This window comes from Ictidomys tridecemlineatus, chromosome 9 (assembly GCF_052094955.1).
Source record: "Ictidomys tridecemlineatus isolate mIctTri1 chromosome 9, mIctTri1.hap1, whole genome shotgun sequence".
NCBI lineage: Eukaryota > Metazoa > Chordata > Mammalia > Rodentia > Sciuridae > Ictidomys > Ictidomys tridecemlineatus.
This window is the reverse complement of record NC_135485.1, coordinates 91857974-92146331: the sequence shown is the minus strand read 5'-3', so window position 1 is coordinate 92146331 and position 288358 is coordinate 91857974. Positions and strand designations below refer to the sequence as shown.

Sequence of the window (288358 nt, the reverse complement as noted above, 5' to 3'; positions counted from 1 at the left end):
ATGAAAGTTAATTCCAGAATGATGGGGAAATTTCTCCTTTTCCCAATCAGAACTCTCTGGAAAAGCTGTAGAACCAATGTTCCTTGGTTTAGCATCTCCCTGACACTGAACAAACCCTAAAGGAGGTGGGGTTTCTTCAATAAGTATCTTTGCTTTTAAATTCACATATATTGCACAGAAAACATGTGTCAGATTTCTGTCACTATGATAAAATACCTGAGATAGACAACTTGTAAAGAGAAAAGTGGTTTTGTTGTTGTTGTTGTTATTGTTCATTTGTTTTTCAGTTTGTCTGTTTCTGTTGTTTTTGGACCTGCAGTGAGGCAGAACACAATGGCAGGAGTACATGATAGAGCACAGCTGTGTACCTCATGGCAGCCAAGAAGCAGAGAGAAACAAGAAGGGCCATGATCCCCAAATCCCCTTTAATGGCAGGCCCTCATTACCTAACTTTCATCTACCAGGCCACTAGGTTCTGAACACCACCCCTCTGAACACCACAGTCTGGCAACCAAATCTTAAACACGTAGGCCTTTAAGGGACACCACAAATCCAAACTATAAAGTACAATAGAGATTACTGAAATTTTTGGTTAAGATTTCAAACATTTCAAAAATAATTCCATTTTCTAAAGATTCTGCTAAATAGAAAATTATGTGAGAAGCAAAAATTTGGGAAACTTATAAAAAATTTAGGAAACTTATAATAAAATAACATCCTAGTAAGTCCAACTGAAAAAAACAAAGTTTGGGTTGAGATAATTGTCCTTTTCCTAAGATTATATATTATTGGGTGAATATAGTTCACTCTGATCTGTTCATTTTTCCCTCTGGAAAGAGATACAAATGAAGTAATAGTAGGAGAACATTAAAAATAAGATTCAAACATGAAAGTGAGGAATTAAAAGTCCTTGCTCTCACAGCAACTGCACAAAGCCACATGTATATGAGACAGGCTTGTCCTTAGACATGAATCCTTTTTCTTGCAACTTATTAATTCCTGAGCAGAGGTAAATACAAAATAAAATCAAAACTAAACAACATACAATATGAGACCAACATGCTATAGTTGTCTAGGTAATAGCAATCTTATACTTCCCATGGAAACTGGCTGATAGCTTTGTATATGTTATTCACCTCACAGAGCCAGCAAAAATGTTCCACTCTTCTCACAAGATGTGCTCGAAGGTGTAAGATCTGGAATGTAATGTGAATAATGGTTTTTGTTTAAAATGCTATTATTAGAGTTGTTTTCTAGATCTCCAGGAAAAAAACCAAAAATTCTGGGAACAAAAGAATGCCTGTTCCAAAAGAAACATAACCTAGACATGAGCCTAGTGCCTAGTAATGTTCAATAAACACCTGCTGAAACATTGAATGAACACATTTGTCAATCAATCAAGAAGTCTGAATTGACAAAACACCAGGTAGTATATTCTACAGGACTTTTGTCAAATTCTTCCCCTACTCTAAAAGCTTAGCAGCTGATTGTACCTGGGGCCTTGTGCATGCAAGGCAAGCACTCTACCAACTAAGCTATATTCCCATCCCATTGATCTTTTAACTTGCCTGTCTCTATATATTCTGTGACTTCTGAGTCCCCATGTACAACTTTCTGTTCATTCTTCAGAAGACACAGCTTTTTGACTTACCAATTTTATTAGCTAGATTTTTGTTGCTATGCCAAATAACTAAGAGAAACAAGTTAAAGGAGGAAATGTTTATTTTTACTCAGTTTCAGAGGTTTCAGTCAATGCTCGGCCAGCTCCACTGCTTTGGCCTGAGGTAACATCACAGAAGGGCATGGCAGAAGAAAGCTACTCACTTCAGGATAGCTGGAAGACGGGAGCGGGGAAAGCAAGAAAGAGAACAGGCTAGGGATAAAAGATGCCTTTCCCGGGCATACCTCCAGTGATCTACTTCCTCCAACTAGGCCTTACCACCTAAAGTTTCTACCATCTCCCACTAATGTCATCAAATAATTAATCCATCAATAGATTAATGAAGTAAGAGCCTTCATGATCCAATCACTTCCCAAAAGTTTCATCTCTGAATATTACTGTGTTGGGGATCAAGCCTTCAACACATGAACCTTTGGGTAACACTCTGGTTCCAAACCATAAGAGACCAAGTTAAGGGATATAAGCAAAAGAGGGAGAGCTTCAAAATGTGCCTTAATTTCACAGGGTTGACAGTAAAGGGTTGATGTTCTCTGCATCAATATATGTGTATGTGTGTGTGTGTGTGTGTGTTTATATAAAAATAAAACTTTTATATCTTCTCAAAGTTTTATTTTTTAAAAATAAGGTCACTTTTTAATAAGAAACAATAGTAAACCTAAAATTTAAAAAATAAAAATGTTGCTATTAGAGGAAAGATATGAGACCTATCAGGGATGTTTCTGAGTTCTCTTGGTGACATTTGTTTTTGTTTTATATATATATATATTTATATATATGTATATATATAAATTAAATAATTATATATAATTATAAATAATTTAACTACAGAAATTAAATATATATTTTTATATAATATATATGTATTATATACATTTATATTATATTAAATACCATCCTCCAGGGTTTTAAAGGCTTTTAATAAAGAAATTAATCTAGATTCATTTTCTTTCTAATTTGTGATATCCAAAAGCATACATTTTAGGCCAGCAAAAAATGTTCCACTCCTCTCACAAGATGTGCTCTAAGGTGTAAGATCTGGAATGTAATGTGAATAATGTTTTTTGTTTAAAATGCTATTATTAGAGTTGTTTTCTAGATCTCCAGGAAAAAAAAAAAATTCTGGGAACAAAAGAATGCCTGTTCCAAATGAAACATAACCTAGATATGAGCCTAGCGCCTAGTAATCTTCAATAAATACCTGCTGAAACATTGAATGAGCACATTTGTATGTGTAATGAAAACTAAGAGGATTTGTGACAGAGATGAGGTGTGAGAAACTAGGCACAAGAGTTTATGTGTGTATGAATCATGTGTTAGTTGTGTGTGTGACAGAGAAAGTCTGAGGGAATCTCTACCAAAAATAGAAAACAGGTCTAACAGATACATGCAAAATACTGGCATTAATTTAAATGTCCCTCGATTTCCCTTTAACAAAATGGATGGGGTAGTAAGAGAAATAATTATAAATTGGATATGTTCCCTATTACCCACTGAGACATATTCTTACCCATTTATAGAAATATACAGAGGCTACATTAAATGATCCCAAGTCTCCACCAAAGACCACATACCGGGGAGCACTCAATACAGAGAAAAAGACATAGCCCTTTAAAGAGATACTAGGATAGAAGGCAAAAGAAAAGAAAGACACAGAAATGTATATTCCTTGCAAAGGTTGGACAGCTGTCCTTAACAGGCAGCCAGCAGCATAACCAGCATATCCAGTGCCAGGCAAGAACAGAGGGTCCCTCCTGGAGAATGTAAATGGGTGTACGTGTATGGCTCTCACACTCACAATACTGCCTCCCTCACCCACAAAAGCACTCTCTTACATCACACATTGTCTCTTTCACACACATAGCTCCCTTCACACATAAGTCTCTCAGTTTCTCACTTTCTCCCTCATGCCCACAATTCTCTATTTCACACACACATACACACACACACACACACACACACACAAAGGCACACACACTCACAAATTTCTCTCATACACTCCTTCATATCACTATAGTCACGCACACTCAAATCCTCTCATAGACATACACACACACACACACACACACACACACACACACACACACACACGCACACAAACACGCACGCACACGCGCGCCTTGGTCCCGCCCCCGCCTTGGCCCCGCCCCGGAGGGCTCCTCCCGGCGGCGGGGCGGGGCGAGCCTGTGACAGGAGGGGCCGGGCTGCCACTGTACTTTGGGCGCCCAGGCCGGCAGGCGCGCTTCGCAGTCTCCTGTCATCCACAAGCGCTGCCGACTAGTGCGACCCTGGGGCGGCGGCCACCGCCTCGTGCGACGCGGCGTGGCCTTCCAGCGGCCGTCCCGGGCGGCGGGAGTTGGCAGCGGGATGTGCTCGGCTGGGGAACTGCTGCGGGGCGGCGGCAGCGGGGATCGCGACGAGGACGGGGACGCTCTGGCGGAGCGGGCGGCGACTGGGACGGAGCGGGAGCCCGGAGCGAGCCCGCGGCGGCGCGGGCTGCAGCCCCCGGAGGAGAGCGAGCAGGTGAGCGCCAAGAGGGCCGGCGCGGCCGGGCCCCGAGCTTCACCCGGCGGCGGAGGGAAGTGGCCCGGCAGGCGGGCGGCGCCTGGGCTCTCCCCGCGCGGGGCGCTGCGGGCCGCCGCGTCCTGGGAAGCCGCCGGAGGAGCGGTTGGACGGCGCGCGGGGCGGGGCTGTAGGCTCGCGCGTGTGCGGCTGCAAGTGCCGGCCACCGGGCGCGGGTCTGGCGGGGCAGCTCGACCCTCCTGCTGCCGTCAGGCGGACAGTTGTCTGTCCGGCTCCCTGCGGAAATGCCCTCCAGAGCTACCACTTGCCTAAAAGCCCTACCTGTGAACACTCTTCAACTTGGAGTCGGTGCGCCTGAGCCTGGCTTAGGGGACAGCGGCTCCCCTCCTGCCCTCCATCTTGCATCTGAACACACACCTACCGTCTCGGCGAGGTGTGGGTGTATTTCTCGCCATAGGCCGTCAGTGTGTGAAGACGTGTAGGTGCGACTATTACAATAGATGTCTTAACAGAGACTCTCCCAGACCAAGTTCTGTATAAGAGCAGATGGAGATCTAAACTTCATTTAAAAAATAAAAAAGCAGCAAAATTGCTTTCACTGGGCACCAGAGAAGCCAGATATAAGGGAATGGAGAACAAGCCTTCTGGATTTGATCTCATTAAGTAGACTGTGATCAGGGACATTTTAATATCAAATACCTTAGATGAGAAGTTTAATTTAAGAAACTGAATTACCTGTCGGAAGAATTTTCATGGGCAAATGCATTAATTACATCTTAAGAAATATTTGAGATAAGCTGGTCTTCATAATCACATTGAGAGGCAGGAATTCAATTGATTATTGACCTTTACTGTAACCTGTACTGTTGGGTCAATTAATACCTGTCGCTTCTCATCCTTTTCCATCTGTCCTTTTTGTTACATTTCACAAACTCCAATACCATCACTAAATACATTAATAGATATGTTACTTAGGAAAGAAATTGTATGTGGCACACAAAATAAGCCTTAGTAGGTTTGAACATCATGTGGATTGTAATTGTTCATGTGTGTGACAATATAGGAGATGGTGACTGAAGCAAATAATTGGTCGCTAGGAGATCTTCCTGATTCCCTTCCTGGTAGTTTTCCCGTTAACTGTAACATGCATGACTCAGTAGATAAAGGTCTTGGTTTCCTCTTACCTTAGTTGCTCAACTGGAAAGGTAAAGGAAACAGCTACAAGAACTTCCTTGGGAGTAGGGGTTCATTTGAGGAAGGTTTCCGAAGTACATTTTCAAATGACTTTTAAGTAATTATATAACTTACTTAAGCTTCTATGGACTTCATCAGTACAATGATGTGGACATCATCACTAACTCTGATTTTACCAATATTATTTATGGTAAAAAGAAAAAGGATGAAACAAACAACTAACAACAACAACAACAAAAAGAATGAAACATTTACACTAGAAAACAAATATTCCTTTGCATTCCTGCTTCCTTCATTGCATGTCATGAAATTGTTATTCTTATCATTTTTATCCCATGGTTTATGTACCCTGAGCCTATATACACAATAATTGAAAATATGCTTACTACATCAGCACCAAAGAAGAACTTTTTACCAATAAGCCAAAAACAAGCACCAAAAAAAAAAAGGTGCAACACAACTCATTGGTGTAAGAAGCAAGCTTTTGAGCTTTTGTGGTAAATTATCACGAAGCTTTGTTTCCTAGCTTTTTTCACATCCTACAAATGAAATTTAAAAATTTTATACACTGCCATGTAATGATGGATGAGATGATTTTACACACATTAAGATATTTGAGAATTAAATGAAGTTCACAACTATAAAACATCCCAAGAAGAAATTTTAGTTTTCCTTATTCATTTTATTTGTTTTGTTGACATTTTAAAGACACAAGGATTCCAAATTATAAACATAATACTTTGAAAAATTGGTTCCCAAGCTAATGATTTAGAACTTACACTGAATTTTTCCATAAAAGCAATGATACAAACAGAAACAGAACCAAAACTAATTAGCTGGAAATGAAGCAGAGGTCATCTTCCTGCTTGTTCTTTCTGCTTAGCATGCTCACGCTCACTTGGTGTTCCAGAGTCTTAGTATCCTTATGGATATTAAGAGGAAATTGAGCCTTCAGAGGCTCCTTATCTTGATCAAAGCCTTGAAGGTGTAATCTTGAAGTCAGAAGCTCCAAAGGCACCTGACTTGTGCTCCTTCAGTCTTTGTTAGCACCTAATTTTCTGTGTTAAATCCCTTTCTGTTTCTGTTTCCTTCACAGAGTTTCCTTTCCTGATAATTTGATGAAGCAGGTTTCTTCCTTGAGCTTATTTCCCAGGCTAAAGACTCCTTTTCGTACATCCTTTGTCCTTCACTGATTTTCTTTCCATTCCTTTTTGAAAGACTCATTCCCCTCCCTCAACTGGGAAGTCTTGCATATGCTTTGACTATATAAAACCTACTTTGGGCTCATTGTTATTATAATACCAGTTCAAAAGTTATTGTATTTAGGAACTTATTTCATGTAATACTGAAATATTGGCATTTATATCTGTGATTTATTAATAACTAATAGATTGTCAGCCATTTATAAATTGTCTTTAGCTGCTACTCTGTTTGAGAAAAAGCTAAGTAAGTTTCTCAGTTCTTCTGACCTGAATCTTAGAGGTAGGATGATTGACAAAGGAGATGTAGTAAAAATCAAGTATCCCAAGAAAGGAGGCTTTGAAGAAGGCCGTAAAGAAGAAACCTGTGTTAGGTTTAAAGTAGAGGTCAGACCTCTAAGAGAGAAGAAGGAACAATTTCAGGAGATGTTGAGGAGACAGGACATATTCTGTAGGTGTGTTGATAATCATGTGCATGAGAGATAATCCGAGTATGTTCATGACAGTCAGTGCCAGAGTGACTTTAGGCAAGAGACTCTGTACCCTTCAGCATAGCTGGAATGTAAACATTACTGAGATTTTTATTATGTCTATAGCATCTGCTTAGATGTGGCACACAGTACAGTTCAAAATCTGAATAACCTAAAATGTCCACACTGACATAGAATATGGGACATCCCATTATTCTTACATTAACTTTAGAATCATTAACTCTAGTTTTAGGGTCTTTATGATTATAAAAGTAATGTGTACTTTGAAAAATAAAAATAGAAGTATCTAAAGGAAAAAAGTATTTAAAATCTTATTCTGGGTAATATTTTGATATCAGATATTTGTTATTGCTACATCTGTGTTTGTATTTGTACATGTTTTAATATAAGCACAATTTTATATCTTCTTTAATGAAGATGAATGCTACATGTTACAAAAATTATGTAAAAACTATTTTTAGGATTGCCTGATAGTATGTTCTCTTAAGCAGTGTACACTTCATATCATTTCTTTTATAAATAATTGTTTTGTGTATAAATAAAATATATGAAAATATTTGCTTTTAAATCCTCACACTTCTACCTCGAAACAGATTCCTAGAAGAAAGAACTAACTCAGTAAATGAAATGCATTGAAGCCCCTTGAAACATCCTAAAGAATAGCATTTAAGAGTGTATATGCTAATGTGCACTTCCAGCACTGATGCTTGAGTGCCATTGGAATCCATATGTGCCAAACAATGTGTTCATCTTTGCCATTTTAGTAAGCAAAAATTCTTATTGTTGTAAGACATTACTAGAGAGGTTTGCTAAAACGTGGCATATGTTTATTATGCATTTGTATTTCTTTTTAATCATGTTCTTTGACCATTTTTTTCTTTTGCCATTATTACAAGGATATTAATATCTTACTTCACATTGATTATAAATATCTACATTGCTTGATATTTACTTTGTAATTTTATTGTGATTTTTTAAATTTAGAAATGTTTCAAAAGAAGAAATGCTTTAAATTTTTGTTAGTCAAAGGTATTTCTTTTTTGGTAATTTCACCCATACACGCGTACACATTATACAGATGTACACCAATATATTTAAGTATTTTTGTTTAGAAATTCTAATACTATAATGAGTTAAATAGCCACCAAATTTTCTTTTATATGTGTACACTTGTGGGGTTTTTTGCTCTCTATATTTAATCTCTTTAGAATTATTTTATGTATTATATAAGGTATGGAGCTAATTTTTTTTCTATCATTGAAAAGTCCACATTTTCCCTTGCTTTACTATTCTTCATAATAATATGTGTGTATATATATTTATATTTATAGTCATATACATTCATATATAGTAATATAGCTATTGACACACATATATACATGTATACATTTCATGTATACCTACAGACTAAAGCCTATATAAGCTTTTTTATTTTTGTTGTTATTATGACAAGGATTTATTTTCCACATTATGTTTTCTTGCTGCAATGTATAGCTATTGGCATTTATGTATTTATTTTTTAACTTGCTACCTTTCTGAATTCTTTTATTAATTCTAACATTAAGAAATACTAATAACTTTTAGACTTGATTGTTTTGCATCTTCTAGTTATATAAACATTTTGTCTATATGTAAGGATGACTTTGCTTCCTTTCAAATGATACTGTCTTCATTTCTACTTCTTGCCTTTTGCTATGCCTGGAATTTTCAAAGACCAATGCTGTTTCATAGATATTTAAGTAAATTAATGAAGAAACCTCTATAACAGCATTGAACAAAGTTTTCAATTAGATGACATTTCAAAAAGGGAGCGGCAACCCGTGTGTCCTTTTTATCTATCATTAGAAATATGACTAACTATACCGATTCTACATCCAGAATATCTAGATTTATACTTACTAACTTTAGATTAAAATTAATAGCCTTGTTCATTTTTTTGGTATGCACAAAGTATTAACTGTTGGACCTAATCTTTAAGCAGAACCATAACTGAAAAGAAATCTAACAAAGGTTGTCTTTAATATATCCAGCCTCTACAGTTAAAAAGGAACCCTGGGAGAAAGGCAGAATATAATACTTACTCCTCAACTTTAATTTTTATGGCTATCATCTCTTTCTTGTTAAATACAGATTTTGGTGCAGCTGGTGTAAGTTCTGAAATTTTGCATCTCTAACAAACTTCCAAGCGATGCCAGTGCTATGACCACAGACCACACTTTAGAGGATAGATAAGCAAACCAATACAGTACGCACCACATTTTCCCTTCAACATACTATCAGTAATAGATGTATCTAAGGAAGTTTTTTTTCATAAGTATATATTTGAACTTTTTGTAAGGTATATGAATACAACAGGCCAAGTGATTTGGTCTAGGTACTACAACTGGTGTATACCAGAGCAGACCAGAACTCAGGTCTCCAAACTGCAAAACCAGATCTTGTGTGCAAAGAGCCAATCACATGGTAGGAAACCAGTCTCTGAAATCTGCTGCTCTCCTTAGATTGCGTAGTTCAAAACTAGATATTTGCTTAGACCTAATTCCTTTCACATCCTTTAAAAGTAATTTTTAAACAATACTATAACAAGTACTATGAACTTAAGATAAATTCTACACTAATTTAATTTTCTCTTGTTTCTGAGGACGTTTAGTCAGAGTGATACAGGAAATAATTTTGCATAATTAGGCATCTTTTGTTCATTTTTATATCATTATCTGGAGTATAATCTCTAATCAGTAGTCCTCAAATGGGGGTGATTTTGCTTCCAGGGGACATTTGGTAATGTCTGGGAAATTTTTTATTGTTGAGACTTTAGGGGGTGCTACTGACATCTAATAGGAGGTTCAGAGATAACTGCTAACCATTCTATAATGCATAGAAAGTCCTTTACAACAAAATATGTCTGACTCAAAGTATCAAAGTTGAGAAACTCTACTCAAAATATATAAGGGTTAGAATTTAGAATGCCTGAGTTGTTAAGTATAATTGCTCTAATTGATACTCAAAAAATAGATAAAAATTGTATTTCCCCCTGAAGTCTACGTTCCAAACAGGTAGTCTCCCAAATGACTCCTTTCCTGTTTCTTCTTCATGTTGTACCTTATTCCAACTTGTTCAGTTTTGATCTCCCTCACATTCCTTTCCTGCCTCTTTCCTACTACTCATCTTCTTTTCTATTCCTATTGAGATTCTTTCTTCCATTGTGCTTTTTTTAATTGGCTCATATTAATTATACAAAATAGGGGTTTTATTGCAGCAGATTGTTCCATACTATAACATAATTTTATCAAAAGTAAAATTGATACTTTTCTTTACCCTCTCAGTCCCTTTTCTTTACCCTAAAGATCTCCCTTCTACTTTCATGGCATCCCTTTTGTCCCCCTGCACCCCAACTTTCACATAAGAGAGAAAATACATGATATGTATCTTTCTTTCTGTGTCAGGCTTATTTCACTTAACATGATATTGTCCAATTCTATCCATTTTTCTGCAATTGACATAATTTCGTTCTTTTTTATGGCTGAGTAAAAATTCATTTTGTATATATACCACATTTTTTTTTATCTATTCATCTGTTGACAGACACTTGACTAGTTTCATTCTTCTAAATATGGATATCCAGTTTCCCAGTACCATTCGTTAAAGAGGCTGTTTTTTCTCCATCCTGTTTTTGATACCTTTTCCAAGAATCAGATGACTGTAAACTTGTGTCTATTCCTTTGATCTATGTGTCTCATTTTAATATCAGAACCCATGCTATTTTTATTACTATGGCTCTGTAGTATATCCCATTGTACTCTTTTCTTTCCTACACATCTCAGCCACTTTCTCTGTTTTTTCATTCATCTTCTCCTCTTCTTCATATCCTCTTCTTCTCTGTTGAAGATAAGCTTTGTGAAAACAATAAAGAAGTTTTTGGAGTATGAAAGTTTTAGGTTTGAATCCTACTACTTATTAGTGTGATCCTTGTTACTTAATCCCTCAGAGACTCAATTCCCTCAATTGTAACAGGTCTAATACTACCCATCTCTTAAAATTTCTCTGAGGATTTAGTTAGATTTTTTATTACAAAATGCCTAGCACACAGCAGGCCCTAAAAAAATGTTAGTTCCCATCAATATTGAAGTTCCTTAAAAGAGTAGGAATGGAACCATCATATGACCCATCTATACCATTCCTTGGTATTTATCCTCAAAAATTAAAATCATTATATTATAGTAATACCTGCATACCCATGTTTATAGCAGAACAATCTACAATAGCCAAATTATGGAACCAGCCTAGGTGTCCATCAATGGCTGAGGAAAATGTGATATAAAACAATGGAGTTTAACTGGGCATGGTGGTACATACCTATAATCTCAGTGGCTCTGGAGGCTGAGGCAGGAGGATCATGAGTTCAAAGCCAGCCTCAGCAACTTAGTGGGGGGCCTAAGCAACATGGTGAAAACCTGTCTCTACATAAAATACAAAAGAAAAAAAAAGGCTAGAGATGTGGCTCAGTGGTTAAGCACCCTGAGTTCAATCCCAGTACAAAAAAAAAAAGAGTTTTACTCAGCCATAAAGAAAAATAAAATTATGTAATTTGCAGGAAAATGGATGGAACTTGAGAATATTGTGTTAAGCAAAATAAGCCAAAATCAGAAAGTCAAGGGTCATGTGTTTTATATGTAGAAACTAGAGAGAAAAAAGGAAAAGATAGGTTGGGAGGTTCTCATGAAAATCTAAGGAAGATCAGTAGAAGGAAGGAAAAGGGACTAGAGGAAGGAGGAAGGAAGGGAAAAGGGAAGTACTGAAGAGTGATTTTGGCCAAATTACATTGTTATATTGTGTGCATATATGAATATGTAACAACAAATCCCACCATCATGTAAACTTTAATGCACCAGTAAAAAGTATGGGAAAAAATCCCTTCCTCACAATTAAATTTCTTCCTTACAGTTTATATACATCCACACACCCACACACACATCCACACACCCACACACACATATGTGTGTGTGTATGTGTGTGTATATATATATATATATATATATATACTTCCAATTCCTTCCTTACCTTCTCTCTTCCCCTCTTCTCTAGGTTTTATTCCCTCAACTAATCACATTATGGAACTGTATTTTTAGTACATGTATTTCTCTAATTTATAGAAGAAATGTTATTTATTGAATAAAGCATTAAATTTCCTAATCTAAAAATCAGATAAATCAAGTGATTTCTAATTCTCTAAGAAAAAAATAAACCTGTCAATCTAAATTAATGCTGTTTTTTTTATGTAGATCTTTTGGTGATTTTTTTCCCCCCTGTGGGTCACTGATCCTTAAACAAGTATATCCACCCACTTCTATGTAAATTTTTCTCAATTTCCCATTCAAGAGAAGTAATAAAGCAAAATCAAAGGGAAAAACTAAAAGTACCATGACATCAGTCTTGCCCTAAGAGGTATAAGTAGAAACTATATTTATTTGTACCTTCTTTAAGCCTTTCTTTTTTCCCTTTTTCCCTTTTTCTCTGGAGTAACAATCTTATCTTGTGATTCTGGCCTCTTATCCTCAAATACCTTAAGAGTTCCTACTAGTTATTTTTCGGATAAGTAAGTATATTCATGTGTGTTTAAAGAAATTGATAAAACATTTGAAAAGTAGCTTTGTCTGAACGAAGAACCTGAATTTCCATTTAACTTGATGTAGAAGATACTTTCTATTTTACTCTCTGATCTAATTTTTTCCCTATGTCCAGAGATTTTTCTTTTTTTTTTTTTCCATTTAACTTCATTGGCAGCTGTGCCTGTTCTTGGAAATCATTAACTTTATTTGTTCCTGGTTTTTTTTTTAATAACAATAGCTTCAGCTTATCAGAGTTATAATCCAAAAGAAAGCATGGTACACATGTTTTGAATTTCATGGAAATGAACGATAAAATTATTATTAATACTTACTATCTAAACATAATGTTAATTATTTCCATTTAAGGCTCTTACTATATTTCCTTGGATAATTTTTTCTAATATCTGTGTTTGAGAATTTTTTAATTCTTATTCAATTATTAAAAAAAGATTTTTGGTTTTTTTAATCCTTATTAAATATCAAAATTTTACTTGGATATATGCATGGAATATAAGTTTGCAAATTCCATCAGCCTAAATGATTTATAATTCCTTATTCTGTGCTTTTCAGAGATAATAACATGTAGCAGAATCTAAATTTTTACTGCTACAAGTTGAGAATTAAAAAGGAATGTCATTTTTTAGCAAACGTGTTTGATTTTGACTGCTTTGAATAGACAAGCCCCCTCCCTCATCTTGTGGGTAGCATCTAGCATACTATCTGCAAATACAAGATAATCAGTCAGTAATGTCATCAGATATCACTTTACAAAAAAGAAGTCAATTTTAGGAAAAGTACAAAATGTATAAATTTTTAACCTGCAGCTTGAATTAATAAAGAGGTTTAAATTAGTCATATTCTTCACTTCATGGCTTAGTATTATCTGTCATTATTTCATGCAAAGAAAGACTCTCTGTTTCTTTGTCACATGACCATTTCCTTCCACTATAATAAGAAACTGTGTTAATATATTTGATAGATGTCACTGAAATTGGGCATGTCCTTGTGAATACCTGGTTGTTCATTTTTGTATGTTTACAATTTATGGAAACTTTTTCAATAATTAAAATGAAAAACGAATAAAAATTTTTGTACTTTTCAGTTTATACTAATTTCATAAACTAAGATCTGTACGATATTCTCATTGATTTTTATGAATCTCCTCAAAAAGTCTTTTTTTCCTTTATTGGATCTATGTAGGTTAGTGTGAAATAATTAAGAGAATGCTGTAACTTAATGACAAATGGCAGGTTGTAAATATGATAAACTAGTTATATTAAATGCTATGATTAGATAAGGCTTTATATAGTTAGTAAATTTATAATTATTTCATAATTTACATTTTATAAAAAATGAAAACTGTAACAAAAAGTAGTGTCCAATAAGTAAGAAAATGTGTCCATCCTTACTAGAAATAAAAGGAATATAAATATAACAATTACAAATGAGTTTTCACCTAAAAAGTTGACAAAATTAAAAAAGATAAATAATATAGGTTTAGAGAAATATGATATATGATAAGAATATGCTAAAAGTTAGAGGTATATGTGGGTTCAGTCTTTCTGGAGGGAAATCTGGTGCCAAACCTTGTGATGAGGAACTATTATTACCTAGACTTTAAAATGTACAAATTGCAGCACAAGGAGGTTAAGTAACATAGTGAAAACATATCCCTAATCTGAAAATCTGAAATCCTCCAAAATCTAAAACTTTTTGAGATCTACATGTTAATGTGAAGAATTCTATAACTGACCCAAAGTGACAGGTTGTAAGTGAAACACAAGTATACTATATAAGGTATATATGAAACATAAGTGATTTTTGTATTTACAGTTGGGCCCCAACCCTATGATGTCCCATTTTGTATGTGTATGTGTGTATGTATGTATATATGTATGTGTATATATATGTGTGTGTGTGTGTGTGTGTGTATATATGTATACAAAAATAATTCCAAAATCTGAAATCTAAAAGGCCAGTGTTTGGCCATTAAATCAATTTAGTGGAGTGCAACAGGATAGGATAGGGTTAGGATAGAACAGGTAGAACACGGAACAGGACAGAAATGGTTAGAATGCAGTACATGTAGCTCTTTTTTTTTTTGTTTGTTTTGTTTTTGATACTGGGCATTGAATCTAGGGGCGCTTAAGCACTGAGCCATATCCCCATCCCTTTTTATTTTTTATTTTGAAACAGGACCTCTCTAAGTCGCTGAGGCCTCCTGAACCACTGGGATTACAGGCATGTGGAACCACATCTGGCTAAAATGCATTTCTTATCCTGGGTCTCAGTCATGATCACTGCACTAACCCCACCAGATTGGTTTTCTCAGGATCTCTGCCTAGAATTCTTCCCTAGAACTTTCCTTAGCATATCTTTGCATTATCAGTTTAACAGTTAGTTCTTCAGATATACCAGCTCTAACTATTCCATGAAAAGAACCTCAAATTCCTCAGCCCTGTTTTATTTTCCTTATAGCTCTTCTCACTATTTGAAATTATCTTGTTTGTTGTTAGCATGTTTATTCTCTGCCCCCCTCTACAGGCACACTTGTAAGCAGTCTCCATGAGAACAGAGATTACATCATATGGCAAGTATTTTAGAATATTATTTTGGCATCTCTAAGATAGTAGACAATATGTCAAAACTTCTATCCAAAACAACTCCGCTGTTAAAAACTCAGTTGATGTTTTTGCCAAAGCAGTGTATCTTCCTAGAAAAAAATCACCATGACAAATTGGTTTTAAAGAGGTAGAAACTTGGACTTCAATATAACAAGAAATATAACTCTCTTGTCAGAATCAACAGAAATGAGACTAGTCGTGTTAGTTGTGCGTGAGCTTAAATGATCCCTGTGAAATATTTGTTAAAAAAGTATATGTGCATGTGTATATATATGGATTATAGTCCTGATTTGCTGTATTTAAAAACCACCATGATACAAAGGTAAAATGCTAATATAAGAATTGGAAATATTAACTAGTATATAATTGGTCTAGATTTGAAATTTATTTTTCTTGAGCATAGGGTAACAAGAAACTCAAATTGTATATGAGACTCAATGTTAGTAGAAAGATACAAAATAAAACACACAGCTAACCAAAATTAAAATTCAGATCAGCCGTCTCATTTATGTCAATGGTAAAACATAATTTTCAAAAAGAGATAAAAATTGTGGTTCTCATTAAATATAAAATGAATACATATTAAAGAGTTTATTTAACTCATCATTAATAAAGGAGCCCAGCAAATATTACAGCCAATTTAAAAGTAAAATCAAAGAACCAAAAACATTTATGATGAAAAGATATGTTGAGCCAGACACAATGGCACACGCCTGTAATTCCAGAAGCTCTGAAAGCTGAGGCAGGAGGATAACAGGTTCAAAGCCAGCCCCAGCAACTTATCAAGGCCCTAAGTAATTTAGCCAGACCCTGTTTCACAATATTAAAATAAAAAAAGGGCTGGGGATATGACTCAGTGTTTAAGCACCCCTGTGTTCAATCCCCAGTACTAAAAATAAAACATGTTGAAATTTGTTTTCAAATGGACATGAAACTGTATTTTTCTACAAGCAGAAGGGAAGCCAACTGAACCTCCCTGTAGCAGAACTTATTTGGGTGCCTATAGATAAGAATAATTTGCATTGCTATCAATTATCTGTAATTTGCAGACTTGCAAAATAGCACAAGACCATATGCTAAATAACACAGTTTGATATAGAGGCATCCAGTAATTTTTTTCTTTTTTGCTTATTCTAAATCAAGTAATGGAAAAAGATAATTTTTTGCTTTATAATGTAAATTAATTTGTGAATAACAAAGATATTTGATCTCTCCCTTTATGCAGTGTTTTGGGCTGCTATAAAATATCAATTCTATTCTGACCTTTTCCTATGTTAATATTGAATGTACACTTCTATGTAATTGTGAAATGCATGGTTTATACATACAAGAAAACCAAAGATTGATTTCATATTTGCATTCTTTCCAATGAGGTTATATAACTCAATAGCCCTGAAAAACAGATTTTGGTTAGAACAACGTTATTGCCCCCCAAATTCCATATGTACCTCTTTTTTTTTTTTGGTATGTGTGTGTGTGTGTGGATTTGTTTATTTGTTTGTTTGTTTTAGTATTAAGAGATTGAACCCGGGGCACTTAGCCATCCCAGCCCTTTTTATTTTTCATTTTGAAACAGGGTCTCACTAATAAATTGCATAGGGCCTCATTTAGTTGCTGAGTCTTACCTTGAACTTGCTATCCTTCTGTCTTAGGCTCCTGAACCGCTGGGATTACAGGCATGAGCCACTACACCGGGCTTTCATTCTCTATATTTTATGACTATTTTATTCATTTTTTCCTACTATAAACAAATTAAAATCCTTCACAGAAAGATCAAAGAAAACAGTAAATTATGGACTTACTGAAGTAGCAAATTTCGTCTTTCAAAAAGTTCGTTTCTTAAGGAGGATTATATAACTATACCTTATAAGGAATCTGTTTAAATACTTTGCTTTCTTTTTAATAGCTGGTTCAACTTCTTTGTATTAAGGGATTTAGAGATTTTTGAGTTATTGGTGTAAAGGAGTGAGAATGAGAAAGATAATGAAAGCTATTTAGAGTGAAGGACAGTTCTGAAAAAGGTATTTTCCAATAAACTGTAAGACTGTCTTACAGTTTCCTGGAATGGGATCAGGATTTCTTGTCAAATACTACTGCTTTCAAATCCTGCCAGGTTGTCTGGCTGATTCTGAGGAAGTCTTCTACAGGCTATTAAAAACCTCTAGAGTCTACAACACCCAACTTACAGCATCCTTTAGAGGAACAAGTGTTTAGAATATATGTGTTGAGTGAGTTTATTTAGCAAATGGCTAATGAGCAAAGAAAGGTGGGGAAAGTTAAACTACAAGGATCAAATTAAAATACAACAATTTTTTTTAAAGACATTAAAAATATTTCACCAGTAATTTTCTCTTGGCCAGGGTATGATTTAAAATTTGAGCATTTTCAGCATATAAACTATGTAAGTATTAATAAAGTCATTAGAATAGAAATGAAATTTGCATCAATAGAAAGTACAAAGTAAACAGATAAGATCAGCTACAAATTAGCCCCTCACTTCTCACACATAGTCTCAAAAGAGAATGAACTAGAAAAAATAGAGCAAAGACAATGAGACAGATGAAAACATCTGGAATGACTAAAAGGTTATTCAGTTGCACTTCTGGTGGTGCCATTCGTTGAAGTAGGGAATCCTGGAGGAAAAGTAAATTCGGGGCAAATAATTTGAATTCAGTAGTGAGCATGTTCTTTTTGAGGTTTCTAAAGACATCCACATGGAAATGTTGAATCTGCAGTTTCATACAAATCTAGAATCCTGAAGAGTTGCCTGAACTTTAGAAAGACAAGAAAATTATGAATCTTTTGTAAAACTATGGTTCCATTTGATTAGAAAGGAATAGTGCGGCAGTGTTTAAATATGGGGATTGTGTACATATCTTTCATATTAAGCAGTGAATATGGATTTTTTCTTTTGTGTACCCCATAGGACTTATTTTGCTCACGGTAGGTAATCAATTATTATTTGTTGTTGAACTAAATTAAGGGATTTATTTTTGCAAACCTGCATGTTCTGTGAATCAAGAATTATGAATTATCAAATTTAGACTTTAGTAATCAAAGACAAGTCGTACTTGGAGAGGACGTGACACACACCAAGAACCAGAGTGTGGTTTCCTGAAAGTAAGCAGCCATCAATCAGTCTGACAAATCAGTCAGATCTGTGCAGGCTTGCCACAATTAGTGCACAGCGTGCTTGCATAAAATGCAGGTGCAAAACTTGCTGAGAGTAGAGGATTATAACTTTGAAATATAACTATTATAGGACTTAGTCATAGTAAGCAGAACACTTAATCATTTTTACTGTATCACCATTCACCTGAAATTAAAACTAATGGATTCTGTTATAAAATTATGTGGCTTTATGTAAGATATACTATTTTTCAAAGAATTTCTTCTGTAAGAAATGTCATAAACCCACATATTTTTTGTATCTACATGACCAGATTCCTGCCAATCATTTAGTTTTTATAAATAATGAAAAACTATTAAACCTTTTTTCTCACTTAGTCCAAATGATTGAAAACTTAATAGACATTTCATTTAATAAGAATTGCACAGCAGTGGTTATTTTAGAACTGCCAACAACAACAACAACAATAAAAATCAGCCAAGTTACTAAATTTAACAGAAAGACCAGTATACAAAACAGAAGCTTTGATTATACAGGACACAATAAACAACTCCCAAACATCTTATATGAATGGCATTTTCATAACATTTGAAAAATTGTCAGATTCATTAGTACTGTTAACTCTGCTCTGAGACAAAATTACACTTACAGATCTTAGTAAGAAATTGATGAGGAAAAAAATTTTTAAGAAGTGATGACAAGTTAATTTTACAGGAAGCAATTTTATAAACATATTGTGTATATTTGTATACTTTGATTAGACATATGAACATGTTTAACTCTTCAAATATAATATAGAAAAGATATTTAACAGCAGTTTAACAACTAGAACAAGAGCATCAGCATTAGATTCAACGCATTTAGGGACCATTCCTCATTTAGTGCTTCAGTCTGATACCTCTGATTTTTATGGCATCTTTGCTTTTTTTGGTTTTGTCCTAAAAGGAAGTCTGGTTTGCCTGATATGCAAGTGCTCCAGTTCCAATCAGAACAAGTATCGGGAACAGAAGACAATATTTTACAACAAGGCATCGAAGCTCAATTTTTACCAGTGATATATAGCAGCCTAAAAAAAAGAAGCAGGGAAATTGGAAGCTATCAAAAGGGAGTGGGAAAGAACATGGGGCTGTAAATTCATAGTTGAAATGATGACTATGGAGTATAAATTGCAAGGAGAAAATAAAAGATAAAAGAGCTAAATAATAATTTACCTAGAGGCTTTCAAAATTCATAACAGCTTCTTTCTTAGTATATATTTTCTTTTTATGGGATACAGTGTGACTCTTTTTAAGTTTTTATTTATTTTTATACATGATAGTAGAATCTATTTTGATTATCAAACATGGAATATATATCTTATCTAATTAGGATCCCAGTTTGTGGATATACATGATGTTAATATTCACTGTGGTATATATTTTTATATATTCCCTTTCTATATAATACTATGTCTTATTGGTGTTTCACAAATATGAAGAGTCTTGCCCTTTTTAAAGAAGGTAACAAGGCCTTTCTCAAAAAAAGCCTTTCTTTTGAGAAGTTGAATGGGATGATGGAGTGGATTAAATGGAACAAAACTTCATTTATTTTTTGGGAGGAGACTTTAAGTCCTTGGAGACTGCCTCCCAATTTACTTCTTTTCTTCTTCTTCCTCCTCCTTTTTATCTCTTCATAACTATATTCAATTTAAAACTATGTTATCTATAAAGGCAGTCTTGCAGTGCATTCTGCTCATGTTAGAAGTTCTTTGTTCTTAGTCATTATTAAGCACATTACTACAAAGGCCAGAAAATTTGGGGGACGTGGTTATTTTCTAGCCAAATAAAATAACATTTTCTCTCTCTACTGTATATAACTAGAAAACTAGGGGTGAGGGATAAGGAGGGAATCCACCTCTGAAATTTTTTGTGTGCTTAGTCTTTTTTAAACTTCTATTTGCTTTGCTTTTGAGGGGCAAGGGTGAGATTAAAGGTTAGAAATTGATTTGGGTTTTTATTTTTAAGAAAGTAAGAAAAATTTTAAATCCTGTTCAAATCTAAGTATCACAATTGAGACCAGGTGCTATACTGTATGGCAAGCCAAGTACAAACCACAGGACCATTTTTAAAAATTATTTTAGCTGAATAAACCAAAACAAGACAAATATAACTGAACTGCTGTCAAAAATGGATATATTAAAACAAACAAAATGTGAATAATCAAAAGATTAGTGTTGTATTTATAAGAAGCATATAGCATAGGGCTTTAAAACATGGGTTTTAGAACAAATTGCCCAAAATGTATGTTTTCCTTCCACCAATTATGAGGTGATCTTGACTAAATTACATAATCTGTCCTCAGATCTACTGTAATTAGTTTCTTTTATGTTTTTAGAAGATCGATGTACTTAAAACATTGCCCAGGACATACTAGATATTTAACAAATATTAATTGCTTTTGATTAATAAATGTAATGTAATATAATTAAATACTTCATTTAAACATTTTTTATTGATTTTAAGGCTTACATGTTTCAAAGCCTATCTGCAAGGGGCCAACTTTTGAGATGAAGAGGAATAGAAAGGAAGAAATGAGTCTTTTCAAGGAGCTAAATGCTGAAGTAAAGATGTTTTTGACAACCACAGGTTCAGTTTGTGGTATATCAGTACTGTAAACAGCTGTCCTATTATAACAATACAAAAGCAGTTAAATACACTGTTTTATCCATATTATTTTTTCAAAACATCATCTCACTAAATATTTGAAAGCGTAGCATTAATGCTTTTGCCAGCTCTCCTAAATTAATTTTTGGCCAAATTGAGCAAAAATGCCAAAGCATTTTGAAACTCTTAAATACTTATCACATTTTGACATAAAATATACTTAATTGTAATGAAGGTTGGCTTTTAAGGAGGTAGTCCTTTACTTAATACATTATTGCCATAAGGAAAATTGAATTTAATTGGTTCTATAAAATAGAAGTTTCTTTAAAGCAAAAGTCATGCTGAATATAAATGATAGCTTAAATATTTTTATTTGTGCTTCTTGTGTATGTCAATATGCATATTTTTTATTTTTATTTTCTGGACTGCCAAAGATTTAATGTGGAGAGTACAAGGAGATCTTTTTTAATACAGAGCACTTTCGATTTACTTCTAATTGTTCTGCATCTTTTAAGAACTTTTATGGAGGTTCATACATATTGATATAAAGTATTTTAATTAAGCTGATTGCTTTCAAAAGACAGATTTGGTTATAATATTTAATGTACTGACCACAAATAAGGGGAAAATGGGGCTTTTCTGAGATTTGAATTTCCTCTTAACTTTCCTTAGGCTTAATGAAAACCATGAATTAATTACAGCCTGAAGTATTTGTTACTCTGCTGAACAAAGAAGCAAGATTGCCTACTTATAAATTATAAGTGTAGAAATTATAAGAAGAAAGAAAAGGGGAACCATTGATTTTTATTCATTTAAACTTTAAGCATAATTAAATATTTAAAGTCTCCATTTAAAGCATTAGAAGAACATCTGATTTAATGGGTCCTCAAAAGTCAAACTTTGATACCCAGAGCTTGAGGGCTACAGGACCTATAAAGAATAACAAGTATTCAAAGTGCTTAAATTTCCAAAACTGATTCCAGAAAACTAGCTATAAGTCATCTAGCATCCTATGATTCAGTCTTAGAAAAAATGTCTTTAGTTCACATTAAAAGTAACTGATGTCCAGAAATAACCAAAGTAGGACTTCCAGAATAGTGAAATAAGGAATTCAGCAGAATCTCAACCCAGCAAAGCAATGATTAAGAGGTGAAAACTTTTAAGTAAAATAGTCTTCTAAAATCTCTGGAATTATTCTAAGGGCATAGAGCAAATGGAGAAGCATGCATTCAAGAAACTAGTAAATCTAAGAACAGGGAGTATTTGGGTATGTAAGTCACAATCCACTTGCCGTCACAGTGCTGTGTTACAGAAGGTCCACCCCAAGAAAATGGGATCTGTTCTCCTCCCAATCCCCCATCCAGGGCTGCAGTTTCCCTGCAGTGGAGAGGTAGGCCACTGGTATTTCTCACCTCTTCCTTCCCTCCCAGCTCCATTTACAGAAGCTCTGTTCCATGTAGGCATGACCAAAAGGACCATCTCTATTTACCCTACCAGCCTCCACTTTAGGCGCAGCATCTGGGAACACTGAATCCCAATGTTCTCTGCTATAACTCACCATACAGCAGAGTTCCTACACCAGAAAACAGGCATAGAAGAGCAACAGCTGCTCTGGTGTACAGCTCTAATGCCTAATACTACAGCAGTGTTGTCATCATGGGGCAAGTGCAGTGCTGCCCTCAACCAGTGCAAATGGTGCAGGAGCTGCCTAGGAGCAAGGACAAGTAAAAGAGGCAAAGAACCTTATAGAGCTTCCTGGTTTCACTTGGAAATGTAATTAGAGAACTCTGTGCCTAATTTTGTTGCAAACAATACAGATCGTTATGAAGAGCAGTTAAAAGGACGCTGATAACTACAGAATATATCAAAACAACAAAGCAGCAAGAAATTTAAAGAGAGAAGCAGGTGGAGTCAGCCAAGAAAACCCTTCCTGAGTTAGAGAAATGCAGACTGGGGAAAGCAGGGTTCATGTGCTAGGCTGCACCCACTCAGGAGCAACCATAGCAGGATGTGGGGTAAACTTGAAAGCTTTCTGCACGCTACGTATAGACCCCTCAACAAAGAACAAAAGCCTCAATGGCACAGGGGCTTAAATTCAACCTCTGACATAGATTGAACAGTAAGCCACTCTGACAAAGGACTAAGTATTAGAAAAACAGAGTTTAAAATAATATCAAGTCATATCTGGCCATCGGAAAAACTGTGTATGTGTCTAAGGCAGCACAGGAGCAGTGAGGAATGAATGTGGGGTAAATGAGTAAAATTCCTCAACTGTGATAACAGTCTCCAAGCCACCCATATATCCACTGATAAAAGAATAAAAATCTAACTAGCTAAAGATTCTACATATATCCTTTAACCAGCAAATAAATGGCCAAAGGTAACTATATCTTCTCACTCCTTAACTGGTTAAATGAGGCAAAAGATGAAAATAAGAGAGATAGGAGACAGATGTAAGGGAGACTATCAGAGGCTGCACACTGCAGGAGAAATAGACTTTACAGAATTATTCCAGCCAAAAGCACTAAATAAAACCTACTATTATTCTCTGTGATTTTTTAAATCAAATGGAAATTTTAGAATTGAAAAGTAACAAGTGAAATTATTTCAGTTGGAAGAAGAAAATAAAATCAGCAAACCTTGAAAATAAGGTCAGTAAAGGTACATATTCTTAACAACAGAGAAATAGAGCCAGGTGCAATGACTCAAGCCTATGATCCTAACAATTCAGGAGGCTGCGGCAGGAAAAATCGTGAACTCAAGTCCAGCCTGGTCAATATAGCAGGACATTTATCTCAAAAAAATAAAAAAAGGAAAGGGACAAACAGCATTAGAGAAACATGAGACATTACTAAGAACATCAACATACAAATAATGGAATAAGGGGACTATCAAAAGGAGAAAGGTGCAGAAAAGATAACAATAGTTGGAAACTTTTCAAATTTGGTGAAAAGTTTCATACATCCAAGTAATTCAACAAAATCCAAGTAAGAAAAACATGAGGATATCCACACCCAGATATCACCTATGTTGGTAGACAGAAAATCTTGAAAGCAGTAAGGGAAAAACAACTCATCACATGTAAGGGAACCCAGTAAGATTAATAGCTGACTTCTCATCAGAAATGAATGAGGGAAGTAAAGAAAGAGATTGAGAAAAAAACAGAATCAGTAAACTACAATAAAGTAGAAAACAGTAAATTTGAAAAATAGTCAATGGGACTAGTTGAATAAACAAGTTAAAAGAAGTTATAGCAGGAAGATTTTCCAGTTGTTCATTTACTCCTTCAGTAAGCTTCAGTTCCCAAATTGCTATGCTATCCACAAATTATTTCCCTTTTACTTGGTGTGCACCTGTAATGTTTACTATAATAAACTCACCTTCCTTATCATGACTTCCCTAGGCTCACATTATTGAGGCTGGCATTGTTGTATAGGGAAAGCCAACCGAAGTGACAAGAAGAAATCAAGCCTATTTTTACTCTGTATTCTTTTGTGTTGTCTGAATTTACAATGGCCATTCATCCAGGTATTCTTTTGTAGTTTTTAAGAACAACATTTATAAAGTTCTATCTAAAAATGTCCAGTTGTGTAACTCCCATTAATTGTTTAATATTAATATATTCTTCAAATTCATTATTGCTATAACCAAATTAATGAGGAAGTCATGAACACTACAGTTAAGCACACAGGCTTTGGAATTAACTAACAGCACTCACTATAATAATTGAAGATTAAATGACATAATGAATGTAAAGTACTTAAAACAATACATAACATTAGATTAATGGTGGCTTATTATTTTTATTATATTTATCATCTTTCATAGTCAGACTCTTAGTTTCAAGTGACAAAAATTCATCTCCTACTAGAGCTTACAAAATAGGAAGTTATTGGCTCATGTTATTAAAAAAACAGAAATAGATGTGCTCGTTGAATCTAAGTATTCATATCAACAAGCTCTGTCTCTATTCATTCCTTGGCTTGACTTTATATTGGTTTCATGCTTGTTAAGCTTTAACAAGCTTTCCTCTCATGGTAATAAAATGTCCTATATCTTACTAGCTAACTAATTATGCTTTTTTAAAAAAATGTCTCTTTTTCAAAGGAACCCAATAGAAAAGTTTTGGGTAGTTTGCAGAAAAGTTGTGGGTAGTTTTCACTGTTCTTCCATGGGTTACATGCCCACTCCTTAGCTAACCATGTGTCCAGGAAAATAATTTTTTTTTATTGTACAGGCCATTAGCTAGTATATGAGAACATCTTCACCCAACACATGGACCAAGAGTGAGTAAGAAAATGATTTCCCCAAAGGAAAATCAAGGTATTATTAGTAGAAGAAGGTAGAATAAATAGTAGGCAAGTTAAAGTAGCTGATTCCCAACATGACATATGTGGTACCATATAGTAATACAACAAAATGTTGTGATTTTGCTCACAGGAAAACAGTTGAAATTGAATCTTAAATTGTCATTCACTCAGGAAAAGCAGTAGCTTGTGCCCTTCTATAAGTGAAGAAACAGAGGTTCTACCATATTAATGTATTCAGATTGTTCTATGGTAAGGATGTTGCATTAAAAAGTAAACAACCTCAATTTCTATATAATTGTCATAACACTTGAAGAAAACTACAACTGAATTTAATTATCATGAGAAAAGTATCTCTAAGGCATTAATTGTTTCAGTCAGGATGGTACAATAGAATAGAAATAAAAATCACAAGACATTAATTCTACAAAAATATAGTAACAATAGTATTCACAATAAGCACTCATGTATCTGGTATATCTTTTCTAATGTTATTATCACAGTAACTCTATGAGGCAGATATTATCATACTCCTTTTATAAATGAGGAATCTGAGGATCAGTGGTTATTTATATTTGCCCTGTGTAACACCGCTGATAACTAAAGGATTTCATTCTGTCCTGTCTGCTTCCAATGCAGGTGGTTTTTTGTTAATGGGCTGTGTAACTTAATCTTTATTTCATGTTTCTCAAGCAAGACTTTGATTTAATTGTCTCTAAGGATTCTTCTCTAAAATCCCATGATTACTTAAGAGTTCACCTTTAATTTGTCATCTTTAATTTTTGGATGCCTGTTAAGAAAGATTTCTAATCAGTTAGAATATCCTTTTATTTTTATGTCTTGTTTTCAATAGTGAACAACAACAAAAAGAGTAATATCACTCTTTTTTTATTAGCTCCACATGACAGTACAATGATCTTGACAATTCATATATTTGAATCAAATGGGGTATAATTTCTCATTTTTCTGATTGTACAGGTTGCAGAATCACATTGGTCATACAGTATAATATCACTCTTTTTGTGAGAATACTTTTCAGTGTGCATGTCATAGTTAGTACTCTGTATAACCATGAAGGAAACTATTCAATTGACAAATGTTCTTCACTGGGGTCTCACAAAAAAAATAAAATTTGGCAGAGACAGAAAGTAATTAATGTTGGAACAGGAGAAGAAAGCTCCATGTGCATTTCAGCTCTAGGGTACTATTTTTTGTTTGAAACGTTATGTGTGCGTGCGTGCGTGCGTGCGTGTGTGTGTGTGTGTGTGTGTGTGTGTGTATTATTGCAGTTGTGCTAAGCATATCTCCTTTCTTGGAGTCTTTTTTTTGACATTCAAATCTAAATTCTTCTAAATACTTACACTATGAAAATGCACTTATCTGCTACAAATAGCTTACCTTATTTAAATTTTTATACAAGAGCAAAATAAAAATTGGAGCAATTTTTTTGTTTGATAAACTTTAAACTGAATAAAAATATAAAGCAAAAATGATACTGGTGTTCAGTTTGCTGTATTAAATGTACTCATTCTGTATGAAATCAAAATGTGAAAAAAGAGAGAATATGTTACCATAGCTTTTCTTTTTTCAGAAATGAAATACATAAAATTTATCTGAAAATTGAACAGCATTAGATAGGTATTACCTATTAATAATATAATTATACTGGAGGAAGTACAGTATGGGAATTCATGGTGTGGTCCTAGAGTACGAATATCTGGATTCATATTACAGATCCTTCAGTTAGTATAAGTCAATGTCCACACCTTTTATTCCTTTGAAACTTCACAGTTTTCTCATCTATAAATAGAAATAGTAATGCCTTGGGATGATCAAACAAGATAATGCATGTAAAGTGCTATACCTGGTATATAGTAGGCACTCAGTGTTTGCATTTCAACTATACCATTAATTATACTACCACTACTACTATTACTCAATTACAAGCATCTGAGAAAGATTAAGGGACCCAAAATTCTATCTGTTTCTATTAGTCTCTGCTCTTAAGGTGCAATGGTGTAGGAATTAAAGCTGAGCATGTATATTTTAGCTCACTGCTCTTATATCTTGTAATTTAGTCTAGAATTTATAAATACTTGAAAAAATTTACAACTGGCTCATGGGAAAGTAAAATGAATATTGATGTTACATTTAAGTTTGGGCTTTATTATTGCTTAAAGTTATTATTATGGAATATTTCTGTTTTCAATTCAGCAAATAATTATTATAATCCTACACTAGGCTGTGTAGAGTGTACTAAGTACGTACGTTAAAATATATAACACATAATTAAAACATGGCTCCTGCCTTTATTGACCTTAATAAATTCAAAACTCGAGACAGTAAATAATAATAATAATAATAATAATAAATAATTTTACAATTAAATACTTCGGTAGGCAGAATAATTGTCTCCCAAAGATGTCCAAAATCAAAAACCTCTGAACCTGTGAATATCATAACTTAACATGGCAAGAGGTCTTTTGCTTGTGTGATTAAGTTGAAGGACCTTGAAATAGGGAAAGTATCTTGAATTATCCACATGGGCCAAACCTAATTACATGGGTCCTTAAAAACAGAGAACCTTTTTCTGCTGAAGTCACAGGGAAATGTAAGTTGCAAAAGAAGAGTCAGATGCAGCATTAAATTTGGCTTTAAATTTGGAGGAAGTTGTCTAGGAGCCAAGGAAGACAGGTAGCCTCTAGCAGTTGGAAAAGGTAGATAAATAGGTTCTTTCCTAGAGCCTACAGTAAGAAGCTAAATTCTGCTGACATGAACAGAACTATAAAGTAATACATTTGGGTAGCTTTAAACCACTAAATTCGTAATACTTTACTGATATTAAAGGAAATCAGAAGTCAGCAAAAATAGATATTGCCCCACCCCATGGAGCTTGTAATACAATTAGAAAACATTAATCAAATAATCACACACATTTGCATTAAATGATAATTTATTGAAAGAGCGTTATATGCTGCTATGAGATGGAGGTAAGGCTTAAACTGAGAATGAAAGAAAACTCCTTAATTAAGCTAAGAAGAAAGGAAAGAGTGTCTTAGGCAGAGAAAACAGCTTGTGCAAATCCCCATAGCAGGCAACAGCATGAACTACCCAAAAAGCTGAAAGAAGGATCGTAAGACTGAACAGAAAGACAGAGAGACTGATGACAGAATGAGGCCATAGAGTCAGATAAAAGCCAGACTAAGCAAGACCTCATAGATCATGTTAAAGATTTTTAGCCTTATCTTAAAAGCAGGCTGGAGGTTCACGATTGGATTTGCAGTTTGACAGGATCCCTCTGGCTGCAGTGCAGTTTACATATTATAAGGGAGCTAATGGATGTGTGTTAGGGCAGGGATAGGAACTATTGAAATAGTCAAGGGGAAAGATGGTAGTAGATTGTTTCAGGGTGATAGCAATAGATTGAATAATCCGAACATTTTAGGGATATTTAAAAGGTTAATTAAAAAAAAAAAGACAGAGATGAGCAGAATGTGGAACTTATAAAGAGGGAGGGAATCCACTGAAACAGCACCTCTTTCTTACTCATCATCCAGACAGTATGTCATTGTAAATAGGAACTTCTAAAAATTACTGTATTATATTCTCTTTCGATATCTGCATGAGACAAACTAGTAAAAGCAAAATGTTGTTACTTATTGGAGTAGTTTTATGTCACTACAGGCATTTCATTCTGTCTAACCATATCCACTACTCCCTCAAGTGATAATTTCCTAACACAATTTTCCTGATTTCTGTATCTTTGTATTCAGTTATTCTACCAAACTATACCAATTTGTCATTTTTATAAACGTTTTAAAAAAACGTAAAAAGACACCAACTGATGGAAAGAAGAGAGGATCAAATTCAGTGATCATAACCATGCAGGTCTTTATCTCAACTTATCTCAACTATCATTTCTACAGTGGAATGCTGGCACTAGATGCTAAGAAACTATAAGAACCAATTGTTAATTTTTCAGGAACTTTGTAAATTACCTATTGGTAACTTGAAATTGGCCACGATGGGAGTCCTAACACATGAATTGGAAAACACTGTAGAATTGGCAAATTTTAAAAACCTCCTCCCTCTCCCATCAAAGCCTATTGTTAAACCAACAGCACACACTGTTTGTACACTGTAAAACTGTGATGCTTGAAGGGATAGTTTGGTATAAAAAATACTAATAAAATAATATTAATAAAAAATAGTAATGAGATTGACTATAGTCTCACAGATTTAAGAATATTGCCCATTTTCTTTCCCATGTTTTCTAGTGTCATCTTTAAATCAAACCACCTGTTCAGAATTATTGCTGGATCTTTTGATGTTTCTACAGAACTTGTGAAGATGCATTACTTTTAGGCATTCTGTTTTACTCTTCCAAATTCTAATTTAACTCTTCTCCATTAGATTGTCCAAATTAAGAAGTGCTACAGTAAAGTGACAAAATTTAAGTAATTATTTAATCTGGTTGATAGTTATATAGGAGTTCATTGTACTATTTTTCTCTAAATTTGTGTGCACTTGAAGATCTTTATAATAATAATAAAAGAAAAAGCAGATATAATAGTCAGAGCTTGCCTAAATTTGTCCTTACTGGGTCTTCTACTTCTAGTCTTAATCCCACCAAATGTTTTTATATTCTTTTTTTATTTGTTCTTTTTAGTTATACATGACAGTTAAGTACATTTTGACAATTTTGTACAAGCATGAAACACATCTTATTTTAATTAGGACTGTCTTGTGGTTGTACATGGTGTGGAAATTCACATGGTATATTCATATGTGTACATAGGAAAGTTAAGTCAGATTTATTCTAGTACCTTCCCTGTTTCTGTCACCATCTTTTCCTTTCATTCTCCTTTGTCTAATCTAATGAAGTTCTGTACTTCCCCTCTCTACCCTCCTATGTTATGGGTTAGCATCCATATATCAGGGGGGGGAAAAAACCTTCAGCCTTTGGTTTTTGAGGACTCACTTATTTCACTTAGCATGATATTCTCCAGTTACATTTATTTACCAGCAAATGCTATAATTTCATTCTTCTTTATGGCTAAGTAATATTCCACTGTGTGTGTGTGTGTGTGTGTGTGTGTGTGTGACACTTCCTTTATCCATTCATCTGTTGAAGGGCACCTAGGTTGGTTCCATAGCTTGACTATTGTAAATTGAGCTGCTGTAAACATTGGTGTGGCTGCATTACTATAGAATGCTGATTTTAAGTAATTTGGGTATAGAACAAGTAGTGGAATAACTGGGTCAAATGGAGGTTCAATTCCAAGTTTTCTCTTGGAGGTTCAATTCCAGAGTGCTTGTACCAATTTGCAGTCCCCACCAGAAATGTGAGTTTACCCTTTTCCCCACATCCTTGCCAACATTTATTCTTGATAATTTCCATTCTGAATGGACTGAGATGAAATCTCAGTGTAGTTTTAACTTGCATTTCTCTAATTGCTAGAGATGGTGAACATTTGTAATAAATTTGTTAGCTGATCATATTTCTTCTGTGGAATGTCTGTTCAGTTCCTTTGCCCATTTATTAATTGGGTTATTTATTTGTTTGTTTGTTTGTTCTTGGTGTTAAGTTTTTTGAGTTCTTTAAATTTCCTGGAGATTAATACTCTGATTAATGCTGTATCTAAGGTACACCACCAAGTGTTTTGAGAAGAGCTGTTTCCTCACCTGGCCTCTAGTGGTTAACTCATCCCCTGCTCTGATTTAAGTGTTGTAACACCTACTTCCTCCCCTGAAAAATGCAGGAGGATTTTTACATTTAATTCATTTTACAAAGAGTTTAAAATAAATCTTCAGAGAATACCTGTCGTATCACATTAGGGTACTTTCTTTGTACTAAAACCACAAAACTACTGAAAAAAAAGGTCTTAAAGAGCTTCAGTAACAAAAAACAAAGTACAATGTGCATATAGATTATAAGAAATCAAGAGTTATAAAAAATAACTTTAATTAAAAAGTGAATAAAAAGAAGCCAGAAATAATATCAATAATGCTAAATACTTGAGTAGAGAGAGATGAGGGATTAGAAGAATTATAAGCTAAAGACTTAAGATTCTACCCTAAAGAAAAGAAAAGCTTAATATCAGTTAGAACAAATTGTCTTGCTGTAGTGTATTATCATGAAGCACATAAAAGTACAGAATGATGAGAAACAAAAATTATCCCAATCATAGCTTAATGGGAAAAGTGAAAAATAATGTATAAATCAAGTTTTTAAAAAAGGGGAGATGGAGGGCTGGGGCTATGGCTCAGCAGTAGCGCACTTACCTGGCATGTGTGAGGCACTGGGTTTGATTCTCGGCACCACATATAAATAAAGGTCTATCAACAACTAAAAAATAAAACTAAAATTTTTTTTAAAAGGAGAGATGAACATATAAATTATAACTTTACAGAAAATTATAAGAATCAGAAAAGAATCATATAAATCCATTTTATGGATTAGAAAACTGAGACACAGGAAATCAGGAAAAGATCACTCAGCTAAATTAAGTTTTGCAGCCTGGTTTTAAACTCCCTGGATAATTTTATAGCACATTGTTTTTCACAAGCCCTTTCTGATGAAAATTTAAATCAATCCCTTGTGGTATCTTACATTTTAAAAAACTTACTACTATGTGGAAAAAGTCCACTTCTTAAGTCATATTGAAAATCACTTTGTCAGACTATTTCTAACAAAAAAATTTCCATTCTCTCTTCCCTTAAAGATGTATTTTTAAACTGTAATACAGAATAGAAAATAAGACATTGTAAAGACCTTTTGTGTGTGTGTGTGTGTGTGTGTTCGAGCCAGGGATTAAACCCAGGGTGCTTAACCACTGAGCCACATCCCCAGCCCCTCTTTTTTTTTTTATTTTTTTATTTTGAGACAAGGCCATGGTAAGTTGCTGAAGCTGGCTTTAAACTTTTACCTCAGCCTTCTAAGCAGCTGGGATTACAGGCATGTGTTCAGCAAGCCCTGCTATTTAAAATGAAAAATATATATTTTTTTAGTTATTTATGGGTAGAAGACTAAAATGATCCAGATAAAGGAATGTAAGTTTGATTCAGCTGTGAAGAACTCCTTACACTTCCTCAAATTTATTAGCACTTTGTGGCAGCTCCTTGTCCAAGTTAAGAAATGCTACAGTAAGGTGGCAGAATTTTAGGAGTTATTAAATCTGGTTGATAGGTATGTAGGAATTCATTGTACTATTTTCTCTAATTTTTTGTGTGCTAGAAGTTTTATAATTAAAAAAAAAAGAAGAAGCAGGCTGCAACAGCCAGAGTTGTCGCAAGAAATCCCTTCTTCCTTTTCCACCTATGCAGTGTTGCTTTGGTTCCTCTGTTGGCAGACCCTAACAGGGAACCAGAAAATTTTGCAGAATTCCGAAGGGAAGATATATTAGTCAGTTTTTCATTACCTAAGGAAATACCTAAGACACCCACTTGTTTCAATAATTAGCTTTACTTTCCTTCGGCCTGCACAGCATATTTATGTGAAACCTTCCTTGTTTTTATGTGAAACCCTGTGTCTACAGGATTTTTAAAATATGAGTAATTCTCCATCTTACAGCTACTGTGAATAATATGAGCAGGGTTCAATAATTATTTGAATCATGCCTCCTAAAAAACTTAGCTTTAATGTTATAATTACATCAGCTACATGACATGGTTTTTCCTTTATGATTGCACTACAGTCTAGTGAGGAGATTGAAAGCATACCATTATTTTAACAAAGATAATAAATAATTTTTAAATAGGTGTTCAAAAAGAAAAGCCAGGAATAAAACACTAAAGTAGTGATTTTCAAAGGATGGTCACCATAACAGCATCATAAACATCACCTGGAAATTTCTTTGAAGGGCAAATTTTTAGACTCCAAGCCTCACCCCGCTGACTTACTGAATTAGAAACCTTGGTAATGTGCCCAGCAATCTGTGCTTTAACAAGAAATCCCAGGGACTCTAATGAATGCTAAAGTTTAAAAACCACTGCACCAAGATGTCATAGTGACAGCACCAGCAGCCAGAAGCAGCCACCACTCCAAGGACTGGGGCAGTGAAGAAAAGAGATAAAATTTCTAAAACTGAGGAGATTGAGGAAAGACCTCCATGCAACTGAAACACAAACTTCTGAAACCTAGTAATTGCTTACTAGGTGACAGTGTCTATGATTTCAGAAAAGGAACAGCATAGACGTGGGAACCAAATATCTGAGGAAGGAGTAACCATGAGTTGGAACTGATACAGATTCTAGAAGTACTGAGAGGCTTCCAAATTGCAATCAGTTACTGCTACTGGAAGGATTTATCACTGCCAGAGTGAAGAACTGTCACTAGAGAGACTAACAGGATTAAGAAATCCATCCAAAGCCAACAAAAGAGCAAATCCTTTTTTCTTTCATCATCTATGCAGTGTTGCTTTAGTTCCTGTATTGGTGGAGACTAACAGGGAACCAGAAATTTTTGCAGAATTCCAAAGAGTGGGTATATTAATCAGTTTTCATTACTATAAGAAAATGCCTAAAACAGAATAAGTTTTTAAAGAAATTTGCTCACAATTCTGGATGCTAATGGCATGGTGCAGGCTCTGATGTGGGCTCCCCCTTGACTACATCACCTCAAGGTGGATTGCTTCACTGGAGCACATTCTGGAAGAAGAAATACCTTAATCCCTTTTGAGGGCATGCCCCTTGTTGACATAATGACCTCCCACTGGGCCCCAACTTAAAACTGAAGACCATGTTCTCAAACATGAAGCTTTGAGGAGACAATGTGCAAACCATAGAAGTAGATTTGAAGCTGAGACAGTGCTTAATAACTGACATGATGGCCTTAAGCATAATAAAGTTGGGAAATACTAGGAATAGCATTTGTATACATATAATTGAGTATACCTGAACATTTTCTGGGGCACTGACTTTGACCTTAGTTGTTTCTCCCAATGAGATTAATTGCTGCAGCCCCGTTGGCTGGGTGGGGGGTGTGTGACAATCAACTTGTGTACATTGATACAGCAGGAGTGGGAGCCGTTTATTGTAGGACAGGAGGGGTATATATACATTCCACACAGCTTATCTTAATTAACATAAACTAGATACAGCAGTCAACCAATAAGGAATCTCCACACTTAATGGCTCGATGGCGTTACTTCACAAACCACTCCCTCTGGCAAAATGCCAGGCGCCATCTTGACTTGTTTATAGATCCTAACAATTAATAAAAGGCATTTAGGACCTTTGTAGTATTTGAAGAGGAAACTATGCAAGGGCTTACCCCAAAGTCTGCCTAGCTAAGACTAAGCCTGAAAGATCACAACAATAACGGCCGAGGATTGCTTAATAGTAACAACAAAATATGCTCCAGTCATCTGAGTCTCAGTTCATTAAAATCTTGATGTCAAAGGAATGAACTAAAAAGAAGCTTAACAGGATCAAGTAATCAGAAGCCCTCCCTTACAAAACAGGGAGTGGCTAAAAAGGTTGCTCTGAAAGCATGGTCACTGACGAGATAAAAACATGGTTCTTCATTTAAGCAATCATCTTTGTGCAGTTCCAGGAAACTAAAAAATAAATGGAAATGAATCATCTGTTTCCTTAGTTTTGTAAGTCAGTGTTGTGGTAGTTGCAGGTTCCGTTTGTGTTTATTCCATAGAAATCAATGAATTAGTATCTTTTATATTCTTGAAAGGTGGGTACAGACTTAGTATTCTATGTGTCAGTTAAAAAGAACATATCATTGTATTAAATTAATGTGATTTATAGAATGGTTATCAGATGTATACCTACTGTTTTGAGAGGTGAAGAACTATAAAATAGTTGTTATTCTTGAAGTACTTTACATAGTTCCCATTTTATGTTCATGTTTTGTTTTTTCTTTCTTTTTTGTTTTTTAAGGATGTTGAAGAATCACAAAACCACACTGGTGATTCTGTTGGAGATGACTACAAAAAGATGGGAACACTTTTTGGTGAATTGAACAAAAGCCTCCTCAACATGGGCTTCACAAGGATGTATTTTGGAGAACGAATTGTGGAACCAGTAATAGTCATTTTCTTTTGGCTCATGCTGTGGTTCCTTGGCCTACAAGCCCTTGGACTAGTTGCTGTCCTTTGCCTTGTCATTATTTATGTACAGCAGTAAAACTTGGCCAAATGAATTGCTAGTGGACATTCATTAGCCATGTATGTAATCAATGAAGTTATACATTTGAAGGCCAAAAAGGTTTGCCCTGTTTCAGGTTGTGTGCTGGCTGTTTTGTAATTAAATCTATAAGTATCTTGTTTAAAGCTAAACTCAACTCTTGATTATAACAAAATTAAATATATATTTTGAATAGAAATTAGCTTATTCAAAACTCTTTTTTTCACTACTGTGATCTGTACCCACATTTAGACACCTCTAGCCCCATGCCAAATTTTAATAACACCACCAAACAATGATCATAGGATATTGAGTTCAAATTAAGCAATATAGTTATTAGAAAGAGTTCCAATAAAATACTTGGAGGAAAATGGAGGAAACAAGCTAAACATAAATTTTAATTGGAAAATTGTTCCACCCCCACTTCTATCAAATAATCCCATATTATTTGGGAATTAGTTATATTTCTATTGTCCCTGCTTGGTCCAAACCAAGGTAAATGTATGTATATACACTACCTGAATATTGTGGTGAAAATGTATAAAGCTAGCATATTTTCTGAAGACTGAAAAGAATATGTTTATTGTTCCTGGGGAAAGTTCTCAGGTTGAATATAAGTTTTTTATAATGCAACAGTTGGACCTGGAATTTCTCCAGTATATCATTTGAAGTTTTAGACAATTTTGGTGCTAATTACTTTTTGTGAGTTTTTTTAAATGTTTCATAAACCAGGCCTATCATTGGCTATACCCTATGGTAATGCATATTTTCTTGTATATAACAAGTTGCATATTTTTCCTAGAGAGACATTTTCAAGTGCATTTTTTTCAATTATTTATAATTTTGTAGTTCTTTTATAACAATTATTTTAAGATTTAAAACAATGTATTTCCTAGCTTGGCATGGATTTTCTCCCCCAGAAAATTGTTCTATATTTTACTATATTGTTCTAAGAAAAAAAAATCAGCTCGTTTTCCTTGATGTCTGTATTAGAAAGTACCATATTACAGTATAAAATTAGATACTTAAATTTGGAAATAACCAGCCAATTCTAATATTCTTCTAAGGCTAAAACCAAGTCAGTAATTGGTTAGCTATATGTTTAGTGTGTCTTAATTCAGCACTGCAGGGTTTGTTATTTAAATAAGCATTTTTTAAAAATACATTTTGGAAGTGGAAATGGCTTTGATGATATTTTGGATTTTGTTAGAGAACCTAAAATCTTTATACTTTCATCTCAAAGATTATTTAAACAAGGGACAGGTAGTTAAAATAATTATCTAGGAATTCCAGTTAAAAAAGGAAAATAGGACTCTGGGGCATTTTTATCTTGGGTAGGTCAAAAACTACTATACGTAAAGTGTTTAATATTCTACTTTATAAAGTTTTTACCCAATCCAGTTTTTTAAATTATTCTGTGAATTCTCAGTGTCTTCCATTCTGAAGCAGAAAATAATGAAAAACATTGAACTTACATTTCTAAAATCAGACAATACTAAACAAAAACACCAGTCAGGGGCACTAAAGCACTAAAGTGTATTGTACATTTGTTTGTATAAATACAGGCCTTTTAAAATTGACTTTTAAAAAACAGAAGACTTTGTATATTTCATTGTGTTTTTATTGGGTCTGCAGTATTTTTATAGTAACCTTTATGAGCTCAGTGTAAGTGCAAGTTGTTTGAAAAGGTGTTTTCATTTGTGTACAATAGAAGTTAGGAGATTTTGTATATCTGCATAAAATATTAATAAGTAATTTTTTCTAATGTTACCAGGGATTTTAATTTCCCTTTGGAATACAAAAAGACATTGTCTACATAATAAATAATATGGTTCCACCAATACCTACTGTTGAAAATATTTTAAAAGGAAGTTTTAATATACTAAATATTATTTAGTATACTTTCAATACTGTGCATCTGCACACTGATGTTAATAGGGTATTATTAAATTATATAAAGAAATAAGAACTATTTTGCTGCTCTTCTTTCTATATATGTTATTGGTTTGATATGGGAAAAAAACTAGTTATTTGATGGAAATAAAATATTTTCTTTTGTGAAATATTATAATGTAGATTGTACTGACATCCTAAATGAAATTGGTAAAATTTCTTTGGTTCGTGGTATAAAAAAAGTAGATTGAAAATTATTCTCAGTCATTTCAATGGCAAATATAAGCCATTTATAGAAACTGTTGTTGCTTATGAATAAAGAAATAGAAGTTACAATGCTAAGGCCATTAGATTATTAATGTACACATCACCATGATGTCAGCCCTCAATTCAAAGAAAAGGTCAAAATCCAGAAATAAACTGACTATACACATGAGTAATCAATTTTCTTTAAAGCAAATCTGAATATTTTGTAGAATTCAGTCCTTTCATATCTTGCTGTCTTATACAAGGTGTTTTCTTTTATCTGTTTACCAGTTACATCTTTCTTAGTCCAAGTGTGTGCTGGAGCCAGCTTGCACTAGCTTATGGGAACAAACTGTGTACATTTTTTTTCTTTTCTGCCTTTAATGATATCAAGCTGGTAGCTTAAATTGGCTGTGGTGGGAGTATTTATACCATAAAAATTGACAAACACTATAAATCAAGGTTTATTTTTGTTTTTGTTTTCTGAGAAGTCAGTTGTTAAAAATACATCAACACACCACTGATTAGTCACCCCTAGAGGCCATGTTTCCATTTTCATCCAAAACTGTATCTTGATCTTTCCCATGTGAGGATTAGGGGCCATAGTTATCTTCTGAAACATGTTTCTATGAATCATGTTTTGATCAGAGAAAAATCTGGGTTGTCACTGAGCTGGAAACCCATGAAAGACTCTCCAGGCAATCAGAAAAAAGATAAGTTACAGAACTATTGAAGCACAACCACAGTGTAAGTAAAGGTCTTCTGTGATATAAATTCAAAATAGAACTAGACATTGAGCAATCAAGGGACATTTGGTGTGTAGATTATATTTTAAATTATTTTATAAATGTTTATTTCAGGTTACTTAAAATTCTGTCATTATTGGTTTATGTCTTTACAAGGTAAAGGAAAAAGAAAAGTCAAGTAATACTTTTATACCTGTTAGTACATCTAGTACTAATAAACAAATTAAGGTTAAGAATTATTAGTGGATATGGGGGCCTTTCATAACTCCTATTTCTATGCCTAACACTTAATTTTTGGTGTTCCTAGGGGTCAGATCAACAGCCTGTTCTCTCATCTCTCCACACATCACCTAGGACAATGTCACCCCTACCATGGTTCCAGTTGCCATTTACATACTAATAATTCCTAAGCTGCATCTCCAATTCAGAAACAGAGTGCTGGACAGAATTTAAAAATTCATCCATTTATTTGCTTGCCAAGTATTTGCCCCTGGTTATCCCATAATATTTCAAATTAAGCCTATCCAAAAAAGAGGAGCTCAGCATCCTTCCAAATCCTTTCTGCCTGTAATTCGTTTCTCAGCAAATGACATATTCCTCTTATCCATGTTCAGATAGGAATTGTTCCTATCATCTTTAACTCCTGTTTCTCCTACACTCCCCACATATAAAAGTTACCAACTCTTCTCTATTTTATTTCTAAAAAAAAATATTTTACCTTTCTACTGCACTCCCAGCATCACTAACCTCATCCATTACCACCAGCATCTTATCTGGAATGCTACTTTAGAATCCTGATTAGAATCCGTATAGTTACAGTAATTTTTCTAAAATAAAACTCTTAATCACATTAGCCTAAAGGTTTTTAATGGCATCTTGTTACCATTATGATAAATGTCTTATTCCTTCATACATTTTACAAGCCCTTCATGAAATGTTTATGTTTTGAAAGAGGCATGCTTTCTTACTTCCCAAATTTTGTACATACTTTCCCTTCTTTCTTCAACCTCGCCTCACCAGAATGACCTATATCTGCATACCCTTAAGTCCTCAACTTGGACATCATGTCCTCCAGGAAAACTCTGACTCCTTTAAATCTAGTTTTAGTTTCTCTCTATGTGTTTGCTTCCTCATCATGTGGAACCCAGTACTTTCCCTATTAGCACTTCTCACGCTATATTGTAATAGCCTATTTGTCAGCTTCCTCCATTAGACAATAGGCTTCACAAGAGCCTGTCATGTCCACAATTGCATTGTCAGTGCCAAACATAACACCTGGCACATGATATGTGCTCAAAATATTTGTCAAATAAATAAACTAACTTTGTTTATCTGTGTTTTAATGTTCTTCCCATGGTCCATTAACAAAGAAGATCTACAGTTGGATGTACTTTACTGTTCTTTGACTCCAAAATATAGTTTTTGTGCATAGAGTGGTCTGCTGTATACATTATAATTTTTAAGGGTTATTCACTTTTGATGGAAGAATATTGCTGTTTGCATATATGTATACAGTATTGCTATATACACTTGCATTTTTTAGGAGAAAATATATTATTATTGGGCTAGATCAATTCACTATTTCTCCAGAAAGAGAGTTTTACAATACATATGGTCACTGATGCTATTGAAATTTCATATTTTTGCAGTATTTTCAAAAGACCTTTATCTACTAAAATTAAAAAATAACTCTAGCTGTAAGCAGGAATTCTTAAGTATTTAAGCTTGGTATTTTAGGTTCTATAAAAATTCACTATTACCCTGGAGCCTAATAGCCCAGACTTTATATGTTACATAACGTGTATAAAAGTACTTTGTTATTCTTAATAATAAATAAGACTCTTTTACAACCCTGCATTCTGAGTATCTCTTTTGACTACCTATAGCATGTCCTAATCTGTTAATTGCTGCCACATTGAGTTTGAAATGACCAAAGCAACAGCACACCTCAGATTGACTAGATATGTGTGCTTTCCTCATCTCCATTGCTGAAGTACAAAGCCAAGGCCTGATGTCTGTAGATGGCTTCTCAGGCAATAGAGAATTAGGAAAATCAAGAAAGATAAAGATCAGCCTCTGCCTCCAAGCTGTATTTCTTTTCTGTTGACTTGACTATTGTATAAGTTAGAATTATTGAGTGAATTCTGGTGAAGCAAATGAAAATCCAGAACATTAGCATTCAAATACCTACAAAGTTCAAGTTATCTCTCCAGCAATTAAAGTCTACCACTTAATTTTTCATCAACTTAATTAATTTGGAATTTCCTTGACAATTGTCCAAACCACCACAAAAAACAATGACTTTCATCCTAAACTGGGCCTTTTTATTATTGGCTTACCCCTGTATTACAGAGTTTAGTTGATTATGTACTTTTAATATGAAATGTTTTTAAATGGAAGAAATTAGAAGTGTATATATACAATTTTACTTAATAACACCATAATTGACATTAGACAAAAATCTTAGAAATTATTTTTCTGGAAGTAGAGGATTATTTATATTTGAAAATATATGCTGTGCACTGAATGCCCTTTTCATAATGTCATAATTGTTTTGTTTGTTGTTTTCCTGGTTTTAAGAACATTAAAATGTAATATGTAATATTAAAAATAGCAATGATTTTATTATTTAATGCACTTTTCTATTTTAAGAGGTGTAGATTATTTTATAATGTTTATAAATATGACATTAATAAAGTTAAGAAGAAACAACTACAAAAGGGAAACATGCTCCCTGATATTGGTTTAAAAGATGAACTAAAATAAATTGGTCTTGCATAAAACATGGTTAATATGATAGTTTTTCATATTAGGTGAAGCATTTGTTTAATTGTGAAGCCAATGGCTTTCAAAGGTATTTTGTTTGTTTACTTTAAGTGAAATCTTACATGAATACCCAATAGACAGATGCTTCTCAACTTACCATGGTTAAATCCTAACAAGTTCAATGTAAATACAAAATACCTTATGTAAGTGAAAAAAAATGCATTTAGTACACTTAAACCTACATAACATCAGAGTTTAACAACAGCACACTATTGTTAACCCTCATAATTGCGTGACTGAGAAGTGTGGCTCGCTGCCAGCACCTAACATCTCACGGAGTATCATGCTCATATCGCTAGCCCAGGAAAAGATTAAAATTCAAAATACTGTTTCTACTGAATGCATCTTGCTTTTACACAACTGTAAAGTTGAAAAATAAGTTGAATCACGTAAGTCAGAGACCACATACATTCACATTAATGATAAAAGTAGAACTTTGAATGTGCAGTATGTCAAGTTCTCTGAGAAGCAGACTCAAGAATGCAGGAATCAACAGCTGAGTACACTGAAAGCAGAGTTGGGCAAAGGGAGTTAAACATCTACTCACAACAGGCCTCAGTGACCCTATTGTGTGCTCTAAAATGCCCATGGTCCTTCAAGGTTGTCACATGCTGAGAGAAGGCAGCTCTCTTCAGCCAAAAGCAATTTTCAAAAAGGGCCAACAGCTGGAGGTTGTCACCGAGCCACACTCCCAGCAGCTATCAAAGAAAAGGCTTCAGTTTGGAAGGGAGGATCTGAGCAGCATAACAGCATCTAATGTAGTCTCCATTCTTATCTCACACTCTGTGGTACCTGAGTCACTTCCAAAAACCCTGTTCTTGAGAGTACAGTATGGAAGTGACTAATTTAAACCATTAACTTGTTCAAGATGGCTAAAAATAAATTGAGGGTTACAGCGTTTCTGTTGTGTTGCCCAGCTTCTGAGAATCAGTTCTTCAAGTATGATAAAGCTCTAGTTGATTCAACAGTGTGTCCAAGGTCCAACAAAGACCTGAGAATATTTGGACTAGATGAACAAATGAAAAGGCCACTACCTAAAGTAGGAAATCCATGAGATTTTATATATTTAAGCTAATAAGTCCTTCAAATGACATTTATAAGATACCAGGACAAACCATCAGGGCATATCTGGGGAGACAGATAGATTCAAGCCTAGATGTAGGTGTTTCCAACACTCTGGTTTGTGCTTTCGGACTCCTTTGCCAAATTCCCAAAGCCATTTTAATTCTCAAGCTTTTGGAGCGTGCTTGAAATGAGATTTTTCAATAAGAGAGAAGAACTCATTTATAAAGAAACCATATCTTGTGCCCCCTACCCCCACCCTAACATGCCATTGCAACTGATTTATGACTTGGAAATTTGGCCCTAATCATGACTTTCCTATTTATTTTTAGCACAAACGATCTCAGCAGCCAGATTTGGTAATTCAGTAGGCACTTAAAAAGAGCTTCCTCAAGTCTTAATCCATAGTTTGGGGGGGGACCCTAAGAGTAATTTTAGCTGCTATTTTTATCCTTGGAATTTTCAAAGTGGGCAAGATTAAGCAAGACAATGGCTCCAAGCCAGTTATGTGCTAAACTACAGCAATGTTTAGGCATGATTTTCTCTTTGCTTATAGAAACATGTTACAGCAATGTCCAAACAAACTTGTAGATAAAAAGATCTTTTTATGTCAGACTTGAATTTTAAGACTTGGCTCTGCCATTTACTAACAGTCCAAATCATACCTACACCTCTTTAAACGTCAAATCCCTCATGTCTGAAATGGGTGATTATTATGACTGAATAAATTATTGCATATGTTATCACAGTGCCTTCCATAGAGCAAACTTTCCATAAATGCTAGTCATTATTATTAAATATAAACAAAGAAAGGTGATGACTTCCACTGTCCATGGAGAAGTCATATGCTGAGTCATAAAAGGTTTAGTTGTTTTGTTGCTATCAAAAGATATAGAGATATGAGGGAATTCTATGATATCTTGTTTCCAATTCTTGCATGATTGAAATCTTTGTGAACTCTCTTTTTAATTTCAACTCTCAGTGCTTTTTTCCATTAAAATGATCATAAAATTAAGGAATAAAGAACCCAAAGAGTTGATGGACAGAAATGGAATGTGTTCTGTGCGTGCACATTCTTCAACAAGATGCTTCATTTTCTTTAAATGCTTACCACAATACCATGCATTTTCTGTTGCCCTTTTCTTAGTAAATTTAGGTACAAAACCACATTCAGCAATGCACACAAAATTCTGCTGTGGGTTTAGACATTTACCAAATGAAATCAATTCTGAAAATAGCATTTTTACTCCATTGCATATGCCAAGATTATTATGATGTGTTTATACAATCACATATAGTGCCTTGCTTTGGTTTCAAAGTAAAATTTTGAATTAATCCATTGGTCTATATTTTCAATACACACTTAAAAATGTTTGAACAAGTTACATAAAATTGTAACCAGTGTAATCTCTACTCAAAATATGTGGCCTACTGCCAGTATTTTCACCTAAAAATATCCAACCCATGACAACACAATGGATACATGGTGTTTATAAGAAGATAGTATAAGCCAAGAAAGGTGATTAATATGTAGCATTAAGAAGAGTATTATTAAGATTTTTGCAAGGTCTTATCTTTTTAGTCTGTGAAAACACTGCCTAATACAGATCATGATCTTAGCCTTTCTCTGTTGTAGCAAACCTTCAATTAGGGTTTCCATTCTGCACTCCCCTTTTATATTTAATTTCCTTTCAAGTAACTCTCCACACCTGAAAAGTAGAAGTTTCTCAAATCAGATGTTTATGTATATGAATTTTTATGAAAAGCTATGGCATATCTTTAGTGCCATCTCTTATTGCATTACAAAACTGGTTCTTCCACATTTCCTTAATTGTGGGATTATGTTTGTAGGTATTTTCATAAAATGCTCAAATAGATCTGATCTTGGCTAAATAGAGCTCTGCTTAGGTATTTCTCCATTCTTTGAGTTAAAAGAGTAATTTTTTGAGAACTCCATGCCTGGCTACCTGATCTTCACAATCACCTCTCTCTGAATAGAAATGAACTGAACTTTTCTTTCCTGGATTATATCATTGACACCCAAGTCCATGATGCAGGCTTTCTTTCACCAGCCTCGCTTGCAAAAGCTCCAGGGTAACAAAGACATTATTTTTGCAATGGCAGGAAGACCTAGAAACAAAAAAGCCTGCACTTTAATACTTGTTTTAGGTTACAGGTACTTTGCTAGCACCATTTCCTGATGCAGGGTGGTGCACCCTCATCTCTGCCAAATAGAGTAAGACAAAGTGCTACTGAAACTGCTCTCTTTACCAGATGATTCATGTCTCTTTGTTAAAGACTGCCAGAAATACTCATAGCAGGAAAATGGGACTAGTGAATTCTCTGAGAACATCCACATTTCCTATTAGATGTCTCCTTTGTCATCTAGTCAAAGAGCAAGATGATCGCAACTCCTGCCCAACTTTCTCTTTCTCCTGATGATTACTGTTCTTCTGTTCCAGGCAGGGCTGTGTTTCTAGAATTGTGATGTCCATACCAACTAATCCTCAGAGGAGGCCTACAGAATGGACTTAAGACACTAATTTTTTTTAGTAGATTTTATAATCATAGCAAACTGAAATAGAATTTGCTGTAAGACACCATCTGTTGCCAATTTTTTTTCTTTAAATGCAGAGCAAGGGACATTAGTATGAACTCATCTTTAGCTTAATATAGACACAGATGAATCAATATAAGAATAATTATAGATGCATATATGTGTACTGGGAGTGGGTATACATTCATGTCTTTCCAAGTTGAGAGGTCCTAGAAGCAACAACATTCCAGTAGCAACCAGCATACCAGGCCCCACATCTTTGTTTCTAAGGCCACTCTCCAACAAAAGGTGCAACGCTCCCTAGAGAAATGACTGGTTCCAGTCATTTGCAGGGAATATACAAGATGAACCTGAAACATCTTGTCATACCAGAGAGTAAAGAAGTGTTAAAATCACACACACACACACACACACACACACACACACTACACACTCACAGATACATGGGGATGGGGATGGAGTGCAGGTATAAGAGCCAATTGAAAGAGCTCCCAAAGTTGGGTGCACGCCTGTAATCCCAGTGGCTCAGGAGTCTGAGGCAGGAGGATGGCGAGTTTAAAGCCAGTCTCAGCAATTTAGCAATGCCCCTAAGCCACTTAGTGAGACTTCAAAACAAAATACAAAAAAAGGAGTGGAAATGTAGTTCAGTGGTGAAGAGCCCGTGGGTACCATAAAAAAGAAAGAAAGAGCTCCCAAGAACCAAAGCTGAAACATCAGAGCAGCAGAACATATAAAGTAGTATTAAACACAAAATATGAAGTAAGTGTTCATGAGTTTATCCTGATAGAAATAAATGATTGCATAAATAAATTAGTAGAGGAGAATAGATAAATTACCTGTACAGAAGAATTCCAAATAATTTACAGAGATACTGCCCCATCAAGAAGGTGGAACAAAACTCCCAGGATGGGTTTTTAATTTTCAAAAAAATACAGTATGAAAGGGAATGGGGGAGGGGGCAATTTGACAGTGAAGAAATATGACAAAAACTATTTCTGCTAGGTTATCAAGCTTAATAGGCTCAGTGTGTAGGTCAGGGTGGTGGCATGTGCCCTTGACAGGGTAGGAGAAGAATGATACTTTACATGTGCCCCTTGAGAAACCATAAGCCCAAGACAATTATGAGAAAAATATGTGACGAACCCAAAAGGAGGCCCATTCTACAAAATACCTGACCAGTGCTTCTCAGAACTGCCAAGGTCAGCAAAAACAAGGAAGTCTGAGACACTGTCACAGACCAGTGAAAATAAAGGAGACATAAAAATGAAATGTAATATGGTGCCTTCAATAGGATCCTGACACAGAAAACTAAGGCATTCTGAATAAAGCATGGGCTTCAATTAATAACAATGTATCAATATTGATTCATCATTTTTAACATATATACTATACTGAAGTATGAAGAAGTTAACAGTAGGAGAAATTTGATGGTGGATATACAGGAATCCTCTGTATATTTGCAACTTTTCTGCAAATCTAAAACTATAATAAAATTAAAATTTTGTTTTTCTAAATAATTGTTTTAACAAATTCTACTTGAACCTGTAGTTACATCAGTAATCATATTATTTATCCCCTTTTCTATAAATGTAATTTTGTTATCAGACAACATGTTTTATGACTTCTTCTTTTTATACATTTTTTATAGCAGCAATATAAAATTCATATTAGTTTACACTCTCCAAAAAAATATTGATCCACAACTTCCCATGTGAGCATTTGGTTAATGTTTAATAATATTTCCAAGGAAGGGGGAAAGAATAAGAATCTAAATGTCCTAATATAAAACCATTAGCTCATGCCCAAGAGAGTCTTTGAGTTCAACATATTTTTTCCAGTGTCTTTGGGTTTGGGAATGGGGTCACAGGCTCATCTAGAGATCCCAGGTAGCCTTCCATGGTGCCTCCAAACACTGTGGAAGTTGGCAGGCTGTAAGGACAACAGTGTCTACTGGCTCAGAAGTCCTCAAGAGCCTCACAATGGCAGTCTTCTGATATACTCAGAACAGAACAGACTAGAACAATGTTTCCTTTCCACACCATCCCCCAAATAGTCTAAGAGTCAGTCTACTAAGAGAGTTCTTAGGCTGAAAACATCTCTTTCCAGGACAGCTTCCCACATGGATATTAAGGGACCTCAGTGGCCTTCAAGGACCCTAGAGAGGAAGCATACAGGGATGTGTCCCGCAGCCTGGCAACCTCCATTCGTATTCATGCCCAACCCTGGGACCTCCTCAGTATATCAGCTTATCACTAAGAAGTCCTCCTCAGGGGAAAAGAGCAGGTGCTGAGTACTCTCTGGAGTTTAAGGCTTCACAAGTTTGATAACTGCTTCTGACAGCAGCACCTGTTTTCTCCTCATTAAGAGATCTCCTGGTTTGTTAGAATTTAAAAACACTTCTGTCTGAATATTTCCAATATGCTCTATCATTTTTTGAAGGTCAGCTATCCTAACTATCCAATTGTGATTGTGAAGGATATGTGCACATGGAACAGGAGACAAAATGGAGGAAAAAGCACCTACAGTCTATTTTTGACCCCTGCCCTCTAGAAATTGCACTGTGCCCTGCTTTCCCAACTTAATCTAATTCTGAAAGAAGGAAAATATTATTGGATGATGTTGAAAACATACCTTAACTTTGGTTAAATATTTATGTATATTTATTACTTACATATTTTTAATTTTTAGATACATCTTTCAGGAGACTTAGTAAGATGTAATCTGACATATATTTTTATTTATCAGTTTTGCTTCATTTATTTTCTAAAATGCAACACATGCACACTGTAATAATAAAAGTTCATTGTTTTTAATGTATGCTAACTTTTGCATTCATGCATTAAATTCTCTACTTTCTACCTGTTACCTACCTGGCATAATAATTTTTAAAGAGAATTGTGTATTAATGAAATATTTAAAAGCTGAAAAATACATAAGAACAATGTGAATTCACTGAGTTTCTATTAGTAAATAAAATGCTTCTTACAGTTTTTCACAAGAGGTTGGCCTTTCAGATGGAAATTTCCAAACTGTTTTCACTTGCTACAATAAAAATTGCATGAGTGGTCAGGTCTGATCACAGATGGGGAAACTTAGTGATGCCCGGATGACAAAAGGATAACAAGACCCAGATGTCGAGCTGTTTTTCTTCAGACTGCACCTGGTCTATGGAGGCCCAAAGGGCTCCCAAGCCTGGGTCATTACTTGTTGTTAGGAAAGTAAACTTGATGTCATGGAAAGTTCAGTTGGAAACCTGAAAACTATCTGAAGGGAGAACTTCTTATCACTACTGATTCCTTTGAGCCTAATTTTTATACAGTTATTTGCTCAGTTGTTTGTATATCAGCAATCACTTATTAAAGTTTCAATTCTGGAATCTCTGAAGACATTTTTCAGAAAGTTCTCTGCCGATGATGCTCTTCCACTACCACCATTAACAAAAAGCCAGGAAAGAAAGGGACAGTCCCAATCTAAGGCCAAGATGAGTGCCCTTTGGGAAACCTGCTGAGCAATCCTATTTTTTCAAACCTCAAATTAGCAAGAATGCCTATTTTAACCTAACTTAAAAAACAGCAGAGCCTAAAATCTTAATTTAAAAAAAAAAGATTTTTATTTATTTTTAATTTTAGTGCTTTCTTTCCCGGTCTGTGATTAGGCTTGACCACTCATGCAGTTTTTATTGTAGCAAATGAAAATAGTTCTACCATGATAAGTCAAAGTGCCTTGCAATCCTGCTCAACTGGGCTTTGCCACATCCTGGGTAGCCTGGGAACTGGACGCAGTGGCTGAAACTAAAGAATTTGGCCTTGCCCTCAAGGAATTCGCTCATCACTGCTTTCTTTCTTTCTTTCTTTATAGAAAAGTTCTTTATTTTGCCTTCAGTTCTAAAGCACTCTTTTCCCAGATAGAGCATTTTTAAAATTTTAATTAATCTATTTATTCTAATTAGGTATATATGACAGCAGAATGCATTTGAGTCATTGTACACAATTGCTGCACAACTTTTCATTTCTCTGGTTGTACACAACAATGTAGTGTCACACCATATGTGCAGTCACACATGTACCTAGAGTAATGATGTCCATCTCATTTCACCATCTTTTCTGCCCTCATGCCCCCTCCCCACCCCCTTTGCCCCAACAAAGTTCCTCCATTTTTCCTATGCCCCACCCATTATGGGTCAGCATCCACTTATCAGAAAGAACATTTGGCCTTTGGATTTTTTGGGATTGGCTTACTTCACTTCCCATCACTACTTTCTTCATTTCCTTTGGCATAAGGTTTATTTCAACAACATAAAAGGGTGTTTTTTTTTTAGCTTAGAAACAGATTTTAAATTTTTTATTGCTTTTGTCAATATTTTCTCAAAACAATAGTCAAAGTAAAATTTCTCACTGATTTTTTATCCTAATACTTGTGTAAGGAAGAACCTCTTGAGAAGCAGTTTGTGACTTGACTTGCTATTCATTTCCTATACTGTTATTTTTGCTTTGTTGTTTTAAATCTTGTTTTTTGGCAAGGTTGTAAAAGTCTGATTTTTCTATTGAATCACTCAATCCACAAATACTAAGTATCTTCTATCTATAAGACAGTGCAGGCATTAAGTGTTATAAGAAATACAAGATATAAGACTTAGTCCTTGCTATTACACAGTTTATAATCTAACTGAAAAAAATCAGATGTAAACATGTGGAAGTTTTAAAAATAACAGCAAGAGATAAAAGGTGCTTATAAGTTCCCTTCTGAATATGGTAAATAAAGTTAAGTAAATAAATAGATGATGAGCATGAAGTGGTATAAAAATATTTATTAAGTATGCATTAATTTTAGTGGGCATTCTACCTGTGATTAGTTTCTATTTCTTTTCCAAGGAAAATAAAATGCATTCCAAGGCTTCTGTGCATCCCTGGAGCCTACAAGATGGTGATGAACACCACTCTATGGTTCCCTCCTTCCTCTCTTCCTGACAGTCCACAGGCTCCTCCTCAGGTAATTTTACTTTCTTGATCTCTCTTTTTTTAATTTATTATTTCACTTATTATTTTTTAACTTTCTTATTTATATAAAAGCAGAATGCATTACAATTCTTATTACATATATAGAGCACAATTTTTCATATCTCTGGTTGTATACATAGCATATTCACACCAATTCATGTCTTCATACACGTACTTTGGATAGTAGTGATCCTCACATTCAACCATCATTAATTACCCCGTGCCCCCTTTCTTCCCCTTTCACCCCTCTGCCCTATTTAGAGTTCATCTATTCCTCCCATGCTCCCTCTCCCTATCCCACTATGAATCAGCCTCCTTATATCAGAGAAAACATTTGGCATTTGTTTTTTTGAGATTGGCTAACTTCACTTAGCATTATCTTCTCTAAATCCATCCATTTACCTGCAATTGCCATGATTTTATTCTTTTATTGCTGATCAATATTCCATTGTGTATATAGGCCACATTTTTTTTATCCATTCATCTATTGAAGGGCATCTAGGTTAGTTCCACAGTTTAGCTATCGTGAATTGTGTTGCTATAAACATTGATGTGGCTATGTCCCTGTAGTATGCTGTTTTTAAGTCCTTTGGGTATAGACTGAGGAAAGAGATAGCTGGGTCAAATGGTGGTTCCATTCCCAATTTTCCAAGAAATCTCCATACTGCTTTCCATATTGGCTGCACCAATTTGCAGTCCCGCCAGCAGTGTATGAGTCTACCTTTTTCCCCACATCCTCAACAACACCTATTGTTGTTTGTCTTCCTAATAGCTGCCATTCTGACGGGAGTGAGATGAAATCTTAGAGTGGTTTTGATTTGCATTTCTTGATCTCTACACTTTTCTGGAGCTACATGAAGGAAATTCAGTGGAAGCCATTAAGGTCACCTCCACCCTATTGCCTACACAGCTGTCTCCACTGCTTCCATCTCAGTAGGGCAATGGCCTGTCTGCCAATATGGCACCTCCCAGAGTGTAAGGCAAGAAGTAGAGCACTTCAAGCATTAGGTTTCCACATTCACTTGGGGGAGATAATGGTCATACAGCCTCCTGCAGGAGACTTAGGAGGATTTAGCAGCAGAAGATGATGCCCAAGAAATGGTTGCATTTACTTCTCATCTAAGTGCCTCCAAGTCCCTCACTGTTTCCTAGAAAGTGACAACCAAGCCACTGTCCAGAACCTGTTACACCCAACTCCAGAGCACAGGCAGAGCAGCACAGGACATCATTATTTAGGCTGTGCAAAGACAGAGGCTTTGGAAACTGGTTACACTTGAGGGGTCCTCTGCCAGGAGTTGCTACTTGACCTCCTTGGAAACACTGAACTTCTCCCCCTACTTTTAAAAATCAAGTTTTAGATGTTCTCTTCTGCACTTCTGCCACCAAGAACCTTTGCTTTGCTCACTTAGAGATTCAGCAAAAACTGAAAAACTTCTGCATCTGGTTTCTGTGTAAGCTCAGAACTACTCATATTCAGAGAGCTGCAGAAATCAGGGTAGAGCATAGACACTAGAACAAAACAGACCTGAGTTTAAATCTCAGTGTCCCTAGCTCCTAAAATCAGGTTTTTCAATTTTCTTAATTATAATGCCTTGTTGAAATGTTCTGAGGATTAAAGATAATGAGTCTGAATTAATATAAATGTTATTTTCTAATTCCTTGACTTTTTTTACTTATGTCCATATTACCTGGATTTGACCAGATGTGATGTTTTCTAACTCAGGAGAACCCAGTCTTGAACCTGACCAACCTGTCTGTCAGGGAAGAAGATGAAGAGCAGCAGATCCTTCCCCTTCACAGTCACCATTAGACAGAAACTTGCTGGAGCACTATGATTGTGCTTCATGCTATGGAGCCAGCAGAGGTGGGTTAGGGGATATGGTGAGCTAGAATTTGTCTTTGGTCCTTGTCTGCCAGTGCCCACTACTTATTTATACGTTCGCCTCACTTTGGAATTAGTCATTGTGTTCCTCCTCTGTAGAGCTTTCTTTCTCATTCTATCAGTCTTTCTGAACTAAAATCTTGGTGTTGAGAGTGACTTTAGAGTCAAGGCCATCTATGTCATTTTTAAATTTTTTTAAATATGTTTTATTTGTTCTAGCTAGTTATACATAAAAGCAAAATGCACATCATACATAGATGGAATGTAACTTCTCATTAATCTGGTTGTACATGGTGTAGAGTTACACAGGTCATGTCACCTATGGAATTTTAAAAGTTATGGTTCAGATTACTAAAATCATTGGCTCAAGTGAACCCAGCTTAGTTGCTCTGGACACACCATTATCACCTAGATCTCAGTGCTCCTAGTCATGTCCTGGATCCGAGGCCTCCCTGGTGCCACCACATTACAGCTGAAGTAAAACCACTGAAGAAAAATGTTAACAATTCAATGATATGCTTTTGGAGCTCATATAAATATTTGAAATTCTTTAAAATATGTGATAAAAATAAGCACACATTAAACATGATTATGCATTTTAATTAAGAGAATATATTGTTAATAAAACAGACTATGAATATAAATATTTTATAATTACACTGCTTATTTAAATGATCTAGTTTTTTTTTTCTTTTAATCCAGAGAGTATCCAGTACTTTACTTAAGAAATATCACTTTATGATACCATGACAGACGATCAGTTATTAGAGAAAATAAGTACAGGTAAGGGAGACTAACAATGAGAAAATTAGCTTTGTAGGTAAAGTCCTCTCTTTTTGAAAGAATGAAATAATCAACTGTTGAGAGAGAAAAAAAATGAAAGTGCTTACTGGTTTCAGCGTCTAATACTTCCTTAGAAAGGTTTCACAGTAAAGTAGCAACAAATTCCAGAAAGCCAAACTTATTTTCAGTGTTTTAGGAATACAAAATATTGAGAGTAAAATATTTAAATCTTATGCCCTAGGAAGTATTAATAGTATTTCACAGTCAGGATAATGAGGCCCATGGTTCTGCCTGACAGAGAATCTATTATTAGCTAAGTCTTAATCAAGAAATTACTCTTTCTACCAAAAGAAATAGAATTTTAAATACTTCTCCAATCCCTACAGAGGTCCAAAATAGAGTGCTCAGAGCCAAGTGTAAGGGAACCATGAAAAGGACAACTTTCTTTTGTGTAACTACTAGAGACATTTCTCAGAGCACATGGTAGAATAAAACTGTCTTAGGAATACCATCTATAAAAACTCAGTACTTACAATGAATTTGGAAGCACAGAGACTGATATTAGGCAAAGAGTAGGATCAACAAAAGTGAAACAGCACAAAAAGAAAAGGAAACCATGTTGGTCAAGAAAATAAAGCATGGCCTTACACCATCCACAATTTGTAGTTTTCACCATACCTAAAAGAGGAGGAATTTAGAACACACAGACTCATGCGCACACACACATGCACGCACATTTCTGTGTCTGTGTGTGTGTCACTCAAAGACTATCGCAGGTATTGAGAATAGAGGTTACTTCTGGGTAGGAAAACTGCAATACAAGGAAGAGAGTATGCATGTCCTTTCGAGCCTTTTAATTTTGTGTGTGAACTAGATAAAAATATTTAAAAGTAAATTATTTTTAAATGCATAGATATAATATCTAAAAAGACTCATACCAACATGTTAGTAGTGATTATATCTGAAAGATTCAAGACTCTTGTTTTTCTCTTTTCTCTTTTCTATTTTCTATTTTTAAATTTTCTATAATAAATGTATATTAATCTTATGATCACAAAAGTACCTATTTTTAAATTTCTCTAACAATATGGTGAACAACCAATGAACCAGAAAAAGTAAAATTAAATTAAATAGTAATACCAATATTCTCATTGTATGTTATTAGTAATAATATATTATCTTACTTAAGTAAACAATACAGAAAACTAAATGCAGTTTTCATTAAACAATTTGTTTTCAACTAACATTTTTTGTTTTCTTTGTAATTACACATCTTAAGAAGTCCACATAGGTATTATTATAGATATTTGAACTTAAGGGGACCCAACATGTGGATATTTGGGTGTCTAGGAAGAACAAAATTAGATAAAACACATGTTCACATACTTCAACTTGACTGACTTCTACATATTACCTACTCAAAGCTGGACCTAGAGAACGTAGCTTAGTAATGCAGTTTACATAGGAATATAGATAACTTTAAAATGTTCGTATTTATAACTACAGCTGTTTGAATTAATAGATGGCAGGAGACAGTTTTAAATGTTTTATTATAGAAAACATGTAGATTGTCAATAAATACCTTAAATGATACTCAACATCATTAGTCATTAAGAGATGAAATAAAAATCAAAAGATATTGTTCACATCCAGTAGAGGGCTATAATCAGTAATAGACAATAACACGTGCTAATGTGTGGCAAAATTAGAATGTTGATACATCACTGATGGGAATGTGAAATCATGCAACTGCTATGAAAAACCTTTGGTAGTTCCTCAAAAAGTTAAACATAGAATTTCCATGTGACCCAGCAGTTGCACTTCTATATATAAACACAAAAGAAATGAAAACACTTCCACACAAAAAGTTGCACAAGAATATTTACAGTGTTATTCATGATAGCCCAAACTTAGAAACAACCCAATGTCCATCAGCCAATGAATGGCTAAAAAAAGGAAGGAATAGCTACATAATGGATATTCTTCATCCTTACAAAGGAATGAAGCATTGACCCATGCTACAACAGGGACAAACATTGTTACATGAAAAAAGCCACCCACAAAAAGTCACATATCCTCTGATTTCATTTACATAAAGTGTACAGATTCAGAATGTTGATTAGTGGTTGTCAGGAATTGAGCCAAGGAAAGAATGAAAAGTCACTACAAATGGGCATTGGGTTTCTTTGGGAGGGATGATAATATTATGAAAGTAGACAATAGTGATAGTTTCACAATCTTTCTGTATTTACTAAAAACTACTGAACTATACACTTTAAAGGAGTGAATTCTCTGGTATGTGAATTATATATCAATGATTTTTTAAAATTTCATTTCGAGGGGCATGTCTAAAGTCAGGGCATCAACATGGTCACATTCATAGACCCATGGACATAAGGATCACCTGGACTGATTCTTTGGGAGACCTAATGTTATTATTATCCATTAAATACCATGTTAAGAGTAATGCCATCCTGACCACATTTAAAATCTCTTTGGGGGATATGCTAATTCTTAAATTTTACTTTGCAATCTATCACCAAAAGAAAGGTAACATGGCACACAAATAAAAATAATTTCACTTTTTCTCACAGACTTTCAGTATAATAGTCTGGTGAAGTCTGCTTATTTTTAGAGATCTTATCACCAAGCTTGAATTACCACACAGTGAAAACTGACAATATGGCACTGAATATCCAATTAGATCCTTTATAATAAATGATTAGCAGCTTGTATGAATATGACCAAAGTCTGACTTCTAATATCCATCAACCCATCTCCTGTATGTTGCACACAGATTATGCAATCTGTATTTTAACTACTATTCACCAAACAGTATTATGACTATTTTTTCTAATCTTTTTTTTATTTGTTCTGATTAGTTATACATGACAATAGACACATCATACAAAAAATGGAATATAACTTCTCCTTCTTTTGGTTGTACATGATGTAGAATTACATGGTCATGCAATCATGTATGTACATAGGGTAATAATGTCCAATTCATTCTATTATCCTTTCTATCCCCAAACCTCCTCCCCTCCCTTCACTTCCCTCTGCCTAATGCAAAGTACCTCTATTTTTCCCTAGTCCACCCCCGACTCATTGTGAATTAGTAACCATGCATCAGAGAAAACATTCGGCCTTTGGTTTTTTGGGATAGGCTTATTTGGCTTAGCATGATATTCTCCAGCTCCATCCATTTACCTGTAAATGTCATAATTTCATTCTTCTTTAAGGCTGAGTAATATTCCATTGTGTTTATATACCACAATTTTTTTATCCATTCATCTGTTGAAGGGCACCTAGGATGGTTCCATAGCTTGGCTGTTGTGCATTGAGCTGCTGTAAACATTGATGTGGCTGTGTCACTTCAGTATGCTGATTTTAGGTCCTTTAGGTATAAACCAAAGAGTGGGATATCTGGGTCAAATGGTGGTTCCATTCTGAGGAATCTCCATACTGCTTTCCATAATGGTTGTGCCAATTTGCAGTAACAATGTATAAGTGTGCCTTTTCCCCCCACATACTTGCCAACATTTATTGTTGCTTATATTTTTGATAATTTCCATTCTGACTGGAGTGAGATGAAATCTTAGGGTGGTTTTGATTTGCATTTTTCTAATTGCTAGAGATGTTGAACATTTTTCATATATTGTTGATTGATTGTATTTCTTCTTCTGTGAAGTGTTTGTTCAGTTTCTTAGCCCATTTTTGATTGGGTTGTTTATTTTTGTGGTATTGGGTTTTTGAGTTCTTTAAATATCCTGGAGATTAATGCTCTATCTGAGGTGCATGTGGTAAAGATTTTTCCAATTCTGTAGGCTCTCTCTTCATATTATTATGACTAATTTTAAACAACTATATGTTGAGTATATAGTTATTGATATTTTAAAAGTATCATTGACATTCCAATAAACATCTAAATTCTGTGAGTTTTTCTTCTGAAATTTTTTTGTTATTTGTTAATATAATATGGTGATAGGGCAAGAAAAACTACTGAATAATATTTCTCCATCCCTCCTTTACCTCTTCCTTCTCTAGACACAGGGAGTACTCACAGTTTTATTTAAAGTATTATTTAAAATGTTTTTCTTTAAGAGGACACAGTGGCACATGCCTATATTCCCAACAACTCAGGAGGCCTGAGGCAGGAGGATTGCTATTTGGAGGCCAGCCTGGGCAACTGAGTGAGACCCCAGCTCAAAATAAAAAATGAAAAGTATTGGAGGTGTAGTTCAGCTGGGTTCAACAACAGTACCAGCCCACCAAAAAAGTTTCCTTTAGCATTTCAATAGGGAATTTTTATGCCAATAAAGTAGACTTTATCTTATAACCCTGAATTAGTTATCTGCTGCTACATAACAAAATATTCCAAGTCACAGTGACTTAAAACAAAAGCATTTATTATCTCACAGTTTCTGTGGAATTGGTATTGAACATCAGCTGGCTGGATGACTTAGGATCAATCGGGAACTCTCCTGAGTTGCTTCAGGCTTGACTGACACTGGAGGACCCCTCCTACCCTGGCTCCAACATGGCTGTCCTTCAGCAGGAGGTCTCAGTTCCCCACTATGCATATAGCTGTTTGAGAATTCCTCTCAACCCATCACCTGACTGTCCACGCCCCCCCACAACCCCTCCAGCCAGTGATCCAGAGAAAGCAAGGAGGAAGCCATGATGCCTTCTAGGATCTGGCCTTGGAGGCCTCACTTCAGCACATCCACCATGTCCTGTTCATTAAGAAGTGAGTTGTTAAACCCAGCGAGGTGGTACACGCCTGAAATCCCACCAGCTCAGGAGGCTGAGGCAGGAGGATCTGAAGTTCAAACACCAGCCTCGGCAAAATGAGGCTTTAAACAACTCAGTGAGACTCTCTAAGTAAAATACAAAATTGGGCTGGGCAACTGGATCAGTGGTTGAGTGCCCCTGAGTTCCACATCTAGTACAAAAAAAAAAAAGTGAATTTTTAAGTGTTGTCCATGCTCAAAGTGGGAGAGGGATTAGAGGAATGAATTTCTTTCCCTTTAGAAAAGAAGAATGACAAATGTGTGGTTGTATTTAAAAATCATCACAAACTCTTTTGAAAACAGTTGTTTGCCATGAGTACAATTAATACTTAAAAATCAATCACAGGTGTGTATTAGTTCCAAATTTCTCTTAAAACAAAAGCTCCATTATCTCACAGTTTAGAAGCTCCATGATGAGATTCAGGTTCTCTTGTCTGTTTTCTCCATTTAATGCGTCTTCTTTCTCTGTAAGAAAAAGCTAAGGATTAACAATAAAAGCAATGTGACAAAAACTGTTAATTCTCATCAGATATTTATGTGCTTTTGTATATTTCATAACCTTCCTAGAGTCAGGTTGGGGCTCTTTAGCAAGTTTTTGGCAAATAAAATGTAAGTGGAGTGTTTCACCTGTGCTGAAACAGGAGCTGGGTTGTCTTTCCATCCTCCTTTTCCCCTCCATTGGCAACCTTGAACAACACATATTCCAGTTGGTGGATCTACAAGAAAAAAGAAAAAAGAGGGTGCCCAGACACTGGTGGACTCTTAAGCTGCTAAAATGTGGGGATTAATTTTTCATTCGACCTAGCATTGCATAAAGTTACTAGTTATTACTGCTACACTGTACTGAAATGTTTAAAAGTAGAACTCTCTTATGTTCTAAACAAATGTTGCTCTCCTTATTAGAAATCAAGACTGTCTCAAACAAATAATAATATAGCAACTGAGATGAGAATATTCAAATCCAGGTAGTGAGCCTCATTCTGGAATCCAGATATCTCTGATCTAAATGTATAGAACAAAAGAAAAACAACCTCAGACACAAAGAAATTTTAAGGAAGAATTAATGGTAAAATTAAGTTCATGATCTTGTATTGAATTCACTAAGTCATAGTGGTGAAAGCAACTCTAAGGCTTAACAATTAATTAAAGGAAGAAAGAAGAAGAAAACCAAGTAAGCATATGCCTAACCCCTGGAAGCTGAAATCTAAGATTAAATTGTATGTGTGACAGGGCCTAGGGCTATGTATATACCAAATATTCCATAACTGAATTCCTAGATCTATTCTTTATTTTTTGAACAACTTGTCGCATATGTCTTTGGTGTTCTGAAAGACTGAATGTAGGAAGTGAAGAGGACACAGTATTCTTCAAAAGAATAAGTTAAAGACTTAGGAATTAAGCAAACTTAGACAAAGAAAAAGCAGGAAAGACTCATAAAGTGGTTGGCAGAAACAGGAGGTAAGATTATTTTATGTAAATAAAAACAAATAGTGATAAGGAATTCCATTCCTTGAAGGGAGGAAAAAAAGCCTAGTGAATTTATTATTTTACCTTTTTACCTGCCTGTGGCAGCTTCTGCTAAAGTCACTTTATAAGGATAATGTTCCTATTTCTGTACCTTCTTGGTGTAGGCAATCCTGAGGACTGAATCCCACCTCTTACCTAGGGAGAAAAAAATGCCAAAGTTATATTTTAGACACTTCTCAATATGATGCTAAATTAGAAATTTTTCAAAGTAACTTTGATTCTAAGAAAAATATAAAATGAATAACTTCCAGGGTATAAACAAAAAAATATCAGACATATATTTTTTCCAACATAGCAATATAACAATTATCAGTTAACTTTTTGAACTTTGTAGTTGTTTCTTGTTTTGATTTATTTTATTGTTTTTGTAAGTTTTTAATTGTACTGTCTTTTTGACCAGATCATAAAAGGCTAGAATTGGGTGGATGGGACAGAGAATTGTATTAATTATATAAAAAATATTCAGCATACACAAAGATTACTGTGGATTTTTTCAAAGACATATATATCTCCAAATAAGTATTAGGACAGTGTATTGAAAGGTCATTCATTCTAATGTCTGTTGCAGAGAAGAAATGGGATTAGAAATAGAAGCTGAAAGAAGAAAAATAGTAAAATACATTTAGATTTATTTCAACCATGTTATGGTTTTAGTTGCTTTTGTAAATAGTATTATATTTCAATTTTTAGTTCCTTGTTCTTAGCTTACAGAAATATGATTAATTTTAGTATATTGGCCTTATACTCTGAAATTTTGCTACATTTACTTAGTAGAATTTTTGTGGATTTACTGAGATTTTTTATATAAATAATTATGTTATTTTTAAATAAAGACAAGAAATGTCCATAGCCAATCTACAGACTTGGTTTTTTTTTAATTTTTCTTGCTTTATGTCACTGTCTAGGATTCCTAGTTTAATAGAAATGATGAGAGCAGACATCTTTGGCTGTTTCTTACTCTTCACAGGAAAGTAATCACTGTTCCATCACTAAGTATGGTGATAACTGTAAATATTTTATAAGCTCCCTTTATCAGGTTGAGAATGTACCCTTTGTATTTAACATTTTTACAATGCTTATATATCAAATTTATTGAATGTTGCTTTCTTTCTTTATTGATAGCATCATGATTTTTCCTTTTTTAGTCTACTGATATGGTAGATTATATGATCAATTATTAACATGAACCAACTTGGCATAATGTATTATCCTTTTTGTATATATTATTGGATTCAATTAGCAAATAAATATTTGCTGAAAATATTTGCATCTATCTTTATATGTTATGTTGGTCTTTGATTGTCTTTCTTGAAATGTCTTTGTCAAATCTTGAAATCAGAGCAATGCTGATTTCTATTTTCCAAAGGAGTTTGAGTAGAATTGTTACATTTCTTTCTTAAATATTAGGTTCAATTCACTGGTGAAGCCACCTGAAACAAGTTTTCTTTGTGAAAAAGTTTTTAAACTAAATTATAGCACTATTCAAATATCTCTTCTTGAGTAAAGAAAATTTGTGGGACAGATTTTAAGTTCTCAGATACATTGGCAATGTTCACAATGTTTCATACTTCAAATGTCTGTGAGATCTGTAGTGATTCTTTTTGACTTTTGTTCTACTGTATTTATCAATTAATTACTTAAATAGGAATGTTGAAATTCTAGCTATATTAGTGGATTTGTCTGTTTCTCCTTTCAGTTCTATCAGTTTTTGCTTCAGTATTTTCAAATTCTGTTGTGAAATGTGGATGCATTTAGAATTGATATGTCTTTTATTCATGGATCTTTTTATTTTATTATGTTTCTTTTCCTTATCTCCACCCCTGTCCACATGCTCCTCACTATTATTGACTGGTGCCCCCTCTGACCAGACATCTGTTTCTCTCTCTCTCTTTTTTTTTAAATATTTACTTTTTAGTTCTAGTTGGACACAATACCTTTATTTTATTTATTTATTCTTATGTGGTGCTGAGGAGCCAACCGAGAGCCTTGTGCGTGCTAGGCGAGCACTCTACCACTGAGCCACAACCCCTGCCCCCAGACATCTGTTTTTCTATTGGATCCCCTGCTTAGGAGCATGAGTAAGACCATGTCTGTCTGATTGGGTCCCTAACTTGTGTCCGTGAGCACTTCTGTCAAGCAGGACGTTGACCTCATCAGAAGACTGTCTCCATGCTCCTTTGTTCTGGTCCTGCCCCCGACCTCCTCACTCACCATATTGCTCCAGCTGCCTAAACCCTTCTCTATATGTACCTCATTTATCCATTCTAAAGTCGACTTTCTCTTGTATTAGTATGGCCAGTAAAAGCTTACTTTGAATAAGCTAATGCATAGTTTTTCTCTTAACAGGTCTATATATTCAAATTTGAAGTGAGCTTCATGTAGGCAGCACATACTTGTATCTTGTTTTCATATCCAGTTTGTCAATGTTTGCCGTCCAAATGGGATATCTGATTCATCAGTATTTAACATAGTTATTTTAGGACTGGATTTAAATCTACCACCTCGCTATTTGTTTTCTGTTCCCTAGCTGTAGACTGTCATTGCTTGTTACTAGGGGGGTAGCTTAGGGTAGGATGAAAAATGTTCTCTTCCATTTTCAGCCTTAGGCAGGCCTTAGTAGGTTTTTTCAGTTGTTTCTGTCCTAGGGGAATCAAAATCTTGGTAGTCTTGGGCAGAAGAGTTTTCTACCCTCTCTCTAGCAGCATTACTCTTCTAGTTACTCAATGCAAGAAGCATGGTAGGGGCAGAGGTGTTTCCATTCCTCTGTAAAGCAGATGGCTTTTACTTCTACCCATCAGGCAATAGCATTGTATATTTGTCTGGGCCTAGGGAAGGAGGACTTCCTCTTCTCCTCCAGCAGCAGGCGATTTTTGCTTTGAATCTTTCCAGAAGCAGTAGATGTTTGACTGGGGGTAGAATGCATTCCTGACTCCTCCAGAGATTTTGTTTTGCATGTGAGAAAAGTCCAGAAAATAGAGAGTACACCAAGTGGTGTACTTTCTGAACTCCTGGCCTAAACTCAATCTTTCTTGTGCACACTTGATGGAACGCAATAGAAAATCATTGACAAACAAATGAGTACTGCCCTTGTGTCTAGCCCTCCCAAGGATGCCAAACTATCACACTAGTCCACACTCAGCATTTAAGAATTTGTTAAAATATTAGCTATTTTCTTCTTTTTGCTCTTAACACTGCAACCCCTTTTGTGCTCTGCCAAATGTGGAACAGATTGTAAATGCCATTTCTCCTTGAAGGGACTTGTTATCCTTTAGAATTTATCTACTTGCTTTGTATTTTCAGTTCTCTAAGACCTAAGAGTCATGATTTTTTTTAGATTATCTGGATTTTTCTTGTTAGAAAGGGAGCAAAAATTTTTGGTGGTGTGGAGTATCTTGGGAGATGAATGGAACAAGATGAGCAAAGTATGGATAATTGATAAATCTGAGTAATAGACAGATGGAGATTCATTATATTCTTTTCTAAATTTGCATATGTGTAGCAATTTTTAGAATAAAAAGGTTTGCAACAGTTGCCTGAAGATCAGAACACTTTAGATATTAGGCTTCATATTCTAGAGATTACTTTAAATTAATGTTTGTTCCCAAATAGAATAGTCTATGACAAACTGGGTTTACAAAGGAAAGGATTTCATCTCTGAAAGCAGAACATATTGGAAACAATAATGAATGACATGTCCTAAGAATGAACTGATAAGCTGTGATTGTTGCACTTCCATCCCATGACCTCTACAATTGAGCAGTCTTCTTGTTTGCCAATGTTGTTACAAGCTTCTCTCAAAAGTTAATTTTCTTATCAAATGAACTTTTACTACAACTATTTTATTATTGTCTTTTCTTATTATCAGCTATTATAGATACATCTGTAGCTTTCAAACCTATTTTTAAAAAGTACTCAAATGATGAAGGAATGTTATGAAATGTTTCCTGTCCTTAATAAAAAGATTCTCCTGCCTTTTAAAATCTCTTTCATTGGCCTTTTCTTTGCATAATCCTCTGTTTCTCAATTTCAGATTCATTCTTAGCATTTTCCATATATAAGGTGTACAACATGTGCCAAGCCCAAGGACAGATACTTTATGTAAATTCCTGCTGTTTTTGGGTATCATCTATGTGTTTGTTCTCTAAAAGTCCATTTTGATTAAAGGTTTGGTCCCCAAGATGGCACTATTGGGAAGTTCTGGGGAAACTTTTGGAGGTGGGACCTAGTGAGAGGTCTTTAGGTCATTGAAGGTCTGCCCCCCAGAAAGTAGTTCTCCCAAGAGGGTTGTAGTAGAAGCTTGAGTTTGGCCCCACCCAGTCCTCTGTGCTCCTAATTTGAGATGTTATCTCTTGCCTGCTTCCATACTCACTTCCACCATTGCTGTCCACCATGATACTATATAGCCAAGAATGTTGCCCATGCCTGCGCCATGCCCATGAACCTACAAAAATATAAGCTAAATAAACATTTTCTCTGTATAAGATATCTGGTTCAATTTATTTCATTCTAGCAACAAAAAGCTGACTAATCCAATTCCCTTTGCACCACACAACTTCTTATCTGTCAAGTTTTCTTATTGGCTCATTTCTGCTCTCCCCTCACTTTCAGTTCTACTGTCTTTAGGCCTCACCTTTATTCACAGGTCTAATTTTATGTCTTCAATAACCTCCTGGACTTTTTCATGTTGTCATGTTGTTTTTCATTGGTCCCTCAAACTCAATATGTCTGAAAAGGAAAGCATACAATTTAATCCAATCCAGTTCCCATCCTATGTCACATCAGAAGATACATGCTAGAAAGTTACCATGAAAAGTAATGTAGCCTGAACACTGAAAAAATAAATTTGTATACCTTACCATATAAAATTGTGTCTTTATGTGACATTTTTTACCTCTGTTACTGACCGTGCTAGGAAAACAAACTATATCACCTTTGAGCAAAAATGGTTAGAAAAATCATCACAAGATATAATACTTATGATGTTGGCCAAATTATATTGTTGTATTGTGCATGTACAAATATGTAACTATATATATATATATATTCATATATGTAAAATAATTACCCTCTGAAAGCTAAAAATAGGATAATACTATACCTAAGAAAAATTAACTAGGGTGGAGAGTAAATAAAAGTCATTTTCTGAGTTAATTATTTAAATGTTATTGATAATATGGGAGTGTGAATTCCTAACTCAATTAAGAAGACCATAACTACTCCTTAATTTTATCAAAGAGTAAATAAGACATTTCAGAAATTTTTTTGTTGTTATCTACAATACTGAAATGCTACATAACTGAATAATAATGATCAACATGGGGTATGAAACAAGAGAACCAATGAGCAGTGTTTGTCAATGTTTATTTTCTTTATCCATAGCAAGCTTTCTAGTTGAATTTTTGGTTTTTTGTTTCTTTGTTTTTCTGTACTTGGCATGGACCCCAGGGCCACATGCACTTCACCCCTGAGCTACATCCCTTACCCAAAGTTTCCTATTTGCTCTTCATATATACTAAGCAACTTTTGATAAACCAAGTGGTTTTTCTTACTGGGAAGAGTTATGCTCAAAAGTCAACTTCTGGATAACTAATAACCCCTGTGCCTCAGAAAATGAGACCTGGGCCTTTAACCAGATGTGACTGAGCTATGACACAGCTCCTCCCTATGGCTGAACAACAGCATCTAATTTCTCACTGTCTACATCTTATGTCAGCTTCCTTTGTATACAATTTCGCTTGCATGACCTAATGATCTATTCCAATTTTTATTATAGGCTGAGAATCTTATTCTCCATTCACAAGGTAAATATGTTTGGTGATGCTTAAAATACTTGGAAATGTTTTTGTTGTTGTTGTTGTTGTTGTTGTTTTTAAATATTTATTTTAGTTGTAGTAGGACACAATACCTTTACTTTATTTATTTATTTTTATGTGGTGCTGAGGATCGAATCCAGGGCCTTGCACATGCTAGGTGAGTGCTCTACCACTGAGCCATAGCCCTAGCCTCTTAAAAAGGTTTTTAATAAAAGTATTTTCATGAAAATTTTAAGAATTCATATCAATGCCTTATCTAAATCCTTGAACTTGGACAAGAAGAAAAAGTCTATTGTTTTGTTGTTTTAATGTAGCTATAACACTTTTTGTTTTCCCTTCTGGCAAAACTGCCTTACCAAAAGGTTACAACAGTTGACAACTCAGCAATGATATACATCCCATAAAGAGCTGATAGTAAATATTCTAGTCTCTGTAGACCATGTGGTCTCTAATGTAACTTTTTGACTTTGCTGTTGCAGTATGAAAGCAGCCAATAAGGAATGAATGGTCATTGTTCTGCTCTAATAAAACTATTTGTGAACACTGAAATTTAAATCTCATTTAATTTTAATGGATCAAGAAACATTCTTCTTTTTCCCTATATCATTTACAAATGCAAAAATTAGTCTTCACTTGTGAGCCAACCAAAAGTGGGCAGCGGTCTAGATGTCCATGGCCATAGTTGACCAGTCTATTTGAAACAATATCTCTGGTTTTGACCTATATCCTGAGCTCTACAGCCACATTTTCAATTTTTCTCTAGTTATCCTATTATGAATATCCCCAAAGCACCTCAAACTAAAGCCATTTAAAACCTAACTCAGAACATATGCCTCATCCAGACCATCTGCCTGCTTGTCTGAAATCCACTATTTCTGTTCATGGCACATCATCTTCCAGTCATCCAGACCTGAAATTTAGAATTCATTGTGGACTGACTCAGTACCCTTGTCAGGTTCTATCCTGCTTCACATATGTCTTCACTTTTAATCCCCACCCCTAGCATCTGAGTTAGGCCTTCATTCTCTAGCCTACCTTGTTGCTGTGGGCCTGTGATTGATTTCCCTATTCCAATAGCTCCAGCACAGCTGTTCTCTAATACTCCTGACATCCTGATACTGCTATCAGAATAGATTCCTAAAATACTGCTCTAATTATATCACTATACTATTTTAAAACTTTGTGTAACTCTATTGCTTACCTAATTGAATACAAACTCTTCCAACTGACAATTAAGACTATCCAAAACATTGCCTCATTTATGTTTCTAGCCTGTCCTTATTTTAAACCTCATCCAACCAACATTAATGAACATTATTAGGCACCATGCTGGATACTCTGATATAATGAGCAAAAACAACAAGACCTGCACTAATCCTACACTTTGAAAAAATGCATTAGTTAAATAATAAAAGTTATAAGAATAAAACTGGCAGGCAAGAATAACATGAAGTAATCCTTTCAAAAAACTGGAAGAACTTTAAATCTAGAATTGGTTCTGATCCTAACAAAACTATAAACTATTATCTAAGTAAGTGGCTGAAATAAAAGCACACTGACATGGAAGCCATCAAAATATTTATCATACACAGAGCTTCCTGCAAATTCTACTGGAAGAAGTACTCCAACAATAAAACATATTTCCAGTGGCTTCAAGATATATAGGAAATAAAGTTACTCTGATGATAGGCTGGTAATATTTTTGCAGATGCGTACATATGTCAAATCTTATAAAGTTGATTGCTTCAAACGTGAACAGCTTATAATATATCAATTATTCTTGCCCATCTCCTTCATGGGGAGGGAGTGGGTAACTGTTGGAGGTGTGGTACGGCTGGAAAGTAATGTTAAGAAATAAAGATGAAAAACTCAGTAAATTAATTGAAGCGGGGGTCTGGATGGATGGAAGAGACCTGATGGTTCTGGTCCTAACAAAAAGAAAAGTCCAGGAATGCCTTATTTATAGCGGTAAGCACCAAAGGGATTCAGTAAGGAGCTTCTTGAGGAAAATAGGGTAACAGCAGGGGGGGGGACAGGTTGTTCAAAGTTTGGCAGGTTACACTGATCTCCAGGTGCCCATCTCCAGGTGACTGCATTTGATCCTAGGCTGTGAGCTCAGGCAGGGTGCCAGCGTGATCTGGGCTTTCTCCAACCCAGGAATTTCACCCAGGAGTTCCCAGAAAAGCAGCTTCCCTGCCTTAATGGCTCAAACAAAATCCATAGTTCATATACAGCTTCCAACAAATTACATGCCAATAAAATGTGCACAAATTTTGATAGGTAATCATTTTTTTTTAATTTTGTAGTTGTAGATGGACACAATACCTTTATTTATTTATCTTTTTATGGTGCTGAGGATCGTACCCAGGGCCTCACACATGCTAGATGAATGCTCTACCACTAAGCCACAACCCCAGTGCCAGCTAACCATTCTTTTCAAGAATAAAATGAACACCTGTATAGTAAATATGTAAGTTTTGGGGTGGGAGTCACATAAATAATTATAAAACAATGTGACTAGGACTATGAAAAAAAAAGGTGGAAGAGCCTAGAATAAAAATATTTGACTTAAGAAAGTTAGGGGAGCCTTTCCTGAAAAAGTGGTGCCTAATCTGGGAACCAATAATTGACTAATAATATTAAAATCCAACACTTACCCAGTAATGTTATGTGGCAACAAACCTATTTTGTATGTTTTACTTGCATTCACCCATTTAATCCTCACAATCTCTCTTGTGTTTTTTTCTTTTATTATCCACATTTTATATGTTGCAAAATTGAAGCCCAGAATAGTTATATTTCTTGCCTAAGTTCTCATAGGCAGTAAGAAGTGGTACCATTAATTAAGAAATGGACCACTGAAAAATAGGTGTGAAGTGTGTCAGTGCACTTGGTTACAAACAACAGAAACTAGTTTTAGCCATCTGTATTAGTTTAGGTTTCCTAAAGCATAACCTGAGATTAATTGGTTAATATATTTACTTAATATTAATTAATTAAATATATTGGGGAGTTGAAACCACAAAGCAGGACTGATAGATGTTGCAGAGTGAAATGGGGAAGATAAAAAAGCTTAGTATGAGTGAGACCCTGGGTCTTCAATGCAATCCCCAGCACCACTATCTCTCCCTCCCCCCCAAAAAAAATCAAGAATAAAGGTGAATTATTGGGTCTTCTTTGTGGGAAATGTTTGCACCAGCACCTCCTGAAAAATTATGGAAGTATCTGCCTGAATGTCAGGAAGAAGAAGTATTTCTCTATCTGCTATCTTACCCCTTTGGTTGAAGGTTATCCCCAGAAGCAATAACCCCACACTTTTAGGTCCTGCTGTATGTGAGCAAACAGATTCCAGTAGCATTAGAAAAGGTCCTTGGATAGAAAATTATGAAACAAGTGACTCCTCCTTAAGGGATGTCCTAAAGAGAATACGTACTAGTACAGAAATGTTCAACTTGGCTGAAGCTGACATCAGAGGTGGATTAAGATGATGTGCTATGGGATACTGGAGCATTACCTGTAATTTCTTAAGGAAAAAGACCACTAGAGAAACAATCCCATTTACAATAGCATCAAAAGTAATAAAACAGGAATGAACTTAACTGAGAAATTAAAAGAATTGTTCACTGAAAACTACAGAATATTGATGAAAAATTAAAGAAAATATAAACAAATTGAAAGTCATTACATGTTCATGAATTGGAAGACAACATTGTTTAAATGTCCATACTACCTAAACCAATATTCAAATTTGATGTAATGCCTTTTGAATTCCCAATGACACTTTTTACAAAAATTTTTTTAAAAAATCTAAAATCCATATGAAACCACAAAATATCCCAAATATCCAAAACAATCTTTAAAAGAACAAATTTGAGGCATCAAAATTGGTTGCAAAATATATTACAAAGATGCAATAATTTAAACAGTATTATACTGTTATGAAGATAGAAATATAACTAGTGGAACAGAGTAGAGAGCCCAGAAATAAATTCTGATCTTCAACATAGAAGCCAAGAAAACACAATGGGGAAAGAATGATTTCTTCAACAAATGGTATTGGGAAAATGTATAGTCACAAGCAAAAGTATAAATTGGATCCTTATATTATATACAATAATCAACTTAAGATGGGATAAAGACTTAAATGTAAAATCAAAAACTATAAAGCTTCTAGAAAACATAGGGAGAAATCTTCATGACATTAACCTTGGCAATAATTTCATGTATACGATTACCAAAATCAAGGACAAAAATGGACAAGTGGAACTACATAAAACCAAAAAGTGGGGCTGTGGGCTGTGGCTCAGTGGCAGAGCACTTGCCTAACGTGTGAGGGACTGCGTTTGATCCTTAGCACTGCATACAAAAAATAAGCAGACAAAATAAAGGCATGCTGTCCATCTACACCACACAAAATATGTTTTAAAAAAACCATAAAGAAGCTTCTACACATCAAAGGAAACAAGAGAGCAAAAACACAACCTATGTAACAAAATTGTTTTCAAACCATATATCTGATAAGGAATTAATTTCCAAAATATACAAGAAACTTATTTAACTTAATATCAAATAAAACAAATCAAAGTCTAATATCCTGATTGAAAAATAGGCAAAGGGTTTGAATAGACATTTCTCCAAAGAGGTCATACAAATGGCCAACAGAAAAATGAAAAGATATTCAACATCATTAATCATCAGGGAAGCATAAATAAAAACTACAATGACATATTACTTTACCCCTATTAGAATGGCTATTATCAAAAATAAAAATAAAGAGACAAAAAGTGTTGTCAAGAATGTGTAGGAATTGGAACATTTGTATGCCATTAGAATGAAAAAGGGCCCATTTACTGGGCAAAACAATCTGACAGTTCCTCAAAAGGTTAAAGATAAAATTTCCCCATAATCCAGTAATCACAGACATGGGTATTTATCTAAAAGAAATGAAATCATGATTTTGAGGAGATATTAGCACTCCATAGTCATGGAGATATAATTCACAATAGCCAAGATGTGGAAATAACCTATATACATCCATGGATGAATGAATAGATTAAAAAACATGTTATATACATACAATGGAATATTATTCAGCTTTAAAATATAAGGAATTTTTGCAATATGCAACATGAGACATGAACTTTGAGAACAAACACTATGTTAAGTAAAATTACCTGATCCAATAGGACAAATACTGAGTGATCTCACTTATATAAGGTATTAAAATAATTGAACTCATAGAAGTATAGAGTGGTGGTTGCCAGGAGCTGGGGGAAGGATAATGGGAATTGCTAATCTAAATTTCAGTTATGCAAGATGAATAAGTTCTAGAGTTCTACTGTACACTTAAAAATTTTGTTAAATGGTAAGAGTACTTATTGCAATAAAAAATAAAATTAATAAAAATAAAGAGAAAGATTTGGGGAATTTACAGAACATCTTATTCTTCTCGGGCTGCTATAACAGAATATCATGGGTGAGGTAGCTCACAAATAATAGAAATCCATTTTCTCACAGTTCTGGGGATTGGAAAGTCCAATATCAAGGTGCTGACAGATACTGTGTCTGACTATGGCTCACTTCCTGGTCTTGGTATCTTCTCACTGTGCCCTCATATGACAGGGAAAGGTAAGAGAGTTTACTGGGGTGCGTCTTTTATGAACCACTAATTCCATTATTGAGAGCTTCACTGTCATGACTCAATTACCTCCCCAAACTCCACCATCCTAAACCATCATGTTGGAAGGAAAGTTTCAAAATATGATTTTAGGGAGGACAAGAACATTTCAGTGAATAACAGAATGTAAGATTATAAGGCCAGACTTGAAAACAGAAAAAAAAAATCAAGGCCATTCCAAAAGTACAAGGAACAATAATTGCTACAATTTATTTCTGTTAGCAAAAGTCTGGCAAGAGAGCTCAGCCTCCACAGGATAACACTGCTACCACAGCTTGATGCTGTTGGCATTGCTGGTACTACTGCTGGTTGATGCCAGTATCACTGCGTATTACTTCTAACCATTCCTCTATCCTTTCCTCATTTATTCCAGATTTGAAGTCCTAATAGGATTGTATCAGTGATGGAGTCTATATTATGTGTCTACATTTTTTTAGAAGACATGATTAGAGGAGGATTGGCTTCTATAATTTCTATGCTTACAAACAATTGGAACCACCGACTGCCACTGAAGAAAAAGATAGTCATAAGGGTAAAGAGCATGTGTTTAATTTTGAAAGTGTTGAGACTGAAACATCTGAACTGAGATGTCAAGAGACAGCTGTATATACAGGTCTGGAGTATAACTTCCTCAATAGACTTTGTGAAACAAGTTCACTAATTACCAACCCCAAGGAAGGCACCATTACAAGGAAGATAGCAAAGACCATCAACTCTGACAGCCACCAGGAATAAGAATCCAAATATTTTAGCCTGCTTCATCTTGAGCTACACTTTATTACTCACCAGAATCCAGTGAGATAGAACATGCATGCATGCACAACAAGTTACATGAAATAGTTTGATTATTTGCAGATAGGCAGCAAGGGAAAACAGAATCCCAAGATTCATAATAATCCAGTTCCAGAAGGATCAGGAAAGTTACTCAGGGTGGATTGAGTTTCATCTGCACATGCTGTACTGCATCTAAGGAATCCTGAAAGCACTTCATTCCAGGTTTTACACTAGGTGAATCCCTGGACTAAAGTATTGTAGACAGTCTGCTCTTGGAAGGATAGAAAGGGCCTGGGCTATTTTAGGCAGTTCATTCCTATCTCAGACATTGCATGTCCAGTGCATGCTAGCTATTCTGAAAACTATGGGCAATAAGAAGGAGGAAAACCCTATGCCACCCAAGACTATCTGAGAACCATTCTCCAGTCTCCTTTGCAAAAGCAACTCCTTCTCCTTCTCCTTCTCCTTCTTCTTCTTCTTTTAGACGGACACAATACCTTTATTTTATTTATTTATATTTTATGTGGTACTGAGGATCGAACCCAGTGCCCCACGTGTGCTTGGCAAGCACTCTACTACTGAGCAACAATCCCAGCTTGTGTATAAATTCCTTGAGCTGAGGGACAACTCATTCACCCATCACCTACATAGTGCTGCCTACATAGTTAACACTAAATGAATGACTAGCCCATATTAAATTATTTTCCCTGAGCTTCCTTACATGTTGCATGATATTCCTTTGACCATCAATGAGTTGCTTCACTCTCTCCATAATTAATTAAATAGTATTCAACTTGTGTTGAAGAATGTAGTCTCCTTATCTATACTACCTCTTCATAAAACTTTAATAATTTCCAATGTAGGGTTTTTTTAAAAGAGAGAGAGAGAGAGAGAGAGAGAGAGAGAGAGAGAGAGAGAGAGAGAGAGAGAGAATTTTTTAATATTTATTTTTTAGTTTTCAGCGGACACAACATCTTTGTTTGTATGAGGTGCTGAGGATCGAACCCAGGCCGCACGCATGCCAGGTGAGCTTGCTACCGCTCGAGCTACATCCCCAACCCCAATGTAGATTTTAATTATCTCTACCTTTGAAACTTCCTAGTTGGTTATTTATACATATAATACTTAATTTGTTTTTTCTTCTCATTTTATCCATTCTTCTTGAGCAACTATTTTTATGGCTTAAAATAGACCTTCTTAATTTGCTTCCAAATTACATAACTTGGTGAAGTCCTAATACATTTGAGAACCTACAGCTAGAAATAAAATGTATTCAAGAAGAAACTTGAGAAGTGTTAAATCATAGCCTTGCTACAAATCCTAACTTGAAGTGAGAATATGAAAAAAGGATAAAATCAATCTCACAACATAATTTTTATAATTTAAATAAAATAAATTAGACCTACTCCTTTATTTGGACATGGAAGTAAAATCTAAGAAAGCAGTTACTTGTTTGGAAATATTATGTGTGTGTGGTAAGGGAAAGAAGAGAAGAATATATATATACATAAACTTACCTACATTCGTACACATGCATAAACACTTTATATATGTATGTGTGTTTGTGTATCTTTGGTAAAATAGATATCTCTGTGTGTGTGTGTGTATGTGTATCTTACCAAAGATACACACATCTGTGTATATGTATATTTTTTCCAAATATATAGATATATATACATAGATATGCATCTTACCAAAGATACATACATCAATGTGTGTATATATATATACACACAGATATATATATATATATAATATATATCTTATCAAATATATATAGATATATATACACAGATATATATCTTACCAAAGATACACATATCTCTTACCAAAAAAGCTACTTGTAAAGAGGATTTCTATCAGTAAATGTCAAGTATTTTATGAACTGCTGAACACAGGGTTATCATAAGTATATTCAGGCAAATAATGATGCAAAATTTTATTTAAAGTAACCATGTTGTTATTGATTATAAGAAAAGTAGTAGCTAGTGGTGCTAGATGAGGCCGTGTTACAATCAGTCTATCACATCAAAGTTGTAATTAAAGTCAGCTTGCATAATCAGTGGGTTGACAAAATGTAGGAAGAAAGATCAACTGGAAATAGAATATCTTATGGCATAACCAAAAAATATTTTTCTAAATTCTGTTTTAATTAGAGGCAGACTAATATTGAAGGGGATGGATGTACTCTGAAACTGTCAAGGCAGTGGTAGCATAAACACACACACACACACACACACACACACATGCAGAGGTAGATCTGTCAGTTAGAGAAGCACTGAACTGAAAGTAAAATAAATTTTATCATAGGGATTTTCACAGCATGACTACTGTGAAAATTAGCATCCAAAGCTTAAAAGCTTTTGTGGTTCAAAAACTCAACAAAATGTCATATATGTCTCATAGGTTTTTCCATTTGCTATAAAAATATTCTGGGTCCCAAGGAGAAACTGCAACCATATAATAGACTGTAAACCTAACCCAGCTTATTCATATTTTTAAATTCATAATTGGATATGAATGATTCATATTAAATCTCAAGCAGCAAAGCAGTTTCAGAAGACTATAAAACCATATAAGCTCAACAATATACCATTAGGAATGTATACATAAGCTGGGCATAGTGGTGCATGCCTATAATCCCAGCAACTCTGGAGTCTGAGGCAGGAGGATGGCAAATTTAAGGCTAGCATGGGCAATGTAATAAGACTGTCTCAAAAACAGTAAAATAAAAGGGGCTAAGGATGTAGCTCAGTGGTAGAGCACCCCTGGGTTCAATCCCCAATAACCACAGAAAGAAAGCAAGTTGAAAGAAAGAAAGGAAGAGAGAAAGAGAAAGGAAGGAAGAGAGGGAGGGAGGGAGGGAAGAAAAAAGGAAGGAAGGGAGGGAGGGAGAGGAAGAAAGAGGGAGAGGGAGAAAGAAAGAATTAAACTCTGATGAAAAATGAGGGAAAACCAATATTCAGAGTTCTAGTTCTGTTGGTGGGACAGAGAAATGTGATCAGAGAGGGGCAAAGAGTTATTCTCAAAGGCATTACTAATGTTCTATTACTTAACCTGGGTTGACTAATAACTTGGAATCATGGTTTCTTATATTGCTGTAACAAACTAACACAAGTTTAGTATCTTAAAACAGCATTAATATATTAGCTTGCAGTTTTGAAGATGAGAAAACTGAAATGGGCCTTTTGGAGCAAAAATCAGTGTTAGCAGAGCCGAGAGCTGTCTGGAAGCTCTAAGGGAGAATCCATTCCTAGCCTCTCCCAATGTCTAGAGGCTGCCATGCTTCTTGGCTTAGGGACCCAGCAGTCCAACCTCTGCTTCATAATCACATATTTTTTCTTACTCTCATCCTATAATCTACAATAATCTCCCCATTTCAAGATCTTATTGAGTCACATGTACAGCATCCCTTCTGCTATGCAAGGTAAGAAAGCCACTGAGTTCCAGGAATTGGGCATGTACAACTTGGGGTCAGGGCATTATTCCTTCCAGTACAATGAGTGTTTGTTTTACTCTATATGTCTAATTTATTCATTATATACATTTATAGTGGACCCTGTGGGCTGCCACATGATCCCACTTCAGGGTTAGGGCACTCAATCTCCTGGCTTCTCAGAATATGGGCAGTTGACAATTCCTACATTAGAGACTCACTCCAGGGCTGGGGATATTGCTCAGTTGGTAGAGTGTTTGCCTCAAATGCACAAGGCCCTGGCTTCGGCTCCCAGTACCACAAAAAAAAAAAAAATACAACCAGGCTAAGAGACTCACTCCAGGAATGGTCTGAAACCAAAGAGAGTCACCTCACCCAAGGTCTTACTCCTTCCCCAGGAGTTGCCTGCATCCAAAGACCCGTAGCTATAGGACCACAAAGGCCTGGCCTGCAAAGCAGCTCAACTCCTTCCTCTGCTCAGTCTCACTGTGGTCTCTCTATAGGTGTTGATCCAGAGAACATGCCCCAATGAACTCCCTGAGTTAAACTTGTCCTCCTAGGGTACATTTTTCTGATATAATAAGATAATATACTCTCCGACAGATTGCAACAATAAAACAGGTGTGTGCCCGGCCCGCAGCTACAGATGGGGGGGGGCGGGGAGGGGGGGGGTGCTGCCGAGAATCGGCCAGCAAGCAGAGAAACGTTGCTGCGGATTCTGTGGAATCATGATCAAGTAGAATTCATCCCTGGGATGCAAGGCTGGTTCAATATATGGAAATCAATAAATGTAATCCACCACATCAATAGACTTAAAGACAAGAACCATATGATCATCTTGATAGATGCAGAAAAAGCATTTGACAAAGTACAGCATCCCTTTATGTTCAAAACACTAGAAAAACTAGGGATAACAGGAACTTACCTCAACATGGTAAAAGCTATATATGCTAAACCTCAGGTTAGCATCATCCTAAATGGAGAAAAACTGAAGGCATTCCCTCTAAAATCTGGAACAAGACAGGGATGCCCTCCATCACCACTTCTATTCAATTTAGTTCTTGAAATACTAGCCAGAGCAATTAGACAGACACAAGAAATTAAAGGCATAAAAATAGGAAAAGAAGAACTTAAATTATGGCTATTTGTGGATGACACGATAATATATTTAACAGACCCAAAAGGGTCTACAAAGAAACTGCTAGAGTTAATAAATGAATTCAGCAAAGTGGCAGGATATAAAATCAACATGCATAAATCAAAGGCATTTTTGTATATCAGCAACAAAACTTCTGAAATGGAAATGAGGAAAACCACTCCATTCACAATATCCTCAAAGAAAATAAGATACTTGGGAATCAACCTAACAAAAGAGGTGAAAGATTTATACAATGAAAACTACAGAACCCTAAAGAGAGAGATAGAAGAAGATCTTAGAAGATGGAAAAATGTACCCTGTTCATGGATAGGCAGAACTAACATCATCAAAATGGCGATATTACCCAACGTTCTCTACAGGTTTAATGCGATGCCAATCAAAATCCCAAAGGCATTTCTTGTAGAAATAGATAAAGCAATCATGAAATTCATATGGAAAAACAAAAGACCCAGAATAGCAAAAGCAATTCTAAGCAGGAAGTGTGAATCTGGAGGTATAGCAATACCAGAGTTCAAACGGTACTACAAAGCAATAGTAACAAAAACAGCATGGTATTGATACCAAAACAGGCAGGTGGACCAATGGTACAGAATAGAGGACACAGAAACCAATCCACAAAAGTACAACTTTCTTATGTTTGATAAAAGGGCTAAAAGCATGCAATGGAGGAAGGATAGCATCTTCAACAAATGGTGCTGGGAAAACTAGAAATCCATATGCAACAAAATGAAAATTAATCCCTTTCTCTCGCCATGCACAAAAGTTAACTCAAAATGGATCAAGGAGTTTGATATTAAATCAGAGACACTGCGTCTGATAGAAGAAAAAGTTGGCTACTATCTACATATTGTGGGGTCGGGCTCCAAATTCCTTAATAGGACGCCCATAGCCCAAGAGTTAATAACAAGAATAAACAAATGGGACTTACTTAAACTAAAAAGTTTTTTCTCAGCAAGAGAAACAATAAGAGAGATAAATAGAGAGCATACATCCTGGGAACAAATTTTTACCCCTCACACTTCAGATAGAGCCCTAATATCCAGAATATACAAAGAATTCAAAAAATTAAACAATAAGATAACAAATAACCCAATCAACAAATGGGCCAAGGACCTGAACAGACACTTCACAGAGGAGGACATACAATCAATCAACAAGTACATGAAAAAATGCTCACCATCTCTAGCAGTCAGAGAAATGCAAATCAAAACCACCCTAAGATACCATCTCACTCCAGTCAGATTGGCAGCCACTATGAAGTCAAACAACAACAAGTGCTGGCGAGGATGTGGGGAAAAGGGTACACTTGTACACTGCTGGTGGGACTGCAAATTGGTGAGGCCAATTTGGAAAGCAGTATGGAGATTCCTAGGAAAGCTGGGAATGGATCCACCATTTAACCCAGCTATCGCCCTTCTCGGACTATTCCTTGAGAATCTTAAAAGAGCATACTATAGGGATACTGCCACATCAATGATCATAGCAGCACAATTCACAATAGCTAGACTGTGGAACCAACCTAGATGCCCTTCAATAGATGAATGGATAAAAAAAATGTGGCATCTATACACAATGAAGTATTACGCAGCACTAAAAAATGACAAAATCATAGAATTTGCAGGGAAATGGATGGCATTAGAACAGATTATGCTAAGTGAAGCTAGCCAATCCTTAAAAAACAAATGCCAAATGTCTTCTTTGATATACAGAGAGCAACTAAGAACATAACAGGGAGGAAGAGCATAAGGAAAAGATTAACACTAAACAGAGACGAGTGGGGGGAGAGAAAGGGAGAGAGAAGGGAAAGCATATGGAAATGGTAGGAGACCCTCAATGTTACACAAAATTACATATAAGAGGTTGTGAGGGAAAAGGGGGGGAAACAAGGAAGAGAATTGAACAACAGCAGATGAGGTAGAGAGGAAAGATGGGAGGGGAGGGGACGGTGGATAGTAGGGGATAGGAAAGGTAGCAGAATACAACAGTCACTAATATGCCATTATGTAAAAACGTGAGTGTGTAACTGATGTGATACTGCAATTTGTATTTGGGGTAAAAATGGGTGTTCATAACCCAATTGAGTCAAATGTATGAAAGATGATATATCATGAGCTTTGTAATGTTTTGAGCAACCAATGAAAATAAATAAATAAATAAATAAATAAATAAAAGATAATATTATTTTATAAAGGTAATATATTTTGTACATTTTAAGACAATTTAGGGCACTTGCTAAGTAGTCAATAAATTCACAACAAAAAAGAAAACAAACAAGAAGATGGAATAAAAACTGGAAGCATGAAGTTCAACCTAAAATATTATACATATCTAAAGGTATTAAAATGAATGCTTGGTTTAAGGAATTAGTGAATCTTAAAATAACTAAATTGATTCTATACTTTGAAACAAATAATCAATAAAAATTAGCAACTAAACTATTCAGGGAAGTCAAGATTAACATAATTAATCTGGACTTTTGTATTTAGTCCTATCTCTACATTTCACCTTCTTCTAGCGTTAGATTCCTTATCTATGAAATAAAGTAATTGGTTGTGTAGTCTTCAGGATTTTTTTAACTCAGTCACAAAAAAATATATACTATTCATACCAGTTAGAAACTCTAAGAAATATAAGCAGAAGTAAACCAATAATTTGACATTAGAGAAAAATTCTGTATCTCTTGTTCTGTTAGCTATCAGGCACTCAACATGGTTCCCATGCTCTGGGGAAAAACAAAATAGCATGGAAAGGCCCAGCATTCCTCCTTACTGATAAAAATCTAAACAGACCCTGACTTTCATATTTTACAAATGTCAGATATAAGTTAATTAATAATCAATTGAATATATTTATTTATCCATTACTTCATTTAGAATATTGATATTGTAATACTTCCTGTTTTGTAGTTCCATGAGTGTATGTGTTCATGTCATATCCTATTTTGTAATACCTTTCCTATCTATTATGTCTTTAGAAAGAGTAAATAGCCGAGCACCTATAATCCCAGCAGCTCAGGAGGCTGATGCAGGTGGATCTCAAGTTCAAAGTCAACCACAGCAACTTAGAGAGGTCCTGAGCAACTAAGTGAGACTCTGTCTCTAAATAAAATACAAAAAAAAAAAAGGGCTGGGGATGTGGCTCAGTGGTTAAATGCTCGCTCCTGAGTTCAATTCCTGGTACCAAAAAAGAAAGGGGTGGGGAAGGGAGGGAAAGAAAGAGAGACAGAAAATAAAATACTTTCTATGCTGCATATGGCTACTATCTATCCCGCAAAAATGAGATCTTCTATGGCAAAGAAAAATAGATGAACTAGCAAACATGGGCAGATGTTCCATTCAATCACTGAGACATTTGGTTTAGAGCCAGGCCTAGCAGCAACGACCTAATGTACCACAGGACCTTGGATTGGAAAGAAGTCCATTGTCATTTATCTCCAAGTGTGTGCAGTGCAGGCTACGTGACAGACATTGTGCTTCATCTGAAAATCCAGCCTTGGCCCCCACATAATTTTGGAGCTCACTCAATGTGGTGAACTAAAAATAACCATTCCAAAGCCAGAATCCTAAGATCAGGAAGAGCACTAGCACTAATTCAGACTTGCTCTTCAACTTCTCATGTCCAATTTGTTGTTAGCCCCCAGAGCTATTAAATAATATGTAAGTTGGGGCCCAAATCAAAACATTGTCATATGTTGGTTTTTATGAACTTGGATGGCACCTCTCTTCACTTCAGCATTCTCATCCATAAATCTAACTTAGCTCCTTGAGAAATAAAAATAAAACGTATCATGTGGAACTACGTAAGGATTCTGAAGGGATATGCAATGTCTTTTTGTTCACGGTGGGGTTAGTATTTGTTCACGGTGGGAGTGATGGTGTTACCACCTTATCCGTAATCATGAAGGTCAAGACTTTAGAAGAAAAAGAGCGCTAGAACAGTGACATGGAGAAGAAGCTTGCTAGCATCTGTTCAGTCAATAACTAGACAAGCAAAAGGTTAATACTGGGATAGATTACCAAATCATTCCACCTTCTAGTCAGCCGTCCTATTTAGCCAGTAAACCTAGCCCTTCTTCCCATATTTTTAATACATCAAACATGTCAGTCTCATAGGAGACAATTAACCAAACAATGTGTCCATTCTCATATATACCAAACAACAACAGGACTGGGGATATAGCTCAGTCGGTAGAGTGCCTGCCTTGCATGCAGAAGGCCCTGGGTTCAATCCCCAGCACCACAATACACATTAAAAAATAGAAAGCATTAATTTGGTATTTTCAAGATTATTTCTGATAATTACAGAAAAATGCTAGCCAAGAGTTTATTCCTTTCTCCTTGTTAATGATTTTCATCAAAGCCTTTAGTTCAATGAATAACAAACTGTAGGAAAGGAGTAGAGAAGGAGCTAACTTGTAATATTATAAATGACACTCAACTACTTGTCGGTGACCTGCATTCACATGCTAGCTCTTGCATAAGTGAATAGTTTCACTTTGAATAAGCCACTTTAAATGGCTGGGCTTCTGCAAGTTACAAATGCATTCATTATTCATTACTTTGATCATTCCACAAATATTTATTGATCATAATCTAAGTGCCAAGCACTGAATTGGTAATTAGGGATTCAGTTGTGAGCAAATATAGATGTATTCCCTACCCTAAAGGAATTAACACAAAATCCTGTTTCACTGGATTATTGTGAGAATACAACAGGTTAAGGTACTTGAAAGTATTTTGTTATAATGAACTAAAGGTAGAATTTTAAAAGCCTCGGTGTCCACTATACTTAATTTTTCAGCTAAGCAATCAATGAAGCTTGCAGAATAACATAGCAAGCCTGTAGGTACCAGTCCTGCAGCTCTAATTACTATTTTCCCTTTTTGTTTAGATCACCTCTCTCTACTTCTTCCTCATCTTATTTTTCTTCCTTCTTCTCTAATCATAATTACTATCCTGAATATTGTGTTTGTCATTTCAGTGTGAGTGTGTGTGTGTGTTAATTTGTTACCTAAATCATTACTTGTATGGAAGTGTTGCATGTTTTGGAATTTTATCTTTCTGCAGCATGATTTTTTTCATCATAATCTTATTGGAGATCTGAAAATGTGAATATAGTTCATTCATTTATTTTTAATGCTGTATAGGAATCATTGGTAAACTTTGTCTATCAAGGATCAGACAGAAAATACTTTGAACTCTTACAGCACAATAGTAGACATAGATAACACAAACAAATGAGAATGACGACATTCTCAATAAAACTTTATTTACGAAAATAGGAAGTTGTGGGAGTTTGACAACCTCTGCTATGAAACAGTGATTCTCAAGCCTGAAATTAGCTAAATCACAACTAAAGATGGATCATAATACAAGTCAGTTTTTTTTTTCAATTTCTTTTTCTCAAGAACTTCCAATGTGCTATGAAGAGCATTTTACAATTGATAGGATGAACTAAACTAATACAAAAATCAATATACAGATTTGAAGATAAACAATGTATTTCATGTTGTCTTCTAAATAAGCTAAACTATTTTATATAGCAATATAAAACTACTTTGTTCTTAAGCTCATGAGGGCAGTAATGAAAAGGGGGGAGAAAGGGAATTATTTGTATTTTTCATGTATTTTTGTGGTGGTGGGGATCAAACCCAGGGCTTTGTACATGCTGGCAAGCACTCTACCACTGAGCTACAGCTCCAGCCCCTTGTACAGTATTTAAAGAAAAAAGTTATTATATGGAGATCTCCCACTTTAAATTGTATTTTTCAAAACAGAATCCATATCAGCCTTTGTTACATAATAAACCATTCCTAAAATAAAAATTTAAAAAAATACTTTCTAATAATCTATATACTAATTTGTTTCTGTAATACAAATTACTAGAAAGTAGTAATAATATATTAATTATACTAATTAAATATTAAATTATATTTAAATGTTACAATGTATATGATTCATCAAGAAATTCTAGTAACTTTCAAGTCACTTACCAAATTTTATATATGTTGTTGAAATCTTAGATTTGACATAGAAGACCCTAGCTAAATGATGCCCCTCTTAGCTATGATTTGATTTAGGGAAGTGTGTAAAACTATTTCCATGAATTCAGTAATCAATCAATAATATTTTGGTGACTTGTGGTCTCAATACATCCAGAATTTCTCCTAATAGTAACTTTACTTGCTAAAATATTGACCAACATTATATGATTTTATTTTTTTACCAATCCTCCTATTACCGAGATTTTCACATAGTAACTATCTCTAGTATCCCTTGCTGGAATATTATATTTAATTTTTAAATAAGCATATTTAAATAACCATATTTAATTAGGTTGAACTTAATCCCACAACACAAAAGAAAGAGACAATAGTATTGCAATGATTATGACTGGCTTTGTGTCTAGGCTTCCTGGGTTCAAATTGCACTCTTCAACTCAAGTTTTAAAAATTCTTTTTAAGCTGGGTGCAGTGGCACACACCTGTAATTCCAGCTACCTGGGAGGCTGAGGCAGAAAGGTCACAAGTTCAAGGCCAGCCTTGGAAACTTAGCAAGACCCTGTCTCAAAATAAAATAAAAGGGGGTGGGGACGCAGCTCAGGGTTGGGTTGCTTGCATTGTGCAAGGGTTTTGATTTCAATACCCAGTACTAGAATAAATACACAAATAAATACTCTTTATTATGTTTTAATACCATCACTTGTAATATAAGAGTGAGAGTGATGATTCTATTACCAAACTAAGTTAATACATGTTTATAATGATGCTTGGAACAGAGAAAGCCCTATATAACTTATTTTTTAATTTTTAATAGTAAGATGAAATTGTATGCCTGTGATGGAGGGAATAAGATGGATCTCAACATAGTCATTCTGTTTTTAAAAACTGAGAAATCAGTAGGAGTAAAAAAAAAAAAAAAAGGCATCCTCTGGCCCTAAACCATCCAATAGTTTTCCCCTCCTCCACATCCTCCTGTCATCTAATGTCTTCTGTTCTAGAAAAACTTATACCCTCTGACCTGGGCCAAAGGTGGACTCCATGACTATCTGATAACTGATTTCTGTGTTTCTCCATAGCCCTCTCAAGTCAAAGTCCTCAGAAGATTACAGCTTCCACAAGATGCCATTCAAAAATGTATCCAAAGGAATATCCGACTACAGTAGGTGGCCACAACATGAAGTTGGGGGCCAGACTGGTACTGGGCATTTGTCCACCAGGGTGTAAGCACTGCTACCAGTTAGAAGGCCATTTTGGTTGGTAGAACTGTGTGTGATTGGAGGCACACTGGGTCCACAGCAACCTGGCTTCCAGGCCTCTGGGTTAGCAGGCACCTACACAACCTCCCAAGGATGCCCTCACACCCGCCCCAAATAGGTGACAGACTCAGACAAGAAATAGGCCAGTCTTTTGGATGTTCCCTGGACGGCAGGTGGCAGCGCCCAGGAGGTAGAATTTGGCAGATGGGCGAGGACCAATCAAGCAAAAGAGACACTCTTCATAGGGTTGGCCCTAGATCCTGGAAGCTCTCTATATGCCAGGTATTAACCTTTTAGCTGCTGGATTTTAGAGAGATGAAAGGGAAGAGTCTAAGGGAATGGCAAAATTGTGACACCATAAGATGATGAGGACACCCAGAGGGCTTAGGGCCCCACATATTTATTAATGTGAAATGTGAAAGTATTTTAAGGTCTCAAAGGTAGTAGATGTCATAGTTTTGCTACTCCCTAAATGGCAGAGCAGATACATTTATCTTGCTCTCAGTATTGAACAATTTTTTGGTTAGGAGATTTTTTTTCAGCACTTTGAATAAATTCTTTCATGGTCTTCTGGGTTTTATTGTTGCTCTTGAAATTTCCATTTAGAGTCCCTTATTTCTAAAAATACATTTGTTCTCTCTGGTTCTTTTTGAGATCTTTAACTGACTTGGATATTTTAAAATTTTTCAAAAAGCTGTATTTTCACATCAAATATCAGCTGCTATGTCTATGAATATTTCCAATCACATTCTTCTTGCTTTTCCTTCTGGAACTACTATTACACCTTCCCATTCTATATACCAGTCTAATAACTGCTCTTTTATATTTCCATCCTTATATACGAAATACTGGCTAAATTCCTTATGAATTTTTGTTTTAGTTCTTAAGTTCTATTTATCTTTTAAATTTCTTTACTTGAGGCAGGAGGGCTGTGAGTTCAAAGACAGTCTCAGCAACTTAATGAGGCATTGAACAATTTAGTGAGACTCTGCCCAGCCATGACCCTGTCTCTAAATAAAATATTAAAAGGGCTAGGGATGAGAGTCAGTGGTTAAGTGCCCCTGGGTTAAATTCTTGGTAATTTTTTTCTTACTTGTATCAAGACAGTAAATGCAAATAATTATTTTTACTGGTTCCCTTAGTTATGACTTTCATATCACCAAGTAACATGCTTTTATTTATGGTTCTTATTTTTCACACATAGATATCATGTCCATTTTCTATTGTCATATAATCAAAAATTTAGTGGCTTAAAACCATGTATTATTTCTCACCATTCTGACAAGTAACAACCACTTCTTCTGCTTCATATTGTATTAGTTAAAATTCTGGACAATGAAAGCCCCTGTGACCTCACTTCCATAGGTGACAGTTTGTCCTGGCTGCCAGCGGGAACTCAGCTGGAGCTCAGCCAGAACCCCTTGGTTCTCCTTCACAGTGTCTTTGAGAGGGAAATTGCATACTCAGAGTCATTTATTAGGTAAAAATTTCAGATTATTATATCTTCTTGAGTAATATGCTTTCTTATCATAATAAAAACACCACTAAAACATTTTCATTTACCTTAAAGCTTGACCATTTTTCTGCAGACTATCAATCCCTCCCCCCTCCAAAAAAAGCAAAAAACAAAAGCCAAAAGTTTTCTCTCATGTGTAGCTCCTAACACAGAGAAAGGAGCAGGGAGGAAGGAAAGAAGTTCAGTGAATTAGACAAAGGGGACTAAAGGGAAGAGAGCAGGGATAGAATTGGAAAGACAGTGGAATGAATCCGACACAACTTTCCTAAGTACATATATGAATACACCACCTTGTGTACATCCACAAAACTGGGATCCTAATTAGAAAAAGATATACTCCATGTTTGTATAAATATGTCAAAATAGACTTTGCTGTCATGTATAACTAAAAAGAATAAATAAAAATTAAAAAGAAAACAAATTGCCATTTTCACTGGTAATGCTCCTTGGATTGATGTTTAATTGATCTGATGTTAGCAAATCATATCAGCTCTGTGATTATGATTCATGTTTGTATGGTTATATAATTTTCAATCATTTGAATCCATCCGTATCTTCATATATATAATGTGAATCACTTATGAACAATGTATTGTTGGGTCTTTCTTTCTTAAATCCAGTCTGAAAAAAGTCCCTATCTTTTAATTATTGTGTTTAGTCCATTTACAGTTAAGGTAATTTTATGGTTGGTTTAAAAACCTCTCATAATTTGTTTTTTATTTCTCCCATAAGTTTTTCTTATTGTTCTTGTTTATTGATTTCTTTGGGATAATTTATTATTTATTTACTTCCTTGCTTTTAATATTCTTTTACATATTGTATTGACTTTATAACTGCAACGTGTGTGTGTGTGTGTGTGTGTGTGTGTGTGTGTGTGTGTTCCTTTACTGTGTGTCTTTTAGTGATTGCTTGAGGGTAGTGTTCCTCAGCAGGGGGCGATATTGAATTCCAGACAACATTTGGCAATATGTGAAGAAATTTTTGGTCACACTAGAAAAGGCATATGCAAATTTAATCTAGTGAAAAGGGCTAGGACACTACTAAAAATCCTGTAATGAACAGAGTAGACCCCTCAACCACTACCCACACACATACACAAAGTGAAGAATTATCTGACTTAAAATGTTAATTTGCTGAAAGTAAGAAATCCTGCTCTCGGGAGTAATACATATTCTTAATTTGTCACAGAATATCTTGAAATTACATTAAAGTATTTCCTTACTAATAGAAAAACCTCACAATTGCATATTTTCATTTAACCTCCTCCTTTCTTTGTGCTATTATCATATGTTTTACTTCTGCAACTCCCAAAATACACTGTTATTTTTGCATTATAAGGCCAATTTTCCTTTGAAAATTTTAGAGAAAAAAATAGTGTTTTTGTATTGATACACATTTCTAGTGCTCTTCATTCTTTCTTGTAAATCTGGGTGTCCATCTGGTATTGTTTCCTGAAGCCTGAAGAGTATCCTGTAGCACTTTTTTTTTTTTTTTTGGTAGTAAAAATCTGTTGCATTGAATTCTTTCAGCTTGTGTTTTTCAGAGAATGTCCTTGTTTTGCCTTGATTTTTGAAAGCCATGTTCCCTAGATTCTAGTTGAAAGGGTTTTTTTTTCTTTTAAAGATTATATTTCCTTAGAAATATTGTTGCATTGTGGTTTCTACTCTTTCTGAGGAGCATTTATTTATTTACATTGTTTGAGATCAAACCTAAGGTTTCATGCATGCTAAGCAAATGTTCACCATGATCTCACAAATAGCATTCTCATCCTTGTTCTCCCATAATGGATCTCTGGGGGTTTGCCCAATGCATATTTTTTTTTGTATTTTTTATAGGTTTTCTCTTTATTTTTTGTTTTCAACAATTTGACATTCTTATGGTATGATACAGATTCTTTGTATTTATCCTATTACAGTTTGTTTAGGATTTGGGGGATCTGTAGTTTGAGGTTTTTTACTAAATGTAAATAATTCTTTTACCATTACTTTCAAATACATTTTTCCTGTCCAGTTCTTTCTTTCCTCCCCTTCTGGGACTCAAGCACATGTATACTGTACCACTTAACAGACTCTCATAGGCTACTTAAATACTAATATTTTCCCCAATCTTTTTATCTCCAGATTGGTTAATTTTTACTGAATTATTTTCAAGTTCACTAATCCTTCTGTTTGCATTTTGCAAGTTGCTATTAAGCCCATCTGATACATTCCTTTATTGCTGATCTTGCATTTTAGAAGAAAATTTTTACTTCTAAATTTGTTTTTTTAATGTTTCTCTAATGAAATGTCATATATCATGGCCTATTATATTCAGATTTTCTTGTTTATTCTTTCACCTATTTATAATAGTTTCATTAAGGGTCCTACAGAGTCAAATACCTGTGTCTACATCTCTAGGTCTACTTTATTTGACTATATTTTATCTTGATTATGGGTCTCATATTTCTATTTATTTTCATGCTCATTTAAATTTTAATTTGTAGACATTGTCTATAAAGCAACAACAAAAGTGGAGTATAATTTTTGTTTTGTTTTGTTTTCTTTTAGTTATCTCCAAAGAGTGCATGCTCTTTGTGAGGGTGAGGGTGACTTTTCAGATTTTTCTTTCATTCATGTTGAATGAAATCATGGAGTCAAGCCATACTTTTTTGTTTTTAATTTGAATTCAATCTAATTAGTCTTTCTCAATAAATTATTTTTCCCCATTGGAGATTGGTTTGTGACATTTTTTTGCAAATTATTTTTTATTATTATTATTAGTTGTTCAAAACATTACAAAGCTCTTGACATATCATATTTCATACATTTGATTCCAGCAGATTATGAACTCCCATTTTTATCCCGTATACATATTGCAGATTCACATCAGTTTCACATCCACTTTTTTTACATACTGCCATACTAGTGTCTGTTGTATTCTGCTGCCCTTCCTATCCTCTACTATCCCCCCTCCCCTCCCCTCCCATCTTCTCTCTCTACCCCATCTACTATAATTCATTTCTCTCTCTTGATTTTTTCCCCTTTCCCCTCACTTCCTCTTATATGTAATTTTGTATAACAATGAGGGTCTCCTTCCTTTACCATGCAATTTTCCTTCTCTCTCTCTTTCCCTCCCGCCTCTCGACCCTGTTTAATGGTGATCCTCTTCTCATGCCCTTCCTCCCTATTCTGTTTTTAGTTGCTCTCCTTATATCAAAGATGACATTTGGCATTTGTTTTTTAGGGATTGGCTAGCTTCACTTAGGATAATTCCATCCATTTCCCTGCAAATTCCATGATTTTGTCACTTTTTAGTGCAGAGTAATACTCCATTGTGTATAAATGCCACATTTTTTTTTATCCAGTCATCTATTGAAGGGCATCTAGGTTGGTTCCATAGTCTAGCTATTGTGAATTGTGCTGCTATAAATGTCTGATTTCTTTTTTATTTCAACTGATACACAGTTGTGTTATAATTTCAGATTATTTTTGACTCATTTTTAGGTTTTGTCAGGGCCAAGCACTTTGAGGATATGCAAGAATATATATTGTATCTATTTTCCAACCTGCTCGCCACCATTCCTTTTTTGGCAATACTTGTGAGTAGTATTTCAGAAAGAGGATTTCTTTTCAAATCTGGAGTTTATTTGGGTTATTCAATGTTCTGTCACACATAACCCCAAATTTAGCAGTTTAATATTTGAAATGAAAATATTCAAATTGAAATAAAACTAAGATTTGAAAATAAAAGTGAACTTTTCACTATGGTCAAGGATTATGTGGATTAGGTTGAAGGTGAGTCAATGACAAAGAGCAGGAATTATCTGGAGGCAGCTCTGATCACATGCCTCCTGGCTGTTGTGACTGTTGACTAAGGATGACCCAGAACACCTGAATAAGCCCTCTCCTCACCATGGCGTGCAATCAGGTTGCAAAATTATGTATCCCAAGAGAACCAGGTAGAAGCGTTATCACCACTTTGACTTAGTCTCCAATTTAGCCTATCATTATTTGTGCCAGTGTCACAAACTTGACCAGATACAAGGGAATGATCTTGGACCCTACCACTCATTGGGAAGAAAGTCAGTGTCACAGTGGAGGAAAGTGAATATAGGATGGGAGACATCATTGAGGCCATTCTGGAAAACTCAGTCGACTATAGGCTTCTTCCAGATTCCAGTGAACTCCATGAGCCCACCTCCATGAACCCACACTGCTAATACCTGGCTGGTGTCTCCTTGTCTTCCTCTTTGGCAGGCCAACTCTCCATCTGCCTATATTAAGACCAGGCACCTAATACTGAGAAGAAAGATGCTAGGACCTTCTATTCACATCTTTGAAAGTTAGTTCATCTGGGTTTACTTTTGTTCACCACTCCTTGCTGACTTCATAGAAAATATGGGGCTGGGGATGTGGCTCAAGCGGTAGCTCGCCCGTCTGGCATACGTGCGACCCGGGGTTCGATCCTCAGCACCACATACCAACAAAGATGTTGTGTCCACCGAGAACTAAAAAATAAATATTAAAAATTCTCTCTCTCTCTCTCTCTCTCTCTCTCTCTCTCTCTCTCTCTCTCTCTCTCTTCTCACTCTCTCTAAAAAAAAAGAAAAGAAAATATGATTTTAATTTTTTGGGGGGATTTTCTTACTATTACCAAGTGTCCGTCATGTCCTTACTATATATCTTAACAGGAAGCAGAAATTTTTCCCTAATTTAATTTCAATGCTCTTATTTTTAATTTCTACTAGTTATATTTTAATTAATATTTCTCTTGTATTTTCTCACTTTCTTTTTAATGACACTATTGTAAACATGTTTATTTATAGTTTCCATCTGACTGTTTTACTACATTTATTCTATAAAATTCATAAGGTACTTTGTCTTGCTGCTATTTCTTAATTTCTTCCAATAAGCATGGTACTTTGTTTGTAATTTATAATTGCAGGTTAATTATCAATGTGGTTTTATATTTGTGGGAATCCTGTACAACCTGAATGAAAGTTATGCCCCCAACACAGAATGAATTTGTTTTGCTTTCCAAGAAACCTCAACCATGACTCTGCCCCTAAGCCACTTTTTTTGTTCATTTCTTGGCCTTGGGTTGCAAGACCCTGGGATTAATATAATTTCTAGATCCATAACTAGAAAGAAAATAGGGCCTTTTTCTAACCCAGATCATATCATTATTAACAAACTTTCTTTTTTTTTTAATTTTCAAATTTTATTTCTTTCTTTATTTTTTTTATTGTTGGTTGTTCAAAACATTACATAGTTCTTGATATATCATATTTCACATTTTGATTCAAGTGGGTTATAAACTCCCATTTTACCCCGTATACAGCTTGCAGAATCACATCAGTTACACTTCCATTGATTTACATATTGCCATACTAGTGTCTGTTGTATTCTGCTGCCTTTCCTATCCTCTACTATCCCCCCTCCCCTCCCCTCCCCTCTTCTCTCTCTACCCCCACTACTGTAATTCATTCCTCCCCCTTGTATTATTTTTCCCTTTCCCCTCACTTCCTCTTGTATGTAATTTTGTATAACCCTGAGGGTCTCCTTCCATTTCCATGCAATTTCCCTTCTCTCTCCCTTTCCCTCCCACCTCTCATCCTTGTTTAATGTTGGTCTTCTTCTCGTGCTCTTCTTCCCTAGTCTGTTCTTAGTTACTCTCCTTATATAAAAGAAGACATTTGGCATTTGTTTTTTAGGGCTTGGCTAGCTTCGCTTAGCATAATCTGCTCTAATGCCATCCATTTCCCTCCAAATTCTATGATTTTGTCATTTTTTAATGCAGAGTAATACTCCATTGTGTATAAATGCCACATTTTTTTTATCCATTCGTCTATTGAAGGGCATCTAGGTTGGTTCCACAGTCTTGCTATTGTGAATTGTGCTGCTATGAACATCGATGTAGCAGTGTCCCTGTAGCATGCTCTTTTTAGGTCTTTAGGGAATAGACCGAGAAGGGGAATAGCTGGGTCAAATGGTGGTTCCATTCCCAGCTTTCCAAGAAATCTCCATACTGCTTTCCAAATTGGCTGCACCAATTTGCAGTCCCACCAACAATGTACAAGTGTACCCTTTTCCCCACATCCTCACCAGCACTTATTGTTGTTTGACTTCATAATGGCTGCCAATCTTACTGGAGTGAGGTGGTATCTTAGGGTGGTTTTGATTTGCATTTATCTGACTGCTAGAGATGGTGAGCATTTTTCCATGTACTTGTTGATTGATTGTATGTCCTCCTCTGTGAAGTGTCTGTTCAAGTCCTTGGCCCATTTGTTGATTGGGTTATTTGTTATCTTGTTGTCTTATTTTTTGAGTTCTTTATATACTCTGGATATTAGGGCCTTCCTTTAACTAGCCAGCACCATGTTAGAGTCTTCTAATAAAGGGTTCTGTTTGCAGAGATACTACAGGCATGTGCTGAGAGCCATAGCCGAGTCCGAATGACGCTTGGCATTTTTGCCAGAACGGAGTGGTTGAGAGGTGACGCCAGCAAGCCATTGAGATGATAATGGTTATGTTAAGCTGTGTGTATTAGACCCCTGCTGTCCATCTTGGCCTGCTACTTTGGAGTTCTCGCGGGGATTCCCAGAGAGTTCCCATTGGTTGGGGAAGTGCCAGAGGAGGGATTTCCGGTTGGTGGTTCCTGGAGGAGCCCCATGGCTTTCAGGAGAGTTCCGGGGGAGCGCGTGTGGAGTGTGCTGGTGGAGTTCAGAAATAAAGTTTGTTCCTGCTTCAGTGGCTCGTGATTTGTGCCCAACCATACTGTAGCAGGCATGGAAGCAGTGACATTGTTTTTCCAATGTTTTAATTCCTGGTCTGATTCGCACAGTGGCCATAGCCCTTCTGCATCAGAGGCAAGTACTCCCTAACCCACTCGGGTGATTCAAAGAGTGCATCTTCTCCATTACCACAGTGGCAGCCAGCGTGTTTCTATGGCATCCATGTATCTTCCCAGAAAATGAGAAGAATCTTCCTCTAAATTTCTAAATTCCTTCCTTGTTTACTTTTCCTTATTTTCAGGAATGGTAGCTACTCCCGACAGTAGCCATATCTATTTGACCTTAGAGTTTTCTTCTCATATCATTCACCATTGACCTACTTAAGTAGGTTTCTGTTCAAATTTAGTGCAGTTTCTGAATGGGCATGAGAGATTTGGAACACGCTCCATCCAGTGGGGACACTCCATATCAATCATGTAACTGTTCCTACTAATCCCTCTCTTTGTGAAATGTCATTGTTGTGTGAGCAAAGAAGGAAACAAATCATTTTGTGTGCACTATATTCAGCAATATTGACCAACTAATGAAACTCAGCACACAGAAACTCAGTCAGAATGGTGATTGAGAGAGGAGTTAGGTAATTTCCCCATTGTACTTTAAGCACAGCATTTTGTGTCTATTTTCTTGAAAAAAAAATCATCCATATGGTCTATGTAGCTATTAAGTTATGCAAATGTAAAGTAAAAGATCTTCATGAAAAACAAAGGGAGTTGAGAGTAGTAATTTTAAGGAGTCAAAACGCTGATAATGTAAAGAGCTATTTGCACTATAGGTAGAGTTGGTCCTCTTGGACCTTTCTTTGAGAAATGTTTGGTAGGTTTTTTTTTTTTTTTAACACAGCTTATTCATTTAAGCTGTGATGTGTCTGAATGTCTTACTTACATTTATGAAAATATCTCTTATTCAAGCCATTCTTAAGTGCTAAGGAGCTGAAACTAATTTAGTTCACTTGAATTCCACTTTATAATGTAAGTAAATATGTACAAAGGAATTAGCCAATGCTGGGTCATTTTAAACCTGGGCTGCATTATTGGTCTTTCACATAGTATTATTTAAGATTAAATAAACAAGACTTTAGGATAATGATACCAGATTGTTGGGTTAAGATGAAGATTATTCCATTAAGTAACTAAGACTAAGCACTGATAATTGGTAAGGAGGCAAGGTGTCCTCTTTACTCCGGGGATATTCTTACTTTCAACCATCTGCAAAAGGGAAGATCATGGGACAAACAAGGCCTGAGATTTGAGGATTTTTTTCCTCTATCTAGGCCACATGTCTTAGAGCCTGAATTCAAGTAGTGGTGTGGAGTGTGCCTGGAGACAGTCCTGAGCAGCGGAAGTTTTTAAAATCTAGCATTTTTTCCCCATAGGATGCCAGGGATGTGGCTACAAAGGAAAGTATAAGTTGCTGATGAAATCCCTTCAGTGTGGATAATAATAATTCACATTTATATTTGTGGTAATATAATTATGGTAAAGTATATATAGTACATTATATGTATTATAGTACTTTTTACAAGCACTTGACAGATGCTTGATCATTTATCCTGAAAACAAAAGTAAGTTTTATTATTTTATTACTTCTATTTTAGAGTAATAATATCTAGCACTTTGTCAATTTTGGTAATCTGAACTATGTAGTGAATTAAAAGGATGAGTTTTTGTCTCTGTTTGGACTAGTGTGGTAATGGAGAGCACAGAATTCTTCCCCTTACAGAGACTACCTATCATATCAGACCAACCTGATAATAATAGTTGATCTCAAACTGAAGACATGGTTAACAGCTAATAGAGGATTCTGAGCAAACAAGAGAATCAAATTTGAAATCACATAATCCAGAAGATGGTTGGAAGTGCATCCGGATTGACTCCTTGAGTGTCTATGAGGGGGAAAAAAAAAACCCTTCCCTTGACATGATAAAATACTACAGAAGGGACTTTTGAAGGGGTTGGAGAAGTCCTGATACCAGGAAGCTGGGGTACATAAAACTCTCTCTAACAAAATGACTTTAAGGGGTCATCAATGCGGATAGTCTCTTACTGCTAAGATAGTCTCAAACTGATAAACTGAATATTCTCCTTGACCAATTATGATATAAACAAACTCTCAAGTTGTAATGAATTAAACACATAAAACTTGAAATACTCTTGACTATGATCTTTACTGGCTTTATACCTCTGCCCAAATTGAAGTGTTGGGGGAGTCTTACTGTCAGAACTGGTGTTCTTTTTTTTTTTTAATCACCCACTTCCAACACCTCTTCTCCTCTTACTGAAGCCCCAAAGAGGGTAAGATGCCTCTTCAGATGTAGATTAGAGACATAGCTGGTGAAACCTTACTTTAAGGAACTCTCACCTGCACAGATGCCTTCCAAGATCCTGTACCTAACTACAGTTTTACACTTAGAGATGTCCCCAGGTTTTATGAACTTCAAGTCCACAAAACCCAGATATACCTCTGTATATGGTCCTTGCTGAAAAGCCAGCGTGGGGGCTGGAATTCAATACATGAAGATATTGTAATGGCTTTCTTCCTTTCAGATTTTCTGGTCTGGAAAGCTAAGCTACCATACTTTCCTCAGAATTGCAGAAGAACTGGGTGTTCTTAATGTTACACTTTTAATCTATTGTATGACCTTGCACAAATTATTTAGTTCCTTTAGGAACTCTTTCTCATCTGTAAAACAAAACAAAGTACATCTACTTCACAAACATCCCTTAGGACTGTGGGGTTTCTTCCTGGCAATTTCGCTTAACCAATAGCAGATCATCACTAAACTGAATGTTTACAAAAGCTACATTACAATGAAGATAAAATTCTTAATATCAGATTGGTGAAAATTTGCATGATGATAAATTTCAAAAGCCTCTTATATTAGCATGATAATTTAATACATTTCTGAAACTAAAATATTAAGTCGTTCTCAATTTATTATCCACCCACACTGAAGTAAGATATCATCAGTTTCTAAATGTCTGCATTTGTTATCAAACTTTAATTGAACTGGTTATTCACTAATCTTTTCTTCTGATGAACCACATTAAAAGTTTACTAAATATTAATTGATCATTATAAAAACCGAGAAAACAAAAATTAGGAAAAAATCTCCCCAAATTCACAATCTTGAAATAACTCCTTTTGATATTATTTTTATCAGAGCATTATAATTATACACAGCATTTGGGTTCATTTTGACAAATCCATATATGAAAGAAATTTTATTTCAATTCCTATGCCCCCTTTCTTCCTCTCTTCCCTCTTCCTATTTTCCCTCCTCTACTAAACTTCCTTTCTTCTACATACATATAAAGGTGAAATTTCCTTTGATACCTTTATATGGATATAACATAATTTTGTTAACTTCATTCCATTATCTCTTTCTCTTCCTTCCTCCCTAACTCTCATTCTTCTTCTACTACACTGATCTTCCTCCTAATGCATTAATCTATTGACAGGCATTTGGGTTGACTCCATAATTTGGCTGTTGTGAATTGTGCTTCTATAAACACTGAGGTAGTTGTATTGCTTTGAATAAATACCAGGGAGTGGGATAGCTGAATCATATTGTGGGTCTATTCCTAGTTTTTTTGAGGAATCTCCACACTGCCTTCCCGAGTGGTTGTACTAATTTGCAGACCCACAAACAATGTAAAAAGGTTTCTTTTTTACCCATGTCCTCACCAGAATTTATTATTATTCGTGTTCTTGATAATTGTCATTCTGACTAGAAATGATATCTTAGTGCAGTTTTGATTTGCATTCTTCTTCATATTTTAATATTTACCAAGCCTTATTTTTCCTTAGGAATATATATAAGAAAGAAGTATGTGCTTTGATTTAAACATGATTTGTAATATATATATTATATATATATATATATTAAAAGTTAGGATAGGAAATTTTATATATTTAAAATATATATATAACTTTTCTCACATATTATTCAGAAAGCTTTTTCTATATTACTAGTTTTTCAAAAAACATTTATGAGACTACATAATAAAAACATAACGGCAAATTTCCCTATCCTTCTATGGTGAAGCTTTTAGTTTGTTTTGACTCTTGTGAAATGTTTCCAAATGATTTTTCAGAATGAGTTTCACTAAACTCTTGCAACTACTTAACATTTGTGAATTTTTTAAACTTGACAATCGAACAATGACTTCTCATTGTTTGGATTTACATTGTTTTGCTTAGTGGAATCCTTTGAAAATGTTTTAGTCATTTATATTGGTATTAAAGATCATATCCTTAGTAAGAAAGCTTATTTACTTTTTTAAAAAGATTAACTTTTATAAGGTTTTACAAGAATGCCTATAGGAAGAATGCTCTATTAAGTCTACAGCTGTGAACTTTTAATTCAATATTGTGCACGTGTATTAATGAGACTTGAACCCAGGATGTTGTACATGCTAGGCAAGGTTTCATTAAGTTGCCAAGGCTAGTCTGGAACTTGCAATCCTCTCCTCAGCCTGCTCTGCCACCACACCCAGGTACTTGAACTTTTAATTTTGCAGTAACTGTGGTGTTACATTCAGTTTTAAGAGATAATGACTTAATCTAGTTATCCTCAGAGTATTTTTAAAAAATATATAACAGTGTCACAACCAGGATATTGTTATATATATACAGGCTTTCATCACTACAAGGATCTACTCCCCACTCCTTGGGCACCAGAAATAGCCAGCACTCTGTCCTCCCATTTCTATCATTTTGTCATTTCTAGAACCGGACTATAAATAGAATTATACACTGTGAGCTTTTCAGATTGGCATTTTCATTCTGCATAATTTCCTGCAGATTCATTGAAGATATGTTCATTGATAATGTATTCCTTTTTATTAATTAGTATTTCAGAGATGTACCAGTTTCCTTAAATACTTATAAATTTTAACGACTATTTCATTAATATATTTACTTGATTCCAGAGACCAAGAAGGGCAAAGAGAACAGTCACTATTTAGGAAGTCATTCAGTCATTTCACCAACACTCATGGAGTGAGAGCAGACCACTAGGCGTACACTATCCTATGTATTTGATTACAAAGCTGAGTAAGTTCCAAATAAAATTAGTTAAGTGGTGCTAATACTGAAATCCAAGGTGGCCTAGATTTCAGGAATAAAGTAATTGAACAAATCAAATAATGTTTTATCATTAATAACAATTTTCTAAAATACAGCAATTTCACTAGGATTAATTAAAACATTAATTCATTGACATATCTCTTTAGTCAATAAAGCATCTCGCTCACTGGACTAAGCATTCACCAAGCCACATCTTGTGTATGATTTTAAGGCAACCTGCTGACAAAAACCTGATTTTTTTAATGTGGCATCTGAAACACAGTGCGATGGCTCACGCCTATAATCTCAACAAATGGAGAAGTTGAAGCAGGAGAATTACCAGTTCAAGGCTAGCTTCGTCAAATTAGCAAGAGTCTGTCCTAAAAAATAAAAATAAATAAAAAATTTAAAAAGGATGGGGTTGTAGCTCCATGTTTGTTTGAACACCTGGGTTCAAACAAACAAAAACAAACACCATGTATTTGAACAGGGATGCCACAGATCAGGAAGCTTTCCCTACACTCCTCTCCAACAATTCTGGGCAGATCATTGGCAAGGTTGGTGACCCTGAAAGACCGTAGCACTCTTGCAGATTTCCTCTGGATCCCAACTTCCCCACCTGGCCAGTAGTGCACCATTAATAAATTCCTTTAGTACACTGACAGCGGGTATGGAAATTGTGATGAGATCCAGAAAAAGAAATCATTGGTGCGTGCTCAGCATAATTTCAATCCATTTCTATTCCCAACGATGGTTGTATATTAACAAAAACCAAGCATATGCTGCAGAGAAATGCCTTTCACATTCATTGCTTTCCGGCCTGGGGCTCTAGGGAGACGCTCCCAGGGCTTTAGTACAAAGTTCGAAGGCTGAACCTTAATGATACGATACTCAGCGCGCTCGGGGCCCCGAGCCCAGAAACTGCAAGAAGAGAAGGAAACTTTCTAGTCCGGTCAAGGTCCGACAAATACAACACCTACACCCAGCAATCGAGCCGGGTCAGAGGCTGAGGCTGAGGCTGGCGGAAGTGAGGCAAGGACCGGACGCCGGAGGAGGCGGGGCTGCCGAAGAAGGGAGCCCAATCGGGGCCCAGGAGCGGCCGGGGGTGTGGCAGCCTCGGCTTCCGAGCTCGGGCCTGGCTCGCGGGAAGGCGGGGCCTGCGCGCACGACTCCCAGGGACTGGCCTACTGCGGCGGCCGGAGGCGGTCACTCGTCTTGGGCTGGGGGCTGAGGCGAGAAGGCCATGCTGCTGGCCAGGCAGTCGAAACCCCGCAGCCCCGCGCTCCTCTCTCGCGCGGCCACGGCTTGGGGGCCTCTGGACTAACCGCTGCCTTTGTTCTGAGCGCCTTGTCCCTCCCGTTGCCCCAGCCCCTCACGCTGCCGCGCTCCGGCCGGCCCGCCCTAGCTCCCTGAACCCACCTTCGGCTCGTGCCGCGCGGATGCGGCTGCCGGGCCTGGGTTTGGGCTTTGAGCGGGAGGAGGTGGAGGAGCAGCGGCGGCACCTGGGCGGCATGCGATGGGGAACTGCTGCTGGACGCAGTGCTTCGGGCTGCTCCGCAAGGAAGCGGGGCGGCTGCAGCGTGTAGGAGGCGGCGGAGGGTAAGCCCGCTAGGGGACTGGCCCAGCCCGAGAGACACCTCTCCAGCTTCTGGCGGGGAACCCTCTCAGTGTTGCCCATCTGTTAGGAGGGTCCGAGAGCCTTGCTATCCTTACAGCTTAACAGGCGTCGAGTGGGATGGTGGTCGTGGAGGCCCTGCTAGGGGGCGGTCTCTGGGCCTCCTCGCGAAAGAGGTTGAGGAGGGGGCGGGGTGTGGCTCTTGCCACCCCCAGCAAGACTCCTTGTCACGCGGGAAGCAGTCACGGGAGGCATCATCTCCAGGAAGCTGGTGCACTCTCACGCTGATGGACCGGCTCTACAGCTACCTGGACACACCCTACATTGAGTTTGGGTTTAATTCCAAAGTCGGTATCGCTGTATTTGATCTCCTCTTTAGTCCTGACAGAGGAGATGAGAATTTGGCTCCAAAGTTAATGCCTCTGATGGATTTTAAGTGGAAGTCATCTGGATGCAGAAATAAAATAAGATTCCAGGCACTGGTGAACTTTTTGACAGAAGGAGTTGCTAAATTGCTGAGTTTCATTGGGGATTCAGATTTTTGGTACTGATGACAAGAGAGACAGTATGTCATTTTTTTCACATTATTTTATTTTGAAATTTGGAGAGGAATGCCATGCAGTGACTGCTACCCACACACACACACATTAGGTAAATCCAAGTGTTTCTGAACCTCACTCTTTGAGTGAAACTGCGGATATGCTAAGGTTCTTCTATCCACACCATAGAGTAAAAATTTTTATATTCCATTTTTGTGTTTTATTTAATAGAGTGTTGAGAAAATTGGGGCAAATCCCTTTGGAGTTGACTTTGTTGTTAATAACTATCTCTCAGGAATCCAAACCCACAATTGGAAAATCTGAACCAAGCCACTTTATGTAAGGAATAAACTATTTTGCACTTTTTGAAACATTGCTGAGTTTTCAGCATCTGCCCCACTTAGCCAATAGTATTAAGTAATAAGATGTTCAGCATAAATATGCAGAAATCAGATGATTATAATTTGAGCCATTGGGTAATGAAGGTCTCATAAAATATAATATGATTCACTTATCAACCAGACATTGTATCATCTCACTGATACAGAGTAGTTTAAGGTTTTATTCTGAATGTCCCTGGAATGGAAGTTATAAGGATTTACAGATTTTTCTGCCTGATTTAGTCTTTTGGTTTCCCTGAATTATTACTATCACTGTTAAGGGGAGCATGATTGCTGTTTTATCTTGTCATCCACAATCTTCTAATTTACCTCTAACTTTTGTGTGTGTGTGTGCACCCATAGAATTATGTTGTTTAAATAGGCTTCCCTAAGGACTACATGCACACAATAGTAGGATATTTGCCTTTTTTATTGTTTGTCTTTGTGTTGAGGAAGTTAAATTCTAACCTTTAGAAAGGAGGGAGGGTCTTAATTCTGAATGGGTAGGCAAAAATTACTGTTTACCTTTGGACTACATTATATAGATTTTGTAGAATTTTTGTTTTATCACAGAGATTTTACAAACTAATTATGTATTAAAAGTGTAGATTCTGGTCCCTGAGCACATGAGCTGGAGGAAATCAGTGAATCAGTGTGTTAAATGTCCATGTTTAAATGTCATTGAAACATGAGGTTTTTTTTTTATCTGGGAGTTGTAGATGCTGTCATCTGAAACCATACAGTCAATATTGATCCTATTTCTTTTAATCCAAAAACACAAGTTTTGACAGTTTCCTTACTTGAATCCTTTGATGATTTACTGTTTAATATTAATCTTAACACTTTTCTAGCAGCTTTTTGTAAACATTTAGACAGGTAGATATAATTATTTACACAATAAGGTTAAACTTTATCTCTCGATTTGGTTGCTATTTTTACCCACCTAGTAAGTTTTGATTTTCCTTAAGGCATAGTTGACAAAAGCTTGATTTGGTTTTATATGTCATGGTAGTGACCACAGGTAGAAAAATAGGGCTTACTGGGTTTTCTTAGGCTGATTCAAACTGGACTTCACAGGAGTGCTTTATGATGCAAAGCCTGGTGTCTTACTCTTGCAGATTTCCCAGGAGTACTCAAAATCAGATCACTCTTATCCAGTCTCAAAACCAGAGTTAACCAAAAATACTACAGAATTCTAGAATTTTATATTCTAGAATATCTGTTGACTAGTCAAAATATTAGTATCAGTGTTGAAGTATATATTAAATCTTACTGCTAATAAAGTTATTTGGTGATAAAATAGGGTTTTAAAAAATATCTTTTAAGAAATAAAATTTAGACATAGTGAGTTATCCTTCACTGAAATTTAGCCTGCCAACACATTCTAGAGAGCTCCACCTGCTGGTTAGTTGTTCTGTTTCTTTGGGCAGTATTAGAAAACTTTCATGGAGACTTTGTGTCCCTTTCTTAGTTTTATTTTTTCTCAGAGACCCCAGTTATGTTTTATTGTATTGTATTTTAATTCCCATCTTTACTTTGCTTTATAATTGCACACAGTGGTTCCAGTTCTTATGTTCTATAGTTTAAGGGTACGATTATGTTTTTTATCCTCCTCAATATTTAACAGTTGTTCGCCCTTTTGGCTCCAAGTAGCAGAGTTACCTTAGGCAATAGTTTCCATGATTTCATGGTTTTCCTTTCTCAGTAAAAATAACATTAATAATATTTTACTCATTACTTGTATGCACCAGGCACTGTTCTAAGTACTTTATATTTCCTCATTCATTCCTCATCACGCTCCTATGAAGAAATAAGTACTATCACATATTGAGTATCCCATAGCCAAAATGCTTGAAACAAGAATTTCAGATTTTAGATTTTGGTAGATTTTAGGATATTTGCATACACATAATGATATAATTTAGGGATGGGATCCAATTGGAAATACAAAACTTATTTATGTTTCATTTATACCTTGTACAGATAGCCTGAAGGTAATTTTTATAGTATTTTTAGTGCATCTGCATTTTGACTGCTGCCTATCATGTGAAGTCAGGTGTGGAATTTCCCACTTATGACATTGTGTCAGAGCTCAGAAAGTTTCTGATTTGGGATCCTTTCATGAAATATTTAGGATTTGGGGATTAATTATTTCAACCTGTACAAGTATTATAGGTTAAAAACTGAAGCTTAGAAAGTTTAACTTGTCTAATAAGATAGAAGAATGGGATTGCAGCCCTCTGAATTCAGATCCCTTTTCCTTTCTAAGGAATATCTCATGACTCTTTATTCTGTATATAATCATTTGGTTGTTATCTCTCCACATACTATCTTGTACTTTGTTACTGGAAGATCATTGAACATATCTCAACAACCTGACTTTATTCTGTGTGACGAGCTATTGAAATTGTGCTCTTGACCTCTGTAGCATCACTTTTTTTATCTTTTTTTTCCTTCTGATCCTCTCCTAGCTATTCTTACTGTATCTACTTATTAATAATATGGAGTTTTCCTGTATTTTCCCTTTATTGATTCCCTTCACCTGTGTGCTAACATTTCCCAGAAGAAATTTCATCCATTTCTACAATTTTGAACAGCTACCACTTCCAAATCTCACCTGCATTCACCTATTTTCAGTTGCCTACTGAAGAGATACTACTGCAGATATTCTGTTCAATCTCTGCAGAACCTGTTTCCTTCCACTGCGCTTGTGCCTTAAACATTGCCTCTCCTTTTGCCTAGTTAGTAGCTTCCAGGCTGCTTTCCTTATAGTATCTCTCTGCCCATCTTCCTTTTCTGTCACTGGAGTTAGGTTTCCTAAAACCCATATTGGATCGTGCCAGTCCATTATTTATAACTGCTTTCTGCTTTCTGTTTCCTACAGTTAAAATTTCTCAGTTTTTTTTTCATCCTGTGACAGCCATGACGAATTGCATAGTATTCAAATATGCAACATAATGTCTGTTGGTGTACTCAGGATGATGGCAGTTGTGCATTAGGGTATCTATAATCTTTGTCTTCTCGTTTAGAAAAATCATGTCAGTACAAATCAGTGAGAAACAAAAGAATAACATTGAAGCTATTCTAATTCCAAAAAATTAGCTCCTTCAGAAATCTTAGTATTTTAACTTTTTTGATTAATTATTATCCTTGAATTGAGTAATATCAAGTTTAAACTTCTGAAGAGGTAACTTAACCTTACCCTGTTTTGCTAGCCTTATTCTTTGCTGTTCGCTCACTTGCCATATCCTCAGTCTCCTCTGTACCAGATGAACTGTGAGTGTTCCTGTTCTCTTAAAATACAGTGTTCTCTCACCCTGTGCTTTTATATGTGATATTTCTTCCTTCCTCACTTCCTGGTTTGGGTGCACATTTACTTGTCTTTAAATATTACTTTTCCTATAAAATTTGCTCCAGCCCCACAAGATAACATTTTCTCCCTGAGGAAATAATGTTTTCTTCAGGTTCTACATCAGGGGTTGGTAAACTTTTCCTGTAAATGGTTAGATAATATGTATTTTAGGCTTGGCAGATTGTACAGTCTCTGTTGTAATTTCTCAGCTTTGCTGTTTTAGTGCAAGAACAGCTGTAGAAATGGGTAGTGACAATAGTCCAATAAAACCTTATCAACAGAAAAAGATAGTAGACTTGGTCATGGACCATAGTTTACCAACTTCTGGTAGGTAGCATGATATTGGCCGAGAGTCCTTACATTCCAATACTGTATTTTTATCTTTATCTCTTCTCATTCTCAGTATCAAATGTTTGTTGAATGAATAGCATTATCTATGAACTTATAGGATCTACAAAACAGAGATTTCTTCTGTCCTTCAGTTTCTTTTTTGGATCTCAAGATAATTCCCTAACTTTGGCAAAAACGCCCCCATATACTCATGCCTCTTTATGTTGACTCTTTAGGATACCATTTAGAGTCACAATGAAAAATTTAAAAATATTTTAGCATAATGTATGTCACTGAAGTACAGTAATTGATAATGTTAGTTGTAAGAGATTCATGTTAGTGTTTTGCATGTTTACTAGCTTTGAAAAATACGAAAGTGTAAGACATTTCTGTTGACATCTTAGAAGTTGGGAAAGAAAGCAGTAGTGAATTTAAATGGATATGAATATCTTGTACATTCAGTGTTATAGCTTAAAGATTCCCTAGGGCTCTGTTCTGAACCTTACTATATTCTTCCTTAATGTATTTTTCTCTTTAATGTGACTTTTGGGTAATGGTATGAAAACATATGACTTTACCTCTACCCATATACTAATGAGCTCAGTCATTTCATGCTGAGTTCTGAAATATATAGTTGCCTCCTGAAGATTTCCACTTGGATATCAAATATAACTTTTAAAATTCATTTTACAAAGCCGAACTATCTTTATTTCCTTCTCATAACCCTTTTCTCTTTGTAAGCCCTAACATTATGACTTTGTTTCCTCTCCTGAGTGGTAAACATTCTGTGAGCCTGACAATCATATTAAACTCCTCTCTTTCATTCACCCTCCAAACCCAGGGTACAAAGTCCTACAGATAATTCCTTCTGAATGTTGCCTACATCTTTCCATCCTCTGCCTCAGTAAAGACCTTGTTGTCTTCCGTATTGTAGTTCTGCACTCATGGTGGTACCTTTTGAGCTTGTATCTTTCTACTCCAAAAAACATAGAGAAGGAACCATTAGAACTTAGTTAGATCCGAAGTCTCGTGCCAGGTGTTTTCTTATCTGCTACGTCTTCCATTTAACAGCTTAAGATTTGTCTTGTCTTGTCTTCATGTTTCCGTTTTCTTCTCACTTAGTCTTCAAGGTAATCTAATGTTCCCCTTTCCTGCTACCTCTTTCCTTGAATCTCTGTCCCCTGCATATGTTCATTTTCTTCTCAGTCATTACATATTGGAGTCCTTCAAAATGTATTAGACTCTTCTCACTGTCTGTACTCCTCAGGGTATAGCGTGCATATAGCTGCTAACCTAGAAGTTGTCTTTGATGCTACTCCGCATCATCCCACACTTTCAATCTATCTTCAGGACGGGGTGTTTTTCTGTACTTTCTAAATAGCTTTTTAATCCACCCACTTCTCTTTCTGCTGCCATCTTAATCCAAGCTGTCATCTTGTGTTGCCTGGATTTCTAATAGCACCCTTCCTCCTTCACCATTCTCTGGCTCTACTTTATTTTCCTTCATAGGATTTGCCATTCTATGACTTTGTAGACTAAGTACTTATTTGCTCTTGTTCGTTGCTCCCTGTAATAAGAGTATAAATTGCCTGAGGTCAGGGACTTTGTTTATTCCCATATCTGCAGTACTCCAGCAGTGCTTGCCATATAATAGGTCCTTAATAAATATTTATTAACTGAGGGAATAAACTACCAAGTGAATCTACCCACATCTATTCCTGACTTTTTTCCTGCATCCTGGAGATTATGAGATCTTAAATGTAAATCTGTGACACAAGCACAGCACAAAATTATTTTTAAGGCTGTCTAAAGACCGAAATCTTTAGAATCTTTAATGTTAACATCCAAGACTCTACATTGTCTATTCCTTGCCTACTTTTGTTGTTGGTGTTGTTATTATTATTATCTGTGTCACACTCTGCCTTGAATCTATTTTTATTTAAGTAACTTCTACTCACTCTTCTCTTAGATGCTAGTTTAAGAATTATTCCCCACAGAAGTCTTTCCATTCCCAGCCCCTTAGGTGATAAGAGTTCACATTATCATGGAATGATGTTTTCTTCTGAGTATTTCCTCAGGTTATGATTATCCTTCAAATGATAAGATTATTTAGTTAATGTCTATCTTCTGCTCTCAAAGTAAAGGAAGGAGTTAATGCTGGGTTTTGCTTACCCTTAAACACTCACCTCCTACTTAAGTGCCTCATTGGTAGTCCATTTTCAGTAAAAAGTTGTTGACTGAATTAGTGAATACAGTTTTTTTTTAAAGTGATGTTCTTTTCACTCCCCCTTGCTTTTAGTCTTTTCTCTATGATCCCCTTTTTCCCTTTCTTGGGACCTATCTAAATTCCTCTTCTTCAATGTGATTTTTTTTTGTATCCTTAATCTAAACATTTCCCTCTCAAAGCAAAACAGTTATTAATATATCTGCATGACTACCCTGTTCGACTATAAGCATCTTGGGCACATGGATCAATTTTTATTCATTTTTATATTTTAAATTCATAGTTATGCCTGTCATTCAGTAACCCAGTGAAAAATAGGAATAAGATTTAAAAATTCAGTATCATAGATGCATAAATAACAACAGTTTTCAAAAGAAGAAAGTGGTGAGTAATATCAGGTGCTGCACATAGACTGCAGAAGGTGAATGAGAAATAAAAGACCTTTAAGGTCCTTTCTAGTTACTAAATTCCTCTAAATCAGGCTCTTAAAAGGCAATGACTAATTTTTTTAAGCCCATTTTCTGTCTTTAATATGTTCAGAGAGAAGATTTGCTTCCTCTCTTTCAAGGCATAACATTGATTTTCTGAGTATCTGTTCTTCCTGAATTTGTCTTCATTTGGAGGAGCTTATTAAGCAGTAAGTATTGTTACTTTACTCTTACTACATATGTTAGGGTTTTCCAAAAACCAGAACCAATAGGAGATACTTATATATCTGCCAATAGCTGTACCTTTATATGGATATAAAATGAGATTTATTATGAGGAATTGGCTTATACTGTTGTGGAGGTTAAGTCCCATTGTCTTCCCTTTGCAGACTGAAGACTCTGGAAAGCCAGTGGTCTAAGTCCCAGTTCATGGGCAGCAGAAGACCAAGGAAGATCTTAGCTCAAGCAGTGCAGGAGAGAGAATTCAACCATCCCCCACCTTTTTTGTTCTATTCAGGCCCTCAGCAGATTGGCTAATGCCTACCCAAATTAGAAAGGACCTTTTCCTTTACTAGGTCCACCAATTCAAATGATAATCTGTTCCTCAACACCCTTGCAAATACATACAGAAATAATATTTTAAACAGATACCTGGGTATCTGGTAGTCTAGTCAGGTTAATGAAAGTAACCATGACACCACCTGTGTTGATGCTGTTCCTGCCTGGAAAACTCTATTGATCTTATCTCTTTAGATTTGATTGGTTAAACCTCCACTGAAATATTTAATAATAATTGAAAAATAATGTGTCCATCATTATCTTTCTCATAGTTTTTGCCAGGCATCTGATTTATAACCTTTCCAGTCTTTTGTTCAGGGGGGGAAAAAAGGAGTCATGGGAAGCTTTTAATTTTTAATAAACTTTGGAACCATTTACCCTGATTCTTCATCATTTATTTATACTGTCAAATAGAAGATATAGGAAAAGACTTTCTTCCTGTATTTTAACAGATGCAGTATAGAAGAATATGAAGAGAAGGAACAATAGCAATGTAGAATTTTTGAGAAATTTTTAGCTTTACATTAAAAAAGTATTTACCTGCTATGCAAAATAACATGAGAAGCATAAAAAACTATACTTTCAATCTGTTCTCAACAAGACAGATTTTAACCTTAAAAAAAGATTATCTTGGTATCTACCTTGATAACATCGATAAGTAAATATGTTTATAAGAATCTCCACTTCTGTACCATATTATTTTCAAGCTCTTCCAATTTTTTTTATATGCCACCATTGATTAGAGGATAGGCCCCAGGAACCAACCATTACCTCTCTTTTCAACTTCTCTAAAGTCCTTGACATGTTTTAAATACATTTTCACATCTCAGTAGTAGCAAAATGGATATAAAGAAACCTGTTTCATTTCATTTAGAGACAGCTCTTGGGGTGATAAGGATTATATATAAATGAATGTCTATGGATGATTTTGGAGAGTTCCTGACTATTAATAAAAGGAAAATGCACTTTTATTTTTCTTAAGTCATTTTTGGGAGCCTTTTAGTTTCAGTTGCTGACCTTTCACCCCAGTTGACAACTGAGTATGTATACTCTAGAATAGAATGGTTGGTTGTTGCCCACATCATTTCTCACCTTCCCCTACCCTCCAGGGCATGTGACTAAATTCCTGAAAGTTAAATGTAACTAACTATACAATGTGACATTACCATTTTCTTCACAGCTGGCTCTTGTGATATGGCTATATTTCTAGAGGACTCTCTAGCATCTCACATCACTTTATATACCTTGTCCTTTCACTTCTGGAAGTGGTATGTCTTGGATTTACCAAATTTATTTTTCTCTTGTTCTTCCACCCTAGACTTCTGCTTTCATATTATATTTCTGTTGAAATTCTGCCAATGCTTCCCATCATCTCTTGATTTCCATTCCATCCGCAAAAACCTCATGATTTTTATCTTCTCATTTTTTTAATCTATCCACTTTTCTCACACCACTCTAATCCAAGCTGTCATCATTACTTACCTAGCCTCAAATTTGATTGCATACATTATTCATGCATTCACTCTATGCATTTATGCCCACTTATTTATCTAGGACTCTTGTGGTTCTTGGCACTTGCCAGAGCAACTAATTACTAAGGCTGGTTTATTCTCCTAAGTTGAAAGAAAGAATTGTATTCCTATTTTTCTATAATTACTTCAAATACAATAAACATTGGTTTTATTTGCTCTATAGGATTATCTTTGATCAAGGATAGTGATTCTTACCTAGAGTGTTCATTCACAATTCCCATTTTCATGTGTATAGTTTCAGTTCATTTACTTATTTCTCTTCCTGTGTAGTGTTTCCTAACATGAGTAAACCATAATTAGTTTATCCATTCTCCTGTTGATGGGCATTTCTGTTATTTTCAGGGTTGGTTTTGTTTGTTTGTTGCTATTACTGCTTCAGTTAACATTCAGGTATATTTGTACTAGATTCCTTAGGTATATATAACTACAAGTGGAATTTCAGGGTCATAGCTTATACACATTCAAATGTACTAGAAAATGCCCCAAACTTTTTCAAATTATACCAATTTATATTTTCACCAACAATGGATTTCCGTCATTTCCCTAACATTTGATATTATCAGAGACTTCTTTTCCCCAACATATTAATGTGAAATGCTGGCTCATATTTCCATTAAAACTTTATTGTATTCCTATATACCAGCAACAAATAAATAATGCATATTTTTAAATTATCTTCTATGATAACAAGGAAACTAGGAATAAATTAGTGATTGACTAGAACAATTTTTTTTAAATCCTACTAAATAAATGGAGGGAATACTGTGTTCATGGTTAGAAAGACTCCCCATGCTTAAGATATTCTTTATCAATTGACCAGAAGTTCAGTGCAACTCCAGTGAAAATCATAACAAACTGATTCCACAGATTTTGAAGAACGTTGAATTGTCCTATCAGTTAACAAGTTCTAATAATTAAAACCCTGTATTATTGGCACAAATATAAACACATAGGTGAGCATAATAGAATATAGCACCTGAGCTCTGTGTCAACCTGAGGGTGAATCTCAATAATATTCATTTTTAACAAGGTGATTATTTCTTACCCAACTGTGTGAATGACTTCTTTATTTAACTAGAATTGTTAGGACTAAAAAATCTATTAGTTGAGATATTTTTATATATTGTATGTAGTTCAGGGACTCATACTTTTTTGTCCCTCTTTTTCTACCTGAACTGCTAAAGGTATCACTAATAATAACTTAACTATTGAGTTTTGCCCAAGAGTTGGGGCTGCCTCCTTAGTTTTACTATTGTCATTTTCTTGTTATTTCCTGCAATACTTAAAACATTCACATCTCCAAGAATATCTGGTGTAATGAACTTGGGAGTTTGTAAAAGGCATTGTTGTGTTATCATAGTAAATGAATAAAGATTCAGTAACTTTAGTCAAATGTTACAAATATGAATCCAGAGAATAGGGGGTTTTAGCTTTCCATTTTTATTTTTAAATAATGTTTACATAATAGAAGAATCTTAAACTGCTCTGTGCTAATAATTTTTTTAAGTAAATTTAGGGAGCTTTGTACAGTATGACCCACTTATATGCTAACAATAGTTCTAAGAAAGTAGGATGGCTATTCTCCTTTATTTTTAGATCCTAATCAGTTATGATTGAAAATATTAAACCAGATTTTCTTTTGCTAATATTTTGTGAAAAACTCTTTACAAATAATAGTCATTTTATGATTAATAAAAAAATCATAAATGTTTTGTATATAATACAAAATGATTTTCTTTTAGAGTAGGCTAAGCATATGCTATGACCAGTCTTACATATAAAATGAGCATACTTTTAGATTCTAAACTGTATTGGAACATGCACAGCATGGTTTTCAGCTGCTGAAGTGTGATTGATTAAACTTGGGGAGAGGATTAATTGAAGAAGATCTAAAAGTTATTTTTCTGTATTTGACTATAGAATATATTAAAAAGAGCTTAGAGTTATTGGAGTTAGATATTTTACATTTTTTTGTACTCAGTCTTCAAAATCAGTGTGTTTTTGAAATGTATATAAAATACAAAAAAAAATTACAAAAAAAACCCTTTAGTTTCTGCCCCTTTTTAAGGGCCTTTGTAAGGACTCAGTAATGTAAATCTCTCTTTGCTCTCCATTATACTAATAGCTTGTTAATTTGATTTTTATAGCATCATATGTAGCTGAAAACATGAGGTCAATAAAGTACTGATTTTTTTTCTTTAAATTGAATAAAGGAAAATGTTCTTGTTATTTCTGTGAACTAACAATAATCAGGAGTCAAGTTTTTGCAATAGATATTGTACTTTTACTCATTTTGTTTCCAATTTTTCCAAAACTCACCTTTCATTGAAGACCTGGGAGAACTGAATAAGAAAAGTCCTGTGACCCACTCTGCCCCAACACACCCAATAGCCAGTTTTGCAGTCCCATTTAAGCTGTTCTTCTATTTCCTCTTCATAATGAATTTTTAAAGGAAGATGAACTTCTATTTTCATTTAAGTCTTAAAACCTAGGAGTCTTAAACCTTTTTCTTTAAGGTAACTTAGAATGCCAAAGTTATGGATTCATTAGGTATTGTTTAGTTTTAATTTTTGCTTATTGTTCTACTTTTCCATAGTGATTAGCAGTAAAATCCATAAAAATAGTAAGCATTATGTATTTATTGGTGATAATATGAAGTATATGTATGGGAGAAAAGTGCTGACATTGCCATCTTTGCAGTCAACATTCCTTGGGATAGGAAAAGGAAAAAAAAGATGAATTTCCTGTGTTTGATGTTATTTATTTATTAATTGGCATGTTGCTGGAATTGAACCCAGTATCTTGCACATGCTAGACAAGTGTTATACCACTGAAATTCACCCCGAGCCAGGTTTCCTGGGTTGAAGCAAGGAGGAAAAAAAAGTGCTTTTATTGATCTGGAATTGAGAAGTAACACCAGGGTTAATTATAGGAAAGTATTATTAAGGAGTTTTGGGACTGATATTTATGTTAATTTATAGGTTTGAAATTTATTGTTAGAGAACTGTTACCCAAACTCTAACTTTGTTATTGTTAGAGAACTGTTACCCAAACTCTAACTTTGTAACAATGTTAGGCTCTAGGTATCCAAAATTACCTCCTTTTCTAGCCTTTCTCAACTCTGTAAATGATAACTTCACTCTTTGAAGTGTTTAGTCCAAACATTTAGGAGACATCCTTGTTTCTTCCTTTTTACAAACACTCCTATCTAATACATTAGCAGATTCTATCAGCCTTGTTTTCAAAATTACTTATTACTGCCACTATTATTACTGTGATCCAATCCACCATCATTTCTCTGCTGTACTGCTAACAGCTTTCTTGTGGGTCTCTTAAAACTTGTCAGATCATCTGTTCAAGATCCTCCAGTGATATTCTTAATAGAGTTAATAAATTACCAAAGAATAACAGAATTATAAAATCATGGGTTTTTTCTCCATAATGATACAATGGAGCTGAGTAATGATTATCAATGGATGCCATAAAACTATTTGGTACAAAGTTGATATGGATCTTTGTGATGGATGCTGACAGTACTTGAAACTACACATCAATCTTAACATCAATAGAAGTGGGATAAAGTTCCTGGTCTGATCCAGTAGTAAGAACTGCATATGAAAAATTCTTGCCTGTAAAAATTGAACTCAATATAGAAGACTTTTAAATCAAATTATCAATTTTCAAGAAATATCAGGAATAGAGAAAAAAGTTAAACAACACCAAGAAGGAAAATATCAGCCAAAACCAGAAAATGAAAAATTACACAAAACAAATGATACAATTTCTCTAAGGATATGAAGAAAGGCAGGGAGGAGTACAGAGTGCTTTAGGGTTGTTAAAGACTAAAAGGGGTTTAAGATATCTAACAAGCAGTGTGTGGTCCTTGTTTGACTCTGATTCAAACAAATGATGCACAAAAAGATAATGGGGGTGGGGGGGCTGGGTTTGTGGCTCAGTGATGGAACACTTGTTTAGCATGTTTGAAGCTCTGGGTTCGATCCTCAGCACCACATATAAACAAACAAACAAACTAGATATTAGATGATACTGAGGAATTATCTGAGGAATTGTGTTACATATGATAATGTGATTAGATTTTTTTAAGGTTTTTAATAATTAGAGATGCCAATTGAGGCCAGGATAAGATAACATGTCTGAGTTTCCTGTAAGGTACTCTACCAAAATGAAATGAAACTGAAGAGTTAGGTATAAATGAAAGAAAAAATGGAAGATGGTAACTTTTTAAACTGGGTGAAGGATACAAAGAGGTTTGTGATACTCTACTTTTGTGCTTTTTTGAAATAACTCCTGATAAAGGTTTAAAAAAAAAAAGTGACTGCCAAAACCAAACATCTCTTTTCATCTAATTAAGAGTAAAATCCAAAATACCTGCAAAGGCTTGTTTGTGATCTGACCCTCGCTATTTATTTCTCATTTCTCATTCCTCATCTCCCTTTTTCATTCCATTCTGACCCCTTTGCTTTCTTAGAATGTGTCAAGGAAAGTTTTGCCTCAATGTCTTTGCATTTGTTTAGAATTTGTTTCCTCCAAATATCCTGGCTGGTTTCCTCATTTCCTTGGGGTCTTCATTCCAATTCTACTTTATTTAGATACTGGGGATTGAACTGAGGGACACTTTACTGAGCTACATCCCCAGCCCTTTTTATTTTTATTTCAAGACAGAGTCTCACTAAGTTGTTTAGGGCCTCACTAAATTGCTGAGGCTGGCCTTGAACTTGATATCCTGCCTCAACCTCCAGAGTTGCTGGAATTACAGTCATGAGCCACCTCACGGAGGTCTGATTCAACTTTAGCAAAAAACTCTTCTCTGGGCACCCTGTATAATATAACCTCCTTCCCCCTGGCTGAGCCTTATTTTTCCCCAAATCTATTCTGCTTTTCTGTTTATCTTCCATTATAACATATTTCTGGTTTATATATCTCCTTGCTTGGCTTTCATGGCTAGTGCCACCCTCTGATGCATTCATTATCTATGCATTTATTATCATTCATTCCCAAGAGTGTTCTCAAGGCCTTTATCTATTTATTGACAGTTATTACATTGCCAACACTTGGAACAGTGTCCAGTACTTAGTGTAGGTACTGATAATGATAAGTTTAAAAACTTAAGCCTGCTGAGCACGGTGGTGAATAACTATAATCCTAGTGACTCAGGAGTCTGAGGCAGAAGGACCTCAGCTTTGAGGCCAGCCTCAGCAACTTGTAAAAAAATAAAAAGAACTGGAAATATGGCTCAGTGGTTAAGCAACTGGGTTCAGTTCCCTGTACAAAACAAAACAAAAATTTACTGATTATGTTTCTCCATTTCCCACCCCAGTTGTTCTGCTTAACTTTCACTTAGTTTCATCTTTACCTGCAGCAAATAGTGAAGAATTGCCAAGAGCCTGCTCCTCCCTTTAGAACAAAATCATGAGGTAGAAAATATAAAAGGTCAGGAATATTCATCACAGGAAACACTAAAAAAGTTATATTTCAAATTTGTTGGGCTTTTAAGGATCCAGTAATATTTTAGTCTTAATTTCTTTCATTAGCTTTTTAAGTAATTTAGAGCTCTCTGACATTTGAAATGGTACTTATAAACAGTTGGCTTTCTAATCACTTTTAAAATATGTATCATGTGAGAAAATAGAAAATACAGGAAAATATGGAAAAAAACTATGGTTTTTATATGGCTGAAATTTGGCAAAATATCAGTGATCAAATTTAATATTTTTTAATACTTGCTGCACATTTGGGGGTTCTATACAGGTGCCAGCCATGTTCAAACAAATAAAAACAAACATCTATAATTCATAAAAACATATATATATATTATATTGACCTTATTTTCAGCTATATCTCAAATAAAGCTTCTTTGATAAAAATGTTGCCCAAGTTTGTCAAATTGAATATTTATTTGAACCTATCAATATAATCTTAGCATTTATGGTAATAGGAGTCAACGTATGTGTCTTTGTGAATGAGGTCTCAGTCTACTTCAAAAGGACAATTTGAGGTTTTTTTAATATTTTTTAACATTTTTAACATTCTGCTTTCTGGTTTATTTGTCATGGTATCTCTTTGAATCATGTTTATTTTTTAGTCAGGACTTTGTAGGAACAGAAGCCCAGATCAAACATTTTAAGCAAAGGAGTTTATTATAGAAATATTAAGTTTCTCAAGTAGTGAACTGTGAGCCAGGCAGAGATGTACCAGCTCCTTAGAGATGACTTCAGTGCTATCAGAGAGAGCACTCTTTCAATTGATTTCATTCCTCTTGTTGCAGATTAATAGGAATCATAATCTCCAGCAGCTCTTGAGGTCTTTTAGGAGCACATTGTCTCTGTCTCTGAATAACCCAAGCCAATCAAATGAGATGTGGGGGATGACTGGCTGGGTCAGATATTCAGAGACAGAGCCATGTAATGACATGATTGTCCTCACGGGTGCTGGTTGTGGATACAGGGGATGGATAAGGGAGACATTTACAATGAACACCACCTTTGGCTTCTACTAAAGTTACCTTATGTATGTAAAATTTGAACAGAATAGCATACTGCCATCAAATGTAAATGTAGTTGAGTAATTACTTCCCTGAGTTTTGACGGTGTTCTATATAAGCTTTTTTCGGCTTTATTTCATACTGATTGATGGCTTATATTGATTGGGCTACCTAGTATTACTGAACTGTTCATTTATACAAGTTGGTAAGCCTGGAAGGGGAAATAGATTAATCAGAGACAGTCTTCATTCAAGGGAATAAAGTGAAGGTTGCAGGGAGAGAAGCTTATGTGACCCAAAGCTGGAATCCTAGTGCCAGAATACAGAGCTACTGGGAGGCTCAGCTCACTTATGATTTTGTTTGAGAATGAAAAAGACAGGAGTGGATGCACTAAATAGTAAGAGGATTAAAGATATTGTGTTTGTAGTTGGTATGTTCCAGAAGATCTGTGGAATAATACAGAATCTTCTATAGTTTACCAGTGATCTCTTGAGTAGGCAAAAAAGAACTGTTTTACATCTATCAGCAGATAAAGATTGTCACCAGAAAAAAAGAAGAAAGAAAGAAAAGATACATAACTATAATTTCATTGCTACTTTTATCCTTTAGTCATGACAATATGACATTCTCTTTCACTGAACCTACTAACTCTCTCTATATACACATAATACAAAGTATTCAGATTGGTCATCCCAGGGTCCTCCCCATTTCTTGAAGGGGAGCTTTCTGTCCAAAAATGCTGATTAATTAGCAGTCCTATATGTGGGTATGGATCCATGTATACATAATACAAAGCATTCAGACTGGTCCTCACCCCAGGGCTCTCCTCATTTCTTGAAGGAGCGTTTTCTGCCAAAAATTTCTTGACAAATCAGCAACTCAGGTGTAGACATGGATCCCCATAGGGGGCATCCCTCTCCTTCATCCAGTTTTAGTAGCTATAAAAGGAATCATAAGTGAAAGTTTTAGTTTCCTGACACTTCCAGTAATAAAAGAATTTGAAGACTCTGTTCTAGACCAACTTTGATACTATAGTGGTTTTTCTTCTTTCTTTTATTAATGAGGGCATAGGAAGAAAACACAAAGTCTGCATAAAGATACATGACTCCATTATCTAGAGATAACTTCTTTAGCATATTTTCAGAAATATCTTTTTATATTTTTGATGTTTTACATATTTTAACAGAATTTGAGGACATACTTTTTGTGTGTTACTTAACGGTATTTTTTAAATTTGGGGGGTTTTCTTGTTGTGTCATACATAATTGTGGGATCCATTATGCCATATTCATTAGTCTCCTTCCCCAGTATCTTCCTTTCCCTCTTTCCCTCCCTCCCTATGATCTACTTGCTTTGCTGTGCTGATCTCTCTTCTATTGTTATTATTTTAATTAGGGTACCATAATTATATAAGTGGGATTCATTGTGATCTATTCATATATGGACATAGCATAATTTGGTAGATTTCTTTCCCTAATACTTCCCCCTCTTCTCCCCTCCTGCTTCTTTCTCAGTCCTCTCTCTATACTGAATTGGTCTCCATTATCATGAGATTCCTTCCCTTTTTTTCCAACTCATTTTTTCCCCGTTTTTCCCACATATGAGAGAAAACATTGGACCTTAATTTTCTGAGTCTGGTTTATTTCTTATAGCACACATGATGTTTTCCAACTTCATCTGTTTATCAGCAAATGACATAATTTCATTTTTCTTTATGACTGAGTAGAACTCTATTGTGTATATATACCACATTTTCTTTATCCATAGCTGGTTCCATAATTGGCTATTGTGATTTTACTGCTATAAATATTGATGTGTGTATATCACTATAGAATGTTGATATTTCTTTTAGATGAATACCAAGGAGTGGGATAGCTGGATCCTATGGTAGTTCTATTCCTAGACTTTCAAGGTATCTTCATACTGCTTTCCAAAATTGCTGTACTAATTTGCATTCTCCCTACAATGTATAAGTGTACCTTTTTCTACACATCCTTTTTGGTCATTATTGTTATTGTGTCCTTGGTGATTGCTATTCTAATAGGAGTGAGTTGAAATCTCAGTGTAGTTTTGATTTTCATTTCCCTGATTGCTAAGGATGTTGAATTATTTTTTCATATAATTAATGGTTATTTGTATTTCTTCTTTTGAGAAATATTTGTTTTAGCTTATTTGCCCATTTATTGATTGGATTATTTGATTTTTCCTGGTTAACAGTATTTTTAACAAGATAATGAGACAGTAATAAAAATATAAATTTTTTAAATGTAATTGTAATCTGTTTTATGTAATAATGACATAAACTAATTAATTAGTTTAAGTTTAGTAAGTATTAATACCAGGAAAAAGAAATATCTGTTGACTAAACATTTAAACTCAATAAAGTTTAGACTATATTGTTTGGTAAATTTGTTTGTTCCTTTTTGTGAATATAAAGTACTATATATTAGAGAATTTAAAGTTGCTCTTGAGGAAATATTTTTATGCCATCACATTAATTCAGTTTTAGGGTCAGTTTTGATTTTTACGGTTGTTTTTCTGTTTTCCTTCCCAGATCCAAGTATTTTAAAACATGCTCAAGAGGTGAGCACTTAACTATAGAGGTAAGTAGAATCATAAATTTGATTGGATTAAAAATGCCTTCAGAAGAGCAGAAGAAACTTTCAATTAGGGAGAAATAATCTAGACCCAAATTTAGTTTAGACTGTTTACACTGTAATTTTATTGATTCTAGTGAAGAGGGAAAAAAATGGGCAACTAGGAAGAAGAGTGTGTAGGGAGAAGTTTATTCTCCTAATAGGTTTATTTTCATTTTACCCTATACATCTCAGAGAAAGGGTGCTGTCCTGTCAGTGATAGTGGCTCTGTTGACCTGCCCTATCAGAGAGATGTAGCAGAATCAAAGTAGCAAATTGGTTTTTTAAAAATTTTTTAATTTGTTTTAATTAGTTATACATGTCAGTAGAATGCATTTATGCACTTTGATATATCACACATAGCAGAAGCACTGAGTGCTTTTTCTTTGCTTATAAAACTGCAGATAACAGTAGAAGCTCCTGAATCCCCTACTATGTACCAATCACTTTCCATATGGTTGAGAAATGCCACTGCACATAATTCTTACTATAGCTCTTGTAAACATATGATAGTTATCCTTTTTTATGGATAAGAAATCAGAGGCTTAAACAGATGGAAAAATTGGACTATAGAGTGCTACCTGGAAGTGGCAGAAAACAAAATCCAGTCCTGAAGTACTTTGCTCCAAAACTTGAAAACTATTCTTCACTGCTTTCTATGTTAAATAAGGAAGTGTGTAAACTGAATTAGTTTTCTTAAAAATATCACAAACTAGTACAAAAAAATAATTTTTAACAGTTTTCTTTTCTTGAATTGTTTCTTCTTGATCTTTAAACAAGACAATGTTAACATTAAGACTTTTCTTTTAAGAGGTTATATATCAAAGTTTTTTATATTTAAATTACAAATATTTTAATAGTGTAATTTAATAGTAATGACTTTCATTAGGTCACTTGACATAATAGCATTTGTCACATTATAATCAAATTGTTCACATTCCTGCCTCTATGTAAGGATAGTGTCTACCAATAATTTTTCCTTGAAAATAATTATACAAATAAACTAATAGGGCATTATGTAAAAATGTGGATGTGTAACCGATGTGATTCTGCAATCTGCATTTGGGGTAAAAATTGGGAGTTCATAACCCACTTCAATCTAATGTATGAAATATGATATGCCAAGAGCTTTGTAATGTTGTGAACAACCAATAAAAAAATAAAAATAAAAAAACAAATAAATAGATGGATAAATGTAAACATTTAGAGAAATTCTTACTTGGGTATTTTTTTGTCCCTGTGTCTTGAGTAATTTTTCTTTATGACATTGAGTAATTTGTTCTGAACTAAAGTAAAGTGAAAAATTCTAGTAGCATATATTTAAAATACCTACATAAAACTGCATAAGGTAGGAGGATCATGAGATCAAGGCCAGCCTGTGCAACAAGGTAAGACCTTGCTCAAAAAAATCATAATAAATAAATAAAAATAAAATACCTGTATGAAATATTCAAGTCAGGTGAAGATATAGTTTAGAATGTAATTTCTCCTTTATATTTAATATTGCTGTAATTCTCTTTTTATTTTTATATAAAGTCATAAATACAAATAATATATGTTTGTGTGCCCATTTTGTAGACTTTTGAATATATTAAATGAGCTGATGTATAAAAAGGCAATTGACTAAAGTATCTTATTAAAGTATATTATTATTTTTTCTCATGAATAGATTTGAAAACTAACAAAATAATTTTTAAATTTTTATTTATTTATATATAAAAGAGGAATGCATTACAATTCTTTTTTTAATGTTTTGTAATTGTAGATGGACAGAATGCCTTTATTTTATTTGTTAATGTTTATGCGGTGCTGAGGATTGAACCTAGTGCCTCACGCATGCTAGACAAGTGCTCTGCCACTGGGCTACAGCCCCAGCCCCATTATTACAATTCTTATTACATGTAGAGCTCCATTTTTCATATCTCTGGTTGTATACATATTATGCTGACACCAATGATAATTGAATGTGATGATCATTATTATCTAAAGTATGTGTATAAAGTATATTATTTTTAAGGTGAGAAAATTACAATTTCTTGTGAGATATTCACCTTTGACAGGTATCCCTCTTAACACTTACTTTCTTGTTCTTTCAGTTTGAGAATCTAGTAGAAAGTGATGAAGTAAGTATTTCCATATTAGTATATCACTCATATTTGTTTGTCTCTTGAATCATCTGTTTACTTCTAAAAATTATTTTTTAAATTTTATTTTAGAATATTTAGTTTTACTTTTTGTCCCTTCTATATCATTTCCTTCTTTTACTAATTTATGTCAGCAAAGAATTTAGAATTTTGTATTATATAACCCACAATATAATACTACACATGCACAGGTTTTAAAGCTTCTTGTAGAACTCAAGGAACTTTAGAAAGCAAAAATTCTAACCTCTTCACTTAAGTATGTAAAATACTTCAGCAATCTAGAATGGAACCTTTCTTTAAAATATTTTTCAAGGATTTCTGAGTATAGAATTCTATAATTTCTACAAAACATTCTATAATTTCCTTTCTACAATTTTCCATAACTATTACCTCTTTTCAGTTATTCTTAATATTGATCTTCTGTATTTCATTTTGTCCAAACTCAAATTTAAAATGTTTCATAAGTACAGAAATGTTAAAATATGAAGAAAAAAGCATTCTTTAGAATCAGCAAAATGTAGTGTATATTTCTTATACAGGTATAGTTAGTTGTGCTAATTTTCAGCTTTACTAAACTAATTGTATGAGTTCCTACAAATTATTTAACCTCCGAGGAACCAACTTTCCACATCTCTAAATTTTTGACTATAAAAGCACAGCAAGCTCTGACTTTTTGTCCTTTTTATTTTCTAAAGAAAGAGGAAAATGAATCATACCTTTTCTTTAAATTTTTAAGTTGTTCTTTAGCCCAGCATTTCCCAGAGTGTGTATAAAATACTAGTCTCAAGATATAAATTGGCATATTAAAGATTCTGAAAACTGTTGTTAAACAAAATTATTTAAACTTGTTTAACTTAGAATTTCCCCAATTAATTTGCATATAAATCCTTCTTAAAAATCATATATATTTATCAACTGGTAGGACAAATTTGGGGAACTGTCTACCATTTTTTTTTTGCCAGTAAAATAACATCCGAATTTCATGAACCTAGTTTCCTTACCTTCTCAAAGGCCACTTTCACCTCCATGTCTTTCCCTTTTAAAAGTTTACACAAACACAATACAACATTTTTAAAGCTTCTAATAAATAAGAGTTCTTTCAGCCTTCACTGTAGTTCATCTCAGTATTATATTGCTTTTCAAAAACACTTATAGTTTCATGTGTACTACTAAGGTACTTTTTATTTGGTTGGTTAAAGGTTTTCTTGTTTATTTGTTCTTATTGAACAATATTAACAATAAAATAGTTTTCTTTCAAGTGGTTATTAAGTTACTTATTTAAAAATATAATTTAATTGTAATAATGCCATATTAAGTACAGAAATGTTAAAATATGAAAAGAAAAAAGTACACTTTAGAATCAACAAAATTTCTATATTTCTTTTATATAAGTATAGTTAGAAGAACTTTAGCTTTTGTGCTAATTTTCAGCTTCACTAAACTAATTGTAAACTAACTTTCCTCTCATTTCACATTTTCTATTTGGTTTAGTTGAAAATCATCCTGTTTTGTAGTGCTCTTTTCTAAGTTTATTTGAATTATTTAGAATTTTTATTTCTTATCTTGGGTAGTCATGTGTTTCAATTGTCAGATATGACTAGTGTAAAAGTGTAAGATAAGCCAGGCATGGTGGTGCATGCCTATAATCCCAGTGAGTTAAGAGACTGGGGCAGGAGGATCCAAGTTCAAAGGTAGCCTCAGCAACTTAGCAAAACCCTAAACTACTTAATGAGACTGTGTCTCAAAACAAAAAAATAAAAAGGATTGGGGATGTGGCTAACCTAGTGTTTTTTTAAGCACTCCTGGGTTCAATTCCCAGTACCCCCCCCAAAAAAAAGTGTAAGATATATTCATAAGCCCAAATTAGTCTTGAAAATAATTATGGTTTACTTTGGAGGAAAAAGCTGTAGGTGGTTTCATAGCCTTGCAAAAGAAAACAAAAACAGTCAGATCTTGTCATCTGTTATAATTGTGTTCCTTGAAGTCCATGATGCCACATTAGTGCACATTGAAGCATCATTCCTAGAGGAATAACGGGAGTAAATCCTGAGACCCTCTCGTCACACGTTTTCATCAACCAGTCACTATATAACTATGTTATATATGTTTATCTTTAAAACATCTTATTAAATATGTATTGTTGACTCATTAACTTTGAACTCACTGCCACCAGCAAAAATTTATGCCTAAGTGAAGCTTATCTAATGAACTTTACTTTTTTCAGTAAGGCACATCACAGCCTTCTTGCACTTAAGAACAATACGACAGCACTTAGGCACTAGAGGTAGTGTTCATTTTGAAACAATGAAACCATATACAAAACACAAAAATGCAAACTATTTGGCACCAAATAGCTATGAAAGGTCACTTGTTCATAGCCTGAAAGTTGCAACAAGAATGCTGAGGAATGTCCTGTTCTACCTGTGCCAGGCATATGCATTGTTACACACACACACACACACAAAAAAAATTGCTGCTCTGTGCATATCTCTGAATGGCCAAGAAAGCATAGCATATTGAGTATTGATTTGGAGTTACAAATACATTTTAGCAGGTAGGTAAATTTATGTATTTGGATTGAAATAATGAGGATCAACTGTAAATGATGAAGATGTTGTCTATCCTGATTGCAGAAGTTTACTTGGTATCTTAGAAATGTTTGTTGAAAAAAAAAATTAAGAAATAAGCAAATGGCTGCTATATAACTAAATGTAAATTTTAATTTTGCCTTTGAAAAATAGTAAAATTTTCAAGATTTTGTTTCAAACACTTTAAATAATGAAATTTGTTTGCCATGATAAAATATGTAAGTAGAAAATATTAATTAAATAAAAATTTTATTGGCTTGCCTTAAATAGAATTCAGCTATTGAAATTTCTTTAATTTTCTAATTAATTTTTGTACAGGGGGAGAGCCCAGGAAGCAGTCATAGGTAAGCCTTTAAATAAATAAATAAATAAATAAAAACTTCTATGTGAACTACAAGATGCTGTCTGAGAATTCAGGCTTTATTATTTGCTGTCTTTGAGACATTGAAAAGTTTACATTACAGAATGTTAGTTTTTTCTTTTCATGAAATTGAAGCAAATAATGTATTTCTCAAAAGATTGTTTTGAACATGAAAGAGTTTAACAGTTGTCACTGTCTAGGTACTTTCCTAGTGAAGACTTTTTAAAAAGTTATTTAATATTGATAAATTTCTAAGTTTTTCAGTTTTATCCCCCTTTCTTTCTTTCTTGACATTCTAAACTTGTTCTGCTAATCAAAGAATTTGACATCTTTCAACAGTAACTAGAAGCTCAATACTATAATTTTTTGAAGTAGCCTTTTAATGTGCAGTTAAAATTACATGCACTATTTGAGAAAGAAGCATACTGGGATTTAAAAACCAGGTGGTCCCTACATGGAAAGAAAGCATATCTTGGTCCAGGAAATAGATCTTATAAGTGACATTTCAGCATAAGGCAGGAAAAGTCAGGAAAGAGCAGTTACAGAGAACACATTAGGAAACCCTAGAGAGAGATCCTTTGCCCAAAATGTATATGGAGAATGTATTCAAGATACTCTTTAAGGTGATTATACCTACACTGATTCCCAAAGGACTGGTTAGTGGTTACTATCTAGGCAGAGGAGAATGTGTCTGACTGGAGAAATTGCATACAGAGTGAGAGAATTGATTGAAAGGGACCACAGGAAAACTATATGGGGTGATAGAAATGTTCTGAATCTTGCTTTGGGTAGAGGTCACATGAATGTCTGCAGTTGTCAAAATTTTATGAAGTGAACACTAACAGAATTAGGAGATATTACCTTATACATGGCTCGTTAGCCATGATAAGTATCTAGATCACTTTTAAGTTCAGGATTGAGGGAGAGATAAAATAGGGTAGACAGAGCACAGAGGGAAGTGGTCTAGGGGTTGAACAGACAAACAGAAGAGTAGTCTGAAGATAAGCAAGTAGTCATCAAAAAGAACAAGGAGAGCAAGGGAAGCCAAGGGAGGAGGTAAAGACAGACAGATGGGCTAGAAGGAATGTTCAACAATGTCACCTGAAACATTGGTAATAAAAAAAGGATTTAAATTTGTCTATTGTATTCGGCAACATAGAAGCCAGTGATTAGCTTTGCTAGAGTTACTGGAGTGATGGGAACAGAGGTAGACTGTGGTTAGTTGTGAGTACATGGAGGTAAGAAAAAGAAGGCAAGAGAAGCACACCGTTGAGAACAAGTTGCTAGACAGACAACTTGGGTTTAAATTCTGGCTTTGCTTTATACTACTATGTTACTTCCTTAGACATACTCTTAATCTGTCTTCATCCCACTGCCCTAATATGTAATTTTTCTTTATACCTTATAAGATTGTTGAGGATTAAAATTAGTTAATGTGAGTAATATTAGTTAATATGTATAAATAATTAATATGTGTAATATTTAGAGGAGAGTCTGGCACTTAGTGCTGTATATGCTATCTATAATATTATATGTTTTAGCTTGAGGAATTTTGGTTTAAAAAGGAAGCTGTAACTAGAGGTAGAATCAGGACAAAGGGTTTTTACTCCTTTTTATCCTCTCTTTCTTTATATGGAAAAGAAGTAAAAATAGACAGAAGGGATAGGTTAAAGATAAGAGAGGTGCTAATTAATGGAGCAAAGTCCCATGGAATTCTCTGGAATGAGGGAAGGGAAGTGGCACCGGTGATGTTAGTCAGGAGTGTAATAAGCATAATGGTTGACTTTAAGCAGATTAAGGAATACTCACTCTTTAGAAGATGGGAAGAAAAACAAACAGGACATACTTAAGTAAGTGGAGGGATGGAAGTGGAGAGAATTTTATCTTTTAAGAGAAAACCATTTGAGAGCTGGGGTTGAAGCTCAGTGGTACAGCGCATGCCTAACATGTGAGGCACTGGGTTTGATTCTCAGCACCAAATATAAATTAAATAAAGGTCCATTGACAACTAAGAAAAAAAATTAGAAAGAGAAAACCATTTGGGTAAAAAACTTACAGAGTATGTAAAGATTTAGAAGTTAGCATAGGATGTGAGAGGGAGTTGACCTTGTATGAGTAAATGAATTGCTTGGGGCTGAGAGCCAATGATGTTAGATTTTCTATAGTCTCACAGAGCAGAAAGAGCAAATCATGGGAATTATTTTGGTTGGAAAGTAGTTCAGATCAGGCCCCCATTGGTTGTAAATGAAGTGAGGCCAGGAGATTTCCTGGATAGATAGACTGGAAGGAAAGGAAAGGATTAAGGGCCTGGGAATGCCTGCTTGATTGAGCAGAATAAATAGGAAAGTTAAGAGTTCAGAATATATGAGGGCTGGGATTAGAATTCGTGTACTAGTGTTTATATTTTATGATGAACATTTTGGGGTACCCTCCAGGGTATATATTCACAGTAGATGACTAGCGTGGACCCTGTTTAAGGTAAGCTCACAGTTCTTAAAAGGTTCAGCAAAACCAAACTCAGATACTTATCATCTTATTCAGTTTAAATACCAAAAGATAATGTGTTAGAATGTATACTTTTTACTCTTAACAATTGAATCATAGTATCAAATTGCCTTCATAACTTTTTGAGAGTAATGTTCAGAATTTCACTGGGTTTTATTGTTTGTGTGATTTTGGATTTTGTGTTTGTTTTTGTTTTCCTTTTCCCTGCCACCCTCCTACCCTCTCTTTTTTTCTGTAGGCCTCTTACAGAAGAAGAAATTGTCGATCTACGAGAGCGGCATTATGATTCTATTGCTGAAAAACAGAAAGATCTTGATAAGAAAATCCAAAAAGAGGTAAAATCTTTTATGTTACTTAAATGTGTTATCATAAAACCTCTTGCTTATAGGGGATAGTTGTCATTAAATAATTTATTACATATAGTCATTATACCTATATTTCGATATATATAGTTAAAAATTATTTAAAGTAAAAACTTATTTCAAACTGTTATAATTTTTTTATTTTGGTTCAGTTTATAGGATTATGTGAACCAAAAAATGAAGATGTTACATTCTTTTAACTAATCTTAGTTCACAGATAGGGATGTTAGTGAGAACAGCTACCTTTGTGTTTAAAATGAACTTTTAAAATAATTATTCTGTTTCATAATAAGTAGTGTTTAAATTTTTGTCTTGGCTTTATTTTTTTGCAGTGAACCAAGTAATTTTAACAACTATATTTATAATATAGTTTACATAAGGTATTTATAGGAGTTGACTGTAATTATAATTTTGCTATCACTAAACTAAATGGAATTATTCATACTTCTTTATATATTTATTAAGTGTTCTTAACGGTTTTAAACCAATTAGTGATTTCAAGTGCATTCACTTAATCAACACAGTAGATGCTAATATTAGTTTTTTAAAAAGTATAAAAATCTTTTTTTAACTTAGATTTGACATGCAATAGCTATCATTGAATAAGTGTTATCAAAGGCAAGAACTTAACTTTGAAAGTAATTTTAAGATTACTAGTAATAAAATTAAGAAGGCATGGGTGCATTGATGTCGATTAGATGCAAAGACATGGATTTGTGAAAGCTTAGTTCCCTTTTATAGAGAGTGATATGATCAGCCTTGGTATTAAAGATTTTTTACTTAAGAGAGTCAGAACCATTAAAATAGTCAGGGTGATAGGTGTTGGAATGATTGTTAAAATGAAGATCATTGCATATTCTAGAAAAGGATAGATTGTTACTTTTACAAATTAGATGCTACTGCTTCATAATTCAGTTTCTAAAGAATTCCATAATGTCTTTCATATCATCTGGGTTATTTTATAAAAGGAGAAACTGAAATGAACAATCTCAAAATATCAATTTTGATGTTTTATAGATCACTTATTTTTAATGATTTATTTTTTATTTTATAAATAGAAACATTTTTAGAGCAGTTAGACAGGTTCTGATTTTTGTTAATCCTTATCGTTTTGTTCATATACAGTTAGCCATACAAGAAGAGAAGTTAAGACTAGAAGAAGAAGCTTTATACGCTGCACAGCGTGAAGCAGCCAGGGCAGCAAAGCAGCGAAAGCTCTTGGAGGTGAGGGGAAAAGACCCCAGCGAATATTAGGGTTGCTTTTCTCCTTATTTTCTCTAACAAATCCTAATTAGGACTTTTTTCCCCTAAAATCAAGGGCTTCTTGTTTAACAACAAATGTATTTATGCATATTCTTAAGAATCATAAAGGCAAATTGTTCAATCTTTATAATAGCTAAGAATAACATAAAATTACATGCTTGATACCGAATCTTGTTTAGCTTTAGATTAGCAGAAGCTAATTTCTGTTTATTCTAAAGATGAATTTTAGTGCTCCAAAATTTAGAATTCTTTTGGAAAAGTAAATATACTTTTTGAGGGAAAACTAGTCTTGAAATAGAATTTCCAAAGCATTTTGTAGTGTGTTTTTGTGAGGTTTTTTTGTTTGTTTTGTTTTGTTTTGTTTTAACAATTCTTTAGCTCCTCGAATTTTTTTAAACTTCCTAAAATCATACTAATTTTTCCCCAAAAGAATATTGTTTACTTCTTATCTTTACTCTTGTGTCTTTGAAAGATTGAAAGTTTAGGTCTTGAAAAATCATTGGCACATTATAGGGAAGGTAGCAAATGTACCATATCTTAAAATGCCATGTGGAAATGAGGCATTATCACAGTTATACAGTCATTTATGAAGCCCTAACTAAATGTCAGGAACTGTTCCAAGTAGTTTATTTGTGTTTAATCCTCACAGCAATTCTAGAGAACAAATTGTGTTGTTAATACCCATGAGGCAAGATGTTAAGTAACTTTCTTGAGATCCTACAGCTGATATATGGCAGAGCCAGAGTTCAAGCACATCAATGCTTAGCCAGCATACCTATTTAGTATCTTCCTCCATATTTTGCCTGTATGTATTCACTACTGTAGTGTTAATTGAAGCATTCCTAAGATCATCTCACATACTAAAACTAGAGGAACTGAAAAGTCATATCTTTCATATTGTTATGTGATTTGTGGACTGTGTCCTTTGTCTTTCTCTTCCTCCCTCTGTCTTTCTCATTCTCTCTTCCCTTTTCCCTCTCCTGCTCACCTGGAGGAGAAGAGGGTCTTAACAGATAAACTTTATGAGCAAGTGTCTTTTTTTTTTTTTTTTAGTGCATCCTAAATAATGGAGAAGTTTTACAATTTCACCTTCTGAAAAAAAATGATTTGGGGGTTAATGTAGGTACTTACTTTACAATAATTAAGTCTCTACTCCTTGCTTTTTAGAGACTAATAGCATTCCATATGTAGCATCCATTTGGGTGATTTTCTGAGTTAGCTGAGTTTTTCCTTCCCTAAGTATTTGTTATAGGTCTGTGCAGCATTCACTGATACACAAACATACCCAGACACGCACCACTTCATTTGCTTTCCATAATAACCCTATATTTGCTAGGACAGTAATATGCCATCTGTAATACACAGATGAGGAAGCAGAAGGTAAAGGCCATGCCAGGGACACACTGCAAATAACTATCAGAGCCACAATTCTGACAGGTCTTCTAAATTCTGTCTAAGCCCTAAATAATCAATCGCCTTTAATATTTGAGTCAGCTTAGCCAGGCCTTATAAATGCTTTGTTTGATTACTACTTATTTCAGACAGAATAGAATTCCAGGTACTGATTAAGCTATTCCTTTCCTGCCTCTCATCTTTCATCAGTTACTAGGAAGTACTGAAGTGTACTAAGAATAGACACTAGTACATATCCCTTTTAAAAATTATCTTTTTACAATACCATGAATATTCTAAGCACTGGGAGATTACACATTGGTAAATTCACAAAAATTCTACCTTTAAGTAACAAGGTATAGAAGTTGAGTATTGGTGAATTGAAGTAAAAAAAAAAAAAAAAACTTCAAGAGAATCACTTTTTTTATTTTTAAAAACTAGGAAAAAATATTTTTCAGCATTGCATGCATGGTTTTAAAAAGTATAATTTTCCAACAGAATGATTTTTGTATTATATTATGTTTCCAAAGCAAGAAAGGCTGAGAGTTGTGCAGCGGTATCATCCTTCTAATAATGGAGACTATCAAAGGTAAATATTGATATCTATTTCCTCTTCCCTTTGTGGTAAACAATGGTATTTCCAAAGAGAACACTGTTTATAACAGGATGTATGTGAATGTATTCACATTTATTTGATCCCTAAAAATGGTTGCTTCTCCAGGCTGGGCATGTAGCTCAGTGGTAGAGCCTATGTGTAGCATGCATAGACCCTGGGTTTAATCCCTGGCACCAAAAAAAAAAAGAGAGAGAGAGAGAGAGAAGTATCATTGCTTCTAAGACTGTCTTGGAAGAATACTGAGAGCATTTATTTTCTTTAAATCAGAAAGTGACCATTTATTTAAATTGACTTCAGGGCATTTTTAAGAATAATCACATCTTTCATGTTGAAAGTGATGACAATAGCTGAATGCCTTTGGGTGAGTTATTTATAGCTTTACTTGTTTGTGTTTTCCTTAGTCTATCTCCTTTCTTAGAAAGTTAATGTGTTTTTTTGTTGTTGTTTTTTAGAAAAGTCATTTCAGTGTCACCTTCTCACAAGTAGTCCTGCTCATTCAAAGAACTAAATCATGCCTTGTTATTATAATTGTAAAGCTGGACTTATAACTAAGCTCTAGAGATTTGACCTCAGAATTAGCTTGACTCTTATGTTTTCAGTTTCATGTTAGCATTAAGAAAATTAAGACCTATTTTCATTAGTTATATTGACTGTATGGCAATTATGAATTTTTGAAATAGGCCTTCAAACCAAAATACCATCAACTTATGCATTTCTTCTGTTGCTTCTGCTATGCGCATACTATGCATTTACAAAAAATTAAATTTTGTTACAGTTCAGGACCAGAAGATGACTTTGAATCTTGTATGATAAATGTAAAGTCTCAATATGAAGTTTTTCGAAGCAGCAGTAAGTCTTTTCACATATCCTTTGTTCATTTTAGTTTACTTTATGCCACATTAAACAGATAATTGGAAATCCTGGCTCTTTTTCTATAGAACTCCCTACCCTTCAATTTGTATTTTCCAGATAAATTAGTTAAATAGCTATTCATTATATAATATTATCTTTCCTTTTTAAAAAGGATTTGAAACAAAGGAAAATCTCAGACTATTTCTGTATAAGCCACATAGGGAGTCCAGCACTGCTTTTTCCATTACTGTTCTGATCCTATCCCTACGCTTCCCCAGAAAACAAAGGAAAAGTGGGAAGAAACAATAGAAAAGTGTACTTATTATACTTATTACAAATTGGTTTGTAAGATTAAAATGTTTCTTCAAGTATCAAAAGTTAAAACTCTGATGTTTCTTCAAGTCATCTAGTTGTGATGGTGCACACCTATAATCCCAGCAACTCACGAGGCTGAGGCAGGAGAATTACAAGTTTGAGGCAAGCCTCAGCAACATAGTGAGTCCCTAAGCAATTTAGTGAGACCCTGTCTCAAAATAAAAAGAGCTGGGGATGTGGCTCAGTAACAGAGCATCCTTGGGTTTAGTATCCAGTACCCAAAAAAAAGAAAAGAAGTTCAAAAGTCAACTCCTATGCTTCTACTCCTGGGAAGTTTGGGGAGTTTAGGAGTGGTTCCTTTGGAGAGTATAGGCTGTCTTTCATGTGTTTTAGCAGTGTTTTTGTATTAGAAACATTACATACAGCTTGTTTATCCTATTTACAAAGCTTGTAATTAATTTAGATTTGCATGTTTGCTGTGCTTAGATGGCAAAAAAAAATGAACTTATCTTAACAGAAACTTAACCAATGTAATATTTTCAATAATTTATGTTTTGAAGTTTAAAGGAATAGTAGTATTTAGAAAAATACAATTGTTGCAAATGAAAATGTTGTGGTACAAGAGCACAGGTGGCAACATGTAATTGTATTTTATATATGTATTCTAGGACTGTCATCAGATGCCACAGTATTGACACCAAATACAGAAAGCAGTTGTGATTTAATGACCAAAACTAAATCAACTAGTGGAAATGATGACAGTACATCCTTAGATCTCGAGTGGGAAGATGAAGAAGGTATTTTATAATTCACAATTTTACCTTAAACATTTAATTTGTTCTGTATTGATTTATACAAATCTTCTACCTTGGTATTTTACTTTATTTAAACTGAATAAATACAAAGCCTTGCAAAAAAATCAATATAAAAATTTTCTGTACTGTTGCTGTATTAGCAGTTATCATTTGTTGATAAATGGTTTAGAAAGTTATTTAATTTTTAATGTTTCTTGAGATTCAGAAAATAAATGTTAATTTCTTGAAAGTTTTTATAATGTACTTCGTGAAATTACTCAGTGTAAAGGATTACTGCCCTCTTGTGGGCAGTCTAAAGCAAAAAGTCATTTGACTTTTTGGGTTAATTATAAATTAACAATTTAATTTTTAATATTTCTTTGGTGTGGAACAAAAGGCATTACTCAGATATGAGCTTGAATTTTAACTGCTGTGTCTTCATAGCTGTTGCAATTTAGTCCATTGTAAAAAAGGAAAGATAATTTTTCACTGTTAATTTTTTGGGGGGTATAAAAATGCTTGGCACATAGTAGGCAATCTATAAATATTTGAACAGAGTTAAGATGTGGTTGAGAGCTTACTAGCATTTATGAGATCTAGGTTCAGTCCTCAGCACTGAAAAAAAAAACAATTATTTGAACAAATAAAGGAATATTGTGAGGATTGAATATATAAAACAAACACACAGTCCAGGGTATATCACACACACTCAACAGTAGCTAAAATATTTTTCGTTTGGTTTTCTTTTTGTAAAATCTATATCACTAAACAAGGCCTAAATTTTCATTTTCATGTTAAGAAATAGGCAATCCAAGAAGGAAGACTCAATTATAGAACTTTAAGAAAAATAATAAGCATTAAATATTTTCTTAAGTTTTGAAATGGAATGGACCTTAGCTCTCTTCTAGTAATGCTGATTTGTGGTTCTGTCATCCACACCAAGCTAATAATATTTGTAGGTGCCAGGCACAGTGGCACACAACCGTAATCCCAGCAGCCCAGGAGGCTAAGGCAAGAGGATTGCAAGTTCAGCCTTGGCAATGGCGAGGTGCTAAGCAACTCAATGAGACCCTGTCTCTAAATAAAATACAAAAAGGGCTTCGGATGTGGCTCAGTGGTCAAGGACCCCTGAGTTCAATCCCTGGTACCAAAAGTAAAAAATATTTGTAGGTAATTGACTTTCTAGGTTACTATTCAAGTTATTGAGAAAATTGTTAAAACCAGATATAGGAAAAAGACTACTAGAAACCTACTTTTTCATAGATGGACAATCCAGCTTCCTTTAGACATAAATCCCCCAAAACAAACTGCCAGCTACAAATCTACAAAATTAAATTAATATCCAGGGAATGCTTTTATATGAGCTCTTATCTGTAAAAATAACTGGCTTTACTGGATTTGGATTGAGTCTGTGCTTTTCAAGAATGACAGATAACAGTGATTCAAATTTAAATACTGTGGGATCTAATTCTTAAAGGTCAGAAAATGAAATTGTCTAAGTATTCTCTTTAAAGTCTCTTTATCAATCCATTCTAATTTTAATTCTATAGCTATAAATTCAAATCTCTTTTCTGTGTTCTCTACCTTTAATTGCCAGTAAAATGACATTTTTTTTTCCTCCAAGATTTTTGACACTTCATTTTACCCATTTATTTCTGTTCAGAATTAGATCTAGAACAGCTTCCTCTAGAAATATTGCTACTCTTTTGTGGTAGAGAGTAAGAATACCATGAGAGCACAGACTTTGGAGCCAAACTAAATGAATTAAAACTCTTATTTCAGAGCTTGGGATGTAGCTCAGCAGTAGAGCAGTTGCCTAGCATGCACAAGGCCCTGGGTTTCATTGTCATCACTAACCAAAAAAAAAACTCTAACCATACCATTTTATAACTGTGGTATCCTGAGCAAATCATTTACCTTTCCAGTTTCCTAAACTCTAAAGTGGAGTTAATACTAATAATAATGCTAATAATGATGTAACTTAACTTCATAAAATTGTTGAGAATTAAATCAACATATTATGAAGTGCATATAATATTAGCAGGAACCTAGTAAGTTCTGGAAAAATATTTTTGATATTATCATTAGAGTGATTGTCAGTCTCGGGGAAATGCAGTTATCATCTAAGTAAGAAAGAACTTTAGCAGACACACTGATTTGATAAATAAGACTAATATCAGCTATGCGCAGTGAGGCACTCTTGTAATCCCAGCAATTTGGGAGGTTGAGGCAGAATCATAAGTTCACAGTCAGCCTCAGCAACCTAGTGAGATCCTATATCAAAATAAAAAATTAAAAGAGCCAGGAATGTAACTCAGAGGTAGAGTGCCCATAAGTTCAATCCCTAGTATCTCCCCCCACAAATACAATAGCAATCAAAAAACTCAGTGTATTCTGTTTGATTTATGACTCTTCAGAAATTTCATCTCATCAGATGATCAATGTTAAATCCAAACTGTCCTTTAGAATAAGGGAAGTAGGAAGGGAGGAAAAGCTGTGGGAATCTAAATATCTGTGGTGTTATCTCAGGATTAGACCCCAAAAATGTCCCATGAGAAAGCCTCCTTTGGACTGGCTCCTTAAAAATTAATTCACAAATCAAGTCTGATAGTAAAAACCTGGGAATCTTTTAATATAGCTTTTTATGTTAACTGAGATTTTTTTAAACTGTGCTCAAATCCTAGGCATGAATAGAATGCTTCCAATGAGAGAACGTTCCAAAACGGAGGAAGACATTCTCCGGGCAGCACTTAAGTGTAGCAGCAAGAAGACTGGAAGTAACCCTACATCAGCCTCTGATGATTCCAACGGACTAGAGTGGGAGAATGATTTTGTCAGTGCCGAAATGGATGATAATGGCAACTCCGAGTATTCTGGATTTGTAAATCCTGTATTAGAACTGTCTGATTCTGGCATGAAGCAGTCTGATACAGGTCAACAGACTCGATAGGGTGAAATTGTGTAACCTGTTTATCCCAGTTATGACCAAATGTTAAAAACCAACTAGAATGTATAGATGGTTGTGTTGCGCCTTTTTGTAAAGAGGAGGTTAGAAACCACGATGTAAATGATTATTTTGTTAGAAAGGAATAGGAATGATAGATCTGAATTGCTTCAGAATTAAGTGCAATTTTATCATCTGCCTTCTGCTTTTCAAGACCTATTTAATGGTTTTGTCATGTTATCAATTTCCTTTATTTTAACTCGTTATAGCATTCCTGTTTACTCTTATAGATTTACATATTTTAAAAATGTTCTTTACTTTTACTTCAAATGCTTTATTGATAAGCCTATTCCATTACTGTGAAAATATTAAAAATATTTTTTGCTAATTCTCAGCAGATGTGAAGGGAGCATGACCAGGGATTGTCAGATTTAGAATAGTATCCATTTTCCAGCATTATTTACTTCTATGGCTTCTTTGGATTTTATTAACTAGTACTAAGCACAATTAATTTGCATAGATGACCCTAAGAAATGCTGAACTGTCAGTTTCTTTCTGTATTTATTGTATAACCTAGTATGATGATCTTGATTCAATCTGAACAAAAGATAAAAACAAACTTTCAGAGTTTGGACATTTAAATTGGTAATAAAAAATGATATTTAAGGAAATATGTATAATTTAGGTTTTTCACTTCCTTTTACATGCTACTATATTGACTTTAAATTGATATATTAAGTTTTTAGGTGTCATTATTTTTAAAAATTCTATATTTCCAATGAATGATCTTAGATTTTACAGAACATTCTCTGAATGATTTAAGAAAAGGAAACATAAAAAGAGTAATACGGGTATTTCAAAGTAAATAAAATCCTTTCTGGTATGAAAGGTTCTATTGATTTTATTACACTTTTCTTTGCCTTGTAGTACAAGGTACTTCAATGGGATGGAACTAAGTCTATCAATATGTATATATATATAACTGCATTTTGTGATAGTTAACTTTCCTTCTCATTGAAATTTGTGTATCAATATCAAAAGCTAGGGATATAAAACATTCCCTAATTGCTTTCCTTGATTTTGCTGAGGATGGAGTATGATTTGATAAGCAAAACAATTCTTTTTTTCCTTAGTATATTTTTCTTTTCTTTTTCTTGCAACACGTGCATGTTCTCAAAAATATAGGAAGGTCCAGATATAAATAGTAACTTAAAGTTCCTGCTGTATTTTAAAAATAAAAATCATGTGGTCCTTTCAATATTTGAACTGCTAGGCAATGAATCTGTAGTTTTTTGTCCTTTTTTTAATCTCATAGAAATAAATATGATAATTTAATATGTAAATATAATACATTAGGAAATGCTTTTATGTACATCTGTCAATATAATTTGAGTTGTAGCTATGTCATTGAAAATATTTTAAAGGTACTCTATATTCACATTGCCTGTGTTAATGCTTTTTAAAGTTTATATACATCAGATGTATATTTTTGGTTTGGCATAAGCTACTATTGTAATTTTTCTTGGCTTTTTGTTCATAAAAAAATTTCTGAAGGAATGATAACTTCTCAAGGATTGTGAATAAACACATTTTTACATTTAAAGATAATAAATTATTTGATTATTACTGATTTTACTTTATAAAGATACAAATATTATGACTCAACTTAAAATTATTAAATCTGATGTGAAAACAAAAAGGAGTAAATTAGGAAAGGAAGATGGAACTAAACTTGAAAATACGTTTTAACTTCTAAGAAAAAGAATGTTAATTTTTGTTTTATGCTTATAAAATACACTAGAAATAACTTATTTATTGAACAAACATTGGAGAGTCTGCAGGGTCTAGGAGAGTGTTAAGGACATAACAGTAAAAAACTTAGAAGGTCCCTGCTCTTGCTTACTTAACCATCTTGGTGAGAAAGACAGACGATAAAAAATAAATATAAGAAAATCAGTTAGTAAATAAGCAAGGTGTAAGAAGTCGGGTAACTGAGGGCCAGGTGACTACCTTTGATAGGTCAGAGGAATCCCCTCTGAGGAGACATTTAAGCTGAGCTGGAAGCAAAAAGGCTTTGTGAAGCACGTTATAATCAAAGGGAACGGCAAGTACAAAGTGTCTGCAGTGGGAATGAATTTGGTATGCTGAAAGAATTAAAAAACCATTGGAACTGAAAGCATCAAGAATGAGAGGAGGAGTGGGATGAGTTGATGTTGGAGGGATAGTTAGGGGGCCAGATCATTCATATGAGGCCTTCTAGGTCATGGTTAAGAGCGAATTTTATTTGATGCATAAAAGAAGGCCACTGGCTTGTCAGGATGTATAGTGATCAGATTTGCATTTTCCAAAGATCAGCTGCTATGTAGAGAATGAATTGTAAGAGGACAGGAGTGTATGCATACAACTCCCAAAGGGACATGGTGTGGTTTGGAATTATGAATGGATGCAGAAATTAAGAGCAAATTGAGAGGTAGAAACTGTAGGATTTTCTGATGAATTGGATATGAGGATAAAAGACTATCCTATTCATAACTGCACATAAACCACACAGGCAAAAACTCTGATTCTTCCTGGAACATGCCAAATAGTCTTGGAGGAGTTGTCAAAGGGCAATTTGTCACCTGCCTCCCTTTCTTGAAGAAGGCTGCCATGAGGTAAATTCCTCATGCAATTCCATGGTTCCAGTGAAGAATGAGACTCTACCTCACCCCTAGTCATGTACAGAAATAGGCTAGGAAACTGTTTGGCCACAGTTAACAGTGCTCCCCAATAACAGAACTACCCTCAGCTACACTTATGTAGTCTGTCTTCTCATTCCTTTGGTTCAGTGTCATCTCAGGGACATTTGTAAGGACAAGGGATGCAGGGAGATGACTGTGCTGCTGTTGCTTTTGCTATCAGTGCAAGTAATAAACTATCTAAATTTGTTTGAGCTCAGAGTCTCCCTAAAGGCCAAATTTGTGTGTGAGAGCCAACATAGCAACTGCAACTGTCCCTCACTTTAACTTCTTGGCTCTGACTTGACTCAGTAAATGTAATGGAAGAAACAGGCTTGGGAAAGTGGAGGACATGAAGAGTTCTGTTTGAAAGCTGAGTTTGAGCTGTTTATGAGACATTTGAATGAGGATCCTAGGGTGTATGTCTATAGCTTAAGGAAGGAGGTCTAGGTGAAGTTTGGGAGTCATTAGTAGGTTAGTGGTATTTTAAGTCATTCCATTATCTGAGTTCACCCCAGGGAAGCACAAAAAAGCAAAGAAGGCCAGTTTCTCTAAAGTTGACCTTTAAAGGAAGGAGAAACAGCCTAAAGAAGATTCAGGAGGAATACAGGTGTGGTGTCATGCCAGGAGATGGGGTTCACCAACATCAAATGCACCGAGAAGAGGATGGGTGAGTTAGGATTGGGTTTGGGAACATGAAGACTGATGCATATCTGTTATATAAGTGAGGGGATGGAAACGGAGGAGGTAGGGGATAAAGAATGAAGAACAGCTGGTGTAGATATTTTTCAAAAAGTTTTGCTCTCAGCAGAGAAATGGGGTAGTTGGAGCAGATGTGGAGTAATCTAAGGTTTTTATTTAAGATACCAGGAATACTTTAGGTACTTCTAAAATGATATAATTTGGAATTATTCCTGCTCTTTTTCAATAATTTGATATATTATTTTTTTTATTTTGTTTTTAGTTGTATATGTTCATGATAACTTTATTTTTATGTTGTGCTGAGGATTGAACCCAGTGCACTACATGTGCTAGGTAAATGTTCTACCCCTACCTAAGCTACAACCCTAGCCCAATAATTGGATATATTATTTTAGTAGAGGCCCAAATTATCATTTTGCTCTATATAAAGATGTCCTAGTCATAAGTTTTTAACATAGCCATCTTAAAAAAACACACTTGATATCAAATATATTAATAATGTTATCCTATATTCATTTTCTTGGTGCCTCTAGTTAATTATCTGATTGGTGAGATCACACAAGAATTATCTAAGACATGGATTTCCTGAATCTAATTCTTATATCCTTAGGTAATATTAAAGGTAAAAATAAAATTAGAGTAGAAAAAATATTAATATGAATATTTTTATTACAAATTATTTAAATGAGTGAATATACACTAACATCCTCTGTAGTTCAGAAATCTTTTATATGTGACTGTAAATATAAGGAGCTAACTATGCCCAGTGCTATTCACAATAACATGCTATGTGGAACACTGATAAGGGACCATAAAAGTGTATGCAACTGATCTAAACAGAGACACTTCTAGGGAAGCACTATTTTAATCCTTATTTTTCAGTGTCAGGTTACATGAGAAATAGATGAACTGAGGCAGTGTGATTGAGAGCTCACTCTCAAGACTATAACTTCATCCTGTAGAAGTTAGGTCAATATTATTTTTTGAGGGGTCTGGGAAGTTTGGGTTTTGTTTGCTTAGCTGAGTGTTGAAAAATTTGTTTAAAGATACCCAAAGTGATACTGTCATAAAAAGACACTTTGACCTAAGGTGAAGTTCCATTGTTGCACCTTATCATGACAGAAGTTTTCTTTTTGGCTCTTGAGCAACAATGACAGTCAACAGTACCAGACTGGTTCATCTCTACTCCCTTGTGGCCTTCCATCAGTAGTGAGACCATAAACAGCTGAAATCACTGTTCTTAAATTTTCTTCACTAGAGCTCCTGACCCTAAATTCCTCACTTAAGAGGTAGAAGTCAAGTAAATATTTTCATGTGGAATGAATAGTTGAATAATGAGTGATTGGTTTGAGAACAATTCAAAGCAATTAGAAGCCAAATAAATTTCAATCACACTTTACATAGCTCTCATCCTTGGTCACCACCTGAAATTTAAGGTCTCTGATGGTTTCAATCATGGTCCACACAATAAAATAGTAACCACAGTTATTTTAACACAAAACAACTAATACAAGGAATTAATTAAACAAGTGTTGACTGACAAAAAGGGCCCTGAAGTAACATGAAAGCAGCTACCACTTACACACAAAAAAAATGTTAACAGTTATCTCCTGGTAGTAGGAGTATGGCTAATTTTTCTACAGATACAAATAATTTAAAGTACAGCTTAAGTGACTGCATATCCCGTCTTACCTTCATAGAAATGAATACCATCGTTCATATAAGCCTAAAAGTTAAGCTTCTACAAGTCAATCCAGACATCATATAGTATACACAGAATTTTCTAGAAAATGGTTATAGAACCATATGGCATGAGATTTCACCAGTGGAAGGCACAACCATGTCGTGAAACTACAGACTCAGGAAAAGTTACTATAGCACTGGCACAAGTTAACATACCTCTCAACTTGGCACAAGAAAATTCAATTCCTAGGGACAAAGGAGTCTTTCAGGTATATGTTGAAATTTTCACAGTTCAGCTGCAGAATGTCAATATTTTGTTTGACCCCACCTAGTCCACTGTGGCACTTTTTGTTTTTTGTTTTGTTTTGTTTAGAAAACGCTTTTTCTACCCAATGGTCACTGACCAGAGCAGCTATTATATGTGACCATGTTACCTAAGGAGAGTTGGTTGTGAGGGGTGACAAGCTGACTTTTCCCTGGAACTGGAATAAGGAGATCAGTTTCTTTTTGAGTGATCAATAACATGTAAATCTTGGAGTTATGCGTGGTCTTGTGCCACCATGTATTAGGAGAATGGAGCTGATATTCGTTGTGGGGCAGAGCTGCAGGCATTTGAATCCTGACTAAGGTTTGCTGGTTTCCTTCCATGTGTTCCATGAGGTACTTCAGCTTGCCTCTAACAACCCCTATTTGTGCTCAGGTAGCTCTGGCAGAGATTTTATGCTTTGTAATCAAAACAATTTTAATACTAACCTATTACTCCATTACTACTAAAAGAATTGGTCTATGGAAAGTTTCTATTCTTTGGAGAATAGTAGTATTACTATTTAGTAACCCTCTTTTTTGCCAATCTATTAAGAAAAAAAAACTTTTTTAATTGAAGCTTGTATTTCTCAAATCAAACAAATCTTTTGCAGGTTAAACATTAGGAAAAATCATTAACTAGTTTATATGAACATGAGGTTTTTCTGGATGTATCTCCTAACACATTTTTGGGCTCAGTAACAATGATACCGAAATTTCTTAATATTAAAACTTTGTAATTTAGCATTTAGCCATCAGCCTCAAAGACAAGAAACAAGTGGAAAGTTCTTTCAAAATGGCTGAATGTTACATAACCTACACATTAAAGTGTATACACTTTGCTTAGAGACAGCTTGTACCATAAGATCATTTTCACTATGAATAATTCTAACAGCCTGGGTGACCTACTTTGTAAATCCACCTCAGAAAGGAAGTTACAATCCCAGAAAAAGATAATATAGTAAGCCCGGCGCCGTAGTGCATGCCTGTAATCCCAGCAGCTCGGAAGGCTGAGGCAGGAGGATCATGAGTTCAAAGCCAGCCTCAGCAAGAGCAAGGCGCTAAGCAACTCAGTGAGACCCTGTCTCTAAATAAAATACAAAATAGGGCTGGGGATGTGGCTTAGTGGCCCAGTGTTCTGAAAAAAAAAATTTTTTTAATATAATATAGTAAAGGCAACTTAGTGACTAGAAGAGATAGTAGATAAATAACTTCAGGTCAGAGTATTTGCTGCTATAACTAATTATTGCAATTTAATGGTTCACAACAAATTTATCATCTTCAAGTTCTGTAAGAAGTCAAACACAAATTTCACTGGACTAAAATCAAGGTATCCACAGGATTTCATTGCATTCTAGAGGTTTCTCTGCCTTTTTCAACTTCTAGATATCAAGTGCATGATTTCTAGCTTCTAGAGACTACCTGCATTCGTTGGCTCACAGCTTCCTTCCTCCATCTTCAAATCCTGCACCAGCAAATCAAGTCCTCACTTCATCACTCTGACATCTTGCTCTGCCTCTCCTATTTGTAACAACCCTGTAATTATTAGGTCCAGAATAAGCTAAAACAATCTCTCTATTTTAAGGTGAACTGATGAGCAAACCTAATTCCATCCTTAATTCCCATTTGCTACATAGCAACACATTCACAGTTTCAGAGGTTAGCACATGGACATCTGCACATCTTGGGCCAAGCCATTACTCTGTCTACCACAGGGAGTAAGCAAAAAAAAAAAAAAAAAATGACACAGGAACTGAAAAGTTATTTGGGCCACTTTAAGTAGGGAAAAATAGTTCTCTCTACAGCAATAGTTCCAGGGCTGAGGAGGGGCCGAGGTGTTGGACATCATCTTTCATAGCCAGGAGAAACTGATGGTCTGAAACAACAGAAGGTGTACTTGGGCTAACAATCATTGGAAGGAGGCCAGAAAGTTTAAAATATTATTAAAAATATTTTAGAAAGGCTGTTACAGGAATATGTTTATTTTTTTCAAAATTGGACCTGTTATAGCAGGACATTTCATTAACCTGGAAATTTCACTTCTTCTTTTTTTTTTTTAGTTGTCAATGGACCTTTATTTTATTTATTTATTTATATGTGGTGCTGAGAATCCAACTCAGTGCCTCACAATTGCAAGGCATGTGCTTTACCACTGAGCCACAATCCCAGACCCGAAATATCACTTCTTAATGCTAGAATCTAATTAATCAAATGGTTCTTATTTATGTAACATTCACTTTAACTTAGCTAAAAGAAGTGAAATGTGAATGTTTTAAATAAATACAACTTTATTTGAAACTAAATTTTTAGAAATGTTTAAACATTTATTATAAATATTTACATATATTTATTTATATAGAACATCCTAAGAATAATTATTTCCCTTTTTTCAAAAGTTTCAAAGAATTGGTTAAGGAATTAAACTTTGATTTTATTATGTTCATGAATGCTGTTAAAAATTGAAATTTAAATTGGGCTGTGGCACACTTGTAATCCCTGTGACTCAGGAGGTTGAGGCAAGAGGATCATGAGTTCAAAACTAGCATCAGCAATTTAGGGAGGCCCTAAGCACCTTGGTGAGACCCTGTCTCAAAATAAATGATTAAAAAGGGATAGGGATATGGCTCAGTGATAAACTGCCCCTGGGTTCAATCCCTGGTACCAAAAAAAAAAATGAAATTGAAAAGTTATGTAAAGTACATAAAAATCAAACTTCAAATTTGGTAAGAAAGTAATTTTAAACACTGGTTTTTAAAAGTGTTTAAATATTAGTTTCAGATAATGAATATAGACAAGGAGATTAAGGAGAACTGTTGTCTTAGGAACAGACTATAATTCCATAAAGAAAAATCAAGGTATTGTTTCTCCTTATATTTAAGCCACAATGACGTGCAGACAGAACTCTAGAACTAATTCCAGTACTCTGGTTCTACAAGTACTAACAGGCTATAGACACCAGTTAATAACCTGCCTGGAGCTTTGACCTTGAAAATTAATGGCAGCTGTGAAATGATGTGACCAAACCAAGATATAATTCCTTACAAAAGCAAATCCCAACCGATATCAAGAAGAAAAAGAAAATATATGACCTTATTTTAAGAACACAATTTCGTCACAAGGATATTTTTACACACTAACCCTCACTAATGTACACTTAATTCTTCATAGATCCAGAAGTGCAACAGGTGACTAAGACGATGAGTAACACACGATGGTAATAACAAATCCCAAACTTGGCAGCCTAACAGATGACTATGATGTACTAAACAAATAAACTTTTAATAAGCAGAATGTCTCCAATCTGTCCTTCATCCTTCATGTTTCTCCTCTTAGACCCTCAGTTCACAATTCATTTTCATCCATTTCTGTAGGAAGAGGGCTTTGGGTAGAACAGGATGAACAGCTGCCATTCTCAGGTATGGGTGTCTGTGCTGGCCAGTTTTCCTGCAAGAGCGGTCTTGGAGAAAAAAGAAATTGTGTCTCAAACCATTCCAGTGACTCTCCATCTTCCTTCTCCAACAGGAACTGATACTCACCGAATCTGACCATGCACCGGTAGGGCAAGTCCATTTTATTTAGGTAGCCTAGCACCTGGCTGTCCACAATCAGACTGGTCTTCCTGCTCATATTTTTAATTTCAAAAGAGAGAACTGAGCTGTTAAACTGTTTAAATGGCTGCAGAGAAAACTGGATTCGTGAAGCCTGTTTGTCCTGAAAAACATAATGACAGATGTTGGAATTCCGTCCAAATTTTATCACTTCGGTGGAAGGGAATTTCTGTCTATCATAAAATGTTCTGGATTGAAATATTCCACTTTGCAACTGGCCAGGATGATAAACAGTCATGTGGAGACAAGTTACTGTCTCTTCTGTGTCGGCATCTTCAAAAGTAGACATGATGTGCACCAAAAGATCAGCCTGCAACAGTTAAACCACCAGAGTTAGTTCATATCGCTGAGAACTTTGATTCTAGTATTCTGATGGAAACTTTTTGATAGATGATAATACACAGGACCCTCTCAATTAGCTAATGCATGTGTGTAATCTTACACCAAGCCCTATCGGAACTGGTGTCTTACCTTTTGCTATCTCTATTTTTCATTTCTAGTTTGACCCTAAGACCATACATATAATCTGGACATTAGCAAGTAATGATTATTGACAACATAGTGACATGGAAATTTCAGATCCATTCTCATTGAAATAGAATAACTTTAGCCCAGATAAAATATGACAGTTGTACTTTAAAAAGAAAATTGGGAAATAAAAAAATCTCTGGTTTGAATACCCTGAGAGGATGTACTCATTAAACCTACACTTTATTAACTGTATTATGATATCATTAGATATTGTGAAATCTGATTAAATAAGAAATTTGTTATAAACAAATAATTGAAATCTTGTTCCTTATAGCCTCACTTAGAGTTCCAATAGTTAAATGACTGAAAATAGTAAATGCTTTCAACAGTTATCATATTCTTTAATTTTAAATTTAGACATTACACACTTAAAATAAATCTCCACAAGGTAGTTCTAAATATCATGGTCTGCACTGGTACTGGAGTTGTTTATTTCTGTGGATGGTTTTTAGCAACTGGATGCTTTTTGGTCATTAACCACAAGCAACAAACCAACTGCTGTTAACCACATCCTTATAGCCCCGAGCCTTCGGATGCCCTCCAACTACACTTCCCTATGTTCACTTTTGATAATCAGAGTATTTAAAGTAGTACAACCAGAGAAGAGAAATAACTGATAAAAATTTTTTACGTTATTTTAAAACTGCCATTTCAAAACTAGTTTAGTTTTAAAATTACATGCATATGATTTGAAAATTCAAACAATAAAACAAGAATTTAGAAGTCTCTTTCCACACCCTAACCCTTTGTCTTTCTCTCCTAGAGTTTATCAAGATTACTTTTAACCAACCTTTAAAAAGTTGGTTCTTGCTAGCATAAGCATGCATACACACACACACACACACACACACACACACACACACACACACTCACACCAGCATGAGCATGCACACACATGTGCCACATGTGCATGTTTCTCTTTAAGGTCTTTCACAAATATAAATATAGTAGATTTAGTTCTGGAATTTTCATTGTTTCCTTAAGAGTGTACATGGGTGATTTTTTTTCCACCTCTACCCATCTCAATATAGCTCACTCCTTAATAGCTCCATAGAGTTCCTTTCATCTGAGTTGTGATGAGGTGTAGAGAGATGCTAAGCATCCCCTGCTTTTCTTGTGTGCTTCTTGCTTATATTGCTGGACCTTTGCTTATACTAGTTTGGGGTTTTGACACCAATAATCTTAAGTGAGATTGATTTTTAGTTTAGATTTCATTATCTTTTGTTTGCCATCTACATTAAATGTTGGTATCAAAACTATACTAGTCTGAAAAAGAAAAAAAACAGAATACTTTATTCCCTTTCCGTTTGTTGCTATTTACTTTTTAAATATTTATCCTTAAGTTTTAGGTGGACACATATCTTTATTTTACATTTACGTGGCACTGAGGATCGAACCCAGTGCCTCGTGCATGCACTGGGTTTTTTTATTAAGGATAAATATTTAAAAAGTAAATAGCAACAAACGGAAAGGGAATAAAGTATTCTGGTTTTTTTTCTTTTTCAGACCAGTATAGTGAGCACTCTATCACTAAGCCACAACCCCAGCCCCTGCTATTTACTTTTAAAATAGAATCTTTTCTTCTGTTTTGCAATGTTATGCTGCTAAAATCAAAATTAATTCACTTCACTATTCAACAAGTGGCAGAGCTGAGCAAGATTACTATTTTTTACTTGGAAATGCATCTTTATCTTTACAGTTTCATTCATCATATAGTTCTTGGACATTGTAACATCATATTGGACTACCCAAAGAGAAAAGAAATGTCCAGTTATAAGTAGAAAAAGTGAGAGAAACCCTCAAAATCCCGGGCCAAGAGTGACAAAAATAACCATGAAACCAAAGCCTGCAAGAATTAACACACAATGAATAGAACTGGTTGATCCATCCTACACTGTGATTTGAAGATGCTTTAATTAGGATAATAAAGTCTCATTATTCAAGAAGTAGACAGCATAAGAGAGAATAATTATAATAAGTCGTAGGATGATGCAATTAGCAATTAACAAGAAAAAATGTGCTATTGTGATATCTGGGTAATTTTCAATTTCCTCCTAGGTTTTCCTATTTGTTTTAAAATTTTCTACAATAAACATGTATTACACTTGCAATATTAAAAAATCAAAATTAAAGAAAAAAATTTAAAACAAAGAATTTGCTCTTAACATTCAGTAAATAAAGAAGAGCAAGAATCTGTCTGTGACCTCCAGCTCTGTCTGGGATAAGCTGCCATTATTCATTCCTCGGCTTTGGACAGTTCCAAAAAAAGAACTGGATTTAAACATTCTGTATTCCCTATATAAACAGACTTTTTGTGGACAGCCAATTTTTGGTTTTGGATTTCTATATAAGCTCTTAGCTTATAATTCTGTCTTTTGAGCAAATTCACCACCAAGAAAAGTTTGCTCCATGTAGGCTTTTACACCTTGTACCCAGGGAAGATATATTATCCAAGGGAAAAAATAGGCATTCTGGTTTGTAAATCAAGGTCTATAAGCAGGTCAGTGTGAATCAATTCGTATAGGGTTTGATGAACCTATGAGCACACAATAGTGACTCCTTCCAACACAAACTGTCAAGTATTTGCTACCTCTTCCTCCCAGGCCTACCCCTCCCAGTTCTGATCCATTAGAAAGATGACTGGTCTACTCCTTCAGAATGGTGATTCACCCCTTAAGAATCATGTCAACATGAATGGAAATTTAACGTTTAAGAAGAATTTGGGGGAGGGGAGTATCAGGGATTGAACCCAGAAGCGCTTAACCTCTGATCTATACTCCCAGCCTTTTTAATTTTTTATTGAGACGGGATCTTGCTAAGTTGCTTAGGGTCTCACCAAATTGCTGAGGCTAGCCTCGAATGTTCAATCCTCTTGCCTCAGCCTCCTGAGTCCCTGGAATTACAGGTGTGCACCACCAGGCCAGGCTCCAAGCAGAAGCTTTAAAAGCTACTGTATACTTGCATCTTCTCTCTTTCCTTTGTTACATCAGAAGTTTCCAAAAGTTAATGATCAACCTGGGTCCTGGAGGGAAGGGCTAGAGACAGATACATAGAGAACATAACATAAGCAAAAAAAAAATCAACCCTTCTTCTCTGAAATTTTTGGCGTTATTTGTTACTGCACCATAAAGTGGCCTGAGCTGACAAATGCATTTACCTATCTTTCAAAGGTAAGAAAGGACTGACAACAAGGGTTCTTACTTACTACATATGTCTTACATGTGCCAAGCACTGTGCTAAGCCTCCACTTCATCTTTCCTAATGTGCAAAAGAACCCTATGATCCACCATTTCACAGATGAGCGACATGAATCTCAAAGGATTTAAATACTAGCCTATTCACAAATGCAGTGTCAAGGGCAGGATTCAAACTCTAATGCTCCCTCACTTACCATTACAAGTTCTACCTCCTTGGTTACCAGTTCCTTCACAAACTATAGCGGTTAATCTAAAAAGAAGGAGGACTTGGGAATGTGTGTTCTATAGCCAGCAAGCCACCAACCTAGACTCTAGTTTTTTGGGGAAGGGAAATATGGTTATTAGCACTGCCTCGTTAGAGGAATATGCTCTGAAGCACCAGGTTACCATCAATATCAGTTATTCTGAAACCTGTGTATAAAAATTATGAGTATGGACCTGGTACACACCAGCAACTGTGGCAGGTTGTTTGGGGAGCATCAAAGTTGCTCTAGTCTCTGATCTAATCTGATTGAAGCTGCTCTGACCATAGTCTCTGATTTCAAGGAACTCAGAAACTAACATATTTGTTACAAAGTAGCCTGGATCCCTGGCATTTCAAAGTAGTCAAAAGGAAAACAGAAAGGGCAGAAACTAACAAATAACTAAAATAATAAATTTTAGATTAGTGGATCTTTACAAAAATCTCCTGTGCAGATGCTCAAAAAAGCTTTTTGAAATCTGTGAGACTACCAAATGAACAGAAGGACAATGAGCTTAGATAGTGAAAACAGTAGAGTGGGTATCTCTAAGGAGGGAAACAGGCCAAGGGTAGGAAGGAGACTTAATTTTCACCGTATACTTTGAAATTTTGGGATTTTACACTAAGTGCATTAAGATCTATACAAGCACAGCCCAGCCCAGTGTCACATGCCTGTAATCCTAGCTGCTCTGGAGGCTGAGGCAGAAGGATCATGAGTTCAAAGCCAGCCTCCATAAAAGTGAGACTCGGTGAGGCGCTGTCTCTAAATAAAATACAAAACAGGGCTGGTGATGTGGCTCAGTGGTCGAGTGTCCCCAAGTTCAATCCCCAGTACCCACCCCCCAAAAAAATTCCACAAACTATTCAAACATTAACAATTTTTTTCTTTACAAAAATCATGAAGTCTTAGAATTTTAAGGAATTTATGGGAATTGGAGATTAGCAAAGCATCATTAATTGGCAAACTATGAAATCTGACATCACAAAGTTGAAGAACACGGATGATGTCTGACAAAGAGTATTATCTGTTTTAACAAAAGAGCTACAATAAAACAGGGCATTTGGGTTGCATGCTTGAGTGTCAAAAGAAGAGCTGACCCCAGCTGGACACCAGGAAGTGCACACTTAACTGGAGATGTTAACTGGGGAAAAGAGGGTTATATGCAGTTCAAGAGAAGGCTTCCCACTCCTCTGAAAGAAAAGAAAAGAAGAATGGATATGTGCACAGAGGTTGAATGAAACAAGGCTATGGCCATCTCCCAACTCTGACCCCTCCCATACACACCCTACCCCCAAGGTCCTGCAAAACCAGTGAAGTGACATACTACCCTGGCATTGCAGAAGGATATTTGGCCTTCAAATGTCATAAATAAAAAGTTATTCAGAGATCTTTCTTTCTTTTTTTCTTTTTTTTTTTGCTAGAAGTAGCCAGGTGTCCAAGCAGTTTAACAGAAAGTTTGGCACCCCTGGGTGGTCATGCATGCCAAAAAAGTTTCTCAAGTTTTAAGAGTTTGGTCAAAAAACAAAACAAAACAAAGTTGACCCTAATGATGGAATTCCTTGTGGATGATGTGTTAGGAAATGTATCCCTCTAAAATTTTTGCCTTCTTCTCTCTCTGCCTCAACTCCTCACTGATATTCTGGAGAGAATATGTGATTAAAAGTAGAAAATTCCCATTATTTTCTAAGTCTTTTCTCCCTGACAAATACCCCACTCTAGGCTTATAGAAGGGGAAGAGAAAGTTAGAGACAGTTTTCCTCCTGCCCAACCCACTCGGCGGTCATCACCCTGCAGCGCCCCTTTGCAGCCATCCGGCAGGACCCTGAGGTTTAGCAAAGCTTGTCAGCAGAATCAACTTGTGCTGCGCTCACAGATCTTCCAAAAAGAGTGCTGAAAACCAGACTCAGAAGGAGCAGAACCTTAGAGAGCTCAGCGTTTTCACGGACTGTGCCTTCTTCCTCCCAGGTCGCTGGACTGGCCTGTCCCCTGGGAACGTGCGCAGGCACACTTGTCTGAGGCTGCGGACATCCGCTGTGAACAGTGTGAATTCAGGCTTCCAGGGGATTTGGGAAATTCCGATTTCTGCTCTGGAAGCTGGGGAAAGTCCCAGAAAGCAACGGATATAGTTTCCTAACGAACCGAACTGAACTGGCAGGCAGAGGAAACTCGGTGCTGCCGGGAGCCTCGGGTGCCTGCGAAAGGTCCCGCCCCACCAACGAGAGCGCGGGGCGGGGGCAAGGGCAAGGGACTTGGGCCAGGATGCTCCGTGCACCTGCCACCCTCCTACGTGACACTTTTTTTTTTCCCCTTACCAGAAAGCAAAAAAAAAAAAAAAACTACAAAATATAGCAAAGTACAAAGAAGGCACACCCACATCTCCAAAACTTTCCAGAAACTCCCCATTTTACAAGTGTCCCTGTTTTACAAGGCTGGGCTCAGGCTAGCATTTTTCCTTAGTGTGTCGTAGGTGTCCGCCTTCAAACCCAGCCAGCAGGCGCGTCTGGTGATGACTTCAGGCGACACCCGAAAAAACTTCCTAGACAAAGGTGACTTCTCTAAGGGGTAAACAAGAGTCCCCACCTCACCCCTGGACGGCTGACCAGCAGGTACCTGGGGACTCAGGGGTCCGTGAACTTTCTCGAGCGGCTGCGGCTGGAGGGAGGCGTGGGGTAGCTGTCCCCGGGGCCAGATGTGAGACGCAGAGGGTGGGTGCGCGCGACAGGCCCAGCGACACGCCAGGCTGCGGGTGCGCGCGGGACCCCGGGCAGCCCAACCTCCCACCCGCGAGTGCTTATAAAGCCTGGCGGAGGCGGGAAGGTTTCAGACTCCGCCCGCCCCTCGCCAGCCCCTTCCTTCTTCTGGTCACCGCCGCCAATGACGTTCCCTGGAGAAGCCCGCCCCGGTTACCGCGGAGTTCCCGTGACCCGGTGGGAGGCGCTGGGTGCCAGCAGGGACCACGCCTCCCCCAGCAGCCCACTCCGGAGAGCGCGTGACTTGAGAGTTCGCTTTTGAAAAGAAGGGAACTAGATCACTTCAACTTTAAGGGCTACTTCTCCCCCACAAAGGAGGGTTGCCCTGGGGTCACAGCAGGCTGGGAGTAGAACTCACTTTTTGGTGACTAGGAATGCAGGATCACAGTCCCCAGGGGGAGAGTAGGTCTCCTTCGCCACTGAGTGAGGACCCGCGGGATGAAATGGACAAAATTATGCACTGTAGATCCATGAATAGATCACAGTGAATTCCACCTTTATGGATACCTAGAAAGCCCCAGTTAAAATCGAGTTCAGTGGTAGAGTGCTTGCCTAGCATGTGCGAAGCCCTGGGTTCGAACCTACCACCATAAAAATTAATTAATTGATTAATTAATTAATAGAAGGACGATCTGTAGAGTAAGGGGAATAGGGGGAGGGAGGGACAGGGGGAAAGGAAGCCCTGAGGTTGAAATGGAGCAAAATATATTCCATGCATGTGTAATCGTGTCAAAATGAACCCCACTAGTAATGCAGAACCATAATGAACTAATGAAAACATTTTTTCTAAAAAAAAAAAAAAAAAGCACAGAGGATTCCAACCTACTCCTCTGCGCCTTACACCCATGCAAACAGGCCCTTGCTCTCCAGCCACACCCTTATGAGGGAAAAGCTGGTACATGATGAAATGGGAAGCATCCCCTTGGAGTCCCTCATAATTTAGAGTGAAGAAGGTAATGCTTTTCTGCCCCAAAGAGGTTCAGAATGAGCTAATCGCGGAGCAGGGCTAAAGAGGATAGGTGTCAATATTGGGACAGGAGCCAGATTCTGTCTAGGGAGAGAATGGATTGAGAATATAGGAAGGAGAACAAATTTAGCATGACTGCGGTCTTCATAGCCTACTTCATGTTTTGCGAGACATTGCACTGATTCTCATAGTCACCAAATGGAAGACACTCGTCTGGATTCTCTGCTTGATTGTAGGTCATTTTCACTGGCAATAAAATGACATGAACGCATGCTTGATGCTTCCCGGTCTGAGAGGCTGTGTGGGAGGAGTGAAGTTTTGAACTTCTCTCACTGCGATAGGGATAGTCAGGAGCGTAATTATGATCAAGGGAGGGGTGCATCTACAGTGAAGCAGATTCCTGTAAGGACTGAAATTTTGTTAATCATCAACATTTATTATTTCTTGTTAGGAATAAAGACAGCCAGTGTATCTTCTTTCCGTTGAAGAACATTATTGCAGGTGGTAGATAAGAAGTGCAACTTGACTATGCCAATAAACACATAAAATAAAACAATGTTATCAGAATTGGACTTTCTGCTTCATAATTTTTTAATATTTTTTTAGTTGTAGTTAGACACATTACATTTGTTTTAGTTATTTATTTTTATGTGGTGCTGAGGATCAACCCAGGGCCTCATACGTTCTAGGCAAGCGCTCTACTTTATAATCCTGAAAGGTAAATCAAAGAGGATGTGATAATGTTTTATAAACTGCAAAGAACCAAATAAGTAGGTGTTATTAGTAACTGATAAAGAAAATGCAACAATTGCTAAAAAAGTACAAAATGCTAGAGATTGTTCTGTTTCTCTTGAGATGATTGATCTATTTGATTTTCTAAAGGACTCACAATGATACTTTAAATAAGCTATTATTTATGTATTATAATCGAATTTCATTAACAGTCATTTCCCTCTGGCAACTGGTTAAAAATAATGAATCTTCAACCTGAAAATTGAGGGAATTGAAAAAATGTCAAAGTGTGCACTGGAGAGGCTTCTATTCTTTGTGTTCTTTGAAGACTTGAGGGGACACTTGGCAGAGTTCAATTTGATGCTTATCTCCTTTCAAATAATGGGTATGGTCATTCCATCTTGGTTTTCCAGACTTCTTGAAAACTGAGAAAAAGTCCAAAAAACTTCTAAAAGCTTGAACAGGGTCAGAGCCAGAGAGAAGTGTACCTATTTCCGTAATTTCAATTTATTGAATTTTCTGAAGTTCCTTGGGAGTGTTTACAAAAGAAGCAATTTTAAATCATTCATATCTAAATTAAGTAATTTGTTTTCATTGCTCTTTCTGTTTGTGTAAAACCATTCAAACCTTATTTTTAAATGAAGAGATCATTTTACAGATTTAATAGGTTTTACTTGTTTTATTTTTATTCAGGGTCAAATTTAAATAAACAGTAAAGATCATTTTTAACAGAAAAACCTAAGCATCATTCTTTGATCATAAAAATGTCTTCACTGTGAAAGGAACACAGTGGGACTTTATGCAATGAAAGTTTACTAAGCAAATGACTAAAATGTGAGAGTCCTCCAGCAGTCACATTAGGCTGGAGAAATGCAAAACGCTCACCAGGTGCTGCCATTACAAATCTGCTGATGAGAAAATGCCTGCTGGACTGCACTTTTGAGGTCTTATTTGTAGTTTCCTTTTTTGAAAAGGAACAGAAAATTGATTCTTTTAGTTTCAATGTGGTCGTGTCATTTTAACAAACTTGTCCTTCGGTCCTAAAGTGGCTTCAAAGAATAAAACTTTCTCTTGCATTCATGGGCTGCTCACACCTTGTAAATTAGAGGTTAAACTACTTTTTTTGTGACTTTCATGAAGACTTCAGCTGAGGGCTGGGGATGTGGCTTAAGCAGTAATGCACTCGCCTGGCATGCGCGGGGCGCTGGGTTCCATCCTCAGCACCACATAAAATAAAGATGTTGTGTCCACTGAAAACTGAAAAATAAGTATTAAAAAATTCTCTCTCTCTCTCTCTCTCTCTCTCAAAAAAAAAAAAAAAGAGTTCAGCTGGCTTTAAAGTTAGTTAACTTCACTGTACACAGTCAAACCCTCCCAGGGGTCGTAAGAAGTGCACTAAATGTTTTCAGGAAGATTTTAAAAGGAACTCTTTAGGGAAATGGATACCCCCCAAAGTTGGACTTGGATTGTTCAGCAAATCAAAACAGAAGAAAACAATGGATATAAATGTTCTTCGTACAAAAATGAGAGACTTACTGTTTGAACTATCAGTAGCTAATCATTTAATTTGAAAATAATATAAAATGCCCACAATCTAACATATTTCTATCCAGCTTTGAACATTTTGAAATTTCCAGGTTGAATTGATACTAAAAGTATTTTTTTTCCCTCAATTCTTCTATTCAATTGTTGTATTCCATAAATTAACTTTCCCCACCATCTTCACCCTCATCCCTATGATATAGATTCCACGTAATATCTAATTGATACTTGGTTGTTTCAGACGACAAAAAATATTTTTCCATGGAGAGAATCTTCAGAATAGTTTTTAGATACTTTCTCAAAATCCATAATTAAGCCCACTTATTTTCATTTATAATTAGAAATAAAGGAAGCTGATTTATGGTAATACAATGACATCCTATAGAAAAAGTAAGACAGAGTTGCTTGTCTATGTTTATTGCTGGTAACTGGGTTATGGGATACCTGCTCTCTATTCAGGGTGCTCTTTGCAATGAAGATAATCCCTCACCTGACTCCCTTGTCCAACTCAGACCTTCAGATTATGTGTAACTCCACTCAGGACTGCTATGCTAGTCTACAAAAACATTTGGCATTGTCTGAGATAACCTCACCTAGTTCTTCTTCCATTAATCACAAAATGAGTGACAGGGAAGAAGCCCAAATTGTTTGCATGGCAACCCAGAAGGCTTAGTGTGGGTTTCTTTTCCTTTTCCTGCATTAAAGTAGCTGGAATTAAAACGAACAATTTAGATTTATGTGGAAAGAACTTCAGTATGCACTACTAAAGGAAAAAAAAAACAAGTACAGAACAAAAATGCTACCATTTATAGAAAGATGTAGTTCAATGCATGAACTATCTGCAGAGACCCAAGAAATTGGAACTGATAATATTGATTAATCTGAGAAGAGCATGGTGGAGAGAGGGGTGAAAGGTGAGAGTGGGGGAGAGATTTCTCATTGTGTGCTTTTTCAGGCTGTTTGGATTTTATAATATTTTGCATGTATTACATTTACTTACTTATACACACATGCTCACACACACACACACACACTCAAACTTGATAAAAAGAGATAAGTAAGAAAATCTTTCAAGAGACACATCCCAATGCTTCAGAGCCTCAGTATTTTTCATATGATAGAAGACTGATAAAATTCAGGCTCTCAAGAGAGTAGTTAGTGATAAGGAGAAAACTGGATGCCCTAGAGACAGGATCCGTGGAGGTGAAAGAGTCAGCCTGTGTAGGGCCCTCAGTTCTCCCTGTGAGCAGTGTGGGACAGTTGCTGTGGAAGACAGAGTTCTAAGATGGCCCCCAAGGCTCCTGCCCACTGGTGAACAAGTCTGTATCAGCTCTTCCTCTGAACAGAACCTATAGATGTGATGGCATGCCACCTCTGTGATGGGTCCTAATCATTTGTCTTAGTTTCCAAAGGAAGAAGATCCAGCTGGGCTGGACCTAAGCAGGTGAGTTTTCTTTTTTAATTGGTGCATTATGACATGTAATCGTGGGCTTGGTTGTTACCTATTCCTACTAAACTGCAAATTTTATATTGGATCCACAACTAACAGCCAGCCTCCTATATGCACATAACATAATTTGGTCCATTTCATCTCCAGTACTTCTGTTTTCTCTTCCCTCCTCACTTCTCAGGTCCTCCTACTCTACTGGTCTCCCATCTATCTTCTTTAGTTTCCCCAGCCGCCATTTTTTTGTTCATTTTTTTTTTCTCTCTCTCTCTAGTTTCCACACGTTCTCGACAAGCTGGTGAGTTCTTAAGAGGACGGATCTTTCAGTGAAGTCAGAGACTTCTGGCCTGGAAGCAGGCAAATGTTTCACCAGAACTCCTTGCAAAGGCCACAAGACAGGGAATTTTGGGTGCCATCTAAGAGTGGAGAGCCGTCCAGCCAACAACTAATGAGAAAATAGGGACCTCAGCTGTACAACTGCAATTCTGTCAACAACCCAAATGGTCCTGAAAGGGACCTGGAGCCTCAGATGGGAACTGAGTGTTCTCAGCAGTAACGTGCCAGATTTCTGACAGAAATCTTGAAGTAAGAACGGGATGTACTAGGGATTACACTCAGGGGCACTTGGCCACTGAGTCACATCCTCAGCCCTATTTTGTATTTTATTTAGCGAAAGGGTCTCACTGACTTGCTTAGCACCTTGATTTTGCTGAGGCTGGCTTTGAACTTGAGGCCCTCCTGTCTCAGCCTCCCGAGCTGCTGGGATTACAGGTGTGCACTTGGTGCCTATTGGGCACTGTGGTTTTTGTTTGTTTGTTTTGTATATCATAGAAACTTTATTGTTCCTCTAAATTCTTAAAAACTTTAAAAAGTTCCTTGCTCTAGTTATGATACCATAGGTAGACATTTAAAATGCGTTTGCATTTATAAATAGTCCGCAGATAATTTAATGGATGCTGTTTTAAACTGCAAATTTTATACTGATTACACAACAAACAGAAAACTAACAAGAATTGCTTTTGTTACAGGGTCCCAGTCTATTATGAAGTTCGCCAATGGCCCTGGGGCTCCCAGTTACCCACTATCAGTACCAGAGGCCATGTAAGCAAGGAAAGAAGATTTGGAGGGTACACTGTTTTGCTTGTCATATGTCCCCTAAACCAAGTAGCAATTTTCCTTGTTGATTCTAAATTTCCTCAAAAAGTACTCCTTGTCATCAAAAGAAATTTTTAGTACAAAAAGAAACTTCACCTTACATATTATATTTAAGTATTTACTTACTCAGCAAAAAAAAAAAAAAGAAAGAAAAAAGAAAAGAAAATCATGGCATTTGCAGGTAAATGGATGGAGTTGGAGAAGATAATGCTACATGAAGTTAACCAATCCCAAAAAACCAAATGCCGAATGTTTTCTCTGATATAAGGAGGCTGATTCATAGTGGAGTAGGGAGAGGGAGCTTGGGAGGAATAGACAAACTCTAGATAGGGCAGAGGGGTGGGAGGAGAAGGCAGGGGGCAGGGCATTAGAAAAGATGGTGGAATGAGATGAACATCATTACCCAAGTACATGTATGAAGACACGAATTGTGTGAATATAGTTTGTATACAACCAGAGATATGAAAAATTATGCTCTATATGTGTAATATGAATTGTAATGCATTCTGCTGTCATATATAACAAATTAGAACAAAAAATAAATTTTTAAGAAGTATTTACATTTTGCTTGTTAATGCTTCACACTAATTTTTAAAATCTATAAATCACTAACATCCTGAAAAATAATGACATTTTTTAACAAAGGAATCATAAAATACACATTATTTAATCTGCAACGCAATAATTTCATTCTCTCCTAAAATAAAATGGAAAATCCTGGCTTATTGAAATACCTGACCTGAAATAAGTTTTCCATCTATCCTCCATCTCTGTTTCTCTCATAGTGTTCACTATCATTTTGTGCTATCAAAAAAGTATATAATTCTAAAAAGAAAGTTCCAGAATGGCATTCTGGTCACCCTCCCCATACATATACCACTACCAGAAATAACACTATTCATTGCTATTTCTGCCTTCAAATTTATGACATAATTAATTATATTATAAAACAGGTAAGGTGATGTTGAGGTCATCTTGTTCTAACATTTAAGATCCTTTCAGGAAAAGTACAATTCACTCCCAAAGTATGTACCCCCTGAATATTTTATTTAGCCAAAGCTTAGTTGGAATGTTCTCTTCCTGCTTTATTTATTCATCTTACTTAGATTGTACAGTATTCCATCATTACTCTCGTCTGCCCCTCCACTGATTTGTTCCTGTTAAAGTCATCCTGATCTTCTTCCCAAACCCATGGACACTTTTCTGTTCTCATCCAGCTTCGCTACTCTGCAACTGGTAGAGCTGTTAACCCCTTCCACTGCATTGCAACTGTGGCCCAATCCACTGCATCACTTCTGCCTGCTTGGCTTTTAGTTGGGGCTGGCTTCGTGGCTGTCGGTATTCCCTGCTGGCTGGTTGTCACCCTTTTGAAATTCTTAATTTATTTTTTAATAAGAGACCCAGCAAATTATGTTACTGGTCCTGTGGATGGGGGAGGAAAATTTTGTTTTCTCTCTTTTTTTTAATTTATTCTAATTTGTTATACATGATGGCAGAATGCAATTCATTTCATATTACATATATAGAGCACAATTTTTCAAGTCACTGACTGCACACAAAGTATTTTCACACCATTCGTGTCTTCATACATGTACTTAGGGTAATGATGTCTAACTCATTCCACCATCATTCTTACACCTTCCTTTCCCCTCCCACCCCTTTGCCCTATCTAAAGTTCCTCCATTCCTCCCACACTCCCCCCACCCATCGCCATTTTGAGTCAGCATCCTCATATCAAAGAAAACATTTGGCCTTTGGGTTTGGGGGATTGGCTTTCTTCACTTAGCATTATATTCTCCAACTTCATCTATTTACCTGCAAATGCCATGATTTCATTCTCTTTTAATGCTGAGTAATGTTTCATTGTGTATATATGCCAAAATTTCCCTATCCATTCATCTACTGAAGGGCATCTAGGTTGGTTCTAAAATTTAGCGATTGTGAATTGTGCCACTATCAACATTGATATGGCTGTGTCCCTATACCAAGGAATGAGATAGTTGGGTCAAATGGTGGTTCCATTCCCAGTCTTCCAAGGAATCTCCATATTGCTTTCCCTATTGGCTGCACCAATTTGCAGTCCTACCAGCAACATATGAGTGTGCCTTTTCCCCCACACTCTCGCCAACACTTATTGTTGTTTGTATTCTTGATAGCTACCATTCTGACTGGAGTGAGATGAAATCTTAAGAGTAGTTTTGATTTGCATTTCTCTGATTGCTAGAGATGTTGAACATTCTTTCATATGTTTGTTGATTGATTGTAGATCCTCTTCTGAGAAGTGTCCAGTTTCTTGGCCCATTTATTGATTTAGGTTATTTGTTGGTTTTTTTGTTTGTTTGTTTGTTTGTTTTTGGAGTTTAGCTTTTTGAGTTCTTTATATACCCTAGAGATTAGTGCTCTATCTGATGTGCTTGTGGTAAATATTTGCTTCCCTTCTGTAGGTTCTCTATTCACTTCACTGATTGTTTCTTTTGCTGAGAAGAAGGTTTTTAGTTTGAATCCATCCCATTTATTGATTCTTGGTTTTAATTCTTGCGCTACAAGAGTTTTATTAAGAAAGTTGGTGCCTAATCTGACATGATAGAGATTTGGGCCTACTTTTTCTTCCATTAGGCATAAAGTCTCTTGTTTTAATTCCTAAGTTCTTGATCTACTTTGAGTTGAGTTTTGGGCATGGTGAGAATAGCTGGATATAAAATCAACACCATAAATCAAAGGCATTTTTGTACATCAGTCAAATCTGCTGAAAGTGAAACTAGGAAAACCACCATTTACAATAGCCTCAAAACAAAAATAAAATACAAATTTAACAAGAGATGTGAAAGACTTCCACAATGAAAACTACAACATGCTAAAGAGAGATATTAAAGAAGACCTTAGAAGATGGAAAGATCTACCTTGTTCTTGGATAGGCAGAATTAATATTGTCAAAATGACCATACTACCAAAAGCACTATACAGATTTACTGCAACCCCAATCAAAATCCCAATGGAATTCTTTATAGAAATAGAAAAAGCAAGCATTAAATTCATCTGGAAAAAAATAAGAGACTCAGAATAGCCAAAACAATCCTTCGCAAGAAGAGTGAAGCTGGTGGCAGTACTATTCCAGACCTAAAAATATACTACAGAGCAAAAGTAACAAAAACAGCATGGTATTGGATCAAAATAGACCTGTAGACCAATGGTCGAGAATAGAGGACTCAGAGTGTAACCCACATAACTTCAATTATCTCATATTAGACAAAAGTGCCAAAAACATACATTGGAGAAAAGATAGCCTCTTCAAAAAGTGGTGCTGGGAAAACTGGAAATCCACATGTAATTTTGTTTTTTCTGCATCATTCTAGGGAATCTCTCCCCAGCCTCTCTGAGGACTCCTCTTTTTTTCTGTATAACTCCTAATATATTTATTATTTTTATTACTGAGTTTCTTTCTCAATGATCTCTTTTCATCCTGTCTGTTCTCTCTCACTAATCTCTAACTAGTTAGTTTTTTTTACTATCTGTAAGTCATTTATCCAGATTCCTATGTCTCTTACCTAGGTCTGTTATTCTTTATCCTAAATATTTCCTTCCCATTCTTTTTATTTCCACTATTATTGTTTTTAATTAAGCCCAGTCATTACTTGTCTAGAACATTACAGTAATCTTGTAACTCTTTTCCTTAACTATCTTGCCTTCCAATCTACCACCTAGTGATATAAACCTTGCCTCATAATTCAATTTTCCCAAGCATTCTCTCTCTTTCCTCCTCCTCCTCCTCGTTTTTTGTTTTTTTTTTTTTTTTTGCAAAACTTCATCCCCAGCCCTCAAGGGTACCTTCTAAAAAAAAGTTAAATGAAGGAGAGTAATGAATTACAGTAGATGGGGTAGAGAGAGAAGATGGGAGGGGAGGGGAGGGGGGATAGTAGGGGATAGGAAAGGTAGCAGAATACAACAGTTACTAATAGGGCATTATGTAAAAATGTGGATGTGTAACCGATGTGATTCTGCAATCTGCATTTGGGGTAAAAATTGGGAGTTCATAACCCACTTCAATCTAATGTATGAAATATGATATGTCAAGGGCTTTGTAATGTTGTGAACAACCAATAAAAAAAAACAAATAAAAAATAATAATAAAAAATAAAAAAATAAAAAGTTAAATGATTTAGTTACCATATACCTTTAATTTTTTGTGAGTCCCCAGTATTTTGGATACAAATTTACACACTTCTTAAAATAAAACAAATAGCTCTTACATTATGAGCTAACTGCTGCCTATTTTTCAAGCTAATTTCCACTGATCTATCTATCATTGTGATGGCCTTAAGGATATTGATTATGTGCTCAGTCTGGTCAGAATCCATGGCACCAAACAAACACTTGGCACAACGCAGGTACTTTTAAACTTATTATTTACATTCAAAATTATAAAACTCAGAAAATCAAAATGAACAGGATGCTGCAACCAGTCCTTCCCAGTGTGTCACAATGCACTTCCTTCATAGGTGCACATGTCAAGCATCTGCCATGGCCGAAGCCTGTGCTATTAAATTTTCACCTAAGGAACCACTGTCTTTGCAGATGTCCCCAAACTGAATATGGTGATCACAAATGAGATATTATATGTGTGTTTCTGCAATTCTGAGGATTCTACCAGGAAATCTTACCAAAGGCCAACTTGACTGTTCTCTAAGGATCTGGAAAATAAATGACTCATTAGGTCCCTCCTCTTCCATCCATACCCTTTTCTTCTTTTCCAAGTGTCCAACGCTCTCTTCTAGGCTCTCAACTGCCCAGTCCTTCTCCCTAAACACTCATTTTCTAACACTTACCTCACAAACAATTCTGCAAAACCAATTAGTCCCTCACATGTTTTTAAGTTGATATGCATTATTTATCATAACTTTAAATAGTTGTAGAAGACCTAAGTGTGGCCTTTAAGAAACAAAACTTTAACATATTCTAACTGTGCTCAACGAAAATGATATATCCCAGTGATTTGAAGCTCCCTATCATCCATTTAAAAACACATGTGCAAGTTCTTCAACAATAGGAAATTTTACATTATTCCTTTATCTCCTTAAAATTCTGTTTTCATTTCACTTTCTCCATAAAATTTTCTCCTAATATAAAATAGTTTATATGCCTCAAAGTTTGGATCGCATTTTTTTTCTTTTTGGTACTAGAGATTGAACTAAGGGGCACTTGACCACTGAGCCACATCCCCAGCCCTATTTTGTATTTTATTTAGAGACAAGGTCTCACTGAGTTGCTTAGCACCTCACTTTTGCTGAAGGTGGCTTTGAACTAGAGATCCTCCTGCCTCAGCTTCCTGAGCTGCTGGGATTACAGCCATGAGCCACCGTGCCCAGCTTGAATGCATTTTTAATATAATGAAAATATATGTACACTTTGAAATTATTTTTGCTTCTTTTGATATTAGACAATAAGTATTAAGTTTTTTTAAGATAAGTTATACAAATAATATTCAGAATAATTATTCATTCAAAAAGACAAAATTATATAGTTTGGTTAGTATTAAACAGAAAAAAGTTTTATTTAAAATGCATTTTTCAATGAGATGTATGGGGATTTCAAAAATTTGTTCATGGATGAATTTTATTTACAGTTAGAATAAAACAGTATTTCACAAAAATGAAACTTTGTTTAGAAATAGAGTTTTGTTATACAATGCTTTTTAGTTATGTGAACTTTTTCCATGAACATTTATTAAGAATTATGTAGTCCTCTCTCACAAACAGTTTTGTAAAGTGATCTACCTTCTAACTACTCAGTTCTTTCATTTAGTTTTTTTTTTGTTGTTGTTGTTGTTTTTTTTTTTTTTTTTTTTTTTTTTTTGAGGCAGAGCTGGAAACCATGCAACTTGCCTGAGGTTTTCTTACCTAGTTATTAAAGTCCTTCACTCTCTCAGATTCTGGGAAGTACACCAAAGGCTTTACCAAAATGTTTCAAATTACCATTAAAGAAATCTATTCCTCTTCCATTCACATAAACTTCTTCAACCCAGACGACTCAGAAAGGATTAAGAAAGTTTAAATATCATTGCCTTCAAAAACTTTTCCAATAAAATGTACTTTTTAAAATATTTTTTAAGTTGTTGTTGGACATGATACCTTTATTTATTTATTTTTATGTGGAGCTGAGGATCAAACCCTGGCTCGTGCATGTTAGATGAGGCTCTACCACTGAGCCCCAACCCCAGCCCCCAATAAAATGTATTTTGATAAATAATTTAAAATTTTCTCTTGTATTTTTGATTTGTTTTTTGTTTTTTGGTCAAAACTTGGACTTTAGATTGTTTCATGGAAGGACAGTGCCCACCATATCACCCAGTTAAGCCATCCTCACTATCAAACCAGTCAGCCTCACCAGATTTTCTATCAGAAAAATTCTAACTTCATTTTTGGTGTAAATAAACCAGGTAATGCATGTGTCTCTGTGACATCAAGCTCACTTCTGCAGTCTGATTCTGAGATGCAACACAGAAATACAGCCTTAATAAGATTTTGTTCTTTGATAATAAATTTAAACAATGTCACATTCAGTTTCTTACTGATCTTCTATTTTCTTGTAGCTCAAAGGACTCTCCATTCTGATTTAGTTCAAATAAGGAGCTTTTTGCTCTTTGATTAAGAGAAGGAACTTTCTGTAGTAATACAACTCCCAGCATACCTTTCAACAGAGTAATTCCTAAAGGGGTGTGTCTTATGACAAAACTGCCGAAAGTCCCCGGTGTTGAATTACACAACCACGTTCTGAGACAGTGACAGCATTTGTTTTCTTTCAGATTCCAACTTCCTGAAACCAAGGCTGTTTATGAGAAACAGTATATTTCAGAGACGTTGTACTGGAATTAATTCTTTCCAGAGTCAGATTTGCTGGATCTTAAAGTGTTTTTCCTCTTCTTCGAGATAAAAGTGAGTATCAGCCTTCAAATGAGTAATTGCAGTAGATGTGTTTATAAAGGATGGCATTATGTGTACGGAAGTACTTCCTCAAATTGTAAATTACTGTATACTTGCTGACCCTTTTCATTAACATATCTTGTTTACATTTAAATGACTTTGGTACTCTAAGAACATCTACACTTCTGAAAATTCCTCAGACAGTGGGTGAATGGAGGGATGGGATGGAGGAGGGGTGAGGAGAGGTGGGGAACAGCTACTTAGCTACAGTGATAAACTTCAGTATTGTGAAGAGGAGAAAATGAATAAGTTTTTTTTTTTAAAAAAAGGCTTAATAATAAGGTGCTTACCTCACAGAGCTTGTTAGACCTGCTAATGAACATCTGACCTTATTTGTCACTGAATCAAGATATTTGATTAAAGCTTTAAAGAATTGTTGAGATTACTTAGTTTAAAAACCAACCTTGGTACTTTTGCTTAACTACATAAGAAGTAACCTTAGAAACAACTCCTTTTTCGGTGGAATCAATAACTTTGCTAAGAAGCAGGTAGATAAAAGTCACTCTTGACACATGGGAAGAACTGAGGAATTCTGGATGTGGGCAAGCATTACGAAGTGAGAAAGTGAAAATCTAAATTCCTTCCTGTGTCTAGTTAGAAGAATCCTTTCATTGAAGAATTTTATCATTTGCCAGGCCTGGTGGCCCCTGTAATCAGGAGGCTGAGGCAGGAGGATCATGAATTCAAAGCCAGCCTCAGCAAGAGTGAGGCGCTAAGCAACTCAGTGAAACCCTGTTTCTAAATAAAATACAAAAAAAAAAGGGGGTAGGGATGTGACTCAGTGGTCAAGTGCCCCTGAGTTCAATCCAAGATACTCACCCCTCCAAAAAAAAATTTAGAATTTGAATGGAGGCCTCTAGCTTACTTTGAAAAGCCATAAATTAAAACCTTTAATACTATTTGAGATTTGCAGAAGGCTTATGGCAGAAGCAGGACCAGAAAACAGAAGAGTTTTATGATGCAACCTAATGGCATCTCTATTTCTAATATTTGCTTTTATCTCCCTCTCAGTTTTTGTTTTATTTTTTACTTAGTGTCTCTAACATTTTTACATATCGACTTTGGGTTGGGTGATATCTCATCTTTAAGAACATTTTAAATTTCTCTTATGTATTCACTATCACTGTCCAAGCATACACGTGGGCTCTAGCATCATCTCCCCAAACATGATGGAGAGAGCAAGGGTAACTGTGCCACAGATCCCAGAGGCCTCCAAGTCCAGGTGGTGTGCCACGGATTTCATGTCTGTAGGGTGTACATACTTTCTCTTGGGGGTGGAAGTCAGCAAGATTAACTCCTGGGGGACACTCCAGAAATGAACAAATGCCAAGTCAAGTCATTATGTCTGCTGAACCAACAATTAACTTATCTCGTCTCCTTCCCAACTCTGTCCACCTCCAGCCTGGAAAGGAGCAAAATACTTAAAAATTATTCTAAAAATAACTTCCTCCCCACTTTAAAGATCATTTGAATCTGAGATGGATCTTTTAAAGTTCTTCCCCCCATAAGACACCAAAATGTTACAGCATCCCTACCTGCACAAGAAGGAAGCCAATAATTAATTTACACTTTAAAAAAATGTATGTAAAATTATTTTTTTCAAAAGCTCATGTAAATCAAATGACAGATGTTATAAAATCTTATGTATGATAATACTGAGTGGTGAACACGGCTGATCTGTTAATCTGGAATGGTACTTCTCCCATAGGATCTAGTTTGGGGTTTCAAACCTGGAATTTTCCTTAAGAATACATGTGTGTATGTCAAGAGATTTCTGAATTCCATGACTCCTATCATTCTAAAGAATTTTACAGATCCCTTTCCCCTGAACACACACATATCCTACCTTTTCTGTCCCTTAATTTTTTCAATAGAATGATGTTTGGGGGCATAAGCTGTTCTTTGTAAAGAGTTTTTCTTCTTGAAATTTTAAGCACCTGGAGGCTGAATAACTTACAGGAACTTGAATTCACACTTCTGGTACAAACACAGTCCCTATGTTTGTTATTGTCATTGACACCTCTCTAATCCGGGGAGTCTTTGTTTCTTGATATTAACCGTCACATCTTGGATGTTGCTATTTGCTTTATTTATAGTGTGTTAAGGATAAACAAACTTAAAAACAAGACTATTAGCTGGTGCTATCATTCTATGTCTGAAAAACAGAAAGAGATGATTATAGCCTAAATAGCAGATAGATACAAATACAGTTTCTCTAAAGTATGACATACCTACTACTAACTATAGGTGACATTTTTTAACCATTAAAAATTTGAATTACACATTTAGTTTGATGTGAGCAAAAATTATAATTACTTCATAAAACTCTGATTTTATAGATATTATTGGAAGACACTAAATAAAAAGAAACTGAGCTGATTTACTATTGATTTAAGAAACAAATAATACTACAAGTAACATGCAGATACAGCAAAAACAGTGACACCCAAATGTAGCTATGTTGCCTTAATGCATTTGAGACGTGGATATTTTCTAAACCTGTGCAGTATCTCTGAATTTCACTCGTCTTGGGTTATATCAACCAGTTGATAATACCACCTGTCAAATTTCCTAGTTACAGATGTAGAATATATTTGATGAATAAAGAAGTACTACAAAGTGGCTGGGGTTGTAGCTCAGTGGTGCGCTTGTCTCTCACATGTGAGGCACTGGGTTCGATACTCAGCACAACATAAAAATGAAAGTATTGTGTCCATCTACATCTAAAAATTTTTTTAAAAAAGCAGTGCTACACATTTCATTTTGAATTATTATAAAACTGATGGAATGCAGAAGATGGCCAATATTTTATGAAATAGAATCACAAAAATGGTGAATTGTCCCAGAATGAGAGCTATGGCTCCCTTCTGTTGGTCTGATTAAGACACACAAAGAACTCTACATTGAGGGATGAGGAACTCCAACATCATCTGGGCCAAGTACCATTGATGTATCTTATGCCAAAGGTCATTTAGAAAATGGAAGCACCATTGATGTATCTTATGTCAAAGGTCATTGAAAAAATGGTCATGTCCAGTAATTCTATTTCTGAGAATCCATTCTTGGAAGGAAATGATTTTAAGTAGGGAAAAAATTCACACAGATATTCATCACAATGGTATTTATAATAACCAAGAAGTTTACGCATTCTAACAAAGGGGAAAGTTTAAACAAATTATAGTCTGCCTGTAAACTATGCTGGAATGAAGGATAGTAGTCTCAGCACAGGAAACATTGAGTAAAAAATTGGTTAAATATCAACTATTATAATTAAAACTTTTAAATACATACATAAAATGGCATAGATAAAAATTCAGAAAATTATGTGGTTGTTGTAGTGACAGCTAATTGTTTTTCTTCCTATCTCTACTTCTCTGAATATACTATGATTAAAAAAACTTTCATTGGATTTTTTAAAAATGCTTAATGCATTTCATCTTCTATGTAAGGTTATTGGGCATATATAATTTTTTTTAAAAAAAAGAAATTGTTCTTTTGAGTTATACATGACAGTAGAATGTATTTGGACATATTATACAGACATGGAGTACAACTTCCCATTTTGTGATTGTACATAATGTGGAGTTACACTGATCATGTATTCATATAGGAACATAGGAAAGTTATATCTGATTCATTCTACTGTCATTCCTATTCCCATCCTTTTCCCTTCCCTACATTCCCCTTTATCTAATCTAATGTACTTCTTTTCTCCCCTCCCCCATTATTGTGTGTTAGTATCCACATATTTGGCTTTTTGGAATTGGCTTATGTCACCTCGAATGATAGTCTCCAGTTCCATCCATTTACTGGTAAATTTCATTCTTCTTTATGACTTAATAATATTCTTTTGTGTATATATACCACATTTTCTTTATCCATTCATCTGTTGAAGGGCACTTAGGTTGGTTCCATAGCTTAACTATTGTGATTTTAGCTGCTAGAAACATTGATGTGGCCGAATCAGTATAGTATGCTGATTTTCAGTTCTTTAGGTTTATCCCAAGGAGTGGGATAACTGGGTCAAATGGTGGTTCTATTCTAAGTTTTCTGAGGAATCTCCATACTACTTTCCAATAATGGTTGTACCAATTTGCAGTCCTATCAGCAATGTATAAGTGTGCCTTTTCCCCACCACATCCTCACCAATATTTATTGTTACTTGTATTCTTGACAATTGCCACTCTGACAAGAGTGAAATGAAATCTCAGTGTAGTTTTAACTTGAATTTCTCTAATTGCTAGAGATGTTGAACATTTTTTAAATGCATTTGTTGATTGATTGTATTTCCTCTCTGTGAAGTGTCTGTTTAGTTCCTTAGCCCTTTTTTGATTGGGCTATTTGTTTTTGTTGTTGTTGTTGTTTATTTTTGGTGTTAAGATTTTTAAATTATTTATATATCCTGGAGATTAATACTCTGAGTTGTGGAGGGCAGATTTTCTTCCTTTCTGCAGGCTCTCGCTTTACATTCTTGATTGTTTCCTTTGCTGTGAAGAAGCTTTTGAGTTTGATACCATTACATTTATTGGTTCTTTATTTTCCTTCTTGCGCAGTAGGAATCTTGTTGAGGAATTCAGTTCCTAAGCCGACATGATGGATATTTGGTCCTATTTCTTCTTCTGTTAGGCACAGGGTCCCTGATCTAATGCCTAGGACCTTGATCCACTTAGAATAGTTTTGTTCAGGGTGAGAAATAGGGGTCTAATTTCAACTGGCTACATGAGATAACTGTATTGATGTGGGTTTATGTTTGTGTTTTCTATTTCTATTTCTATTCTATTGGTGCCAATACCATGCAGCTTTTGTTACTATAGCTCTGTAGTATAATTTAAGTTCTGGTATCTTGATGTTTCCTGCTTTACTTTTCTTGCTGAAGATTACTTTGGCTATTCTAAGCTTATTTTTCCAAATGAATTTTATGACTGCCTTTTCTATTTCTGTGAAGAACATCATCAGAATTTTATTACTCTTGAAAAAGCTAGTAAAATTCATTAAGTAAAACTATGGTGCTATTAGTACTAAAATATATATAATATATATTATGTTATTATATATATATAATATAAATATAAAAATCCAATGTAAGGAGATACACCAGGGATTTTCAAGATGGTGGAAAGAGAAGGTGGCTTTCCTGGCTACTCCATGGCATGAAATGAAGAAAGCAGATATGCAAGCTTCTGAGCAAGGTAGGTGGAAAAAAAAAAAAGAGTGTGTATGTGTCAGGCGGTACTTTACTGGAATTTAATACTGGACATTCAAAACAGATTGGGGACTCAGGAAATTGGATATAATAAAATAAGAAATCTCCTAAAGCACAATAAATAAAATGAAGAATCAATAAATGGAACAGATTCAAACTAAAAAGCTTCTTCTCAGCATAGGAAACCATCAATAATGTGAAGAGAGAGCCTACAGATTGGGAGAAAACCTTTAACATATGCACATCGGGTAAAACTCTAATTTCCAGGATGCAGAAAGAATTCAAAAAATTTAACACCCGCCAAAAAACCAAATAACCCAATCATTAAATGGGCTAAGGAAGTGGAACAGACACTTTTCAGAAGAAGATATACAATTGATCAACAAATATATGAAAAATGTTCAACATCTCTAGTATTTAGAGAAATGCAAATCAAAAAATACTCTTAAGATTTCATCTCCTTCCAGTCAGAATGGCAGTTATCAAGAACACAAGCAAAAATAAGTGTTGGTGAAGATTTTGGGAAAAAGGTACACTTGTACACTGGTGGTGGCACTGGAGATTGGTGCAAACACTCTGGAAAGTAGTTTGGAGATTCCTTAGAATACTTGGAATGGAACCACCAATTGATGCAGCTATCCCACTTCTCATCTATACCCAAAGGACTTAAAATCTGCATACTACAGTGACACAGCCATATCAATGTCTATACCAGCACAATTTGCAATAGCTAAATTGTGTAACCAACCTAAATGCCCTTCAATAGATGAGTGGATAAAAAAAAAACCAACTGTGGTATATATACACAATGGAATATTACTCAGCATTAAAGGAGAATAAAATCATGGTATTTGCAGGTCAATGGACAGATTGGAGAATATCATGCTAAGCCAACCCCCCGCCCCAAAAACAGTGTTTTCTGGTAAGTGGAGGCTGATTCATAATGGAGTGGTGGAGTGGGAAAAATGGAGAAATTTGGATTGAGCAAACTCCCCTTTGAGGGAGGGAGGAAGGAGCATGGGGGTAAGAAAGATGGCAGAATGGAGGAAGGAGCATGGGGGTAAGAACGATGGTGGAATGAGACCCACTTCATTATCCTCAATACATGTATGATTCACGAGTGGTGTATACATCGTGTACAACCAGAGAAATGAAAAGTTGTGCTCCATTTGTGTACAATGAATCAAAATACATTTGGCTGTCATGTATAACTAATTAGAACAAAAAATAATAATAAAATGGCTATATTAAAAAAAAAAAAAGAAAGAATAAAAGAAGTCCCACAGCTGCTGTTACAGATGGAGGCACCTGCCAGATTGGTCCCTCCATGAGCAAAGTGGAAGGATAGGAGAATTAAAGGAACCCGCATTTTTAGGAGTCCTGAGGTGTGTTTGGATATGGAGAATCTAGAGATCAAAAACACTGCCTGACTAAACTGAAAGGCATGTTGCATAAAATCCTTGTGCAGGAAAGAAGCCCAACTATCCCGACTGCATGCAGAGGACATTAGAAGGAAGCATTTTGCAGCTACAGTGAGGGGCTGGCAGCTGAGGGAGCTGAGTCCTGCAAATCCCAAGATTGCCCCAAAATATAGGCCTGGCAAACCCACATTGCACAGCATAGAACATGCCTAATCATCAGGATGTAATCAAAGATGGAGAGAGGTTTACACAGGGGAACCTGGTTTTGGAAACCCACCCAGATCTCCCCTCCCCCTCCAGTCCAGCGCTTGCAGGACTGGCTGGGAGTGACACAGCTGGCTGGGAATTTGAAAGGGGGTGGGAGAAACTTTTTTTAGAGACTGAACCTAAGATAGGGTGGACTCCACCATCACATGAGTGGAACCTGGTGTGCAGTTTTCCAGCGTGGACGGGCAGTTGCTGGGCCCTGGAGTTGTGCTGATTTAATCTCTAGATGAATTGGCATTCAGCAAAGAGCCTGGAGCCCACCTAGGCCTAAACCCCACCTCCAGGAGTTTCACCCAAGGGATTAGCTCTCCCACTCTAGCATACTCTAGTCAACCCCACCTAACTGCTGAGAAGGGAAGCTGAGACTCTTTTGAACTCCAATAGGAACAATTCTTTAACTTTCATCCAGACTTTTCCCCCTTTTTTCTTTTTCTTTTTAATTGTAAAAAGGCTGACCTTCCTTTTTTATTTTCTTTCTCAGCCCACTTCATACATTCCGAATCTGCTTTCCACCACTTTTCTTTCTTATTCTTTCTTTTTTTTTTTCCCCACCACTTTTCTCTCTTTCTGGATAATTACCTCATAAAACCATTGGGCTAAATTCCACCCAGATGCTCAGGCTGAACACATGGGGATCACCCTGGATCTCTCATTTCTTAACTAAATAATACCTAATGGATTTTGAAGTCACATTGATTCAATTCTCTAGATATCTTTTGACTCTACTCATACATGTCAGTCCTCAGCCTCTGATCTCAGCCCCTAGTCTGGGTTAGGGCTGTGTTCAGCAGTTTATATCACATCATATTATTCAGATGCTTCTCATTTCTTCTGCACTTATTTTAATAGGCGTCACCATCTGCCAGCTGCATTTTCTCCAGCCATACCATTTACCTCTCTCCAATACCCCAGAAGAACTTGAACACCAGGGTGCTTGTTCTCAAACATGTCACACTCTTTATCACCAAATGCTTGGAAGACCATTTCTTTCTTATGTGACCTACTTTTTTTTTTTTAAGACCCAGCTGATGAATTATTTGGGGAAAACTTCATTTACATTACTGCTCTCTACCGGAGTGGATGGCCACTTCATCCTCTTGGGTTGGCGTTTCTTGGGAACGATAGCTTTCCTTTACCCCAGAATATAATGAAGTGATTTGTGATAATTTCTTCTTTGTCCTTGTACACACTTAATTCTCTTTGAGGACCAGGTTATAACTTTTATCTCAGAATCCCTAATTCATGAAACATTGTAGATGGCCAATATGGATTTCTTAAATACAATTTCATCAATCTCTATTGTTCTGCCCAGTTTATTTTTTTTTTAAATGAGACTTAGCTGAAGCTCTGTAGCTCACAAAGGAAGACATTTCCCCTAAGGATTAAGTAAAAACAGAAACTCATAAATTCATCAACCCAGCACTTAAAGAGCTGCATGGAGGTTTAGCAGGGAAAGGTAACTTGCACAAATTCATAGAGCTGATGTGACAGAGTCAGGGTTAGAATCCAGGTCACTAACTATGCCATGAGTAGAAAGAACCTGGTAGCAAGAAGTTGGGATCCAGTAGGAAGTGAATAGTCACAGAGCAGAGAGAATTCATTAGCAGGCAGCATCTATCTAAGGTAACAAGTCAAGGAAGTGCCTGCCTCTCCAATGATACTCCATCTGTTCACCTGTGCTGAATAATAACAGCTAATATTGCAATCTCCCCTTATCCATAGGAGATACATTAAAATAGCTTCAGTGGATACCTGAAATTGTAACTAATACCAAACTCTGTGTATTGTACCTATGACAAAGCTTAATTTACAAGTTAGGCACAGTAAGAGCTAACAATAGCTGACAATAAATAAAACAATTATAAAAATATACTTTTTTGTGAGTGGTACTGGGGATTGAGTCCAGGGCTTTGTGCATGCTAGGCATATGCTCTACCACTGAGCTACACCCCCAGGCCTTTTTGTTTTAATTGGAGTCAAGTTCTCATTAAGTTGTTCAGGATGGCTTTGAACTTGCAATCCTCCTGCCTCAGCCTCCAGAGTAGCTGGAAGTACAGGTGTGCATCATGATGCCCAGCTTACAATATACTTTTATAAAAGTTATGTAAATATGATCTCTCTCTCAAAATATCTTACTTTATTGTATTCACTCTTCTTCTAATGATGATATGAGATTGTATAATGCCTGTGTGGTGAGATGAAGTGAGATGAATGATATAGGCATTGAGGTACAGTGTTGAGCTACTACATAAGGGTTATTTGATGTCCTGATGGTTGATCTGATAACCTAGATGTCTACTAAGTGACTGGCAAGTGGGTAGTATATAAAGCATGGATATTCTGGACAAAGGGATGATTCAATATCCTAGGCAGGACAGAATAGGATAGATGAGATTTTATTATACTACTCAAACCTCATGCAATTTGAATCTCTGAACTTTCCATTTAATATTTTTGAACCACAGTTGACTTTAGAAGTTAGAACTGTGGATAAGAGGGACTACTGTAATAGTAAACAGCATTTATTATTCATTAATAAATATTAGTTGAGCATGTCCTATGGGGTCAGCCTTTCTGCTACAAGTCGTACATGCTTCATCTTGCTTAATGCTCACTACTGTTCTATGAGTCAGGGACTATTATTAGCATTTACTCAATAAAGGAAAGTGATTATTATTTCTCCCTCCTTGCTCTGCTAGGCTGTTGGTATGCTCCACTTCCTCCATCTCTAATACTAGCCACTTATCAGATCTATGCGATTGCCTGTTGGCATCTCCTTTGAGATGACCTGTTAGCCAGACCAGAATTTCCCTGTAGATTGTCTGCCCTGCAAAGTGCCTTACTGACTTGAGCAGCTAGCTCCAGACCTCATTCTGGCCTTATCTACTCTCCTCCATCCTGCCATCAATCACACCTTGCTGCACTATACCTAGATATGAGGGATCGTTTCCTGACTTTGATAAAGGCTAGTACTCACTGATTATAGTTTACTGTGGGAGTCAGTCATTTGTGTTAGGGAAGGTGGGAGACATGCAGAGTACAGAGATGTCCAGTTCTAAAACAAGATTGAAAGAAAAACAGAAGTTAGTACATGCAGAAGTCATCTTTGAGTTAACCACAGGACATGAGTGATAGAGGACACACCACCAAAATGATCACAATGCCACCAGTCTTGCTAAATCATTTCTGGATACACCTAGGCATCTCAACTTAAAGGCAAAAACCAGACTGCTCAATTATTATCAGACAAAGAATATTTCGTTAAACTTTAAAAGCTTTCACTTTATAAAACTTCATTATGAAGAAAAAGACATAAACATTTTGTGGTATTTGTTTCTTAGTGGACCATAAGTAGTTCTTACTCTCTTTTTTATCTGATTTTTGTCTGAAAATTTTCTATAATAATATTTTTATAATATAATAATACAATGTTTTAAAAATATAGATTTAAAAATATGCATGTGTGTATGCACATATATATATATATACATATATATATATATGTATATATATATATAAAACAAAGAATCTTTATGACCTTTTTTTGGTGCCAGGAATTTAACCCAGGGACACTTAACCACTGAGACATATTCCCATCCCATTTTATTTTTTTAATGTATTTATTTATTCTAATTTGTTATACATAACAGCAGAATACATTTCAATTCATAGTACACATATAGAGCACAATTTTTCATGTCTCTGATTGTACACAAAGTAGATTCACACTATTCATGTCTTCATATATGCACTTAGGGTAATGATGTCCATCTCATTCCACCATCTTTCCTATTCCCATTCCCTCTCCCTTCCCCTCCCTCTGCTTTGCCCTATCTAAAGTTCCTCCATTCCTCCCATGCTCCCCCCAACACCCCGATTATGGATCAGCATCCACATTCAGCCTTTGGTTTTGGGGGACTGCTTACTTTTCTTCACATGATATTCTCTAACTCTGTCCATTGACCTACAAATGCCAAGATTTTATTCTCTTTTAATGCTGAGTAATATGCCATTGTGTGTATATACCACAGTTTCTTTTTCCATTCATCTATTGAAGGGCACAATTTAGCTATTGTGAATTGTGCTGCTATAAACATTGATGTGGCTGTGTCCCTGTGTTCCTGTGTCCCTGTATGCTATTTTTTAGTCCTTTAGGTATAAACCGAGGAGTGGGATAGGTGGGTCAAATAGTGGTTCCATTCCAAGTTTTCCAAGGAATCTCCATAATGCTTTCCATATTGATTGTACCATTTGAAGTCCCACCAGCAATATATTAGTATGCCCTTTTCCCCACATCCTCATCAATACTTATTGTTGTTTGTATTCTTGATAACTGTCATTCTGACTGGAGTGAGATGAAATCTTGGAGTAGTTTTGATTTTCATTTCTCTAATTGATAGACATGTTGAACATTTTTTTCATATATTTGTTGATTTATTTCATTCCTCTTTATTTTTTATTTTGAGACAGGGTTTCACTAAATTGCTTAGGACCTAGCTAAGTTGCTGAAGCTAGCTTTGAACTTATAATCCTCTTGCCTAAGCCTCACTAGCCCTTTCATGTTTGAAATGCTTCTTTTTAACCCTTTTCAGGAGCCTGGCAGCATTTGGTTGGCTGTCAATGTCTCTCTCTTGCAAGCCAATAGCCAGAGTATATGTAAAAGGAAATTGCATTAAAAAACAAACAAACAACAACAACAACAACAAAAACCCAAGCATTAGTTATTGTGCCACAGACAGACAGCAGAAGTTCCACAGTGTCTCAACAGAGCCATTTCCCCTAAATCACAGCTAACAGAGGAAATGTCTTTCTGTTCTGCAAATGCAGGTGCAGGAAGTAAAAGCTGAGTGCATGAATCAGCCCAGGCCAAGTTCCTTCCACAAGGCACATCCCTTCAGGTTGTCCCATCTGCTCCTTCTCAGCAAATCCACAGCTCATCCAAGGGCTGGCCTTTTATTGCACTGTGCAGGGAAGGTGGAGTCAGTAATGGAGACCAATCAGGATTTTAATTGGGGTGTGTTGAGAATGTAATGTTTATTTGGTGACCCAAGTGCAGATACCAAGTTAGAGTTGAAAATATGTCTTTGAAATTCAAAAGAGTTTGGGGAACATGATAATGGTCAATGAATATGTGGGATTTAAAGCCATTAATTGAATGAAAGGAGTGAGTGTAGAAGAAGAAGGAAAGAGAACTTGAGACAGAACTTTTGCATATTCTAACTGTAAGGAGTTCTAGAAGAGAAGAACAGCCAAAAAGTGTAAGAAGGAGTGATCTGTGATAGGAAAACCAAGAGAGTATTGTGTCCTGGGATGGAAGAGAGGAGGGAGGGCTGTGTGCTGTTGGTAGGTCCTCCGGGATGAGTGCTGTCTGCTGGATTTGTCCATCTTTGGTAAGGGCAACCTCAGTGGAGTCATGGGGCAAAACTCTGAAGCTTGTTAAGAGGAAAGGAGAAGAGACAGTTCAAAGTTTGAGTAGAAACAATTTTCTCAGAAATACTGCTAAGAAGGGGCAACACTGCTGATGACAGTGAATTCAAGAGAATTTCTTCTGAGATAGAAGAAAGAATGTCATGTTTATAAATAGGATTGAGCCAAGGGAAAGCAAAAACTTAATGAAGGAAGAGATTTGAAAGAGGAGGGAGAAAGGCTGACACAATATCCTCAAGTAGACAGAGGTGGAATTACTGCATGAATGGAGTGCTTGGTTTTAGATGACTTGTGCAGTTCAGCTCTGGTATCAGAAGACAAGGCACAGTATGGGGTGCAGCTGCTGTTAGATTGAGAGTGGTGAGTGAGAATGTGCGGAAGGCCTCTTCTGACTGCTGAGGATGGGCGTCCAGGAGGAAGGGAGAGAAAATGCAAATACTTCACATGAGTGGGAGGTGAACGGAAGTGCCCTGTGATTGCCTGGGAGCACTAATAGCACATGAATAGTGGAGGTTCAAGTTCAGGAACTGAAAGTGAAGTCTGGGAAATATGGTTATTTCCACCAGCCCCCCACCTTCCCCCGGCCCAATATTTTTATCTGTGCCAAATCTAGATTTAACGAGACTAGTGATTTTGCTATCCAGGCTTTCAAAGACTAAAGGGGGGAATTTGAGAATATGGAGGAGTGAACATTGTTTATAGTCACAGCTCAGCGTGTATGACTAAGGGAGTGAGTAGCGTGGGGTGAAAGATGCATCTTGGAAGAAAGCATTTATAAAAACAAAGTTCTGGATCACTGCATGGTTATTGAATCTCCAAGAACAGGGTGGGATGCGAATGAGAGTTTTAGCAGTGACCCAGAAGCTAAATAATGCCCTGGGAGTTGGCACTTGACAGCAACCATGAGGGGCAGAGGGTAACATAATCTGGTGATATGAATTTCAAAAGTGGAGAGAGGGGAGTGTGGATTAAACAAGAAGGTGATAGCAAGGTCCAGAGTGGCCATGAAGACCAGAGACTGCTCTCTCAGGGGCTGGAGGAGACTAAGCTGCCTCTTGCAAAGGCTGCAGAGAGGCTGGAAATGTAATCACTGTGAAAGTAATGTGATCAAGTAAATTCAGTGAAAATAAATAATTTTTTTGTATAAATGTCATACATGATTCCCTATATCTGGTGAGCCCAAGAGTAATAAATAGATTTTTTTTTAAGTCAGTGAGTGCAAGTCTGATTTTTTTTTTTTTTAGTCAGAGGCAAATCTCTTCATTCTCTGCATAACAAAATGACCAGATATTTCCACCACTGATTGTTTAGATTCCTGGTGGTGAGATTTCTCTCCTACAGGATTGAACTGCTTCAAAAGTTGAAGGAGAGTTTTGGAACTCCTTCCTACTTAAGAGAGTGGCGGGAGAGACCAAAAAGCCTTTGATGTGACATTCTTCCTCCTTATATATCTGAAATAATGGATAGTGATGATACCAATTGCAACTTCACTCCTATTTGACCCAATTATGAGAAATATTGTCCTATTCATTCTCTTTTTATAAAAAGTCTTCTGTGTTTAATGGCTTCATCTTGACCAGGAATTTCCAAATAAGTAATGAATTGAAATCTAATGGCCACAAATTTTGGTAAATTTTCATATAAGGATTTTGAACTGAGTTTCTTTTCTAATTATATAGCAATACATAGTCATTATGAGAAATATGAAAAGACAGGGAAATATTTTAAATACCTTTTAGAGGAAAAGATGGTTAACATTTCATTGTATTTCCTTCTGGTTCTTCTTGAGTGATATTTTAAAATTATAGTAAGATAAACATAACATCAAATATACCATCTTAACCATATTTAAGTGTACAATTTGATGGTGTAAAGTACATTCAAATTATTGTGCTACTATCACTATCATCTATCCACAGAACCATTTATAACTTGCAAAATTGAAACTCTGTAATCATTAAACAATAACTTCCTATTTCTTTCTTCCCAGGGCCTCTGGAAATCACCATTCTACTTTCTGTGCCTGTGAATTTAACTACTTTGGATCCCTCATGTAAGTAGAATCATATAGTATTTTCCTTTTGTGACTAATTTCTTTCACTCAGCACAATGTTGTCTGTATTAATCTATGTTATGTAGCAAGTGTCAGAATTTACTTCTTTTTGAGACTGAATAATATTCTATTGTATGTCTGTACCAATTTCATTTGTCTGTTCATCCATCAATGGAAGCATGAGTTACTTCCACCTCTAGGCTATTACAACCAATACTGTTGTGGACATGGTTATACAAATATCTCTTTGAGACCCTGCTTTCATTTCCTTGGGGTATATACTCAGAAATAAAATTGATGGATGCAATGATACTTCTGTTTTTATTTTTTAAGGGAAATTCCACACTGTTTTCCATAGCAGCTGCACCATTTTATTTTCTTTCCAAGAGCATACAAGGGTTCCAATTTCTCCATATTCTCTTCCACACTTGTTATTTTCTGTTCATGATGGATGTGAGGTGGTATCTCATGGTGGTTTTGATTTGCAATTCTGCAGTGATTAATGACATGGAGGATCTTTCATGCTCTTATTAACTATTTTTATATCTTCTTTGGAGAAATCTCTACTCAAGTCTTTTTTAAATTGGGTGGTTATTGTGTTGTTGAATTGTGGGTGTTCTTCATGTATTCTGGGTATTAACTTCTTATCAGATATATGATTTGCAATTCTTTCCCATTCTACAGGTTTTTTTCTTTTCACTCTGTTGATAGTATTCTTTGATGCAAGAGGGCTTTAGTTTTGATGAGGACTATTTCTTTTCTTTTGTTGTTGTATCCATGAAGTCATTGCCACATGCAGCATCAATGAGTTTTAAAGTTTTTTCTCTTACATTTGAGCCATTGATCCTTTTAAGTTATTTGATTTTATATGTTTTGAGGTAAGGGTCCAACTCCATTCTTTTTCATGTGGATATCCAGTTTTGCCAATACCACATGTTGAAAAACTGTTTCCTATTGAATGGTTTTGGAAATCTTGTTAAAAATCATTTTAATATATATATGAATATATATGTTTATTACTATATCTTTGTGGTAAGTTTTGAAATCAGGAAGTGTGAGTCCTCCAATGTCCTTCTTTTTAAAAATTGTTTTAGATATGCAGAGTCCCTTGAGATTGCATATGAATCCCAAGATAGATTTTTCTAGCTCTGGAAAAAATTTCAGTAGTTTTCCATAATTTTTTTTACATAGTTGCTATTACACTGTATGAACAATTTTATACTCTGTTTTTCTTACTTAACATTATTTTATATTTAAACCATTAAAAATAAACATTATTCCTTTTTATTCAAATACTTCATAAACATACTTTACAATCAACTATGTAAAGAGAAATGTACAAATGAAAGTATAATGAAAGCTTTGCAAATATTTTGCCTCAAATCACATGATTTCTGAATACTTTAAATGCTGTAATTACAAACACAAGAAGAATATGATTCAAGCCATCTCAGAATATGAGACTACAATATTTATAAGTAGGAAAGAATAACAAACAGTGGTACTACTTTAAAAGACTTCGTTAAAGTTTATACTTATATTACTTTTAACTAATTGTAACTCTAGAATGTGTTTATTTACTCAATGAATATTAACTGAATCTAAAGAGTTTTGAAGCTCTGGGGATCTATATATAAATTATATAGGGTCATCCCCTGCTGGGAAAGTGAATGAATACCAAAATGTAACAAAAGTCTGTGTCATGAACTTTTACTTTCTTATTTAGTCTTTGCATAAGTCCTATTGGGAAGTGGTATTAGCCACAATAGGGATGAGGAAATTAAAATTCACTTCCGAAAAGCTGACCAAGTCATTAGAGGTGACACAGATAGTGAGTGGAAAGGACAGAAGTTCAGGGTTGTCTGACTCCAAAGCTCACGCTGTTTTCACTCCTCCAGTTTGCTTTAGGCACTTATGAGCTCATATACAGGGCAGAAGCATAAATAGCTCTCTGTAATGTGAACAAAATACTCTAATAGCAATTATTCTGCCCTATTTGAGGTTAAAAAAAAAAAGCTTTAGAGAATGTTGAGAATGTTTTAGATAGCTTTTTCGTCACTATGACCGAAAACCTGGCGGGAACAATTAAAGGAGGAAAATTTTATATGGGGCTCTTGATTTCAGAGTTCTCAGTCCATAAATGGCCAACTCTGTAGCTCTGGGCCCACTGTGAGGCAGAACATTATGGCAGAAGTTCAGGAGTTTGGATTTGGTGGCAAAGAAAAGCCACTCAGAATATGGCAACAGCAAACAGAGAGTGTTTGGTTCAACAGGGTCAAAATATAAACCCAAAAGCATGGCCCCAGTGACCTGCCTCCTCCAGCCCCTCCTTGCAGTTACCACCCAGTTGATCAATAACTGTGGATTAACCCACTCATGGTTCAAGGGTCTCATCACCCAATCATTTCACCTCTGAAAATTCTTTCTTTGTCTAACACATAAGCTTTTGGAGGATAGCTGGTATCTAAACCATAACAGAGAAGCAGCATTATAACCTAAGACCTGAAAACAGGATTTCATTAGATAAAAATTGTAGAGAAGAACATTCATTCATTCATTCATTCATTCATTCATTTTCCATTAATAAAAAAAACTTGCATTCAGTTTCTGCAGTATGCTAGACACACCATCAAATGCTGAGTCACAGAAAAGAATGTTCAAAACATTGTGGAGACAGTTAAGTAGCTGACTTATAACAGAGGTTGGTATCAAACTCTGGCACAGAGTTGAAAACTAATTGCCGGGGACACTCTTCCAGGGTACTAAGAGCAAGTTCACAGTGACAGAAGCTTCCTGGTGGCAGGTGGTGCTGAGCATAACAGATTGGATCCTCCATGTTGAGTTCAGGAGTTTGGATTTCAGCCTCTGGACAATCAGCCAGCAGCAATAAGTAGGGAAGAGACTGTCAATTCTGGTATCTTAAGAAGCTATCAGGTAGCAAATAAAGGATAGAGTATGAGACCTGGTAAAGAGACAGGTAGCAGGAAATTAAGAATCCAAACTGGAGACAGAGCTGGGCATTGTGGCACATGCCTGTATTCTCAACAGCTTGGAAGTCTGAGGCAAGAAGATAGCAAAGTTCAAAGCCAGCCTCAGCAACTTGGTGAGGCCCTAAGCAACTTGGCAAGACCCTGTCTCAAAATTTAAAAAAAAAAAAATTTTTTAAGGGCTTGGGAATGCTCCTGGGCTCAACCCTCAGCACCAAAACAAACAAACTGGAGATACATGGAAGAATCAACAAGAAGAGGACCTGAGAGAGCAAAACCATATTTGCAAGGTAAAGTTGATCAGTTTTGTCATCTGTAGGATGTGTGCTGAGAACAATAGAGACAAGAGAACAGCATGAACAATGGCTTTGGATCTGTCCACAATCTAAAAGCACTGCATTATTATTTTGAAGCAAAAGATCCATAAAGCATTAAGTAAAATATAAGTCTATTTTGACTTATCAGTATTTTGTATAGTATATTTAGCCATTCTAAAATACTCTAAATAGTTTCACTGACATCCCACACACACACACACACACACATACACAGTTTAAACATGCCCCACGATGACATTGTCACTACCCATTTGGTTAGCAGGCTCTTTCTCCATAGAAAGTACAGTTATAGCTAGGTATGATAGCTCACACGTGTAATTCCAGCAACTTGGGAGGCCAAGGTAGGAAGATCACAAATCAAAGGCCACTCTAGAGAGACTCTTGACAAGTTGGCAAGATCCTCTCTCAAAAAACATAAAGGACTGGGGATATAGCTCAGTGGCAAAACAACCTTGGGTTCAATTCCCAGTAATAACAACAACAAAATACATAATGACAAAATAAATTTTGTCATTACTACATTGAAGCATAGTTTTTGAGACAGTGGATTAGTGAATTTTTTCTAAGATGAAAGTCAAAAGGATTATTTTTACTGAAATTAAGCTCCAAAAAGATTACTGGTCAGGTAAATAATATGTTTTGCTATTTTCATACTTCATGAAGATTTCCATTCCTTCAGGTCTTTACTAAGTCTTGTAAATTATTTAGACCTGTTTTTCTCTGTAGAGTTCCTCGTTTGTTTTCTTTTTTATGTAACATTTTCCCATTGTTTTCATTAATAAGTAATATACATCTAGTTCAAGGTGGTATTGCTGATAATGGTGCTAATGCGTGCCACCAGAAGAGGGCAGCAGTGAGGTGCTGAGAAGAAGAACTAATTTTTGGCTTTGAAATTGCACACCCGCTTTAAGACCAAGAATGATGTGACAAACAAATTTGGTGCTGACATGGTAATTAACATCCAGAATTGACTTATTTTTTGGTCAGAAACTATCTCATAAACATTGCCACAGAATTTTCAGAAAATCTAATAATGTGCTTATAATGCAAGAGGGTAATACATTTGTGGAATTTTTTCTGCTGTCATATATAAATAAAAAATTTTAAAAAGAGATCTATGAAGATTGACACAAAGAGATGTTCTGAAATTTTTATATTCGATTGAAGAGGAAAGATTGGAGATGCACTAAAATGAAGCATGTTGTTTCTTATCACTTCAAGAGTGTAGGCTGATAATTTAATACTTTACATAGATAATCAAAATATCTTTAAATATATTTTATCTTTAAATATAACTATCTTTAAATATAACTTTAAATATATCTTTTATCTTTAAATATAATTATCTCTAAAATGAAAGGAAGTATCTTTAATTTGTCAATAGTAATCAATGCATAGAATTTATCATCGAAGAGAAGTTTCCCAAATTCATCCTATATCTGCTTTTATAAACATTTAACAGCAATAAACATTTTTTGAGCACTAGTATATGCTAGAGCTTATTCCAGGTACTGAGGCTATAGAAAAGAATAGCTCATTCCCTGACCTCTTGGAGTTTATATTATAATAGAGAAGACAGACATTAAATCAAACTGTGTGATTATTGTACAGTTATAATCAAGAAAAACAAACAAAAAAGGAAAACAAACTACCATAGGGACCCAAATAAAGGAGTTTGGGCTCAACTCCAAAACTGGAAAATAAGTGGAATTGAAAATAGGACTCAAGAAAAAACTCAAGTTCCTGCTGGGGTTGTAGTTCAGTGCTAGAGTGTTTGCCTGCTATGAGCAAGGTCCTGGGCCCATCCTCAGCACCATAGCATGTATGTGCGCGCGCGCACGTGCACACACACACGCACACACACACACACACACACTAAACAAAATACACTTAAGTTCCTTTTTAAGATGTTGATGGGCCTTTCTTTCTTTCTCTCTCCTTCCTTCCTTCCTTCCTTCCTTCCTTCTTTCCTTCCTTCCTTCCTTCTCTCTCTCTCTCTTCCTCCCTCCCTCCCTCCCTTCCTTCCTTCCTTCCTTCCTTCCTTCCTTCCTTCCTTCCTTCCTTCCTTTCTTTCGCTGAGAATTGAACCCAGTGCCTCACACTTGCTAGGCAAGCGCTCTAACACTGAACCACAACCCCAGCTCCCAACATACTTAAGTTTTTAATGGCCATTTTTTGTGTTTCTTTCCTCTGGTAAAAAAAAAAAATAAATTGGATAAAATAAAATTTACAGATTCATGAAAATAGCATTGCCAAAAACTGTTCAGGTAGTTACAGCATGGCATAAAAACATGTTGCCAAAACTTAAAGTGATTTACAATGCCATAGACCACCTGAACTGGACTAAACTTCAAGTCAGTCATCAACCGGTGACAACCTCAGCTGAGAATGTGTTCTCATGTGATCTACTGTAAAGGCTGATGCTAAAGCTGAGAAACACTTGTGTAAATAGAATTCCCTGCCACCTCTTGTTCACCCACCCTTACAGGCATTTCCACCAGCCCTGATTCCCACTTGGCCCAGTCTGTGAGCTCAAATCCATCCTCAGTAGCCTTCCAAATCTAGACTCCTTAGTTAAATAGGTTGCTTATAATTTTGATGAGGACTTTAGACTTTTGTTTGTCTCTTTTTCTTCAATCACATGCACTTCCTGGAACTAGGGTTGATAGAGCAATCCCAGCCAAAGCTGAGACATTTCCCAGCCGATTATGATCAGACGAACCATAGCTGGGCTTTGAGTGATGCACATCAATTCTTTTATTCATAATTGGTTGTCTTTCCAGTTCTCCAGAGCACCTGTTTCAACCCAGGATCTTTCCTTTCAAGCTTCATTCCTGCTGCCCTAACTCCCAGATTTCCTTCTATTTGATTTAGGATACTGGGTTATTTATGGAGAATTCTCAGATTTTCTCAAAATCCCTGGCCATTCTTTCCCCTTCCCTCCTGCCTGCAAGTTCTGCCTCTAATCCAAACCTACTTTTTTCTATTTTCTTAAGCCTACTCTCTTCATCTCTTTTATGACTTTTTTCATTCTTCATATTTTCTTTACTTCCTTCCTTTCTTTTTTATTTATTTGTTTTTTATCTGTTCTAATTAGTTATATGTTAACAGCAGAATGCATTTCATTTTATTGTACACAAATCGAGCACAATTTTTTCATTTCTCTGGTTGTCTTTCTTCCTTTCTTTCTGCCCTCTGACATCTCCTTAGCCTACAGAAATATTCAAATCTAATAATTCTTAGGAAATATTCATTGCCCTTGAGATTGTTAGTCCATTTAAAAAAATAGTATGTATATTTGTTCTTTTCACTTACTTGTTTAGGGACTAATTTCTTCTGGTCTGTCCTTTCATGACTACATACAAGATCAGCAAGAGCCTTCGAATCCTCTGATCTGGTTGCCTCTTCCTAGCCTTTTCCCTGGGTCTCCCGTAGAACTGGTTGCTATGCACAGTATCAAGTCTTTGCAATGTCAAGGTTCTCACATTTCTAAGAGATTCCTTTGGAGACTGCTTCCCTACTCTCTGGGCTTTGTGTAGAGGAATTCTTGAAAAGTCCATCTCTTTTTCATATCCCATCTTTGCCTCCTTTGATCTCAGATATTGATCCAGGGTTATGAATACTAACTTCATCTCCAATTCTAATCTTTTCTGAGCTTAACTCACATTTCCCACCTCTTCAGAGAGCTCAGTCTCTCTACATGTTCCCATGGGGACCTTCAACAGCCTGAATTTGAACTCATCATCTCTGAGTGGGGATTCCAGGTATACTGGATTGTGGTCATGAACTGCAAAACTCTGTGCAACTGCTTTTGCTGTAGTCCCACCAGTCCCGTCTGTCTGACATGCATCTCTTTGCACAACCATCCCTGTTCTGTAGATCTGGTTTTCCCCAAGCTCACTCTTTGGAGTCCCTCCATCCCTCAGTGTTTAACTCCTGTCTGGTCTTCTGAATAAGGCCTACCTTAATTAAACCTCTTCTTCCCTGAACAATTAGTCATTCTTAGTCTTGTCTTGAAATTCAACTGTACCTGATCACCTTTAGTCTCATATTTGAGATACACCTGTCTCTGTCATCTCTGTTAAACCTGAGCACTAAACGTTCTGGTACTCTCATTCATTCTTTTTTTTTTTAATATATATTTTCAATATAATTAACTGTAAGTTTGTAGCCTACAGTTTTTTTTTTATTGTTGGTCGTTCAAAACATTACACAGTTCTTAATACATCATCTTTCACAGTTTGATTCAAGTGGGTTATGAACTCCCAACTTTACCCCGTATACAGATTGCTGTAGAGAATAGGACAGACAGCAGAATACATCAGACACTAGAAAGGCAATATGTCAATCAATGGAAGGGTAACTGATGTGAAACAGCAATCTCATTCATTCTTATAGCCTTTATGGACCTTGTACAGAGGATGCAAGTACTGAGGAAGGTTTGGTTAATTTATATTCATTGATATTAAATTAATTTAAGAATTTGAAATTTTGAACAGTGTGAAATTTATAGTATGTAGGCTATAAATTTGGGAGACTATAGAAAGTTTAAAAAATAAAGAAAAGGAAAGAAATTTATACCAATAAAATTAACATTTTTGTTTTGTCCTATTTCAGTTGAGATGGATATTTAGGGAATTCATGAAGTTTGTTTTGTATGATGCTTATTTAGGGTGATGAAATTCTTGGAAATTAAGAGTAACTTTGTCAGGGTGTGGGGTTTGATTTTTACTCTCCTCACAAGCCTCCTTAGTCAGAGACAAAGGATTTTATTACTCATAACAACAAGTAGCATAAGATACCATGTTGATATCAGCTCCTCTTGTCTTCCTATTCCTGTAGGAGTGATAGTGGTCCAGTGGATGCTGTGCATGCAGGAAGTTGGTTTGTGTTGCAGCAGAGAAACATTTAGCTTTAGGAACCCACTGCTTTTATAGCAAGCTTGTTCTTTGTCCCAGAGGGAGGCATTACCTTATCCCAAAATTCTGCTACATATATAATCCTAATATATGACTCAGAGAACAGGGCAAGAAGTTGGGCCTGGCATTCTTGACACACCCCACAATTTTCAGAGATATTCATGATGAATTTCCTAGCCCAAAAACATTCTATGAGTGTAAGGATTGTGGTTTCCTGACGCATCAGAAGGACTCAAATACTTGTTGAATTACATCAATTAACTAATGAAAAGGGGAACCATTGAAGAATGCCCTCCAAATAAGGGCAAATAGGGTGAATTCCTTAAGGGAACAATTCCATATTTCAGACCTGATCAAGTGGAAAAATCAGAAGGATGATAAGAAGTACCTGGTTTTATAACAAAATATCTAACTTCATGGCTAGTTTGTCTAGGCCTCTCTATGAGAAGTACTCAGTGATTAAGTCCAACTAACCTCAGGGAGTGCCTGTATCTCAATAAATTAGTACTGTGGTAACTATGGTTCTCTCTATATGCAACTGTTTGCCACTGGATTTCAAAAATGGGCATTCGGCTACTTTACCTGAGTCTCAACCTTTGGGGACAGCGAAAGAGTAGAAACTGAAATTTAATGGAAAATTCAAGAATTATCCTCCAAAGTAAAATTTGATGGCCTTCTTAATTTCTGAAGGAAAATATGACAAAATCCTAATACATAGACGCAGGCATTGTTGATTAAACATGGCTTCATTTAATGTCCACCCAGAGGATCAGTTCTGATCAGGTGGCATTTGCCAACCTAAGCTCCAGGAAGAGGATAAGTTTCATGTAGGGCTTCTGAAATAGTGATGGACTAGGGAGGGGCAGGAGACTTCTTTGCGGTGTCTGGCTGTATTCTGGGTTATTGTGCAACAGATGGAGGAAAAGGATCATCTTTCCTGCTTACGAAAGCAGTAGAGAAACACCCCCATGTATTCACATAAGCTTCAAAGTGAGAAGAATGGACAGTTGAAAAAGCCACAGGCAGTCATTTTATAAACAAGTAAAATATTTGAAGCCAGTAAAGTGAATTTGCCCAGAGAATAGTTGTGAAGTGAGACCCACCTGGATTCCAATACCAATTCTGCAGCTTCCTAGCTAGCTCCATATCCTTGGTTAGGTTGCCCCATCTCTAGTGGCCTCAGATTTCTCATCTACAAAATAAGAAGAACCATACTTCATAAATTTGCTCTACGTAGTAAATCAGGAAATATCTGTAAATTTTTAGTTCAATCATAGAAAGCTAAGTACTCAGGAAATGGTGGGTATAATTAGGATTGTTACTGCTTTTGTAATGCAAACATTAATGAAAAGTGGGATCTATTTATGTTAATCAGAAGGGAGAATGGTTATTTTTAAATTTAAGAGACATAGCACTAAAATATATATTTAATAATTCTTTACTATTGTTTTTTAATTTTTTTTTTTTGGTTGTACATGGACACGATGCCTTTATTTTATTTCTTTATTTTTATGTGGTGCTGAGGATCAAACCCACTGTCTCACATGTGCAAGGCAAGTTCTCTACCACTGAGCTACAGCCCCAGCCCTACTGTTACCTTTTTAATATAACTTCCAGAGTGGTAGAGAAATTTAAGAGTCTCATAAATACCTAACGAGACAGTGGGTATGCAGTCAACAGTCATTGATTGTGGCATCAATCATCAGCAGTGTAAACTCCCAAGTAGGAGGCACCTGTGAATGAATCCTCCCATGCGATCTGCAGAGGAACTTAAATGCAATTTGTAAGCTGTATGGCCTGTAGATGGCGAGCTTGGATAGAGAGAATACTAAGCAATGATTACCTAGAGAAGAATGTGGGTTTTTGATTTGTCGAAGAAAGGACTAATACTGATACATTAATAAAGACTGTTCAAGAGGCCAAGGGTTTGGGGGAGATGCATGAAGTTCCTTCTCTGATAGAAACTGTCAATCTATCTGTTGAAGTGAGTCCTCCCTCAGTCGTGCGTGCTGTCAAGCAAACTGCATTAGCTTCTAGTCACTGTTGCAAGAGAAAGGAGTATGGAGTATGGAACATAAGCAGCTTTTCCCAGAAGTCTCTGGGAAGGTTCAAAAGCGCTACCTTCTCAAAATGTGCATATCCAGCACCGTTCATCATCTGAACCCAATCTACATGTTCAAAGTATCTACGCCTTTTTATCTAGATAAATAATCATACCCTTCCTTGCTTGCTCGTTGCCAGCATTGAGTATTCGTGCTTCACACTCTTCTTCACACTCTCCAAGCAACCCTTTAGGGACCAATTACCATCCTTCATTGACATCATTTTACGGGCTGACAGAAATTTCTAGAGTGTCATGCTGGGCATTCAGGAGTCCTCAGAGAGCTCTTTAGTACATTTGTATAATCTATGTGCCCTACTAGAAATGTGAGGATTATTTTCCCCCTTAAAATTCTACTCTAGAGTACTAGTTTTACCATCCCGGGGCCAAAACTACATATATGTGGATTTGTGGGGGAAATTAGAGTGACTTTCCAAAACTGCCTGCTCATGCAGTGGCCTGAGAGGTTTTGTTGGTTCTTTCAGCTGTGAAAGAGCCCATCAGCTCACCCAACATGATAGATTAATGACCTTTTGCTGCATTATAAAGCGGGGTCACTATTCTCAAAGAGCCTCTCAGCTTGTGGGTCAGGTGAAGGGACATCTCCAGCCTTCCATGGTGCCTCTGCCCTGTCATTTATCACAAGGCTGTAATTGTTATCCACACATTTGGCTCCCATGAATGTGTGCTTCTGGAGTCCAGAACCTGCCGTATTCGTTCATTTATCTTTAGCATTGTGTCTGACATCTAGTAGGAACTTTTAAAATGCTGAATAAATGAAAAACTAAATATACATGCTGAAGAAGAAAAGGAATGCAGAAATGAGAAAAGCTCGATTCAGGAAAAGAAGAGGGGCCTAGGAGCTAACCACTTATGGGGAATTGTATCTATAGAGTTTGGGAGATTGCAGTGTTTGATTTCACTTTCAGTTCTGCCCTTGCCCAAATCTGAGTATTTCATGCCTTCATTTCCAAACAAAGTCCTTCGCTCTCAAGATAAGGTCATTTGGGTTTTCGGATAGCTTCTGAAAGTTATGAGGTTACAGTTAACCTAAGATATGGGAAGTTATCAGGAATTATGGAAATTGTTAGTCTTTATCTGAGAGTGGATTTGGATTTAAAGACATCCTTAGTGAAAGGCAATTCCAGGGATGGGAGTAGAAAATAATTGGAATTTGTCTCTGAAGGACACTCCAAATAAAAGCAACAATGCATACCCCAAAGTATTCCCCTGGAGTTGACAGTGAGCCATTTGACATGAAATGATTATGATGGTCAAGGACACAGGATATACATAGCAACAGGGTACAGGACTGTGGTGTGTGCCCATGGTAAGCACTCAATAAGTGCTGGTTGAACAGACAGGCTATTGTGTGGCTGAGCTGCTAAAGGGAGCCATGAACTGCATCACTGAAGGCAAGGTTTATTTACTTAGGTATTTCCTTAAGTACTGATAAAAAAGATATTGAAGTGACCTGCATTATTAAAATATCCATAAACCAGTGAAGGAAAAGCTAAAATGAAAAATTGATCACAAATCATTTAGGAAAAAAGAAAGCAATGTCCTAAACATGACATGAGCAAATCAACATCACAGGGCTCTGAGCTCTCTTCTGGCAACCAAGCCAGAAGAGAAACATGCGAGGTGTAGCACACTCCAAAATTCATCCATAAGTGAACACTTTTTCTTGGAGCTTAATTCTAAAAAGAATTCATAGCCTGTATACTTAAAAGAGAAAGAAGACATTTGGTAACAGTTTTGTAAAACGCCATTTACATGTTATTCGTGAAATAAACTATAAAGGTGATCAGCACCTAAATATAGCTTCTATAAAATAACAGGTGATGAGTGGGGGCGGGGAGAACTGAGTTAATATATGAATAATATACACACAACTGCATAAACAAGAAAACATGAACATTGGCAACAATCCCTATTTTCACAATTGATTATCAGGGTAGATTTATAGTCTGCTAAATCTAGTGCTTTAGGAGGGAGCAGGAAGGCTGGAAGAGGTTCCACTTCTACTTTTTCCTTGATTTCTGGGCCCATGTGATCTGTCTTTTAGTAAAACAATTGCATGTATGGATTACATATTCAGAACATATACCATTTTCTTTGACCACTACCCTTGTTCTCCAGCTGGCTCTAAAACTGAGTCTTCAGTAGACTATTGGACTGCTCTGTAAGGCCAGCTGCTCCTGGATTAGGGTAAAACCAATGAATCCCATGGGAAATGGCCTGTAGCATCAGTGGCCAGAAGCAATGCTATATGATCACTGTGGGTGAATTAAGCTTTCAGCAACTCCACAGAAGGTATTGCTAATGGAAGCCTAGCAGGGAAGTCAAATATAGATCCAGAACAAATATCTATTCTAGGGAGAAAAATTGCTATGAAGTCCATTATGAAAAGGGTTCAATAGAACCGATCAATTTTCAATAACATGCCCTTTTTCCCAGGTTTAGAGTTGTGTGGGCCATACAGCTTGGATCTCTGCTTCTGGCTTCCTAAACATCCAACAGTAGTGATAGCCATATCTGTTTTGGTAAAGGAAATTTGCGTGGTTGAGCCCTTGACTCATCTCCATCGTTGTTACCATACTCACTTGGTTCTTACACCTGCTAAGGAACATAAGTGAGACCTAGGAAAGAAGGAAACTCACATTGGCAGTACTATTTCCTTGCCCATTCTCTGGGCAACATTTCTTCTGCAGTGGGAGCCCTTGGTGAAAGCGTACTTGGAGCACAAATTTCCTCACACCAGGGGCCTTTTCTGAGAAGTCCATGCATGACTTCTAAATGTCTTTGCCATCAATCTTTTATTTTATTTGTTCTTTTTAGATGTACATGACAATAGAGTCTATTTTGACATATTATACGTACATGGAGTATAACTTATTTCAATTAGGATCCCATTCTTGTGGGTGTACATGATGTGGAGTTTCACTGGTGGTGTATTCATTTATGAAAATAGGAAAATTATGTTGGGTTCATTTCACTATCTTTCCTACTTCTATTTTGCCACCAATCCTTCAGTCTTGTTCCTTCCAGTTTCCTTATCATCTCACCAAATCTTTAGGCTCTATAAATGAGTCAGAATCATGGGCATCTGTCCTTAGAGGCAAAGCATACAATTTGATGAACTCTCCAAGTTCTGCTTATTGTGAAAACATCTTTCACTTGTCCTTCATGGCCAACAGTAAAGAAAGTTCCATCCTGGGTCAATTTACTTATGAAAGATACTATGCATAATCCTCTGTAAATCAGTCTTGGATATTTTTCTTCCCTGGCTAAAGAGAAACCTCCATTAGGCTATAGATTAGGTGCCGTGAGAATTTGAGCCTCTTCCTTATAAAACTAACTTGCACCTTTAGAACTTGATCACATCTGATCTTTCATGTGCCACTACAGTTTTGGATGATGGAGAGCTCTTGGTACATCCAAGTTTAAAAGCCAGTCCATCAAATATCATCTTTGATTCAGATGGGCAGCTCAGGTATTATGTAAAACCAGTTCATTTCCTGTTGACCAGATACTCATTCTCTACCAGAACCCAATAACAAACCCCAGAATATGATTCTCAAGGAAAGTAGTCATTCTCTAAAGAGATTATGGCTTTGCTCTCAATTCTAAGCTCTGTACTATAATTATTTTACTAGGGAATTCCATCAGCTCAATAAAATATCCCAGTCTGCCACAAACACTGTATGCACATTATATTTCCTTGGTCACAAGGTCTAAGTGGCAGGAGTGGCTTATTCTTTAAACTAAACTGGCTGAAGAATATTCTTTTGTTTGGGGCCTTCCTTAAATATAGACATCTTATGGTTTATTAAGTAAGTAGGAAGGAACAACACCTATGTAATAGTATTTTGCTTGTAACATTTTACTAAAAGTCCACCAAATATTTGTACCTGGAACTGAATACAAAGTGCAGCTAGTTTTCTTTCACTGTGAAGGGATATCACAATATATTCAGATTTCTGGATTCCCCTAAACATAGGTGAATTAGTAGACTTCTGAACTTTCATGGAATTTCTTTTGTTCTTGGTCACATGTGTCTTATCAAGGCATAGAATGTATTTGTTGCTTTTTGCTTGCAGATCAATTGACAAATTCATCAATAATGTGGCAATTAAAGTCCTATGAAATGGCAAAATCATCAAGGTCTCTGAATATTAAATTATGACACAGACCTATCAGAGAGCCAGTGGAGAATTCTGCCAGTTGCTGAGCAGGTCTTCTCTAATTCTACACACAAGGACTTGGAAAATAAGCACAGGATGATGTTTGAATCCAGACTGACCATTCTGAGATGGATTTGGGCTCAAACTCCATTTACCAGCCAACTCCCTAAAGTCTTTATTCTGATTGTTGGATTATAGTGATGCTGCATGTTCCTAGAGTTAACTGTAGCTTGGAGACAACTGAAATGATCTCTACTATATAGAGAGATTTCCCCTAGAATATTACCACAGACCACTTTTGAGAATGCTAAAGGGAAACCTCATGATAATTTTCAGGGAAATTCCTCAGGATGCACAGCCTCCCCTTCATTGAAGGGGCTCTATATCTATGAACTAAGGCCAGTTCTGGGAAATGGGAGACAGTGATCCTCACGGTGCTCATACAAGTTACACTTCTATTTACCAGAACAAGGATTTTCAATTATATTATACAGACTTATTATATAGTCAAGTGTTCCTGGAACACTTGATGTTCCAGGATGACATGGTAAAATATTGAGTAGATCATCCCCAAAAAACCATTCCCATATTCTACCTTTAAGTGTCTGTATTTCTTCTTCTACATTACATTAATTTTCTAGCATCTTGACTTCATTTGCTATAGGCTGCCACAAAGTCCAAGCATCAGCCAATCAACTGAGCAATTATTATAACCAATCCCACCTAATAGAACCAACACAATGAATCTCTGGCAAATGAACCAATATTAGTAAGGAGCACTGTTCCTTTCTTCCTCCTCACTCTTAACTGTAGAATTCATTTTCACAAATAGTTTTTACCTGGTTTTTGAAAACATAAATTAGAAAAAGAATCCTACAATTCTTTCATGTGTAAGTCCCCTCTCCTCTGGATATAGGTTGGCCAGACTGCCCTTCCTATATTCAAATAGCCCCACAGATATAAGAGGGAAATTCTTTGAATCTCATTCTTTCTCTCTCTTCTTTCTTTTCTTCTCTTCTTCTTTCCTTTTCTTTCCTTTTTTTTATTTTGGGGGCAGGCACTGGTAAGCAACATATATTGGCTTATTTTTAAACTTAACATACAGTAAAATTTATCTTTTGTTTGATCTTTATTTTATAATTTTATAAAATGTATATCTATATAATTTATAGACCTTTGTAACAAACACCCCAATCAGACTACAAAACAAATTTTCCTCCAAGCACCATTTTAGCTGACAAATGTCCCGAACAGGAACACACCTCCCTGTTCAGATGGCCAACAGATGAAACTTTGTGAGGGTCTTTGTGACACGTGTCTAAGCAATACTGATTAGGATAGTATGGATCTTTAGTGTATAGGCTTTCAGTTTTAAAAAGTGGTATGCTTGCACAATTCACAATAGCTAACCTGTGGAACCAGCCTAGATGCCCTTCAATAGATGAATGGATTAAAAAACGTGGCACAATGGAATATTATTTAGCATTAAAAGAGAATAAAATCATGGCATTTGCAGGTAAATGGATGGAGTTGGAGAAGATAATGCTAAGTGAAGTTAGCCAATCCCCCCGCCCCGCCAAAAAAATGTTGAATGTTTTCTCTTATATAAGGAGGCTGATTTCATAGTGGGATAGGGATATGGAGCATGAAAGGAATAGAAGAACTCGAGATAAGTTAGAGGGGTGGCAAGGGAAGGGAGGGGGCATGGGGTTAGAAATGATGGTAGAATGTGATGGACATTATTATCCAAAGAACATGTATGAAGACACGAATTGGTGTGAACATACTTTGTATACAACCAGAGATATGAAAAATTGTGCTCTATATGTGTAATAAGAATTATAATGCATTCCACTGTCATATATAAATTTAAAAAATAGTGTTATGCGTGGTTCTCAATAGGGGATATATATCCCGTAGTGGAAAGTCATGGAAAGGAGGAATATTTCTTATCTTAACCAGGATGCTCAGAGGTCTTTTTATGTTAGATCAAATCCATGTGCTAAAGGCTTCCTTAGAATATGAAGTCTGGATGAAAAAAATCCTGGGATAATTTGTTTTATAAAATCCCAGTTGCTGCTTGAGCCAAGGAAGAAGACTGGATGATGAGGATCTTATATTTGCTTCTGCCATCCTGCCCCATTCTGGGAGGACTTTACACTAGTTAAGTGAAAATTATTTTTCAGTCAGAGCAGTGCAACTATTTGCCCTTGGAGATTTATTTTTGCAGTTCTAATCACTGAGATGTAGTCTTGTATAAAGGAAAATGTAACTCAAATGATGAAGATTCCTTTACTTTTGCAAAATGGAGGATAATGATTCCTTTGAAGTCGGGTGTTTGGGTTCCTGGTTCCCTGTAACACTGAGTGCTTCAGCAGGAAGTGGAAACTTGGAGCCTTTTTGAGAAAGAAGAGTGAGAACTCAGTGGAGTCCTATTTGAGGGAATGGGGCAGGGTGGAGGTAGTGTCAGTATGCAGTGAATGGAGTTCTGAGTCCCAGGCTTTAAGAAACCTACATATGGATATAGTATAATTGTCAAGAGGCAAAAATACAGCTCTTTATAGTTTTCTTTTTTTATTTTATTTTTTTTATTATTAGTTGTTCAAAACATTACAAAGCTCTTGACATATCATATTTCATACATTTGATTCAAGCAGATTTCGATGACTTCATATAATCTCTTGCACAGTATGACAGTTCACTTAGAAAAGTTTAATCTAAGTTCAAGCATATTCCAGTAATATAGGCTTTTCTCTGTTAATTCTGGGGTTTTACTGGACTTCTTCTAAGGAGGACAGGTACAGGGCCTTCTCAGAGAGATGACAGTCTGACATCTCTCCTTCATCCCAGGATCTCTTGGGATATTTAATCTGAATTGATAGGAGAAGAACTTATTGCTTATAACATAAGTTCTCCGCTATGGGTCTTTCTCAGAATTTTGCATTTTGGAAAAATTAATAAGCAAATATAAAACCAAAGAACAAATCCATGCCCTTGTCTTGACTCTCACAAAACTATTAAGTCAACTTTGCTTACTGCTCTATCCTTAATGCCTGCAATAGCATTTGGTGCTCAGTAAGCATATGTTGAATATCTAGATGAATGTATCAAAAGTCTGGGTTTTTTTTCTTGTTCTTTTAGACATAGCCACTCCAGGAGAAGAGCAATCAAATAAGTAATCACACACAGTGAAAATGGATAAGAAAGCCCTCTGGACAAGAGGAAATTGATTCATTTTATAATGAATAAAGTGATTCAGATATGTGTTATTTAGTATTGAATCAGGGGAGGACAGGCAGGCAGAAACTGCAATTTGAGGAATGAATTCTAATGCTTTTTTTTTAAAGTTTTAATTGTAAGCAAAGTACTCAATATCCTTGAGTTTCATTTGCATCTCTTATAATGTGGATGAATAAAATTAATAAATAAAACTTGGCTGAATATAATTTTGACATCTTTATTGAAATACAATTTACATGCAATGAACTTACCTGTGTTAAATATACAATTAAATTTTTTTCAATAAATTTATTGAGTTGTATGACTATCACCAAAATCCACTTTGAGAATATTTTAGTCACCCAAATAAGATTGCTTATTCTAACCTACATTAATCCTTGTTTTCATCTCAGCCCTGTTTCCCACCCATTCATATACTTTGTCTATATTGCTTTGCTTTTTTTTTTTTTTTTGGTACCAGGGATTGAACCCAGTGGCACTTAATCACTGGGCCACATCCCCAGCCCTTTTTTTATTTTTATTTTTTAAATTTTGAGATAGGGTATCACTAAATTGCTTAAGGCCTTGCTAAGTTGCTGAGGCTGGCTTTGAATTTGTTCCCCCCACCCCCCCCCCCCCCCCGCACCTCAGTCTCCTGAACTGCTGGGATTACACACATGTGCCACTGTGCCAGATGCCTTTTCTTAAAGATGGAACCACAAAATATGTGGTCTTCTGTGTCTGGCTTCTTTTATTTATCATATTCTTGAGGTTCATCCATTTTGTAGAAAGTTCTTTTTATTATTGAATAATATTCTATTGTATGTTCATGCCATGTTTTATTTAGCCATTTGTCTGCTGACAAACCATTTGAGTTGCTTCTATTTTGTGGCCATTACTATAATGCTGCTGTGAACATTTATGGATAACTCTTTGAATGAATGGATATATTAATTTCTCATGGATAAATCTGCAGAAGTGGAATTTTATGGTAAATTTACATTTAACTTTTTAAGAAATTGTCAAACTGTTTTTCAAAGTGACTGAATCATTTCATATTCCCACCAGCAGAAAACAAGGGCTCAAATTTTCCACATCCTTGCCAACATTTGTTATTTTCTGTCTTTTTTAGTGGAGTGAATATAAAATTATAATGAAAAAACACATATTTATGCCAGTTTTATTAGTAATAAAGCAATGATAGCTAAGAAGATTGAATTTATTTAAATTTTTGTAACAGACTTTATAAAACTTGAAAAGAAGCAAAAACTGACTACTGTGTACTAATCTTCCTAAAGTTTTGTTTATTTCTAGGCACTCTTCTGTTGGAAATTTTTCATTGTTCCTCCTGGTGATATGCTAGGGTTTTCTTGTATTGGTTCAAGAGATCCAATTATCGAATTTTCAGGAATTTTGTGAGCCATTTGGTAAACACAACCATCATTAAAAATTAAATATATAAACTTTAAATAAATTGCTTTAAAGGAAATATAAAACCTATTATTTTATGGTGTTCTACTATTATCTATGATCTTGAGGTTGCGTATACCTATTGTATCTCTGTGGTGGATTATCATGTAATGGTGGATTGCAGCCCATTTCTCCCCAATTCCATTTTATCCATCTAGAAATGTACTTGTTTCTAGAAAACTGGTTGCTAAACACCAAGTAGCTCTAAATTTACCCTGTGGGTATGTTGTATTAAGTTTATCAAAGATGTCTTTAATTTTTATAAAGTTCACTAAAATTTATTAAAAATGATAGCATCTTTAAAATATTAAGGCTTTAAATCCAGGAATATTATCTGGATGGTAGTTCTTCTATGCCCCTCAGTAATGCCATTTTTTATTACATGTGTATTGGCAGTTTATGTTTTGGAAATGGGTGGGCTCTATATTTATTTTTTTCACTGTCAGATCAGATCCCATATTAATAACAGTAATATATCAGCATCATGAAATGAATTATGAGGTCTTTCATATTTTTCTAGTTTCTGTAATAATCTAAATTACATATATCTAGAAGATTTGGTGGAAATTAACTGTGACAATCCAAATCTTTCTTGAAAATAGTGGACAAATTTTTCCATAGAGTTTTAATTATATCTTGTTTTTTTCTTTAACCTGTTTTAGTAATCTGTCAAAAATTATCCTAGAAAACATATTCTTTCTGCAAAATTTCACACTTTTTACATTGGGTTTGTATATAATAGTCTGTTATACTTCAAAATTCTTAACCACATTCTTTACCCTTGGCTTAATAATAATAGTGTTTATATCCCTGTTTTCATTCCTTTTTTCCATTAGATTTTTCCAAAACTACCTTACTGAACTTTTAAAACAACTTGCTTTTTATCTATTTTATAAATTATTATTTTTTTTAAAAAAAATAAGTTTATCCATTCCCCCTGACTTTCTAAGGCTTAGATTGTTGCTGTCTTTCTAATTCTTTGAGATGAAAGCACAGTTCATACTTCATTTTTATCATGAAAGATTATAAAGTCATGAATTTTTGTCTGACCATAGTTTTGGTTGCATTCCTTAAGTTTAGAAATGTATTGAAAAATGACAAAGAGATGATTTCTGAGTACTATTGAAATTTTCAGGTGACTTGTTTATAAAATTTTAATTTTAATTAATAATTCATGGTTTTGCATGCATTGTGATCAAGTAAAATTTTTTCCTTTGGGGGATTTATGAAGTTTCTTTTGGGTTTGCCATATTATTAATTTTCACAAATGTTCAGTAGTAGCATGCATTTAATATATATCAGAGCTGAAAGGTCTGAATTTTAAAATCATTTTGATTAATAAGCTATTTAATATATTTTAATTTTTAACATACTCATATTCAGTGTTTTTTTTTCCCTAGGAAGACTAGTTTTTGAGTAAGATATCTTATTATAAATATATTCAACTTCCTACTTCTTTCCCTACCTTGTTTAAATTAGAAGTATGGGAGAAAGGCGGTACTAAGCAGTAATCAGGGAAAGGTGTGAGAGGAAAAGGGAAAATCCTACAGAAGAGATGGATGCATCTCTTTTGAAGTGGTACAACACCTGGGAAGGTTATTTTTTTAATGTCTGAATGCCTGCAATCAAGAGCTCTCTCAGAATATATTTTCCTTTGGAAGGAAGTAGAATATGAGAGCAAGCAGAGAATGACATTAATCATAAGTGAGACTTCAGCCTAAATTTAGATGTTGCCAGCATTAAAAAGGGGGCGACATGAAAACTGGCAGCAAAGTTTCTGTTTCATTACTAGAAATGCCAAAGTGACCCAGAGGAGCAGTCACCTGCCCCATGGTCACCCCAGGAGAGCAGGTAAAAAGTGCCTGCCATGTAGCCAGCAAATCTACTTCACTCCCAACCCTGTGTGCTTTCCACTGTGCTGTAAACTCTCTCTAGCAAATACTTGTGAAGAAAATGACCAAATTAAATAAATAGCATTATTGGGAAATGTACTTCAACTTGCACGTGCTTTCAAAAATATTTGAAATTGCCCACAAAGAGAGGCACAGATGTGTTTAGCATTATTAAACCAAGGGTAAAGAATGTGGTGTAAGTAAATAGGATCTGGATAACACCATTTGCACAATGGCATCTAAATGACAATCACCCTTGGAACCAAGCACAAAATCTAATTCTGAGTTTCCTGGGAGTAAAGGCAAAAAGGGACAATATGAGATTTAGATGTTTATAATTGAATAAAAAGAAATATATTCATTTGGCATGAAAATCAAAGGGTCTCTTGCTTTGAAATCAAGAGAATTTGCTATGTGAGGTTTTAAGTAAAATAACATAAACCATGTAATGGACACCTTCAGAGGCAACTTTTATGTATAATTACTTTATAAAATTATAGTAAATTTTATGTAATAACTATTTTCAAAGTCATAAACAATTTAGAAACCAATGATTTATTCATAAACTAGTTACCATAAAATAAGAAAAACAAAATCAGTTTTGTTTATAATATAATGATTATGTTTTGAAAACATTCAAAGCATTATTAAGGGAGTGTTATCAGAAGAATAATGAACTTCTTTTATTTACCTTTGTTTCTAACTAAAAAAAAAATCCATAATTTTTCTGCAAGGTTGCACAATTTCTAATTCGCTTTACTTTGTTGAAATGACATCCCTGTATTATTTAGGTGCCCCTTAGTTGGATGACATCAGCTGAATTGTCTTTGTGGACAGTGAGCTACCTAACAAATTCCTGCATCAAATGTTTAGTGCTATCCTGTAAAAATGAAGCAACAGGAAAAAAAAAAAAAAAAGACCTGTGACATCACTGAGTCCCATTCCCTGATCACCCAGGATCAGGTTCCCTAAAGACAGAAGATGTGGTTAGCACTTGATCCTAATCAAAGGACCAGAAATACTTGGATCTAGTTCATTTTAATCTTAGTTGAAAAGGTTGTGGATAGACACTTAGAAAGAAGTGAAATCAGCATAATATCTCCCCTTTGAGCACAGACCAGCCTTCAGCGCGCTCACGTGGACTTGAGCCTCGCCGTAATTCTCCTTGATGCAAACAGAAGGATTTCACAGCACAGAAAGCAGCGGTTTATGAGGCTGGGTCCAGACAGCCGCACAAGGGAACTCTGTTCATCGTCTTCAAAGTGCTCAGCGATGGCACGGCTGCTGCTGTGGCCACATGTAATATAGCCTGTAGCTCTTTAAAGAGGATTAGCTTAGCGCGCTGGGAGCATTCAACGCTGGATTTCACGTGGAGCCCAATATGCTAATGAAATGTTAATGTCTATGGCAAACATTGCGTAATATCGAAAACCCTCAAAACTCAGCTTTGTCTCTGGCACAGTGGGAATCCGAACTTTACCACAGCAGAAGAACAAGTAAAAATGAAACAACCTTGCACTTTTTTTTTTTTTTGCCTTATGTGTCTGCTTCGATAAAAATGAAGTTAAATATATAGATATTTATATACAGGCATCTATCCATACACACCTACTTAAACTCGATTAAATTTCAACATCAGAAGAAGAAAATTGAAATTCACTCATTTCAACATACATTTACTGGCTCTATTTCCGGGCTGGGAGTGAAATGATCCATCTTTGTAGAAAATAATATACACATGATATTAATTTTAAAAAAACCCAACTATTGTTAGGATTCCAAAGGGTTGTAGAGTTAGGTTTTCCTCCCATTTCAACCTCAAATTCTTTATTTGCAACTTGCACTTTTTGCCTGCACAATATTGGAAAAAGCTCTCTCTTTCTGATAATTTTCCAGATAGTATTTTTACTACCTCACAGGAAAGCCAATATGAGATTTGATCAGTTCCTTAAAACTGCACATGTGCTTGGTTAGTGTCAAAGTTCTTTTCGCTTGAACATTAGAATTTCAGGACGCATTTGTCACTGGGAAGGTGAATTCATTCTGAGAGTGTGATTTGCAATCCATGTAACGATTTGTAGCATCTTTAAATACACATCTACATACACAGTTCCCAAAGATTGAAAGCCCCCTGAAGATTTCATCTCAATTGCTGGGAAATAAAGATCCCAGCAAATACACAGAACCCAGTTCCTCTGGCTTGATTTCCAACGTGTGATCTCTCATTAGTTACTAGCATTTCACTACACTCAACTGAGTAGCTTAGGCTCTCTTGGTTTTTGTTGGCTGGTGGGGTGTGTGTGTGTGTGTGTGTGTGTGTGTGTGCGCGCGCGTGTGTGTGTGTGTATGTGGGTTTTATATCTCAGTTTTGAAGGGTTTGTCTCTGTAGACACGGAGGGGTGGTGATACATATTCATGAAAGAGTGCTCTTTCCCGTCCCTGTTAGCGGTGACAAAGCCTTAGCTGTTTCACACAGCAAGCTGACTGAGATTGTGTGTGGGGGCGGCATGGCCAGATTAGTGCAAACAGCAAGCCCACTCCTCTGCTCGTTAGGCCTTGCCTTCCTCACAATTTCCCCAATTGTCGCTTGTGACAAGGCTGTCATTAGGTGATGGCTTCTTTTGGCCATTTTCAGATAAAGATAATTTCCTTAACTTGCATTTTATTTGACAACAAGCAGTTTGGGGGAGAAAGGAAGTGCCTCCGTAGTTTATGGATTAGGGTTTTGTCACTTCAAAGGCATCTTTGATCTAAAAATATGTGCTGTACCAAATTCATTATGTCTCTCCTTAAAGAGCTTTTAAATTTATTGATCTTCTCCTCAATTATTCTCCTTTTACGTCCAATAATGATGTGTGAGATGGCAGTGTTGGGAAAAGCCTAAGGAGGAGTGTGGGGGAAATGCAGTCAACTAGTCACTTCTAAGGTCATTACAAGAACGAAACAACAGGTGCTTTTGTTTAGCGTTGATTCTCCTCTGAGTCCCAGTGCCACAAAGACCTCTCTGCTGTTTATTGCTCAGCAGAGTGATATGAGGACCCACAGAGTAAGACAAGGGTATATTGGGCACTGCAGCTCAAAAAAGGAAAAAGTTCACTGTTGGTATAAAAAAAAATGTTCTCACATTTTCATCTTCACCCTTATGTCCAGGGGGTTCTGACACCAGCATATGAGTAGAAACAGAAAGTGACTTCTTTGTTGACCAACAATGTGGCTTCTCTATAAGCAAACATACTTTTGCTGAGGCTCAACTTGCTTCACTTCTTGCAAAAGGATCATTACAAGACCATACAGAGCCAAAAAAAAAAAAAAGGATGAAAATCTACATGTGAAAATTTGTTTTAAAATTTACAGGGTGGCTAGTTGGCTAGTAGGTTCTCTCATTAGAAGGTCTGATTTGCCCTCCTTTTGTTGGTGGCATTTTGAACAATGTTTATATGGTATCACTGTGTTTTAAACAACACCTTGGACAAAGGGGTAAAGGGTTGACATTCAAACTACTACAACCAACCATCATCTTCTAAAACTTCACATATAATAATCAATTTGGAACCAAACACAACTTATATCCACTTCCATTCTGGCAATTAAGAAATGGGGTTCAAACAAAAAGCTTGATTTTATTTTTCTTCATTTGAATGCATTTCTTTTTCTTTTGGTTGTTGTTGTTGGTGGTAAGTGCTGAGGATTTCATGCAGAGGTGCTTTACACTGAGCTACACCCGCAGCCCTTTTTTACTTTATTTTGAGAGAAGTTCTTGCTAAGTTACTGAGGCCACCCTCCCGTCTCAGCCTCCCTAATCACTGGAATTGTAGGCATGTGCCACAGTGCCCAGCTTTTACTTGCTTCTTAACAGTCTATCTTACAATTTAGAAATATCCTGATAATGTTGGCTTTGTTAATTTTAGCAAATCAGAATTTCAAATCTTATATACATTAAGGGAAATATATAGTTTTTAAAATTTTTGGCAGTGCTGAGGATCAAACCCAGGGCCTAACACATGCTAGGCCAGCACTCTACCACTGAACTGCCCCCCTACCCCCTGTTCAGAAATATCTAGTTTTTAAAGCATGATCTCAGACTACTAAAAATAATGACAACTTCTTCTTTGGGGGGGGGGGATCAGTTTTTTGAATTTCCAAAAACATAGTATTATGTAACATAATGCCTTTCATTTTGAAAAACTAACTTAGAGCTTCCCATCTCTACTTTAAAACCCTTCATCATAAAATCAGGATAAAAATGCTCTCACAACCCTGTCAGAAGAGTTTTCCCTATGTTATGTCAATTCTTCACTAAGAGATGCTCTCGTTAGCTTAGTTTTACAGATGAGGAAAGTGAGACTCAAAGAACTGAAGTGACTTGCCCATTGTCTCAGTTCAGTAAGTGACAGAGCAGGATTCAGATCTGGGTCCCTTGGAATCAAGCTTCTGTGTTAATGCTTGGCCCTAGAGACAGACAGGACCTGGAATACCAAAGCAGGAGTTTTCTGATTCCTGTTGGTACTGAACAAATAAATGCTAGTTCCCTGTTTCCCCTCCTAGCCCTCCAGTTTCCCATTCCTGGTCCAGGCAAATGGACTGAGAGAGTACAGAAAAGGAAATGAGATGGCAAAGAGGAATCCGATCCTCTGCCTCCGTTTCTCTAGCTTTCATTCTCCCTGCGTGTTAAACACAGGGGAACGGATGCCCTGAAATCTGGCAAGTGTGGACCATAGGTTTCATGATTCACAGTGCTGCGTCTTTTTTAAAGAAATCCTCCACCAATCGCTCCGTTAAAATGTCTGATATAATTTCCTTTGAGTTTATTTTAACTGAGAAATCTTGATTTTGATTTTCTTGTGAAATCAAAACATGCCACTTTGGAAGAGGAAAGAGACGATTTCAAGGAAGACTGATTTAGGGAAAGATCTGTTTCGTCTTAGAAGTCACCTGCTTTGTGCCATGTGAATGCACCGCAGAAGCTGGCCGGCAGCAGCACCCTCAGCCTGCCTCGGAGGAGACAAAAGTAAACACTCATCTCAAAGAGATGGAGCTGAAATATGATATCAGCTGCAAGAGAGGGCCATCTCCTCCGGTCAAATGAGAAAAATCATATTATCCTCACTGTGGTATACAAATGGCTTGTAAGCCACATTCCCCATTTGAATGATGACAATAAAGTGGTAACCTCCCGGCTGAGGGCCAGCCTGATCCCATCTCCAAACACAAACACTTCTGCCTGGGTTTTGGCTGGGGGCTGTGCTGTGGCCTCCCAACCCCCACCTTTCCCCCCCTGTTAATTGGCTGAGACCACCAGAATTTGGAGGACACAGATGTCACTGATAGTTTTCCTAGGGAACACATTCATGCCCATCTGTTGCAGCCTAGAAGGCTGTTCCTATATCCACAAGGCCTTCATTTAATTCTTGTCAGAAAGTAATGTAAATCCAGTTTACCTCAGAGGTCGCAGCCGAGATTTATGCCAATGAGCCCCCTGCAATTTACACACACTGTAGTTGTATAGGATGAAAAGAAAGCCTTTCATGTTGGTGCATATTAACAAGAAAGCCTGCCTTCGGAGAGAGGCTTTTTGATTGAGCTTTCTCCTGATTTTAATACAGCCCATGCCAGTTGGTATACCCAGCTTTAGAAAAAAAAAAAACTAATCTTTAAACTAAAGTTTCTTCTTTTATAAGAGGTGAAAGAGAAAGAGAGAAATCCTAGCAAGTGGCACTGCCATGTCTTTAATTATCTGTTAGGAGACAGAACTCCTCTGCACTTGGAGAAGCTAGAGTGCGACAGAGAGAGTGTTCCAGCCTGAATTACTGCTAGTCCAAGTCTAGGGGGAATGCTGTTGAAAGCAATTATCTTTCAGTGTGAAAATAGTAGGATTGACCAGTTGAATTAGTCTTCTGACTTGTCAGCTGTCTCTTTCTAGCAGAGTGAGAAGAAACTATGGAATATGATTAACTTTATTAAAGACCAAGCTAGGTAGAAATTGATCTGGAAAGTGAGAGTGTATATATAGAATTATTTTATTGGACATCTAAGAGAACATTTAAAAGGACTTCTGTTGATCCTCTTTTTTCTATGCATTGATACATTTTGAAATATTTACCGGTAGGCTGGAAGGCAAATGTTTTTGAAAACACCCCTGAGGTCCAAGTCTTCTTGAGACTCTGAACTCACCCTTTTTAAAGTATGTGACCTTGGACAAATTACTTAACCTCTACGACCCTCAACTTATCTCTGGAGTGGGGATAAAGACTACATCCTAAGATACTGCATCAGAGGTGCCTAACACAGTACCTAAAATTAAGTATTTAGCCAGTGACAACTGTCCCTCTTCATCTAGCCTTTTGGTGGTACCTGTGATAGCAAACTGAGAGTAAAAAGAACTAACTAAATTCACATACTCCAAGCATTCCAACCACCAGACTATTTTTTCCTATTAAAAAAAATTTTTTTTAAAAGAAACTAAGTTAGAAATTCTCTTTCTCACAATTCAGAATGTTTGTTCTCAGTTGTTTTAACTTTTCGGTTCTGTCAAAAGTAGGATGATAGAAGTGTGTATGTTTTGGTAAGAGCAGGCCTGGGTTGCTCTGCTCATTCACAATTGCAGCCTCTGATTTCCCAAGATGATGTTTATAGGGGGCGTGCTTCTGGGGGTTTTGTGGACTGAGCTCATTTACCAGTGCTAATGACTTTGAGGTGTATGGTATGATTATTTTTGCACCACACTTAACATTTTGCTTGTATTTTGCTTAAGATAATATTAAAATTCAGTTGTGATTTCTAAGCACATACTAACAAACGGAACAATGCAGCAGAGTAGCCCAACAGTGTTATATGGTGGGGCTGTAGGTAGAATGAGGCCCTGATTTAAAATACAATGTTTTGTTGGTGACACATGAAGCAGATACTCCAAATGTGCATAGTATGGACTTAACTACAGAACTGGAGGAAGCTGTAGCTGTGCTTTGCTGAGTACTAGTCATGTTAGGGAGGCTGTGATTTCGTCAGTTACCAAAGTAGGGGCTAGGCAGACTTAATTTCAGAATGGTCTCTTCCTATTGTCAGAGGTCACCAAAACCATTCATTTTCATTTCCAGTGCTCCAAATATGTTTTTAAAAAATTATATTACTAGGGCTGGAGTTGTGGCTCAGTGGCAGAGCGCTTGCCTCACACATGTGAGGAATTGGGTTTGATCCTCAGCATCACATAAAAATAAATAAATAAAATATAGCGTTCATCTCTAGCTAAATTTTTTAATTGTATTACTATATGTACAAAAACAGAGGCAATATAAGGATCCTTACATACTATTTAGCTTCAACATTTAAGGATTCATAGTCAATCTTGTCTAATTTTTTACCGTTTCTTCTTCTCTATGCCCCAAATTATTTCGAAGCAAATCTCAGACTTTATGTCAAGTCATCTAATAAATATTTTAGAGTAATCCTGAAAGACATGAACTCCTTTAAAACATAGCCATAGTACTATTACCCACCTTAAAAAACAACATTTACTCTTAATATAATTTATTACTGCTTAATATCATCACAAAACAGGAATCTTTTTTAAAGGAATTTGCTGCTTGACCCTCCTCTTATAAATTAGTTATTTTTGCTTCCATGACACACCAGTTTTACAAAAACTCTTTAGTAACCACTTTCATAGTGATTGTATGTGGTTGGTATATTTTATTATATATGGTAGTGTCTTTTAGAATGAGAATTTATTATCTTACTGAAAAATAAAAGTCACATCATTATTATACTCCTTCCCTGCCTTCATTGACTCATTTGGATAAGTATTTTATGGCTTCTTGGCTTCAAATGAAATTATGTGTGGAAGGCCACCGTCTATAGCAGATGGATATGAGACTGCTCAGGGGACCCTGCTGCCAACCACTCATTTAGCCCAGCCATTCATTCCCCACATGAGGTATTACAGATTTGGGCATGTGAAATGCATTTTTTAAGGGTACACATTTTCCCATCATTTAGGGGCAAGATGGGTTGCTACATGAAGCGGCATAGAGAATGGGACAGAATGGCAAACAAAACCAATGTGGAAAGAAATGACCATACTGTACTTACTCGTTAAGCTTCCTGCTAATAAAAAGAATGTTTCACTTAAAGGTATTAAAGTGTTTATTATAATGGTAAAAATCCACTCTACTCATAAATTATGACCCCCGTCCTTTGCTGACTACACTGGGGGCTCCAGGGAGTAGATACATTTGCCTCCTGTCAGAACCAATCTATAAACGCAATCACCACTTAGACCCCATCAGTCATTGATCCCCCTTCATTGGTCCCCCTGGAATCATATTGTAGCTTGAATTAGGTCAAAATTAGGATGTCTTTACCCCACAAAAATACAGCAGTTATTATTTCAGTACTTTAAAATCTGAGATTCAAGCAGAAAAGTTATTTCTTTAAATCGACTGAAATAAACACTTCTGTCCTAGAATCCATCATCTACCAAGGTACTACTTTCTGTTTTTCAGTGTGATTATTGGTTTCTTCCTCACAAAAATTAGAACACAAAGTGATGTTTTATCAAACTGCAGTGGATTGGATATTTAAAAGCTGTTTCTAACTCCTGACACATAATTCTAGTGAGTTGCTGTTTGACCTTGGACAAATCATTCAAATCATTGAACTTTTGTCTCTTTATCTCCTCATTGGGACCATCTCCCTTGCTGTCTTCCGCACAGGAATTGTATACCAGTAAAATAATAAACTCATTCTTCTGTCTTCATTGTCAGATTCTACTTACCAATATTCTTTAAAAAAAAAAAACAGTATAATAGCAGGAAGGACGGAATAAATTCTCCAACTTGTCTAATTGTAGTAAACTCAGTAAACCTATCCTGTGGGTCAGAGTGTTGTCTAGAATTTTTCACAAATTGAATTCTATCCTTACATTTACTTCCCAAATGACAGTCTTTGAGAATTGAAAATGTTTATTTTGATTCTCTGATTACCTTCAAAAGTACACTAAGCCATGAATACTTAATAAATGCTAACTACCATCAAGAAATTTGCAAATACAGCACATCTTACTTTATATTTTAAACTTCTAAGTTAGCTATTAAAGTCAAGCATGAAAGAAGTTATAGGGAACAAGTAATTATTTTTGCAGATAATAGATTGAGTAAAACTAATGTGTATTATTTGCTCATTTTGATTTATCCATTCTTAAAATATTTTTCTGTTCTTGAGGAAAATGGTGCTCAGTCACAGAGCAAATATGCCCAGAGTGTGGATCCTTGATTTGGGGATGACTTTATTGTTTTTGAGCCACACCACGTACTTTTTTTGGCAGCTCCTCAAGTGGAAGAATTCTCATTTTCTCCTTTCTGTGACAAGGAAGATGGAGCTCTAAGACTTAGGATTAATTCTAGCTCTTGCTTTTAGCTAATAAAGGAATATTTGCCAGGAGTAGAATTAATACCAAGTCCCAGATCACCATCCTCCTTATCACAAAAGGAGAACAGAACTCTTAGAGAAAGTATAGAATCCTGCAATTCTAAAGCTGTTCTCATTTTCCACATCAAACACAAAGCTGCAGGTTATGGAGACAGCAGGATGAGGCCTGGTTTTCCAATCGAGTCTTTAGCTCTTAAGATGAGCTGTTTTCATACTATGATGATATAGGTGCCCCAGTGTTTATAGCAGTGAAATTCACAAGAGCCAAGTTTGGAACCAGCCCAAGTGCCCATCACCAGATGATGGATTAAAAAAAATCATATATATATATATATATATATATATATATATATATATATATATATATATGAATGATGAAGTTTTACTCAGCCATAAAGAGAATGAAATTAAAATATTTGCCAGTAAAAGAATGAAATTGGTGAAATAAGCCAGAGTCAAATGTTTCTCTCATTTATGGAAGCTAGTGCAAAATAAAGGGGAAAAGGGAGATATAGATCTGAGGAAAATAGAAGATCAGTGGAATAGAAGAAGGAGATATGAGGGGGAGGGATGAGAAAAGGGAGGAAATGCGGAATTAATTTGATAAAATTATGCCATGTACATACGTGAGTATACCACAGTGAATTCCACCTTTGTGTATACCTATAAAGTGCCAATTTTAAAAAAATGATACATAAATAGAAAAAAGACTAGTAGCATAGAGGAAGGGAAATGGGGAGGGGAGAGAAGCAGCACTGGGGATTGAAATGAAGCAAAATAAATTCAGTTCATGTATGATTATCTCAAAATGAACCCCACTATCATGTATAACTATAGTGCACTAATAAAAGCATTTTTTTTAAAAAGATGAGCTATGTTAAAGACTCTACCTTTGTGTATAACATGGGATGCTTAGGAGTCATAATAAGAGGTATGCTATCTTTTCTTTGTAGACACTTTTTTTGGTGGGGGGATTCTTACATCACCAAGGAGTAGTAAAATCCTGCTACAAATTCCTTGTCCAATAGAGTCCGGGTCACTGGGCCGTACTTGGTTGTCATGAAGTTTAAGTAGTTTAGTGGGTTGACATTGGCCTCACAGAAATGTACTTGTACCTATGCATCCTGAAGAGTTATAGAGATGCACATGATTCTCCACCTCAGTCATCTGCTGCTCCGGACATGTAAGTCCATTTTTGTTCCCAAGCCAGTAAGAGGCTTCCTGCCAGGATCCATGTTTGTGGTGATGTACACACGCTGTGTGAATCACACAGGCAAATGGAGGATTTTGTTATGTCAGCCCAGGTTAGTGTGGACTGCCAGTCCCTAGTCCAGAGGCCCATTTCTGGGAACTTTTGACATTTTAAGTATAAAATAAATAGAGCTTTGTGTGTCAGAGAGTAGAAGATGAGGGGCTGGGGGTGTTTCTGTCTAATCTATAATCCATCCGACGTCCTTCTTCCCTCTCAGCCACCTCAGCCCCCATTTCCTGACACCTCAGACAGGGGCCTGAGTGCCTGCAGGCAGACAGCTGATTAAACCAAGCTGGCTGGGCTGGGACTCTTTTATTTAAGCAAATAACCTTCATATCTCTCTATTTATCTAATACGTCATAATATTTCAATTCTCTAACAAAGTTTCTATTCATTAATTGAATATGGATATGGAGATTATTTATCATTTTATCATTATCTGGCTTTACACTGGAAAAAAATCAAGAAGATTTTGCGTAGCCAAGTGATTTTCTTTCTCCAAAACATTAATGGTAATGAAGCCCACAAGGAAACCAAATTCAAGTAGGGTAAAGAAAGGAGAAACTGGGTCCGATTAAAAATAAACATTTTTTCTTGAAGATTTTATTGATGGCAATAATGAATATTTGGGAAACTCTTATTACATGCTAGGCAATTTTTGGTGTTTTACATGTATTAATTCAATCAACTTTTATAAAACTCTGTGAGATTGATCTGTTACGACTCCTTGTTGCAGATGAGGAGACTGAAACATAATTTGCCTAAAGCTACCAGCTAGCAAGTAGCAGAGCTGAACTTTAAACCTAAGAATCCTCAATGGAAAGGGCAGTTGCTTAACTCAGCTATCTATTGATGATGAAGACAGTGAAAGCACAATTTTTCATTTCTACATCTTTATTTTTCTGTTTCTATAATTTCAGAGCCTCCTTACCCCTTTTCTCCTTAGACTGCTCTTTTATGGGCTATCTCTAACTTCAAAATCTGCATGGTTCTATACAACATAAATTAACTATCCAGATTGTGGAAATTATAATTATTGACTTGGAAACCCTTTGTTGCAAAACTAACCTTAATCCTCACATTTGCTGGCTTTGCCAAAATTATACAGTGCCAGCCAGGGGCAGAGGCACAATCCAAGTGTAATCCAAGTGACTCAGGAGGCTAAGGCAGAAGGATTGCAAGTGCAAGGCCAGCCTAGTCAATTTAACAAGACCCTCATCAAGTGAGACAGATCCTATCTCAAAATAAAAAATAAAAATGGCTGGGATATAGCTCAAAGGTAAAGCACCCCCTGGGTTCAGTACACAGTACCAACAACAACAACAACAAAAAAAAAATGTGGTGCTTCACAGCCCTGGTAATTTTATATCAGAGTGTGCTTCGTGCCATTTCCATGTGTGTACCACACCATCACCAGGTTTCCTCCTATTCCATTCCTGGAGGTATGCAACATTTTGCCATTCTGATTTTGTTGGTATAGAACATTCCCTTTGCCTCACCCATTGCAGCAAAGACTAAAGAGCCAAGGCTATTCCATTTCTTTCTCTGAAGATGAACTATTTCTCTTCCCACATAATTACTCTTGCTGGATTTTCTCCAGAACTTTGATGCTATGTAATAGGAAGCAAAATGGCCATGTGTCTTGACGATAATTCAAGAACCCTTAACTCTTACCCTGACTTCCTTTGCTTGATGTCTTTGAGAGCCCACTCAACCCTCTCTTCACCTCCATAGTTCAATTTTCCCTTCCTCTCACCCCCCTCCCCCGCTTTCTCTTTCTTCCCTCCCTTTCCTTCTTTATTTCTTTTCTTTTTTATCTTGTGATGCTGAGGATCAAATCCCAGGTCTCACACATGCTAGACAAGTTCTCCACCACTAAGCCACACCCCTGGCTTATCAAATTCTTCACCTAGAGTTTGAGTGGACAATATCTGCCTCTCAGAGAGTATGCATCAAATTAAAGGCCCTTCAAAGTTTGCAAAAATTTTTTTCTTCCTTTATGAATGCCTTCCTGTCATCATAGAAGATTTAGATTTGGGGACATGTGGAGTGAGTATATGCGAGTGCTCTTCTCTCATTTGGGTTGCCAAAAATGCAAAGAAAATGCTCCTGGAAGTACCATTTTGAAACCATCAGTGCAGGAGCCTGGAGCCAGAACCAGATGGCAGGCTTGGCTCACCTTGACCTGAGATGTCGCTCTTCTAGCCATGGGGGCCAACCTAATAATTCATCAGATGTCACCATGACTGATGGAGTGGGTAACTGTAGTCGGAGGACAGCAGCAACACCCCAGCAAACGTGGCCTTTTCTTTTCCCTCTTGTTTCTTCCTGAGGCAAGCAGATAACCCGTTCGTGACCCGGAGCACTCTTATTGCTCTTTCTGGTACATTCAAGTTTGGTAAACACATTCAGAGCAGGGAACTAGAGAGGGTGGCGTGCAGGCAAGACAGAGGGAAGGGACAGCTTTGGAATCCAGTTTCTCTTTGTAATAAGCTGGTGGCCCTCCAGGCTGGGCATCTTGATATGAAAGACACATCAATGAATTCTATTTTTATTTATAGAATTTCCTAAAATATAATTTGCTGGGTTTTTTTTAAAGATCAAAACATACTTCTTCATTTTCTGTGTAAATGGAATGAAAATACGAATTAAATTTCCTAGTAACCTAGAGTTTGTCAAACTAACAGTTCAAACTATTTCATCAATGATTTCAGTAGCCTACGCTCACTCATGAATCCCCAACATGAGATGAGTATGGTCTCAGTTCATGTTGTTCCCCATTTCAAATTTGTTCCTCACTTTTCCCTCCAGCTATTATTAAACTCTACCCACTCTAGAATCTTAAAGGAAGTGTCCCTCTCTGCTCTGAAAGGCTATATCTCTTACCATCTTTTAATGCAGTCACTGGTTCCAACCCTAAGGGCAGTAATTAATATCTCTCTAATACTCCTGTTTGAATCCCTATTTTATTCCTTTTGATGTTTAAGTATCAAATAAATATAAAAAATATGCTAGATGTAATATATGTGGCACATAATGACTACCCATAGAACAATCAATTTAAGTAAAAGAATGAAGCTGATGTGTATCTTCTTCCCATCTTCTTCCTCCTCCTTTAAAAAAAAATCCATGGTTTTGCATTTATAGTTTATCTTTCCCTTACTTTTCTCTCTTAAAAAATTTATTACTATTTTTATTATTACTATTATTTTGTTACTGGGAATTGAACTCAGGGGTACTCAACCACTGACTCACATCCCCAGCCCTATTTTATATTTTATTTAGAGACAGGGTCTCACTGAGTTGTCTAGCACCTCGCTTTTGCTGAGGCTGACCTTGAACTCACAATCCTCCTGCCTCAGCCATCCGAGCCGCTGGGATTACAGGTGTGCACTATCACACCCAGCAAAATTTTTATTTCATACAAATATATGAGTACAGTATGATAATGCTATGCAAGTATACAATGATTCCTTTCCTTTGTTACTATACCATATATATTTGGACCCTATCACAATGCGTTTTTTAAATTATCAGTTTGTGAATTTTATGCATGTATTATTCATCTGTGACTTGCTTCTTATCATTTCTAAGGTTCACCCATATTGTTATGTGTAACTGTAATTCATTCATTCACTTGCTTATTCTATTCTAGTGTATGAATTTTCTAATCCACTCTGCTGCCTATAGATATGTGGATTCCTTCCTTTAGTTTGCTTGCAATTATAAACTGTGTTCATATGAACATTATTTTATATATATATCCCCTCAGCAAAGATCTGATAGTTTCTCTAAACTGGATTATATACCTGAGAGTGGACACTGGATCATAGTGTATATATTTGATTGTCCTAAATAATGCCACACTGTGGATTTCAGTAGTGAATGGGAGTAAGCAACACTCACTATTCTTTGACAGTTGTTACTATGCAATCAAAATGTTTATACAACCAAGAAGTTGAAAGTAATTTTTTACTATGGTAGGAACTTTTATTTTCTGATTATGAATGAAATTAGATACTTTTCTTATGTTATTAGCCATCCTGTTTCCTCTTGTGTTAAATAGCTGTTCAAGTCTTTTGTACATTTTTTCCCTACTATGTAGTTGATCCTTTTCTCATTGATTTATACAAATTCTTCATATATTCTGGACAGAAATTGTTAGTCAGTTTCCAAAGTTAAAAATACGTTCTTCCAGTTTGTGATTTGTCTTTTCACATGCTTTATGGTAATGCCTTACAAATCAGAAGTTAGTCTTTTAATTAATTAAGTATATCAGTTGTTTCCCTTACAATTTATTTATTTATTTTTTTGCTAATTTAAAAAAAATTTTCCTAAACAGAAAAGGTAAGAATATTATTTTTTAGTGATCTCTTTGAGATGTTGTATTGTTTTGTCTTTCAACTTTAAGCCATGAAAACTGATTTCTTAAAACTAACCAATTAGTTCAATGCCATATATTAAGTGCTATTAAAAAAATCAAGTTTCCATAATTCGGGTCTCTCTTAAAATTTACAATCTTATCCGTAAGGTTGATTGTGTTGGTGCCAATGACTTTTGTATAATTTAATATAATTTTGCATTAATATTTGACACATAGTATAACACTCTTGTGGTTAGTCAGCTTCTCATCACAGTGACCAAATACTTAATACAATTTAAAGGAAGAAAGATTTATTTTGTCTTATGGTTCCGGAGGCTTCATTTTACAGTCTTGACAGACTTCTTGCTTTTGACCTGAGGTAAGGCACAGTATCATGGCAGAAAGGCATGGCAGAGGAAAGCTACTTAGTTCATGACAGCCAAGAAGCAGAAAGAAAGAGAAACAGGAAGAGTCCCAAGGGAATGCACCCAGTTACCTACTTCCTCTAACCATGCCCCACCTGCCTATAGTTTCCACCATCTCCCAGCATTCCACTCAGCCTTCAACAGATTAACCCTCTCGTGATGTAATGCCCTCATGATCCAATCACTTCCCCAAAGTCCCACCTCTGAACATCGCTACCCTGGGGACCAAGCCTTCAACACATGAGCCTCTGGAGGACATTTCTTATCCAAAGCATAACAAATCTCCTTTCCTTCTGTTATTTTTTATATGATGTGCCTGTGCTACTTTTGAACTTTATTTTTCCATATAAATTTTCTTTTTCTTTTCTTTTTCTCCCTTTTTTTTGGGGGGGGGGGCAGTGCAGGGGGTAATGGGGATTGAACCCAGGGACAATTAACCACTGAGTCAAATCCCCTTGTTTTGTATTTTATTTAGAGACACGGTCTCACTGAGTAGCTTAGTGCCTCGCTAAATTGTTGAGGCTGGCTTTGAACTCACAATCTTCCTGCCTCAGCCTTCTAAACCCGCTGGGATTACAGGCATGCTCCACTGTGCCTGGCCTCCCTATAAATTTCCAAACCAGCTTTCTAGGTTCCACATGAAACACACACACACACACACACACACACACACACACACACAATGTATAGCCCAGTTGAGATTTTGATTAGAGTTGTATTAAGTTCCAGATTAATTTGGGAAAATTTCATATCATAAAAATATTGTGGTTTTGGCCACAAACATTGAATATCTCCTTAGATAATTAGATTATTTTAAATGTTGTTCAGGGTCGGGATTATTTTAAATGTCTTTCAGGTAGTTCAGTGATAGAGCACTTGTTTAACATGAATTAAGCCCTGGGTTTTATTATTCCTTATGTGTTTTATGCCTTTAAAATGGTTTATTTTTATTAAATAACATTCCTAGCCATTTACTGCTTACTATTTTGCCTAAAATGGGATTTTTGGTTTAATGAACAATTGACAAAAATTTATTGCTCAAGCAATATGTTCCCAGTGTATTTTTTGTAGGAAAAATTTTTAACTACTGATTAAATTTCTTTAAGATTATAGAACCAGATGAGTTTCTTATTTCTTCTTGATTTCTTTTCTTTTTTTAAAAAAAAAGTTTTATTAATTTTTGATAGACCTTTATTTATTTATTTGTTTATATGTGGTGCAGAGAATCGAACCCAGTGCCTCACACATGTGAGGCAAATGCTCTACCACTGAGTTACAACCCAGCCCCTCTTTTCTTATATTTTATAGGATTTGCTCATTTTATTGACCTTTTCAGTATCAAATGTTTCTAATATTTTATTAGCTCTGCAAAATATCTCTCTGTAATGTCTTCTTCCCAAATTTTCACTCCTATTTGTGTCCTCTATCTCTAGATCAAGTTTGCCAGTAGTTTTCTGAGTTCGTTGCTGTTTTGAAAGAGTCATTATCTTATTTTGTTGATCATCTTATTAAACGTTGGGCTTTTTATTTCATTCATTTCTGCTCTATTTATTTTCTTCTACTTGGTTTTATTTTATTCTTCTATTCATTTTCTTACTTTTGTCATCTGAACTTAACTCAACTTTCCATCGTTCCTGATTTCTACTGTAAGTATGTATGCTATAAATTTCCTACATTCCACTTTTTTAACTGAACTCTACACATTTGATGGTAGTATTTTTTATTTTTTAATTGTTTTTTAAAATAAATGACAACAGAATGTATTACAATTCATATTATACATATAGAGCACATTTTTTATATCTCTAGTTGTATAGAAAGTATGTTCACCCCAATTCATACATGTACTTTGCATAATGATGTCCATCATATTCCACCTTGATGGTAGTATTTAACTTTCTGATATAATATGTTCTAATTTCCCTAATGATTACTTCCTTGACCCACAAGTTATTTAGAAGTATATTATTTCCATGCATATGGAGGGTTTTTTTCCAGGCATTTTTTGTTATTATCAACTTAATTGCTTTTTGGTTATACAGTGCCATCTGTACAATACTAATCCTTTGACATTTGGTGAGATTTTTTTACTCCTGTAAATGTCCCAGGTATGCTTGAAAATCATGTTTAATTGTTGGGGATATTATTCTATAAATACCTATTAGATCAAGTTTACTACTTGTGATGATCAAATCAATTATGTCATTACTGAATTTTTTTTTGGTCTGCTTTGTATTTTAGTTTGTATGAGAGGTGTATTGCATTCCCACTATGATTATATATTTGTGTCTTTCTTTATGATCTTTTTTTTTTTTTTTTTGAGGTGAGGTTCTCACTATGTTGTCCAGGCTGCCTTGAACTCCTGGGCTCAAGTGATCCTCTCTCCTCGGCCTCCCCAGTAGCTGGGACTATAGCTATGCACCACTATACCTGGCTTGTGGCTTTGTTTTATTTTGTTTTTGCTGCTTTGCAGTGCTGGGGATCATGGCTTTGTGGGTGCTAGGCAAGCACTCTAACTGAGCTATATACCCAGACTGTGGCTTTTCAATTTTCACCTCGGATGAACTGCGGTTATACTACTAGATGAATACTAGGTTAGAATTGCTATGTCTTCCTGGCAAATTGAACCATGTATCATCATGATCTTTTCATCTCTGGTAAAACTTTTTCCCTTAAAGCCTATTTTGTCTAATTGTGATATAGCTTCTTCACTTTCTTTTACTGTTATTTTTCTTATTCTTATATGTCTCTAGTGTATTTTTTGTATTTTTTTGGTATCCTCTCCATATTCTTATATGCTAGCAAAATCTATGTAGCTATTTTTTATATCTTTTAACTATAGAATTTAGTTCATTTGCATTTATTAGAAATGTTGATATATTTAAAGCTATTCCTACCATCTTATTTTGCTCTTTATATTCTGACTTTTCTTTATTATATTTTTTCTTTTTTTAATATTGCTTTGATTTAGGATATTTTGTTTCACTCACTTTTTTCTTTTAATAGTTTCAAAGTTACATGCTTTATCTCAGTTTTAAAAAAATTATGTTAGAAATCTTATCACACTAAATTAATCTCTCCCCTCCACCTGATTAATTTAAAGGTCTTTTAGAACAATTTAATTTCGATCACTCTCTTCATGACTTATTTGCATTTTGTGGTCGTATGTACATTTTATGTTTTTCAATTTATTACTTATTTTTTAAATTGCAAACAAAAATTCTATATATTTGCAGTGCTCAACATGGTATTTTTGTGGTTGCCAACCCCCAAAGATTTATTTGAAATTTATTTTTAAATATTTGGTTATTTGTTACTATAAAATTTGAGAATGCAAATTACATTTCCAGTTATATTATATTCAAATGCATTCAAAGATGAAATCATGCATGCATCTCATATTGCATTCATAGACATGCATTCAAGTGTAATTTGAAACTCACAAAATAACAGTATTACATGTAAAACTAGACATAAAATAATTTTTTCAAATTATATTTATTCAGAAATAATTTTTGTGGGCTTGGACTCAACTTGCAACATCCTCTTAGGAGCACAAATCCAATCTGGCATGCAGCTCAAATAAACACCATTCCTTCCAGTCTTGCTGGTAGTCCAGCCACACAACATGTACATATGGAGAACTCATCCAGGGGACAGAAAAATCAATCCTGCCACCATCAATGAAGCTAATCAGATTTTTTTTTTTTTTTTGAGAACTGGTCATGAACCCTGTCTTCTACAACTACTGCTATGTGTTCTTGAGGCATTAATTTGCCACAAAGAGAGACACACTGGCTCTGGTTTCCAAACATAATTTTTCTGGGATGAGGATAAATGAGATGATGTCTACTGGAACACTCTGACAGGTTGATAGTGTTGTCAACATTCATGTTATGACTTGCTTCTAGAGGTTTTATTCCTTATTCTTGTACTTACAAGAATATGTTATGCCAATATGTTAAAACTGAGCAGAAAATTCATCCACAGTATGTTAGGCAGCTTTTCATTGCTGTGACCAAATATACCTGACAAGAACAACTTAGGGGAGGAAAAATTTATTTAGGGCTCACAGTTTCAGAAGTCTCAGTCCATGGTCAGCCAACTGCACTGTTGTGGGCCTGAGGTACAACATGGTGTTTTGAAATACATATACATTGGCTAAATCAAGATAATTAACACACACATTAGTTTACATACCTATTTTTTGTGGTCAGCACACAAGTTTTCTTAGCAATTTTCAATTTTAAAATATAATATTATGAACTATAGTCACCATATTTTATAGGTCGCTTGAGCTTTTTCCTCCCATCTAAATAAAATTTTGTAACCTTGAGCTAACATCTGCTCAAACTCCCCCACTACCAACCCCTGTAACCACCATTCTTCTCACTGCTTCTAGAGTCCCACATTGTTTAGATTCCACATATAAGATAAATCATGTGTTATTTGTCTTTCTCCATCTATGTAATTTCATTTAATGTAATGTCCTCAAGTTTCATATGTATTGTCACTGATGATGGAATTTCCTTATTTTTTTAAAGTTAAATATGATCCTATTGTATATGTGTGTGTGCATATGTATATACCTTTTTTAATTTATTTTACTGATTTTTATATGTTATTTTCTTTAGCCGTTCTTCAACAGGTACTTAAGTTAATTGCATATTTCGGTTATTGTGAATGCTGCAATCAACACAAGATTACAGACATCTCTTCCATATATTGCTCTCATAGCTTTATACACTCTACGTTTGTTTATATTTAACCAATCTGCTGTTTCTATTGCTTTTTATTTTTCCTTGAATTCCAAGCCCTTTGTCTGTGATCATTTTCCTTCTATCTATCTGAAGTACACATTTTAAAGATTTATTTAATAAGGATCAGTTGATATTTCTTTCAAAATATCTTTATGTTGCAGGGTATTTCCCCCCAGTATTATTGAAGATACTCTTCCACTGATTTTGTAGTTGTTGTTTTGTTTGTTTGTGGGTTTTGTTTTGTTTTGCTTGGTTTCCACTGCTCCTTTTAGGTCATTAGCTACAAACTCACTGCATTTCTTTAGTGCTAATTCTTTTTCTCCAGCTGCTTTCAAGATCTTCTTCATGTCTTAGGTTTTTCTAGTATTACTGTATTTGTAGGTACGAATTTTTATTTATTTGTTGTCCTGCTTAAGGGTCATGGATTTTTTTTATTATTTCATTATTCTGATGTAAAAGCTCTTTGTCACTGTTTATCCAAATATTTCTTATGTCTTCCCCTATTATTCCCATCTGGGACTCTCAGTCCTATGTTACATGTTTTGAAAAATAATTTCATATTTCTTAAGCTTCCTTTTGTATTTATGACACCTCTGTCTTTTTCTTTTGAATTCTGGGTGATATGTTCTAATATATCACCCAGTCCAAAAAGTCTATCTTAAGTGAGAGCTAAAATTTATCAAATCTATCCATTGATTGAATTTAATTTTTTCAATTACTACATTTTTCCTTTCTAGAAATTCTGGTTCTTACTCAATTTGGTATACTTTATTTATAATTTGTAGCTCTTTACTCATACTTTCAATATAATTGTTTAGTTTGCTAAACAATTTAAATTTTTTTTAATTTGTTCTTTTTAGTTATACGTGACAGTAGAATCTATTTTGATACATTTATACAAGCATGGAATATGTCTTATTCTAATTAGGATTCCAGTCTTGTGCATGTATACGATGTCGAGATTCACTATGGTGTGTGTGTGTGTGTGTGTGTGTAGAGAGAGAGATATACATACATGCATATAATAAGTCAGTCCTCCAAAAAACAATGGCAGAATGTTCTCTCTGAAGCTAACCCATAACAAGGAGCAGTGGGAAGAATAGAAGTTCAGTGTATTAGACAAAGGGGAATGAACGGAAGGAAGGTGGAGAGGAATAGGAAAGAGAGTGGAATGAATTTGACACAACTTTTATATATATATGAAATATATATATATATATGAAAAATATATTTCATATATATACATATTTATTTCATGTATTTCATACATATGTATATACATATATTATATATATATACCTTTGGTGTTATTTCATACACTCCTATTCTTCAAAACAGTGAAAGCCAAAGTTTAAATTCATGGAGTTTGGCAGATACCTCAAGGCAAAGGCTACCTTCTGTGTTGCAGTTAAACTTTTAGGTTCCAGTTTTCATTCATCTTCTTTGCTTGCCATTTCATTGATACATTCTAAAGTTTAAAGGTGTTTTTCAAATAATTTTAGTTGTTTTCTGTGTGTGTCAGAGAGTCTTCATATTGCTAGAAACAGAAGTTTCTTCTTTGGTAACTGAGTAATTTCCTTCTTCTTTTGCCTGCCTCCTCTCCTCCCTGTTTATGCAGTTTTAAAATGCTAATAAATGGCCGTAACTGGAAAAACATCTGAGCCCCACACTTGCCTTACCCTCCAATCAGATTTCTCTTTCTCCTTATTTCCCCATTTCTACCCTCAATCAGTGAAAAAGCATCATGGTAAGACTTTGTGCATACAGTGCCCAGGAAAGGGGGGGAAAGGTAGAAAAGGTTAGATTGTCATTGTTCATACCTGATTAAAGAAATTCTTTTTTTTTTTTTTAACCAGGGATTGAATCCAGGGGCCCTTAACCACTTAACCACTTCCCCAGTGGTTTTTATTTTCTATTTTGAGACAGGGTCTTGCTAAGTTACTTAGGGTCTCATCATTTGCTGAGACTGGCTTTGAACTTGCCATCCTCCTGCCTCAGCCTTCTAAGCCTCTGGGATTACAGGTGTACGTGCCTGGCTAGAAATTTTATCCTTATTGTTGTAAATCGGAGATCTGAATTCATTGCCTCATTGAAAAAAATTTAAAAAATTATTTTAAATGTAGATGAAAAGTAGTTTTAGAATACTTATTCATGTATATATGAATTACATAGGTTCTGTGTATTTGCTGGAGAATTTAACTAATGATTAATTAAATTCTAACACAGATAATTTAAATTGAGCTTTTGGGATATAATCATGTGTAATATGCCTTATGTAGTTAAGCACATTTGTGTCTTATCCCTCTGCTATAGTTTGGACCTTGAATATCCCCTGAAGTTATATCCTCCCAGGTGGTAAAGGCTTGGTCCCCAGGGTGGTGTTATTGGGAAGCACTGGAAACTTTAAGTGAAGTCTAGTGGGAGGTCTTTAGGTCATTTGGGGTGTGTCTTAGGCAGGGATTGTGAGACTCCCAGCTTTTTCCTCTCTTTCTCTCTCTCTTTCCTCGTAATGAGGTGAGCATTTTTGCTCTGCATGTACCCTGCCTTGGTGGGCTGCCTCAACTCAGGCCTAAAGTACACGGGCTAATCAATTATGAACTGGAACCTAAAAAAGTCTGAGTCCAAATAAACCTTTCCTCTGTACAAGTTAATTAACCAAAGCATTTTTCTGATAGTCATAAAAAACTAATATACCCTCAAATTATAAACTCCTTGACAGTATAGTTCATATCATGTTTCCCACATCTTTTAGTTTGGGGATTCAGTTGATGAAGTTTAATAGAGGTGGCAGTCAGTGGAGCATGGAACACCTTTGGAATCCATTATTTTCCCTGATCTACTCCATAATGGAGGAACTAACTATCTAGTGAAAAAGACTCAAACATATATGCCCAAAGAAATAAGTTTTTGAATAATCTACTTCCTCCTCCTCTCTCCTCCTCCTCCTCCAACTCCTCCTCCTCCTTCTCCTCCTTCTTCTCCTCTTCTTCTGTACTACAAATTGAACCTAGACGACTTTACCACTGACCTACATCCCCACCCCCTTTTAATTTTCAATTTGGGGATTAAAATTAAGTTTCCCAGGCTGCATCTCTAACTTGCGATCCTTCTGCCTCAGCCTCCTGAGTCACTGAAATTACAGACTACTTGCTTCTTTTTCATGATGGCTCATTTGTCAGTTATCCTATACTCAGCCAGTCAATTGAACTCTAAATCACCAATGGAACTGAAGAATGCATATGTCAAAGCCAACCACAGACTGTATGAACACATGACTATTCAGCAATGCATGGCATGTGTACCTTAGGGTGTAGGATTCTAACTTTGTTGGGTATTTAGTATTTTTCTAGAGTTTTCTGAATGTTTGATCGCTCTCTCTCTGGCCCCTTTTGGTGTGATTTTTATAAAAAAACACAAGCATTTTAACACATACACAGCATGTGTTAAAATAGAAAAAAAAATCCATAGGTTACAAAAAATTACTGGGAAACTTCTCTTTGATTTTTAGAACAATGAACAGCTCACAAAAACACTACAGTTCAGAGGAGCAAAAATTGTTTTGTGTTGAAATTGAAAATGATTCTTTTATAAATGAAGTTGATCAAAATTTCCAGCAGGACCATTGCCTGAAGGAAAGTGTCCTGGGCTCCAGCCTGTTATGCCTAACAATGAACCACACAAGTCTGGACAGATGGTCAGATTCCAAAGTGTTTCTCATGTTACACTATTTTCTTCCTATTAACTCCCCTGAATTGTGCAGGGGAAAGGGAAAATGCTGTAACATTTGAAAAGTATAAAGAATATCTTCAGTACATTTTGGAGAGTCACAAATATTAAACATTATCTTAGTAAACTCTTCTTTTTTAGAAATGTATTCTTGGGCAAAATAAGTTTGCTTCCCGTGGATAGTATGATTTATCTTCCTTCTACCTAGAAATATAAAATAGAAGATGTATTTCTGTCATTTACTAGGCTGTCTCTTCTCCGTTTCCCTCTCTCAACATTAAGTAACATTATCCATTCGGTTTTGAACTCCAGTGAGGCAGAAAACCTTAGACTTGTTTTTAACATCTCACGCAGCATCCAGCATCAATGCTGCTCCCTAAACAGTTCTCAGATACGTCCAGTTTTCTACATTTCTAATACTATCATTCTGGTCCAAAGTCCTGACAGCTCTCACCTGGATTATTGCAATAAGTACCCGTCTTATCTGCCTGCAGTGACCTTCTCCTATTCGCCCATCTGCCAATAGGCACTGCGGCCAAGACACAGTGATCTTTTCCGAATGCAAATCTGGTCATGGGCCTTACGGCCATCAGAAATTAACATTATCACTTTTAGGGTCAAGACAAAATTCCTTACCTGGTGCACACAGCCCTGCATGGCCCTTCCTTACCTCTCCAGCCCCACCTTTTAACTCTAGGCTACCCAACACATCCCTTTTCTATTCCCTCTGTTTTTCCTTCTCCAGAAGGGTCGTTCCCCACTGTTTTCAACTTCATTAAGCCCTATTCCTCTTTCAGAGAGTAACTCAGGCATTACGTCCTCAGGGAAGCCTCTCCTGACCTGCCCTAGCTTTATTCAAATAATTAGGTCAAGTCCTGTTGTTTGCCCCTATGGAACCACATATCTTATCTTTCACAGCACTTGGACAAAAAGGAGAGATTTATGATGCTTTGCCTCAGGACTGGGGGTTTCAAGTGAGGAAACAGGAGCAAAGGAGTATATTTATTTAATAATCAGCCCCCTAAAATTCAAGCCATTATTTCTAAACCACAAAGAAAAATATACATAAACATATTGTATTTAAGATTTCTCAAAAGAACTAGGACAGATAGGGTTAGGGACATAGCTCAGTGGTAGAGTACTTGCCTAGCACATGTAAGGCTCTGGATTCAAGCCCTTGCACAGCAAATAAATAAATACATAAAATGGAAAAAAAGCCCTTCAAAAAAAAAAAGCTAGGGATTTTCAATAAATAGCAGAAATTCTTCAGCAATAAATAAGTTCATTTGTCTGCATTATGACTGAGTATATAATTTAAGAGCAAAAAGCATCTTAAAAATTGCTTAAACCATGCTTCCATGGAAAAAATATATGAGAAAGGTAAATCTCAGATTTGACTCTCATGGGCCTCACAGTTCAATGACAGAGTATGAAGCGGAAGAATTAGTCAACAAACTGTTGAGCACTATTGTTTGCATTGGTTTCCTTTTTCTATGTCCTCTTTTCTTTACTATATACTGTCCCTGCTTAAACCATTTACATAAACACAACAATTAAAATGTAATTGTCCATTAATTATAATTAATTTTGTTTTTAATTGACAAATTGAAACCATATGTTTCCTATGTACAACATTATGCTTTGATTGTATTTATACACATACATTGTAGATGGCTAAAATAATCTATAATATGAATTTACCTCACATACTTACTTTTGTGGTGAAAACACTTAAAATATCTTACTAGTTTTCAACTACACAATATATTATCATTAACTGTAGTCAGCATGCTATATAATATTGATCTCTTAAACTTATTTCTCCTAATGAAAATCTGTATGCTTTGAACAACATGTCCCCAGCCCCACCACCCATCAACTCTCAGTACACACTTGCCTATCTACTGCTTCTATAGGTCCAACTAAAGACTGCTTTCTACCCTAAGAGGATGATACAGTACCAGTAAAACTTTACGGAGAGCCTTTGAACAAAGGGATGATGTGCTATTGAAGTTATATTAGAATGCAGTCTGATATTTTGGTACACAAACCAGCTCTTCATATTCCTTTATTTCACCTCTCTTTGTATATTAAGTCCTAAACAAGAGATACTAGGAAAGAAGAGTCTTCTTCTTATTTTAAGGCTTGAAGTAAAATGAGTGTAGAACTCACCCACAGCACATGCCAAGAAAGTTTGTTCATAACTTTCTCAAACACCAGATGCATTTCTCAGTCTCTGGACTGTCCTCTCATTTAACCAATCTCTCCCTCTTCCAAGGATCAGTGAGATTGGGACATTATTGTTACATGGCTGCTTGCCCACTAAGTCCACTAATAAGCTCTTTTCTTGGTAACAGTAGTACTCAGAAGGGATGGATATGTTCTCCTGTTCTTTGCAATAGCAGTACAATAATAAAATTCCATCTACCCTTTCTACTTGGTTCGTCTTATAACTAGGCAGACTAATGGCCAGATTGCAGCACAAAACTTTGTGACTTATAGACATTCTAGTTAAAAGGGTCATTGGAAACCATTCAGTCCAACAACTCAATTTGTGCAAGAATGCTTTTCGAAACACCCTAAACAGAAAAGAGATTAAATTCATACTTAGGCTTAAATCCTTCCAGTAACTAGTTCCTTGTGTGAAAGCTCTTTAAGGTAACAAGAACTTTAAATTCAAGAACTCTGCTTGTGTTCATCAACAAATACATGATTATTTTTAACAAAGCAAGCCTGTGATATCCTCAAGCTTTATTTTGGCAGTAAAGTGTATATAAATTCTTTAAAACCAAGGCCATTGGGTAACAGTGTACTTTTTAACCTTACACAATAATTCGCTGCTTGTATATTTTCAGTGATTACATCAGTTACAAGGATTAGCTCAGAAACAGAGAGACTGAAACCATCCAGGAATCTGTTACTGTCTTCTTTTTCAGATTCTCATACTTTGATAATTCAATTCTATGTGCACTAGAAGAGTGTCTAAACCAGACAGAAGCTCCCCTATCCATTCTGGGAAAGTCAGAGAGAGGATAATTTCCTTTGTTCTGTTTACAAGGTACTACTTTAATTAATGAAGATGAAAAAGAGATTTATTAATCAAAGAACTTTTTTCTATTTTTTGGTCAAGAATTTTTGTACTTTCAGTGAGTTATTTTGGTCTCAAAATTGCCATGATTGCAATAGTTCATTACATCACACTAATATTTGCATGAGAAATCTCTCCAATGTTTGTACGTTACATGGCAACATAAGTAGACTCTTCCATCTATACGATCGATTTACCCATACGATAGTACTAGGAAATTGGGTTTTCCAGGGTATCACTTCTTTATTTTACTTGGCAGTGTGCCTGGCAGTGAAGAGTTTTAAATTCGACATCTGTCATTGCCTATCTTGGTCCAAATTATATCATGCTAAATAGCATGAAGAAGTCTGCACAGTCGGGAAGTCAATAGGGGGTTATGAGTGGTAAACTTCATATTACTACATGCTTATGGGTGAACAGTAGAACTGTCAGCCAGGTGCTTCCTGTAGATTTCCAGAAAGGTAGAAAGTGTAGTGCCACTGGGATCCAGAGGCACTGACATACATGAAGAATGCAGAAGATACATAAATCATGGTGGACATTCATTTCATTTGGCCCCGTGTGATTCCACCGACATCACTGTGGGTAACCGGGGTCTGCATGGGGACCCTCTCCCTTCTGCACTCGATGCTTCTGAGGTGCTGCCAATCTAAACCAGACCCCGAAGTCATTTCACACACTTCCCTAATAATGTCCTCAGGGGCTGTCATGTATTTTCATGCGTTTGCCCTATTATCCCTCCCGGCTTGAGTCTTACAGATAATTGATGATACTTCAGTTAATCATCTTTCTCCCTCTTTTGTTCACCAGGTACCTCAGCCTTCAAGGGTCTCCTTTATTGAGAATCGATGTCTTCTCCTAGGTAATTGATTACCATACACCCAGGGACACTCGATTCATCGTCCGGGGAGGGTAATCATCATGAATAATCAAAAAGCTGTAGCTGCAGTACTGCAAGAGTGCAAGCAAGTGCTGGACCAGCTCTTGTTGGAGGCGCCAGATGTGTCAGAGGAGGACAAGAGCGAGGACCAGCGGTGCAGAGGTGAGGTTCTGCTGGGAGGCACCAGGGGTGAGCCAGCAGGTTCACTCCCCTCTCCCCTGCCTGCACGACACGTTCTCATCTCTGCCCTATTTTTCTTCTCTTGGCAGATGACCACCGAGAGATGAGTGGATTTCTAGGGCATGAATGGGATGTGGGCTACAGGCGGACAGGCAGGGGAGGAAGCCCACTTTGTCCCAGTGAATTGCTGTCAGTTCTAATTTTAGGCTTCAGTAAACACGAGGCTACAAGAAACAGTTTAGTTCAAGAAGAACAAAGGGTCCAAGTTGGCTGGTGCACGTAAATTTCAATTATTAAAAAATTGAAGCAACTTCTGAATGGTGGCTCATACTTTTTTTCAAACAAGGATTTTGTGCTTCATCAATTTCCATAGACTTCTACAGTTTCCATAAATATGTCATCTCACCAGCCCCATCTCTCTTTTCTTGGTCACCAACACATAGTAAAATAAACCCACTCATCTCTACAAATAGCAATTGCATCATGCTCAGGATTTAAGATTTTGGCTTTGAGCTCATTTTGTAGTTTGTTCTCTTCTTCGTTATAGATAAGTCATCAATTGGGAAGTCTCAATCAAAGTCTAGAAAGTGAAAACAATCTTTAGTTCTTCTTTGACCCATTGTGGAGATGCAACTCTCTGTATTTAGGTTTCCTTTTTATCATATAATTAGATTCTGATGAACTTTTCATATTTTTTTGTATTTTTTAGTGTCTTGCTATTTCTAGCAAAAGTAAGATTCCCAAATGAAATGCACACTCACCGAGTCCTTTTGTTGTTCATTATGTAATGGAGGAATGTTCTGAATGCTTTCTTCATTACTTTCTTGTATAAAAGCACATTTTACAGGGATGCTTTAAGGCTCCTGTGGGATCGATTATGGGTTTCCTTTTGTTTGACTAGCCAGGTGCCCCCACGTGTGACTTTGCTTGCATATGCTTAGCCCGATATCACCAACGTTTTTTGATGTCAGACCCTTGTCAGGGAATGGCAGGCTCCTGGGCATCTACTGAAGATGCCTTGTTGCTGGTCCTAGTTCTACCCCATCTCACGCTTTGTGTTCTCAACCCAAATTCCCTTAAGCTTTATGTTCTCCCTAGTAAAGCCTCTGAGCCCCCTGATCGTCCCAAGTGTCACAGAATGGGAGAAATAATCAGTTTAGTTACAGATAAGGCAAATCACGGCTGTAAAATCACTAAATTAGACACGGTCCTCCAGGTAAGCTCCGTGGGGAGATCAGTGATCGCAGAGGCAGAGACGGCGGCTACCGGGTCCGGAGCTGACAGTCTGGTGATGGCTGAATCCCGTAAATCGATGAAGAGGAATCTTCCTGGGCAGAGCCACCCAGGACCGCAGCTTCCCCACCCCCGCGGCCGAGCCGCGTGCTGCACCGCAGCGCAGGAGGTTGACCGCGCGCGGGGCGGAACGCGCGCCCTTAGCCTGGCAGGTGGTTTCTGAGCATCTCCAGCAGGCGGGTCCTGCCACCACCGATGTCGTCAGCTCTCGTGCCCCCGAGAGAAAGGCATTAGTACAGGGTCACTTCTGGCGGCAGGGCGAGCCAGCAGGCTCTGAAACACAAACAGTGGTTTTTATGTTTCTCCCTTCCACCTCTCAACCACATCCGGGGAGCAGAAATTAAAGTCCAAAGAGATAATCTTTTACAGATGTATTTTAGAGGCATCTTTTCTTTCAGTGTGTTCCACTGGACTGCTCATGGTCTGGCCTGATCTGTAGGGAAGAGGTGGGGTGCAGGAGGAAAACCTGAGCTGTAAAGAATAAGCCTTCTCCATTTTGATGAAGCAGTTTGGAAAGACTAAACTACTCAGTCCAAAGGGCGATGAAGATCTGGGAACGCAGAGATTACATTTCTGCTGTCATGAGGCGACTTCTGTTCATCACAGTGTCCAAATAATTTACCAAACTGGGACACTTTTGAGACAGAAAGGGACACCATTGATAAGTACCCTAGACGACACAGGACCCTTCTAAGCAAACAAGACTGAATGGTCATCCTAATACCCTTGAAGAAATTTTCTCTACACGTATATTAGAAACATTTTCAGAAGCTACAATTTGGTCTGTGGCAGTAAGGGCCAGCTTTGCCTGCAGCCTGTGATCCCATAGGTCCCAGATGTCAGGGTTCCACTTTCAATGTGGGAATTGCTGTTGCAGAGTATTGCAGAGTCGGTGCTCAGGAGCCCCAGGCTGCTGAATACCAGGAGTAGGGGGTGTTCAGAGTGACACTTATAAGTCATTATAAGCGTCAATCAGTGCAGATAATTCACTGGTGTGGCCTATATGATATCTCCTTCAATGTCAAGCAGTCCTTTCCTGACAGGAAACTTCCTTTCTTTTGCCTAGTTGGCAAGTTAAAAAAAAAAAATCAAGAACTAAGGTACAGTTAGATTTTCTTCCTTCTCTTCTTTTGGTTTTTGTTCTCTCTGTCATATCTCTTTTGCCCTATTCAGCATGCCTCACGTAGACACAACAGTAACCACATCTTTTAACCATGATGGTCTTTTACCCATCATGATGTGATTTACAAAAGGAATGGGACATGAGACATGATATCTGTTTGCAGGAAGCTCCCAGCCCAGTGAGACAGACAGGTGTAGTTAAGGAGGAGGTATGAAGGCTGAAAGGAGCAAGCACCTGTGGTTTAAGAGCACAGAAAGGTATTTTCAAGTCCTCTTTGAGGTCATGGTAAGCTGGAAAATGACAACCTTTGCATTGAAGACTGAAGGTAGTGGGTCTGAATTTGATCATCAAGGCATTGAGTGAGAGGGATACAGTCAGAACAGGATATACAAAATTCAATAATTAAAGAATTTTATACAAGGCAATGGCCTGATCCATCTTGTTTTTAGGGGAAAAAGGGGGAGATCAAAAATAAAGAAGATGATCCAGAGAGGATATGGAGAAAAGGAATACTTTTACATTCTTGTTGGAATTGTAAAATTAGTACAACCACCATAGAAATCAGTATGGAGGTTCCTCAAAAGACAAAAAAATGGAACAACCATAAGATCAGGCTATGCCACTCCTCAGTATTTATCCTAAAGAATTAAAGACATCATACTATAGTAATACATGCATACCCATGCTTATAGCAGCACAATTCACAATAGCCAAACTATGGAACCAACCTAGATGTTCATCAGTGGGTAAATGGATAAAGAAAATGTGACATATGTACACAGTGGAGTTTTAATCATAAAAAAGAATGAAATTATTTCATTTGCAGGAAAATGGATGGAACTTGAGAACACTATCTATGTTAAGTGAAATAAGTCAAACTCAGAAAGTCAATAGTCATATGTTTTCTCTCCTTTGTGTCAGGTAGAGAGGCAAAAGGAAAAGAAAATCAGGAAGTGGGAAGGAATCTCAGGGAAATCCAAGGGAAATCAATAAAGAAGAAGAAAATAACCGCGGGGAGGAAAGAAGGGAGGGAAAGGGGAAATACTGGGGAATAATATTGGCCAAATTATATTGTTATATCATGTCTATGTATGAATATGTGGCAATGAATCCCACCACTATGTATAATTGTCGGGCCCCAATAAAAAATATGGAAAAATAAGGAATATTTGGTGAAATTATGAACAGCAATTCAAGCAAAAATTATTGAAAAAGAAGAGGAGAAATGAGTTTTAGAAATGACAGGATTCAACAACCAGTTAGATTCAGGGAGACAGAGAAAGTAAATGTCTAGACTGATGTCTGGGCTTCAGACTTGGGTGATTTTGTGCATGGTGGTACCATTCATCAAAAAAAGAGAATATGAGGGGAAATAAGTTCAGAAAAGAGCTGATGAGCTAAGTTTTGTACGTGTTCAGTGTGAGATACCTGCAAGATAAGTACCACAAGATTTATAGCTGGCAATCATGTATATAGGACCATGGTCCTTTATCCAGAACCCTGAAGATCTCAGGTACTTCAAAATTCAGATTTTTCCCAATGGGAGGAGGGTATTTGGGTACATATGTTTCTATTCATTGTTGAAACAGAAGGTAGGGTGGCAGCTAAGATAGACATTAACCTTTTTTTTTTAAGCAAAACTTCTAAGTAATCTCACTCAGTAGGATAATTGGGACTATAAATTGCCCTACCCAATTCAAGTGTAGTTTGGATTGTAAACATAAGGAAAATTTTCTACTTTCCAGAGATTTGGGGGTTTCTGGATTTTGGATAGAAGACTGTGAACCAGTAGAAATAGATTTGATGCTCACTGAGAGATTTAAACCTAGCCACTAACATGAAATTAAGGCTGTTTCACATTTAATTGATCTCTCTTCAAATCTCATCTGTGTTTTTCATATTTATTGTCTGGACTCAAGTGTTGTCCATGGTGAAAGAATGAGATGGGGTCTTAAAGAAGCAAAAAGAGGTTGAACAAACTTACGGTCTACATTACCCAGCTGCCACAAGCCCACAATACCATTCCATTCCAGTCCCTTTCTCATTTTACAGGGAAAATAATATTTCCTCCATTCCTTTCTCTGATTCTTCATGCAGAGATAGTCACTGAAGTGCTTTACTTCCTGCTAAAAACCTTTCTTAATGCCTGACTACCCCAATTTACCTGTAGGGCAAAGGAGAGCAGGGCCACCCCTGACAGATAGCTCCTTGCTATTATTCTTTGAGTCAGAACCAACAGCTCAGACCAGCCACAAGAGCTAGGGAAAAGTGTTTTTGCTACTGAGGTGCTTCATCATAACACGGGGGAGTTCAACAGCCTTTTCTTTGACTGCAATTTCCTTACCTGAACTCTGACCTCTGCAGCTTCACTTCCCAGCGAGTTAAGGACCCTGATCCAGGAGGCGAAGGAAATGAAGTGGCCCTTCGTGCCTGAAAAGTGGCAGTACAAACAAGCCATGAGCCCAGAGGACAAAACAAACCTGCAGGATGTGATTGGCGCCGGGTTGCAGCAGTTACTGGTAGGAAGAGCTCCACCACCTGTCCCTCTGACATCCCCAAGTGAGGCATTTAGTCTCTAAGTGGTCTAATAGATTAAATTTCTTTGAAGCAAAAGACAGTCCCTATCTTTATGGTCTGCTCTGCCAGATTGACTAATGTAGGGGAAATTGCTGTTCGAAAAGCATCTGCCTATAAGATCTGATGTTGGAAAGGCATACCTAGTAAAAGTGAACAAGGGTGGTGGGTGGGTCCAATATGAAACCTGTCATCCTGAAACATTTAGGCAACCTTGGTGAACCAAAGCAGTTTTGATTCCACAATGCCTCATAGCATTCTTATTTTAAAATGCCACTTTCTAAAAGTTGGGTAGCTTTAAAAAAATAAATTATTCACTGCCTCATCAAGGTGACTTGCTAACTAAACTGTTGAAGTTTAACAGTAATTGAAAACATAATTTAAGCCCTCCAAATTAATCATAGTTTAATAGAGGCAATCAAAAACATATAATTCAAGTCTTCCTGTTAGGATTTTATTTGACACTTTTTCAAGCCTCGGGATATTTCAAAATATCATTCACTATCTCTGATGGTATTTATGCTCAACATTCTTTATAGCAACAGGATTTCATGGTTTATATGAGATTGTTGGCTCTATTTTCTTAACAGTGTTTTCTCCTACACCAATTGAATTATTATTATTCATCTAATCACCACTTCGGTTTTGAAGTCTCTGCTTGGTATTGACACTTGGTTGATGTAGTGTGATTATTCCTATATGTTTCTAACTATTGATAAAAGTCAGATTCACTTACTATTAAGTGGTACAATTGACTTCCATCCAGTTTTCATAAAATCTGAAAGAGAATAATAAATGTAATAGTAACTATTTATTAATATTATGTTTTCTATTCTGTTTGTCTCTGCCGTATTTTGACTCCCACACCTAAATATAAAATCAGGTCCATATGAATGTGGATTAGTTTCTATCCCTTCCCTGGATCCCACCTGGGGTTTTATTTGTTCCCTTAGCTTCTCATGTTTAAGGCTGTTTGCGAAGCATCAGGTCAAGGTCATTGACATGCTTATCCTCAACTCATGTATCAGAAATGAATTCAGTGGATACCTCTACTCCAGATAGGAGAGAACTTCAGAAACAGCATAGGAACCCTGGTTAGGGCTAATAATTCAGGCTTAGATTAGGTTCTGGGGATTTTTTTTTTTTTTTTTTTTTTTTTTTTTTTTTTGGTGGTGGTGGTACTGAGAATCAAGCCCAGGGTCTCATTAATTATTTTGTTTTATTTTTATTTATTTTTATTTTTTTCCTTGGTGGTACTGTAGATTGAACCCAGAGGCATTTTACTACTTGAGCTACATTGCCCAGACCTTTTTCAGAATTTTATTTTGACACAGGGCCTCACGCAGTGGCCAAGACTGTCCTCAAACTTGAGATCCTCCTGCCTCAGCCTCTGGAGTAGCTGGGATTATGGGCATGTGCCACCATACCCAGCCCATTTTCCTTTTTAGTGACATTGTTTTTGTGCCTACATTCTTTCAGGAGGTCATCAAGGAAGCCTACTGGCTTATAGGTATTTTTTTCATCACATAAAATTTTCTTTGTTTGGAGATCTGGCATTAGAACAATGACAACATCCCAAAATTTCTACTCTCTCAGTTTACATGGGATTGTGTTTTGGGATCATCCCAAAAATAAATGTATAGAAATTGTCCTTAACTATTGAAGCATAAATCTAGGAAAGACCCCTTGATCTATGGACATTCAACAGCACATTTAGGGACTTACCAGAAATGGTGAAACCTCCACTTCTCTCATACCCCCGACAAAACTAAACAAAACAGGTTAAGCAGACTGGGGATGGCAAGCCCAGGAAAGTGAGGACTTGGAAAGAATGCAGTGTTGAGCCAGCAGTTTTAAATAAATATGGTTGGTATTAGTAGAAACGTGGAATGAAATAAGTATAATTTTTTAAATCACTATTGAGTCTGCAAAGTGTTTGCATGTGCATAATCTCATTTAATTTCTCAAGATAGCCTTATGGTGGTTATCACCATTATTATCTTCATTTTTCAAAGGAGGCAACTAAGGTGCAGAAAGACAAATTTGTCCAAAGGAACGGAGGAGTATATGGGAGAGCTTTGACTTTTAGCCTCCTCTTTTTTTCCAATCCCAGTTTTCCATCAGGAAGTCCTGAGATGTGTTCAAGCAGACTGTCCAGGAGACCTCCTCTAGAAGGAGTCCGTCCAACAAGACAGCCACTAGTTGCATGTGGTTCTTGAGTACTTCATAGTGCTAGGCGATATATGATTAAATGGAACAAAAAGTTTCCCCCTTTTTTCCCCCTGCAATACAACAGCATTAGAATATAAACTACTAATGGAGAGGAAATAAAATCCAAAGCCTAGAGGGAAGGGAAATGCAGTGTTTACAAAGTATTTTCCATGAGACATTAGAGTGGATGCTCACCCATCATTCATAGTTTTATTGACTTTTTGTTAATTCCTATGAAGACAGCCACGTGTGGCCAGGGCCACCATTCCATTGGACAGTGCATCTCTACTTCAGTGCTTTTTACAGCGAGACCTCCCAAGCACAGTGTCAGAATCCCACAGGAACTTGGAAATTCCATATCTTGGGCCCCCATCAAAAATCCTCTACACAATTAAAAATCCTGGGAGTGTGGAAACTCAGCACTTAGCATTAGACAAGGGCTCCAGATGATTATGAAGGCTGAAATTTGAGAACTGCTGCCCTGAAGAAAAAAATAGAGGGGAGAATGAGAGAGAAAGGCAGATCCTTAATGGAGAGGTGAGGACCAAAGGGACAAGGTAAAAAGAAAAGGAGAATCCCAAGTGAAAACTGAGACCAGCCAGGAAAGACATCTCTTCTCCATCAATTCTGGGAGTTGTTGCTTAAATGGGAGCTGCTCTGGAAGAGCCCACCATAGCTTCCCTTGCTCAGGGAGTCCTTGTATGATTAGGCTGGTGGCACAGGGCATGCTACAAGCCTTCCTGGGAAAGTGAGAGCAGAGTGGCTGTGCTGGAAGCAGCCCCGGCTTTGACCATTGAGAGAAAGTTTCTCTGACTTGGAACATAGGGTGAGGCATCTTTGGGATGTAGCACATCACTGTTACCAGGCTTTCACTTCTCTGGTTTCATCCTTCGATCATCAGTTTCGCCTCCCTGTTTCCAAAGTGGGTAGCAACGTTAGTTGAAAAATTGAAGCTGATGTTTTTAGACTCTCTCAGTCTCGGTGCATTTGGGGGTTAATGTGAGCTGGGAGACGAGCTGTTCAAGGTTGTTGAACTGTTTTTAGAGCACATTCATCACTCTCTCACTACGCCTCTATGTATTTCACAACTGTGGAAACAGAGGCACCGAGAATTGAAGAAGTTTGTGTCCAGTTCACAAGGTCACTCGGTGGCAGCTCTAAGAATCAGTCCATTAGGCCTCCTTTAGTCCCTAAGGTATTTAATCTGGGAGCTTTTTGAACTCTGAGCATCATTTTCTTTAGCTTACCCAGCAAGCTATAAATTAGGAACCACACCTCCTAAGACTTTTAGGGCACTTTCCTATTGTGCCAGACCCCAAGTGCACAATTGCTAAACCACTCTGTTTGTAAATACAGAGAACTATAGCGCCCTGTGGGCCAGGCTCTCTCCAACTCTCACTGCTTTTAATATCTTAGCTTGTTAAAAAAAAAAAATAGCTTGAATAAACTCCATGGCTCATTTTTGTCCCAGTACACCATCAGTTTCAACCTCACAACTTAATGAAGCTGAGTGGCCACGTTTTAATAATGGACAAGTTGTGAGTTTCCACTCTGACATAAGTAAGAGTCAAAGGCCCATGAGTTGATCTTTTCAGTCCTTATTTTTTTTTCCTTACAGTTTGTTTATGACTTTGTGTTTTGTTTTGTTTTGTTTTTAACCTTGACATGGAATCTTTCCCATAAAAATCCCCCTCCTTTAAAAAAAATTAATATTACACTTTGAGGATAAAATACTATGTCATTCAGTTAATTCCACAAATAACAGTAACATCAAATACATAAGAAAAAGGTTAAACATAAAATACATAAGAAAAAGGTAAAATCAGAACTCTTTTTCACAGTTACCGAACTGGCGAATTTCATGGTCATTTATAATGTTCTCTCTCAGCCTGAACTTTATCAAGAAAAAAAAAAATTGTATGTGTTTTGTGCTTTGCTTTCTTCTCAACACCCCTCCCCAGACCCCTTCCCTGCCCCACACCCGGCTCCCTCCCTCCTCCCCCACCCTCCAATCTTTTTCCCTTTGGTGTGTGGCCACAGACAGAAATTTATGGCAGGGGTCAACCTCCTTTACACTGCACACAAAGCTTGCTGACTTGAGAGAGTTTGTCCCCCTCTCCCAGAAAAAACACCTGCAGTACTCTCCCCAAGAAACCTGGAGAGATGGGAGATTAATGTGGCTGTAATAGCCGGGCAGTGTTCTGGGTATTATGCCCTCTCCCCAGGTAGATGGGTCTTTTCCGAGATGATACCAATTATTTATTGCTGAAACATCTGTTGATAACTGCAGCTGCCCTTGTAAAACAAAGCCTATCGTAGGGTCACAGGCTATGGGGACCTAAAATCCTGCCTCATGCTAGCTTCAGTCTATTCAGCAACACCCTCCAGTCCGTGGGTGACCATCCTCTCTAATGTCTCATCGTGCCATGGAAAATACTTTGTAAACACGGCACTGCCCCTTCCCTATAGGCTTTGAAGTATTATTTCATCTTCATCGGTAATTTATATTCCAGTGCCATTGTACTGTGGGAAAAAGAGGGGGAACCTTTTTTGTTTTCCATTTAATTGTATATCGCCTGACACTTTGACCTGTATTATTAGTATTAGTCAGAAAAAGGATTTTCTCCCTCTCTTATTTAAAAATAAAATTTCAAGGGAAAGTAAGCACTCCTTCAGCTCTTTTCACTCAAAACAATGTTTACACTCTGAGAGGGAAAGATGAAAAGCAGGAGCAACTTTTTTCAAGTGCCCGGGAAGGGCATTCCAGTTTTTGAAAGAGAACAGTAAGGCCCTTATAAATATCATTCAGTAAAACCTTTGATGGATTTTTCAAAAAGTACTGAAGGCAGTTAGCATGGTTTCTAAGCCAGGCTTTGGGCTGCAGCCGTGCAGGGCCAACTAGTAAAGCCCATCCTACCTCCAAGGTGCCAGGGAAGGAGGGCACCAGTCTCCAGGTGGATGCCACCTCTGGGATGTTTTGCACTAACTTTCACTCTTCAGAAAAGAACAGTTCCTTTCACAATCAAAAGGAAATCTGAAAACAAAGCTTTTAAAAGGGCAAGAAAAGGCACATTTGGGTTTCTATGTATATAGCCATTGGGAGCAGAATTGTCTGATGACCCCAATTTTGAAATTCCTACACAGAGTTGGGGGTCCTGAGGCTGGTAGGGGACTGGTGTTTCTCCCCAACCTGTTTCTTGGAGGAAGAGGCCTGCTCTAAGGCAGCCCTGAATTTCCTATGGCGCCTCCTCAAGGAAAAACAGGGGAATTAATGTCTGTGATCTGACACAAAAGCTCATCTGAGGTGAGGGGAAGCAGGATCAGAATGAGGGTACCTTTTTCCACTGCCTTTTCTATTTCTGGAAATACGTAATCTGCTGGCCTATGTGCCACAAATATTCTTTAAGAGTTTTTTTTTTTTTTTTTTGCTACCTAGAAGAGATTTGAATATAGAATTCCCCTCCACATACACACAAATTAAAATGTTTAGTTATTTACTTTTGCTATTTGGAGTGGAAAGCCTTTGTGGATAAATACATTTTGATAAGTTCAGCTTTCAGAATATTTTTCTAAAGTGCTTCTTTAGATAACCTTGGTCCCTCCAACTTGATATTTTTATTTTAAACTATATAATATATAAAGGGGCAAGGATTAAGGCATATATAAGTGTGAATAAATATATGATTTGGCCCATTGTAAGACTGCAGGAAAATGCTTCCCAAATGTCTAGTGTGACTAACTTGGGAGCTGAGAAGACGGAGAAAGACCTTCAGCAAAAGAACAGTAGTATGAACTTATTAGAAAATGAAATGTCAAACTGAAGAAAGATGGATACATGGTTGTGAGGACTAAGTAAGAAGGTGAGGCACTATCAATGGGATCTAAAATCCTACCTCATGAATAAAATACTTCCCATGAATAAGCTCTTGATTTAAAGATGTTCTTAAAACCAATGTACCTCATTTATTTCAGGTGCCAGTCTTCATATTAGTAATAGAGGATTCAAAAGCAGTAGCAGGTACCATTTGGATTATGATTCATTCAGTAACTGATTTTCTCAAATGTGTTTCTCATTTTCTACTGAGTGACTTGGGGCTATAATAGGGGATGTAAACCATACATTTATTTATCCATTCAGAAAGATTTCATTAAGTGCCACCATGTGCCAGGCATTTGATATAAAGTAATGAGATAAATGTAAGAAATGGAAGATACAGGTCATGTCATGGAAAAAAAACCTACAAAAATGAAGAGAGTGGGCATCCCTTACCCAAACCTGCTTATTAAAATAGTTATCCCAACATTTGTTCAACAAAGGGTTAATTATCTCTAAATGCCATTTTATCTGAGCTGGTGGACACCCTCCGAAAACAAATATTTCCAGTATCACTTGCAGCAAGATGTAGCCATGAGACTGAGTTTATCAGAATAAAATGTGAGGCAAAGTCACAACTTATAAGTCACTCACTCTTTAGGAGATTGCTTGTCCTACATTTTAGCTGTGTCCCTCTTTCTAAGAATGGGAATGAGGTTGTGGAAGTAATACATTTTCAATCACATAGACAAGACCCAGGGAATGTTAGAACAGTACAATGAACGAAAGCAGAATTTAAATGATTTCATGAACTGGGCATTATGGCACACACCTGTAATTCCAACAGCTTGGGCAGGAGGCTAAGGCAGAAAGATTTTCAAGTTCCAGGTCAGTGTCAGCAACTTAGTGAAGCCTTAAGCAACTTAAGGATACCCTTCCTCAAAACAGAAAATATAAAGAACTGAGAATGTAGTTCAGTGGGAAAGTGCCCGAGTACCCCTCCCCCAATAAAAAAATAAAATACTTGTTTCCATTTATTGACTATATAATATGTGAAAGGCACTCCAAACATGTTCTAATTTTCACAACTCTTAAAATGCCATTATTCCCTTTATATCTAAAAAAAAGAAAAAATTCCAAAGAGTATTGTTATTATTCCCTGTTCACAGTTAATAAAATTAATGTTCAGAGAAGTTAAATAACTTGTTCCAGGTCATGACTTGAACTTTCCACCTCTCTAAGGACATCTCTGTTCTTCCCTCTAAGGGACACACCTGTAGGGCCATGCTGGCTTTTAATACATTGAGACATCAGAGGTTGGGATAGAGGATACAGGAGGAGGAGCAGTTGTATTCCTGCTTGATTCCTCCTCTTGGATGTCTCACAGACACCTCAAACTCAAGGTCATCTTCTGACCTCTTTACAGACATGGTCTTCCAGGGTCCATTGAGAGGCACCACCACCATCTACTAGCACAAACTTCAGAGTCATTCATGTCACCTCCCCCCCCCACCTGCCTACCTTAACCACACCATCACAAGTTGGGTTGGCTACACTTTCTAAGTATCTCCCTTTCTCCAGTTCACCTCCACTACCATCACTATCTGTCTGTTCTGTGTTGCTAAAATAGAATGTCTGAGTATTTAGAAACAACAGAGGCTTATTTGGCTAATGGTTCTGGAGACTGGAAAGTCCAAGAACATGGTGCTGGCATCTCATGAGGGTCTTCAAGCTGTGTCATCTCTTGGCAGAAGGTGGAAAAGTAAGAGAGGCTGAGAGCAAGAGAGGGTCAAACTGGCTTTCATAACAAATCTACTCTCATGATAACTGAACTACACTCAAAATCATGACATTAATCCATTCATAAGGGCAAAGTCCACATAACTGACCACCTATTATTAGGCCCCACCCACCTCCCACACTGTTGTACTGAGGATTAAGTTTCCAACACATGATCTTTAGGGGACACATTCAAGCCACAGTATTATCCCTGTCCTCGTGCAGTTATATTCACCTGGCCCCCTGTAATTGCTTCCTGAGTAGTCTCCCAGATCCATGCTACTTAACTCTTCCACATCCTTTCTCCAGGCAGAAAGTGTTTTGTGGAATCTGAAAAACATAGTCATGTTTCCCCAGTATGCCTAGAAATGCTCAGTGTGTAATGAGGCTCACAGCCCTGCCAGATTCAGTCCATCCTTCTGCTGTGCCTGCCCTGCGCTCTCTAACCACATGTGTCCTTTCAATTCACATTCTAACCATGACACTTCCATGCACATAGCTTTTCTCCATTCCTAAGACACTCTCCCCTCTCCTCTTTGATTAATTTCTCTGTATCTTTCATCTCTCAGCTTAGGTTTCCATTCTTCAGAGACTCCTTTTCTGACCTATGTGACTACATTAAGTCACATCATATGGTTTACTTTGGTGTAGCTTTGTGGAACTTTTCCAAGTTCTACAGTTCCTTTCCAAGTTCTTCCCAAGTTTTAAAGTTCTTTTGTGGAATTTTTCCAAATTCCAGTTTGCATTTGTATGTGGTTCTTTATTTATTCCTATCTCTTTCCCCCCCGTTGACTATAAGATCCATGAAGACAGGGGCTTGGTCTGTGCTTACCTTTATGTCCCTCATACCTAAAATAATATATCTTCAACTAACACTCTTAAATGAAATAACAAACATGATATTTGATATGCATGCATAATGGCATAGAAATGAGGCTGTCCTGTGTGTGGCCCAACTGGATGGGCAGTGGCCAGGGTAATAATAGTGGCCACACAGCTCTCAAAAAAGGCATTTAAATAAATGCCTTGAATTCTTCCTGATAAACAAAATAACAACTGAAGAAAACAACTTAATTTGTTGTGCACATTATGAATTGAACTTGGGAGATTCTGTGTTTGTGGAGTACACTGAACTGATTAGGAGAGAATGGCCACATGGGAACACATGGAAATGTTGGGCTTGAGAAGAGAGAGGAAACATATGTAGAAGGTGTTACAGAAAAATAGCTCGAGGAATATGATCATTAGTGGGATGAGCTAGGTTGTGTTATTGTTGCCACGTAGCCTCTGCTGCCCTGTGATCTGCATGCCTTCTTCTCAAAGAGAGACACCTTCCCACACTGTTATCAGGCTTGGCCACATGACCTGTGTCAGCAAATGAAATGTGATTAAAAGTGACATCCACCAGAACCAGGCAGGAGATTTATAAGCCATTGTGTGGTTCAGCACTGGAAATTTTTTCTTTCACTTCATGAACAAGATAGGGCTGTTCCCTCTGTCTGGATCCTGGAAAGGGCAAGACCTGTACAGCAGTCTCAAGATTGTATCAATGTTGTAGCCAAAATGAAATATGGACAACCATGAAAAATTTTTCTTTAAAGCCAATAAAATTTGGGGTTATCACAGTTTCACCCATTGTTATAGCTCATGATGTGTAACCACCTGGTTACCCAAATCAAGATGTACAAGTTGTCTTTGACTCCGTCTTCTCCCAACCCCTCATATCTCATTTATTGCCAAGCCCTACTAATTTTCCTCTTAAAATCTCTCAGATGTATTTTCTTTTTCTCAATCATAGCTATACTGGTTCAGACCACATCATCTCTTCCCTAGATTTTATCTAATTCCTCTCTCTCTCTCTCTCTCTCTCTCTCTCTCCTTCTGGTCAGATGCCCTGTAAGGTTATTCTGCTGAAAAAAAAACAGAAAAATAAAAACTCCCAAACCTTAGGGGCTTAGAGCAAAGAATGTCTATCTGAGGCCAGTGTGAAGGCTGTGCTTTATGTCACTCTCTCTCAGAGATTCCAAATTGAAGGAACACATGCCATCTAGAATATCACTGGTTGCTGTCAGAGGGAGGGAGCAGAAAGGAGGCACTGCACCCAGGATCATAAGACACTTCCATACAGGTGTGACCAATGATCAAGAGAAGGCACATGATTGAAGTTTTATCTCCCCGAAATACAATCCTACCATTTACCCAGAAGAAGAAGACCAGGAAATATGTTGGCAGACAATGCTCATGAGCATGATGGCCTGCCAACTTTTCTCCACAATACAACCAATGCATCAAATAGCAATTTGACATTTTTTCCCACACCAAATTCAGAAGGGGGATATCAAGTAATTTTTTTAAAAAAAGCAAAGTAGAAAATCATATAGATCTTACAAGAGCTCCTACCACTAATCCTGAACAAGAAAAACCTTCTAAACAAATTTGGGTGAACATTTTTATTAAGATGATGGAATTACTAGTTACGTGTACTTCTTTGATTCTTCACAATAAACATCTGTTACCATTACAATAAGGGAAAGGGAGATAAGAAATGAGAAAGAGAAAACTGCTAAAGAGTTATCTGTAAATCTAGACAGGGTCAAATGTTCAAAAAAAAACTCACCACTTCTCAAAGTAAAAATACTGGAGTTACCTTAACAATGAAGAAGCTAAAGTCATTAATTGACTCAGGCTATACATCTTTACCAAGTAAAGTAAGGATTTTATGTGAAGTGTTCTTTTTTCTGATTCTTTATTCTTCCCATTTGGTGACCTACTGTAAGTTAAGTATCATTATCTCCCATTATCTTTTCAGAGATCATTTTAGCATGCATGTGTGCACACATATACCCACATGTAAGTGTATATAGAATTGGTGCAGAACACAAATTATTTCTCTATCAAATGATAGAACTTCAAAACTGGAGAGGAATTAAGAGAATCTCTTTTTCAAGTCCATTGTTGGATAGATGGGGAAACTGAAATCCAGAAAGAATAATAAGTGGCTCACCTGGTCATGAAGCCAATTGGTAGAAATCACAGAATAACAACATTCAGGTTTCTTAATCCTAAACTTGGTATTTCCTCCCTGAATCTTGACAATCCCATGATTAAGTGAGTCTTTATGTAGAGCTGTTGTAGGACCGGGCAGCCTTCCCTTTGTTGGACTTCTGTTCTCTCTGCTGTCTCATAACCCACCCCTCTGCCCCTTCTGTTAATATAATTTGACTTTATTCAAGGCAGAATTAATTAAAACAGAAGTTTTAGAATTTCTAATCATCAACATTTAAAACTTTTTCTTCTACTGAATATTGTAGTTCTTGTTTTAAACAGAAGTCAGATGAAAGGTTCAGCTTTTTCAAAAATAAATTTCATTTAATAAATGAAAAGTAGGTGCCAAGAGAATGGAGCCTCGGGAGGATAAATATTAGCCCCAAGGCTATGTACTTTCAGACTTTAAGATAAGAGTATGATTAAAATCACCAAGGATTTAAACCCTGCTCTAAAACTCTGCCAAAAACTGTCCTTTTAATACGGTACTTTCAAGTTTCAATGGAAGATAAATTAAAATGGTGGCTTGTCCTTAAAATTCTACCAACAAAACTCTGGTTGCCCCAGCATCAGGCATGCGAGTTATCCCTTTGATGAGGGCTAACCCTATGGCATGAATTTCATGTCTCCCCATAATGAGGTCTGAAGGCTGAGCCAAGTCCTGGAGGAGTTGATTTGACTAAGACCTGTGGGCAGAGCAACTAGCAGAAAATGAACAAGTTGAAGTGTCGGGCAGACAAAAGAAAGCCATGACCTTCAGAAAATATGTAATCCTAAGGATGCTTGCCAGCAAGGAAGAATAATGTCACCCTCGAAATTTTTATGTATTAACAAATAAGGAGCTTAAACATATCTTTCTGACACTGTTTATATTGGGTTGAACCATATCGAAATGTTACCTGTGGATGTCAGCAAACATCCAATACTGACAATTTCATGATCCATCTGACAGATTCTTCACAACATAATCTGAATGACAACCCTGCAAAATAGAATTCATTATGCCCATTTTATAGAGGAGGTGATTGGCTCCAAAAGCTTAAGAGAGGTTCCCGAGGTACATCACAAAGTGTAGTTAAGCTGGAACCCAACCTCAGCTCTCCCCTCAGGCCTCCCCCACCCCGGTCTCCTGCTATCCCCAACACTCATTTACACCTTCACCTGCCTGCCTCATAAAATAGATTAGCCTCACTCACAAGGGTAGAAACTGAGTATTTTTAAACTCAGCCTGGTCTTGAACTCCTGAGCTCAAGAGAGCTTCCCACCTTTGCCTCCTGAGTGCTGAGATTATAGATCTGCACCAGCACATTCAGCTTCCACTAGGAATGACTTTTATGCAAAAGTTACACTATATATATTTACACTATATATACATACATACATATACATATATACACATATATGCTCACATATATATAGTTTATAGTTTGCTACTTTTCTATTTTATTATATGCATGTACTGTACATTGTTAATTAGAGTTCTATAGAATCAAAAATTTAAAATAATGACATGAAGATTAAATGAATATTTTAAAATAATTTTAAAGGATGCACTACTGGCATGAGAACCTTTTTGTTTGCATCAACATTGTGATTGAATATGTTTAATTGTTTTTAAAATCTTGACTTAGTACTTTGAATATGAATATTTTAATATGTACTTTTATTTTTTTTTGTATCAGGGATTGAACCCAGGGGCATTTAATCACTGAGCCACATCCCCATTCCTTTTTATATTTCATTTAGAGACGGGGTCTCTCTGAGTTGTTTAGGGCCTTACTAAATTTCTGAGGCTGGTTTTAAACTTGAGATCCTCCTACTTCAATCTCCTGAGCCACTGGGATTATAGGTACGCACCACTGTGCCTGGCTTTGTTTTTAAAGGCTTTGTGACTGAAAAAAAAATAATGTGCCAAAGATATGTAGATCTAAATAGAAATGGTCAGCTCTTTTTACTTATTATTCTATTTATATCTCAACCTATCCACTATCCATAATTATGAAAAATTCATTTGTTGAAATGCAGCTAGCTAGTCTACACATTGGTTAACACCTATAATCTCAGCTACTCAGGAGGATGGAAAGTTTGAGGTCATCCTGAGCAACTTAGAGAAACCCTGTCTCAGAAAAAATTTTTAAAAGGGATTGACAGTGTGGCTCAAGGGTAGAGTGCTTGTGCAATGTACCGGGTTTAATCCCTAACATGGGGGGAGCGCAGGGGGAAAGAAGGAAGAAAAAAAGGAAGGAAGGAAGGAAAGAAGGGAGGGAGGGAAGAAGGAAAATTTCACCTTCCCTAATGAAAACTGCATGTGCTGCAAGATAATAGAGGATACTACTTTTTTTAAAAGGGGTATCAAAAATCCATTCGAACCATTTGGAAGATTTTTAAACAAGTTTCAAATTCCCCATTTGCAATTTTTTGTTTCTATGCAATACATTATTTTTAGTGTCAAAAATCACAATGATGCAAACACTTTCAGTTTTTCATTATTTGAAAGATATTTTCCAAAATATCTGTTGGGTAGCACATTGTTGTCAGTTACTTGTTATCACTGAAAAGACTGGCAGATTTGGAGTACTTGTCTTTTTACCAAAGAAAAATGTCTAACTCCCTACATTTGACCATTCTTGAAAGGTCTTTGCCTTGATTTTTGTTGTTTTTATTATACTAAAGCATCTATAATTTGTGGGAATATGATCTGTAAATCTATTTAACCAGTTACTACAAACTGTAATACACTACACTGAAAAGAGTCTAATAAGAGTCCTCAAGTCAGTGCCTCCAAGATGAATCACCCTCCTGTGCCATGGATACCATCACACAGCCAGATACTGGTGTCAATCCACTTTCTCAAATATTAGCAAAGCTTAATTTCTTTCTCACTTGTAAATTTCAGTTGAAACTTTTTGATTTTCTTTCCATTTTGAGATCTCAAGAGACCCTCAATCCACTCAAAATATGATTGTTATAATGTATTGAACACCTAGTAAGTACTTAATCTTCTCAGTATTAGTATTATTCATTTTGTAGATGAGAACACTGTGATCGAAAAGTTAAGTAACTTGCTAAGAAAATTACATGGTGCTTCTTTGTAGCTAAAACCCCTTTTCTTTTTACTTTCCCACAATTATGACTGTGTGTAACTGATTAGACTGGCTTCTTCATGAAAGTGGACTCATTGAATTGCCTTCTTTTTCATATATATGGACAATCTGTCACATTTTGAAAGTATTATCAGCTCAGTTCTGGGACTTTTTATATTTATTCACAATGTAAAAGCAAGAGAGGTTCATGACTATTGAAAACCTCCTATTGCATGAGGCATGAATTACTTCTGGTCTTGGACATAAAACTGAGATCTCTGGGCCTTCTGGACTCCTTTCCAGGTGGAATTGTAAAAGAGCTGAAAGGGTCAGACTCCCAATTTTTTCTCTCTATAGCTCTCCCATTATTTTACCCAGGAACTGTGACAATTATCCTTCACTCTTTGTATAAAGTTAGACCTTTAGCTAATAGATTTAAAGTGCAAACAATTTAGGTCTGTTTATGACTAATGACTTATGTCAAAGATTTCCAGTACTGGCCAATGGGCTGATTAAATCAGAATTACCTACGATGTATGTGTGCTACAGGAGGGAAGAGGAGGCAACTTGTAAAAATTTATATTCTCAAGTCTTACCACGTCTAGAAACTCTGATTTAGTAGACCTTTACTGAGATCCAAGAATCTGTATTAAAGAAATGTCGCTATTGATTCTAATATATAACCTGTAACCTGTTTAAGATAGCACTCCTTTATTCTCCCCTTTAATATCTTGCCATTAAAAATTCACAATTGAATCATGCTATAAACAAATTATTGAATCTTTTTATTCATGAATCTTATATTGAGCCTTTCCACCAAATGAAACATTTTGGGACTTAAGTAGCCATTCCATAAGGAGATACCTCCTAGTTTAGTAGTTCTAAGATTATTTTTAATTTGAGGTTTTATTAAAGCAAAGCCTTCCTTCATTGATTAAAAGCACATATTTCCTCATGCTCATGTGAATGTGATTCTAAAGTGAGAAGTCAGTTCCATGTGTTTCTCTAAGTATGCCTGACTGTAAAAATGACAGGAGTCCCAATTCAGCCTTTGCTATCCTTTCAGTGACAATTTCTACTTTAAGAACAATAAAGATCCTTAGAGAAAATAGGGAACAAACAGTTCTGTTGTATTTTATATCTGCCACCATCCCAGTGTGTGCTTTTCATACCCATGACAATCTGGATAAATTTAAGGCAGTATAGATAGAGATTAAGTAAGTCGCCCTGGAAATTAGATTATTAGAATTTAAATCCTAATGCTGCCCATTTGGCTTCCATTTTCCTATCCATTAAGGAGAGTAATAACACTATTTATCTTATAGATTGTTTGGAGAGTTAAATGAGTGGGGGTTCAGAAGGAATGTTTAGAACAATGTCTGGCACTCACAGAGTGGTGACTATTATTACTGCATGAGTAATTGACAAAAGAACGTGGTTTGGAGCCAGGTAGGATTGTTCTAGTCCTGAAGTAAGACCGACAGAAGTTGAGATCAAATAGAATAACTAAGCCTCTAAGAGAATATTGTTATCAATAGCCAAAAATGACTGATGTAATCTCAAAATTATTGATTAACATGTATAGGGCAACCTTTCAAATGATGAAAACAGCATTCCAAATAGTAAGTATATCTGTGAATTTGACTGTTCAAATTATGAGTTCCTTCCCCAGTACATGGAGAGAGAGAGAGAGAGAGAGAGAGAGAGAGAGAGAGAGAGAGAGAGAGAGAGGATTACTCATCACTAATGTATTTATGGGAGAACCCCAGATAGCAAAATTCTGATTGGCAGATAGTCACTTCCTCTATGGTGATTACACTGACAGTCCCATTTGGTGGTAATCCAATGCTCTGGGTTGTTTCCTGGAATGCCTCTGGGGAAAAGACCGAGCTCCTGCTCTTGACCCTGACAGCACCCACTTGTTATTACAGGAATACTATTCATGTAGGGTGGATTTAGAACCCCCCAAAATAGAAAGACTATCATCTTACCATCAGTTACAAAGGTCTTCTTATTCCATATTAGATTAAAAAAAAAAAGGATTTTAGCCTTTCAATCTGATTTGGTACTCTTTGAAAGGAAGGTAATCGTCCCAGGAGTCCAGATGGTTGGGTATGTACTACATCATTCTCATCAGAAAACTTCTTATCTGGAGAGCTATTTTTTGGAACAATAGCCAATAGGTTGACTCAGATTAAAATCTAAAACCTGAGATCCACATATTAGCTTCCTATTTCCAACTCTGACACTAGTATATTTTATAATTTCTATATTCTTCTCAATTCATTTAAGCAGGAACTTTTGTCTTCAAAATGTTTACAGATTATATAATATCACATATGTCTTGAGTATTAATTTATATCCAGTGTCTTTCAGATACATCCAGAAGATACTAATATTTTGTCAAATGAATGAATTCTCATTAAGTCATAGGCCTAGCATCAGTGGCTACATTGTAAAGTTTCAAGGGCAAAGTTTTCCCCCACCAATGGAATATATTGCAACAATGAGTTCTCTCTCATTTTTGAGATTAGAGCTCATGGCTCCAAGTGAGTTAGTTCTACCCTCAGCAATGAGTTATATGAACTAATATAGATCTTTGATTTTGTTTTCTGTATGGTAGTTACGTTCAGTGAAGAGAGCCTTAAAGATATAGTTTTCCTGTGGATTTGTAGGCATCTTCATAGTTAGAAGAATTCTCTAAATTTTCTTTGTATAATGCATATAATCATGAAATTGCCATAAATAATAAGTACAAAAAGTCTGTACTTTTAAAGCAAGCTATCTTGGAAAAACAAAATCATTTCTGTCTTCCTTATTGTCTGTTTTGATCTTCTTTAATTAGTTGGTGTTTTACTCCCTGGGTTGAAGGACATTGGTCCATAGGTATTTTCACTTATGCTTCATATAATAGAGAAATCATGATCTAAGACTAAAGTATCATTGGGACAGCTATACATACATGTGTGAAAATAAGTGAATCAGCAAAACAACTAGAGAGCCATGAACTAATTCATTTTTTTCACAACTACTTGCAACTTAAAATCTTATCTTCAAGGCATTGAGGTCCAGTGGTGAACAAGTCAGAGTGCCTGGGTGTTGAAACAAAGTAAATGAAAAGCTTCCAGTGGAAAGACAGGAAATGAACAGATGGAACACACATACACACACACACACACACACACACACACACACACACACACACACGAGTATATTGTATAATACTGTATATTATATGTATTATATGTATATATAATTTTAATAATATTTTATATGATGTTAATGATATATAATTAAATATTGGAGAGCATTAAGGGCTATGAAGAGAAAAATAAGCAGAGTCACAGGATAGCGAATGCTTGTAGGTGTTATTTGGAGGAATGGTTACAGAAAGCTTCTTCTAATGGGTAATTGGACCCTGGATCTGAATGGAGAAGCCATGAAAATAGGAGGGGAGGAGCTTTGCAGATGGAGGAACAGCACAAGGACCACACTGCAAGGACACATGCTTGACTTGCTGGAGGCTGAGCAAGGAGGCTGGGGAAGGATAAGAAACCACGAGAATGGGAAGAAATGGGTCAGTGAAACAGTCAGAGGCAATATCATGTAAGATCTGGTTGGCCATGAAAATGGGTTTAAATTCCATTTTTAAATGTGATGGGAAGCCATGTTAAAGTGGAGAGCAGGAATCAACAATATTTAATTTACATTTTAAGGGGATCACTCTGGGTGCTGTGAGAGGAATCGACCAGAGGAAGAGTGACGCCAGAGGCAAGGGCAGGGATTCTAGTTAGGAGGCTGTGGCTCATACTCGTGCAAGATCATAGTGGCTTGGACTGAAGTTGTTGCTCTGGGAATGAAAAATGGTCAGCTCTTGAACATATTTTGCAAGTTTTGCTATGGTTTGAATGTAGAGTATGAGAGTACAAGAGGCACAAACATGGATTTAAAAAAATCTAAATTTTGTCTTAAATGAGTAGATAACATGTCATTACTGAGCTAGAAAAGCAAGTATGGGGGATAATATAAAGAATTCTACTGTAGGGCTGAGGTTGCGGCTCAACGGTAGAGCGCTCACCTAGCATGTGAGAGGCACTGGGTTCGATCCTCAGCACCACATATAAACAAATAAAACAAAAGTATTGTGTCCATCTACAACTAAAAATATTTTTTACAAAATTTAAAAAGAATTCTACTTTAAACATGTTAAATTTGAGACCCTAGTTAGGCTGTTATGGGCAATTCCACATACAAATCTGCATTTCAGGAAATGCAGTGGGTTTTAAATTCATCATTCATCAACAAAATGGTGAGGCCATGAGGCCCTAAGGCTTTAGTTAGAGAAGAGAAGCAGGTTTTAAGACCCTGGGACATTTTCCCCAGGGGAAATAGGGTGATCCAGGAAAGCAGAGTGAGAAAAGAGCAGGAAAAAAATCCCAGGACAGTGTGTCATGCCAGAAGCCACATGAAAATAAAAGAGAAATCCACTGGCTTAACCCATGTTTCTGGGGTCTGGATAAGTTGAGGATTGTTAGATGGCCATTGGATTTGGAGGTTGTCGGTGACCTTGAAAAAAATGGGTTCAGTGGAGCATTAGGGGTGAAATTGTGAGAAAGTGGAGGCAAGGAAGTGAAATTGGGCAGTGTAGATGAGTCTTCTGAGTGTGGCTATAAAGGAAGGCAGAAAAATGGGACAGGAGCTGGAGAGAGACTTGTGGCCAAGACAGGACTTTTTAGAGATGAAGATAATATATGTTTGTATGGTGATGAGCTTGATCCAGGAGAGAAGAGGAAATCAGTGATGCTGAAGAGCTAGGAGGTCACAGGGCTCAGTGGCACAGGCCTGTAAACCCAGTGGCTCAGGAGGCTTGAGGCAGGAGGATAGCTAGTTCAAAGCCTGCCTTAGCAAAAGTGAGGCACTAAGCAATTCTGTGAGGCCCTGTTTCTAAATAAAAATATGAAATAGGGTTGGGGATGTGGTTTAAGTGGTTGAGTGGCCCTGAGTTCAATCCCTGGTACCTCTCCCCACCAAAAAAAAAAAAAAAAAAAAAGGAGAGCAAGGAGGTGATTACAGGCATAATGGAAGGAAGGGATAGTACTGGCTGTATCTTTACCAATAGAAGGATGAGGGACCCGTGGGTTCTGATGCAAAAGTATCAGTAAATGTTGGTAAAGGAATAAGGACAGTCTCTTCTCATTTGACTCTTTTATCTCAGTGAAATAAGATACAAGGCCATTAATAGAGAGTGAGGAGGTGAGAGAGGTTCTGGCAGCCTGAGAGGAGAGCAGAAGGTAGAACTGTAACTGGGATGGCCAACCCATGCTGGGGCCAACTTCAGGTCATGGTCATAAATTGATGGTGTCATGCTTGCGTATTTTTCTCCAGCCAAAATCGCTTGCTTAAGTAGAAGCTCAGGCTATGCAGAGAATATGATATAAAATTGGAATTTTAACTGTCAATGAATAACACACATCTTACCCTCTTGTACTCAGAATCGATTAAGAAATTGAAGCCCCCCAAAAGCAATCTTTATTATTATAAAATGGTCAGGATGTAGCTCCTGATATTCAGCCAATTCTTCACTCCAAACTCTTTCTGATGCTGGCAGGTACCTTCATTCATGCAGAACAGGCCTGCCTTGCTCATCAGAAAACTCATTTTATCTCCAGAGGGGAGGAGATCCTGAAAGTGGGGAGAAAGGCTGAAAGTCAGGAGAGTTCAGGGTTCTCAACCCTGGCTGCTCATTGGAAATCATTAAAAGAAACTGATGATTGGGTACACTGCCAGGGATTCTGATTTAACTGGTTTGGGGTGCCATCTGAGCATCTGGATTTTTTAAAGTCCCCCGTAGGTAATTCTAATGTGAGGCCAGGGTTTTCTCCTAATAATAAACATGGTTGGAATTTTCCAGATAAATATGACACAGGCAGAAAGGGGCAAATGCTTTTCCAAAAGTCATTACATTGAGGCACCATGGAATTTAAAGAGACAAGTGAGGATATAAGAGAATTGATGGAATAGCAAAAGAACGTAGGGTGAAGGGATTGGTGGATGTTTTGGAAGCTTTCCAGAATTGTTGGAGTTGGGCTATAGAGAAAGGGCATTAGTAGGACAGGAAATTAATATCAGAGAATCAAATGGTTGAATTGAAATTCTGAGATGTTAAAATGGCAAGTTCTAAGGTATGATGTTATCTTAGTCCATTTCCGGTTGTTATAATCAAATACCACAGACCAGGAAACTTATAAATAATAAAGGTTTAGAGTCATGCATGCTGATGCACTCCTATAATCCCCAAAACTCCAAAGATTGAGGCAGGATGATTGCAAGTTCAAGACCAGGCTTAGTAACTTAGCAAGACTTTGCTCAGTGGTAAAACACCCCTGGGTTCAGTCCCCAGTACCAAAAAAAAAAAAAAAAATTATTCACTTCATGGTTTCGCAAGTCCAAAATACCACATCTCATAAGAGCTTTTTTTGCTAGAGGTGACTCTACAGAGTTCCAAATTGGTGTAAGGCGTCATATGGCAAGACAGAAGATCCCAGCTCAGATTTCTCCTCTTCTTATAAAGCCACAAACCCATTGGATTAGGACCCCACTCTTACAGCCTCGTATAACCTTAACTATCTCCAAAGTTCACACCTCCAAATACCAGGGTTGAATTGTTTTTACCCTTCTAAGACCTGACATTGGGGATCAAATTTCAACATGTGGAGGACATTCAAACCATTGCAAGTGTAGAATGAGATCACTAAAGAGTAAGAAGGTCATAGGCAAGAGAGAGTGATACAGTGGATAAATCATCAATGTGAATATTAAAATCACCAATAGTAATGACAGGACCCAGGATGGCTGTAGCATCTGGAGTCCAGAGAAGCAAGGTGAGCAAGTCTGAGATTCACAGCACCCTTGAGGTTCACCAGCATCCTGGTTAGGCGGTCTGTATTGGTACAGCTTTCTGTGTCCTTTAACAGACAACCAATTCCTTCAACCATAGATCTGAGAGAGAGAGAGAGAGAGGAAGAGAAAGCCAAAAGAGATGAACCAAAATGTCATGTTTAGGTATAAAGAAAAAGCTTACAACTTTTTTACAACATATTTTCCAAATATGCTTGTATTTGCAATTTCCATTGGTAAAAGTGAAGGAAAGACCAATATAATGTTTATAGGTCTTGGGCATAAATCTTAAGAAACTTCGTTTTTCTCCCTCTTCCTTCTCCCATTTAGTGGATGGACAAACATGGAGCATGCCTTGCATGGTCTCCTTTTGAGCTCGAGCAGACCAGTTTGGTGGGTTCTATTCTTACTCTTTTACCATTGATGCATAACTCTGCTGGAGTCAATCACTTTTCATTTGTTTATTTTGCTAATTCCTCATCTCAGGACATGCCCCCCTTCTTCCAACTTTCCCTTCCCTTTTGCAATCTTCCAATTTGCTATGCAGCAATAATTTCCCTTTACACTGCTCCTGCCAATTGCAGTGCCAGATGGCTTTGGTTCTGAGCCTCCTCACCCAGCCCCCCTTGAGAACAGCTGCCATTGTCATTGCTGTGAACACGTCGTGGCTTTGAACCCATAGTGCGGGGACCCAAACTTGATGCTCAGCGTCGGGAGTGGCTGGCACTAATGCAAGGAACCATGAAAACCGCACACACTTTTTCTTGCTGCTGTTCAGCAAAAACCCTTAGAAAAGGCTCTTTAGCATCATCTGTGTATCGAAATCTCATTGTGGAGTTTAATTCCTTTATCACCTGACTCAGCTTCCTAGCCATGAAGTTCTCTTTTGTGCCTTAAACTCAGTTAGAATCCCATATTTCCTATCCTGAAAACACAACCGGGGGGCGGGGGGGAATTGGGTGTGTGTGTACATGTGTGTGCACACATGTGTGCACATGTGTACACTTGCCTGTGTGTTGGTGTGTATGCATTTGTGAACCCATCTCTTTAGAAATCTAGCACATTCTCTTATCCACATCCAAATATTTGTGTTTAAAATGGATCACTCAACAAGAAAAAGAGTTTGGTGGCTTTCTGGACAATCTTTCCCTTAAGTCAGCTTCTGAGGAAAGAGAAAGGAATAGAAATTCATGTTCGTTTTTTTATCATGAGATGTACTATGTTCATCCCAACATTAAAATTCTTCTACTGTGACACAACTTTAAAAAAAAAAATCATAATTTTGAGTCCTCTGAAATGGCAGGTTGGTGGTGGGCCTAAAGACCCAAACAAAAAAAAACCCTGAATCGAATTCTGTGTGGATAAATATGCATTTCAAAGACACTGCCCATGTAGTCAGTGGGATAGGGTTTTTGTGTTGTTTTCTTTTTCTTTCTCTTTTGGGGCTGGGGGAGGGCGAGGGGCTCCCTTTCATGTTAATCTAATTGTGCACAACCCAGGCACATTTTGCCATGTAGGGAGACTCTCTTTTTAGTGTCCCTTCCCTACCACACACCCTGGCCTCTTTCATTTCTCCCCTTCTGAGGTCAGAGTGCTGCCCGGGCCCGTACATTTCGGGGAGATTCCCAGAATGGTGATGTATTCTGCGTTGCTGCCGAGGAATTTACTATCCCCTCACTTGGCAGCAAATGAAAGTGGGTATTAATTTCTCAGAGTGGCCGGTGGGTGGAAACACGGGAGAGAGGCCGCAAGAAGGATGCTCACCTAAATCTGTATGTAGCACACAGCAGGCAGCCAGTTTCCAAAGAGAGACAGCCAAGAGAATGAAAGGAAAGAAAAGATTCTCCTGAGTTGACTTCTCTGCATTTTGCATGGTTAGGTTTTGGAGAGAGATACGAGAGGTTTGGGCCCTGAACTGGAGTTAAATTATGCAGCTGCGGAGATGCCAGGTCCTCTAGAATAGGATGCTTCGTTTAGATTTTCCACAATGCTATTGAAGTGCTTATTTTCCTCCTGAAGAGACACAAACAGATGCAAACTTCTGTAAACACTTTAGAAATGAATTCAGTGAGTTTGGCCTCTCAGCAGTGCTCAATAGCTGACAGAAAAATGTCTAATTAGTGCAAGTGGAAATAATAGGGCCACTTGGATTCCTTCCATCCTCCTCCAAGTCTACTTTTCCAAGGAACTCAAAGGCCCTTTTGTCTGGCGGGTCACCCTCTCTCAGGCTTTTGTGCTCCGATCTATTAAGAGTAGAAGGGGGAAAAATAGATTAGGCAATGTTCTGTGCTCAAATATATGGTGTGTCCGTGCGGGGTGCAGAAGAGCGTGTTTGCAGCCTCAGTTTACAGGTGCCTGGGGAGGGATTCCTGCGTTGGCAACAGCCAAAAGCAGCGCACACGTGCGTGTGGAGAGGGCTGGTTCCCTTTGAAGAGCAGCTTCCCTCCACCGTGTGCCATGGAGCATGCTCAGTTTCCCTTTTTCTTTCTCAGAGTCCAGGAACCCCAGTCCTCAGAGTTGGTGAAGGAGAAAAAAAAAGAGAGATTAAAAGAAGTTAGAGGTCCCCCCATTTTCTGAGTTAAGCCTTATGGATGTGACCTGCATTATCATTTGTGTTTTGCTCAATTGAAAATTCCACTGAAATTTTTTTGGGGGAAGCCTGGCTTTGCCTATGGATATTTTTGTCATACAGGAAAGAGGGAATGAGTGACTGATTTCTTTTATCTATTTTTTTTCCCATCATACTCCATGTCATTTATTAAGCATTCAATCTGTCAAACTCTGTACTGAGCACTGGACCCAAATAGCCTCTAATCTTGAAACAGCACCACAAATAAATATTATCCACATTTCACAGATGATGTCATGCAGACTAGAGACATCAAGTGACCTGGCATGGGAAGAAATTAGTGAAGCTGGGAAACAAACCCAGGTATCTCTGGTGTTATCTCAGATCTTATATAGGTTTTTAATCTCTGGAAGTTTTATATCTTCCCTATCTATACTTCATGTACATAATTTGTATTCTACCTCGTAGAACATGTACAATAAAGTTCTAACTGTCATTTGGGGTCACTTTATATAGATTATTTATCTGTGCCATATGAGCTTCTTTCCTGATTGTGTTGGGAACTTTTGTTTGTTTGTTGTACCAGAGATTGAACCCAGGGCACCTAACAACTGAGCCACATCCCAGACCTTTTTAAATATTTATCTAGAGACAGAGTCTCACTGAATTGCTTCGTGCCTCACTGAAGCTGTCTTTGAACTTGTGATCCTCCTGCCTCAGCTCCCCAAGCCCAGCTTGATGGGTAATTTTTGACTCCATGACAGATATTGTAGATTTTGTCTTATCGTATAACAGATATTTGTGTGTCTTTGAATATTCTTGAGTTTGTTCTGGGACTCAGTCAAGTTAGGAAATAATTTGATCCCTTTGAAACTTGCTTCTAAACTTAGCGAGTTGGATAAATCTTACTCTGAGGCCAATTTGGAGTCACTACTGAAGCAGTTCCTTTCTTAGCACTTGAATGATGAGATTTTCTGTTGTGGCCTGTGGAAACACAAGCTCCCAGAGGCCTGAGGACTGCTTCCCCTGGACCTTTCAGATAATTCTTTCCCCAGTCTTGTGTGTCTCTTCATGCATGAGCTCACCTGTATTTGGCTAAAGACTCAGCTGGGGGACCCTCTGCAGAGCTCTGAACTTCTTGCTTTGTGCAGCTCTTTTCCTCTGATACTCTGCTGTGTGAACTCCACCTTGGCCTCTCCATTGGTAAACTCCACCTTGGCCTCTCCATTGGTGAACTCCACCTTGGCCTCTCCACTGGTGAACTCCACCTTGGCCTCTCCACTGGTGAACTCCACCTTGGCCTCTCCATTGGTGAACTCCACCTTGGCCTCTCCATTTTCTTACTTTAGGGAGACCACCTCACAAAGGGTACCCTGGACTAACAGTGCTTCCTTTTAACTCCATGGGAGGAGAGACCACCTGGAGGAATCCCCCACTAATCACCAAATCATCATTTGCTCTCATGGCACTAACTTTTTTAAATTATGTTTTTAATACCTTTAATTAATTTATTTATTTTTATGTGGTGCTGAGGATCAAACCCAGTGCCTCACATGTGCTAGGCAAGCCGCCCTACCACTGAGCTACAACCCCAGCACATGACTAACTTTTACTAGAGAATTTCAGAGCATTGAAATTAAGGCCTTCTCCTGGGAAATTTTCTTTCCTTTCTCTTAGCATTAAATACATAACAAAAACATCTTTTCATTGGAAGTTATTTATCTATTTCTTCTTTTTCTATCTTTCTTAGAATTTTCCTATCATAGTGAAGGATATGGGGTCCCCAAAGCCACTGTTTAAACTCAGTAGTGAATTCAACCCCAAAACCCACTATGTCACAATTAAGCACTGCTCCAAATTACCTTGGTCAACCACAGAGGAGAAGCAGAAGATGAAGCAAATCTCAAGAGACTTGTATTCCTTAAGTTTGGGCAAAGATGTGGAAGAAATGGAACTGTTGGTGGAATTGTAAAACGGTGCAACCTTTTTGGAGACAGTATGGCAGTCCTCCAAAAATGAAAAATAAAGCTCACCTGAGCCAGAAATCCCACTTCTGGGTATATATCCAAAAGAACGGAAAGAATTTCAAAGAGATATTTGCACATCCATATTTGTGGCAGCATATTCACAAGAGCTGATGGACACATCTATAGATGAATGGATATACCAACTGTAGTATACACATACAATAGACTATTAGTCACCTTAAAAAGGGGGGAAATTCTGTCACCTCATACAGTATGGATGAACCCTGAAGGCCTCATGCTATATGAAGTAACCCAGTCACAAACAGACCAGTGCAGTATGATTCCACTTATATGAGGTATTTACAGTAATTAAATGCATAAAAACAGGAAGTAGAATGGTGGTTGTCAGGATTTTGGGGTACAGGAGCTGTTTACTAAGAAATAGAGTTTCAAATTTGCAAGATGAAAAAATCCAGGAGATCTCCATCACAGCAATATAAATATGTTTAATACCACTGAGATGTACCCTTTAAAATGATTAAGACAATAAATTTTATGTTTTCACCACAGTAATGTATATATTTACTTATATATACATGCATACAGAATGAAAGAGAGAAACTTGAATTCTTGCCCGGCTCTGACCCTTTTAATTTTGTATCTTTGAGAAGCCAGTGAGCCTCTCAGTCTGTTTCCTTTTCTTACTTAGACTTTAGAGTTACAGCAGGAATCAAACAAGCTCACGTTTATGAACATTTTTCATAAATCCGATGGTGCTACAAAGATGGAAACCATTATAATGAGGCAAGAGTCACTTCTGGAGAATAGCCTGCCTTGGAACATCTCATCCCAGTGGTAACTGCGTCTACCCTCAGGTGGAAATGAGGCCCCAGTGAGAAGGAGAGCAGGTCAAGCACCAAAGTGCAACATCAAAGAGAAGGCCCTCATTGGCTCACTGAGTGCCATCCAAGGTACACAGCCATGAGCAGGTCAAGAGGAATGGAGTTGCTCTTTTTAAGCAACAGTATAAGAGGGGCTGGCAGTAGAAGAAACTTCAAGTTCTATGGATAGTAAGCCTAAGTTGTTTACATCAAGTTCTATAGATAGTTTGCCTGAGTTGCAAACCAAATAAATATACTTATGTAGTGCCCCATAGGTAGGACTCTTACTCAGAGACTGGCCTTCTTAGATAGAGCTGGGCACATGTACTACCATCAATTTGCTTTTCCACTTTTGAGCTCACATTTCATGAATGTCAAATGACTGACATTCATCATGAAACTGTATTTGCAGATTAATGATTTATTTGACAAAACTCAATAGAAGTTTGAAATATTTTAATTTTAGTTAGGCTATGTTAGGCTGGAAGGAAGAGAAGCTCAATCAAGTAGATTCATAAAAGAGGTGTACATTATCACGAAACTAAATTCAAGACAGTACAGGAGACACAAGACTCCAAGAATGCACCCAGGAAAGGTGGAGTTGGCTGTGGAGCCATTATTTTTGGATTTTCCTTCATATTGCCCATAAATGTGGCTCAAACACACTCCACTTTCTATTTCTTTCTATCTTGCAATAACAAGCAAATTATTTCTACATCTGTTAGTCAATTTTTTGTTGTTGAAACCAAAATACCCAAAAATAACAACTGAGAGAAGGAAAAACTTATTTGGATTTACAATTTCAGTGGTTCCATTCATGGTCAGTCAGATCCATTGAACATAGCAAAAGAGCATGGTGGAGGAAAGCCGCTCAGCTCATGATAGTCAAGAAGCAGAGAGTGAGAGGAGCTGAGAACAAAATATATGATCCCATAGGCTCACCCCAACCCACCTCCTCCACCCATGCCCCACCTGCCTGTAGTTACCACCCAGTAATCCATTCAAATTATTTATCCAATAAATGGATTAATCCATTGTTTAAGGTAGTCTCTCATAACCTAATCATTTCATCTCCTGCATTAACACAGAAGCTTTGAGGGATACCTCATACCCAAACCATAACCAATGTTAGGGTCTGTAAACAAGTCAAGATGGCGCCTGGCAAAATGCCAGAGAGATGGAGCCATTAAGTGTGGAGATTCCTTATTGGTTGACTGCTGTATCTAGTTTATGTTAATTAAGATAAGCTGTGTGGAATGTATATATACCCCTCCGGTCCTACAATAAATGGCTCCCACTCGTGCTGTATCAATCTACACAAATTGCTCGTCACCCCCCCCCCCAGTTATTTTGCTGCAGCCGGACTGCGGGAAAACCATGTCTTAGTTCAGATTGATAGGTTCCTTTTTTTCAAGCCAAGCCACAGAGTCATGGAGCCAGGTTTGAGAAGGCAAGGGGTAAAGAGAAGGTGTCAAGCCAAGTGGCAAAATACATGGCTGTTTCAAAGACAGGGGCTGTGGGTTACTGTGTACCTTAGAAAGGCAAGGGTCTTGGTAGGGGTCCAATGAAAAAAGCTCTTTATTTCCCTATTCTGAGCAGATTGGGAAATAAAACAGATAGGTAGACAAGAGATCAAATATTATCTCTAACTCTGATAACAAGTAAGTTGAATGATGAACCTTCATATTAGAACATAGCTGACCCAGAAGTATGCAGACTTCCTTCCACATACAGTCACAGTAATTTCTGAGCCAAACAGAACATCTCATATAAGATGGCTTTCTAGATAAAACTTAGAGAGACTGGGTTGTAGCTCAGTGGTAGATCACTTGCCTTGCATGCTTAAGGCATTGGGTTCGAAACTAGGCACCACATAAAAATAAAGAAAGATATTGTATTCATCTACAACTAAAAATATACATATATAAAAACTTAGAGAAGAGCAGAAAATAATCCCTGTTTTATTAACATAGTGTTCCCAAGAGGAAAAGGGAGGAGTGAAGCCATGCATGCATGCCCAGCTTATTCTTCTCAGTACTCACTCCTCCTCCTGTGTGGTGGAGTGAGTAGTAGAGAGGCCAGGGGTACTACAGTAATCCAGCCCCCTTTACATGGAAGGGAGCATCAAGAGGAGAGAAGGGATATCCTCCTTAACAATTGGCATCTCCAGCACAATAAGAACATGTATTGGCTTAGAACCACAAGATAGATTCAATACCTGATAAACACATTGATGGTTTAAAAGTCTAAACAAGTTAAGAAATTATCTCTTTGCAACAAGAAGGCTTATTGTACTGGTTATCAGTAGGCGTTACCTGATTAATGAAAATGCCCACAAAAATAAGTGTCATATTCTACATGCAGTATATGGATCATTAGGTAGAAAAGCATAAACTAGAAATCAAATTATATGAACAAATACCATAGGTAGAATACAGAATGGGCCAGATGTGAAAGTTGAGGCCAGTTTTACTTAGAGATATGTTGGTTGTTTTAGTCAGCTTTCTAACGCTGTAATGAAATACCCAAGATAACTAACTTATGAAGAAAAAAATATATTTTGGATAACAAAGTTTTGGAGGTTCCAGTCTAAGACTGAGCAGACTCATTGCTTTGGGCCTCTGGTGGGCATGTTAGATGGCAAAGGTACAGAGCTCATGGTGAAGCACAACAGTTCACCTCATGACTGGAAAGCAAAAGGAGGAAGAAGAGGTTGGGGTCTACAATTCCCTTCAAGAGCATTTCCCCCAATTACCTGAGAATCTCCCACAAAGTGTCACCTCCTAAAAGTCCCCCCACCTCCCAATGGTACCATTCTGGGGCCAAGCCTTGAACACATAGCCTTTTAGATCATTCAGCCTCCAAACCAGAGCATGAATGTTACATTAAAACTCTAAAAGAACTGTTCCCGATATATTTCAAGAAGAAGAGACTACTCTCTCCCAATGGGAATGAATACATTCTTTCTTATTTTGATAAGAGGAATATTCCAAGATGTCCTAAATTTAATTACGAGGGCTAGGGGACAGTAGGGAAGAGAGATGGAGGAGGTTGATCAGTCAACAGCTACAGGCTGAAAAGAACAAAAGACCATGTTGTATTCCTGAATGTACATTAAAACCTTAAATCAAATCCCATCACAACCCCCTTGGTGCTACAGTGGCTGACTTACAACCCCAACCAATCCAGAAGAAGCAGCTGCTTCTCCTTATGGACAGCATTCCTATCCTGGAACTTTCCCCACTTTGCTTTGTCCCATCCCTCTCATCTATAACCAGCGGGGGCTCAGTGGAAACAGATCGTGTCTTTCCACCTCAGATTTTCATTATAAAAAATAGTCTTTGCTCTAGTCCAACAAACATTTTCCAACAGCTGCCTAGACTTGCTGCTAGAAGTGACAGGAGCTTGTCCCAGACCAGGTCCTCTTAAGCATCTATAATGGCTCATTAAACCCTTCTATTTCAGAGATTCCCTCCTTCTCGAGAGTTTGTGTATAACACTTACAGTTTCTTTAAATTAGACCAACAACTGCATTATTGACTGCACTCACTGTATTTACTAACATCACTTAGTATCCGATAATTGATATCTAACTCCTGCAGCTTTCCTAATGCAAAGTGGGCACAGCAAGGCTTGTGAGCATGGTAGATCTGAACCTGGCCCTCCTGCTTGCACCTACATCCTGTCCTGTGACCTTGGGCATGTTTCTTAACCTCTCTGAGTCTCTACAAATGGAGGTAATAACAGAACTTGCCTCGGGATTGCTGTGAGAACTGAGGGAATTAGTGAATATAAACACTAAAACTAGTGGGTACACTGTGCTGTGTACCTAGTTTTGCCAGACAAGTTGAGTACTTGTGATTACAGGTGAAGAAATCAGGGACTAGTAGAGAAGTGCTGTATAGGAAAATGCTTGCAGGGCAGAGTAGACTTCATCTGTGGACAAACATGCTTAGAAAACACTCAGTTTGGCTTAGTTTAGCAGATGAAGGAAATCGTCTTGGGGGACAGGCTCATTTATGCAGTTAGTTGTGTGCCCATTGAATCAAAGGCCTTGAGTACAACACACGGACAGATGATGTTTGTCCACAGAAGTTTGCCTCATTTATTCTTATTTCTTATTCACTTATACTTTCATTTCATGCCTATTTTCTTCCTTTTCTTATTGTGTTTATTAACTATATATAATATGATAATATAAATCAAATTAGAATTGTCACCCAAAGTTCTGTGTTTCTTCTGAATCAAAGTGTATGCAATAAATGAAGCAGGGTGTTATGAACTGAGTGGAAAGTTCTCCCAGATGTAATGATGACTGAAAGAAGAAAATGCAGAGCAACATGTTGCGTGTGATCTCATTTATGAGAGAGAGACAGAGAGGAAAAAAGGGAAAGAGAAAGCCAGGCCAAAAAAAAAAAAAAAAAAGACTCAATTAGTGTCTAAGAATACATCAAAGGGCGCAAGAAATTCTGGAAGAATCTCTCACAAATCCTTATGGGGAAAGTGGGAACAAGATCAGGGGAAGGATGGGATAAGGTTCAGGGAAACTATGGGCTACATTTTGTTGTTGTTTGTTTGTTTTTAATTGTAGATGGACATATATCTTTATTTTATTTATTTATTTTTTACATGGTGCTGAGGATCCAACCCAGGACCTCACACATGCCAGGCCAGCGCTCCACCACTGAGCCACAATCTCTATTTTTAATTTTTACCCTAGGTATATACCTATTGTTTGAATTCTTAACAAGAAATAGGCATTTAGCACTTGGAACAGTTTGAGAAATATAGTGAAGGAAATGGAATGAACAAAATAGATTCTTTCAAATGAATTGAATTTTCCTTATTTTTTTCTTCTGTGGTTTAGTTATCGAGTACCATGTACTCCTGGATATCAGTTTGATGGTTATTGTTTGAATGAAAATGTCCCAGAGGTCAAGTCTGGGGCTCAGCCTGCCATCTCTGTCCGCGGGCTGCTGTGCCATCGGGTGCCTAGGGTTCCCTGGCTCTTCCCGCAGGCGTCCTTGCGAGCCTCCATCGTCGCTCAGGACTGTGCCGCCGCGGCCGCTCTGGTCTTCCTGATGGACCGCTTCCTCTACGGGCTGGACGTCTCCGGGAAGCTCCTGCAGGTGGCCAAAGGTCTCCACAAGCTGCAACCAGGGACTCCGATCGCCCCGCAGGTGGTTATCCGTCAAGCCCGGATCTCGGTCAACTCAGGTGGGTTCTCTCCCGCGGACCCGGCTGCTCGTCGGTCCCGGCGTCGCCTGGTACTTACTGCGACTCTCTCTCGGCCAGCCCCGCGCGCAGCCCGCGGGCATCGGCCCTGCGTGCCACCTCTCCGCGCCGCCCCGCCCCGCGCCTGCCCTTCCACCCGCCTCTTTGCCAGCACAAAAGCCCTGGCATAAAGGGTTTCAGAGCCAAAAGCAGTAGAGAAAATTGTGAAAGGGTGTGGAAAATACTAATTGGAGCTTTTGTCTTCTAACAAATCTGTCCTGCTGCTTTCAAACAGGGGTATCTGAATCGCTATACTTCGGACCAAGAGCCTTTAAAAAGCAGATTAGAATTCTACTATTTTCTCTTAGCGCTCCTGTCTCCTTTCTGTAGGGCCACTTGACTAAGCTGACAATGGACCTGACAAACCCACTGAAGCAATTTGAGGGGTTTTTTTTCATCATTCAGAACACCGGTACAGTACCTGATTAGGTCTGAAAGTATCTATTTTTTCCCCCCTGTCACTTTGAATGAAATAAAAAAAAAAAAATGAGGCTGACAGTCCAACTTAAGATGTGGAGCGGAGGGGGGAGTGAGAGGGGAGGGGAGCCTGCTATGTGTTACAGCATAGTCCATTTCCAGGGAATTCTTGAATTATTTAAATTACTGATAACCATTCCACGTAGGAATGAGTAGTCTGCTATTCTCATTTCCAAGTCTGAAAGACTGAAGCATGAAAAGAAGACAGGTTGTCCCTTCCAGAACAGGACTGGTTCCTTTTTTGATTGGTTTTACAATTACCATTATTAAAAAAAAAAAAAAAAAAACAAACTCTGGTCTGTTAGAGGTTAAAATCTCTTTAACTACTTCATTTCCTTTGAAAAGGAACTGTAGTAATCAAACTAAGTAGGACAATCACTGAATGCCAAAGCGACAGATAAAAGGACATGGGAGAAATGGGTTTGTGGAGGTTACCTTTTCAAAAGCTCAAGTTCACTCACTTTCAAGTTCTGGCAACTGTGCATTAATTGAGCCCCGCCCCCCATCTTATTATTGACTTTTCTAGAGTAACTGCAGGGATAAAGTTGAACTTAGGAAAAATGTCTTCTTTCAGTTGTCCCTGATAACATTTATAATGTTTGAAGCATGAGGGGGAATCAAACAATTAGTGTTCCCTCTGGTAGTGTCAGATGACAGTGACATAAGCAGAGCATTCTCTGGGGAACAGAATGATTAGGCCTGGCATGTGCCACCAGGCTTGCAAGGTGAGTCCCATCAAAAAGAACTTGAAGTAGGGCTGGGGTTGTGGCTCAGTAGTAGAGCACTTGCCTAGCATGCGTGAGGCACTAGGTTCAATTCTCGGCACCAAATATAAATAAGTAAATAAAATAAAAGTCCATCAACAACTAATAAAAATAATTTTAAAAGATCTTGAAATAGAATTACATCACATATTTACATATTTTGCAATATACAGAGCTGCTATGATGTGACATGGAAATTCAAATCAAATGATAAGTAGGTATGTTTATAGTTTTGCTTTCAAACAGCCACACTAAGTTGCTAAGTTTTCTTTTGTTGTTGTTGTTTTTTGTTTTGTTTTGTTTTGTTTTGTTTTTGTTTTTGTTATTTCTCTCATATCTCTAACCAAGATGGTACAGTGGTTTTCTCCTGATAATGGACAAGCCTTGATAGCATCATGAATGGTACACTTTTCTGCTCACATTGTCATGTGCCTAAGACAAAAGTCCTGGATCTTATTCCCCAATAGTTGAGGTTGGCTTTTCATCAAAGACACTTCAAAAAGTGTCACAAGAAGAAAAACTCAGCCTCAGAGTTAAGTCTTCCTTCTAAACTTCTGTCCCTCAAACATCACTGAAGTCTCCGCCTATACTGCATGTATGTGGGGGTGGGGAGCTGGATTAGGGCTTGAGTGTGGAAAGGATAAGGATGTGTAGGGGTAAGGGAAGAAGGTAAAGCGAAGAGGGAGGAGGATGCTCAATCCCAGCCTTTGGGAATCTTGGAGTAGATAAATGAGAGGGATATTGCATTACAAGGAGTAAGAAGATCAATAAAGGTGATAGGAGAGGACAGCAGTCTTTGATCCAGCCCTTCCTGATAAGTAACCAAGGCAGCAACATAATGGGAGGTCAGAATCAAGAGAAGACTCCCTGGGTCTGCCCAGCTCACTCTCACCTGAAATTAGGAGACAACCCTTTTAAACCACAGTGAGAGATAAAGGCTCAGACTTTCAATTCCATGAACATGAGCAGGTGCCAAGTCTTCTCCCATTACAAATACATAAATGATATATGTATATTGAAGATATATATATATATATATATATATTTTTTTTTGTACCAGGAATTAACCACTGATTCACATCCCTGGTCCTTTTTATTTTTTTGTTTTAAGACAGGATTTCACTAAGTTGCTTAGGGCCTTTCAAAGTTGCTGAGGCTGGTCTCGAACCTGCTATCCTCCTCACTTGGTCTCTCTCCTGAGTCACTGGGATTACAGGCATGCGCTACCCTACCCAGTAGGTGAAGATATTTTTTAAGTACCTGATCATAGGTGTTCAAAGTCAAAGCAGTAGATTACTGCATGTGATACTTGTAGCCATAGGGGTTTGCAATTGGATATAGTCCTAAGGGAAGAGACTGTCATTTTAATCCCTGTGCAGAGACAAGAGGCAGGATCTTGGGCCCACATGAGGCGTGAAATACTTGTACAAAGCTGGAATTCTTAAATTATTACATAGACCATGAAAGGGGGCCCAGATAGGAAACAAATCAAAAAAGCCTCCTAAAATAAAGAAAAATTTCAAGTCTATGCCAAATGTCAGTGTGGAGTCTGAATTTACCTTTATCACAAGACAAGAAATCCCCCACCAACTAATTAATTTAAAAAAAAAAGATTTAAGAGTGAGATTTCTGGGGCTCAGGGGAAAATCAAGTATAAACTGTGCTCTGGAGAAACATCCTCACTCTTGGGTGTGGGAATCCCATTGGAAGATATTCTTGGCAGAGCGGGGCATTGTGGTGCATGTCTGTAATCCTAGCAGTTTGGGAGGCTGAGACAGGAGGAAGACAAGTTCAAAGCCAGCCTCAGCAAAAGCGAGGTGCTAAGCAACTCAGTGAGACCCCACCTCTAAATAAAATTCAAAATAGGGCTAAGGAAGTGGTTCAGTGGTTAAGTGTACCTGAGATCAATCCCCAGTACCAAAATATATATATTTTGACCAAAGATGATCTTATATTAAATATTTTATAATTATATTATTATATTTAATATTTTAATAAGCAAAGAAAGAAACAAAACACGAGAGCAGCATCTTATCCAACACACAATGAAAGTGGACTGCAACATTAAGGAGAGTACCTGCAGAACAACTTGACAGACTCATGGAGCTTTAAAAAATAGTATATTTAAAAGACTAAAACACAAAAGAAAAATAAGTGAATTTATTCATGTGAAAAAGAACTGAACAGAACTTTCAGAAATTAAAAATACAATTGAAGTTGCAAATTGAATTTATAATTGAAATTACAAATCAATGTGTTTCTCAGAAAATAATGGTGATTTATGAGGCATTATCCCCATAGTGAGAAAGCATACAAGTAGTTGTTGATGTTGTTGTTTTTGTTGTTGTTGTTATTATTACTATTATTTTGGAGGTACAGGATACAAGAATTTATCTGCAAAACTATGGATAGAGACAGCCAGAAAACCCACCAGTTATCTTACTGGGTGGGAAAAGCTTCCAGCATTTCTAGTACTAAAAAAATAATTGCTTCATTAGGGTGAATACAATAAAATAACTCATTAGAAAAATGAGTTAAAAAGATATTAAAATGCTGCTTTGAAGTATTTATTAGTAGCTTCAAACATTATAAAATTATCTTGATAAATAACTATAAACATTTCTCAATGCTCACTGTCAGTTTTTCATTTAATCTCATCTCAGGCCATTAACCAAAAGGCACATTGAGAAGCTTCGTGGAGTGGTGCCTCCCAACTTCCATGGGTCTATGAATTCCCTGGCGATCTGACTAAAAGTCAGATTCTGATTCCTAGGTGTGGAGGAGGCATAGACAGCATTTCTAGCCAGCTCTATGACCTGGCTGCTGCTGTTCGGACTTCTCCTGAGTGTCAAGGGACCAGCTAAAGAGTCTAACAATGTGCCTGCCTGCCTGCCCACCTGGTACATATGACTGGCAATAACCCAAAGATCAGCACAAGTCTCCTGGGGCCTCTCTCATAGGTGTGACCTACCTGAAAAGTATTGCTGCAACATGTTTAAGAGCAGGAGAGAAGATCATGGGACTAGAAATTGTATTTAAAGAAAATATTGAGGCCAGACACAGTGGTGCATGCCTGTAGCCCCAGCTACTCAGAAAACTGAGGGAGCAGGATAAAAAGTTCAAGGTCAGCCTCAGCAACTTAGCAAGACCCTGTCTCAAAATTTAATCTTGTTTTAAAAAAGTCTAGAGATGCAGCTCAGTAGTAGAGTACCTGTGGGTTCAATCACCGGTAACATGAAAAAATAAACAAATGCCTGAGATTCGCACAGAGTTAAGCAGATGAGTGAGTATATGAAAGAAATTTTAAAAGTTCAGATAGAATGGGGATACACTTTTAAGACTTCTAGGAAGAACAAATAGATTTAGAACTGGAGAAAAACCATAATTCTTTACGTTAAAGAAATATATCTAACCTTGAGGAAAAAAAAAAAGACCCACATTTAAAAAATAAATCTACACCTGGACACTGTGGAAAAACTACAGAAAATCAAACAATAAGAAAATCTTGAAGGAAACAGAGAAAAAGACAGATTTTAGATTATTAATAATAATAAAGATTTTGTTGGCAATAACAGTCCAGAAAGCAAAAGAATCTACATAAAATTAAGAGGAAATGACTTTCCATCTAGAATTTTACACCCAGCAAAAACATCATTCAGAATTGAGGATAAAATAGACATTTTCAGACAATAACTAAAAACATTTATTTCCCTGAGACATTGTGCTCTGTTGTAAACACACACACACACACACACACACACACACACACAGGATGTATTTTTGTAAGGAGGAAATTAAATCTAGAAGATGGACTTTCTAAGGCACAGATCAAACAAGGTACACTGTGTCACTTCTGCCATATACATTGGTAATAAAACAGGTCATAATGCCAGTTCATGTTCAAGGACAGGGGAAGTAAAATCTAGATTCCTTTCCTTAATGAAGGCCATGCTGCAAAAAAGCTGTGGATAGAGGCTACTGTTGGGACCTTCTTTGGGAACACAATCTACTCCAGTCAGGGTGTATGTCTGTGTGTGCAGTTTGAAATTGTGTGGTCAGGAACAGCCCACACAATTAGGAGACAGTGACATTTGTTCAAAGACCTGAAGAAGAAGAAGGACACACCTTAGAGATATTTGGGATCATGGCATTCCAGGCTGAAATAATTGTAAGTATGAAGACTATGATGGGAAAGACAAGCCTGGCTGACAGTAAGGAGTAGTCCTGAAGTAGAGGGAATGAGAGGGAGGGGCCAGGTCACCTGGGGTTTAGAGCTACCTGGAAGAAAGGAGGGTAAAAGGGTAACTGATTGAGTTTCCTACTTATGGAAAACAGCTGTTTATAGACAAGGCCCCTCTCTAGTGGTGGCAACCAAAATAAGTCAAAAGCTTTTAAAAACCCCAAACTTCCCTACTCTTGAACAAAAATCCCTTTGTGATAAGTCTGTAAATAGTCCTGTTCACAAGCAATTCTATCAGATACAGTGTTCATAGAGAGGAGCACACACTTTTACAAAGGTTTGCCTCTACTACTTAAGCCCCGCTGTGTAGGAAAATATATATACATATATATGAGCAATTCCATATATATAACAATAGTATCTCTATATGTGTGTGTATATTCAGAGTGGATATGAAATGCCAATTATATTTGTTTATATACATATGATCATACATACATAATACATACATTCATATGCATACATATATATATTCATATATATGAATCTAATTACCATTTCAGGTACTCTGTAATCACCCATCTTACCAATTTTTGAAAACTTCAGCTTTCTTTTTCAGTTTTATATATGAAACAGTTATTGTTTTTAAGTTTTAAAATAGAAAATTTTCCAGAAAGGCGGTGTTCTCTGTTACAATCCATCAACTTTAAAGCATTTGTAGTATTTAAGTACATGTTCAGAACTAACTGTGTAGCATTTGGTTGCTTCCTTTCAGGGAAACTTTTAAAAGCAGAGTATATCCTGAGCAGTCTAATAAGCAACAATGGAGCAACAGGTACGTACTGTCACGTTTCCCCAGGACTCCTACCATCAGACCCTATCAGAGTTCTAATTTAATAACAACTTAGTGACCTTAATGTTTGACCCCACAGGAGCTTAACCACTGAGGCACATTCCCAGCCTTTTTTTTATTTTTTATTTTGAGACAGGATCTTACTGTTGTTTAAGGCCTCAATAAATTACTGAGACTGTCTTTAAACTTGGGATTCTTCGCCTCAGCCTTCAGAGTTGCTGGGATTACAAGCATGTACCACTGCACTTAGCCTATTTTTTACTACAGACAGCTTTCAGATCCCATCCATCCTCATCTCCTTTTGCCTCACACCAGAGAGGTTGAATTTTTTTTTAAAGGACTACTCATCCACACACCACAGCCTGACTTGTCCAAATCTTAGCTGTGTCACCAGTTCCTGAGGAGCCTTGCGATTTGGATGTAACATGTATGAATATTAACATTTTATATTCAAAATATATAATAATTATTCTTAGACAACACTGTCTCTCAAATCTGTGTCATAGTGCCCATGAAAGCTTCTGGGGAAATATGTTTATTTAGCCAGGCACTAGAGCACACGCCTGTAATCCCAGCAATTCGGGAGGCTGAGGCAGGAGGATCACAAATTCAAGACCAGCCTCAGCAACTTAGGGAAGCCCTAAAATAAAAAAATTAAAAGGGCTGGGGATGAAGCTCAATGACAAAGTGCCCAGGGGTTCAATTCCTAGTACCAAAAAAAAGAAAAGAAAACAGGTTTATTTGAGCAGGCCATTTTCTTAATAAACCCAGGAATTATTTTTTCCTTCTTGTATTTTAGGTACCTGGATATACAGAAATGAAAGTGATAAGATCCTGGTACAGTCAGTCTGTATACAGATCAGAGGACAAATTCTGCAAAAACTAGGTATGGCATTCCTCTCAAGGCTGATTTACGAAGTCTGGCTACAAGATTTTGCTTTGGAATTTTCTTATTATATATGGCTAAAATGTTGATCCCCACATCCCTGAGTTTACTCATTGAAAAGAGTATGACATTTCAATCTCAGGAGCTGAGCTGGTCATGGTAGCACGTGCCTGCAGTCCCAGCTCCTTGAGTGGCTGAAGCAGGAGGATCATCTGAGCCCAAGAATTCTAGACCAGCCTGGACAGCATAGCAAGACCCTCATCTAAAAAATAAACAAATAAATAATAATAATAATAATAATAAAAATTTTTAAAAAATAAAAGAACCCACAAAGATCCTGGAAGTGTTAAGAATATTTAAAAAATAAAATATTTTTATTGATTTTGTTAGAGAAATTTACAGTTGTATATTATAGCTGTTAATGACCAACTTCAGCTGTTAATTATTTCTAGCCTCTGACTCAGTTCAGCGGACTTGGTATATATAGTTACACATCATCTCAAACCCTCTGTAACACCTTATTTGTTTGGTCTTTGGGGCAGTCATGAATTTTTTCAAGCAAAGTTTATGGACCCTAATTATATTTTAACATGCAATTTTAAAGTTAAAAATTTGAAAAAAAAATAAGAGAAGATAATAATTAGTATTATTGTAAGCCATGGAAAAAACTATATGTAATATATATGAATATTAACATGTTATATTCAAAATATATAATAATTTTATTGTTTCCTAAGTAAGAAAATAGGAAAGTTTTCTATATTAAATCAACTGAAAAAAAAACACAAATTGTTGTGTCAACCTAATCTAGCCCTGAGTTTTCCCAACAGAACCTGAGGAATCTTCTTTCTGTAATAGTTTTCTAAGGTATCTTCTAACACCAGAGCACAGGTATGAGAAGCTTCTCCCTGTTCCTCCTTTTTCTTTTTCAGGCATGTGGTATGAAGCAGCAGAGCTAATATGGGCCTCCATCGTAGGATATGTGACCCTTCCTCAGCCAGATAAGAAGGTCCCTTGTCTCATGCTTCTTTTTCTAATTTCTCATATTTGTCTTTGGATGATTATGTCCTTATGGTGCAATTCATTTTCCATTTATCGATTCCATCTGTGTTGTTTGTATTTATTCTATATGAGCACAAGACCAGAAAATTTAGTAACTTGCATCTGTGTCTTGCTCTGTCCTTGCTCACAGTGAGCTCTTGGCATATATTTAGTGTCTCTGTAATAATTTATAACCATCTATTTATTTCTCTCTCCTGGTCCATTCATCCGTTATTGTTCATTTAGCCTTGCCCAAGCTGCTTATATGTAAAATCATTCTTTGAGTTAAGTGGGCACAGACTTCAATGAATTGTTTATGTAGCATTTTTAAGCTCTCCTATTTTTACTCTCCTGTTTGATCTTTTCATTTTCTATAATTTGGGGGGAATATTCTCCTCCTTATCTGAAGCCTCCGGTTATTTATTCCATTTCCCTGAGCTGGTCAGCAGTGTTGCTGCCTATGCTTTTACAACGTGGCTAGGATCTGATGGGAGATCCCTTTCTTGGGCCAATTATTTAGGCCAGCAGTATAAGCAAGTATGAATCATGTGAAACCCAACTAAAAATAATTGTGTTTACAATCAGTCCCTGTGTCTCAAGAGGTGATGGTCTTTCAAGCCCAGTGACATTCAGTTCAAAAGTACCTTCAAGGGCATAGTAATAATAATGATTATTATTAAAATAATAGTCAAAGGTTCATATGGAGGGATCATCGTGGTCTGTAAGCCATGAGATGAGAGCCGCCCTGAATTCTAAGTCTGATTTGTTTGTGATTTCTTTACAGGGCATTTCCACATCACTTGGAATCCTGGCAGACATCTTTGTTTCCATGAGCAGAAAAGATTATGAAAAGTTTAAAAACAATCCACAGATTAACTTGGTAATTATCATATGCCAAAAACATGGCTCAGACTGGCACCATCTAGGCATTGCCAATGTTATTCCTGGTGTTAAAGAGTTAAGCACTTTCTGAGGAGACTGGGGGTCAAGGAGCAGAGAATCTCCTCTTAGATTAACAGGAGAAGTCCTGGAGACAGGTCCAGTGGTGTCTTGTTCAGCTTTATTTTCCCAGCACCTAGCATAGAATCAGGAAACACAAGGTATTAAACATTTTTTTTCGTGAATGAATAGAATGAATATCCTTAAAGTGATTTTGAGTCCTATTTATTTCATTTCAAATTATCACAAAATTCCGTTTCTAAATTTGGGTCATCTTGATAATAAAGGGGTAAAAATTTAAAACCCATCACTATTCATTCAAATCAGTTTACCCATCAGTCATTTAGTCCAGGCTGTTATCATTAATAAATAATGATGACTAATATTTACACATCACTTGCAACTCAAAAAAAATGTGTATAGCCACATAAACCCTATGAGGTAGACAGAGCACAATGTATCATTCCCATTTTAGAGAGAAATAGACTGAGGTTTCAGAAAAACTAAGTAACATCTGCAGTTTGCACAACCTGTAAGAGAAGGAGAACAGAGCCCGGGTCTCTGTCACCTGGAGCATTGGTGTTGACATTGAACTTCTCTCCAGGCAGCATTGAAATGAATATTTTTTTTTTACAATTGCCATTTCTACTAAATACCCAAAATGACTATTTAAAACTGCAAACTTCCTTCCCAATCCAGACCTCTGTAACCCCTTCTCTACTTGGTTTTCCTCCAGAACTCTTATTATCTCAGATACTAGGCATTTTATTTGCTTTTTGTGTTGACAAATCCCTCTTCCCAGTAGAAAGTAAACTCACAGCAGACTCCCTGTTCTATACCTCCCTGAGTCTAGAACAGTACCTGGCCTGTGCAGTTATTCAATACAGGTTTCTAGAATGAGTGAATGAATCCTCATTGCTGTGAAGGACTCTTTGCCAAGAACAATGCAAAATGCCTCAATTAACCTGACTACAAGATATAAAGAGTTCATGCAAATGAAGAACTGCCACCATTTTAAGGACATTTGATTCACTTACACAGGCAGGAACTACAAGTATTGTCACATACTAGGCCCTCTCTGGAGTGGAGAGGTGGAATATGAAGAGTGTGTCGACCTGGGGAAAAGGACGATCAGCACCCTGGGGTCTTTAAATCCACTTCCTCTTTCTTGGCGCTGTTCTAAAAGGTTTGTGATGAGAAGCAAGGGGCCCTCAGGATCCTAAAAGAAAAGCAAAGGGACTCCACCACCTGTTTTTGCTAACGGATGAATCATCACCCTCCACTTTGCCTCCCGTGTTCTTGCAGGGCTTGCTCAAGGAGTTTGACCACCATTTGTTGTCGGCTGCGGAAGCCTGCAAACTGGCAGCTGCCTTCAGTGCCTACACACCCCTGTTCGTGCTCACAGCTGTGGTAAATAGAGTGCAGCCCACCCCTCCCCCGTTCCTTTCCTTGGGGTGCCCCCCTCTGCAACCAGTGGGAGGGAAAGGTGTAGGCTTAAAGTAAGCAGTATGCCTCATGATTGGCAGCTGTGATGAGACTTGCCATAGGAAAAAAATGCTCAGTTAGAGTGGCCACATCCTGATGGGAGCTAAATTATTCAGCCCAAGCACAGAATGTTTTCTGTTCTCCAATAGTGGTTTCCAAGCCTGACAGCGCATTAGACTCACCCAAGGAGGCTCTTCAAAATGCATACTCTTGGGCTCTATCTTAGGTCCATTAAATACAAATCTATGGGATGGATATCCAGCCATCTTCCACTTTGAAGTACAATTGATCCTCCATGTCTGTGGGTCCCAAATCTGCAGATTCAACCAAACTTGGATCAAAAATATTGATGGGAGCAAAAAGTTGAATCCATACTAAACACATGCAAACTTTTGTGTCCTTGCCATTATTCCTTAAATAATGCAGTACAGCAACTATTTACATAGCATTTACTTTGTATTAAGTATTGTAAGTGAATAGAGATGATTTAAAGTACGTGGGAGGATGCACATAGACTATGCAAATTCTATGTCATTTCATATAAGAGACTTGAGCAGGCACAGATATTGGTCTCCGTATGGGGTCCTGAAACCAATCCACCAATATGGAGGGATGACTCTTATTGCAAAGATGATTCTAATGCACAAATGGATTTGAAAACCTCTATTGTTTGGGCTATTGTTAAGTGAGTGATGTGTTAAAACAACCTTACTGCATAGAGAAACTTATTATGTCCCTATTCCATGTATAGATTGTTTGCTAAAACAGCAAGGGCCATACTTCTGCCATCTTTAATCAAAAAAGTATCAGGGCTACAGTAGGAAGCCTTTAAAGCTAATTTCTTATCCCTTCATACCAGCTAATCCCTGACCTCCAAGTCTCTTCTTCTGATTCACCAAAAAGACATCAATCCTTAACTCAAAGTGTGCATTTCCCTCAGAAGATGTGTGGCATCGGTTTATAATATTTCAAATGATTATCTTCTAGGAGGGAAAAGTTTATCCTGATTTGCTTTCAGTTTGCCACTCAATATCTGACTCTCTGTTTGTGTTTTCCACAGAATATCCGTGGCACATGCTTATTATCATACACTAGTTCTAATGACTGTCCTCCAAGAATGAAAAACTTGTATCTGTGTGAAGCCAAAGAGGCCTTTGAGATCGGCCTTCTCACCAAGAGAGATGATCAGGTAGTTACCGGAAAACAGGAACTTCATAGCTTCATCAAAGCCGCCTTCGGTCTCACCACAGTGCACCGGAGACTCCACGGAGAGACGCACGCAGTCTGTGCCGCGAGTCAGCTCTGTAACGAAGCCATGAAGAAGCTGTACGCTTTCAGTACTTCCTCCAGAAGTCAGGACAGAGAATCTCTGTCTCGAGAGGTCATGTCTGTTATCAGCCAGGTGAAGGATCATTTACAGGTCCAAAGCTTCTCAAATTTAGATGACAGATCTTATGTCCCAGAGAGTTTCAAGTACGGATTGAGTAAACCTCTCTTGCATGGACAAGTGGATTTCCATAAAATCCTTGAAACCTATTCACAGCACCATACCTCCGTGTGTGAGGTTTTTGAAAACATTTGTGGGAGCAACAAAAATAAACTAAAAGACATAAAAACAGGAGTCTGTATCACTGCTTTAAAAACAGAAACAAAAACAACCACAGATACCATGACTGCGACTCAAGACAAACCATGCTCACAAAAAGGCACGGGTCCAGAGATACCCAGAAGGGTAGGAAGGAGAAACTGGACCCATTCTGAGGCATTCCGAGTCTCCCTGGATCAAGATGTGGAGACTGAGACTGAGCCGCCTGACCACAGCAATGTGGGGGGAGATGTCTGCCACAAGTCTCTGAGCAACAGCCAGAGCTCCAGTACTTGGAGCAAGTTATCAGGGCTTAGTTCTTCTTCAAGCTGGGAGGAAGTGAATGATCCTATCGATGACAGATCAGCTAGAAAACAATCTAGCAAAGAAGAACATCTTGTGGACACCCAGTGTTCCACTGCCCCATCTGAGGAGCTGGAGAACGGCAGGGATCACAGAGCTGTGCGATCATTGTCTTCAGAGCTTCACAAGGTTTCTCTCCAAATATCCCCAGATGACAGTTTAAAGCCTTCTCAGGGCCAACCACACAAACGCATGCCCTTCACAACCTTCTGTCCTCACAACACAACCCACACGGGCTTGGTCTCTGATGCAGGGCTATCAGAAGAAGCTCCAGAAGGTGTCCAGGCAGTCCAACATGCAGGACCTGGCCATACTTCTGCTCACTTGCAACCCTCATGTAGTTCTGCTTCTTGGTCTTCTGATTCTGGTAGGTTCAAGCACATGGCCACCTGTCCTTCAATCCAAGAAGAAGAAGACTTTGAAATAATCGATGATTTTCCAGAAACCAACTATGATGTCGAAGACAGACATGGGGAAGAAAAGGGAAAAGAACTCCATGAGAAATATGTGGGCCCTGTATTTAAAGAGAGCTTCTTCTGGGTGGACCCAGAAGGAGAAACAGAGGAAAGCACAAAAGATGTGCCTTTAGACTGTCGTGTAGTCATGGGCAGTTCTCAGGGCCACAGTTCCATGTTGGCATGTAGCTCTTTCACTTATCAGTCTCTTCAACATCCTGACTCAGAAAAGGTGGGTGGTGGCTCAGTCAGGAAGCAGGGCATTGACCCTGATGCCCCAACAGAGGATGAGGAGGGCCACCTCTTTGACAGTACAGATGTCTGCTCCTCAGGTGGACATGACTGTCCTAGACCATGCACCATGGGACAGCCACCTGGTCAGAGGACTGAGACCCCCAGTTCCTCTGTTAACAGTAACAGTCCCTTTCCTGTGCTCAGCGAGGATGGTGCCACCACAGAAGAAGGAAATGAACCCGGACACATGCTAAACTGCAGCCAGAGCTCCAGCTCATCCCTTTCATGGTGGTTGAAGTCACCTACATTTTCCAGTGGTTCTTCTGAGGGGGAAAGCTTATGGTCTTCTCTGAATTCCAGTGGAAGTTCTTCTTCTGTCTCATCGCTAGGAAAAATGAGGAAAGAAGTCCTTGAGGCTCAAACCCTGCAGCCCGATGACCTGGACAAACTCTTGGCAGGAGTCAGGCATGATTGGCTGTTTCAGAGACTGGAAAATACAGGCGTTTTTAAGCCCAGTCAACTCCAACGAGCTCACAGTAAGTGCAGCCTTTTCAGACTATACAGATGCTGGAATCAACTACTTCTGGGGCCCTCTGAAAATCTTGTTGTATAGACCACTTAAAGCTCATGACAGGGCTGAGTTGTGGCTCAGTGGTAGAGCACTTGCCTAACACATGTGAGGCACTGGGTTCCATCCTCAGCACCACATAAAAACAAACAAAGGTATTATGTTCATCTACAACTGAAAAATATTTAAAAAAAAAAAAAAAAAAAAAAAGCTCATGACAAATGTTTTATTCTTTGTTGTACTTTGTGAGTTCCACAGAGAAATGTAAACTGCAGGGGCCTCCCTCACCCTTTGTGTGACAGACCTTAATGGTGACCAAGAATAGAGATTTGCTCAAGCTTACTTCACATGCTCGAGGCTAGCAGGACATGTGAGGCAGAAAGGGAGACAGGAATTTCAGAGGCCTTAACACCGCTATCATTCAGGATTTAAAACTGCTCTGGACAGTCAATCATTCATTCAGCATCTGTCTCCTCTTTTACTTCTCTTTACCAACTAGCTGACTTCTATTTTTCCTTATTCAAATTCAAGAAAAAGGAGACTGAGGCAGGAGGATCTTGAGTTCAAAGCCAGCCTCAGCAACTTAGCGAGGCCCTAAGTAACTTAGTAAGAGCCTGTCTCAAAATTAAAAGGGCTGGAGAGAGATGGCTCAGTGCTTAAGCACCCTTGGATTCAATCCCTGATACTTTAAAAAAAAATCAAGGAGAAGAGTCTTAGTTAAATATCATCTTTCTTGTGGATAGAGATTTTCACACTTGTCCATCTAAGCATTTTCTTACCAGCCAAAGAATTGATTATGTGCCCTTTTCTCTTAGTCTCTTTGGGCTTCTATAATAAAAACTGTAAACAAAGGAGATTATAAACAACAGAATTTTATTTATCATAGTTCTGTATCCTTGGGAATTCCCAGTGTCCTCACAGGGTGGAAGGGTCAAAGAGCCTCATTTATAAGGTCACAACCCCATGGCTTACTCACATCCCAAAAGCTCTACCTCCTAATACCATCATCTTGTGGGTTAGGATTTCAACATTAGAATTCTAAGGGGACACAGATGTTCAAACTATAGGACCCCTATGGTTGCAATTAGCAGAAACTTCTTATTAAAGTCATTTCCTACAGCAGGGACGCTGGGCTGGAGCCACCTGCAGTCAATATGTCTGTCACAGCCTAAAAGAGAGACTGGGTGAAAGATAGCATGAAGGTTCTTCTTTCAGCCCAGAGAAACATAGTATATAATGCCTTTCCAATATACAGAAGAGTCATTTGAATGAGGGAAAAAAAACTATTGTAAAGTGCATCTCAGAAGAAATAAGCTATGTTGATTACTAAATACTAGATATGAAGTAGTAGTTCTTAATCAGGGCACTGCAGTAGAATCTCCTGGAAGCTTTTTAAAACTTCCAATGCCTCATCCCAGACAGCCCCATCCAGTGGGTCTGGGGAATGAATCCAACCACCAGGATGTCCTGGGAACTTCCTGATGATTTCATATAAAGCCAATGTTGAGGGCTTCTGCTTGAAAGCATTCCAATATTTTTCCCACCCTTGAAGGCACCTTGAAGTCAGACTAAAATACACATCAGGTTGTTGCTAAAAACAAGCAAAATTTTGCTAGTGACAGGGTTTTCCCTACGACTGTGAGATGCTGCAATTTCAGAATCACATTTCTTCAAATTAGGTAATTGCCTTATTGTTATTTTTTCCCTCATTTCAGTTTGTCTTTACTTTTTACAATAAACTTAATGCATGTATTCAATACAACCCATTTCAGATGTACAGAACCGACAGTTATAAAGCAAAAGTGTACATAGCATACACCCAGGCCCTCCTACCCAAGGAACACCGAGGACCTGTCATAAAGCTCCACATACCACTGTGAGAATAGTCCCACTTATTTCTAGTGTGCTGGGAAGCCTCCCAGGGTTGCTCAGGGACAATCTTGATAATTACCCACCAAGGTGCCTACAGTCTGCTCAAGCTGAATGCCTACACCATTCTTCCCGGCAAAATGTACCTTTTTATTGTACTTCATTAACTTTTTAATAGTTAATGAAGTTCAAATAGGGCCTGGCACCTGGTTAAGTGCATTTCAATTTAAAAAAAAAAAATGAAGATTTCAGATGGCTTGGTTTAGGACTCATGTTTCTTCAACTTTATTCAAGATTTGTAACATTCTTTGGAAACTTCGCCCTACTCTCTTCTTACCTCTTTTCCAGATGCTCTTTTGTTAAAATATTCCAAGAAGTCTGAACTGTGGACAGCCCAGGAAACTGCTGTGTATTTGGGAGATTACCTAAATGTGAAGAAGAAAGGCAAGCAAAGAAATGCCTTTTGGGTTCATTATCTCCATCAGGAAGAAACGCTGGGAAGGTATAACTGAAAAAATATCTATGTCACCAATGTAAAATGGGCTCATCTTCCCATTCTGCTAAGTACTCATTCATGAGATTTTTGAAAGGGCTGGGAAAATGGCCAAAATGTATGTTTTCAGATTTCTACCCTTTTCTCTTTTTATCACTAGTTAGTTAATGACAGCTACCATTATTGAAGACCATGTTATATCAGCCATTTTGCTGGATGTCCTATATTCATCATCTCAAACTCACTGGGAAACATTTTTAGGCCCACTATGCAGATAAGAAAAATGGAGTTCCTGGTCATATGGTAGGTCAGAGAGCCTTACTCACTAAAAATGCTGGCCAAGAGGCTAAACTATGGAAACCACACTTTTAAATAAGTAGGTGAGTCTACAGAAAGAAGAAAAAAAAAGGCAGGAAGATTCTCTATCCTCTGGCCAGGAATGAAGCATGTCCAGGGATGTAAGTATTCACTGGACCATTTAGGTACCCTCCATAGGAGTTTGGGGCAGGGTGGGATGGGGGACAGTTAGAGACAAAAGGTATATACAAAGAATAGTGAGTTTAGAGACCACTCATGGAAAGTAGGGATTCAGTGATGGCACTTTCTCAATGGAATGATTGTCTCTTTCTTATTTTTTTCCATTTTTGGTACTGGGGATTGAACCAGGGGTACTCTACCACAGGGCTACACCCTGAGTCCTTTTTATTTTTTGTTTTGACATAGGGTCTCACTAAATTATTGAGGTGGCCTCAAACTTATAATCCTCCTGCCTCAGCCTCCTAAGCTACTGGGATTACAGGTGTGTGCTACCACTAGCAGCTTTCAGAAATATTATCTTTTAAAAATTCCACTCCTGCTGGATGCAGGGGTACATGCCTGTAATTCCAGCAACTCCAGAGGCTGAGGCATACATGCTGATGAGGATCACAAGTTTGAGGCAAGCCTCAGCAACTTAGCAAGACCCTAAGCAACTTAGTGAGATCTTTATCAAAATAAAAAAATGTTCAGTGGTTAAGTGCCCTTGGGTTCAATCCCTAGTACCAGAAAACAAAAAAGTAAACAAACAACAAAAGCATGCACTGAGGAAAGTGTCTAAAAAATTTTTCTACTTGGCCTTAGTTCTTTTTTTGTTCATAATATTTTTATACCTTTATTTTCTTTATTTATATGTGCTGTATGTAGCTTATTTATATGTGCTGTATGTAGCTTAGTGCCAAGCACTCTACCACTAAGCTACATACAGCCTCAGTGCTGGCCTTAGTTCTTGATGAAAACTTCAAACAGAACCTCATCTGAAAAATTAGTTAATTGATTTTAAGACCTAACTTTATACTATTTATATTCTTAAATGACCTATAAGCCAAAACTTTTAAAAAGTTTATCTTATTCTTTATTTATCTAAATCCAAATAATGTAAGAAATAAAATGGGAAAAGTTGAGTGCGGTGGTGCACACCTGTAATCCTAGTGGCTCAGGAGGCTGAGGCAGGAGGATTGCAAGTTCAAAGCCAGCCTCAGCAAATTAGCAAAGCTATAAGCAACTCAGTGAGATTCTGTCTTTAAATAAACTACATAATAGGCCAGGGATGTGGCTGAGTGGTAGAGCACCCCTGGGTTAATCCCCAGTCCAAACTAAAAAAAAAAAAAAAAGAAAAGGGGAAAGAGAAGAGACACAGAAAGAAAGAAAGAAGTTGAATGCCTCTTTAAACAGTAAAAGTTGAAAAGTTGACTATTATAACAGTAAACATGCAAATGCACTTAACCAGGTGCCAGGCCCTATTTGAAGTGGTTCACAGACTGATTCAGTTAATCCTCCAAAAACCTAATGAGGTAAATGCTATTATTGTCCCCATTTTATACATGAAGGAACTGAGGCACAAAGATGTTTTAAAAAAACTTGCCCAAAGTCACATATGTAAGTGGTCAATAAAGGCATTTTGAGCTGAATTGTACCCCGCAAACACCCCAAAAATCATATGTTGAAGTTCCAAGTACTCAGACTGTAAATCAAGTCATTTCAGAGGCAGTTAAGATGAGGCCACACTAGGTGAGCCCCTAGCCCAGTGTAATTGTTTTTTTTAAAAAGGAAGACATCTGGAGATAGGTGCACACACAGAGAATACCACGTGAGAATTATAGTATGCAGCCACAAGGCAAGGAACTTCCAGAAACGATGAGGGGGCCCTGGAACAGATCCTTCCTTATTGCCTTCAGAGGGAGCATGATCCTACTGGCACTTTGACTTTGGACTCCTAGGCTCCAGAACTGTGAGAAAATCAAGTTCTGCTGTTTAAGCCGCTTAGTTTGTGTACCTTGTTACATCATTCTTAGGAAACTAATGTACCAGTATATATCCTAGGAGGATCTAAGATGAGAAATAAATTGAGACTGAGAGATGTGGAGAATGGAATGAGAAGGTTTAATATGCAGCTGATCAGAAGGAGATAAAAGAGCCAATAGAACAGGAGCAATGTTTGATTAGAAAATTTCTGGTAATTTCCCAGAATTCAAAAAACACTAATCTTCAAATACAAGAATCACAATTAATCTCAAGGAGTATAGAAACAGAAACAAGAAGGAAGGAAGAAAGAAATGAAGGCAGACAATCATAAATCTACTTCTGCATAATAGTCCAACTTCAGAATACCAAGGACAGATCTGGAATGTAGAACATTCCAGTGGAAGAACACCTTTCTAGTATCCACAAGGTCCTGGGTTCAATCCCCAGCACTGAAAAAAAATTAAATAAAATTTAATTAAATTAATTTAATTAAATTAAATGTAATTTAATAAAATTAAATAAAATTTTGTCCTTCTACCAAGGACAAAAAAAAAAAGACTCTTAAAAGCAGTATATATGGGGGAGGGGGGGACAGAGTACATACAAAGAAATGTTAATGAGACACACATCTGATTTTGCAGCAGCAACAATAGAAGTCAGGAACTATGGAAGTCAGGCACTTGAAACTGTCTTTCATGGAAGGCAGAATAAAGACATTTGCAAATTAAAAGAAAAGTGACTGTGAGAGTCTACCACTAATTCTCACCAGAGAGAAATGATTCCAATAAAATGGTTTGGAGTCCAAATGGAAGGAAGGAATGATTCTCTGCTCCCAGATTGGTGATCCCACACCTAGAGCTGGAGGTCCCCTGGCAGAATATTCAGGAAATACTTCAGTACTGGCACCCATAGGTTTTACCCCTTTGTGCACATCTCTGGCCACAGTCACAAAGCAAAATTCTGAATTGCTCCAGATCTTCTGCCCATCTTGGGTTCTGTCTAGAGCAGAACTTCCTGAAGTACTGGACTACAGCTACTATGACCACTGCTCCTCTATGGGCTGCTTTCTCGTGTCATGTAGGCTGCTCCTCTGCAGCCTCCTGTGAGAATTGCTTCCTGATCCTCGGGAGTCTGAATGGCCCAAACTATTGCCTCCTTAGATTCCATTATATATTGGATTCAGAAACTTCTGGAGAGAATTTGTTCTCATTGAGGTCTATGATTCTGACAATTTCCTTTGTTTTTTAGAGGTCATTCCAGACACATGTGAAATTGCTCATAAATCCACATCAGCTGATACCATGTGTAAGCTACAGTAAAATGTAGTGCTTACTGTTTTACTTAATCATTTACTGACTTGTATCTTTTTTTCTTCAACTGTGATGTGAGCCCTGGAAGATTTACAAACTATGTCTCACACTTTCAAAGCACTTAGGACTAGCATATTGTTGTGAATGTAATAGGTGTTGATAACCAGTAAGTGTTCATTGGGATGAAATACGCATACAAGAAAGGGATAGAGAGAGGCTTTGAATTGAATAATTGGTATGTATAAGGCCACACTGTAGGTAGTGAAAGATCTGGCTCCAGAATCTAGGCACTTTCCCACCTACCATGTTGAATACCTTGGCTTACAAAAGAATCAGAAGACCCCCATTAAGTGGACACCTTTTATAATTGGTATTATTCTGGGTATTATTCTAACATTGCTCAGGTGGTTCTGACAAAAGCATTTGAATCACAAAGTAAGTCAAGATAACTAATATTGACCAGATAAGAGAGAAAAAAGTAATATCTCTCAAGCATTTTTGAGATCTCTTTTTAATCTTCTCAATTTTATTCTGTAGTTAAAAAAAATATCACTTTACTATGTTATGTGGATTTTCTCTATTCATAGATATGTTGGGAAAGAATATAAAGAGCAGAAGGGGCTCTGGCACCACTTCATTGATGTGGAGCGGCAGATGACTGCACAGTACTACGTGACAGAGTTTAACAAGAGACTCTATGAACAAAAAATCCCAACGCAGATATTCTACATCCCCTCCACAATATTACTGGTAAGGTTTTTAAGAGCAAGGGTTGTGTTAAACAGACCTATAAATACATATTATGTTAGCCAGGTGCAGTGGTACATTGCATGGCTGTAATTCCAGCTACTTGGGAAGCTGAAGCAGCAGGTGATCTCAAGTTCAAGGCCAGCCTGATCAACTTGGCAAGTCCCTGTCTCAAAATAAAACAAAAAGGGGGCTAGGGTTGTGGCTCAGTGGTAGAGCGTTCAACTGGCATGTGTGAGGTTCGATCTTCAGCACCACATAAAAATAAATAAAGTAAATGTACTGGGCAGGGGATGTTTCTCAAGCGGTAGCGCGCTCGCCTGGTATGCGTGAGGCCCGGGTTCGATCCTGAACACCACATACAAAGATGTTGTGTTGGCCGAAAACTAAAAATAAAAATATTAAAAAATTCTCTCTCTCTCTCTCTCTCAAAAAAAAAATGTACTGTGTCCATCTACAACTAAAGAAAACAGGCAGGGAGCGGGGGAGGGAGGGTTGAGGGGGAGGGCTGGATGTAGATCAGTGTTAGAGCCCTCACCTAGCATGTGTGTAAGCCCTGGGTTCAGTTCCCAGTACCACAAAAAATAATAATAATAATAATAATTTTGATTTTTATTACCAATCTGTCTACCTCTATCATTGTTCTGGTAAAAATCCAGTAAACTCAGATTTCTAGAATCCTTCATCTGTTTCATCAGTTTCATGTTCTTAGACAGATATGTAAGAAACGTGACCCTCCATCCCCATCAGTGCATCATTTAGATCTTCCAAGTCACATTTATATATCTGTTGATCCTGGTATCTGATCCCTCATGGTCAAGGTAGTATTTTTAGTAGACTTTCTTGTTGTATTGTCTCTTACTTTCAGAGAAAGAAGAGACCCTAGAGATCATACCTAATGAGTTATCCTCTCAACACTACTCATAAATCCCATTTTACTTCTGTTTGTCCCCTCCTCCTTCAACCAACTGATACCAAATTATAGCATAAACACCTTTATTTTTTTAAATAATTATCATCCTTTTAATATAATTTAAATAATTGTGAAAGCTATTAGATTTGGCCCAAGTCTGTCTTCCTCTGTTTTCTGCCCATGGCTGTGCCTTCTGGGGTCATTGGGATAATTCTCTTTTCACTAAATATTCCTTGAAATAGATAAAGTTGGCCAGCATAATGGAGCAAGCTTTAATCCCACTATTCAAGAGGTTGAGGCAGGAGGATCAGAAATTTAGGGCCAATATGGACAGCTTAGAAAGACCCTGTCTCAAAATAAATTTTAAGAAAGGCTGGGGATGTATCTCAGAGGCAGAGCACTTGCCTAGCATGGGCAAAGTCCTGGGCTCAATGCCCAGCATTGCAAAAACTAATAATTAATTAATTAAGGTAAATATCCCTACTGAGTTTTCTCTCTCTCTCTTTTTTTTAAGTTGGCAGTGGACCTTTATTTTTATTTTTTATATGGTGATGAGTATCAAACTCAGTGCCTTATACATACTAGGCAGGTACTCTACCACTGAGCCACAACTCCAGCCCCTGAGTTTTCTCTTCCCTAAATATATTAGATTCTTAATACATTCATACTTACCGTGATTTTTTTCCATTGCCAGAGATATTTTTAACCTCTTTTATTGTTCTTAATAATTATAGCCATCGTCCAATTTTTCACCATCTTTAAGTCACATACTGTACCAGGCATTTTGCAAACATTAACCTTTAAAACAACTCTGCAAAGTAGATCACATCACTCAGAGATGACCAAATTGATATTCCAACCCAGAGTCCCATAGCATGATCTGTTCTTATACCCCGGCAAGCTAGCCCCAAGGGTAGGTTACTTCATGATCTAATTTTTTTTTCAAGTAATCCCAGTTATTCAGGAGGTTAAAGCAGGAGGATCAGAAATTTAGGGCCAATTTATTTATTGGTACCAGAGATTGAACTCAGGGGCATTCGACCACTGAGCGACATCTCCAGCCCTGTTTTGTATTTTATTTAGAGACAGGGTTTCACTGAGTTGCTTAGCACCTCACCATTGCTGAGGCTGGCTTTGAACTCACGATCCTCCTGTCTCAGCCTCCAGAGCCTCTGGGATTACAGGCGTGTGCCAACGCACCTGGTTCTTCATGGTCTAATTTTTAAGTGAGCACTTTACTATATGAACAATAGTAACTTTAGGTTCTGTTATATGCTACATACAATGCTGAGCACTTAACCGCATTTTGTCATATAATCCTTTTAACAAAACTAAAAGATAGTTATTGAATGTTAATAGTATACACTTTAGAGGTGTGGAGACTAGGTCTAGAGAAGAAGAGTAACAAAATCCAAACTGAGAGCTATCCACCTGAAGAGGTCATGGCCTTAACCATTATGCTATATACTGTCTCTGTTTCTATTTTTCAGATTTTAGAAGGCAAGACAATAAAGGGATGTATCAGTGTGGAGCCTTATATCCTGGGAGAATTTGTAAAATTATCAAATAATGCCAAGGTTGTGAAAACAGAATACAAAGCCACGGAATATGGCTTGGCTTATGGCCATTTTTCTTATGAGTTTTCTAATCATAAAGATGTTGTGGTTGATTTACAAGGTATGAGAAACTGGAATAGTGTTTTATTTCAAATATTACTTGCTTGTGAATGTAAGTTTTTGAAAGTTTTCCTTAATCATTTTAAGTAGATTATTTAGTATATAGGACATTATTTGGAATTAATTCATTTTACTCTGTGTAGTAAATGATTCTTGAAAGAACACAATGTCTGATACTTCTATAAGTGTACATTGTGTCACATAATCAATGAGGAGGTCTGACTCTTATTTGTTAGTTTTAATTCCAGGGCAAAATCCGGAACAGTATTTTTTACTTCCCTCAAGCAGATTTCTTATTGATTTTTTTCACATGTCAAAATCATTTTTCCATTTTTATTTTCTCCAGCTCTTTACCCTTACTAAAAGGGTAGTGTGGAGCTTCATAATTGGGACCATTATGGAAGAGAAAGCTGTGTGTACTTACATCTGACTTCTTTTAAAATCTGCACTAATGTATTTATTTGTCTGGCATTGCACTCATCAGAGGTCTTATTCTACACTTGGTGTAAATGGCAAATGTAATTTATTAAAATTATTTTAGTAATGCCCACATGACCACCTCAAGACCTTCCCTATTCTATCTCCACATGATTTCTTACTTTGTCATATTAAATGTTTTAATTATTTGTAGTTTATCAATCTGTCCTCCTTCACGAGATTGCACGCTCAATGAATACAAAGATTGTTAGCTTGTTCTCTGCCGTATCCCCAGTTTCTAAAAATGATGTTTCACAGTTTCCACTCAGTGAATATCTGTGGCCTAGACAGATGACTACATGAATCAATGACTAAGGCATTAAAGAAGCTTCCAAGTCATCAAAGTAAAATGCAATATTGTGATTGTCATCATTATTCTAAGTGTTTTATATTGCTCTCTAATGCCTTGAAATTGGTGATCTCGTATGTCAACTTAAACAAAAATAATTATGCAATATTCAGTTTTTCTTAAGCCAAGCATTGGGTTATGCAGCCCAGACTCCTTAGCAAAAACTTACTAACATATAAACCATAGATGACCAAATTTTAAAAACACCTCTTTAAGCATTTGTGTGTGTATATGTTTTTCCCCTAAAATTCTTGATTGACATTTGTAGGGAACTTAATACTCAGATGCATCCATTTCTCTTTTAGGTTGGGTGACTGGTAATGGAAAAGGACTCATCTACCTCACAGATCCCCAAATTCACTCTGTTGATCAGAAAAATGTCACTACCAATTTTGGAAAGAGAGGAATTTTTTACTTCTTTAATGACCAGCATGTGAAATGTAATGAAATATGCCACCGTCTTTCTTTGACTAGACCTTCAATGGGGAAACTAAACAAGTCATAGACTGTGGATTGGCAAAGAGACAGACCTCTGTGCTCACCAACATCAACTTCTCCTCTCCATCTGGGCAACAGAACATGGCACAGCCCCTCTCCTTAAGGCTAGTTGTGGCCAATGGTTTGTGAGAGGAACTGATGAGTATCACTTTCAGGCCTAGATTTAATTCTAGTACAATATCCTTCAGGGTTTCCTTTCTCTGTCACAGTTACCAAGAATGTGTCAGGAGGTAGCTACTTATGAGCACAGGTCCCACAGTGATGGCAACGTGGGAAAGAGCCCTTCTGATCCACAAAGATACAAAACACTGCCGAGAAATAAATTTGGTGCTTGAACCAGTGAGATTTTGGAGCTTGCTGTCACTATCTGTTGAGACTGACACTATTGACTTTTTTCCTATTGAATTAGGCATGTAATATATGTTTTAAAATATTCAGGGCTTTATGATATGAATTCAATATTTTGTTTGTATTTTGACATTTGACTTTGCATAAAACATTTGTCTGCAATTTTTTGTTAATAGTTGAATTTATCAATCTTTTCTTTGATGATTTCTTGGCTATAGATAATACTTAGAACTTTCTTATACTCTGAGTTTCTTTCCTTTTAATCTCCCATGTTTTCTTCTAGTGTATTAGTAATCCATGAAAGACATGACAGAGAATGGTAGATTATCATGGCCACCATAGTCCACACCTTGCCCTACACAGATCTATGTCTTTACTCAGGTCTAGGCTGCAGCTCTTCCATGGTCTCACTGAAAGAAATATACAGAAGGGACATTGGTAAGATATGGTGATTCCATTTCACTTCCTCTCTGGGACCATAAGTGGTGCTCACTCTCTCTGTCCTCCACTATTCAATCTAAGTTTCCCTCAGCCTTAACTACTATATCGGAAAGTGTGGATGCCTTACCTCATGGTGGGACTCAAGCTTCTATAGATGGAGAGGTTGGGTACTTATTCTTCTCAGTTTGGGGTTGCTGCCCCTGTCTCTTCACAATTGCAGTTGGAACAGGCAGATCTGATCTGCTCCAGGGAGCACTCTGACTGGCACCCCATCTTCCACCCGGCTGGGTCTACCAGTGTTCCTGGGGAAGCCATGTTTTCCCTTGTATTCTCAGCCCACAGCCATGCATGGCAAGGATACTAGTCTCAAAATTCGTCTAACAGAGGACTCTGCCACAAAACCTTTCTACTGACTTGATAAAACTTTCTTATTACTGTTGTGGTACAAGATTCCCCTTGCCCTATCCTCCTTTCTTTGTCCTCTCTTTTCACAGGTGTTGAACTTGTTGCAGTCTTCTTGCCAACTCTAATGCTGTCCTATTGGTTCTCTGTGATCATTTGACCCCAAAAATATCTTACATGTCTAATCTTTCCCTGGCATATACTTCTTGGAGAACACAAACTAATACATGTTTATTTTTTAAAGTTTTATATATAGATAGATAGATAGATATAGATATAGATAGATATAGATAGATATGTGGATATATATGTATACATATATATAAATATGTGGATATATTATGGATATATGTGTGTATACATATATATATTCATTAATCTCATTATATATATTCATTCATCCTATTAACATAATAAAAGGAGGAAATAATAATTTCAGCAGATGCAGAGAAGTAATTTAATAAAATTCTAGATCATCTCATGTTTAAAAAAAAATAACTGAAAACTAGGCATAAAGGGAAACTTTCTGGGTCTGATAAAGGGTTTTTTTAAACTTGAAAAGAAAAGCAGCAATATTATCATTTATAGTGAAGCAATTTAACCTTTCCATTTGAGAAGGGGAACAAAAATTTTCCCACTATCCCAACTCTATTTAGTATTACAGAGGAATTCCAACTAATAAACATAATAGAAGAAGTGAGAGAAGAAGAAAATCACAACTTTGCATCCCTTTAATGAAATAATTGATCTGGACAAAGCACTTTAATAACTGCTAATACTATTGGGAGAAAGGTTGAAGAGGAACTTTATAATGGAGGTATTAGGCTAACACTACTTACATCTCAGTCAATTTTTTTAAAGAAGGAAAACATCTTTGGACACTATTTCTATATTTACTTTATTTTATTAAGGCATATTATTTGTGCATATTAATGGAGTTTGGTGTGATAATTCCATACATGCATACAGCATGCCCTAATCAAATCCACCCATTCTTTTTCCATTGTCACACACACACACACACACACACACACACACACACACACACACACCCTTCCCAATCTCTAGTAATCACTAGTCTACTTTCAGATTGATATTCTTTCAACTTCCACATATGAAAGAGAACATGTGTTACTTGTCTTCCTGTGTCTGCTTTATTCCATTTAACATAATGTCCTCCATCCATTTTACTGCAAATGACAGGATTTCATTCTTATTTATGACTAAATAATATTCCATTGCATATATCATCAGTCCAATCACTAAAAGTGGAATAACAAGTCAGTGATAAAATAACATTTGGGGAACAATTGTGGATTTTTAATATGGGTTTGATGTTAGATGAAATTGGTAAAGTAATATCTTAAGTACTCAAGCCAGAGATAGGGATGTATTTCAGTGGCAGAGCCCTTGTCTTGTGTACAAAGTCCTGGGTTCAATCTTCAGTACTCAAATAAAATAAAATACTCATGCCAAAGCAAAAAAAAAATAGGGCAAGAATTCAATTTTGTGATGATGTTGAACCAGTGTTA

At 36.6% G+C, this 288358-nt stretch overlaps 4 protein-coding genes and 1 non-coding gene across 8 annotated transcripts; 4 read left to right on the top strand and 1 right to left on the bottom strand.

Annotated features, from left to right (window-relative positions):
* The first annotated feature begins 3851 nt into the window (after positions 1-3851).
* Positions 3852-40269, top strand: Fam241a (family with sequence similarity 241 member A). Its single transcript, XM_005330101.5, has 2 exons — positions 3852-4201; positions 35289-40269. The coding sequence occupies exons 1-2, from the start codon at positions 4046-4048 to the stop codon at positions 35532-35534; spliced, it is 402 nt and encodes a 133-aa protein (XP_005330158.2). The 5' UTR covers positions 3852-4045; the 3' UTR covers positions 35535-40269.
* Positions 40270-79873: 39604 nt separating this feature from the next.
* Positions 79874-79947, top strand: Trnaa-ugc (transfer RNA alanine (anticodon UGC)). Its single transcript has one exon. It is a non-coding gene; the product is annotated as a tRNA-Ala (tRNA).
* Positions 79948-97434: 17487 nt separating this feature from the next.
* Positions 97435-134179, top strand: Ap1ar (adaptor related protein complex 1 associated regulatory protein). Of its 2 annotated transcripts, XM_005330102.4 has the most exons (10): positions 97436-97916; positions 116332-116380; positions 118510-118536; positions 121464-121489; positions 124250-124346; positions 125499-125597; positions 127559-127617; positions 128420-128493; positions 129480-129608; positions 132290-134179. In XM_005330102.4, exons 1-10 carry the CDS (start codon positions 97834-97836, stop codon positions 132553-132555), a joined length of 909 nt encoding a protein of 302 aa, XP_005330159.1. In that variant the 5' UTR covers positions 97436-97833; the 3' UTR covers positions 132556-134179. The 2 variants fall into 2 exon arrangements, with proteins under 2 accessions (XP_005330160.1, XP_005330159.1); XM_005330103.5 differs by lacking the exon at positions 125499-125597 and having other exon boundaries at positions 97435-97916.
* A 3262-nt stretch (positions 134180-137441) lies between these two features.
* Positions 137442-148394, bottom strand: Tifa (TRAF interacting protein with forkhead associated domain). Of its 2 annotated transcripts, XM_040292991.2 has the most exons (3): positions 148143-148394; positions 144930-145128; positions 137442-141872 (listed from the first exon to the last, which is right to left on the bottom strand). In XM_040292991.2, exon 3 carries the CDS (start codon positions 141849-141851, stop codon positions 141297-141299), a length of 555 nt encoding a protein of 184 aa, XP_040148925.1. In that variant the 5' UTR covers positions 141852-141872; positions 144930-145128; positions 148143-148394; the 3' UTR covers positions 137442-141296. The 2 variants fall into 2 exon arrangements, with proteins under 2 accessions (XP_040148925.1, XP_005330161.1); XM_005330104.5 differs by lacking the exon at positions 144930-145128.
* Positions 148395-160862: 12468 nt separating this feature from the next.
* On the top strand, positions 160863-286145 carry Alpk1 (alpha kinase 1). Of its 2 annotated transcripts, XM_040292989.2 has the most exons (16): positions 160863-161054; positions 175411-175473; positions 223472-223593; positions 224434-224665; positions 229464-229618; positions 260938-261136; positions 267390-267449; positions 268267-268353; positions 269286-269362; positions 270179-270274; positions 271639-271743; positions 272879-274991; positions 277241-277394; positions 281563-281725; positions 284126-284312; positions 285443-286145. In XM_040292989.2, the coding sequence occupies exons 4-16, from the start codon at positions 224545-224547 to the stop codon at positions 285640-285642; spliced, it is 3717 nt and encodes a 1238-aa protein (XP_040148923.2). In that variant the 5' UTR covers positions 160863-161054; positions 175411-175473; positions 223472-223593; positions 224434-224544; the 3' UTR covers positions 285643-286145. The 2 variants fall into 2 exon arrangements, with proteins under 2 accessions (XP_040148923.2, XP_021585336.2); XM_021729661.3 differs by lacking the exon at positions 223472-223593.
* Positions 286146-288358: the final 2213 nt, after the last annotated feature.

Coding starts and splice junctions, on each gene's coding strand:
- Alpk1 (XM_021729661.3), top strand. CDS start 224,545: ATGAATAATCAAAAAGCTGTAGCTGCAGTACTGCAAGAGTGCAAGCAA. Junction 268,354..269,285: donor ACAAATTCTGCAAAAACTAG/GTATGGCATTCC, acceptor TTTCTTTTTCAG/GCATGTGGTATGAAGCAGCA. Junction 270,275..271,638: donor ACAATCCACAGATTAACTTG/GTAATTATCATA, acceptor GTGTTCTTGCAG/GGCTTGCTCAAGGAGTTTGA.
- Tifa (XM_040292991.2), bottom strand. CDS start 141,851: ATGTCTACTTTTGAAGATGCCGACACAGAAGAGACAGTAACTTGTCTC.
- Fam241a (XM_005330101.5), top strand. CDS start 4,046: ATGTGCTCGGCTGGGGAACTGCTGCGGGGCGGCGGCAGCGGGGATCGC. Junction 4,202..35,288: donor CCCCGGAGGAGAGCGAGCAG/GTGAGCGCCAAG, acceptor TTGTTTTTTAAG/GATGTTGAAGAATCACAAAA.
- Ap1ar (XM_005330102.4), top strand. CDS start 97,834: ATGGGGAACTGCTGCTGGACGCAGTGCTTCGGGCTGCTCCGCAAGGAA. Junction 128,494..129,479: donor TGAAGTTTTTCGAAGCAGCA/GTAAGTCTTTTC, acceptor TATGTATTCTAG/GACTGTCATCAGATGCCACA. Junction 129,609..132,289: donor CGAGTGGGAAGATGAAGAAG/GTATTTTATAAT, acceptor CTCAAATCCTAG/GCATGAATAGAATGCTTCCA.